General features: G+C 46.1%; 3 protein-coding genes across 7 annotated transcripts; 2 read left to right on the top strand and 1 right to left on the bottom strand.

The window, feature by feature from the left end:
* Positions 1 to 19,476: 19,476 nt before the first annotated feature.
* Positions 19,477 to 196,750, bottom strand: NBEAL2 (neurobeachin like 2). Its single transcript, XM_061587044.1, is given in 55 exon segments — positions 19,477 to 20,659; positions 21,813 to 21,948; positions 23,093 to 23,241; positions 23,788 to 23,949; positions 25,472 to 25,588; positions 26,972 to 27,066; positions 27,183 to 27,355; positions 27,491 to 27,600; positions 28,013 to 28,102; positions 28,506 to 28,622; positions 30,188 to 30,285; positions 32,012 to 32,129; positions 33,225 to 33,334; positions 34,198 to 34,328; positions 35,129 to 35,269; positions 36,052 to 36,176; positions 36,327 to 36,422; positions 37,359 to 37,532; positions 37,535 to 37,695; positions 39,623 to 39,780; positions 39,910 to 40,030; positions 40,432 to 40,556; positions 42,243 to 42,400; positions 43,350 to 43,499; positions 44,556 to 44,861; positions 45,586 to 45,723; positions 46,253 to 46,412; positions 46,861 to 47,039; positions 48,219 to 48,950; positions 50,174 to 50,259; positions 51,153 to 51,312; positions 52,292 to 52,450; positions 54,809 to 54,962; positions 56,085 to 56,187; positions 56,972 to 57,131; positions 58,751 to 58,884; positions 59,277 to 59,457; positions 60,103 to 60,195; positions 60,353 to 60,435; positions 63,254 to 63,581; positions 64,644 to 64,763; positions 68,673 to 68,805; positions 71,150 to 71,733; positions 74,608 to 74,706; positions 76,585 to 76,668; positions 86,985 to 87,062; positions 92,915 to 93,021; positions 95,092 to 95,398; positions 97,385 to 97,470; positions 102,688 to 102,770; positions 103,662 to 103,786; positions 104,668 to 104,749; positions 114,306 to 114,470; positions 117,417 to 117,505; positions 196,025 to 196,750. Coding segments are annotated over 55 exon segments (8,466 nt in total). The 5' UTR covers positions 196,076 to 196,750; the 3' UTR covers positions 19,477 to 20,557.
* On the top strand, positions 196,125 to 202,944 carry LOC133365332 (collagen alpha-1(I) chain-like). 4 transcript variants are annotated; one of them, XR_009758175.1, is made up of 4 exons: positions 196,363 to 197,480; positions 199,877 to 199,977; positions 201,703 to 201,886; positions 202,262 to 202,944. XR_009758175.1 is itself a non-coding variant. In XM_061587047.1 (2 exons), exon 1 carries the CDS (start codon positions 196,132 to 196,134, stop codon positions 196,690 to 196,692), a length of 561 nt encoding a protein of 186 aa, XP_061443031.1. In that variant the 5' UTR covers positions 196,125 to 196,131; the 3' UTR covers positions 196,693 to 197,480; positions 202,262 to 202,944. The 4 variants fall into 4 exon arrangements, 1 of the variants encoding a protein (XP_061443031.1); XR_009758173.1 differs by having other exon boundaries at positions 201,700 to 201,886; XR_009758174.1 differs by lacking the exon at positions 199,877 to 199,977 and having other exon boundaries at positions 201,700 to 201,886.
* An 8,337-nt stretch (positions 202,945 to 211,281) lies between these two features.
* Positions 211,282 to 241,747, top strand: CCDC12 (coiled-coil domain containing 12). Of its 2 annotated transcripts, XM_061587046.1 has the most exons (7): positions 211,284 to 211,492; positions 233,148 to 233,221; positions 235,012 to 235,091; positions 236,045 to 236,106; positions 236,254 to 236,288; positions 238,840 to 238,916; positions 240,129 to 240,291. In XM_061587046.1, the coding sequence occupies exons 1-7, from the start codon at positions 211,385 to 211,387 to the stop codon at positions 240,206 to 240,208; spliced, it is 516 nt and encodes a 171-aa protein (XP_061443030.1). In that variant the 5' UTR covers positions 211,284 to 211,384; the 3' UTR covers positions 240,209 to 240,291. The 2 variants fall into 2 exon arrangements, with proteins under 2 accessions (XP_061443029.1, XP_061443030.1); XM_061587045.1 differs by lacking the exon at positions 236,254 to 236,288 and having other exon boundaries at positions 211,282 to 211,492; positions 240,129 to 241,747.
* The last annotated feature ends 20,973 nt before the right edge of the window (positions 241,748 to 262,720 follow it).

Here is a 262,720-nt window from a genome sequence, read left to right as displayed (position 1 = left end):
GCCTTCAAGTTGATCCCAGATAGGGTCTTCATGGTAAGCACTATTCAGACAGAGGTGGTTTACTATTGCCTTCCTCTGAGTCTGAGAGGCAGTGACTGGCCCAAGGTCACCCAGTGAGCTTTATGGCTGTGTGGGGATTCGAACCCTGGTCTGCCAGGTCACAGTTCAACGCCTTTAGGGAACATTTAATTAACTTATTTTGTAGATCCCAAACTTTCTTGTAGACCTGTAGGAGTTTCATAGGCACTAATGCAGGGGCCTAGTGGGTAATCCAGCCCTGCACACAAGTATGCCACAATGCTGCTGGAGGAGCCCTGTTGGATCAGAGTAAAGGCCCTTCATATCACAAGCTATATGGCTCTGTGTACCATTTGCTGGGAATCACAAGTGGGGACAGCGCTGCTGCACTCGGGTCCTGCTCGTGGGCTTCCCACAGGCATCTAGGTGGTCACTGTGCAAACAAGACGCTGGACTAAATGGGCCTTTGGCTGATCCAGCAGGGCTGTCCTTGTGTTCTTCAAACCCAGCATCCAACCCTGGCCAGTCAAACGCATCCTGTAAGCTCACAACCAGACAGCAAGGCGATAGACCAGGGATTTGCAAACTCACCACCACCACTACTTGAACATTACTGTGGGTCTTGGCAGACCACTTAATGACTTTTTTGCCTGCTGAAGCAATTGAATGGTTTTTAATTGCATCAAGGTGAAACGTCTTATAAAAGATTATACAAAATAAGAATAATCTTTTATAAAAGATAATAATGCTTGGGAAAATAGCAGGGAGTAGAAAAAGAGGAAGGCCAAACAAGACATGGATTGATTCCATAAAGGCAGCCATATGATTCCATAAAGGCATCCCTACCAAGATCGTGCTGTGCGTGCTTCTTGGATGTTCTGGACCTCGTCCCGGCTATCTACAGCAAGATAAAGGTGGAGGGACAGGCACATCAGCGCTGAGAATTGTTCAGCCCACAGCAGCCCCCCCTCTCTCTGAGGTTATGCAGCCCATTGCTCTCTCTGCCCCCCCCCTCTGAGGTTATGCAGCCCTCTCCCTGAGGTTCTTCAGCCCCTCTCTGAGATTATGCAGCCCTCTCCCTGAGGTTGCAGCCATGTTAAGGACAAGGGAGGGCATTCTAGGCAAAACAGACAAATAATTGGGTGTCAGAACAAATTAAACCAGAACTATCACTAGAAGCTAAAATGATGAAACTGAACTTATCATACTTCAGACACATCATGAGAAGACATGACAAAAATAAATAAATAAATCACTAGAGAAGACAATAATGCTGGGAAAAAGAGAAGGGAGTAGAAAAAGAGGAAGGCCAAACAAGAGATGGATTGATTCCATAAAGGAATCCACAGACCTGAACTTACAAGATCTGAACAGATCATGACAGATGCTTTTGGAGGTCACTGATTCATAGGGTCGCCATAAGTCGAAATCGACTTGAAGGCACATAACAACAACAATTTCCCAAATGTTTTACATTTTTTTGGCCTTTATGGTCTGCTAATAGTCAACTGCTCCAAATCTATTGTTTGAATTTAATATTTAATTCAAAGGTCATTTTAGATTTATGCATCTCAGCATCTTTGAAAGTGAAAGTGTTTAGTATTACAGCAGACTAGAGCTCCCTACTGCGTAATGCTCATATTACATTTCATTATATTTCGGTTCATGAAGACTCCACAAGGTGACTTTGCCACAGAAATGTGTGGTGTTTTGGTTTGCAGGCATCTTTGCATGGTGAAACCTGGAAGGTTTTTCTTTGACATGGCAAGGGGTCAAACATATTATTCATTCAAATTTACCACTGGCATAGTAAAAATAGCAAAAGGCAACATGAAAATGAGGCCCCAGAGTCAGGGTGTGCCCTCTTTTATTTCACTCCATGTTTTCTCTCTGAGTTTAATAAATAAGCCCCAATGCAGGTAATGGGTAGTGGGCTTGCTGTGGTAGGTCCTGTAGAAATAAAATTGCAAAGGAGATAATTTTATTAAGACCTTCCAGTTCAAGAATCAAAAGCAGAAATCTCAAGCTCAAATCGGGGGTTCCTTTGGAAGTTGTTTATTTATGCTGCCCTTCCTCCCAAAGGAGGGAGCAAGAGAAAATAGTCATGATGGACTGGACTTTCCCTGAAAGGTCACCTGTTCTCTACAACAGGTCTTCACCTGCAGTGTGCCGCTATGAGGAAAGGCCGGCTGTGATTCTCAGTCTCTCACTCTCTTGATGTGAGGTTCAACAAGCCTGACCGCTCGTAAAATTGCCCGGCATCCTGAGACTTGGTTGGGAGTCTTGGGACATAAGAGCTACTTTTTAATGTGAGATCAGTAAATAACAAGACGGCTTTCATCTATGATCTGATTAAAGATGAATGCGCTGATTTCGCATGTATAACCGAAACTTGGCTTGAAGACTCAGGTGGAGCTAATCTAAACGGCCTCTGCCCTCCGGGATACGCTGCTCTTCACCAACCGAGACTAGACAATCAAGGGGGGGGTAGCCTTTATTTATCGCGAATCCATCTTGTTATCTAGATTACCTTACAAAAATTATCCAGGTTTTGAACTCCTTGGCCTAAAGCTTGGTCATCAGGATCCTATTGTAATCTTATTAATTTATCGTCCTCCTCACTCCCCAACTGATTCAATGTCGGAACTGTTTGATTTAATCTCAGGACTGATGTTGGAATCCCCCAAACTTTTAATATTGGGAGATTTCAACATTCATGTAGACTCCCCTTCTCTTCGATCAGTACAAGATTTTTTGACTATGATGTCCACTCTGGGGTTACAGCAATTAGTACAGGCCTCAACTCACACTGCAGGCCATACTCTTGATCTCATTTTTCAATCACACCTAGACTTAAACGATTTTTGTATAGATAACATTACGATCTCTCCACTACTATGGTCTGATCATCATCTGATTCAATTTAAATTATCAGCATCATTTTCGTCTCCCAGGATTACGCCTCCTACTAAACTATACCGCCCTAAAAGATTATTAGATCCTGATACGTTTATAACCAAGCTTAAAAATTATACAAGCCCGTCTATGGGAGTGCACATTGATATCGTGACCAACTCATGGAACAATATGATGACTGAGATAGTGGATGCAATAGCTCCTCTCCGTCCACTGAAAAGAACCAGATCTAAATCCGCCCCTTGGTTTTCGTGTGCGTGTGCGTGTATAGATCATACAAGGTTGGAATCCAAGAGTAGCATAGAACAGGAATAAGCCAGGCCAGGCAAGTTTCTTGTAAGAGTCTTTACTAGGCAAAGACATTAGACACAGTTCTCTCTAGACGTTTCCCCCACACTGAGACACAGCAAGATGTTCCCTTATCTACTTCCCAGCCAGCTGCTGACCTTGGCAAAACTGGCGCTCTGTTCTTCCAGCTTAACCCTTCTGCTTCAGGTTTCACTCTCTCTGCTAAAAACCCTGTCTGTGAGTCTCACAGCATGCTTCACTGACCAACAGCCCCCACCTGAGACTCACAGATTACAAAACTTCATTGTTCATCATTACATTTCTACAATATTAATGTTTCATTACAATACATATCAGTATCTGGTTTGTTTCTTCACAGTTTCTATTTACATTTACAGTTCAGTTTTTGTTTCTTTATTTCTTTATTCACACAAGTTTCACAATGTTCTGTTCACTTTTATTTGTTAATACAATTTTATTTCATTCCTCAACACAGAATTGCCACATTAGATCCATTGTTTCTTTATCTATTGGTCCTTCTTTTTCCCATTCTACTGGATATTTATCTGTTTCATTATTTTGTTGTGTAACATTAAATGTGAATCTCTGAGGTGGTTGACCTTTCGTTTTTCTTTCTGATCTCCTAACATTATCTATTTCCATTTCTTCCTCACTCTCAATTTTACTTGGACCTGCACCTGTGTCTGCACTTGTACTTGGCATTTCTGTATCTTGCATTGCCATGTCTTCACCTCTCAGCCTTTTTACAGTACGTTTGCCACCGTGTATTAGATCAGTCAATGCAGTTCTTAATGGAATTTGCTGCCCAAAAGGAACATCTGCTGCTTCCTGCTTGCTTGCACCTTCTAGGATAACTGTTTGACTCTCTCTCCAAGGTTTATCTATCACCTTTATGCTTCTGCTTAACACTACTTGTTGTTTCTCAGGCAACCAAACTCTATAATATGAATTCTGAAATCCCAAAATGCGTCCTGCCTGAGCTCTTTTCTGTTTTGCAATATGTACCCAGCATTTTGCCCCAAAACGCTCTATGTGTTTCACCCTGGGCTTTCTTCCAGTCAACTTCTCATAGGGAGACATGCCTATTGTTCTGTGCATAAGGCGGTTCTGAATGTATGTAGTGTACAGAATACATTCACCCCAATAAGTGTTATTCATATCAGCATCTGCTAGCATGGCTCTCATTGAATCCTGCAATGACCGGTTCCTCCTCTCTGCCGTTCCATTGGAGGATGGGCTGAAGGGAGCAGTGAGACTCTGTATTATTCCCTTGTTTTCCAAATATGTTTTAAATGAATTACTGGTAAATTCTCCACCTCTATCTGATCTGATATTCTTGATAACAACCCCATATTGTGTTTCTGTTCTCTGTATAAATGCCTTTAATTTCTCTTCTGCTTCACTTTTCTTTTTCAATAAGAATACATGTGTAAATCTGGAGAAATCATCCACAATCACTAAATAAAACCTTGCTCCACCTTTTGAGCACTGAAAAGGTCCAGCCAAATCCACATGTATGAGCTGATAAGGTTCAGTGGTTGTGCTTTCACAGCTCTTATTTACCGGAGTCACAGTCATTTTTGTTTTATAGCATACCTCACATTCATCCACATGCTCACAATGTGTTAATTTCAAATCTTGACTATGTTTTGGGGTGTTTATTACTTTCTCATAATGTGCGTGTGCCAATTTTCTGTGCCATTCATGTAAACAATTGTCATGTTTATTTTTATTTACTCCTATCCAGGCACACATGGGTTTATCAAGCTTGCTCTCAACCATAAACATTTGATTCTGTAATTTCCCTTGCATACATATGTCACCATCTTTTCTCACAAAACATCTATCCCCTTCAAATGTAATTTTGCAACTTATTTGAGCCAATTTTCTCACTGATAGAATGTTATATTTTAAACCAGAAACCAATAATACATCTGTTAATATAGTTCCCAAAGTACATAACCTGAGTGTGCCTCTTGCAATCGCGTCCTGAGTCGATCCGTCAGCCAGATAAATCTTCTCCTGTATCGGCTTTGAAGTGTAAAATAAACTAGAGTCTGTGATTAGGCAATTAGACGCTCCACTGTCGAGAAGCCACTTAGAGTTAATGAGTTTATTGTCCTCCTTAGTAACAAAGTTCACGCTTGTTCTCTGACTTCCAAAGTCCCTGTTATTTCTCTTCTTTAAACAATGTCTCTGTATATGTCCACGTGACTCACAAAAGCAACATATTTTATTCTCTTGCCTGCTTCTTTGAGTTTGTTGTTGTTGTACAGCCACAGTCTCTTTTAACTGTTTTCTTATTCTCTTGTCTTCTATTCCACTCTTGTTGAAGTTTCTGTTCTACAAAGTCCAAATTTAGATTTCTGTCAGGTAAAGTTTCCAGACTCGAGACCATTACGTCCCATTTTTGATCAAATGAAGATAACAGGATATAGACCATCTGAATGTCACTATGATGCACTCCTCTATCTTGCAGCTCAGCATTTAATCTACGAAATTCAGCCAGATGCTCTGTCATAGTCACTTCATCTGTAAAACGCATCTGATAAAGTTTCCGTGCTAAACACAGCCTGCTCCCCGCAGTTTGTTGCACATGAGCGGCTTTTAGCTTTTCCCACATCTGATTAGCTGTCGGCTCATTACTCACCAGCAACAGTTGTGAATCAGACAGCCCCAGAGTAATAAAAGCCTTCGCTTTCTCATCTTTCTTCAACCACGCTGCTGAAGGAGCTGCCGGAGGGGTTTTTTCTACAACATCATTCAAATCTTCTTTAATCAGAACTGCTCTCATTCTCCATTTCCAGCTGGAGTAGTTTACAGCACTCAGTCTCTCCATCGGCATCCCGGATAACAGGTTTCCAGCCATGTTGCCCACTCTTACTTGCCTCTTACTTGCACCTTGTTTCTCTCTGCACCAACGTCACGTCAACGGCTCTCGAACCCGCTACCTTGTATGATAAGCTGGGCCCATAACCCCTGTTGGCGTGTGCGTGTATAGATCATACAAGGATGGAATCCAAGAGTAGCATAGAACAGGAATAAGCCAGGCCAGGCAAGTTTCTTGTAAGAGTCTTTACTAGGCAAAGACATTAGACACAGTTCTCTCTAACAGACGACGTTTCCCCCACACTGAGACACAGCAAGATGTTCCCTTATCTACTTCCCAGCCAGCTGCTGACCTTGGCAAAACTGGCGCTCTGTTCTTCCAGCTTAACCCTTCTGCTTCAGGTTTCACTCTCTCTGCTAAAAACCCTGTCTGTGAGTCTCACAGCATGCTTCACTGACCAACACTTTTGAAAATAAAACGTTCCTATCGATGTCTAGAAGGCGTTGGCAAAAGACAAAAAGTCCATCTGATTGAATACAAGCAAAGAAATTTGCCAAATTCTACGCCTCGGCCAGACTAACAGCCCAAAGACATTTTTATTTGACAGCAATTGCCTCAGTGGGAAACCAACCAAAAGAACTTTATCGCATAGTAAATGGTCTTCTGCATCTGCCTCAATCTGCTTCCCACTCAGTTTATTCCCAGGCCCGTTGCCAGGAATTTGCCACATTCTTTGAGGCAAAGGTTGAACAGATCCGATCTACCTTAGATCATACGGAGGTGACAGACGCAAATACTGTCATATCAGAAACGGTCTGCCCTTCCGTCTTTTCCACTTTCCAACCTGTTCTCCCGGATGACATTCCTCAGTTTCTCAGCAGAATGAATCCAACTGAATTGGCAAATTGGCTTAGTATAATTGTTAATTCTTCTTTACAACAAGGCCGCTTACCTGAATGTCTGAAAGAAGCTATTGTTATACCACTATTAAAAAAACCCTCTCTTGATCCCACAGTGCTTAATAATTTCCGACCGGTGTCCAACTTGCCTTTCCTGAGTAAAGTCATCGAAAGAGCCGTAGCTACACAGCTACAAACGTTCATTGACACCATCGACTGCTACGACTCCTTACAATCAGGTTTCAGGCCAAATCATGGGACAGAAACAGCCTTAGTCGCATTAATTGACGACCTTCGGCTAGAATTAGATAAGGGTAATCTGTCACTACTAGTTCTATTAGATTTATCAGCCGCTTTCGACACTATCGATCATGACATCTTGCTAGGTCGTCTCTCGGAAATTGGACTTAAAGGCATGACCCTACAGTGGCTCCGCTCCTTCTTAGAAGGCAGACTTCAAAAAGTTGCCCTCGGGGACTACTGTTCAGAACCCTGGCCTTTAAGATATGGCGTTCCGCAGGGCTCTGTCCTATCCCCGATGTTATTTAACATTTATATGAGGTCTCTAGGCAAGATCATTCAAAAATTTGGAATTCATTACCATCAGTATGCGGACGATACACAGCTTTATTGCTCTTTTTCACCAAATGACAAAGAGGCTATTCTTCCTCTTAACTTATGTCTCACGGCAATTCAGAATTGGATGACCAGAAACAAATTGAAGTTAAATCCAGAAAAGACAGAGGTCATCCTGATTGGAAAAAGTTCTCCTCAAGAAACTGAATTTTTACCATCACTGAATGGAATACTACTCCCGCTGAAGACTCAAGTCCGTAGCTTGGGCATAATTCTGGACTCAAATTTGACCTTAGAACCTCAAGTTGCGGCTGTCTCAAGAGCTGCATTTGCCAAATTAAAGCTGGTCCGCCAACTGCAACCATTTTTAGGAATGGCTGATCTAAGAAAAGTAACCCAAGCCTTGGTAACTTCGCGGCTGGATTATTGTAATTCCTTGTATGTTGGACTCCCGATTAGATCGCTTCGACCGCTCAAATTGGTACAAAGAGCAGCGGCAAGGATGATCACAAGAACTGGCCCTCGGACCCATACCACGCCTCTTCTATATCATCTACACTGGCTCCCCATAGAACTTCGACACCAGTTTAAGTTACTGGTTCTAACGTTTAAAGCCCTACATGGATTAGCACCGGCGTATTTAGCGAACCGTCTCTTTAAATTTAAAACCCATCAACCCATGAGATCAAGTGCCGAATACACCCTTAGGGTTCCATCAACTTTTACCATCCGCCAAATGGCCGTTAGAAAACAAGCTTTTTCTGTCGCAGCACCTACCTTTTGGAACAATCTACCACTTGAGATACGGCTCTCTCCCTCCCTTATGGACTTTCGTCGTCGGACCAAAACTTTTTTATTTTATCAAGCTTTTAATTGTTAAAGGGAAATGTCTCTGACTTTTTAGTAATTATTGTTATACTTTGTTTGATTCTGTACTAATGAATTATTTTACTTTGTTCACCGCTCTGAATTTGGATTTTCTGAACTAGAGCGGGATATAAATCTGTAAATAAAAATAAATAAATAAAATAAATAGCAGGGGCTGCAGTTTTGTACTTCTTGGTGAGAAAAAGGCTTTAACACTCTCCTTGTAGAGGTGGAGCACCTTTTCTAGCCCAAGGGCCACATTCCCTCACAAGTCAATCTTCCAGGGGGTCAGTTGTGGGCACATCCATAAGCAAAAGTGGGTAAAGCAAACAGATGTACCTCTGACCAGTAAGCTATATGCCAGCCATGCAAAATCCAGAAGTGTCTACACACACACACCCTTCCCCATCGTCAATCCAGGCAAGTAAAAGTCATTATCCCAGTTCAAGGACACATTCCATCCAGACCAAAACACTCAAGGAGGGTGTGGAACAGGAACAGTGAGCGGAGTGAGCAGGGGACCACTGCCCCTCCAGCCAGTATATATTTATAATACCTGTATTGGAGCCTGCTTCTCACTGTCTTTCAGAGAAAAGAGAGAAAGCTACTGAGATTGGGAAAACATACAGGGAAAGCAGAATGGTTTACTCCTTATATTGGTGGAGGGAGAAGGCCAAGAATGAGCCCTATGGAAAATAGTTTTCCTCTAGGTATTTGCTGAAGCCCTAAGAACTCTCTCTCTCTCTCTCTCTCTCTCTCTCTCAGACACACACACTCTCACTCACTCACTCTCTGTCTCTGTGTCGCCCGGAACCGACCACGGGCCTAGCTACCAACAAGCCGCGCCGGCCTCTCACCGCCTCCTCCGACCTACAGGCCTTCTTCCTGCTGCTTGAGGAGGCCTGCAGGAACGGCAGCAATCACCTCCTGTCTCTCCAGTAGTCCCGCCCTCAATCACAAAGGGCGGGAAGGCGGCGGCCAACCACAGCCGTCACGCATGCGTGTGTCAATCACGCATGCGTGCCTCAGGGAGACGCTGAAAAGCCGGAGATCAGTCCTCTTCAAAGAGACTATGGCCGGAGGCCGGAGACGGCCCTCTTTTCCCTGAAAACCGGAGACCTGGCAACCCTAGCCCGAACCCAGCAGTGTGACTCCCTTGCTTTCCCTCCGCTATCTCTGCACCCCGCCTGCTGAAGCAGAGGTCCTCGCTTGCTGCCGCTGCTTTGAAAAGCCCTTTCAGGGCTCCACTGCCTTCCCTGCTTTGCCCTGGAACTTGGCTAGCTGAAGAACTGAAGCCTCCACTTCTGCTCCCTCTGCCAATATTGGCATGTGTGCGACTGTGTTAGGAGCAACCTTCTGGCCCTCCCTGTCCAGCTGCACAGGACTGAGGCCTAGTCTGCGAAGGGAGTCCAGAGAGGGAAAGAGCGGGCGAGGGTGCCTTCCCCAGTCGTACTGAACTCAGACCGCTCCTCCATCTCTTTTTATGCCTTGCGCACTTGCTCCTTCGTGTGCATGAAGGCTGAGTGCGTGTGTGTGTGTGTGCGTGTGATACTTTAGTTATGGTGACTGAGTATATTTCCACTGAACTTCCCCCACGGATGTTAATAGATATGAATAATTTGTAAAGAGAGGCGTGAGAACTCACATGCATACACCCTTATCTAACAAAGGGGTTCGCCAAAAGAAAAAAACAAATCATATCAAGCCCAATTCTCTTGGTTGACCTTACCATTTCCATGGCTCTCTCAGGCGTTGTTGTCTCGGGACTAGGTGTAGGTGGTGGCCCTGCTGGGACGCTGGGGGCTCCCAACGTCCCTCGGTCGTCCCTGCCTATTGCACATGAAAGGAAAAGCAAGTCAATGGAAGCTCAACAAGCAAATAGCAGAAGCCTCCGAGTGGAAAACCTCCCTGAAAACCGGAGACCTGGCAACCCTAAGCAGCAGCCTTCCTCCCAAGGGAGTCCAGCGCAGCATAGGCATCTCCCAGCCTGTTGGGTGCCTGTATCCGAAGCTGCTTGTGAAAATGTATATTTCTGTACAGGCTTACAAGTCTGAATTTCTGTTCATTTGTGTATTGCTGTTTTGCACTTGCAAATATATATATGTTGCACGTATATATATACAGGCTTACAAGTCTGAATTTCTGTTCATTTGTGTATTGCTGTTTTGCACTTGCAAATATATATATGTTGCTCGTATATATATGAATGAGTGTGTGTCTACACAAACAGCCCACTTACATTGTTGAAATATGTTTTGTTTTTAAGACTTTTAAATATCTTTTATCACTTGTTTGCTGCTCTGGGCTCCTAAGAACATAAGTAGAGCCCTGCAGGTGGATCAGGCCCATCTAGTCCAACAGACTGTTCTCACAATGGCCAACGAGATGCTTCTTTTAGAGTGCAGGACCTAAGCACGAGAGCGCTCACCTACAATTTCCAGCAGCATACTGGTTCTGCTCTGACCACGGAAGGAAGGGCAGGATATAAATTTAATAAAACAACAATAATGATGCTTTTAAATATAAGTAAATAACACCTGGAAATGTTTTTGCACGAACACCAAATGGGCCACAGCTACACATTTATTGCTCTGAAGTGTGTGTGTGAGAAAGAAGGGGCTCACATGTTCCAGGCCGGTCCATTTCAACCCGGAAACACATTCCTGAAGATATAGGCAAGTGGGGATTCAAAAGATTTGCCTTTGGAGAAAGTGGCAAAATAGCCTACAGCAGCTGGTATTCTCAGGCAGTCTCCCACCCGAGTACTAAATCAGGTCCAACCCTGCCTAACTTCTCAGATGAGATGGGGTCAGGTGCTCTCGACAATGACTGTTGGTGTCAAGGTTGGCCTCTTTGGCCCTTTTCAGCTGTGCTCTGTATTTTTAAACTGTTGCTACCCACTCCAGAATCTCAAGGTGGACTAAAAACTAAATTACTATTTTTATTAACAAGTGCACACTCTGCGTCTCGCTCACCTTCTTGGCAGTGGCCTGTCCCTTCCTTACTGCAAGATGCCGCTTGAGCCAACGAGAGCCCTGCAACGCCCGGGATGCTCAGGTGGCCTCCCTTTTATGAGACCAGCTGCCTTGGGCTCTGGATCATCTTCCCTTCCATCAGGCTCCAGTAAAGGAAAAGGGAGAAGGGCCACTCCATAATCTCTGCTCTGAGAACATCTCCTTTCCTTCAACTGCTTCCATTCCAGCTGGTCATTGTAAGGGCCGCTATTTAACTTCTACATAAAATAAAAACTTAAGAGCTGGTAATTGAGTTTGCTTTTCCCCCCCTCCTTCCCATTCTCCTCTTTCCTTGTGTCTTATCTTGAAAACGTGACGGCAGAAATGCTTGGGTTGTTCTTATTTTTAAAAAATGCATGCTTAAGTTGCTCTGCGAAGTTGGCCAATGAGCAGGGTAACAATGTTTTAAATAAGTCTTAAGTACAAGGCAGGCCTGAGATCAGGTGTTTTCAGGGTGATTAAGCTGTAGGTGTTTGGGCTGTGCTCTGGACCTTTTTGATCTCGAGATGTGCTCTTGCAATATAGAAATTGCTCTTTAAAAAAGAAAAGAAACCAAGGACATTTCTTTCTGAGCCATCATTTCCCCAATATGCCTGCCTCTCTTTCCTGGAAGACTGTATCGTGTGTTAATTGGCCAGAAAGACAGTCAGGATGGGCTGCCTCAGGCAGAATCGTAGTTTGGGCCACTCCTGTAAAGTGCATACCTAGCACATCTGAAGAATGCAGGAACATAAGAACATAAGAACATAAGAAGAGCCTGCTGGATCAGGCCAGTGGCCCATCTAGTCCAGCATCCTGTTCTCACAGTGGCCTACCAGGTGCCTGGGGGAAGCCCGCAAGCAGGACCCGAGTGCAAGAACACTCTCCCCTCCTGAGGCTTCCGGCAACTGGTTTTCAGAAGCATGCTGCCTCTGACTAGGGTGGCAGAGCACAGCCATCACGGCTAGTAGCCATTGATAGCCCTGTCCTCCATGAATTTGTCTAATCTTCTTTTAAAGCCGTCCAAGCTGGTGGCCATTACTGCATCTTGTGGGAGCAAATTCCATAGTTTAACTATGCGCTGAGTAAAGAAGTACTTCCTTTTGTCTGTCCTGAATCTTCCAACATTCAGCTTCTTTGAATGTCCACGAGTTCTAGTATTATGAGAGAGGGAGAAGAACTTTTCTCTATCCACTTTCTCAATGCCATGCATAATTTTATACACTTCTATCATGTCTCCTCTGACCCGCCTTTTCTCTAAACTAAAAAGCCCCAAATGCTGCAACCTTTCCTCGTAACGGAGTTGCTCCATCCCCTTGATCATTCTGGTTGCCCTCTTCTGAACCTTTTCCAACTCTATAATATCCTTTTTGAGATGAGGCGACCAGAACTGTACACAGTATTCCAAATGCGGCCGCACCATAGATTTATACAACGGCATTATGATATCGGCTGTTTTATTTTCAATACCTTTCCTAATTATTGCTAGCATGGAATTTGCCTTTTTCACAGCTGCCACACACTGGGTCGACATTTTCATCGTGCTGTCCACTACAACCCCGAGGTCTCTCTCCTGGTTGGTCACCGCCAGTTCAGACCCCATGAGCGTATATGTGAAATTAAGATTTTTTGCTCCAATATGCATAATTTTACACTTGTTTATATTGAATTGCATTTGCCATTTTTCCGCCCATTCACTCAGTTTGGAGAGGTCTTTTTGGAGCTCTTCGCAATCCCTTTTTGTTTTAACAACCCTGAACAATTTCGTGTCGTCAGCAAACTTGGCCACTTCACTGCTCACTCCTAATTCTAGGTCATTAATGAACAAGTTGAAAAGTACAGGTCCCAATACTGATCCTTGAGGGACTCCACTTTCTACAGCCCTCCATTGGGAGAACTGTCCGTTTATTCCTACTCTCTGCTTTCTGCTTCTTAACCAATTCCTTATCCACAAGAGGACCTCTCCTCTTATTCCATGACTGCTAAGCTTCCTCAGAAGCCTTTGGTGAGGTACCTTGTCAAACGCTTTTTGAAAGTCTAAGTACACTATGTCCACTGGATCACCTCTATCTATATGCTTGTTGACACTCTCAAAGAATTCTAATAGGTTACTGAGACAGGACTTTCCCTTGCAGAAGCCATGCTGGCTCTGCTTCAGCAAGGCTTGTTCTTCTATGTGCTTAGTTAATCTAGCTTTAATAATACTTTCTACCAGTTTTCCAGGGACAGAAGTTAAGCTAACTGGCCTGTAATTTCCGGGATCCCCTCTGGATCCCTTTTTGAATATTGGCGTTACATTTGCCACTTTCCAGTCCTCAGGCACGGAGGAGGACCCGAGGGACAAGTTACATATTTTAGTTAGCAGATCAGCAATTTCACCCTTGAGTTCTTTGAGAACTCTCGGGTGGATGCCATCCGGGCCCGGTGATTTGTCAGTTTTTATATTGTCCATTAAGCTTAGAACTTCCTCTCTCGTTACCACTATTTGTCTCAGTTCCTCAGAATCCCTTCCTGCAAATGTTAGTTCAGGTTCAGGGATCTGCCCTATATCTTCCACTGTGAAGACAGATGCAAAGAATTCATTTAGCTTCTCTGCAATCTCCTTATCGTTCTTTAGTACACCTTTGACTCCCTTATCATCCAAGGGTCCAATTGTCTCCCTAGATGGTCTCCTGCGTTGAATGTATTTATAGAATTTTTTGTTGTTGGTTTTTATGTTCTTAGCAATGTGCTCCTCAAATTCTTTTTTAGCATCCCTTATTGTCTTCTTGCATTTCTTTTGCCAGAGTTTGTGTTCTTTTTTATTTTCTTAGTGGCACAGCATCTGCTTTGACTGCAGGAGGTTCAACCCCCAGCAACTCTAAGTAGGGCCAGGAGAGACCTTGGTCTGTAACCCTGGAGCTGCTACAAGTCAGTGTGGACAATACAGAGCTAGATGGACCAATGGTCTGACTTGGCAGCATCCTACGGTTCTAGCTACCACCCTCGCCCTGCAAGGTCTCCACAGTCCACAAAGGAACAATGATTGTTCTCTCCTGCAACTGTTGAAGTAGCTGAAGGAAGATCACACACACAAATGGACTCAGAAACTCATACATTGCACAACTGTGTTGATCAATCTTTAAATCGGGACATGTGCAATGTAGTCTCATGCAGATTGTACTGGTGACTTAGCACCAACTCACAGAATTTTCTCCCCCCCCCCCCCCGGCATGGGATATCTGAGCAAAAAAACCTGAGGGATGGGGCAGTTTGAAGTTTCGCCTGGCCTCAAGTGAAATACACATTCCAGCATTTCCCTCCACCCCAAAGGGAGGGTGCAATCTGGTAAGCAGCTCCACTGAAATGAAGAGGAGCTGTGGAAGCACACTGCTCATCTGAACAGGAGCTTGTGCAGGAGAACCTCCAGCCAGATGGTGCCCTTAATACAGCCTTCGTCAACTGGATGCCCTCCAAAAAGATTTGGATTGCAACTCCTTTTACGCCTAGCCAGCATTGCTGTGATAACTAGGCCCGCTGGGTGCTGTAGTCTAAAACTTTTGGAGGGCACCAAGTTGGTGAAGGCTGCCTTAATTCAGGACGTGGAAAGGAAGAGTAAGAGCCCAGACAAGGATTTCACAAGATACTCTTTGTTTCTCTTCAAATTTTTATTTAAAGTCACGTGAACAGGATGCCATCAAGTCTGTGGGCAGGCCCAGTACAGCTGAAGGCAAGCATTTGTTTTCAAGTTTAAGGCATATCTGTATTTAAATTTTAAAAGTTCAGATTGTGCTTTCATTTCTGTTTGGAAAGAAGAACTGTGGACAGATCCTTGGCTTCGCGAATGTATTCCTGAGAGTAGATAGTCCAATGTGGATTTGTCCTGGTCCATTGATTTTTCCCTACTGGATCCTTTTTTAAAAATTAATGCTAGAGACTGAAAGGACAATTCTCGTGGCCCTTTAAGCATGTCCCACAGCATTGCAAAATAGGAGGCAGCTCCCCATCCCGTGATGGAAACCACGCTGGGCCATGCATAATTAAAGTTTGCACATGAAAATGGATGCAAATCTACCTGTTGCAACCTTTATATTGGTTCTGGAAAAGAAGGAAGACACTAGACTTGGTTTTTCAGAAATCAGTCCAGGTACTGGAAATAGCACCTTGCACTATGTTATTTAAAGCTTCCAATGTCACCTTCAAGTTGGTTATGCCTCCTGGCCTACATGGATATCATGTCCAATTGAACATCAGGAGGAAAAAGTTATTGAGGGGGGGGGGAAACCATAGGGTCAGTTGCGTGTTGACTTTTCTTTTTTTAAAAAGGTACAAATGTATATTACTAATGCCCCAAATGTAAAACAGACTTGTGCTTACCAGTAAGCCAGTCCTTCAATGGAGCTCTACAGTCACACAAATGGGACCTGTGCATGGGGAGATCAAAAACTGTGGAATATTCTAGGGCAGCCTTCTCCAACCTGGAGCCCTCCAGGTGTTGTGGACTACAACTCCCATCAGCCCCAGCCAGGACGGACAATGGCCAGGGATGATAGGAATTGTAGTCCAAAGCATCATAAGGGCACCAGGTTGGGGAAGCCTGTTCTAGAGCTTGGAGCATGAGTGTTTTTGTTCCTCTCTGCACTGGACTGCCCCAAAGAGCTCCAGGAAAGCGCCTCAACCATGTCGCTCCCCTGTGATGCCACCACTGCAGTTATGTTACTAGCAAAAGCACAATGGAGAAGGTGGCAGCAACAGGGGCATCAAAAACGGCCAGGTGGCTGCAATGGGAGTTTTGTGACTGCACAGAGAGCCACTGAGTGCAGCTCTGTTTTCTCCCTTAGCTGAGGGCAAGATGCAGATCAAACTGTAACTTCAAAAGACTTTCAGTATCTTACAGGAATCCTGGTGTGCAAACAGACATGCCCAAATGGTAAAAATACAAAGCGGCTCTGCACTCAGGTCCCCCCTGCTGGCATTTTGCTGTTTCCCCTCGTGCATCAAGTGCGACTTAGTGGGGATCCAGGCCAGTGGCATCTGACAGAGGCCTTCATACACTGTCATCCCCCAGCCGGTATACGCAGCCCCCTCCACCTGGGAGCCCAGTGAGTTGGTCACACTCACAAGCACTGAGCAAAGGATTTCAAAAACACACCACCAATCCTAGGTCCTTTTTAGCCCAAAAAAGCCCAAAAGATTTCAAGATCAAAGTGAAGGAATGGCATACCGGGGGGGGGGGGGGCTAAAGGGAGGGCAGGGTGATTTAGCCAGCCAGCAGCCTCTCCAATATAACATTTAGCTACAGGCTAGGAAGATGACAGCGGCCCTCCACTCCTTGAATTCTCACTCCAAAGGGCAAATCCACATTGAAACTTGGGCGTTTGCTCCTTGCTCTCTCAAAGCCAGCAGGATTCCAAGGAGCTCACAAAGAAACACTCCCCCCCCGCTCTTAAATACAAAAAAAAGTAGAAAAGTTTTGATCAACATCATTCATAAAAGATACAAACCCTGTTTTGTATATTATATATATATATAATTATGTACACGGAAAACAGCAACACAGCAAGACAGTTGGGGAAATAAGTCTTTCTGCAAAAATGCAAATATTGCACTTGGTGTTTCTTGGAACTTGGTCTTCACCCAGGAATTATTATTTCCAGGAGAGGGCAGTGGAAAGGATGAGGCCATTGCTTATAGAGCCTAGGTCTTCTCTTTATGAAAGAGGGAGGAGAGGCAGATAAATGCCTACTGCGGCCTTGGCCAACCTGGTCCCCTCCAAATGTTTTGGACTACCAAGTTTCATCAGGCCCCGAAGGCAGGCGTATCATATGACTGCAAACAGCTCCTCTATCGACCCTGGAACTCACCTGGGATCAGGCAAGTTGGTGGGTCGTAAGAGGGGAGGGAAAGTGGCAAGACAAGGGAGCTCTCTGCGCAAAAACCTTCAGTGGTCAACAATCCAGGGCAACGTGGCTCCTGCTCCACCCACAGAGTTTCAAGATTCACAGTGCACTTCGTCTGCCAGGGTGCAGAAAAGCATCCAGAGGCCTTCTGTTTATTCCCACACCATGCTGAAGGAACCCGAGAGGAATCATGGTGCCCCAAAGCAACATTCCTGCCATCTCTTTCCCTTTGCCGTGGCGCCGGCAGCCAAGCGAGTCAGCTAAGCCTGCGAAGAAGGTGCTGCACGTTGTTGAACCAAAAGCATCAACCAAATGCAGTAGCAGCCTCCCTCCCCCCCTCCACTGTAACCGTCACAATGACAACAAGGGACAAAGCCAACAGCATGGCACAGCAGCCATCAAGAGCAAAGAAGCAAAACCGCAACACAATTGCTCAACAGGGGGGGGGGGGAGAGATGGGATTGCTTTCCCACGGAGGACCTTCTAACAGAGCCAAGAGTTTATGATGCAGCAAAATGTTCTCCATGCAGCGGTGGCGGACGACGATAAGAAGCAATGCAGCCACATGGAGATGGAGTGGGGGACTCAGATTTACTCTTTTGAATTTCAGCAAATCAAGTCCCATCCCATCAATGTGCCCCACAGGGCAGGGGTGAGGGACCTGTGGCCCTCCAGATGTTGCTGAATTACAACTTGCATTGGCCATGCTGGTAGGGGCTGATGGGAAGTGTAGTTCAGCAACATCTGGAGGGCCAAAGGTTCCCCTCACCTGTCTTATAGTGCCATAACTTGGGGATTAAGTGGTAAGATCCAGAGGGCTGCCCTCCACCTGGCCCTTGTTTCCCCCCACCCCAGATACAGTTTTGGTGCATGGCGAGTCAGGTGTGAAGGATGGATCTGAGGGTCCTCACCGTGCACAGAGTTAAACCAGATGGCCAACAGGGGATGGAGGTGGCTCTTTCGTCCAATGAGTTCAGTGACCTCCATCTGAATGTGGGATGAACACTTAGGTGTGAACACCAGGAAGGTAAAGCACTTGGAAGAAGGGCTCCAGAGAATGCCTGAGCTAATCTAGTGCAGAAATACAGAAAAGCGCTTGACCGCAGAGGGGAGATTTTTAAAACATGGGCAGTCGCAGAAGCCAAACAGAGTCATGTCGCTATTAGTCCGCTAGGAGATCAACTAAGGGGACAACCGCGGGAAGCAGATGAAAAAGGAGCAGTGTCCTGCCCCTTCTAGCACTGAACCACTGCTGTCACTCAGTCCATGCAATTTCCCATCAGCCCTGAATCCATCATCCCCACCAACACCCTCCACCCTCTGGTTGGGTCCTTTGGGACTGCAAAATGTGCAACATATGTGGTTTTTTCCACCAAGGTTCTCACTCTGCCAAGCCCGTTTGTTTCAGCTCTGGTTGGGGCTCATGGGAGCTGCAGGCCAAAATATCTGGTGAGCATCAGGGTGGGAAAGGCTGGGCTATGAAGCTAACAGGAAGGGCCATAGCACATCCAGGCAAATGCGCAATTTTGGAGCTAGACCAGCTCTCATTCTATCTCACTAACATCTGTTTTCTCTCCCCCCCAACCAGATGTGGAAATGAAGCAGAGGTTGGTATCCAGGGATAGCTGGAGGAAAAACAACAAGGAAGCTGTTTCAAAATTTGCTGCAACTGGGACGGGGAGAGGTGGGGAAGTCAAAACAGTATACCCCTCAAACAGGTACAAAAATGTTTCCTGTTCCTGAATATTTCTTGTTGAGAGCGGACATAAATAATCCTTTCTAGGCAGCTTTTTAAAAAAACAAAAAAAAAAACACTTTGGTTTGGTGCTTGAAAGGGCAAGGATCTTAGGGGTGTAAGTCATAGTTACCAACAAACCCGTTAGACCCTTGGCCGCCTCTCAGATAGGGTGGGCCAGCCAGCCAGCTCCCACAAACCCCTTGCAGAGCTCACCACCTCCTCTGGTTCGGCTAACGCTAGCAAAGGGAGGGGAGTGTAGCTCTCTTAAAACATGGGGCACTGGGCTGGTTTCGAGGGCGGAGGGGCAAGAGGCGGTCTGAAAGGAAAACCCACCTTCTGATCAGTGGGAGAGAAAACCTTGTCAGCGTCCTACTCTCAAAGAATCACGGTGCTGGCAGAGACCTCTGGAAAGGAAGGTCTGCTGGGACAGGGCCGGGCAAAGACACAGAGCGACCACGTGACAGGGTTTTATTGCTGGTGAAGATGCTTGTGGAGCCCCAAATCAGGCGATGTAGGAAGATTACAGACATCCTGGGCCTCAACGCCCCCTCCAAATCCCTCATTAATAGCCCCCCCAGGATCATCAGTACTAAGCAATCCAGTCTCCAGAGTGGGCCAGACCTTAGCAACACACACACACGCACTTACCCCTCCTCCTTCCCTTTTTCAAAACACGCTGTAGATGGAATTAGGGAGGTCATGCCTGCGTATTTGTGAATCACACCCCTGGCTTAACGCTTTACAGGTTCCCTTCCCTGCTTTAGCTCTTTGCCTAATGGACAACGCCTCCCCCTCCCCCTTTGCCCTGGTGCCCGTTTGAGAATGGGCAGGCTCTTCCCCACGCCCCCCAAGTTTCAGCCCACCGTTAAAGCTTCCTCTCACAGCAAGCGGACTGACCTCTTGCCTGGGCAAGCAGAAGAAGCCGCTGCGTCTTGGGGTTTGGTGCAAGTTTTTCTGGGTAGTGCAACAAAAGGGTCTGCTTAAGGCCAATGGAGAAAGACCAGACCGCAGTCTTGAGGCTGGCTGCATCTACTGCATTGCCCTTCCTCTGCCAAGCAGAAGGAGGGGGCTAATGTACTCCCCCTGCATCCCGCTCCACACCAGTCCTCTCTCCCTCCCTTTCCAGTGTAAGACAACTAATACAAACATTTGCCACTTCAAGCTCCACAGGAATCAAATAATAATAATAATGATCATCATAGTCGGGAAATGAGGAACAGCTGGATGGACTCTAGAGAGCCCCCTCGCTTCCCCGCAACTGTTCTGTGCACACCACCCTCGGAAGGCCACTCCAGGTGTGCAGACGCCTCTGGCTCGCAAACAAGTCCTCAAGGCAGGTTTCTTTTTCCCCTCTTGTGAGAACTCTGCAGAGTGCAACTCTCCAGGGACGGCGCAAAGAGGCCATCAGGCAGCAAAGAGGCTGCGCAGAGGGTCGAAGGCCCCTGCAAGCAGGCAAGGCCGGGCAGATCTTGCGTCTTACGCGGCAGACATGGCTAAAAGGCAACAGGAAGGTTAAAGCCGATCCAAGCCAGTTATTTGGACTCCGTAGGGTTGTATTCTGTCTCGCCGGACGACACCTGGGAGATGCGCCGCGTCGAACGCCACAACCGCCTGTGGAACTGCCCCGTCCTCACCTGCAGGCAGGAGGCAAAACAACCAAAAGGGAAACTGAGCAGCCGTAGAAACACAGGGGCAAGAGGGTTACTCTGGGGGGCGGGTGAGTGAGCCAGGGTTGACGCGGCCCTCCAGGCCTCTCTATGTGGCCCTCAGAACTCTCCCCAGGCCAGACCCCTCACTGGTCCTGCTTTGCACCCTGAAGTTTTAGGCCTGCCTGGAATGTGCCCTTGAACTCTGATAATGACTCTTGCTTGGCTGGCTGGAGGAGAGAGCCGGTGTGTGCAGAAAACTAGCCTGCTGTATAAAAGCAACACTGACATCCACTGCCCCACCCACTTTTGCCTCTGGCCCCGCCCACCATTGGCATGTGACCCTCAGAAGGAAATGTGACCTTTGGGCTGAAAAGAGTTTCCCATCTCAGATCTAAGGCACAGAACCGAAAGGACCAAGACCACATCCTAAGTAGGCCCTGGGTTTGCAAGGAAAGTGACCCTAGAGCAGCGTAGGGGACCTCTGGCACTCCAGATATTGCTGAGTTATGACTTCCGGCATGCGTGGCCATTGGCCACCCTTGGTAGGGCTGATGGGAGCTGTAGTTCAGCAACACGTGGGTCTATGAGTCCCCACTCCTGTATTGAGGGTATCTAAAGGAAGGACCATAGCTCAGTGCTAGAGAATCTGCCTTGCACGCAGAAGGTCCCACGTTCGATCTCAGGCAGCGTCTCCAGGTAGGGTTGGAGGAGACTCCTGCCTGAAACCCTGGATAACCACTGCCAGTCAGTGTAGGCAACACTGAGCTAGATTGACCACGGTCTGACTCAGGATAAGGCAGCTTCCCGTCTTCCTATAAATAAGGCGACATCAGGAACAATTCAGAGAAGCCTCGTTCTCATCCCAGGCAGATCAGTGGAAAAGACACTGGTTTCTCCCACTCCACCAGCCAAGGCTCCATCTGCCTGCACTGGAACAGGAGTAACGTTGCCCTTGGTGGGAGTTACGCTGCAACTTTCATCATCTCCCCACACCAATCAGCAACAGCAGGGCCTCGGTTTAACCTTTCTAGCTACAACGCTGCCACAGTGCAAAGCTTCCAGGTGTCCCTGCTGGACCTGATCCTGCTTTCGTGTCCCTCCCGCCTGGTTGCCGGTGCTCAGACGAGCCACCGCTCACCTCCGAAGGTTGTCCTGCCCCGACCACAATCAGCTTCCCATCTTCCAGACCCACCAGGATGTGGCTCTTCTCCTTCGTCACAGAGACACTGTGGACGGGGACCTTCATGCCCAGAGGGGAAACAGCGGCCTGGAGGCTGGAACGGGTGCAAAAGAAATACTGGGGGAAACGGCGTTGACAAGCCATTGCGGGCACAAGGTGGCCTGCTTCATCAGATGCAGGCTATTGAAGCTTGGGCCACGGCAGATGCATTGGCTTTTAAAAGGTGCCACTGCTGAGGCAGACTGAAGGAAACACACGGTAAAATTCTGCCACATTTCCACTAAAGTGCTTCTTCGTATAGTACAAATTGAAACGATGGAATTCGTGCCCACAGGAGGCAATAACGGCCACCAATTTGGATGGCTTTAAAAGAGGGTTAAGCCAAATGCATGGAGGATAAGGCTGTCAATGGCCACAATGGCTATCCTCTCTTTCCACTGTCGAAGGCAACATGTGCCTGAATACCAGTGCTTTCGGGCATTCTGTAATGGGCATCTGGTTGGCCACTGCGAGAGGAACCCCTGGCCATCCAGATATTGATCACCCCACCCCCATCAGCCACCCTCAGGATGGCCAATCATCAGGCAGCACGATGGGAGTTGTAATCCAACAATATTTGGAGAGCCAAGGTCCCCTGCCGAATAAGAAAATAGAAGTTTAAGAGATACATTCCTATGGTCCATTTGGAGTTCCAACAGTTAACGTAACTTGCTGCTTCTTCAGCCACAGGAACAACCGATTTATTTATTTATTTATTTATTTATTTATTAATTAATTAATTATACTTGTATACCGCCTCATAGCCGAAGCTCTCTGGGCGGTTTACAGTAATTAAAAACATTAAAACAAATACAATTTAAAACAGATCTTATAAAAACAATTTAAAACACAATTTAAAAATTTAAACAATATAAAACACATGCTAAAATGCCTGGGAGAAGAGGAAAGTCTTGACCTGGTGCCAAAAAGATAACAGTGTTGGCGCCAGGCGCACCTCATCAAAAAAGTCATTCCGTAATTTGGGGGCCACCGCTGAGAAGGCCCTCTCCCTTGTTGCCATCCTCCCAGCTTCCCTCGGAGTAGGCACCCAGAGGAGGGTCTTTGATCTTGAACGTAGTGGACGGGTGGGTTCGTATTGGGAGAGGCCTTCCATCAGGTATGGTGGTCCCAAGCCGTGTAAGGCTTTATAGGAGTGCATTGAGGGGTAATGTCCAAGGAAAGGGAAGGAAGATCTTTACCTCTGAAGGTCCCTGATCTGCAAGGAACACTGAGCCGTCCCCAGCACAACAAACTCCTCGGTGACACACATGGAGGTGACCTGCTCGTCCAACGGGATGGAAGACAGATGCTTGCCATTGATAGAGTAGAGGTGCAGGGCAAATTTGTCCTTCAATGAATGAGAGGGAGCAGTTAGCTGAGCACGCTCACAAAGTGCAATCCAGCCTTCCAAGAGCCCCTCTTTTAAAATGAAATCTTAAGCTGCCCTCACAATCCCTTGCAAAGCACACTGTTTAAAGCAGTGGCCAAACCGAGGTCTTTGGCATGCATGTGGAGCTTGGGCACGAAAGAGGGCGACTCCAAACTCTCTGGTGTTGCAAAACACTATCCCCGGGCTATGAGGCAGGACCAAAGGGTCCCTCAACACACACCCTTGAATCCCGTCAAGCTTTGGTTCTGCCAGTGGCTCAACTCCAGCTCTGCCTGCACTCATGCTGGGCAGAAGCTAGAGGCCAACAAGGTGCCCCCACAAAAAACTGACACTGCAGAAGATTTTTGCTCAGTAGGCTCCTCTGCCCTGATTCTACAGGCTCCCAATTCTTACAAAGGGACCGGCAGTTTTCCACAACTCTCTTGAGAGACATGCATAGGAAACATATGCCAAAGCGATCTGCACGCTTCCCCGCTCCCTCGGCCAGCACTTCCCACGGCCCACCTTCAGGGAGGCTCTCCCCTCCACAGTTGTCTGGACAACGATCTGCCCCTCGTGACCCATGGTGAGGTTGGAGATGGTCATCGGCAGGGAACTCTCGCAGGGGGGCTGGAGCGACTTCATGAACTGGCCTCGGCGGATTGTGTGCACGATGATGGTGCCGTCCTGGGAGAAGAGAAAGCTTTTGGAATCAAGCAGGATGCCCGCGGGCGGAAAACATGGGCATGCGCTTGAAGGCAACTGCACGGCAATGCAACTGCCCCTCTTTTGTGAAGGCAGAGAATGACAGGACTAGAGCAACCTCCCTCAATCTGATGCTCTCCGGATATTTTGGACTACAAACTCCCTCCCCTTAAATATTAGACAGGTGCCATCTCTGTTATCTTTTGGGGGCCTACTGAAGACTTTCCTTTTGCAACAAGCCTTTTAAGTAGAGACCTTATCCCAGTCTGCATCTGTGTTGGAACTGCTTTTTAAGATGCTTTGAAATGTTTTAACGTATTTTAAAGTCTTTTGTTTTTAAGATGTTTTTAAAAGTGCTTATAGTGCTGCCATGGGCTCCCTTCTGGGAGGAAGAGCGGAATATAAATTTAATAAGTAAAGGAATAAATAAATACAATTACCATCAGCCCCAGCCAGCATGGACATTGGAAGTTGTAGTCCAAAGCTTCTAGAGGGCACCACATTGGGAAACCTAGACTAGAGCCTCCCTGCTTTGGGAGGCTCACTGATCCTCTTCTGCCTACGTTACGCTGTGATCCGAATGGTCTTGCTTCAGTTGTGTGTGTGTTGGAAGGCAGGCGCTGACAGGAGCTTAGGAAGCAACCTTATACCGAGTCACAGCGCTGGGCTTCTAGCTCTCAGTAATGTGCGCACTTTCTGACAGGAGTCTTTTCCAGCCCTACTTGGTGATGCCGGGAACCGAAACTGGGATCTTCTAGAAACCCCACATGCCCAACTGATTTCTGTGTTCTGAAGGAGAGGGCATCCTGCAGATATCATCCTGTCAGGAGATCCATTCTGCACAATGCCAGAAATGGGCTTTTAGGGTGACAGCACCTGTTACCCTTCAGAATTCCCTGCTGCTATATAACGCACAGGCAACTTGCGTCTTTTCTGCGCCTGCTAAAGATGTTCCTTTTTCAACAAGCCTTCTAAATACAGATTTAGGTAGTACATTTTAAATGGCACTTGTATTCGATCTGAATTGATTTTATTCATATCCTGCTGTTGTTTTAAACTATATATATGTATTTGGTGTTTTAAAAAATTATTTCTACATATGCAGTTATTTTCACTATTGTTATATATATGTAACTATTTTATGTATGTTTTTATTGTAAATTGCTTCAAGGTGAAGAGATTAATAAATGAACTAACAACAACAGATCCAAATAATAATAGATGCAAAAAAATAAATAGCAAATACTAGCAATAAATAAATTATTAGCACTTTTAATATTTCAGTATTAGCTATTAATACTTAGATGCAAAGCAGGTGTTCCAGCACTGATCCATGACTCTTCCCCAAAGAGGAGGGATCCTGCCTTGGGCAGGGGGCTTGGATTTTTTTGACCTGAAGGGTCTTCCCCACAGAGCAAGATACCTACATAGAATTGCTCCAATAAGGAGCTCCAGCAAAGGCTTGCCTAGCTCTGAGACCCACACAGGTACAGCAACATCTTACCTTTGACCCCGACACAGCCATGTCCAATTCAGTGCTGATGGCAACACACGTGACTTCATCATCGTGCCCATAAAGAACCTGGACCGGCTTGGGCGCCAGGCCACAAGAGAAGCCACCCTGGGAGAGATAAGGAAAAAGGCCATCAAACAGAATCTTGGAGAAGCCATGTTTTGCTTATAAAAGGTGCTATGACTGGCTGCCCCTTCCACAACCCAGCCCACCCCAAAAGCTGCATGAAAACGGGCAAGAGGAAGGCAGACTGAAAGAACAAGGTGACGTGTGGTCCAGATGTTAAGAGAGATGGCTGGAGACTTGGGTGGATACCTGGGTTCAACTTTCATCTCAGCCACAGCATCTCTTTGCCAGCTTGGTGAACATAAGGACAGTAAGGACAGCCTGGCTGCTGGATCAGGCCAGGGCCAACCTAGTCCAGCATCCTGTTTTCTCACTGGCCAACCAGAAGCCCTAATGGGGAACCCGCAAGCAAGACCTGAGCACCACAGCACTCTCCCTTCCTGCAGTTTCCAGCAACTGGTATGATGCTCTGCAGATGTTCTGACAGCCCTTGACAGCATAGCAGTCCAGAACATCTGGAGGGCTCTAGGTTGGCGAAGGCTGTAATACAGTCATCTCATGGACACATGGGAAAAGCAAAAACAAACAGGGGTGCCAGGCTGAGGTGGAAACATCTGTGGGGGAAAACTGGATTTGGATGAGTATCAGTTCCCTTGTGTGAGCGTGCACATAAATTTTATTTTATTTTTATTTAACAGAATTTGTATATTGCCTACTTGTAGAAACCTTTAAGCAGGTTACATAAAATCTGGTTGTGGTGGTTGGCGATCACTCGTGGCCGAGTAAGATTGTCTTCCAAGATAATTTGGTTAGAAGACGCCTGTGCGTGAATTTGTTTTATGTAGGGAGATCGGCGCACGACGATCAACACACAATCTTGACAGAAAAAGACTTTGATCCAATGGCATGGGTACCACGACGACTGGAAGTCTTTTATCTGCTGCAGCCTTCAGCCGCCTTCACAGCCATTGTAACATGCACATTGTTATCCTCCGCCTGTTCTGCTGTTGAGGACTTTCTTGGATCGTTCTTTGTCTGGTTCCTCTCCCTTGACCTTACCGCCATGGGTGACCCTGCTGGGAGCACATGACTCCCGATGGCATCGCTCACAGGGTTCATTGGAACACGCAAGCCCACTCACCACTACAAGGTGACGATCCAGTGAGGGGCACATAAAATATACATTAAAATTATCAATAGGAAGTCAGAATTTTAACCTAGTAGACCTAGAAAATTTGAAAATATACATAAATCAGTAGTTAAAAATATACATTATTAAAAACACCCTACATATTCAATGCATGTCAGCTTTATATATCTGAGTAAGCTTGCCTAAACAAAAAAGCTTTTAGGAGGCACTGAAAACAGCTCAGCAAAGGCACACACACTAAAAAAAAGAGAGAGAGATTAGAGTCCTCCTCTTACCTGCTGTAGGACCTGCCAAACCATGCAGGTGGTATCCCCTGACCCGGAAATGAGGTAGATTCCACACAGATCTAAAGCCAGGCAAGTGACAACATCTGCAGTGAGAGGAGAGAGCAGGACTCACCAAAACAGAAACACAGTCAGTGTGCAGGAGCACACGAGCGTGATACTAGAGAACTGCCACCATATCCCCCCACGCATGGCCACTTACCTATGTGCCTGTTGATGTGCCCCACAACTTTCCCTTTACTCAGCGAGGTAACCCGCAAGCTGTTGTCCCAGTGGCCTCCACTGAAAAGAAGCTTCCCATCGTGAGAGACAGCCAGCGTCTTTGAGGACACATCCACCCCTGGAGCAAAGGGGCCACACAGGTAGCGCTGGGTCCTAGCAGAAGGGGGAGAGACAGCGTGCTCCTGTTAAACAGCAACGCCTGGGCTTTAGGCAGAGGAGAAAAGGGAGAGATCTGCCCAGAAGCTGCGGCGCCTAGGAGAAGCGAAACAAAGCAAAGCACAGACTCACTTTGCACTGGAGACAGTGGGGTCTTTGGTGAAGCTGAAATAGTTGGAGATGTTTTTGTCGTACGGCAGCCAGCCGTGGGTCCCCAGGAGCCCACTAGCACTTACAGTGACCTGGAGGGAGGAAGTGGGAGGTTAACAAAATGAAGAAGCGGGAGGCTGGTTATGACAACACAGGGGAGTTGGAAAAGGAGGAGGGAGAAGAGAAATTACAGCCTTCTTCCTGGGGTAAGTGTGTGCCTGCTCCTCTTTCCCCATAAGAAGAGTCTGCTCCAATCCAATCCGGCATCCTGTCCTCACAGAGGCCAACCAGATGCCTATGGGAAGCCTGCAAGCAGGACCCGAGGGCAACACTGCTCTCCCCTTCTGAAGTTGCCAGCAACTGGAATTCAGAGGCATGCTGCTTCCAGCAGTGGAGGCAGGACACAGTCACGGCTGCTACCCCACAGCTTAGCCAATAGATTTTCATCCCAAAGACGGGGGCAAGAAATGGCTGGGAGAAAAGCAGCAGCCAGTTTGTACTCACCAGCACATCAGGAGATCCCTGAGTCATGAAGGAGTGGGCCTGATTGTTGGGGACCACAGCTTGCACCAGTGGGATCCCATCACTGATGCCCTAAAGAAGGAAGAGGATGAGACAAAATGAGACTCGTGTTTGCCATGGTTGGGGCCTGTTCTTGATCATAATTCAGGGGAGTAGGAGGAAGGAAAACCAAAATGCTAGAAGAGTAAGTATTTATTTATAATCCAAGCTCCTGATAAAGCCCTAAATGTACAAAGGCTGAAACGCGTCGGGCTTGGATTATAAACACTTATTTTTCTAGCATTTTGGTTTCCCTTCCTCCTACTCCCCTGGTTTTACATGCTAGCCACTTTCTGTTCTTGATCATAATTCCCCACCACTGCCAGCTACAGAACAATTTCCACCCACCTTTAGCCCTGCTCTTCAAAAAAAGAGTTATAGGAGGTAGGTTGGTGGCAACGCACCTTCTCAGATACCACAGGAGAAGAGGACTTACTTCAACAAAGAAGGACTTGAGCTGGTCGAGGTTCTCAAAGACATTAGGAGAAAAGGTGTCCAGACGAGAGAGTCTCCTGGAGGCGTTTTCAGCAGAGAGGCGGGCTGGGTGGGGCTCCTAGATAAGGAAGGGATGGAAGGATAGCAGGATTTTTTTTAAAAAATGGGCCTTTTGCATTTTGCACCTCTTAACTTTGAGTGTAACACCGGCATTCAATTTCTTATGGCTGCATCTGTCTTGCACAATCCACATACAGAAAAAAGCTACACGTGTGAGATGTAAAGGAAGTTCTTACTGTCATTTGTGAAAAACACAAGAGATAAAGGGAGCCTGTTCACAGACTGCTTCTTGGCTAGTATGCCGAATGGCATCCATGTGGGGGAAATGCCAAGTGAAAGCAGTTAAAGGTGTCAATGGTGCATCAAACCACAAACACCTTCCTTCCCCGATTCTCTTGTTGCATATTTTCAACATGGAACTAAGAGAACCAGAGTAACACAATCCAAGAAAATTACCCTTTTTGAGATGTGTTTGCATGTTCACTATCCAAAATTAAGAACATTCCCAGCAGCTGGGATTCAGAGGTGGGCTGCCTCTGACAGCGGAGAGAGAATGTAGCCATTGTGGCTAGCGGCCATTGACAGCCTTATCCTCTGTGAAGTTGTCGAATACTCTTTTAAAGCCATCCAAGTTGGTGGCCATCACTGCCTCTTGTGGCAGGGAATCCCAGTTTTAACTATGCACTGTGTGAAGAAGCCCTTTCGCTTCTCTGTCGTAAATCTTCCAACGTTCAGCTTCACCGGATGTCGCCATGTTCTGTAGTGCTATGAGAGAGGGAGAAAAGTTCCCCCTCCTCCACTTTCTCCACCTCGATTGCTTCCGTTTACAGACCCAGCCATGTCACCCCTCTTCTCTCCAATCCGTACATTTTACACACTGCAGCGGCAAGGCCTTGAACTCTGCCTGGTGTGTGTGTGTAGAAACAAGCCTACTGTAAGTGTGGTGTAGCGGTTAAGGTGTTGGACTACGACCTGGGAGACCAGGGTTCGAATCCCCACACAGCTATGAAGCTCCCTGGGTGACCCTGGGCCAGTCACTGCCTCTCAGCCTCATAAAACCATTATTCATAGGGTCGCCATAAGTCGGAATCGACTTGAAGGTAGGACACACACACAGACAAAGGTGAATTGTACATTCATTGCCCTGCCTGCTTTTACCTCTTGCTCCACTCACTGCGCCCATGCAGTCCCCCAAAAGGCAGGGTTAAATAAGGGATTCCCCACCCTTGCTCTACACCATTCCTGCTCCTCTTCCCCTCTCTTTTTTAAAACGACCATTTCCACAGCTTGCCTTTCACCCTTCCAGGCATCCTCAGTGCCTTCTTTCCAGGCTTGGTTACAGACCAACATCCATCAGCTGTGTTGCCTCTATTTCCCAGCCCAACTCGGCCTTAACAGCCTCTCACGAGTGGGCTTGGCTTGACCCCCAAGAGCCTGGGAGAGGGCACTTGCCTTGCAGCCAAGACCTGCCTTCTGCCATCTTCCATCCAGGCTGGGCCAATCAGCTGCCTTCTCTACAACCCCCATGCGGCCGCTGCTGCCCTCTGGGGACAAGACCACTCCCCACCCTGCCGCAGGAGGTGTTGAGACACGCGGGAGCTCCGTCTTGCCAGCTCCGCCTACCTTCAGCAGCTGGCAGGGGGTCTGCCCAAAGTTGCTGATGATGCCTTCCAAAGCCTTCCTTTGGGTCTCGTCAGCAATGGCGTCCAAGTCAACGGCTCCTAAAACAAAACGGGGTGGGGGGTGTATGGCGTGAAGAACGTACAAAGCATAGTATAAACTAGGGATGCGGTCCCGGTGTGGCCTTCCAGGTGCTCCTGGCTCCACTCCCATCATCCGTCACCACTGCCCATGCAAGCCGTGGCTGACTGGAGTTGGAGTCCCACAACATCTGGAGAGAAACTTTTTATTTATTGATTACATTTATATACCGCCCCATAGCCAAAGCTCTCTGGGAGGTTTACAAAAATTAAAAACATTGAATGTTAAAAACAAATATACAATTTATAAGCCATACAAAGTTTAAAACCATGCCACATAGATAAATCAGGTAAAAGATCTAGGGTCAGAGCTCAGCACATGCTGTTAGAATGCCTGGGAGAAAAGGAAAGTCTTGATCTGGCACCGCAAAGGTAACAATGTTGGTGCCAGAGGAACTTCATCGGGAAGATAATTCCATAATTTGGGGGCCACCACTGAAAAGGCCCTTTCCTTTGTTGCCATCCTCCGAGCTTCCCTTGGAGTAGGCACCCGGAGGAGGGCCTTTGATGTTGAGTGTAGTGTATGGGTGGGCTCGTTATTTACATTATAGCCTGTTCTATCCATACACATCCGTTATATTGGTGACCAGAAGTTGCAGTCCAACAACATCAAGAGGGGATCTGAAACTCTAGTGGTCAGTTTACTAATACAGCCTTGCTAGTTGGGGTGAAGGGAGTGGCAGTCCAACAACATCTGGAGGGCACCAGGTTGGTAAAGGCTGCCACATGGCAGGGGTAGGGAACTGGATCGTCACCTCCCTGACTCCTCATGTGACAGGTGGGTGGAGCCAGCCACACGTCAATCGCCTAATGTCACAATGCCATCAGGTGACCTTTTTTGCCCGCAGGGGTCTTGTGGGTCACTTTGAGAGGAGCTTCTCATGGCTCGGCAATCAGTCGATTGTCAGGCTGGGAGGAAGCTGGAGCTGTTGCAGTGCTCGATGGGCCAGAAGGCACCACCATAAATGGAGGGTGAAGCTTGTAGGCTGCTGGGTGGGTGTGAGCAAACAGCAGGGGACAGAGAATGAGAGAGGGTGTGTGGTGGTAATGCCAAAGGAGGTGAGGAATTTAGGAACTTGGGGCTTTAGAGCCAGAGAAGGGTTAAGAGGATAATACTCTGCAACTGGTGGCAATTAAAATGTGAACAGGAGGTTTGTTTACATTGACAAGAAGCCAGGAATTTGTTTGTGTCCAACAATAAACTTTCCAGGAGGGGTCCAGGGATGAGAATTCACAGCTCTCTGTGATGAAAAAGAGCTGGCTGAATTCTGAGAAAATTAACTTGTAAATTCCCTACACAGGTCTGCCTGAGCGCTCTTCATTGTGCAAGGTAGTGCTGTGAAAGGAGCTCTGTGGGCACCGTTGATCAGCTCATTGGCAGGGCCGGCAAAGGGCCCCCTTATGGCTGATGTCAGGTTTTTACTTGCCCCACACCTGACGTCAGGTGTAGGGCAGGTGGGGATGCTTGGCTGGAAATGGCCTCACAGGCCAAATGGGGAGGTCTGGGGAGGTTATTTAGGCCTGCAATCCTAAGGTTCCTGAACCCTGCCAAAACAGCACCAGCTTCTTCCTTGAGAAGAAATGGAGGCTGTTGATGGTTAACAATAGCATGGAATGGCTAAGGAACATTCGGAAGCCATAGTACAGCAAGTGGCCACCAAAAGGATCCATGTGGGCCCCGCCTTACCTTCATACGTGCAGTAATAGAAGACATTCAGTGCTTCCACAGCTGTTGGCCCCTGCTGCTTGTACCCAAAGATTAAGTCAATCCACTCGTGGAGATGGGAGGAGACATACTCTGATTCCTGCCAAGAACAAAAAATATTTTATTTATTTATTGCATTTGTATACAGCCTCATAGCTGAAGCTCTCTGGGCAGTTAACAACAATTAAAAACATTAAAAACAAGTATACAAATTTAAAACCATACCAAATTAAAACCCATAAAAACTGATAGGCAAGTTAAAAATGTGCTATTCAAACGCTGTTAAAATGGAAGATGGGATGTAAAGCAGTGGGCAGGCCTGCCTGTCTGCCCCTCCTTCCTTTAACCCCCCCCCCCAACAGATTTTGCAAGATTATTCCTGGGCAGCCGTTTGTCTGCCCACTTACAAAAACCTGAAATTTAGAGACAGGGGGTTGCATCCAATTAAGTTCTACTCAGAGTAGAAACATTAAAATTAATGGACCTAGGAGAGACATGTCCATTAATTTCAATGGGTCTACTCGGAGTAGAACTAATATCGGATGCAATCCAGGACAAGTAAGCTTGCAACTTATCACCACTGTCAGTCTTCAGTGTTATTTAATTTTACTGTGCTCCTGCTGGGAGGAAGGGCGGGATATAAATCAAATAATAAATAAAAATGCTTTGAGGTACTTGACTAATAAATACTGTTATTATCATTATCATCATCATCATCATTAATTTCTTCAGAGGGCATGCAATGAGTTTTTGCAAATGCCAGTGCAGGCAGACCTACTTAGGAGAAAAGAGCATGGCTTTTAAAAGTCAAGCCATCCTGCCGATCAATTTTAGCCGAACAATTATCCAGTTTATAACTTTTTAAAAAATTGCATATTACCAAGACCAGAAAGTGTCCTTTCTGTGAGACTGAAAAGAAGACATTTAAATAAAATCCATCACTCTCTGTTAGACGGGAATGCTGAATATTTTCTTTCCCCCATTACAGTCACATACCAGAATAAAAACAGTCTCAAAAAAATAGATAGAGCACACCCCTGGACTCTCAGTACCACTGATGGTAAACTTGCCCTTGGTAGTTAAAGCTTTTGGACCTAGTTAAAACTAATGGAAAACACAATATTATTATTTATAGCAACAGAAGATCGTCCAGCACTCCCACTTCAATTGTGCATGTGGAGCATCATCCTCTTACTAGGGCTTTACGGTGCTTGTGGATAAAATCTTCCGGGGATTTGGCCCATTTGGGAAGAAGGACATCCCCCACTTTTTCATTCGAGATCTGAAGAGAGCCCAGATCAAAGCCTGCAGAGTGGGAAAACACAGGTGCATAATTGCAGCTGGCCAATACCAGCTTTCTCTCTCTACCCGCCACCCATCTTCCCCCACCACGACAACATCTTATCTTCCCAAGCTTTTATGAACTGAAGTTCCAAACCCCAGACTGAAGAATCAAGAACCAACATTTCACCTTACATGGAACTCATCACTACGGTGTTCACAACTCCTGCACCTGTTTACACACCTTACTGCCAGTGTCTAGCAACTCCCCCAATCCCTTGTTTACCCACTTAAGGGTGAAGATGTACAGACAACTTTTATAGAGCAAAGGGGAGAGCTATTTTGAAGCATTCTCACCACATTCAGTTCAAGATGTACTCTCCTTTGGGTGAGCTCTGAAAATTCCCATTTTTGCAACTTTTTGGACAGTTTCAATTTTAACTGGGGAATGCTAGAGACTGAACCCTGGGACGTTCTGCATGCAAAGCAGAAGCTCTACTATTGAGCTGTGCCCTCTTTTTACTATAGTTCAGAAAGCTGATGTTGTTTTTTTTATAAAAGGGGCTGAGATGCCAATATATAGGACAGAGCTACTGGTGGCTATTAGGCATGGACACAAGGTCTCTCCAAATGCCCAACTGTTATCAAGGAGGATGCCTATCACCCGCTTGTGATTTTATTGTTTGCAATTTTATTATGTACGTGTTTGATTTTATTTTTGTAAGCCGCCCTGAGTGCCCTATTATAGGGTAGAAGGGCGGGATAGAAATCTTTTAAATAATAATAATGGTTAACTTCTCTGTGGCATTTTCCTGGTTGCTTTTGGCCAGCAGAACGGTAAGTTAGACGGCCTAGGAATCTGAACCAGTGCAGGAAGGAACACTTACCATTCTGGTTCTCCAAGAAGTCCGTGAAGTAGAAGAATTCTGGGATCAACTCCTTCACATCCACAGGGTTTTCCATGCGGGCTTGCCAGGCAGCGGGAACTGAGTGGAACTGGCGGTCAGAGCAGTCAAACCTGCCGGCATAAATGTGAGATGAGGCACTGAAGGTTGCTCCTTAGCTGTGACCACAGGTGGCTATTTACCACGAGGTAAATCGCTTGCTATGGGATGGGCTTTCAACCATGCTTAGCCACATGGCGAGGCAATTCTCATAACATCTCCTCCCCAGATGAGCAGTAGAAATTCTCTCACCATGAGGATGGATGCTTATGGGATGAGTTTCCTACCTGTGAGCATGGGGTAAGTGACTGTCTGGAGATATCACCCTAATCCAGTGGTGGCCAGTGCTCACTGGGATTGGTCGGGCAGAAGGCAGGGAGGCCAGCAGTAGATGGCGCTAGAGGCAATGGCAGGCAGTGCCAACTAATTCTAGCTTTCTCCCTATCCTCCAAGGGGGCAATTCTGAGACTAAGGAAGAAGCATCATCATCTGGCATGCAGTACCACCCCCTTGGGCTGGCTGTAAAGCAGGCAGAAGGCAGGTGGAGGCAGACTGAGGTGGGGGGGCAGTCCCCATTTATCCTAACAGAACAGCCTCCACTGTCCTCAACTCTGCTCCAGGCTTCCCTTGGATAAAATTGGGGACAAATGCAGGCTTCCCGTTTCATACTTTAAAAAATAATCAGAAAAAGCTTATCTGGAGTGGGAAAGAGTAATGGAAATAATCAAGTGTCTGTATTACAAGAAGTGAAATTAACAAATTGTAGAGGATGTAGCAGTCATTTGATGCTGTTGCCGTGTGCGCGCGCATGCGCACGCACATGAACCAGAGGAGCAGGGAGGCCTTCTGACAGGGCCTGCTTGCTGTCACTCACTTTCCACTTTGCAGCTGGATGTGCAGGGTGGTGAACGGCTCCGTGCGGATCAGGTAGTGCATGACCCCAGCTGCGTTCGAGTAGTGGGTGCCGTAATGGAACTTGTCAATCATTCCCGTGGGATCCTCAAAGCTCTCGTACCTGAGGGCAGGGCAGGAAGGACAGAAAGGACAGCACATATCCGGGGGTTAAGGTGCAGAGTTGTCGTTTGAAATGCTTTATAGTAAACCTTCATGCTCTTCCTCACAAGTCTGTACGGTGACTCCTGGTTCACAGACAGAACCAAAGCCAAGGGTGGCTCCAGACACAGAGGATTTAGCAGCACCCAAGAGTGGCTCTTCTACTTTACAGGGACAGTGGAACAGAAACCCGGCTTCCAGAATCCAAGTAACGTTCTACAGCCGAATAGGCAGCCCTCCTTCCACAGTCCCTATGAGGTGACTATTTTTATTTGGACCACAATATGGGGGGAAAGGGTTAAATCCTCCCCCCCCTTTTGCTAGCTCTTGGTCATGATGCTGCCACTGCTGCAATTTAGTGGAATGGGAGAGAAACAAAAGTGATATGAAGGCAACGCTATTTGGAAAGGGAAGGGTTAAAGGGATAGATTTCTAGAGGAGAGGTGGGCCAGAGGCAGGAAATGTCTAGAGCAGAGTTTATTTATTTATTTAATTAATTTATTAAGCCAAAGCTCTCTGGGCGGTTTACAGTTTGCTAACATTTGCCTTCCCAAATGTTTTGGACCACTGTGCTGGTTTGGGAACTGCAGTCTCAAAACTTCTGGAGGGCCCCAGGCTAGTGACGGCTGCCCCAAGGGAAAGAAGTGCCCCCTATTCCCCACCCCAAACACTTCCTGTCTTCTCAGCTGCTCACATTCCAGGAAGGCCGGAAGCTCAACACTCCCAAGAGAACGTGGCACTCACTTCTCCTTCACGTCCTTAGCGTGCCTCTCGTTGGCCACTCCAATGGGCTTGGAAAGATCCCGGAAGACAGCAGGGTCACTGAGATCCAGTGTCTCTGAGACGTAATCCTGCAGGATCCATGGAAACTTAACAGGAAAGAGAAAGAAAAGCCTCTGGTTTGGTCCACTAAAGGTCCAGCATTGGGGGGGGGGGAGAAAGGAGAGAAAACCATTTTAATCAACACTTGGACAGCTCTAGTACCAAGTTTCGCCCCTCAACCCTCCTGGAACGCTTACCACAGGATACTGGGAAAGGTCATTGTAGGTGCGGCCTGCAATGGTGTTCAGCTGCATGAGGTATTCAAAGTTGGAGATTTCCCTGTAAACCCATTTCTGGAAAAGGAGGATGAGAAGCTCAGTTGGATCCACTGTAATACAACATTTTCGGGAAAGAGAGTGCTACCTCCAAAGACCATAGCGGACTTTTCAGGCCCGAAGTGCAGGAATTTGATAACGGCCTGTTTTGCAAAGTGGCCATGGCTTCATGGTGAAATCCAGTATTTAGGAGCGATTAAAAACAAACAAACTACAGAGCTATTACAGCGTAAAATCACAAGCACTTAATTTCTAAAATGAATGAAGTTGGGAGTGAGATCCAGACGAGTCCCACCCTTTGACCTGGAAGCCATTTCCCCACGTCTTTTTAGCTTTGGGAAGGAGAGGGAGCTGCTGTGTATACTAGGGTTGCCAGGTTCATGGCCTGAGACTGATCCTGTGTCTTTAGGAGAAGAGAAAGTCAGCCAAGTGCACGTGTTCTTGCAACCCTGTAATGGGAAAAACCACCAGGTGGAATTCTCCCTTCCCCCTACACAACTTTTAAAGATACAGAAGACCTTGTGCAGGCCGGGCCTGGCAACCCTAGTGTATACCTAGGGATGAAAGATATGCACTCTGCACACGGTCAAAGGCACTCCTCTTCAGTTCCGTTTTCCCTGGAAGTCCTTCAGTCCTCTCACCCTTGGCTCAGATTCAGTCTTGCCACTGCTTTGACTCATCACAGAGGAAGTGCTGGAGGATACTGGTTCACTGAGCTTTGTACTGTCTGCACTAACGGGCAGTGCCGCTCGGGGGTTTCAGGCAGGGGCCATACCCAACCCTACCAGGAGTTACCAGAGACTTTCTGCATGGAAAGCTGATGCTCTACCTCTGAGCTACACGGCCTCGTTGCTCTGAAAGTCAGCTGAGGCTCCAGCGTTGCCCAAGGTTACCAAGAAGGCTTCAGGACCGAGCAAGGACTCCAACCCCAGTTCCTCAGTACAAAATAAGCACCTGAGTCAAGCCTGAGGCTTTCAGCAAGTCCTGCGGCGAACGGCTGGCAAAATAAATCTGATTCGGTGGTCGGAGGCCGAGGATGGAAGAGTACACCTTGTTCCTAACCTGGGAGGGGATGGAAAACATGTTTACAAATGAATTCCCACATGAGTCACCAGGAGATCGAAAGATACGGAGGAAGAGGAGAGAGTTGCCATTACCTTTTTCTTGAAGTTTAGGAAGTAATTTGCTTGGTCTATGAAGAAGAACTCCAGAGCGGACCTGCGGAGGTTGTAGCGCCGGAGATGCAGTTCCCGGAGCTGAGACAGGGGGCGCTTGAAGTCGTAACCAATTCCTGGGTGGGAGGGGCACAGCACTTACTTCTTCAAGCACGGAGAACCAAAAGACACTCCATTGAAACTCTAGGTCAGGGCTGGGGAACACCTGTGGCCCTCCAGATGCTGTTGGACATCAACTCCCATCAGCCCCAGCAGCTAGCATGGCCAATGGTCAGGGATGATGATTGTGGGAAGTCCAACAACATCTGGAGGGCCATAGACGTTTCTCCCTCCCCTCCCTGCTCTAGCTGGTCAGCAATGGCCACTTCAACTTCCGCTCCCCACTTGGGTGCTTCCAGAGGGGTTTTTAATTGTGGGCTCCTCACACCTGCAAGTTTTTTGCAGCTTTCACATGATGTCATTGGAAACAAAACATCAGCCCTTATTTAATCTGGATTTACCCTTTCAGGGGAAAATCCACTATGTAAAAAAACCACAAAAAGCCAAAACTGTTGCCAACGACCGATTTGTGGCATGTCAACAAACCATTTGCACATTAACGCCCTGCCTGGAAGCCCCCTTGATTTTCCTGGGTCCTTTTAATGTCAAGTGCCCTGGACTGGGATAGCCTGACCACTGTTGTCCACACACTGGTATCCTCCAGGCTGGATTACTGTAATGCGCTCTATGTGGGGCTGCCCTTGAGGTTGGTCTGGAGGCTGCAGCTGGTGCAAAATGTGGCGGCAAAACTGCTCACTGGACCAGGGTATCGCCAACATGTCCCCCCGCTACTAAAAGAATTGCACTGGCTGCCCATTTGCTACCGGGCCAAGTTCAAGGTTTTAGTTTTGGTGTACAAAGCCCTATACAGCTTGGGACCAGGATACCTGAAATACCGTCTTATCCCTTATATACCCAGTCAATCACTGCGCTCTGCAGGTGAGGGCCTCCTGCAGAAACCATCTCATCAGGAGGTGCGTTCTGCACAATAGAGGAAACGGACCTTTAGTGTGGCAGCACCTACCCTGTGGAATTCCCTCCCTTCAAATATTAGGCAGGTGCCATCTCTGCTATCTTTTTGGTGCCTTTTGAAGACTTTTCTTTTTCAATAAGCCTTTTAAGTTGAGAGCTATCCCAGTCTGTGTCAGAATTGCTTAATATGTTTTTTAATAATGTTTTTAACCCTTTTAAAAAAGTTTTAAAAATGTTTTTAAAGCTGTTTTCTCTTAATGTATTTTAAGATTTGTTTTTATGATGTTTTAAAGTGTTTTTAGTGCCTTGTTTGCCGCCCTGGGCTCCTGCTGGGGGGAAGGGCAGGATACAAATTGAATTAATAATAATAATAATTAAAGTGGGCCACACTTCCAAGGCAGCTGGGGCTCAGAATTAAAGAGGAGATGCCCCTCCCCTCTTCCTTTTTGGAGGGGTCATGAGGTATGTGCTCCAGACCTTGGCAGGTGGAGTTCAGGTCATGGGAGTTGAAGGAGAGGATTCTTTACTCTTCAGTTAACTCAGACTAAATACTGGGTTGCCTCCAACACAGTCACTGTGCAAGCTGAACAACTTCCACTCACACAACTGAACTCACCCCCCCACTTCCTCCCCAAATCTGCTCTGGGGGCTCTCTCCAACCTTCTGGAGCAGATTTGGGGGCGTGTGCAAGAGGCATGTGGACAGTTTTGTTGCGTGTGTTACATTAAACACACAATGTTTAATTCATTCAGAGATAACAAGCCAAAATCTATACATAAATCTGGAATGTGGACTCATTACAAAATGTCACGGTTGCATTAACAGAAGCATTCTATGCAAGACACAAGTGAACCTTGTCAAGAGCACATGGGGAGACTAAACACAGCTCTCTGTGGCATCTGATTCTCACAAGCCACGTATAATGGAATGAAGTCCCTCTAATTTCTTGGCCACAACTGCAGTGCATTCTGGGAAAAGGGCCACCCAGCCAGACTGCACTGTTACCCTCCCCCCCTCCCTGCCGCCCATTACCTTCCTCAGTCTCATCCTTCTCACTGCTGCCGTCATAAAAATAAATGTGCTGGGTGGTGACTTCCAGGCGTCCCGGGATCACAGCCACAATGGTGATCAGCTCACAGTCCTCAGAGATCACCAGCTTCTCTTTTTGACTTTGTTCTTTGGGCTCCACCCTAGAAGGAACGGAATGCTAAATAGGCATCACCTGGAGTACAGGTGGTCAGCAGCTGCTCCTCCCCCCTCCGCTAACCCCCCTTTCCTTGGATAAGATCTATCAGATAGTTGTCAAGAAGAGGACTTACTGATTATCCAGGAATGAGAGGTCTTCTTCTGCCAACTGGTCATCCTGCATTTCGCTGACCTTTGCCTCCTTGGTGACTGCTAAGGGGAGGGACTCTTCCGGGTTGTGCAAATAATCAGCACCTGGAAGGAAGAGGAAACAAATGCTGGGATCAGGACCCTCCCTTGTCATGGGGGCAGTCAGGCTGCCAGTGGGACAATGAATGCATCAAATTGGACACTTGTTTTAGAAGACGATGGTGACCACAACAGCGGCATTCATATCCCACCCTTCCTCCAACGAGGTCAAGACGGCCTCTCCATGTTATCCTCACAACAACCCCGTGAGGTAGGTTAGGCTGAGAGTTGGTGACTGGACCAGAGTCACCCGGAGAGTTTCACAGCTGAGCGAGGATTTGAACCCTGGTCTCTTGGATCCTAGTCCGACGCCCTGACCGCTACACCACACTGGTGCACTGGAACATGCTGTGAAATGGGCTGTCACCAAAAACTGTCCTTTTACTCCCACGGAGGCTCCTCCTTACCTAGATTGTCGCGGAGGGCACTGGCCTCTGTGTGGCAGTCGAAGTTGTAATTGGGCACCAGTTTAAGCCTCATTCGAGAGCAGGTCTCGGCACTTGACAACTTCCAGTGAATCTTGGAAGGATTCCTGAAAAGAGAGGGGAGGGTGGATTAACAGTCCTCTCCCTAAGCACCCTACAGCATTAAGAGGAAGGAAGATACCAATGCCGTTGCTGCTTTAAATCAAGATTCATATGAAGCTGCTTTAGGCCAGAGCAAATCAGTTAAGTCTATCTAGACTACTATTGCCAGTTCTGACTGGCAGTGGTTCTCCAGCAGCCTTTGCCAACCTGGCACCCTCCAGATGTTTTGGACCACAACTCCCATCAGCCCCAGATGAGCCAAAGGCTGCCCACCAGTGTTTCAGTCTTTCCCATTACCTGTACTTGAATGTCACTTGCTTCTTATCATTAAAAAAAATATCTCCAGAGCAGAGATGCCAGGGTGGAAGCTGGGACCTTCTACATATCATAGAGTTGGAAGGGCCCTGTAAGGCCATCAAGTCCAACCCCCTGCTCAATGCAGGGATCCAAATCAAAGCATTCCTGACAGATGGCTGTGCAGCTGCCTCTTGAATGCCTCCAGTGTCAGAGGGCCCACTGCCTCTCTAGGTCATTGGTTCCATTGTTGCATGGTATGAATGTGAAGCATTCATTCTTTTGTGGAGTAAAAGGCCACTCCTCAAGAGATGATCCACATGCCTATTTTAGAAGCTAGAGGCATGTGTTCAAGTTCAGCAGCCCACACCAGCTTTTAAAGCAGGAAGCCTGTTCCAGAGAGCAATCACTCTGTTTAGGGAACGGCCATAACTAGTGGCAGAGCATCTGCTTTGCATGCAGAAGGTCCCTGGTTTAAGCCCCGGCAGATCTGAGTAAGGCTAGGAATGTCCACTGCTTGAAGGGCAGGAGGACCGCTGCCAATCAATGTAGGCAATATTGAGCTAGATGGGCCAGTGGCCCGATTCGGCACAAGGCAGCTTCCTATTTTTTCAAGGGAGGAAGCAGCACAGTTGCAGAACAGCCACTGGGTATGTTCAGGGCAAAAGAGGCAGCAGACAGAAACTCCAACAATTTGGTGGTGTTCAAGACAATACAGCTTGGGCATTTCAGGGCATTTCGAAAGGATGTTTAAGCCACCACATTTTAACCACCAGGACTTGAATTTTATTTATTCAAATTCTTAGCTCCCATTATTAATTTGCTGTTGCTGTTTTAGCCACTAGTAGTAATTTCTCAGATGCTCAACCTTGTCTGTAAAGAACTAAAAAGGGTAGAGAGGGATGTATGAGTGTGGGAGAACCCCACTCTTCCAAAACTCCTACAAACCAGCATGAACTGATGCTTAACTGATGGTCTCTAAGGGAGCATAGCAATTTATTGCGGACTTGGTGCATTCAGGTATGCACCTTCTTCTCAATGTCCACACAACACCATCCTCATCAAAAGGCTAACCCATTCCCCCCCCCGGCATTTAATCTGTGTTTACTGTTTCTGTAGATATATTTTTTAAAACTCACTGGACTTTCCATAGAAACCGTAAAACTGGGTGAAAGGGGCAGGGGGGGAAGGGGGTAATATGGGATGATACTTTGATGAGGAGGATGTGACATGGACGCTGCAAAAAAAGTGCATGTATGAGCACCTCTGAGTCCCACAATGAATTGCTGGGTGGAAGCACTCTAAAAGCACAGCTCTTCTGAGGTCACCAGCCCTGCGCGTCAGACTGTCAAGGCAGACTGTGGCCAGCAGGGGGAGAAGAGGAGCCGGCGCCCTACCGGTCAGCCCACGCAGAGCGCCGAGAGTTGAGCAGGCGCCTCAGTGCCTTCCACTGCTTCAGGACGGTGTTCTGGTGGTTGTTGATCTGCTTCATCATATTCGTGTGCCGGATGTTCTCGTGCTTCGCCCGCTTCATCACTGGTTCCAAGATGAGCTCCTAGCAAAAGGGGACACCGAGGGGAGCGGGGAGGGGAGGGAGGAAAAGGCAAGCGGGTGAGGAAGGGAAGGAGATGGGCAGACTTCCTCTTCCCTTAAAGGGGGTCTTGCTGTGTGTGAAGCAAGAGAAAGGTGTGGCAGTCCGTGGGAGCAGAAAGGGAAGAGGGTCTATCTGCCAGCACTGCAACTTTTTGCACGGTGGAATATTGTTAAACTCAGCTAGGGGCACTTCCAGACTGTTGCTATTTTTAGATGGGATTCAATCGCATACCAGCAATTTCAGGGTGCACAATTACAGTTGACAGGGAGGTCTTGTGCAACAAAAGTCCCTCAAAGATGGGACTTTTTGCTATGAGTGTCAGGAAAATGCTCCAGAAAGCATGGGACAACATTTGCTGCGACACGTCATCTAACCTCTCCACTAAGAATTAATACTCATTAAACAGCCAACATTGTCTAATCTCCCTACAAGCAAATTTGGATGAATGCTTCACAAATGGGTCACTTGGAAGTGCCCTATTTAATCATGGGGGCTAGGAGCTTGCTTTTTCTTTTCTTTTTTTTAAAGAAACAGATTCTCAGGATTCGGTGCCAGATGTCAAATTGTACCAGAGCTTGGAAAAGTTACTTTTTTTGAACTCCAACTCGCATCAGCCCAATCCAGTGGCCATGCTGGCTGGGGCTGATGGGAGTTGTAGTTTAAAAAAGTAACTTTTCCAAGCTCTGGATTGTACTGCATACAATACTAACTTCCATATGCCCAGATCTGTGACTAGAGTCTCTAGCCTTGCTCTACACCAGTTTTCCCCAAGCTAGCCACTCCACCAATGTTTTGGACTACAACTCCCATCAGCCCTAGCCAGCAAGGCCATGGGAGTTGTAGTCCAGAACTTCTAGAGGGCACCGTTATTAGGGAAGGCTGTTCTACACACAAACACAACACCATCTACCTGGAACCGCCTCCTGCTCTCTGCTTTCTCCTTCTCCCTCCTCTGGGAGCTGCTCATCAAGGCATCATAACAGGAGTTCCAGAAGTTTGACATGTGGTCGTGGCTCTTGGCAAACGTGTCCATTTCAAACTGGGCCATGGTGGGCTGCACCTATTGAGGGAGACCCAGCCAGGAAGAACATCAAGATTGATTTTTTAAAACGCGGTATAAAAGAGAGGCAGTGCCAGGAGGTCAAAGGGTGACGGTGGGGAGTGGGCAACCCAGGCTCCAATGAAGACCTATTTCTATTATCAGAGGCAGTAAGCCTCTCAATGCCAGATGCACAAGTGGGGAGAGAGAGTGCTCTTGTGCTGGGGTTGTGCTGTTGGTCTTCCCAAAAGGGGCATCTGGTTGGCCACTCTGAGAACGGGATGCTAGACTAGATGGGCTGCTGGCCTGATCCAGCAGCCAGGCTCTTCTTATGCTCTTGTGTCTACACCCTAAATCTAAGCCACTTTCAACCCTGTTTTAGTATCAGTGTCTCCCAACCCAGGAATCTGAAGGATGCTGGTCTCACAAAAGGGCGAGGGATTTCTTGGTACCCTCCCAAAGTGACAATTTCCAGATTTCTTTTAGGGCAGCCATGCCGGTTAAGCTGGTTTCAAAGCACTTTGCACTCTGTAAACATGTGAAGGCATGCTCTTGGGCAGCCTCAAGGAAGTCCACTATTCCACTCAAGGATAGGGAAGGGGTGGGGGCTGGCACAAATACGTTGCCTGCACAGTGGTAAGGGCTTCAATCTCAGCCACATCAAATAACCACAGGATAAAGCCAGTTTTGAACATATAGGACTTTGAATATAGCACTCTAATGCGGTCCACTTACATTATCTCAGTATTTTAGCTTTGGCTGATCAACCTACTAATTTGCTCTACTAACGCTGGCGATTCTCATTGCCACCCCACCCCTTTCCTTCTAAGGTTTGGGTTAGCTGTTTTACTTACTAGAATTATCTCACTCCTTGGTTCCGTAGCTGATATTTATAAATAAATAATAAAATTTGGCAACATGACCTCCCCTTCTGTTAAGGGAAGTGCTGTGGCCTGGACTGAACGGACCGATGGGAATGGGCAGGACCAATCCTTAGGCAAGGGGCTGTTCTAGATGGCCTTCAGTTTGATTATTTCTTGGTAAGAAGCCCAGAGATTTTCTGCAGCTTTCACTTACATGCTTCTCGATGAACGCTGTCCACTCTGGGGTGGTGCAGAACACCTGGAAGTCCTCGTAGAAGGTGGGGCTGCCGTTGGTGGGGGGCAGAGAAGGGAGGAAGTGTTGGAGCTGCAAGATGTCATAGCACTGGTCCATCAAGGTGCGGACGATGGGCACCAGCCAGGAGAAGGTCTCCGACTTGGTGTGCAGAGAGCGCTGAAGGGGAGTCTCCAGTTTGCCCAGCAGGTAACAGGCCTCCTCCTTCTTGGGGGCGGAGGCTGTCTGGAGAAGGCTGTGGAGCTTCACGTAGGCCAAGGACTGCAGCTGGAGGGAGGAGGGGGGAGAGGGGGTTTCAACGGAGGAAGGAGAGGAGCAGGGCCGTCAATCTGGAAGAGGTAACAGAGATGACGTGTCCCTCGCTGCAGAAGGGATTGAGAGAGGCAGAAGGGATGCAGAATATCGAGCACACACAGAAATCTAGAACTGTGGTGTGGGCAAAGTTGAGAGAGAGAGGAGAAAGTGGATAGCAAGAAGTTTTTCTCCCTCTTTCATTACTCAGGGACAGGCAATGAATGTTGGAAGATTCAGGACAGGCAGAAGAAAGTACACAGTGCGTAGGTGAACTATGAAATCTGCTCCTACAAGATGTGGTGATGGCCACCAACTTGGATGGCTTTAAAAGAAGATCAGACAAATTCCTGCGGACTGTGTTCTGTCTTTTGTGTTGGAGGTAGTATGCCCTTGGATATCAGTTGTTGGTAATCGCAGATAGGCTGCTATGGTGCTGAGGCCCTGCTTGCAGGCTTCCCAGAAGCAGCATCTGGTTGGCTACTGTCAGAATGGGGTGCTGGACTAGATGGGGCCCCTTTCAACTGATCCAGTAGCAAGGCTTTTCTTATGGTATTATGAACCAACCATATTCCCCGTCCCGTTTACCCAAGTCTGCAGCAAAATGTGGCAAGGTTTGGGGATCTTTTGCACATTTGCAAGCACCTAAAATGGGGAAGGCAGCCTGGAAGAAGGGTCCCAAGCTAGTTTTGTGACTTACCTGCAAGTCCTCCAGCATGACATATCCTATTAGCACACGCAGGCCGATCTGGGCCATCTCCTTCAAGTCAGAAGTGCCGTTGGCCAAGTGGTACCAGACACCCAACTTGTCCAGTAGGCTGTTGACACCCTCATAAACCTGGAGCCGGAAGGCAAACGAGAGTTAAGAAAAGGAGGACGTCCCAACCCATATGCTGCCTTGAGGTGGAAAAGGCAGAATAAAAATGTATATAAGGAAACTACCCAAATTGCTCCAACACACAACCACTAAGACTGCTTTCTGACAGGCTGCAAAGAGTGCATCTCAGCAGACGCAGGATGCTCTTTCCTCATCACCAGCCTCTATAGGTTGCTGGAGCCAGGGATCAGTAGGGTCAGGTCTTGCCAAAAGTTAAGCCGGCCTTTGCCAACCTGGCGCCCTCCAGTTGTTGTTGGACTCTCATCAGCTCCAGCAGCCGCATGGCCAGCTGCCAGGAATGATGGGAGTTGTAGTACAGCAACATCTGGAGGACACCAGGCTCCTGTGACTAGGCCTCAACAGTGGGATACTGCACCCAGTTAGCGGCTGCTTCTAATGTGCATTCGGAGCCTGTGCTGATCCATACTGTCATCATAGAAAAGGAGATCGGATTTCCTAGCCCACAGAATCCCGCTAGAAAACCACCGACCTTCTCGCTCCACAGCCCCTGGTTGTTGTGGCCCTCGGAGAACAAGAAATCCTGAAGAAGGCGCAGCAGCTTGAGAGCATTCTGGGTGAGGGTTGGTAGCATGGCCGGAGTGGACTCTTTAATGTCTGTCAATGCCGACTCCATCATCATTTCGAGGAGGCTGGGAGACAAAGAGGGACAAGGGGGGGGGAACAGGGGGCTTCAACTGATGCCTAATAATGGGCCCTTATTTCACTCAGGACCTGCCCGTGCACGTTCTTCTGCACGCCCCAAAATGAGCACCGCAACTCAGGGAGCAAAATGCCAGATTAAATGCAGGACAGCACAGGAACATGGGAAGCTGCCTTCTACCGAGTTGGACCGCTGGTCCATCTACGCTCAGTATTGTCTACACTGGCAGGCAGCAGCACTCCAGGGCTTCAGGCAGGGTTCTCTCCCAGCCCTACCTGGAGAGGCCATTTCGGGATTGAACCGGGGACCTTCTGCACGCTAAACAGATGCTCTGCCACTGTGCTATGGCCCTAGTTGACAAAGCCGTCTCGTTCCAGCTTGGGAAAAGGATGCATTACTCCATCAGCATCACCTGGCACACCTCCGCTCTCACCTACCTGCGCTTGATCTCATCTGGCGGGCGCACCAACTCGCAGGCGGAACCCAGCTTGGTGAGCACGGAGAAGACCTGCCCCCGCTCCTTCCAGGCCGCGTCGTCCCAGCCCTCCACTCCTCGCCAGGTGACAGAAAAGAGGATGTTGGTAAGCAGGTTGCACAACTCTTCCTCAGGGGTTTGCTGCAGAGGATGAAAGGAAGCGATTACGCTGAAGGGACAAGCCACCAGGGGCTCCCAAGGCAAGGAGATCTCTAATCCATTTTAAAGCTTTTCATTGATTCACACCCTACTGTACCCCTTTTGTTCTAAACCCCCGATTCAGCTTAGGGTAGCTCAGTTCCCCAACTGGAACAAGGACTCAGTGTGGGTAACGGTAGTAGCCAGTGGGGGCTCCTCCATTTGAGCAAACGGGGCACAGCCCCAGCAACCTCGGTCTGTCCAAAGCCAGCTCCCTCCCTGCCTCCCTTCTTACTTACTTACAACCAGACCAGGGCCCTGACTGTCAGCTTCTCCTTCTTAATCCCACCGTTGCCCTTGTACAACTCAGCGTGGAGGAGCAAGGGGACAAAAGGAGAATCCGTTGGCTCCGCCTGCCGTTGGCTCCGCCTACTGTTGGTCTCTCTGCCTTCCACCCCACCAGTCCCAAATGGGCACCAGGCACTGCTGGTACTAGCTTGCACCCGGATTTTCCCTTCTATCATTGCTTATCTCACAGCCTGTCCTTCTGTTCTCTCCCCATTGCCAAGCTCGAGACACGCAACTGCCTTGTTAGCTTGGGCTAGCAAGTGCCACATGCATTGATGGTGTGGGATACGTCAAATGATGGACTTTTTTCTCTCTCCCTCTCAACCCTACATCTGGCTGAAGACCCAGCCTTGCATCTGGACCCCAGTATTTTATCAGGTCTCTGCCTTCCTTTCTTCCCCTCACCTTACCAAGTCTTGGCTGCCACATGAAGAACACGTGAAGGCAGCCTTACAATGAGTCAAGACCACTGGCCCATCTAGCCTGGTATTACCTGCTCTGGTTGGCAGTGGCTCTGAACGGGAGCTACCAGGGATCGAACCTGGGATCTTCTGCAGGGCAAAGCTACCCGAGTTGCGACTTCTGTTCCACCATCCTATAACGGTCTTCACCAACTGGGTGCCCTCCAGATGCTCTGGACTACAACTCCCTGGGCTTGATGGGAGTTGTAGTCCAGAAAACATCTGGAGGCCACCTAGCTGTCGAAGGCTGTCCCAGAAAGTGAGCCAGGGATTCATGCTTAGATGGAGACGTCAGAATTTACACACCTAGCTGAGCTCCTCTCACTGCCCACAGCAAGGAAGGAGGAGAAGGGGGAGAAGGAAGAGAGCTCACCTGAGGGTTGCTTGTGTTGGAGATGCTGTCACTAGGCAAGGTCTCCTGGTAGCTGGTCTCATCCAACACGTTGGAGAGGCTGGAGCTCTTCCGAGCCCGAGTCCCTGGGAAGGGTTTGAAGCTCTCCAGAGGGGACGGAGTTCCCGGCAGGCTCACCGGCGTCTGGTTCCCGCTCTCTGCCGTGGCTGCAGAGCTGGTGCTGCCCAAATCCAGGCCAAGGTCGAAGGGGGACATGGAGAATGGGGAGAGCGGGTGGTAGACTCTGTCTGCCTGCAGCGCGTCCCCCGCGTGAGCCTCCCCCTGCCCAGGAATGTCCACAATGTTGGAAGAGGAGGAGTGGCTGGCAAGGTCTAAGGAGTCAAAAGGCTTGAAGCCATACGGGTGGAAGGGTTTGCTCCTTTGGCTGGTGGGAGAGATGGAGTGGTCCGAGAACCCTTCAGAAAGCTCCTGGTCCGAGGCCTCGTAGCCCAGCGGGAGGAAGACATCCAGGTCCTGCAGGTCAGTGGCCGAGGGAGTAACGGAGTCCACTCCTTCCTTCTCTATTTCTGTGCCTGGCTGATCAGTGATCTTCAGGACGTCTGGGCAACTCCTGCCGTTGGCAGAGCCCGACAAGCTGTGCTGGCGGGACTCGTAGGATTCCCTGACATAGAGCTTGGTGAGGGTGTCCTGCCAGCCCGCCAGCTTAGCCAACTGCTTCACCATGTCGTGCTGGGAGTAAATCAGGTGGAAGAGCTTGAACATTGAAAAAACGAAAGGGTGGAGAAGGGAAACAGAAAGACATTAATGACCAGCCCAGGACAACAAACTGAAGTCAGACAGGGCCCCTTTCCATTGAATGTCTGGCGGCTAATGAAGATTTTTTTTTTTTAAATTATGGCAGACATTTTAACTGAAGTCTGATTTTATAGTTTGAACCCATTTTTATCTCCTTTGTTTTGCACTCCTTGTACACCACTTGGAGACGACTGTAGTTAAGCGGTATATAAATTGTCTAAAAATTACAATGCACTTTGATGTATCTTTATTTCTTTTCGTTGTTTTACATACATTGTTTAGATATATTTAATTATGTTACTTAAAAATCTAGAATTATTATGTGGAATTATTAGAATCAGTATTGTTTAGGCTTGAACATGGAATTTGTATTGTATTTTGATAACTTTTTTCTGGGATTTGTAGAACACTTAACAGATTTCTTTTGAAATATCAAGCAGTACACAAATTACCTAAGTAGTAAGAGAGAACTGGACCTGCTAGGTCAGGGGTAGCCAGCTTGATAGCCTCCAGGCTATCATCCTTGTCTGTGGGCCATGCTGGACTGATGGGGGTCAGGGAAGACAGCTACCCTTGTGCTAGAGAATGTTAATGGATGGCTGCTAATTTCTCTTCCGACCAGGGTGGGCAATCTGTAAAAATAGGCCAGGACTATTGTTGGGATGGGAGAACGGTGAACATTACCTTGTGCCCTGCAGTGGGCAAATCACCCACAGTTTCACACTCCTCCTGCTTCAGGAAATACATAACTCAGTCTTTAAGACAGACTGTATCTCAGTGTTAAAGCACATGCTTTTCATGCAGAACAGGTGCAGGGAACCTTTGGCTCTCCAGATGTTGCTGAACTCCCATCATCCCTGGCCCTTGGCCATGCTTGCTGAGGCTAGTTGGAGCTGTAGTTCAACAACATCTGGAGGGCCAAAGGTTCCCCACCCCGATGCAGAAGATCGAGGTTCTACCCCCTGGCATCTTCCGTTGACATATGTCGGGAGAAAAGGGGCTCAGAAAGATTGTTCTCTGCCTAAGCCCTTGGAGAATTACTGCCGGTCAGAGTATGCTTGTCTGGGTTAGAAGAACCAACAGTCTGCCGCTTCGTGTGCTTCCACATGCACTGGCTGTTTCACTCAGTCCAGCTGGACCATCTTGGAGCCAGTAAGTCCCCAGCCACAGCTCCTTCTCACCTTTCTACAGATGTCCAGCCTGACAGCCAGCTCTGCCCGGTGAGTGAGGTACACCACAGCCACCAAATCCTTGTAGTTTGGGGAGTCTAGGGCGGAAAGGAAGCAAGGAACAGATGACAGTCTTGGTTAGAGCAAAAGCAAAGAGCAGGCCGCCCAACGGTGTAACCTCCACAGCACATCAAGCACAATGGTGGGGAAAGCGACAAAGTCAGGAGCCCCAGGAGAGTACACTCCATACCATCCTATGGAGAAGTTATTGTGTGGCTCAGCAATTGCTTGTAAGCACAGGGCACCCCACCTAGACATAGGACGCGTACAAACGGCATGCTTTGTAGAACAGACTCAGTCCCCAATGGCATCTCCAGCAGGATACCCTTGCCTGCAACACTGGAGAGCCACTTCCAGTCAGTGTGGGTTAGTGGTTCCCAAACTTCCCCCCCCCCCCCGCACGGACCACCTGAAAGTTTATGAGGGTCTTCATGGACCACTTAAGGATTTTCCTGCCTGTTGTAGCAAATGTCCTGCACGCTGTGCTAGATGCTGTATCGTTTTCAGCTGTATTTTTCTTGCATCTTTCATTTCTTACATATTGAATTTTATTGTGCTACAGTTTGAGTTCCATATAATTCAAACTGCAAGACGACAAAACATAATAGGAGAAACAAAAGAAACAATAAAAATACACTTAAAACCCAACAGGAATATTTACTGCAATGGATGCCCCGTCTTCTGGCCTCGAATCCACAGACGTGCTGCAGATCACCCGAATAACGTTCACGGGCCATTGGTGTTCCACGGAGCACAGTGTGGGAACCCCTGCTATAGATGACACTGAGCTAGGCAAACCACCAGAGATGATTTCTCCCAAGAATGACTGTGGCTCAGTTCTCCTCCAGGCCCCAGACTGCAGTGGGTTTTTCAGACACACACACCCAGGCAAGGACAGGCAAGACCAGCGCTGATAATGCACTTGCCTTACCTGATCCAAGGACTTGCTCCCAAAGGTACCGGAAGAGCAGCATGGAAACTTGGATGTCATTCAGGTATGAGATGAAGCCCTGGTAGCCAATATCCTTCAGCTTCAACCGGTGCTTGCTCCGCTCGTTCACCTTCTCATACTTCAGCAACTTGTACAGGATCTGCGAGGAGCAAGGATGAGGTAGGTAGCAGCCCTGTGGCTGTTCAGAATGAACACCTCATCTCAAAGCTCCAGCTCTTCAGCGGGAAGTAGATGCAATGGGAACTGCCTGGCTGATGTGGAAAATAACACCCCTCTGCCTCCCCGTCTCCCTACAGCAGCCTTCGCCAGCTGGCTGGGGCTGATGGGAGTTGTCGTCCAAAACATCTGAGGGACACCCACTTGGCGAAGGCTGCCCTATAACATCCAGCACACAAAATGCAGGACACGCTACCATGTTCTGAGTTTCTGAACCCCTGCTGCATTTTACTGGGTACCACTTGCACAGAAGATGAAACTCATGACCGTGACAAGGATATCGCAAGGACCCAGAAGAAGAATCAAGGGTGCTTCCAGACAAGGACTTAATTTGCACACAGGCTGAGATATTGCAAAGGGGTCATTGGCAATACGGTGCTTTTCTTTTTACTTACTGGAATTTCCCTGGAAAGGGTGAAAATGGATTAAAACTACAAGGCCAGCTTTTTAATGCCAACAATGTCATTTGGATGCTGCAAAAAAGTTACGTGCACGAGGAGCACCTGGCCCACAATAAAACACCCACCTGGAAGCAGCGGCTACTGATGGAAATTCACAACTACTGTTTTCTCAACGGCAGCCCCTTGTCTGCTGGTATCATCTAGTTCCAGTCTTTGACAGTACTCAAGAGTTTCTTATTTTATGCAATAGGGCAATTCTGTCAATATCTTTTACTGAATTGCACAGGGAGGGGATGCGGGTCCATGAAAATGTCTCAACGTTTTTCTCTGTGTCTGTGATCCCACGCACAAGCCACACATCTCACCATTGGCATTTTGCATCGGCATTTTGTGCCCATGAAAGTCAGCACAGATGACCCAGTTGGACCTGACACCACTTCCATCCCTAGCAGCGTCCAGAGAGAAAACTTAAGTACCCAGCCCCAGAGAAAGTCCTCTCACCTTGAAAATCCTCTCGCGTACGTCGTCTGAGAACTTCCGCTGAACGAGCAGCGAAAACAAGATCTCCACGTTTCCCGGTTCAAAAAGGAAAATGTAAATCTGCTCCTGGGACGGGGAGCTCTTTTGCAGGCCGTGGATCACCTCCAGCATGCCACACACCTGCAAGACACATGAGAAGAATTGGCAGAGCCTCCTGAAATACAGAAAGATGCCAAGGACATGCTACCCAGGTACAAAAGCACAACAGGTGGAAGAACCACAAGACCTTCAGCATAATAATGTCAATGTTTTTGTTTTTTAAAGCTGCTGTCTAGATCTTGGTACAATTATTGAAATGTTCTCTCTGGACGCATCCATGCTCATCTTATTGATAGTTCACTAAGTCTGCCTCTCCTAACCTGGTGCCCTCCAGATATTAATGGACTACAACTCCCAACAACTTTTGGACAACTGTGCAAGCTGGGGATGATGGGAGTTGTAGTCCAACACATAAGAACGTAAGAAGAGCTCTGCTGGATCAGGCCAAAGGCCCATCTAAACGAGCACCCTGTTCTCAGCAGTGCCAACCAGATGCCTAGTGGGAAGCCCAGAAGCAGGACCCGAGTGCAAGAGCATTCTCCCCACTTGTAATTCCTGGCATCCAGAGGCATCCAGCAGGGTCCCACTCATACGGCGGGTTACATTCCGGACCCCCGCCATAAAATGAAAACCGCTGAAAAGCAGAAGTCATTGAATAGGATGGTGCGCGATGCCCCAAAACCGCCGTAAAAGCGCAACAAGCGCCTTGTGAGTGGGGCTTTAGTGTAATTGCGTCTAATTGAGACCGCTGCATTAGCGAAGTGCCGTAAAGCGGGGCCCTACTGTACTGCCTCCAACAGTGGAGGGAGAACATCATGGCCGGCCGTAGGAGTTTGTCTAATCCTCTTTGAAAGGCATCCAAGTTGGTGGCCATCACTGCCTCTTGTGGGAGTGAATTCCATTGTTTAACCAGGCACCATTCTTTTGTCTATCCTGAATCTTCCAAAATATCCAGCTTCACTGAATGTCCCCGAGATCTAGCATTAGTATTATGAGAGAGGGAGAAAAACTTTTCTCTTTGCTTTCTCCACACCACGCATAGTTTTACACACGCCTGCCATGTCCCCTCTTACTTACTTTTTGCCCCAAATATTATACCCTTTCCTCAGAAGGGAGTTGCTTCACCCCCTTGACCATCAGGAGGGCATTAGGCCAGGGAAGGCCGTACTAAGCAGTGCTAAATCTCATCCAACATTAACTCAGAACTAATTTGCTTGCCTTTGATCACATACAAGTTCTTGCGAGTGCTTTCGAGTTCCAGTTAGTCTGGGGTTAATTGTAGCAAACAGTACAGTAGCATAATACAGACCCTAGTGCTTGAATCAAGTTTAGAGGACTGTTAAGATGAAGAGCCAGTGTGGGGTAGTGGTTAGAGTGTTGGACTGCGACCTGGGAGACCAGGGTTTGAATCCCCACACAGCCGTGAAGCTCGCCGGGTAACCCTGGGCCTTTCACTGCCTCTCAGCCTCAGAGGAAGGCAATGGGAAACCCCCTCTGAATGCCGCTTACCAAGAAAACCCTCTTCATAGGGCCGCCATAAGTCAGAATCGACTTGAAGGCAGTCCATTTTTTCAAGATGAAGAGATGCCTATGTGTGCACATTTCTGCCCCTTTCCAGAGTGAGAGGTCTGCTGCTGCAATGGTCTGTACATTTCACGGCAGCCCATCCAAGCAGCCTAGGCTGAAAAAGGTACAATGCTCATACCTCCCCCCCCCCACACACACAGTTTGGGAAGTGGGTATCTGGCATGGCGACTGTGTCGCTTGTACCCTTTCTCCACGGTCAGCTGGAGGAGGGACAAAGGAGCCCTGGGGAATGGATGAGGAGGAAGAGACCCAGTGCTATTGCTCCTGCTGAGCACTTCAGGAGTCCACAGCACGCCCAAGAGTAAGCATCCTTTGGGAATGTGCACGGGGCTCCCATGGGCATGTTTCACAGCAGGAATGAGGAGCCTGTGGCCCTACGGTTGCTGCTGAACTCCATCACCCCCAGCCAGCATGGCCAATGGTCAGAGATGATGGGAACTGGAGACCAGCAACATCTGGAGTGCCCCAGGCTCCCTGCCCTTGATTTAGAGCTGGAAAAAAAGCAAGGAAGCCTGACACACACACACCAGGAATGAAAACAAAAAAACCAGAGAAAGACTGGCTGCGCTGCATGGTAGATCTAGAGATGCATCCCCAGTTGTGAGACAAAGGGATACCTTATACCTCTGGATACCTTAACACAAGACACAGCAGGATTCAGCCTCAGCGCCATCTGCTCTTGTTTCCTTAGCAGAATTTATTGAAGGCATGGCTGGACATGGATCTAGGAAAACTGGGTGCTGCTGTTGCTTCCAGCACTGGAGCTCCAAAGTCTTCCATTACAAAAAGCTCCAGGCCTGGAGGGTTTCCTCACCCCAGCTGGCTTCCGCTGGCTTTCCCCACACTCCATACCTGGTGCTCATCGTTCACCGCAGCAAGGTAGTTCAGGGTGCTCTGCATCTCATCAGTGGAGAAATTCTTACAGAAGAACTCCTTGATCAGGCTGAAGAGGGACGTCTGCACTGTCTTGATGTCATCAGTGGCAATGGGCTTCTCCTTGTAAGCTCTGAGGGAGAGAGCAAGGGGAGGGTCACATACAGGGATTTGCCTTGCTAAATCGAGGCAAAAGGTCTACGTGGTCCAGTGTGTTCCTAAGCAATTGTCATCGACACAGCTGCAGCCATCCCAATTCACAGGACTCTGAAAAAGCAGGCTAAGTTTGGAGGGGGGAACAGTAAAGGAAATACTGACTGTGTAGACACATAAATGTCTTGTGGCTGCTTCCATTGCTTTCACCAACACAGACCAGCATATTACCACATTCTACAACGCTTTCCAGCAAGTGACACGCTGTCTCCGACCACAGAGGCAGGGCACAGCCATCATGGCATAGGAGCCATTGACAGCCTTATCCTCCATGAATTTGTCTAACTCTCTTTTAAAGTGAATCAATCAGCTGGATGCTCCTTCACTCTCCCAAACTCAGCCCTTGCTCTCGAAAGACTCTCATTTCTCATCTCAAGGATGCTGGTTCTGGCTCTGCCTTTGAAAATGGGCAGTTGTGCCCAAACAACTGAATCCTGCACGTGACAACAAATTCACATGGCGCACTCTCACCAGATACCAGGAAGCAACAGAAACCAGCTTTATTCAAGGCTCATCATCATTTAGGCAGCTGTGCTCTGCTTACTGAGAGCCAGCTTGGTGTAGTGGTTAAGGCAGCCTTTCCCAACCAGTGTGCCTCCAGATGTTGTTGGACCACAACTCCCATCAGCCTCAGCCAGCATTGCCAATGGGCAGGAAAGATGGGAGTTGTGGTCCAACAACATCTGGAGGCACACTGGTTGGGAAAGGCTGGGTTAAGGTGTTTGACTAGGACCTGGAAGACCAGGGTTTGAATCCCCACACAGCCATGAAGCTCACTGGGTGACCTTGGGCCAGTCACTGCCTCTCAGCCTCAGAGGGAGGCAATGGTAAACCCCCTCTGAATACCGCTTACCATGAAAACCCTCTTCATAGGGTCGCCATAAGTCAGAATCGACTTGAAGGCAGTCCATTTCCATTTTGCTCTGCTTACTAAGCTGCGCTTTAGAGCACAATACAGACACGACGGTGACAAGATTGGAAGGGAAACCAGCCGGTATGCCTTCCTCTGTTTGCACAATGTAAGAGACAGCTCTGAACTCACCCATAATACGTCCTGATGGAGTCTAGGAGGTACTGAACCCCGTATTTCTTGCGGACCCTTTGTTTGTGATCCTTCATAATGTTTGACAAGTACTGGATGTGACCTATAAGGCAGGAAAGGGACGATGAGGCAGGAGAGAGCCTGGCACATTTGAGAAACACTCTGCCTGCTCTCAAACCGAAACGGGCAGGTTTCCCAATGCCTTGTACAGCACACCGGGCAAAAGATTTCCTGGCCTGGGCCAGCCCACGCATTACAAGTGCCACACACGGAGTCTACCCTAAATAATGCCACGTGAAGACAGGAAGCTGCCTTATGCAGGGGGTTGGACTGCATGGCCTTACAGGCCCCTTCCAACTCTACTATTCTATGATTCTATGCTGGGTCAGACCACTGGGTCCATTTAGCTCAGTCTTGTCCACACTGACCAGCAGCGACTCTCCCAAGTCAGGGGAATTCCCTGGAGATGCCATTGGGGATTGAACCTGGGACCTTCTGCATGCCAAGCAGATGCTCTGCCAATGAGCTATGGCCTTTTCCTGTACTAAGAACAAAGGAAGCTGCCTTATACCGAGTCAGACCATTGGTCCATCTGGCTCTGTATCGTCTATGCTGACTGGTAGCAGGGTTTTCAGGCAGGGGACAATTCCAGCCCTACCTGGAGATGCCAGGTATTATACCTGGGCCCTTCTGCATGCCAAGCAGATGCTCTTCCACTGAGCTACAGCCTTTCTTAATATCTGAGGCAGGTAAGCTGTTCCACAGTTGGGGTGACCATGTCACAAGCCAAACCAAAAATGCTCAGGTGGAAATAAGGGGCTTCAATGGCATGGTGTGCCTGTCCACTGGGCTGCACGGATTAGGGGCTTCGACTGTTTTAAGCTCACCCAATCGGACGGCAAAGTCGCTGTTGCTCCAGATGCGGAAGTCAAACAGCAGGAACTGGTACAGGAGGTGCTGCAAAAAGCTGTGTCCTTCTGAGGCCACCTGCTCCATGAGCATCTGAGATGCCATCAGTACATTCATGTCCATCGTCTGGCTGGAGACCTGTGATGCACAGAGGGCAGATCATCTACATGAGAGGAACATTGCCTGGCCACACAGAGGTAAGCCAGCACCTGCCTGGGTCTTCACTTTGCCCTCCCCTTTGGGATTATGGCCATTGCGTCTTCTCCACGCCAACAACAAGGGGTGCCTTTGCACAGAGCGCATTCCCGACCTGCACAATCCAAGGTGGTGACAACTTGTGGAGAAATGATATCCCACAGCTGCAGTTTCCCCAGTTCTTGGGTTTTATTTATTTATTTATTACATTTATATACTGCCCCATAGCCGAAGTTCTCTGGACGGTTTACAGCAATTAAAAACATTAAAAAATATATAGAAATTTAAAAACACATTTTTTAAAAAACAATTTAAAAACACATGCTAAAATGCCTGGGAGAAGAGGAAAGTCTTGACCTGGCGCCGAAAAGATAACAGTGTTGGTGCCAGGTGCACTTCGTCAGAAAAATCATTCCATAATTTGGGGGCCACCACTGAGAAGGCCCTCTCCCTTGTTGCCATCCTCCCAGCTTCCCTTGGAGTAGGCACCTGGAGGAGGGCCTTGGATGTTGAGTGTAGGGTTGCAGAAGACTAGCCGCTTGACCACCTGGCAGTGTGGCACAGCAGCTCGAATGCTGAACTAGGAGCTGAGAGACCTCCGAGTTTGCCCCATCTCTGCAAATGAGACTCAGTCTCAGTTTCCCCTCTCTGGAAATGTGAAATAGCGAGCTGCCTCTCAGAGAGGGTTGTGCAGACCCAAGGGAGAGCAACTGGAAAATATTATGTGCATTAAAGAGCTCTAGAAAATGGCTTCCTGAGCGGCATGGGAAGGAAGTGCTTGCATTTACACATGCAGAAAGAAATAGCACTGTGCATGTGTTGCCTTTGCACTTTTTTAGCTGGGATGGGGACTCAGGTTTTATACATAAAATATTATGTAGGAACATAGGAAGCTGTCTTATACAAACTATTGGATCCATTTAGCTCAGTATTGTCTACACTGACAGGCAGTGGCTCTCTCCAGGGTTCTAGGCAGGGGTCTTTTCTTTTCCAGCCCTACCTGGAGATGACAGGGATTGAATCTTGCATGCAAAGCGTGTGCTCTACCACTGAGCCGTGGCCCTTCCCTAAAGTGGTAGCTGAATAGCACTCTTCAAGTACATGAAAGGTTGTCACATTATAGAGGAGGGCCAGGATCTCTTCTCGATCGTCCCAGAGTGCAGGACACGGAATAATGGGCTCAAGTTGCAGGAAGCCAGATTTCAACTGGACATCAGGAAAAACTTCCTAACTGTTAGAGCCACACAACAATGGAACTAATTACCTAAAGAGGTAGTGGGCTCTCTGACACTGGAGGCATTCAAGAGGCAGCTGGACAACCATCTGTTGGGAATGCTTTGATTTGGATCCCTGCATTGAGCAGCGGGGTTAGACTAGATGGCCTTACGGAACCCTTCCAACTCTATGATTTTATGATAGCCACCTCACTGTGAAGAGTTAGGGTTTTATCGCCCTTGGATGTATGGCTGGATGAGAGACTGTACACCTGTTTCACATATGAAAAAGTGAGACACTCTGAGCAACCCGGCCAAATCTGGCATGAGCAGCACTGCAGCTCCTACCTTCTGGAGCAAGGCTCCGATGATGGATGGCCCTTGGCACTGGACTAGGCTTTCCTGGTTGACAGGGTGACCGTGGATGAAGTTCTTAATCAGCAGCAGGAAGGCAGCGACCCCGTTCCTCTCCAGTCTGCCCTCTGGAGATGGAAACAGCATTTTTGGAAACAGACAAAAAAGTATCTTTGCCCATCGGAGAGGGAGGGACTGGCATGAGCTAAAGAGATGGAAGGAGTAACACCCACAGAGAGACATCCATTTGGATAGTCAAGCCCACTTACAGACTTCCCTCTCTCCCCCACCTCTCCCGAATGCAGACTCACTCGGGATTTTAGCACACACCACACATACACAGAAAAACCCAGAACAGAAACGGTTTAAAAAAAAAAAAAGCATTGTTTTTTAAAGTTAACATCATAGCATTCTGGTGTTATAGTACAATTCCTCATAAAATAGCAAGAAAAATCTTTTAGTGCAAATTGAAAGACTGATTAAAAAAATAAACAGACTTATCAAAATGTGCCATGGATACCTCGATAACCTGAGGATTTCCCCAGTGGGATGAGCATGCCCTGGGCATTCCGTGAAGAGGTCAGCTCTGGGCCCACCAAGTCATGCGTTTCCTGGTTGTCTTCCAACTCTTTCCTCTGAGATGCTACCTGATCCAGCAGAGGGAGCAGGACCCCCATCCCACCAACACAGTTCACCACGTCCTGCAAGAATCACAAACGAAGCCCCATCAGACAACCAGAGGACCCCTCAAGACTGTGGTGTTGCAGAATGCACCTGCAAAAATGTGTCATTAAATGCAAGAACGGTGCATCAGTGGTGGGTTTATACTGGACCAAAATTATTCTGCTTCATTAGCTGTTCTGCAAGGCTTTCCCAATGTTACTGCACTATTGCTATCTGGCAGGGTACTCTTGCACAACAAAAAAGCAGGACAACTCTGCCCCCCCAACACTGGTAGGATAAAAAGTTACAGGATTTCAGCAGGAAGTGATGGGGCATGGACTGATTGGAAACGAAGCACTATTCCCCCCTCCCAAATTCTTTCTTGTAGGCATAAACAGTATTGAAAACAGGACTGCATATAATTACTCTGTTACCACTGTGAGCACAAATCATCGTGAATACACAATAAAAAGGACCTAAGTGAGTCATTTTCTTTAATTACAATGGGTCTGCTCTGAACATGACTGGCATTGGATGCAACTTCATATGCGTCAGTCCTCTCTGCAAATTAAGCTTCTCTAAAATTCTGCACTTCAGGGCCTGCCTTTATTTCCACGTCAGTCAGCCTAGAGCCGAGTCAACTGGTGACCCACTAAACTGCTGTCGAGTCACAATGCCTGTACCTTGACATCCCAGTTCACCACTTTGTGCCCAGTCAGCCTCCCATCAAAGAAGTGGTTTGGGGAAAGGTCCAGGCAGATGTTGCTTTTACAGGCCTAGAAAGCCACAGAAAAGAACAAGGGAGAACTTTTAGTATGAGAAAATCACAAAAAATCACAACATATTAGGGCTTGCAGCTTTCAGAACAGTCATTGCCAGCTCTCACAGAAGGCAAGCCACAGAAAGGAGAGATGGCGCTGCCTGTGGCCTTACCTGTGGCGTGTAATATAGAAGCAGTCTGCTGCTGAGCTCCTGGAAATCCCCTTCTGGCTTAAATGGAGATGCAACATTTGGTCCTGCAGGAATGAAGGAAATGTAAGAGTGTTTTGTAAGAACCGACTCAGTTACCACCATGCCTAGTTTACAAAAAAAAAAGGCTGAATTTGCTCTAAGCTTGAGCTTGTTCAACACCACTAAATGGGTGTGTGGAAGTTTCAAAAAAGCCAATGCATGGAGGTCCCAACCCAGGGCCAGTCAGTCATACACACATCCAGCACATGCCAAAAATAAGATCCTTCACACTGCGGAGGTGGGGGTGGGAACCTAACCCAAGCTTAGAGCTTTTCCTGTAGTTATCATAGGCTCAGTGGTCCCATGGCACAGGCCTCAATGCTTCTCCCAGCAGGCCAAAGCTGTAAGCTGGATGCAAAATACAGGCTGTGGGGACACACTTGAACCGCATGGCATGAAAGTGACCATTACGTATGTAGCAGCTTACGACTGAAGAGGAATGAGTTGTGACAGATGAGATGCAGGATGTAAAGCGTGGATGGAGAACCTCGGGCCTGGGGGCCAAATGTGGCCCTCCAGGCATTTCTACCCAGCCCTCAAGACCCCTGAAGAACACCCCCACTCCTCCCTAGGCTATGCCCTTCACTGGCACTGGTCTGAACCCTACCTTGCTCGAGAGTATCCTGGTAAAGTGATAATGCCTCTTGCTAGCATGGATGGGAGCTGGAGGGGGTGGCCACGCCGTAGCCTATTACTTGATGGTAAGAGCTGCACCCGTTGCTCCACCCACTTTACCTCTGGCCCCACCCAGCACTGGCATGCGGCCCCCGGAAGGTTGCTCATGAGGTAATGTGGCCCTCGGCCTGAAATGGGTTAGTAAAAGGATTTGAATCCTTTCCCCACAGCCCGCCCAACCTCATCCCACAGCTTGCACAAACTCCACTCAATTAGTGCAATTTCAAGTATTGCTGGGCTGCTATTGCACAGATCAAACACACTGCCCCCACAGCAGTTCACACACACTCAACAGAAACTCACTGGAACAGGACACCGTGAGTGTGAGTCAGGCTGCATTTTCATCTCAACCGGATAGCTTCACCCTTAAAGCAGAGCTCACATAAACTCGCAGATGAACTGCACACGTCCACACACCACACCCCCTGCTGCTTCCTGTGGAGGGCAGTGCCCTTTGCCACCAGCTGTCTTTAGACACTGTGGCAGAAGCAGGCACTGCCTACCAGAAAGGTGAACAGCAGACGATAGCAGCAGCAGTCAGAATATCGCTGGAGGAGGAGTGGAAGCAGGTTTGGGCAGAGATGAACTCTCAGCTCATAAGAACATAAGATCAGGCCAAAGGGGGCCTCACCCAGTCCAACTTCTTCTTCTCCCAGGGACCAACCAGATGCCTCTTTCTGGGAAGGCCACAAGCAACACCTGAGTGCAACACAAGTCTCGCCACATGCGATTCCCAGCAACTGGGATTCCGAGGCATACCACCTCTGACAGTATCCTGCATGAATCTGCCTAATCCTCCTTACAACAGCGCAGCTCAGAGGCTCCACCAGTGCAGTCTGGGCAGTTAAGCTCACAATGGGGTTCTTTACAGGCGTGCCTGCATGCACTCACGTACACACAGAGGGCTCTCCCCAGCACCACAACAGAAGTCTTTCTTCCCGCTGCCTGTTCTGGCAACAAAGAGGACTTCCCAAATCAGAGAAAATGAGGAAACCCACAGTCTTATGGGATCTTGTCTTATGAACATCTTGTACCTCAAGCATCTTTAATGGATGGTTGCACAATCTTTTCTCAAAAGTGCCTGAGGAACTGGAGAAGGCAGCTTATGCCATTGTTGCAACTGCCCTTATATAAGGTAGGACTTTGTTTCTGGTGTTAAAGGTAAGGCTCTGTTTCAGGCATGGGGAACCTTTTCTGGCTGGTGGGTCAGATCCTAACTCCCCCACCCCTGGTGGGCCAAATCTGACAAGTCGACAGGGTTGCCCACCTGTCAATCACCTGATATCATAGTGACATAGGGTGACACTGCGCTTTGAAGCCCCGACTCTCAGGACTTCAAAGCACAGCACGGGGCTCTTTGAAAGCCCCTCGCTGTTCTTTGAACCTCCAAAAATCAGAGGATTAAAAAGCTGCCTGAAAAAGGCTTTTCAAACAGGCCTGATTTGCACAGCAAAATTGATCAAGCTGAACCCCATAGGGAATGTGCTGGCGAAGCCGACCCTAGCAGAACGGAACCTTGCCTTCCTGTCCATCAGGTGACACCACCCAGTTACTTTAGCTGATGGACAGGTGGATGTGGTTTGGAGAAAATGGCCTTGTGGGCCAAGATTGGCCCATAGTCCAAGAGGTTCCTCACCCCAGCCCAGGGTTAGGCTGCCGCATTTCTCCACTGAGACGGCCCCTTCTCGCCTCTCATCCCCCACTCTGTGCTGCTCTTGCACGAGCTGTGCCACTCAGGCTGAGATGCTCAACGTGAAAGTCAAGTTCTCCTGAATGTAATTTCAGTGACAGCAGCAGGGAGGTGCAGTGCTTATAGCAGGGGTGGCTAACTGTGCTTGGGGGACCACATCAGGCCCTCAAACAGAGGTTTAGCCACCCCTGGGCTAGAGTGTCGAATGAGGACCAAGGAGGCCTGGAGTTCAAATCTTTACTCAGCCATGAAACTCACTGGATGACCTTGGAGCAGCCACTTCTCTTTCAGCCTAACTCGCCTCACAGGGTTGTTGAATGGGGACAGGCCACATATGCTGCCTTCAGCTTCTTGGGAGAAAAGGCAGGATATAAATGGTGCAAAAAAGCACGTTCGGACAGGGACAGTGTTCCTTGCAAGGCCTGTTGCCTGCACCTTCCTTGGACCCTGACATGTACCCGAGGAGAAGAGGGCCTTCACTTGAGCCGACTGGAGCGCTTCAAAGAAGATTGAGACAGAGCCAAGGTGCCCCTCGAGGGACGTGGGCGTCCCCCACTCCATGTCCTGGCTCCCTGCCACCGTGGTGGAAACCAGCCCTTCCCTGGGGGGTTGCGGGGGAATGGCCGTCCAGCTGTGAGGCGCCAGAGAGGCTGGAAAGGATTGGGAGCGGCTCAGCGAGGGGTGGGAGGGGAAGCCCAGGTCTGGCGAGTGACACGGAGAGGGATAGAAGGCAGAGGTGGTCGTCGTCCGGTGGCCGGCTGAGCCAATGCAGCAGGAGGTGAAGGACTAGGAGAGAAGATGAAAAAATGTATATTTGTGTGGGCATAATCAGAAGCGAAAGGTCACTTGGGAAATGGCCATAGCTCAGCGGCAGAGCATTGACTTTGCGTGCATAAGGTCCCAGGTTCAATCTCCGATGGCCTCTCCAGGTAGGGAGAGAACCCTGTTTGAAACCCCCGAGAGCTCTGCTGGATAATACTGAACTAGATGGACCTGAGGTTGGACTCGGTGTAAGGCAGCCTCCTGTCTTCTGTACCCTAAGGCGGGTCGAAACAGTTTTAAAATACATAATCAGAAACAATTAAAAACAACCTAAAATCACAAAAGACAGAAGCTGAATTTTAACTGCCGATCTACTCCTCTTTCTTAAGTTTGGCCTTAGTTGCCTTTGCAGATCCAAAATGGCAGGGATGGTGGCTGGACTCCCACCCTGATCCTAGGACACTGACTGAGATGGAGTCAGACCCATTGGTCCATCCAGTTCTGTGTTGTTGACTCTGACTGGCAGCAGCTTCCCAGGGTCTCAGGCAGAGAGGTTTTATAGCTTGTTTTATTGTTTTATATTATTATCTGTATTATTTTAAATTGTTTTTAGATTTTTAAGTGCCTTGTACGGTTTTAAGGTTGTGCATAGTTTAATTGTATTTTAATTGTATGTTTTTCTATGTTTTTAACTACATGTAGTTGTATTTGTAAGCCGCCCCGAGTTCCAGTTTGGAAAAAGTTTCAGTTCAATTCAATTTCCCCCACTCCTGCTACCCAAGACCCCTTTTAAGTGGAGGTGCAGGGGACTGAACCAGGGACCTCCTACCTAAAGAACATGCTCTGCCACTTTGCTCATTTCCTGCCCAGCGTGTATCGTTTTAGTCTTACTCCATACTCCACGAAGAACCCTCCAGCCCCAGTTGCCAGCTTGCCCTTCCCTCTTTCCAGGGTTTGATCAAGCTACATCTCCCCAACTCCACCCCCCAAAACGGTCTTAATGTCTCTCCTCTCCCCCCCCGCTCCCCAACATTTCAGTGGTTATGGGTCTCTTAAGTTAGAGGGCACCACTTGATGAGCCCCTACCTCACTCAGGGAAGGGAAGCGCAGCTGAGCCACCTTGCGGAGCTGCCCATCCACATAGATGTTCACAAGGTTCTGGCCAAAGGGCCGGCGGCCGGTGATGTGGACCACATCGACGCAGTGCTGGGGAAAAAGCAGAAGGAAGCCGTCATGGGCCCATCAAGGGACATATTTCTACCCAAACATTCTACCCAACATTTGGTGTTGAAAAAGGTCTTGGGTATCACCTTCCAAATGTCTGTTTTACTATAAGACCTGAGAGTGAAAACTGGCAAGGAAAACAAAGGAGGAAGACATTGGTTTGGGAAGTATGTAGCAAATCTTCAGAAAACCAAGCAACATTAAGGCTTGGATATTCCGGCCTCTTATAAACTTCTGTCCTTAAAAGGCCTTTATCATCTTGGCTGTAATGTCTGACACTGACACTAATGCCCAGCACGTATCTAACCCTATAATGTCTGCTACTGAACCCCAGAAACCTGCAAAAGATGTTTAGGGGTTCACAGCTGAGGCTCATCTGGGGGTCTGGCCAATGCTATTAAGATTCACTGTTACCCCACTTGGGACCTAGAGTGTACTAACCCAGCCTTCCCCAACCTGGTGCCCTCTAGATGCTCTGGATTATAACTCCCATTAGCCCCAAATAGCACACATGCCCTCACAGTTATTGTGTGTTTCACAGGAAGATTAGGAATGGTAAACTCACTGTTCTTCCAGAGATTCTTGCTGGACAGTACTGATTTTCTCATTGACAAACCTCTGATAATATAGAGAGCTGCAGGGTTTCCAGTGGGCTTGAAAACCACTTCATTTGAGCAAATGTAAAGAATGTGGCACCTGATATTCTAAAGGATGTATTTAGCTCATGTAAAACTGACAGAAGCTAATCCTTCCTGCCCAGAGAGCATCATCTTGCCAACGCTCTTTAAAAGGACAACGGAGACAGTTCTATTTCAGATTAATTTTTGCTTTGCTGAGTTGGGCTGACCTGGGGTGGATTTTTTAACATTTACAAATCAATGAATTTATTATTCCCTGCTATTTAGTTGTCCTGTTTTACTGCTGTTTTGATACTGTTATGCCTTTACAAGAATTTCTTGTTTTTATTTTTTTGCCTGTAATCCACTTCAAGATCATTGCTGAAATACAAAGAATATTGCCTGGGGTTTGGTATGGTATGTAATACAATTTATATCTTACCCACCTTGTACATTAATCTAATTTATATACTGGATTGTAGCCATGTATCTTAATCCACAATCCAAATCTGGTTTATGTACCCAAAAGTAGCTGTCGATCTGAATCCATTAAAAAAAAAAGTCAAGTCTTCACAAACTCATAATTCATAAACTCGCTCTTAGGACTGATGACTTCAGTTCTTCAATTTCCTCATCATTAGTCTGCGGGGCTCTATGTGCTTTGGGCTTCTAACTGAATGGCTTAAATTCTGAGAGGTAAATGCTCCCTGTGAATGTACATGCATATGGCAATGTTTTGGTTTTTTACAATAATTAATTACATTACACCATTACTGTACATATACTGATTTACAGAATCACACGGCTACTTGTCATGATTGATGGTTATTGCAGCAGGCCTCAGAATATCAGTTTCTGGGAAACTGCAAGCAGGGACAGCTGTGCTCAGGTCCTCTTATGAGCTTCCCACAGACATCTAGTTCGCCCCTGGGAGAACAGAATGCTAGAGGAGACGAGCCCTCCTAGATCAGGCCAAGGTGCCCTCTTACGTTCTTACATAGGCAAAAACAATTCTTGCACCTAATGAGTTTATCATTCAATTTTATTTAAATACTTAATTTACAGGCAACAAACACCTAGTTAGTTAGTTAGTTAATAAATAATTTAGAAAATTTAAACAAATAAATAAAATATAGTTTCAGCACAGGGGAAATAACAGTGGGAAAGGAGTGGAGAAAATACGGAGATATACCATATTCTAACAGAACAGTAGCCCTGCTGGATCAGACAAAATGTCCACCTGCACTGGCATAATGTTTCTCTGCAGAGGCTAATCAGATGCCTCTGGGAAGCTCACAAGCAGGGCAATAAGGTAACATCCCTTCCCATTTCCTCAGCAGCTGGTATTCAGAGAGGTACACTGCCTCCGAGCATGGAGGTTTTATTTAGTTATTATGGTTACTAGCCTTTGATAGAACTCCCCTCCTCCATGCACTTTTCTAATCACCTTTTAAAGCCATCTAAGCAAGTTCCGCAAATGAATCATGTATAGTGTTAAAAAATACTCTTCTGTCCATCTTGAATATCAGTGGCAGGAACCTCTGGTTCCCCAAGGGTCATAATTTGGCCCATGAGGATGTTTTCCTCAAACAATGCCCAACAACTTCACAACTGATGTCATGTGTGACTCCAGGTAAATATGTGGCCATAAAGGAACAATCAAGTGTGGTTCCGAAAGCTATCAGCTGATTAGCAGTGACAGCAGGCCCTGCAGGAATCAGCTACACTATGGAGTTCTGGGAAATCCATAGTGCAGCCCTCCCTGCAGGGCTTGCTATCAATGCCCATCAGCTGATTGGCACTGACAGCAAGCCTTGCTTGAATTAGCTGCATTAGCTAATCCATGCTTTTGGCAGGGATCTTCTTTTGCAGCCTGGCTTGAGTTCAAGTTCGGCAGTAAAGGAAGGAATGCAAAGAATCCAAAGCACATTTAAAAGTCACTCCAGATTCTTTTCTTTGGAATTGGGTCACCTGACATTGCGGTGATGGACTTGGGGAATCCTGTTCCCTACCTCTGTTGAATATGCAACTATGCAGTCACAGATACTACTTAGGCTCTTCTCAGCAGAAGGCACATGTCACCCAAGAGAAAAGTCCCTGGATTTCAGTCCTATCTGGTTTTTATATCATGTATGTCCTTCAAATGACATACTCAGCTTGCAAGACGGACAAAGAATGGCTTGTCAGAAATAATATGAAAATGGGGACTTCACAATTCCCTAGAGAAAAGGCTGATCCTTGCAGCCAGAAAAGCCTTGCGTTACCGTAGCTAGTCTGCCCCTTAGAGTAAGGCCACAGGTCATCAGAGGGCATGAGCTCCCAGCAACAAACCAAACCAAAACAAGCCTACCCTCCTGCCCTGTTCTAGATTTCACCAGTCTCACACCTCTGCTTTGTTTTGACAATGCAAAGCAGCACAGGTCTAGCCTGATAAGAGCAGCCTCTCTATAGCTTCCACTGAGTTAAGTTGACACTACTATGGGCTTGTCCACACCAGAGCTTACTGTGTGACTGCAGTTGTTTGCATTCCCATTTAATGTGTGTAGTCCACATGATGATACTCACAAACAACACCAGTCTCTATGCTTTTCCTCTGTAAATTCAGGTTTACCTGATATGGGGATAATCTGTTAAATTGAGGGAAACTGGGCTCCAAACTGCTCCACTCAGGGTTGCAGGCAGTTTGTTTTGGTGTGGGTGGATCACCTGTCACTTTCTCCTACTCCCCTTTTCACGCCCAATACTCCCTTTCATTTCTTTCCCATCGGTGCTTATACAAGGATTTCTTTTTCATCCCTCAGATTTGCACAAAACCAGAAAGCTGCACAAGCAAATTTACTATTGCCAGACTGTGTGCTTTTGCATACTCTTTGGGCGGGGAGATATTTCTTAAAAAACAAGGTGTGCACACAGCTATCTGTGGGCATATCCTCTTGGTATTTCATTGGCATAAGAGAATCAACACAGAAGAAGGCGAGATCAAACACACAAAAGGGAACGTCTACCAGTATGAACAGGAAAGTTGCTCCTCAAACAAACTCAGGTGTGGTGTGAATTAGTCCCGTCTAATTCGAATAGCGAAAATGTGGAATAAGAGCTCAGCAACGCTCAAATGTGGACAATCCCTTAGTCTCATAGTCTAGAAGTTCAGCATGGCTGAAGAGGCAGGATAAAGCCTGACAAGGGATCTGGTTGAGGCACAGCTAGCAGACGGGTTTGGTTTTCCAGCACACAATAAGAACGCCGAGCCTGGTCCATCCCTGCCTTTACTCACCCAGGCTGCATTGTTGAAAGGAAACTCTTGCAGGGTTACGGTCATGTACTCCTTTTTGGTGCAGACAGCCACCACCAGCATCCCATCGGCTGTGAAGAAGGCCTCAAAGCCCGTTCCACTGGCTGTGAAAAAGCTGATTGGGGTGGAATTGAAAGACAGGATTGGTTGCAGGAGGCCCAAAGACAGGATGTTTTATTTTATTTATTTATTATTTGATTTATATCTTGCCTTTCCTCCCAGCAGGAGCCCAGTTTTCCCTTACCCAAAGCAGCGTACTAAGCCCACACACCAATATGTCTCCATGCATCCCAAACAGGATGCTGAAGACTACTTCCTCTTCCAGCCAGTCTTTGAAGTAGAGACCTTATCCCAGTCTGCATCTGTGTTGGAACTGCTTTTTCAGATGCTTTTAAAGCTGCTTTTTAAAATATGCTTTTTAAAATATGCGATATTTTGTTTTAACATGTTTTAAAGCCTTTTGTTTTTAAGATGTTTTAGAGTGCTTTTAGTGTTTTTGTTTGCTGCCTTGGGCTCCCTTCTGGGAGGAAGTGTGGGAAACAAACAAACAACAGGGTGTTCCGGGGTGGGGTGGGTGACTTAAGTTTGCAAAACATGGTCCTCAGCTAGAAGCAGCCAGTTCTCAGAAATTTTGACTGCACAGATAGTTAATGTTTGGGTCTACACTTCCCTTCCTTGGAAACAGACCTCAGACATGCTGAGGGAAATCAGGCATGTACAAGAGGCACTCATGAGTGCTGAGAAACCACTGGGTAAGAAATGTATTTAATGCACATTTAAAACAGCAGGACAGTGTGTACTATCTCTAGCATGGGAGGAAGGATGCCAGTGAATATCAGTTACTGGGAATCACAAATGGGGAGAGCGCTGCTGTACTCGGGTCCTGCTTGCAGGCTGCCTGTGATGGGCATCTGGTTGCCCACTATGAGAGCAAGATGCTGGACTAGATAGGCCTTTGGTCTGATCCAGCAGGGCTTTATCATCCTATGAGGGCTGCAACTAGGGATGGGGGAAGAATATCTACTAAATCGGACCTAGCACTGGAATCCAGCTGAATTTGGCAGTCCGCCATCCTTTTGGACCCGCAGCACCTATTTCTTGCTGCAGACCGCGGCTGTAATTGGTATGGATTTTGCGGCCGCAAATTGACAAGAATTTATTCTTTCGAACTTTCCTCCCTATTTTACATTGAGTTACGTTGAGTTAAACCACGTCAGTTTGGTCTATGACTGTAAATAAAAAATCAGTCAGTTAAACCACGTGGAACACTGTGATCATTCACCTAAGCTACCTAAAGATGACACAACGTCTTTCCTGCCACCAAAAAACCACGTCAAATACTGTCATCATTTACATAAGTATCTACGTTGTTAAATATGAAATCTTGGCCACTCCCCCCAAAAAATAAACCACGGATTGAATTACCCAAAAACGCACACAGCAGATCGAATCGGCAAGTGCGAGAGCAAGTGGAAACAAAAAAAAGGCGGATTGGGATCAAACGACGGACTATCAGAATGCAAGCGGACCAGAACCATGCAGCAAACCCCTATAATCAACAAGACTTCTAAATGGAGATTTTTATCCCAGTCTGTACAGGATTTTAACTTATTTTTATATATGTAATGGCTTTATTTTTATATATATATGTTTTAATTGTATTATGAAATTGCTTCAATATGTTTCATAGGAAGCAAATTATTATTATTATTATTATTAATAATAATAATAATAATAGTAGTAGTAGTAGTAGTAGTAGTAGTAGCAGCAGCAGCAGCAGCAGCAGCAGCAGCAGCAGCTTGGGTCTGGCCTTAGTTGGTTAATCAAACATATAGGGTGGTATTCAATGCTAGTCTTCCCCAGAGTAGACCCAATGAAGTTAATGCACATGACTTAGGTGAGTCTTAGGTTCATGCATTTCGGTGGGTCCACTCTGTGTAGGATTCAGCTGAATATAAACCATGGCTGTCGGTCTGCATGGCATACAGTAACATTAATCTGGTTGTTCTCAGGTTGAGGCTGGTTTTGGGCAGAGCTTGGAAAAGTTACTTTTTTGAACTACAACTCCCATCAGCCCAATCCAGTGGCCATGCTGGCTGGGTCTAGGGGAGTTGTAGTTCAAAAAAGTAACTTTTCCAAGCTCTGGTTTTGGGCTATGCCTATCAAACACCTTGGGGATTACTTTTAAGGCTCTGAGGTGGGGAGAGGTGAGGAACCCCACATTTCTAGCTAACAAGGCAAGTGGACTCTCTATGCTGCCACTAGAGGGGGTGAGTGACAAGGAACTTGAGAGATGCACTTAAGAAATCAAGAGAGCTGAACTGGGAAAGGGCTTAAGTGACCTTCATCACTTTCAGAATTTTGCTCTGGGACCTGGAAATCCTCTCGACAGTCCTCCCCTGCAAGTTTTGGAGTTGTAAACAGAACTGTCCCCAAGCCCCCACCGGGTTTTGCCAGACCTGTAGAGCTGCTTCCGCTTCAGCCTGGCTGCTTCCTCCGGAAAGTCCTTTGCCTCTTCCACAAGGCACACCCAGGCGTGAAAGGCAAAACCGCTCCCTGGCCATTTCTGAATTGAAGGCACCATAATCCCTGCCATGCTGGGGGTGAGGTCAAAGTACTGCAAGGCACGCTCCGGGCCATCCTTCCTGGCCATACCCAAAAGAGCCCGAATTACTTGGACGGTGTACGGATGGGCCCCCTTGCCTGGCTCAGTCCGTAGGAGCTTGAGGAGCTGCCTTAGTTCGCCCGGCCGGATAGAGAGGCTGCCCAGGACCTGCAACAGGTAGATGAGGTTCTCGGAGCACTTCCGGTCCAACTCTTGCTCCACGGCACACAAAGCATCCAGGAGGCAGCCAACCATCCCTGCCTTCACACAAGTCATGCGGCTCTGGAGGGATGAGTCACAGATCTTTTTAAGCCAGTCAGAGAGGAAGATCTGGAGGTCCTGGGACTTCAGCTCTGGAATCCACATGATCAGAATCAGAAGTGGCTGCTCATTGCGGATCAGGCGTGTAGGGAAAGAGCTGTGGTCACCTTCAACAGCCTGAAGGGACAGGCAGAAAGAAAGAAAGAAAGAAAGAAAGAAAGAAAGAAAGAAAGAAAGAAAGAAAGAAAGAAAGAAAGAAAGAAAGAAAAGAATTGTAATCAATCACCCAGTTATAATCAGCTGAGAAAGTCCTCTTTGCTCTCCCAAATTAGCCTGACAAGAAAGAACGATCCTCCGGAATTTTAATCTGAACCCTAATTGGGCCTAACTCTTAACTGTTTGCCTGGCTGGACAGAGAGGCTGCCCAGCACCTGCAACAGGTAGATGAAGTTCTTGGAGCACTTCCAGTCAAGCTCCTTTCCCTCCATAAGCTATGGAATCCGCTCCCACAAGAGGCACTGCTGGCCACCAACTTGGAAGGCTTTAAAAGAGAATTAGAGCAATTCATGGAGGAAAAGGCACTAGCCACAACGGGCATGTTCTGCCTCCACTGTTGGAGACAGCATGCCTCTGAATACCAGTTGCTGGGAACCGCGGGTGGGGAAAGTGCTGCCGTTGCCCTCAGGTCCTGCTTGCTGGCTTCCCAGAGGCATCTGGTTGGCCACTGTGAGAACAGGAAGCTGGACTAGATGGGCCACTGGCTCTTCTCACATTGAAACGCAGCATGGGGGACAGTCCACGGCAAGCTCAAGACTCAGCAGCTCCTGGGAAGCCTGCAAGCAGTTGACAGATCCACCTCTCTCCATAGATTGGTCTACCTCCCCCTTTTAAAATCATCTGAGTTGGTGGTTGCTGATTCGCAGGGGTGGATTCACAGGTGGCAGTTTGCCTGAAAAGCTCAATTCTAGCAAGACTAGAGGGATTCTTCACATTCACCTTTTTTGGGGGGGGTCTAGAGGATTTATCTTTCAAGTATATATTAGCAGGTGTTTGGACAGGTGTATTTGGGTACAGCCCCAAAATCCCTGGAAAGCACACAGTGGCCCACGAGAGAAAGAGAAGATTGACAGAAGCATCCTGCAGTTCTTTATTCATGCTGGGTGGGTTTGTTGTCTCAGGATAAGAATCCCTAATGTTGATCGTGCAAATATGTATCTTTCCCAGCCTGCTTTCTGAGAATGGGAGATACCAAGGATCCAGAGGGTGCCGGGTCTTGGGCGTGCAGTGGACTGCAATTCTTGTTCCTGCAATTCCTTCTTAATATAATGAGACACTAGGTTCCAGCTACTTAAAACTTCTTGATTTATCACACCACAGTTAATCTGATGACTCCTAATGGTTCCCTTAACTTCCTAATCTGCTTGGCTTTTGACTTTATTTGCAATGCCTATTTTATATTCTTATTTTAGCCAGAATTTTATATTACAACTGCATGAGACTTTTTTTTGGGGGGGGGAATGAAATGGTTCATGTAAAAGGCACATTGAAGGGTTAGCTGTTGTTCCGAGTTGCAAGATTTAAGTAATGACACCAGCAACCACTGGCCAACACTTCCCTGCTTTTGAGCACTTCCACCACATATGGCAAGACAGCCTCCTCACAGAACCAACTTTGGTTGTCTCCCTCTTAACCTAGTACTACCATCCCATTCTTCCACCGTGGCCAATGCCATTTTGACACAAGCTCCTTTATAACAACATGTGGCCACCGAAATGAATACTTAAATTTTACGCAAATGATTCGAGCCAATGAGGGAAGGAGAGAGGCAGCTGCTAGAGTCAGGGAGAAAAAGTATTGTGCAACCCCAGGAAGAAAGGGTTGGTGATGAGATTTGTAAAAGAATTGGGCTCCTGTGACAGACACTAAATGCTCCCCCTTTTAATCCCAGCCACCAAAAGTGAACAAAAAGTAGGTTGCAGGGCTTAAAAGATTTCCATACTAAGAGTGGGGATAGTAATGATGTTTATTATTACATGTATATCCAGCCTTTCCTCCAAGGAGCTTGACATGCATGCCAAGGTGACATGCATGCATCTCCCCCTCCCCATTTTATCCTCACAACCACCCTGTGAGGTAGATTAGGCTGGCCCAAGGTCACCCAGTGGTCTTCATGGCTGAGCGGGGATTTGAACCCTGGTCTCCCAGGTCCTAATCCTTCTCTGGGCCACACTCTATCTCTCACCTCTCCATTTTAATTTAACTGTTTTACACTCTGCTCTGTAACTCAGCCAAATGCCTTCAAGGGGGATCCAGCAATACTAAGCAGGGTCGTTCAGTGAAATGCTCAAGTGAATGGCCATCCCTCACTACCAGGGAGAGCCATCTATTAATAACCATTTCCCAGTTCTAGGCCAGAGATTCCGCAGACATCACAGCTGTTCACAGTGATCTCTTCTTTTCCTTATTATCTCAACAGAGCCAGTGTGGCATAGTGGTTAAGGTGTTGGACTACGACCTGGGAGACCAGAGTTCGAATCCCCACACAGCCGTGACGCTCCCTAGGTGACCTTGGGCCACTCACTGCCTCTCCGCCTCAGAGGAAGGCAATGGTCAACCCCCTCTCAATACTGCTTACCATTAACACCCTATTCATAGGGTCGCCATAAGTCGGGATCGACTTGAAGGAAGTCCCCCATTATCTCAAGGCACAAAAGCTAATTATGGGGGAACTCACATGGCCTGCTCCCCCCCCCCCCCGTCCGGGGACGTGCATATTTTGATGCTTGCTAGGCTCTGTTAAAACATGCACACTGGGGTGCTGGTTGGTCCTGTCTGCAATCCCTGTCCCCTTTAAATGCAGGTAGGAACATGGGAAATTGCCTCATGCCAAGTGAGACCACTGGTCCATCCAGCTCAGTCCTGTACTCTACTCTGACCAGCAGCGGCTCCCCAAGATCTCCGCTGGACGTCTTTCTCAGCCTGGAGATGCTGGAGATCAAACCTGGGACTTCTGCATGCAAAGCCCGTGCTCTCCCCTCAAAAAGATCTCACCATGTTCAGGAGTTCTTGCAGTAGCCTCCTGGTTGGCCGACTCTGGCTCTTCAGAACTTCATACAAGTGGGAATAGCCGATCCTTTCTTTGAACACCTCCTGAAAAATACCAACAGCCATTAAGGATTAGCTGGAGCCTCCTGTGCTATGGTACCATCAGTCTCTGCCTTCCTGCCCCAGGTTTGCATTCTCCTTCAGCTATGAACTCAGGCTCCCTGTTTATTTGATGTTACCCTGCCTTTCACATATGCACTTGGTTAAAACTGTCAAGGTTCTGGTTTTGGTGTACAAAGCCCTATACAGCTCGGGACCAGGATACCTGAAAGACCGTCTTACCCCTTATATGCCCAGTCGATCACTGCGCTCTGCAGGTGAGGGCCTCCTGCAGATACCATCTCATCAGGAGGTCCGTTCTGCACAACATAGGAAATGGACCTTTAGTATGGCGGCACCTACCCTGTGGAATTCCCTCCCCTTGAATATTAGGCAGGAGCCATCTCTGCTATCTTTTCGGCGCCTTTTGAAGACTTTCCTCTTTCAACAAGCCTTTTAAGCTGAGACTTATCCCAGTCTGCATCTGTTGGAATTGCTTTTAATATGTTTTCTTTAATAATATGTTTTTAACCCTTTTTTAAAAAAAAGTTTTTAAAGCTTTTAAAAAATGTTTTTAACGTTGTTTTGTTTTAATGTATTTTAAAGTCTTTTTATGATGTTTTAAGTGTTTTTAGCATTTCTGTTTGCTGCCCTGGGCTCCTGCTGAGAGGAAGGGTAGGATATAAATCAAATAATAAATAAATAAAATAAAATAAAGAAGTCAGTGGGATAAAATCAGTGTAAAGTCACTAACATAAGAGCCGTGCTGGATCAGACCAATGGCCCATGGAGTCCAGTATCCTGTTCTCACAGTGGCCAACCAGATGCCTCTGGGAAGCCCGCAAGCAGGACCTGAGTGCAAGAGCACTCTTATCTAAGCCCTTCCCCAGTCATTAAGTGGCTACCCCTCCACTCCAAACATAGATCTTAGCTGCTTCCTTGCATGAATCTAGGGATAAAGAACAGGCCTTCTGCCAGGAATGCAAGAATTTGGTCTCTCGTCTTGCTTGGAAGTGGGATTGGGGTGGATGTGGCAGACAGAAACAGTAATGTAGGTAGGCAACAACAGCTAGAAAACTTTGTGGAGTGTTAAGAGGAACACATCTTCCATCTCCAACCTAGAGTTTAGGATTTTTGAACAACTTTACAGAACCTCAAACCCAAAACAAAATCACCATCACTCACTTTCAAATTGGCCAATGCATGGGTTGTACACTCAAAATAGTCCTATAGGAATTAATGGACATTATTAACTTAGGTCCATTAATTTCAGTATGTCTACTCTGAGAAGTTGGACATAACCCTAACTTTTAAAGTTCCCACTCACTTCATTCGATGAACTTCAGAACAGAATCTCAAGTGAGAATGCACCTGAGACTCCTCACACACAACCCTTCATTAATCACATCATCTTTCAAGTAACCTTGTTTAAGGTAGGAGACCAAATCTTCTGCTGCTGGCAGTGTTATCTTGCACATCTGTATTTTCTCCAAGGAAATACATGAACAGGCACCTGGTGTGTAACTTAGTATTACACATAACTTTTCTTTTTCTTCTTAAAGTTTCTAGTCCTTATGGCTCAATTTTTGCCTCCTTTTGAACCTATCAAATAAAGCCACATCTGTACCATAACATAATGGAGTCTCTTTACACCCATGTGTGGAAGAGTGGTGAAAACTCCAGTGTTTTGTTGCTTGGACTACAAATCCATGTAAAAAAATAAACAAACCTTTCAGATGTTTTCTCTCCTGCAACACTGTTGAGGCTACTGCCTGTCCTCCTCTTTTATACAAAAAGGCTCTAGCTTTAGCAATATTGGTTGCCATGCTATCCTACCATTACTCAAAGCATGTTGCAAAGAGGCGAGGAATGTGTGCCCCTTACCTTGGCTGAAGGGGAATTGCTCATGATAGAGGTGAGCACCCCAATGGCGTGAATGGGAATGGCGTCGGAGCTGTTATCGAAAACCTGAAGGCAAAGAGGGAAGAAGTAAATGACTGATGGAAATAAGCATCTCTTTACCTGTAACAGGGTGCAAAATCTCAGTTGCGACTGGCTGACCAACTTCTCAAGGGCTCCCGATATGGCTTCCCACAGTGGAGACTGGTGGCTCTGATGTCAGTGGGCAGTGAATCCGCTCCGGGTTTCAGCCCGAACCTTCAAGGAACTGTCTGCATTTCCGACTAAACCTGGGGCAGATTCACTGGCCCAACTGATATAGGAGCCACCAGTCTCCACTGGCTTCTCCTGCCCCTTGAATGGCTACCGTCTCATAAACAGACTGCAATATGCCGACTTGTTCCACAAAAGAGGGTGCCCATCTCGAATTCTATTTAGCACTTTACATTGCAGAAGGCTCTATTATGAGTTGAACAAGTATATTGAGAAAATTAAGCCTCTCTGCTTTCAGATGGGAGCATTAACAGGTACTGAGCAAGTATACTTAAATCTGATGAACTGGAAGGAAGAGAAAGGGGGAAACTTTCCGGCTGTTACTGTTAAGCTGCTGCATGCACCACACAAAAAAGCAGACAAATCAAAGCTGCAAGGCACATTAAATACTGAAGCAAAAGAGAGATTTAAAAGGGATGGGGAAGGTAACACTTAACTATTGGGGTTTCTGATCTACTATATTCTGTGTTGTCCCTGCTCTTGATTCACTTTTTATGTTAAAACCATACCACACATAAATCTGATAAACTTCTATCATGCTCCCCCCTTATTTGCTTTCCTGTCACCCCAAACCACAAAGTCTCAAATGTTTCTTCGCGTTCCTACTTTTTTTAAAAAAAACCTCCATGCACACAGAAAACTTGTCAGAACCCTTCCCCCCCCCCCAAACAAGCTAGTTTTCTACCTGCAGCATTTGTTTGCGAACCAATATTCCATTATGTGAGCACCCTCCCACCCACAGTTGGAAGTGGTACTATGTTTACCATCCCAGTGGTAACTAGGCCCATGTGCTCCCTTTTGTTTTCATCAATCGCATCATACAGTTCAATTTGTGTGGATAAATACACATGCAAACACTCATTAATGCGTTTTGCCTAGGTATCATTTTTTGACCATCTGTTTTTGATCTGAGTCACCTTGCGTAGTATACATAATATTCCAATTATATGTCGGCGATCCCTTTGGCACATATCCAGAATTTTAAATAAATGGGCAACAGCAGTCTTTTTTAAAAAATATATGAGGAAAGCCTCCTGAACTACTAAGCCTTCAGTACCGCAGACAAGTTAGGAAGAGATCTAGAAATCCACATGAAATGGGAAAACAAACCTTTGAAATATCTGCAAAGCAAGAAAGAAACTCGAGTTGGATTCACTGGCTTTGGAATATGAGAGACAGGTGGAACGTCACATTCAAAAAAGGTTTCTGTCAGGTTGGCAATACCTGCCCCCTCATGTATAGTACTGCATGTCCTCTGCCACTTCTCAGATCGAAAACCAGGAGCGATCTACTGTACTTGTTATAAACTGCCACCAAAGCCTCCTCCTAGCCTAACAGCAAGGACTGCTGCTGGAGTGGTCCCCTTATTTATTATTTATTGAAAAGCATTCCCTGCATGTGCAACATAAACACAGTGACATTGGAAACAGAGATAAGCCATAAAACCCAGTAAAACAGTATTACAGAAACAGATTAAAACCAGGAATTCACTAATAACAATGCCTGCTTGGAGGGCCGGAATCTCTTCTTGGTCATCCCAGAGTGGAGGATACAGAATAATGGGCTCAAGTTACAGGAAACTAGACTTTAACTGAACATTAGGAAAAACATCCTACTGGTTAGAGTGGTACGACAATGGAACCAATGACCCCTAGGGAGGTGGTGGGCTCTCCAACACTGGAGGGATTCAAGAGGCAGGTGGACAGCCATCTTTCGGGAATGCTTTAAGTTGGATTCCTGCACTGAGCAGGGGGTTGGACTTGATGGCCTTATAGGCCCCTTCCAACTCTATGATTCTAGGTCAGGGAAAGCCTGGGCAAAATGATATGTCTTTACAAAACATGTGAAGCAACTCATGGATGATGTTTCATGTATTGCAGAGGAAAGAGCATTCCACAGTGCAGGGGCAATTGCGGACAAGGTGGTTAAGATACACTAGGAAAATGCAACACCATCACAAATGTTCATTGACTATTCAAAATAAACCTTGCTGGTGTGTGAAATGGCAGGTGATACACTACATGTGCCTTAATATTCATGTACATGCATGTGCATTAGGTATCCTCCACAATCGCCCCGCTCAGATTTCTAACTTCTGACACAGAGGAATGAACTGAAGCCTAGGGGTGGAGGAGAAATTTGGCAAATAATTCACACTTCCCAAAACAAGGCATGAATCAAAACATAGCTGTCTTTCAAAAAATTCACCAGTTCTCTGAATTTTGTTAATGCAGTTCCCCAACGGGAGAATGAGTACAAAACTGCATCGTATTAGGGGAAGTGTGCATAAAAGGTTTATGGTTGTGAAAGCAACACACACACACACAATTGTATTAGGAGGAATTGCTCGCAAAAACACGTCCTGTTGGGCAAAACTGCACACAAAAATGTGTATATTAAGAGAGATGTGCACTAAAATGCTGGTGAATTTTTGGACGGAGTATTTTAAAAAACCCTACAAGCTGATGTGGGAATGTGAACTGAACTTATTAGAAACTGAAAGAAACTGAAAATGAGAGATTTGTCTGTCCCTACTGAAACATGGATTTTGGCCTGATTCAGCAGGCTCTTCTTATCCTCTGTTCTGATAAAGAACTGCAACTCCAACTCATTCTGAACAAAATTCTTACAAGGTAACACCTCCCCCAAACTTTCCGAAAGGTGGGACAGCAATCTGCCAGGGACAAAGAGAGTGAAATAGGAACAATCAGATGAGGGGATGAAGTGCTGTTCACCTCTAGCAACTGTCCACAGGCGAGTACAAATTTAGAGAGAGGTACATAACTTATAGCAGCAAAAAGAGAGCTGGGAGGAGTGCCTACCTCCTGAGAATTCTGTATTTGGTGCGGGGATGCTACCTGCCAATCTCGGCTTTAAAACTGGGCTCAAACTTTGTGGTAATGTGCTGGCTGGGACTGATGGGAGTTATGGTCCATATGTCACGGCCCCGTCAGAGGACTCATCAGACGAGGATGACTCGGGAGTAACAGCAGCAGACTCAGAAGGAGAAACGGAGGAAACTCCTGAGAACCCAGCTCCTTCTCCCCCTCAGCTGCAGAGCACCCCAGACACAGCTGAAGCCCTTCAGCCAGATGCAGCCAGTGAACAGGAGACTCCCCCCTCACCTGCAGAACGTAGACAGCAGAAGGTCAGGCAGAAGAGGGGCAGGCCTGTCCACTTAAGGCCAAAACGCTGAGGGCTCACACCTGCTGACAAACCTGCTCCTTAAAAGTCAAACCTTGGCTTCAGCTTGTGGCTGACTACAACGTCAGGCGTGACCACTGTGTGTCTTCCTATCCCCTGAACCTTGACTTGGACTGATCTCTCGGCAAACTAGACCCGGACCTTCACTGACGTCTCTTCTGGATTTCTGGCTTGGCCCTTATCTTGCTTCCTCCTTGCTAGCCTGGCAGATTTATAGCCAAGCTGCCGGCTGAGGACTTACGGCCTGGCAATTACCAAGGAATCTCCAGCCCTGCCTGCACCCCCACCGACACTGCTGTCTCAGTGAAGAGCGGACACCATAACAACTGGAGGGCAAAAGGTTGGCCAAGACTCCTCTACACGTTGCACTTCATGTTTCAGCTCAAGCCACAGCTGTGACAGGTGCTTGCCAAGTTAGAAGAACGGATCAAGGGCTGAAAAAACAACCACCACCCAGGTTTGTATATGGTGATTGGCTACTCTTCATGCTGCCCCAAGCGTATGCTCTGAACACCACAACTCTCATAGGGAAGAGCCTGCTTCATTAGATGCCCCCCAAAAGGTGTGATATTTATAGTTAGTCTTAAAGGTTACACGAGACTATCCCATTTTCACTGCAGCAAACAAACAATTTTACAATAATATGCTGCATATGAGGAAAGAGTGGAGATTTCAATGAAGCAAAAGCCTTTCACGTTCACAGCATGCAGGTGCTTTTGATAGTGGCGAGAAAGGGGGTAATATCTGGAGGCTTCTTGGGGCTGAAACTGAAATTTGTGCCAGCAAGGTTCTATGTTGGAAGTTGATGAAGCAGTCTAATATGCTCTGTGCTTCTTGGATTTGAGGGTCTGCTCCAGCTCCAGCTGGGGAAACAGGGAACCATGGAGGCGGTGAGATGGAGGTGGAATTTCACATATTGCTTTGAATCAGGCAGCAGCCAGCCACACACACAAGCAAAATCAAATTCTAGTCCAACACCAGCAGGGAACAATGCAAAAGGTTTCTTGGTTTGGTAAGGCAGTCACGTATAATTAAGCTGTCCAGAGAGATTCTAAGCTGTGAATGCTTTTCAGCTGTTTCACCTACTGGGCTGAGATCACCTTCCTTTTGTAAAGAGATCACTTCTGTTACTTTCCCTCCTGAGACAGCATCCCTGTAGGTTTATCCAGGATGTCACTGCATTATTATTTTTTTAAAGGCAGCCAAAGATGTCAACTTCTAAAGAGCCTTGATCCGTTTCCCTGCTTACACAGATAATTATTGTCATGGATCTGGGCAGTAACAATTGTGGGAAACGGAGATCTGTTTACTGTTAATAAGGTAGCAAGCCTGGGAGAACACATTGGCTTGGTTCGGATGTAACCATGGTTTCCCCCCAAAAGAACAAGTCGTGGCAAGAGTCAGGCTTGCATCCTGCTCCGTCTACTCTCCTCTTTCAGGCTTGTGATGAGAAGGTTTAGTTTTTAAGCTAATCAGTTCCCTGGGTTGAAAACAAGCCAAGGTCTGAAATCAGAGCTTGATCATGGCTTGATCTCATCCACAGTGGTCTGAGCAAACCACACTTCCTTATGATGTCCAGATTCAAGAAATCGCGGGTAGCTTAGACACAGAGAGGACAAGGTTTTGATCTTCTCCTTCTGGGTGCAAAAGGAGGAGGCTTGCTGTGGCTGGTTGCCATTACATCTGAACCAAGCCATTGACTCAGTTCAGTTCTAACATGGTTCGAAGACCAGGAAGGTACCTGAGGCACCTCGCTCTCTACCTCTTATGCAGAGATTGCTTCCCCCTTTTCATGATTTTCACAGTTTGGTGTTACACCTGAATCAGTTAGTGCTAACCAGGACTACCTCAAAGCAGGGTTTGCAGACCCACCTCAAAATGTACTCTTGATTCCTTCGGATCCTCTTTTAAATTATATAAATAACTATGCTAATCACATGAAGACATTGCATCATATATTATGTGGTTAACTGTATTAGGTTTATATTTTATTTCTGTACTCCACTGGTTTATTGTTCAGTTGTACTGTAGTTTGTATTTTTATATTTTATTGTCAGATAAGAGTTGGTTTTTATTGGCGATTGTGAGCTGGTTTGTGGAGGAAGTTCTTCAAAAAGCAGGGTATGCATTTTTCAATCAATACAAAATTTTTAAAATGGTGGCCAAAGTACTTTATGCAAAAAATATTGGAGGTTGCAACCAATATCTTCTGTGAACATTTGGACAGACAAAACGTGGGAACATATATTTATGGGAAATTAGCACATTAGGGATGAAAGTAGGAAAACAAAGTTGAGATAAATTTAAAGGAAGGTTATCATGTTTATTTACTAATGTAGGAGAAAAGTAATGTAGCCAAATGGTCAGTGTTGTCTCATTAACTTATTGGTTATTTTGCATTTGTATATAACAGAAATAACACAAGATATTTAAATACTGACTATTCAGTTACAAAAAGGTCATTAATTCATTTTGTCCTTTTCTTTCTTTGTTGAGCATCTTTATACTCTAAGAAGTGATTATTTTCTGTCATTATAATTCCATTTGTGTCCTCTTATACTGTACTATTGTTTATGGAGTTTTATTGATTTTACAATACAGAACAAAGTGGCAAAACGTATTTTCTAATTGTGCTTTACAGGCAGTTCCATTTAGCACTAATCATTGTTAGTTCCAGTTTGGGCACAAGAGCAAACCATGGCTATAAGTAAACCAAGGAAGGGGAGACGAATCTGCTCATGAAAAGGGAGCATGCAAACTCACAGGATGGTTTGGAGATCAAACACTTTGATGTCCAATGACCTGTACAAGGCATTGTTTGGGTGGCGTGCTACTGACAGGTGGCCACAGCAGGAGTTTTATTACAGATTGTTGGCTCAAAGGAGTTTCTTTGAAGCCCACAGACAGACAGGCCACAGCATCTGCACAGAGGAGATGCCAAGTGACTGGCCTTAACCTCTTAAACTCTCTCTCTCCAGCTGTCCCTTGGTTACAGCAATGGCAATCAAGACCAAGGATCCCTCACATCCACACAAATGCAGCAGTCGCCTCAATGACAAAGCTCAAGCCAGTTAGGAAGAAGAGCTCCATTTGTTCCTGAAGCAGCCTTTCCCAAACTGGTCCCCTACAGAAGTTGGTGTATTGCAGTTCCCATCATCTTTGACCTTTGGCCACGCTAGGTGGCGCTAATGAGAGCTGTAGCCCAGCAACATCTAGAAGGCACCATGCTGGGGTAGACAGTTCCTTCCCTCCCACCCCTACAAAAATTGCACAGAGATGTGCAAGTCCTGCCAAAGGGACCCTCCATCCACCCAGGTGGCAGCTTTACCTTCTTTAAGTTTGGCACTTGTGCACTGTTGTTATGTGCCTCCAAGTCAACTATGACTTATGGCGACCCTATGATTCAGTGACCTTCAAGAGCATCTGTTGTGAACCACCCTGTTCAGATCTTGTAAGTTCAGGTCTGCGGCTTCCTTGATGGAATCAATCCATCTCTTGTTTGGCCTTCCTCTTTTTCTACTCCCTTCTGTTTTTCCCAGCATGATTGTCTTTTCTAGTGAATCAGGTCTTCTCATGATGTGTCCAAAGTATGATAACCTCAGTTTCATCATATTAGCTTCTAGTGATAATTCTAGTTTAATTTGTTCTAACACCCAATTATTTGTCTTTTTTGCAGTCCATAGTACGTGCAAAGCTCTCCTCCAACACCACATTTCAAATGAGTTGATTTTTCTCTTACCCTTTTTTTTCACTGTCCAACTTTCACATCCATACATAGAGATCGGGAATACCATGGTCTGAATGATCCTGACTTTAGTGTTCAGTGATAAAGTCAGGATCATTCAGATCATGGTATTTCTGATCTCGTGCGTTAAAGACTAAGAAACAAAAACAAAAACAAGAAGGCACCTTCAGTGTGCAGTTATTTTTTGAGAAGGTTGTCACAGCTGCAGGGCTCCTTGATTTAGTCAATATCTGTCAGGGATGGGCTGTGCACAGATGTCTGGGGTGGGCCAGGAGCCGGGAAGAAGATGAAGTGGAACCAGCCATCAGGACTGAAGAGTAAGGCCCCATCTGCACTATACATTTAAAGCACCATCATGCCGCTTTAAATGGCCATGGCTTCTCCCAAAGAATCTTGGGAGCTGTAGTTTGTTAGGAGTGCTGGAAGATGTTAGGAGACCCCTATTCACTTCACAGAACTACAGTTCCCAGAATTTCCTGGGAAGAGGGCTTGACTGTTAACCACTCTGGCAACTGTAGCTCTGTGAGGGGAATAGAAGTCTGCTATCAACTCTCTACAGTTCCTAGGATTTGGGGGAAGCCATGACTGTTAAAAAATTGTATAATAGTGCTTTGAATGTATAGGTCAGATGGGACCTCAGACAGAACCACATAGGGAAAAGCCAGGACTGGGGAGCAAGCCAGAAGTCAGAGCCAAAGAGCAAACCAGGACCCAGGGACAAACCAGGTTGAGGACTGAGCCAAGCCAGAAGTGTAGCGAAGAGTACAGGAGCAAGTTGCTGCTCAAGCCAGAATAAATGAGCACAGAAACCCCTCTTATCCTCCCTTCCTGTCCAGGAAGATCCAATGGCCAGCTTGGGTGAGTAGAGTCAGTCCAGGGCCTGAAGGTACTTCATGGAGAAGATGCCACTTGCAACCCGCATGTAGATCTAGCGCTACCATCCAGACACTGCACAAAGAAGGGCCCTGCTGGATCAGATCACCATTACGCCAAACAACCATTTTCCCACAGTGGCCAATCCACAGGCAGAGAACAACCCTCTCCCACTGATGCACCCCAACAGCTAGTATTCAGGGGCAAACTGCAGATGGGTATCTTACAACTTATATCCCTTATATACCCCAGTAGGTTACTGCGGTCTGCAGGACAGCTTCTCTGCCAAATCCCAAAGATTTCAGAAGCCGGCTCTTCCCTAACTCAGAGCAGGGCTTTCAGTGTGGCTGCCCTCTCTTCTGTGGAACATCATCCTTCTTGAGATATGACAGGTGCCCGCTATCTTGCACTTTCGGGAAACAACTGAAGACTTTTCTGTTCAGATAAGCTTTCCCAGCTGGATGAATGGATCTCTACAAAATGGACACCTCTGGCACTTAAAAAAAAATTATATTGTTTTTTCTGTCGTTTTTAGCTTTTTTAGTTGTTTTCATTTTATTTTGTACATCACCTGGAGACATGTGGAAAGTGATTGATTTAATTAATAATCACTCTAATCCTGAAATGAACAGCCAGTTTTGCATCTGTTTACTACACCCAGGAACAGCTTAGGCCTAATTCTCATGAACAGATGTGGCTTTTCCGGAAAATTTTCGGTTGGAAAATTTTCCTATGCACAGAGTAATCTGCACCAAAAAATTCTCAGTGTGTATCGGATTCTTTTTTATGCCTTGGAGAGTGATTTAATTTAGCATGTATATTTTACTTGCTTTTCGTAAACGAGGCTAAAAGCTTATCTAACATTGTATTTTGTATATTGCATCCATTCATTGTTACTAACGAACCCATGGAACAGAAAATTTACTATGGAAAAATAAAGCTCTGGGAAATCTTTTGCTCAGGATTACTCTTCTCATGCCAATGAGCAATATACAACAGCCAGGAAAAAAATAGTTCAAGCAACAAAATTTCATGCGGTAAACATGTTGTGTGGTTGTGCCCTCCTGTGGACACAGCTGAGTCTGGTAGTTACCATGCACAGGAAAAGAGAATTTGCCCCAATACAGTACATTAATTGACAGCTACAATTGCACAAAGCTGTGTTCAGAAAGAAATATTCAGCATAGAGAGTAAGAAAGCTAGGGTGACCTCATGGTGACGATATCAGCGCGTGGGAAGGAAAGAGAACAATATGCAAGAATCAGGTCTACTAAGTCATCAGTCCGAGCTTTGCCTGCTTCAACAGGGGTCAGAGAGGATCAACAGAAAGGGGAGGGGGCAGGATCATATGGGTTCTCCACATGCCCCCCCCCCAGCCAAGAATAAGTTACCCTTATGTACTCACTAGTCCACTTTGATCTACAAAACTAGTCCTGTTGCAGGTTCCAGATAACAGTCGTTCTGCACTTGTAAGAAATCAATCTTCTAGTATGGCAGCACCTACACTTTGGAACTCACTGCCTAGTGACATCAAGCAGGTGCCCTCGCTATGCTCTTTTCGACACTCGCTTAAAACATTTCTGTTTAGGCAAGCCTATCCACAGTTTTTTTTTATTTAACAAAATTTATATACCGCTTGAATGTAAAGACCTCTAAGCAGTTTTCAAAACTTTAAAAATAAGATGTAGATGTTGACATGTGTATTAATCTCCTCTTAGCTTCCTGTTGATTTTAATGATCTTTTAATGTTTTTAAATACTTGTACTTAACTGTCTTTTCTTGATAATTTTGTGGAAACCACTTAGAGGTTCTGTTACAATCAAGCTGTATATAAATGTTGTTAAATATATAAATAACATGCAGCAGGCAAGCGCCTTAGAAGGGTGGGAATTGCTCCACCATCCCGCAAATCACACCTACTGCTAGGATCAAGACAGAAGGGTGGTACATTCATGTCGCAAGGGAGCTTGGACCCAGCCCAGAGACGCTTGCATTTCATGGCTGCAGGGAGGTCCCACTTTGCATGTCAAGAACCCAGGAAGATCAAAACTTCCATCTGTGACAAGGCGCCACCAACCACACACCACTGTAGCCCTTTTTCATCTCTATCTGCCTGAATCAGCTGGAAAGGAAGATGAAAATGGGGGCCTGCCTCCTATATTATTTGTTTCTTCCACAGTGTTTAAACACCACCTTTTAATTCTGGGGAGAAAAAACCCTTGCCAAAGGAAAGGAGACCTCATGCATCCCACATGCAAAGCCATCACACACCACAAGCGGCAGGCAATACCTGATGGATATCCATCTCGGTCAGGAGCCGCATGGCGAAATCGCTCCCGGGCACTTTGCACTCACCACTCAGGTAGAGCTGTCGAAAACGGGGTCAGAAAAGCAACGTCATTCAAAGGGGAAGGAGAATTGGGGGGAGGGAGGGAAGGAACGTGGGAAGGGAGACAGTGTTTGTTAGGGGGAAAGAAGAGCTACAGGAGAGAGACAGGCTAGAACAGGGCGAGCCACAGCTGGGTGAAGCCCCACAGGCTTTGTTACGTCTGTATTTTTACAAAAGTAGAAAGCGCTTGGCAGACCAAAGGCACAGGCTGGTCAAGGCTGAAGCCAGATCCAGACAGATGACAGAAATTTGACCCCAGCTTCAGGACTCATCCACATAGCATACTGTTAAGACACAAAACTCGTGCAACAAGGACTGTTCTACCAACATAAGAAACGGCCTAGGATAGGACCGTGCGTATGCTAAGAGTCTGCAGAAGTATAGAGAAATAGTAGTATATGAAGCATAGAAATCACCTTCTGAGAATCTCAGCTTCCTTTTAAAGAAGAAGTTTCCAACCCTTAAGGCCAAAAGATCTGGCCGCACCCCACAGGCCAACTCTGGGAGGTGGGCAGGGCAATCCACCCTCCAATCACATGATGCCACTATGACATCACATGACAGACAGATGGGTTGTCCCGCCTACTCCTGAAGTCTGCTTGCCCTCTGCAAATCGTGCCATGCTTCTCCTTTCCATCCTCAAAGCTGGACGCAGAAAGGAGCTCCTATGCGGGGGGGGGGGGGAGTTCAAAGAGCAGCGCTAGGAGGGAGAAGCTGTTTCCGCTGAATGGAAATACCTCCACCACCTTGACCAAGGTTTGCTCCATCAGCTCATGGGTGGTTGGGAGCACACTTTGCTCCAGCAAGGGAGCCGTCGGGAGCCCACTTGAAGCTCCTGATAGTACCTTTGAAGCTCCACCCTTACCTGACATCCCCAAAATGGCCTGGCAGGTCAAGTATCACCCATGATGTGGAGGTTCCCCGCCCATGTTTATAAGTTTGTGGGCCATGCTTTGTAAGATTCCAGTAACCCAAGGGCCTGGTGAACAACATTTCTAATACTTGGGGCCTTACTGCAGCCTTCTTAATGCACACATCCAATACCCAGTCCCCATATGTGCTCCTCTCTGGTGCTTGTTCCAGCATGCGCGCGCATACACAAACACATACACCTCAGCACGACAAATCCCATGTTAACAACAAAAACCCTGCATCGTTGAACCTGCCTCCAAGTGTATTTGTCCAGTAAATGAGGACTGCCCTTCCGTTCCTAGGAACAGCGATGGCAATAAGAGTCCACAGCATAATCAATAAAGCCATTTCCCAGAGGCACCCCACAACACAGACACTACACTGATGCTTAAATCGCAGGGTAGAGAATATGAGACAGAAGCCTGGTTAAGATTCCAAAAGCTGTGTCCTTAAGAAGGATTGTGGCAAACGGCTTCAAAGCAATTACTGTGGAGATGGGAGGTTAACACGTCCAGGAGGCCTGGGGAAAGAAAGACAGGGCAAGCCATTTCCAGGACATGAGGTTTTGGAGCCTGAACCTGCCTGGCATTCAGACACATATATACATACGGTAGTCTCTCTCTCTCAGGCGGGGGGGGGGGCAGTGTTGCAAGTATTCCATATAAATTATGCAAGAAAAAGCCAAAATTCCATGCCTGGAAGAGATTATGCAAATATGTCTTTACATAATCTATTCCACTTTAGCTAACTTGGGGGGGGGATGCCACAGAGTTGTACAAAGCACTAAAGCACATCACTTTGACGTGTTGAAACACTGGCTCACTCCTCTCCTCTCTGCCTGACTGCCCCTACTCCGACAGTGAGGAACCTGTGGCCCTTCAAATGTTGTTGGCCTCCCGCTCCCACCAATCTCAGCATGCCCAAAATACACAGGAACTAAGCATGTTGGAGTCCAACAGCATCTGGAAACTGCCTTTCCCAGAGTCAGACCATATGTCCACCTAGTCCAATATTGCCTACAATGACTGGCAGCAGTGGCTGTCCAGGGCTTCCAGGCTGGCGACCTTTCCAGCCCTACCTGGAGATGCCACTGAACCTTGGGCTTTCTGCAAATCAGATGGGTCTGCCACTGAGCTATATGATCCTTCTTGCACTCAAAAGCAAGATATGATGGGTAACTGAGTAAACGTGAGTAAATACAGACATTCGTTATTGGTATTACTCCACAATGTTCTTCAAAAAGCAACGAAACATTTGACCAGGCAGCCAATTACTGGCACAGGTTCCCCAGCCGCGCAAAAGGCAGAGAGAGTGGCAAGCATGGAGCGAGAGGCGGGAGACCACCCGCCCGTCAAATCTCTCACCAAGAGTGCTCACCACCTCTTGCCTGCCCTGATATCTGGAGGTAAAGAAGCTGAGCCAAGAGGTAGCAGCCTCCAGGGAGGTGTGTCTGTCTCTATCGCTATTTGACTGTCAGGAGGAATTTGAAAACATTCCTGTTTACCCAGGCATTTGATGGCTGAAGGGGGCTGTTCCCGGTGACCTGAAGATCACCAGCGAAAGAATGTTTTTAACTATAACTGTGTTTTAAAATGGTTTTAACTGTTTTTAGAATGCTTCTCTTTTTCCTGTTGCTCAGTTGCTTTTGTTGCTACGTTTGCTGCCCATGTGGCTCCTTCAGCCCCAACCCATTGGTAGCAGGATGGGATGAGTGGAATCCACACATTTGCCTGCGGCTGGGTAAGCAGAGGCGTTTCAGCAAGAGTGACAGGAAGGGGCCGTGGCTCAGTGGCAGAGCACCTGGCTTGCATGCAGAAGGTCCCAGATTCAATCCCCGGCATCTCAAGGCAGGGCAGGGAAAGTTCCCCTGCCTGAAACCCTGGAGAGCTCTTGCCTCCCAGTGTGGGCAAGACTGAGGCAGATGGACCAACGGGCAGCTTCCTGTGTCCCAGTATAAGCAGGCAAAGGAGGACGGGGGCTAGGGAAGAAAGTCATGGCTTGCTGGCTATGACTACTAGAAGAAGAGAGGCCTGAAGGCACACGAAGCCGCCACCTTGCGGAAACTTAGCAGGTCTGGGTCTGGTCCGTGTCTGGGCGGGTGACTCCCTGGGAAGCAGAGGTAGGCCACCCTGGGTTTCATGACGGAAAAAAGGTGGGATAAAAGTGCAAGGAAGTCATATTTTTTAAAAGATTGGGGTCGTTTTGAACAATAAAAGGCTCCCCCTCCCCTGCTTATAGCTGCCAAGGCTGGTGTTCAATCAAGACCTGAGAGATCTTGGAACTGGCAGAGAAAGTTGGACCGAGTCCACAAACGGGAGGCCTTCCAAGCTAGTCAGTTGGTTCAGACTTCTCTCCCCCAAAACCTAAAAGGGCCCCTGGATGCAACTCGGGGGGGGGGGAGAACAGTACTCAAGAGGGCCGAGGCAAGCCTTCTGATTAACACGCACGAAGGGCAACAGGCGAAGAGAATGTTAAAGGCTCCAACCCCCGTCCATGCAAGCTGGGGAGGGGGCTGCAGCCCCTACCACATGCTCAACAGGGAGACGGTCTTGGCCTCAGCACCCCCCCCTGCATTTCTAGCTAAAAGGACACCTCAGGGAGCAAGAGACAGGGAAGACCACCTTCTGCTTGAGACCCTGGAGAGGGCTACTGACGGTTTGAGGAGACCCAACTAGCCCAGACGGACCAGCGGCCCTACTCAGAATAAAGCACGTTCATTATGTGCCTGGTTTCCAATGGCACTCTTAGCATGGAAGCAGGAGAAAAGAACGCGCTCTCTCTCTCTATGCGTGTGTGTGTGTAGCTGCATCTGGTTTGTTTAAAAAAAGCAAAAAAAAAGAGTTAAAAATAGCACCTCTTGAGAGCCCGCACACAAGATTCCATCAGCTCTCATTCTTCTGGCTTAGTTCTATGTGATATAGCTCTTTGAGTTATTTACAAACTCCCAAGATTTACTGGGCTTTCAAGGCATTTGACAGTTAGGCCGAGGGAAACACGTGTGGGCTGTTGGGAACAGGGCCCAGAAGAGTGCTCACACTGCCAAGCACGCCTCACTCTGTGACAATATTGTCACCACAGAACTGGCAAAGACCCCCCCCCATGGGACACCTTGATCAAGATCCTGTCTTGATACAGGATATCCTGTTCCAACTTCATCATGGAGAGATGCCGATGCAGCCAACCTCGTTGTGAAAGTCTCCGTGAGAGTAGATTCCATAAACGACGCAACACTTTTCGTTTCCCCTGCTGAATGTTACTGCAAATAAGGCCTTTTCCCTGAAGCTGAACAGGTGTGCATACGTCACTTGATCACCCAATACCTGGCCACTTTTGCAGGGGAGTGTGTGAACTGCCCCCTCGCCCCGCGAAAAGTTTATATATACGTTCCTGTTTCTGGTGTTTGATCCGTGATGGATCAAGCTTCACACAGGCAAGTTACTTCTTGCTGATTGCAGCTGATGAACAAGCACTGTGTGAACTGGCCTACAGCCTAACTTCATGTCCACGTCACCACTCCATTCCACATTGTTCTGCATGGACGTCATCGTCTTGCTACCTTCTCCTCAGCTGCTCCTCTTTGTGCACCTTGGGAATTTGGCCTTGTGTTCAGTTGGGCCCCCTCGAGCAGCTTTTTCGTTTTCTTTTCCTTTCGGAAATTTGTCTGGCTAATAACAGCAATACTTTCACAGAAGATGAGCTCAGATCAGTTTCTGAATATCTCATAGTGGTAGCACAATTAAGTTACACCGCCTTGCTGAAAACATTACATTTTTGGTGACTTTTTTTTCCCTGGCTGCCCTGAGCTTCTTAGAGAAAAAGCAGCAGAAAAATATAATTAGTAACATTACCACAAGGGTCTGAGATGCCTAAAGACCAGCTAGTGAGCTGAGAGATGAATTTAGGGCTAGGGGTGTTCTGGTTCACAGCTTGTGCCTCATTGGGTCTTTTCACAGCAATCGGGAGAACTGAATCATCTTCCAGGTGCCAACTTAGCAGCATTAGCAGGGCACTTTACAAACAGCACGAGCCATTAGGGTTGGTTAGGTGGAAGATGTATTATCAGGCCAAGGCAAGGATGGCAAAGCCCACAGGCTGCATCCAGCCCGCAAAGCCACATTTAGCAGCCTGCCAGTCCTCCAGAAATTGGGTGCTTCTTCCTCAACTTACTTTGCAAAGTAGCCACCTTCTTCCTCTGGTGCAGCACCAAGACTAGAGTGTTCTAGCACTCAGAGAAGCTCTGAGGTCTTCTGGAAATCATGCAACACTAGAAGGAGAGGAGCTCTCTTTGCAAGGGAAGTTAATGTCCCCCCCCCGCTTCTTGCCATCACAACCCCATGCATTGTTTTTCCTCCTCTAACCGTCAGCCACTATGGGAAGAAACTTAGATGTTCCTCCAGTTTTCCCATGAGCGGGTGAGGGAACAGACTGCGGCTCCGGGAAGAGTAAGGGCTGAAGCGGTGAAAAGGCAAGAATTGCCTCGGAAGAGCAGACGGATACTTATCCAGACATCACAAGGGACATTGTCCTTTACGAGCCTGATGCTTGAAATGGCAGGCTGGGATGTTTCGGGACATAGGAAGCTACCTTGCCCTGAGTTGGACTGTTGGTCCATCTAGCTCAGTATTGTCAACACTGACTGGCAGCAGCTCCCTAGGGGCTTTAAGCAGGGAACATTCCCAGTCCTACCTAGAGATGCCAGAGATCGAACCCAGGACCTTCTGCGTGCAAAGCAAGTGCTCTACCACTGAGCTATAGCCCTTCCCCTTAAGGGAAGTATTTGTTGGAGACCAGGCTACAGTCCAACTGTGCCAGAAAATCTGCTTGCGGGAGAGGGCTTCAACCTGCCGCTTTTTGCTACAGACTGGGGTGCGTCTTCACGTTTTCTCTTAGACTCTGAACAATGATAGGTATGACCGTACCTTACTGTTCTGGATCAGCCGAATGATGTGCTCAAAACAGTTGTTGCTGAGGAAGATGGCCTGCAGAACTGGCCGGTCATCACAATTTAACATTTCTGGAATGGCATCTGAAGTGAAGACAGAAGACGGGGGATCTCATTAAATCATCAGATCCTGACAACAGCAGGCAACCAGCCAGAGCCAGCCAGGTCATGCTCAGAACTGAACTAGCTCTCCAGGCGCTAAGCATAACCAGATAAAAGGTGGACAATTACAGTAGGCCAGCATGTTGCTTATGAGAGCACCATGAAAAGTATAAGAACAGTGCTTAAAGTTGGAAGCATTCCTTCCTTCCCTGCCTCCTTTCTCCCACTTCTTCAGCCATTTGTCCTGCGCTCAGTTTTGAAGGATTCCACTCCTCCAACCCTCCCAACAATCTTTACCTTTAACTCAAAGTTTACACAAGGCCTGGAACCGAAACTGATGTGATGAGGCCCAGATGAACAAAGTGGCCTGGAACATCAGGCCCTACCATCGACTCAACATGCACGGGACTTTTATAAATAGCTCGGCACCAGGCCCTACATCTTTGGGCCCGCCTACTGGGGGAAAAAAGGACCATGCCATTTCAAGCAGTCTACTCTCATTGCGATGCATCAACTTGAGATAACAGAAGTTAGCAGAAAGATGCTTGAGGAGGCCTTCATAGCTAAAGTCCTCTAACGCTATACTTGTTTCTTTTCAGAAGAGAGGAGCAAGAGGTTGGATTCTGCCACACCCCACCCTAACAACACTCAACCTGTTTCCAAGGCAACCTGGTTCTAGAGCAACACAAAACTAGGAATCTAAAGTTTCCCAGCAGAATTTCAAGGCTTTCCCCTTTATACACAACACCACTTGGAAATGAACAGTGAGGCCCAAGATCAAATCCCCAACAGTTGGCTTTGTAATCCAATGTAAACTCTGTACATTTTTGGTGTGTGCCCTTATAGAACATGTTACTGACTTTCACATTTGGCGTATTTTGAAAACATACATGCAATATGGGTTACTACTGCTGACAGCAGTGGTCTTCAGTGAGTTGCATCCAATGTTAGTTCTACTCAGAGTAGACCCATTGAAACGAATATGCACAACTGACTAAGGCCCATTAATTTGAGGGGGTCCACTCCGAGTAGAACTGAGTTGGATACAGCCCAATTTATTCAGACCTGGGCCCCATTTTTAACCCAAACGTGTTTGGGGGACCCATTTATTTTCTCTCTTTTTTTAGCCATATATTTGTACGGTTATTGTGCTGCTGTTGGGACCCATCTTGGATCAGGCCTGACCCACCAGCTGAAGACCAGTGGCCTAGCACAGAGATTCCCAAAATGTGGTCCATGAACCTCATTCAGGTGTGTCTGTGGATTTGTGGCTGAAGACAGGAGGCGAAGTATCCACTGCATTCAACTGGCACGTTGGTTTTTAATTGTATCTTTATTTCTTCTTTTATTCCTTATATTGTATTTTATTATACTACAATTTGAATTCTATTGAATTTTAATGCAATATATAAGAAATAAAAAAAATAGAAATACAGTTAGAAATCATACAGCATAATAGCTGTACGAAGCACTCTTCAAGTACATGAAAGGTTGTCACACAGAGGAGGGCCGGGATCTCTTCTCGATCGTCCCAGAGTGCAGGACACAGAATAATGGGCTCAAGTTGCAGGAAGCCAGATTTCAACTGGACATGAGGAAAAACATCCTAACTGTTAGAGTCATACGACAATGAAACTAATTACCTAGAGAGGTAGTGGGCTCTCCAACACTGGAGGCATCCAAAAGGCAGCTGGACAGCCATCTGTCAGGAATGCTTTGATTTGCATTCCTGCATTGCGCAGGGGGTTGGACTTGATGGCCTTATAGGCCTCTTCCAACTCTACTATTTTATGAGTCTATGATAGCACAGTACATTACAATTGTGCAGAAAAAGCATCACAAGGTCTGTCAAGATCCTCAACAATTTTCAAGTGGTCTGTAGGGGAAAAATACCTTTGGGAACCACTGGCCTAGAACAGCCAACTGGCTGCAGCTTCATGAACAGCACACCTATACAAGGAGCCACATTTTCCCAGTGCAATGTGTTAAGAAGCCACAAGGGATAACTGAAGTAATCCCTGGCCTCTAAACTCAACAGATTACAGCACTTACCCAACATGTTCACCCTGAGGGCGATGAGTCTTTCCTCCCAGTGAGGGCCTGGTGAACCCTCCAGTGAGGCCATGGGCTGGTCCGAGTTGAGGACCTTGAAGTAGCTATCCAGGATGGCCCGGATCTCCACCTTGCGTTGGCTGGGGCTGCTGGCGTGGAGAATGTGGACCATCCCGACCAAGCTCTTCAGAGTCAGCTGCAGCAGCCTGGAGTCTTTGGGAGCTCTGCTCGCTGGAGAGCACCACTTCCGGAGCACCAGCATGAGGACCTTGACAGAGGATGCAGTGACCACCAGAAGAGCATTTTGCTGTTAGAAAGAACAAGCAAGGTTGGTGTTAAAAGCTTGCCACTGAGCAAGACTGTGCTAAAGACACCACCGAGGAGAACTCATCCAGACTCATCCATTGATCATGGGCATGAAGGGCATCGTAAAAGCCAACAGCAGTCAATAAGGAGGATTAGACTCAGGTGGGGAACTTGTGGTCCTCCAGGCAATGTTGGACTCCAGCTCTCATCTGCCCCAGCTAGCAAGGCCAATGATCAGGAGCAGCGGGAGTTGTAGTCCAACAACATTTGAAGGGTACCAGGTTTTTCATCCCCGGAATAAACTGTTGTGTACAGGCGTGTAAAGATGCAAGGGGAATTGTAAATTTATTTAAGGCATGTATACCGCCAGCATTTCTAAGTGGTGTACACTAAAATAAATTATACAACAAAGACAACAATATAAATTCACCATAAAACCAAACATATACACAAATGCCACCTTAAAATGCCTCCTGGAATATTTAGCCCCTGGTTTCTAGCCTCACACCCTCCACTCTTCTGTGCTGTAGAGCAGCCTTTCTCAGCCTTTGGGTCACCAGATGTTGCTGGATGACAATTCCCATCATTCCTGGCCATTGGACATGCTGGCTAGGGCTGATGGGAATTGTAGTCCAGCAATACCCAGGGACCCAAACGTTGGGAAAGGCTGCTTTAGAGAGCATACTTAACATGCTATTAGAGAGCCGGGGGTGGGGATGGGCAAATTGACTTTTCTGTGGCATATCCCACCCTAACATACACACACAGCCTCTTCAGTTTCCTTTCTTTTTAAAAGAAGTATCTTTTGAAAACATTTATTCTCCAGGAACTTTCCAGGCACAACTACTGCTACAGATTTAAATCTGTCTAAACCAGCCTCCTCCAACCTGGTGCCCTCCAGATGACGCTGGATTCCCATTGCTCCTGGCCAGCATGGAAGATGGTCAGGGATGATGGGAGCTGGCAGTCCAACCACATTTAGGAACATTGGTCTAAACTGGGGGGTGGGGAATCTTTGGCCACCCAGATGTTGCTGAACTACACCTCCCATCATCCTTAGTGACTGGCCATGATTGGTGGGGTTGTAGGAGTTGTAATTCAGCAACACTGGGATGGCCAGAGGCTTCCACCCCTGGTCTAAACACCTGTCCCCTCTTTCCAAGAAATCCCAGGCTAAGAATCCCTTAATCATCAATTGTTAACATCCTCATCTAAATGAGGAATTTCCAGGATTTGGAGAAGAGGAGGAAGACTATGACACTCAAACTGGTATATAACTTTTCAGTGTAGATATGCCCTAAATGGATCTACCAGTAGTTCCTATTAGTGTCCCTTACCTTCCCTCCATGTATAATTTTAAAAATCAGTTTTAAATAGATGAATCAGGTTTGTTGTGGCTTTTTCGTTTTGCATTATTTTTATCTTTGCCACTCCAACTGCTCATTGGTGGATGTACTGGTGGAAGTATATTTCTAACATTATTTTATCATTGAGTTAGCTTGGTTAGATTTTTGGCCCCTGATAAAAAAAAAATTGGGAATCCCTTGGACAGATGTTGCTCCTTCATCGTTCCAACCAATGGCTTTCCCCAAAAGAACATCGTATTAACGGAGCCAATACTGGAGAACCAGCGTGGTCTAGGAGACAGAGCACTGGGAGTGGATTGGGAAGACCTGGGTTCACATACCCATAAGCCACAAAGCTCCATGGAATAGCCTGAGGCGGTGTTGTTGTTCAGCCTAAATACCTTCTGAAGGAAGAGCATAATATAAATGCGGTGGACACAGAGACATGCATGAAAAAAACCTACACCCCACTGTGGGCCAGGCCACAACTAAAAGAGCAGAATGAAGACACAGAAGCAGACACATTAATTACACCACCACCATGGGACAAGACTGGAGGATTTCTTCTTCCCATGCTCCTTCTGAAAGCACAGCCCGAAATTTCACAATGCGATGAAGCACATAGTGAGAGGAAGACTCGCCTTAGCTCCAGAGATAATGGCTCCGAGGAGGTGGATGAGACGCAGCTGGAGGTACTCGGGGAGCTCTCTGCCCTCTTCAAAACACTCTAGCAGAGGAGAGAGGAGAGGAAGATTTAGCCTTGGAACCATGGATCCAAAGCCAATGGAACTCAGACACTTTAGCTAAGGGAAACTGGTATGCCTCCCTCCTTGCATCACACACAGAGCTGTTAACCACCTTCCCCTCTGCTCCCCCCCCCAGTTACAATGGCCCTGAACTGAGTGGGACACGGCAAAAAAATAGATTTCATATTTAACAGGTTCTTTCGCATGCATCCGTTGCTAATGTGGCATATGAACACTGAATAGATTGGCCAGGGATTTGGGCTGTGTGCAAAGCACCCTTACATTGTGAAAGTGGGAGGTGCTGTGAGCCGATGTTGATTCCCTCTGCTTTGCAACATCCTTTCTGTTATCAATCGGCAAAGAGAGTTGGGGAAGGACAGCCCTGGACAAGATCCACCTGCCCCAGTTCTAGATCCGTGCCATCCAAACCCAGAACAAACCGGATTCCGCCCAGCCACCTTCCCTTCAACCAGCTTTCAACTGATGGCTGTCAGTTCAAATGCTTTTTTCCCTATCTCAAACCCCTGATGGGGGAAAATTTGGTTTCCCAACTTCAGTGATTTCCTCTCAAGAACGGGATGCTATAGAGACGACAGCACTATGACCCCAGAGGCAATGCCAGTCCCAAAGATGGGTGACTAAAAGCTCCATGTTCCGGCATGCCCATGTGGCATGTGTCTACCATGGCTGGCATGACAACATGGCACTCCCACGCAATCCACAGGCCTCCCAAATCCACCCTTTCAAAATACCTTGGGGAGCATCTATACAACAAGCAATTCCCTAACTTTCCACCAATTAGAGCACAACAGAAAAGCAGCTCTACTTTCACTTCCCACAGGGCCGCGGCTTGTCGGACAAGCTTGGACTACCATAGCTGTCAACATGACACCAGACAAGGGCCCACCATCTTTTGTCTTTTAAACAGGCCTTAAAGACCCACCTCTTTACAGTGGCATTGAGCAACTAATTTGATCTGAGTTGCAGAACTAGTATTTTCACCTTAGCATTATAATATTTTTGGCTTTTTAAAATCACATTTTGAAATGTTGCTTTGTGGTTTTTGTGGTGTTTTATATGGTCTCAAAAACTGCACTTTTTTGTATGTTTGACACCTTTCCCTCCACCTTTTTATCTCTTTGATTATAAGCCATTGTTTTAAACTGTGAACCACCTTGAGTGATTTGGAAGAAAGGAAGTACATTAAGGGAAAGGAGAAGTGCAGGAGCCACAGCTCAGTGGTAGAGTACCTGCTTTCCATGCAGAAGGTCCGAGGTTCAACCTACAGCATCTCCAGAGAGGGCTGGGAGAGACTCCAGTCTGAAACTCTGGAGAGCTGCTGCCAGCCAGTGTCAATGACACTGAGCTAGATGGACCATTGGTCCAATTCGGTAAAAGGCAACTTGCTATTATCCTTGGCTGAGCAAGGTAAACATAGCCTGATCACCAAGTGACAATCGTGGTTGTGCAACCATGCAGTTATGACGTGGCTGTATTCAACCCCCAAATAGCCTGGAGAAATCCCCCACTTGCACTAAAACCATAAGAACTCAATCAATTTAAGCGCTTTTCAGTTACAGACACCTGGCAGAAAAGCCCCTGAAAACTCCAAGGGATATTTTGTTAAAAAACAAACTGGCCAACTGTATCTGTAAATCCATTGCCCTTAACTAATTTGATGGTTTTTGAAGAAGAGTCACTGGCACCACCCGCGGTCCAGATTTTTCTTCTCACGGAGCTAAGCCTAGCACCTTTTGACTGTGAGCCCTTCAACATCACAGAGGATAAATAGAAAACAATAAAAGAGATACATCAAATTTAGATTGGTGGGGCAAGCGGGGGAGAGATAACAGTACCTTAATGCATGGAATTAGAGGAAAATTACACCTCCTCTGCTTTTAAAAAAATATTTAGTGCTCATAGATGCACTTGCCACCTGCAGGAGGATATATTTTTCTTTCAAGCTTACAGTGACCTCTCCCCACCCCTCCTTAAAGCTGACATGTGGATCTAATAAATATCTTGGCAGGAGAAAAAGCTGACAATGCATACTGGTAGGAGCATTTCATCTCCCAGGGTGAAAACTTAAAAAAAAAAAGAGTCACTTAATGCAGATTAATCGCTCTTTAATCACCCCTTCTTAAAAACTGGCAGTCATAAGAGACTTGCCTTCAGCGTTCTGAAAATCAAGTTTATGGGAAGACATGAGTTTGAAAATGTCATCTGTGGCTAGAAGGGGCAGTTAATTCTGAATCTGTTCATCTTAAGTAAAAAAGGGCGTCTGATCTTGTGCACAAACGGCTGGAGAAGCAGCTGCCTCTCATTCTGATGCATGAGCTTCCTACATGCTGCAAGATTTTTATTCGCAAATTTTAGTGCAGTGCACTGGCCGAGAGATTGAACTATATAAGTCAAGTTGGGCCTGGTTCGATTCCTATGGGGTACAAATCTCACCTCTGTCATAAACTCCCAGGAAGCCTCGGGCAAGCCAATCTCTCTAAGCTAAGCCTCAGCAAGCACACATGCATGCATGCATGCACGCACACACACACATATACATATAAGGCATATGACCTACCTTACAGGATAGTTGTAAGGAACACTGATCTATCTTACAAGATTGCTGTAGGGAAGCCTTTCCCAACCTTTGGGTCCCCAGATGTTGCTAGACTACAGTTCCTATCATTCCTGACCACTGGCCATGCTGGCTGGGGCTGATAGGAGTTGTAGTCCAACAACATCTGGGGACCCAAAGGCTGCTGTACAAGCTATGACCTGAAAACTAACACACAATGCAAATGTTATGTTTTAAACAGTGGTATTCCAATATACAAGTGAACATACAGGTCTATCCACACTGACTAAAATGATCCTGTCCGTGAGATTTGCTTCTCGTCCAGAGGACTTGTAACCTGCGTTACAAATTCCTTAACACTTCTAGTATAAGACAGGTTTTATGCACTCAGGTGAATTTTGTAATCTGTATAAGCCATAAAGCTTGCTTGCTTTATTTTGCATAATTTCTCCTGATTTTGCTAGCTATAGGAAAGGCAAAGAGATAAGCAGAGCACTGAAGCAGCATCCCACAAACACTAGAAAACTTAAGTCAGTCCATCTCTCCGTTTTCCAAGATTTCAGTAAGCACTGCCTATAAGGACTAGGAACACAACATTTTGTTGTTGTTTTTAAATGAATGCTGAGAATCTCATGAAATGGAACTCTGTGCTCAACACTATTTTCTTGGCTTCTTTGTGCATTCCTATAATGCACACACACACACGCTATAGATCCAGTTTAGAAACTGTTCTGATAACTACCAGCAAAAAAAATAAAAGTAGAAAAAATGTTCATTAGCATTTAGCAAACAAAACAGTATGTGTAGCATTTTACTCAGACTGGGTATCACTGACACATGATTGTTACATGATAGAACACTCCTCCAAGAAAATCAAGGAAAGCAGACAATAACACAAGGAAAAAGAAGAGAACGTCAAGTCCCAAAAACTTGTCATTGCAGGAGCATCACATCACCATCATGTCCAGTAGGGAAGGGGTCATCTATCTGATTCCGTTCTGTTTTTCGATTCGTCAAATGGGCTGCTAGTTCCTGTTTGCTATAAATTGTGCTCTGCTAGTTATCGCGATCCCCAGTTCTCTCCTTTTTTCATTTATTTTTTGAAAAATTACAAACTTTTCTGTTACGCCTTAAACTACTGTATATTTATATAATGTATACAGCAGCAGCAGATTACAAAAATAGTTACATAAATAATTATGTAACTCCAATGTGGATTTTAAAAAAATTATGGTGTCACTAACAGCCATGAACGCGCACAAAGAGTGGGAGCCTGTTTGGCAATGAGAAAACTTGCAGATTATCCCAGAATTCAACACCAAATCCCATTTTGCGAATATTCTACACCATTCCGAGTGTCTGGGCAATATTGCAGTTTTGAGCAGAAGTCAGACAACATAGAGAACCCAAATGTCAGCATGTTGCATAGAGAAGAATATGAGGTTCTGTAGTTGTCATATACTGAAGGAAAGTTGTTGTTAGTTTTTAGATTAAGCTGTTTAAATCTAGGGTCACTTTTTATGTAATGTTTAAACCACAGTTAATTTTTAACGATGGTTTAAGGCGATTGAGTAGTGTGCTGGAACACGCTGCTCAGTTATTCTTGATTTGCTCCTTCTCAACTCCAGACTTTGCTGTGCTTGGAAGGGAACAAACCAGAGGTTGCCTTGCGTTACATGTGAACTAGCGCTTATGGTCTGTTTCTCCCCAAAGAAACTATAAGAGGCAAGCCAAGAACAAACCACAGCTTACCACTTGTGGTTTGTTTGGGGGAAACAAGCCATGAGTAGTGGGGTGGCCCACTGCTCATTCGCCTTAAACCATAGTTTAGAACCGCCTACGCCTCTCCATGGGACAGGGGATCCCAACCCATCACCTGCCTTAAATGAGAAAGCAGCAAATCAGGAACTGCTGAGTTGTGTGCACCAATGCACTGAATGTTTAGATTAATAAGTGAGCCAGTTGTGTGTGAGCTGGGCCCTAGAATGTCTTGCTTAATTTCAAACTCTCATCCCAAATCACTCCCTCCAAAAACAGCCAACGTGATGTCCTCCAGATGCGGTTGGACTCCAACTCTCATTAGCCCCAGCCAGTACGGTCAATGGTCATGGGAACAACAACTGGAAGATATCACGTTGGCTACCCCTGCAGTGCAGAACCAAATTGTGACTTGCACGCCACATATGGACACGTGTAGGATTGCAAGACTGTTGCCGCCACCAAATCTTTAGCACCGTGCTGGAATTTTGTGAAGTTGATTTTTACGCACAATGTTTATACTAAAGGTTGATACTGAAGAGAATATTCTATTCAGTTATTAGTTGTGTTTTATAGATTGTAGACTGTAGTGCTTTTATTTTATTTTATTTTCTGTTTAAGATGCTTTAACTGATGTTGTACACAGCTAAGAGTTTCGCTTAAATATATACGGTACATAAATTGTCTAAGCAAATAAAATGCTGGAATACACAGTTGGAGAGCCCATTTTGTTCCAGGATGGGAAAGCTGTTGTAACAGTGGGATTGACACTGAACACAGGAATATACACAGTGCCATTCTCAAGAGAAGAAGCCAGGAAAGGCCCCAGATTTGGGAAGAGAATAAGTGACATCGAAGCATTTACCTTGGAAAAAAGAATTAAACTCTTGAGGCAACACAGCTGGTGCAAACTTGTATTTGTTCTTCTCTTTCATGCTGATGATCTCCCTAGGAGCGGCAAGAAATGCAAGAGAACACGAGAGAGGCTTTGTAACATGAAGCCAGCAGCTTTAACACATGGTGGTCTAAGACAACACCAGCGCAATCCGCCATGAGAAACATTACCAAGGCCATGTGCTGGGAGGAGGAGGAGACAGGAACAGAGGAAGCTGCCTTATCCTGAGCCAGACCATTCACCCACCTGGCTCAGTACTGTCTACACTGACTGGCAGCAGCTCTCCAGGATTTCAGGCAGGGAGTCTCTCCCAATCCTATCTGGAGATGCTGGGGATTGAACCTGTGACCTTCTCCGTGTAAAACAGTTTACTACTGAGCTATGGTCCTTCCCCAGTTATAAGCACAATTCCAATTGTTCCCTGTATCTGAAGTCACATCGCACAAGAATGGAGTTTGGCAGCTGGCACTAGATTCAAGCCTAAGAAACACAGCAGTCACTAAGCCTCTCACCCCCAAGCAAATGTCTTACTGATTTTCTAAGTACAGTTGATTAATTAAAAGTACACTGAAATCATTTTAATACTGAGTTTAGATGTCCAACCTGAGGCCCTTGCTTCAACAATCCCGTGTGACATTCTCTGTTTACACAAGAGCACAGGCATTTAAGATCTCAAGAGTGCCTCCAAACAGCGAACACTTAAATGCATTTCTATTGCTTTGTGGCAAGAACGCAGCAAAACATAACAATATAATTAGTCAAGAAGATCAACACGAGGACCATTTCCATCAGGAAGCAGAATCGACTTGGCAGCTGAGCAGCACCAGGCACCCATGTGCTCCTCGACAACCACAACAGATTTGCAAGGTACAGCCCACTGAACTATGGCCAGATCCCAGTTTAATGACCGGTCTGCCCTTCTACACCAAGGGACACACACTCACCCGCTCAGCTGTCTCCTCCACGTCTGGTAGGGATCAAAGAGGCACTCATAGAGGTGCAGTGCATAAAGAGTTATGTTCTCCAGCTGACTCCTGTCATGCAAGTGCTGCCCCTGGGTGTTCTTGAGCTGTCAAGGACGCAAGCAACCCAGTCAATCTGCTGATTGCAGTTTTTCTTTGTTTCTTTTTAAAAAAAGCTTTTTCTCTAACCAAAGAGCTAGTTGAAATATATTCACATCATTAAGTGAGCTTTTGAAGATAGGAAAAGCTGGGATAGGCCACTGTCACTCATTTAATTCATCAGATAATGAGGACCCTCCAGAGTCAAAAAAAGAAAGGGGTGAGGGGGAGGAGAGAGTAGGAGTTTGACTTGAGGGTGGCTCCAAAGAAAAATCTTTAGAAGGTCACCTCTGGGGACTGTTTTGTGTACTGTAACAATGGTCACAAAGGAACAAAAAGAAAATGAGTGTTGAAAGGGATTAACCACTTATTTATTTTATTTGTTAAATTTATATTCCCCCTTTCTCCTAGAAGGAGCCCAGGGCTGCAAACAAAACACTAAAAGTACTCTAACATCTTAAAACAAAACATCTTGGGGAAAAACCTTTAAAAACCTTTTAAAAAGCAATTCCAGCACAGAAGCAGACTGGGATAAGGTCTCTACTTTTAAATGCTTGTTGAAAGAGGCCCCATCATGCTTCTAGTCCATATTGTTTCTGCTCATACTTGTTCAAAGGAGGTGGGAAGGGACTGGAGAGAGAAGGGTGGACTAAGATGCTAACAGTAAGTGATTGAATGTTCCGGCTGTATATACTGATTCTCATCCCAAGTCCCATGAAAACTCCTGTCTCTTCCCCATTATCAAATCCACCAAGTTTCCCCTTAAGAACTCTAAGCTAAGCAAGTGAATTAAGTCGCGCAGCCTTCAGCCACTTGCTATTTCTTGGTTCCTTAGGAATCTGAAGCAGCCAGACCTGGCTAACATACAGCACCAGGAATTCAAGCTTACCTTGTCTGAATATGCAGCCAGCAAACTGATCACTTCATGAACAAAAACTGGGGGCTGGTCGGTTTGGACGTTTTCCAGATTCCTGCAAAGAAGCAATAACGGATGAGAAAGAATCAAGCATTCAAGCAATCATTTGGGGAGGGCACAAAGTCCTTTGTTGTCTGCAACAGAGAGACCCAGAGCAGGTAAATTTCTTTACAGGAATGCTAATGTACTGCAAAAGAGAGAGATAATGGTAATGTTCATTATGTATGAATGAGAGCCAGTGTGATATAGTGGTTAGAGTGTTGGACTACGATCTGGGAGACCAGGGTTCGAATCCTCACATAGCCATGAAGCTCACTGGGTGACCTTGGGCCAGTCACTGCCTCTCAGCCTCAGAGGAAGGCAATGGGAAACCCCCTCTGAATACCGTTTACCATGAAAACCGTATTCATAAGGACGCCATAAGTCGGGATCAACTTGAAGGCCATCCATTTCCATTATATATGAAGCACCTCAACGCTAGGCAGTAAGAAGAGAGTGTGTGGGAAAGGTAAAGAGGGAGGGCTGCTGTCCTGAAATACTTCAGATGCAGAAATTTGCATAAATGAATTTGTAAACATGAATGTACAGCATTATGAATTCCTGGAAGGCTTTAGGCGACAGTCAATTTTCTAGCCCTCAAGGTCTGGAGAAACTGTAGGTGCTCTTTTTGCAAACTACATGCTAAGTGTCCAGTATTCCAGAGGGCAGGGCTGCCCATCTCTTCTTCCATCACATCCCCTCGACCAGCACAATGCCCTCCGATATCTGACAAAGGAAAAACTACTGTAATAGGCTCGTGTGATGCCTACAAAATGGGCAAGTAATTTTCTCTATGGGATCATGTCGCTGATCAAAGGGTTATAATTTCTGAGTGTGCATATTAATATCAACACACAAACACACACAGAAAGGCAAACAGGTACAGCTAGCAAGATGCCGAAATTAGGTACTAGGTTCCACGCCCACTAGCAGTCTGTAGACAAAGAGAAAATTACTTGAGTCGCTTTCACTTAAACTGCCCTCTTCAAAATGGTTAGGACAGACTGCAGAATAACTGGTCCCTCCAGCCAAAAAAATTAAATAATTCAGATTTGAATATTTAAACTGAACACGGAGACAAATATAGACAAAATCCCCTGAGGAAATCCCCACAATGCCAGTCCAAAAAATTCCCACCAACTTAATGTCAAACCACCCACCTTGCACACACCTGCTTGTCATACAGGGGACTCCCCAGTGTCTAGATTCAATTCTCTGTCCCCCACTCCACATTTTACCCAAGGACAGCTGAGTCCTCTTGGGGTTGCAACCTTTTTCCGCACAGGGCTCCAGTGCCTTTCAGAGCAGCATAAGCAGCAGCAATTCCGCGGTGACCAGGACTGGAGATAAGAAAAGCTTTTTCAAAGGAGCTCTTTTGAGAAAGAGGGTCAATCCTGAGTGTTATGGCCTGACCCTAAATAGTAAGGGGGGGGGGAGAATCCACTTCCATTCAGCTTTAGTCCTCATACTACTTGTCCTCTCCAACTCAATCCTTTAACTCCTGGAGAGAGCAAACTCCCTTAAGAAGACCACTGCTGGATCAGGGCAGCAGTCCATCTAGTCCAACACCCTGTTCTCACAGCGGCCAACCAGATGCCCACAGAAAGCCCACAAGCAGGACCTGAACACAAGAACACTCTCCCTGTCTGTGGCTTCCTGCAGTTGGTGTTCAGGAGCATACTGCCTCCAACTGTGGAGGTAGAACACAGCCTTATCCTCCATGAATCTGTCTAATCCTCTTTTGAAGCCATCCAAGTTGTGGCCATCACTGCCTCCTGTGGGACCACATTCCAGTTTAACTCTGCGCTGGGTGAAGTACTTTCTTTTGTCCATCCTGAATCCTCCAACATTCAGCTTCATTGGACGTCCCTAGGTTTATGAGAGAGGGAGAAATACTTTTCTCTATCCATTTTCCCATCTACTGAATATATGTACACTGAGTTTATAGAAAACACTGGGATACTAAGCCACACAGCTCTCCCCTGTTCAGATCTTGTAAGTTCAGGTCTGTGGCTTCCTTTATGGAATCAATCCACCTCTTGTTTGGCCTTCCTCTTTTTCTACTCCCTTCTGTTTTCCCCAGCATTATTGTCTTTTCTAGTGAATTACCCAAAACACCCATGTTTTCCAATAATTCCACCGTGGGTTTCAGAACAAAGTGTGCCAACTGAACAAGATTGTGCACCTGTTCCCTTTTCTCTTCTCTCCCCCCCTCCCCAGCAAAAAAACCCCCATGTGTTTAAATCTCAGTTTTGTGTATTTTAAGAGCAAGCTTGTTAGGTGAATGCATTTTGTTGGACACAAAAGAAAACACAGCCCTGGCCTAGTCTGGAAGAAGTCCATGAATCAAGTTCACACGTGCATTCCCATCCAGAAAGAGTGCGGGGAGGGGGAGGCACCATCTTTTGCTGGAAACCCTGAGTGAACGCCATTATTCTGAACAAGTAAATCTCAGCTCCTGGATCAAATCCACATTGCCTCTTACATGGCCCAACTCCAGAGAGTTGACCATGTCGACAAAGTGGCTTGTTTTGGTGGTGGCGGAGAGATGCCTGAATGAGAAGACTCCCCAAAGAGGCAAGTGGGGAGCCACCGAGCCAGCCTCCTCCACACTTCATCACCGGCCTACTTCAAAAGCATTCCTGGCCACACCATCAATAAGGGCAGCTTTTGCAAAGCCTTCCCTTCCCCCCCCCTCCATGATCAGAGAAATTCATTTCAGGTCGCTGGCCCCAGGGTACGCAACTGTGCAAGAGAAGCAATTATCAGCTAGGTCTTATCTCTGGCTCGCAGACTGCAGGCCTCACAGGAAGAAAAAGAGAGAGAGAGAACAAGGTTTTCCATCATGCCAGACCAAGAATAACCCACACAGCTTTGGGGGTTTTTTTTAAAGAAAAAGGCCCCAGGGAGAACAGCAGCCCCAGGGAGAACAGCAGCCCCAGTGCTTCGCCATCAACGGGTGGAGCAGGAAGCAACGCTGGCCAGAACAGAGGAAGGAAAGGGAGCCTTGATAGCTTATTATTGGCAAGGCAAGAGTGTGCCAAGGCTCCAGAAGTCGCCGGAGACCAAAGGTGACAAAAGGCCAGAAACGACCAATTAGGGGCCAGAGAGCTCAGTGTAATCATTCAGTTTCACGCTCTCCCTTCCCCAAGAAGTGGGAAGCAGAGGGCATACAGGGTCAGCTTCCTTTGGAAGAGAGCACACATGTAGAAATGGACAACATCTTTGTAACCGGTCCACAGGGTCATTCGAGCAAGCACAGAAACAGGCAGATCCACAGCAACATGACTCCAATAAGCCAAAGCCCAGAACGATCCAATCCCCCACGTCCCCAAACACATACTCACAACACTCTACTGATTTAGGGGAGGGAAATAGCTCAGTGGTACACCTGCTTTGTATGCAGATGGTCTCAGATTCAATCCTTGTTATATCCAGTTAAAAGGAGGCCAGGTAGCTGGTGATGGGGACAGAGCTATAATTCCCAGAGTTCCCTGGAGAGAAGAATTGATTGTTAAACCACACTAGGAGTGATAGCTCCGCGTGGGAGGGTCTCCGAACCATTCTCAGCACTATGGTTCCAGAATGCTTCAGGGAAAACCATGACTGTTTAAAGTGGTACAATACTGCTTTAAATGTATAGTGCAGATGGGGCCTCATAGCAAGCCTCAAGAGAAACAGAGTGGACTAGTAACACTACTCAGTGGTAGCACCCTGGCTGTGGAACAGCCTTCCCAGGGAGGCTCGCCTGATTCCATCGTTGTGGTCTTTTGGGCCTTTCTGTTCATCCAGGCCTTTTAAATAGCTGAGGTCATCTGGGCCTCTCAGATTTTAAGTCTGGTGCGTGGCACGGGGAGTTTTCTTTTTTGCATTTATGTAGCTTTTCGTTTTATGGTTATATCTTATTTTGTATGCATTTTTTTTTAAAAAAAATTTGTAAGCCACACAGAGAATGTTAATTTATTAAGTTTATATCCTGTCCTTCCACCCAGAAGGAGCCCAGCCAGACCTTGATGTTATGGGACTGCCGCAAATACCCTAAATGAATGAATTAATAAATCAAAATAGAGATCACCCAATTTCCCACACTCAAACCCAACACGCCGGGGCTACCAACCCACGATGGCACATCTCACACACGCAGCCTCCAAAGGATTAAATTCTCTATCTTATCCTTTGTAGAGACCCTCAGCTACTCCCATCAGCTACTGCTTCATTTGGCAAAGTGTGAGGTTTCATGCGTTAGAATCCAGAGGGGTCAAACAACATCGTTCTAGCTGGATGCGGCAGGAAGGGCAAACAGCTGTTCTCCTTGCACACCCTTAGAACAGTTTTGCCCACAGGTAGCCCTTACACCCACAACCCAAAACAAAACCAGAGGAAGGCAGCTGGAGTTAGGCTTGGCGAAGGAACCTGTGTTATAAATCAGTCAACTATTTCTTTTACAGCAGGAGGAACGTTTCCAGTAATGAAATACTGCAGCGAAGCAATAAACTTAAAACACCACAAACAAGCTGTGTTGCTTAAAAAATGTGCTTGCATAAAACCTATTTGCAGAGTCAGGAATCATTAGCAAATAAAGCAAGCTTTGTTTATCCTAATCTTTACTTTGCATATTTTAACGTGGTCAACATAAAAAGACCCAATTCTTTTCTGGTGTTTTTTTTTTTTTTTGTACCAGTGGAGAAAAGAGTGTTGGCCTTGGACAGGAGAGGCTGGGGTCAAATCCCCAATCTGCTCTGAATTTTATGGCTCGCTCTTGGGACAATGCTGGGAAGGTATGATCTGTCCAATACCTGTTAAATTGGGGATTATTTGAATGAATAACCAGATCCTGCAGAGAAGAGCCACAAAGTCCTAGCCTGTTTGCTTCTGTCTCTAACCGTCTGTGATAGTACAGTAGCCTTCACCAACCTGCTGCCCCGCAAAGGTTTGGGGGGTACAACTCTCATCATCCCCAGCCAGCACAGTGAGTTGCAGCCCAAAGCATCTGGACGGCACCAGGTTAGCAAAGCCTGTTGCAGAGCAACCTTTCATAGCTTAAAACCAGGATGAAAAGCCAGGATCTCCATTTGTCACAGTGGCTTCCTTCTCACTGTTTATCCAGTGGGGATGGAGCACCTACAATAAATGGATCCTGCCCCCTAAGAAGTTGATTCACTTTCTTTCCCCAGTGACTAAAATGGGGGGGGGAATATTTTTTTTAAAAAGGTGAACTCTCCCTTGAAGAATGAGGCTGGGCTCCGCTTCTTCCTGTCTTTAAAACTACAGCATGCTATGCCGTCTAAAGAGTTCTGGGCAGAGGATATCAGACCTCTCCAGCCTGTCAACATCAAATTTCAGGTTCGTTACTTCTGCAAGCTGTCCCTAAAACTAGAAGTTGGAAACTAAAACTCTGGCTCCTAGGGGCTGGAACCACGTAGGTGCAAAAGCAATGCCCACGCCTGCTGCCACCATCATGCCACATGTAACACATCAAAACCTTGAGCTAGTGGCAAGAAATAGGTGGTGGGGGTGGAAGAGACCGGGCAGCAAGCTCCCAACTTCAAATTCAAGAGGCCGTAGTTGAAACCGCCCCACAGCCTCACCTGGACTACAACTCCCATCAGCCCCAGAAAGCACAGCTTCCTTTTCACCCACAGTTAGCTGGCTGGGGCTTATGGGAGTTGTAGTCCAGAACATCTGGCGGGTGCCAGGTTGACGAAGGCCGGCCAAAGGTGATTTTCAGACGTGAAAGCTTTGTGTTGTTGGGCCTGCATTGCCTGTTTTGCACATGACCGCCCTCCTCTGATGCAGCAAGTGAACAATGTCAGCGCCACGGTCCCAAGACCTGCATGATTCTGGATGGGAGATTTGCCATCGCTTTATCCCATTGCTGAAATCCTAGCTTTCACGGAGCTAGGAGACGGAAGTGCAAGGGCTGAGGTTGGGTTAAATGGAAGGGTCCCTCCCGACCACCTTAACTTATCAGGAGGCCGAGTGCCTACAAGTGGCTCTTTCAACGACCTACATGTACAAAACTCGCATGAAAAACCTGGGCCGCTTGTTAAGGCCTCTGTTGGAAGCCAGGCTCTATTCCCAAAGAACAGGAAAGATGTCCGCCTCTCGCAAGACCGACGGTCTCTCAGGCTTTGCGGGCGAGGAGAGAGGAGATAGGGCAAGAGCCGGGAGAGGATATTTTTAAAGGGCTTAAGAACACAGAAGTGCTGGAAATGGTGGCAGACTCGTTTCCATGGAAACAAATAGTGGAGGGAGATCCCACTGCTAGGTTTTGATACTGTAGCAGAACGACGAAGGAGACCGTTGGGGTGAGTGGGCTTGGGGTAGGGTGGGGGCCAACAGCCTCCCCCAGCCCCCAATTCTGGGGTCCCTGGGAAGGGGCAAGAGGAACACCATGGCCTGAAGAACAAGGAGAGATTGTTTCAGCATCTCTCTTTCGTACTTGGTTTGCCAGGTCAGAAGTAGTGGTTTCTGAAAAAGTCAAATTGTGTCTTGTGGAACTGCCATATTCTGGAGTAAGCAGGATGGGGAGCAACAACATTTATCTCAAAATGGTGGCTCTTGGGTGCCTAACAGGCCTGACAAACAGTTATCAGGGATCAGGAGGCAGATTACCACCAAAGGGTGCCCTGTTGTAGCATCCTAGAATTTCTTGTGGACAGCAAACCGTCATAGACTAAAATGTTCTGCACATTGTAATAATAATAATAATAATAATAATAAACTTTATTTCTACCCCGCCCTTTTTCCAATAGGACTCAGAGCGGCTTACAACTAAAAACAACACCATTAAAACATACAGAGTATATTATTAAAAAAGAATTAAACTATGAGAAAAATTAAAACCATAAAATATAGGTTAAAAACAGCGGACAATTTAAAATAATAAAATCATATAATGTAATCACCAAACCTATGACACTTAATCCTGGTCGTTCTCTATCCCAAATGCCCGTTGAAATAAAACAGTCTTTACTTGTCGCCGGAAAGACGGCAAGGAGGGAGCTGATTGCACCTCACTCGGAAGGGAGTTCCACAGCCTAGGGGCGGCCACCGAAAAGGCCCTATTTCGTGTCCGCGTCATATGTGCTTGCGAAGGTGTGGGGAACACAAGAAGCGCCTCACCTTAAGATCTCAAATCCCGGACAGGTTCATGTAGGGAGATAAGATCTATCAAATAGTCTGGACCTGAGCTGTATAGGGCTTTGTAGGTCAAAACCAGCACTTTGAATTGTGACCGGAAACAAATTGGCAGCCAGTGGAACTGTTGTAACAGGGGAGTTGTATGGTCCCTGTAACCATCCCCGGTTAGCACTCTGGCTGCAGCTCTTTGTACCAATTTAAGTTTCCGAACAGTCTTCAAAGGCAGCCCCATGTAGAGCGCGTTACAGTAGTCTAAGCGGGATGTAACCAAGGCATGCATCACCCTAGTCAGATCAGGTAGCTCCAGGAACGGGCGCAGCTGGCGCACCAGTTTTAATTGAGCACATGCGCTCCTGGATACAGCAGCAATCTGGGCCTCCAAATTCAAAGCTGAGTCCAGGAGTACACCCAAACTGTGAACCTGAGACTTCAGGGGGAGTGCGACCCCATCCAGCACCGGTTGAATCCCTATTCCCTGATCTGCCCTCCGACTGACCAGGAGTACCTCTGTTTTGTCAGGATTTAATCTCAACTTGTTTGCCCTCATCCAGTCCATCACTGATGCCAGACACTGGTTTAGGGCCTGTACGGCTTCCTTGGCTTCAGGTGGAAAAGAGAAATAGAGTTGAGTGTCATCAGCATACTGATGGCACCGAACCCCAAAACCCCGGACAACCTCTCCCAACATAAGCCTCCCAAGTTGCAGAATGTAAGTTGCTCCCATACTTAAAGGCCTCAAATTAGTTTGTTGCAGACTCCAAGCAATGTATCTCCTATAAGCAACTACTGTTGTCAAGGGCTTCCCTTCTGCCTCTCCTAATATGTCAATTTTTCCCCCAAAAGAAAAGAACACTCCTATAAAACTAAACTTAGAATTTCAGAAGATGATTCACTGCTGCCACCCCTTAAAAAAACCCCATAATGCCTAAAATAGGTTTCAAATCGAGAGGAGAGAATAAGATCAGGTTGTAACCCTTGTATATGGAAACACTGGGGGGAGGGAAGAATAGCATTGCCCTAAAAATTTATATCCATGGCTTCTTGGTACACAGTCACACTGTGCCATAAAAATTAAAATTCACGAGCAAGCTCACCAGGATTTACCTTGCAAGCACCATAAATCTTCATAAATAAGTTTATATCCACCAATATATTTACTCATACTATTCTGTGACACATTACCCTTTCTCATTTTATGAAATATTTATGCATGTATATAGTTAAATTTATCCTTCTAATAATTCAAATTTGGGAAAGACTTCACAAAAGTTGAAACCAAAGAGAATCGCCAATTTAATACATGGCAAAACTCAAATACAATACTGAAGGGTCTCCACATAACGAATTCCCTCTCATTCTCATTCTTCTACTAGCTGGCAATATTTTAACATCTTGCGCCTCCTAGCAACGCCTGATCTCTTTTCTGCATTTCTAGTGCTACATCAAAATTTTACATTGTAAAGTTAGCATACCTTGCCCTATTTCCTGGGCTCGGTGAGGTAACAGTTTATTTATGTATTTATATTATAACTTATTTTTATTAATTTAACTACGACTACTACTACTACTACTACTAGAATTATAGTAGTTGGAAGGGGTCTATAAGGCCATCAAGTCCAACCCCCTGCTCAATGCAGGAATCCAAATCAAAGCATTCCCGACAGATGGCTGTCCAGCTGCCTCTTGAAGGCCTCCAGTGTCGGAGAGCCCACCACCTCTCTAGGTCATTGGTCCCATTGTCATATGGCTCTAGCAGTTAAGAAGTTTTTCCTGATGTTCAGTCGAAATCTGGCTTCCTGCAACTTGAGCCCCTTATTCCGTGTCCTGCACTCTGGGACGATCGAGAAGAGATCCCGGCCCTCCTCTATGTGACAACCTTTCATGTATTTGAAGAGAATAATAATAGTAATGGCAGCCTCTAGACAGTTTCCAACGTGCTTAAGATTTGCATCTGGGCAAGGCTCCCAAGACCTCCTCTATCATTCAAGTATCTCTTAGAACTCACTTGTTACGGAAAAAAAAAAAAGGTATGCATCTGGAGAGATTTAATTGCTTCCTTACCCATATTTTCAGATTTCAAACTGGGTGAAAATAAGATCAGAGACTATGTTCTCACTGTATCTCATCTAGTAAAAATAGACAGCTAAAACACGGTTACCAATGTGGATTGGATTTTGCATTTCAAAACAAAAACTGATTCCACCACATCAGTTTCATGTGTTGAGTAAACTGAACTTGACCCACACAGGAGAATGTTGGTGTTTTAACACCTCATAGTAAATAAGGGCTGGCTCTCATCCCTAGGACACATTCACACAGAAGATTATTGGGTAAAACTGCGGCTGCAAAAGCCACCTAACAGTGACTGCGCCACAAGCAGAAGATGAGAAGCAGCGCTAGCCAGAGTCCAAAAAGAGCAACAAGAATACCTGCAAATAATGATGAAGAACTTGACAAGCAACAGAGCCTGGTTGAGGCCTGCCTCAGGCACCTCATGACGAGATATCTGGTTAACACAATATGTCAGCTGCTGGGTAAGCACATGGAGGACGTCAGAGGGAAGCAGCGGAATCTCGGAGATAGAGTCCTCTGGCCTAGGAGCAGAGACAAAGAAATCAAATAAGTTTGCAAACTCTCCTCCACGTAAACCAACCTCTGAGAACAGTGCTAGTGTAAAACTGGCTGAGGCCGATGAGATGCATTGGGTGGCCTTGAGCTCTCAGCCTAATATTCTCAACAGGGTTGTTGTGAAGCTAAAATGAGAAAAACCTGCACTCCCCGGCAAAAGATTACTCAGAATGTGATCATAGAATCATAGAATAGTAGAGTTGGAAGGGGCCTATAAGGCCATCAAATCCACCCACCTGCTCAATGCTTACCAGACAAATCCTAATTTAGAGTATCTGGGCACCACAGTTGAAAAAGAACTAATAGGACAGGGATGGGAAAACTTTTGCACCCAGAGGGCCGCACTTTGGTTCGTTAATTTCAATGGGTCTTCTCTGAGTAGGACTTAGAGACAACCCAGAGATTGGGAGCAACCCATAGTTGACAATTCTGTGAAGATACTTGAGCGATGTCCTAAATAACTTGGCCAGTTGAGAGCACATGGTGTCGTTCGTCTTTTGGTTGGTCATTGAGTATACAACAGTACCCAACTGTTCCTGAGCTGGCCCAGTTCTAAACCAATTTTGGCCATGTGAAGCAAGCATCACCCATCTTTTACTGATAAGGAGCTGCAGTTGGTCAAAGAGCACCTAAAAATAGCCAGAAGACTTCTGTCTGGGAACACATGTTGCCAGTAGCACACCATCTCTGGTCATGTGCCAGGAATCCTAAATACTGGGACATTCAAATGAAATGGCCCAGGATGAGTCCGTGAGAAATGTCTACAACTCAAAGACTACCACCATGCCACCCAACACAATTTATCCCCAGACATATACTGCATATATATCATATATTTAAAGTACATTCCCCCTGCAAGAATCCTGGGAACTGTAGTTTGTTAAGGCTGCTGGGAATTGTAGCTTTGTGAAGGGTAAATTACAGTTCCCAGCATTCTTTCAGAGGAGAAAATGTGCTTTAAATGTATGGTGTATATGGAGCCACACATGTAGGGCATCTTAAGACTGCAAGAAGCCCTTTCGTTCTAAATTGCCTCCTCTGTTCTGTTTTAGAGAGACTGCAAGACTGAATACGTTCGAGACCAAGAAGTTTGCCCTACTCACAGGAAAAGGAGCAGTAGGTGTCAACTGTAGGAGAGGAGACTGAAGGAGAGGAGACTGAAGGGTAGACCTTTGTATTGTGGAAGACATGGAATGTATCAAGCGTGGTTAGAAGCAGTGTGGTGGGGGGGGGGATAGAGTGCCAGCAGAGGATCAAGGAGACCCAGATTCAAACCCCCACTCAGCCATAAAGCCCAATGGGTGACTTCTCAGCTAGTCTCTCTGCCTCTTTCTCAGCCTAGACTTCCTCACAGAGTTGTTGTGAGGATAAAATTGCGTGTAGAGCTAGGTAAGTGGTAGGGGGAGGGTTAATGTGATGCACACAGGCATTGAAGTCCCCTCCATCTAACCGCTCAAGGTTCTGTTTACCTTCCAGTTCAACATCAGGGATTTCTCCATGTACCGCCTCTGCATTTCAACTTTCATTAGAACTAGAAACTTGTCTGCTTTTTAAAGAGTGCCTGTAGTTTTCAGAGAACCAGTGTGGGGTAGTGGTTAGAGTGTTGGACTACGACCTGGGATACCAGGGTTCGAATCCCCACACAGCCATGAAGCTCACCGGGTGACCCTGGGCCTTTCACTGCCTCTCAGCCTCTGAGGAAGACAATGGGAAACCCCCTCTGAATACCGCTTACCATGAAAACCCTGTTCACAGGGTTGCCATAAGTCGGAATCGACTTGAAGGCAGTCAATTTTTCCATAGTTTTCAGATTTGCAATCCAACCTCATAAAAGCTTCTGGAGGCAACCGCAAACACTCTCTTGAGCAAACTTGCAACCACCTCTCTAGCAAAGATATCTTGGTGTTTTTGAGGGAGGGGGAGGCGGCATACATCATTTCAGGAAGAGAAACTTTGCGTTGTATATCAAATCACATAACCAGAGGTGGAAGAATCTAACTTTACTGATCCAAGCTTCCTGCACAAAGGCCAAACCACTGTCCACCAATGCCTCACAGATTCTGCAAAAGAGAGAGTGGATGCATCGCTGGAATAAAGCACTTGTAATACGTACAGAGCCAAACACGACAAGACAAGGTGAAAAGATACATAATTCTCTCACAGAGAGAGAGAGAGACAGAGACAAAAGGGGCAGGAAACTGCACCACAGATGGATCAGCTCAAGCAGTTCTTGCATCAGGCACTTGTGTGTGGCAACACAATAGCAGTGTGGAAACCAGGAGTGCCTCTGTGTTAATCACAGGCTGAAGGAGCAGAGGAATGAAGGGAGGCTAGAGGAGGAGATGGCTGAGGTGGAGGCCTCAAGGCAAGTTATTTCCACAAATTGCTCTTGGGTGGTTTTCAAGTTACACACACCTCCGGGTATTTCTTATCATGCAGAAAATAAATCCTTAAGTAGATCCTGTGAGCTAAGGCAGGAATTGCAATCATGCAAGCACCTATGGAGGGTTGTGTTAGCAGCTCAAGCTGTGACCAGCCCATCTGTTGGGCAAAATGGTATAATAAATAAATAAATATCCAGGCAAGCAAAAGAGATTATTTACGTTCAAGGACACATCTGAGCCAGATTAAAATTCACTTCTGAAAGGGACAGAGCATGGGCAATGGGGGGGGGGAGTGTGGCCAGGACAGAGTCTCAGTGGCTGGACGGAGAGGTGGCAGGGGGAGGGTTAGTGGGCATTTGTCCCCCTAGGTCTGAGGTTTCTTACCCCTGTGTTTTATCATCTTTATTATCCAATTTTTCATTTAGCCACCTCCCATCTCACCCTCAAGCTGCCCCTTAAGGCAGAGCTGGCCACCAAGCACCCACATGCCCGTTTGTATCGCTGTTCTTCTGAAGCATTTCTGTTTACCTTCTTGGTTCCATTGAATGCACAGCAATGATCTTCTCAAAACTTGCAACAAATGCTTCCAGCCATTGTTGCAGGTAGGCCAAGTCTTTCTGGAAAAGAAAGAAAAGAAGCGATTAAAAAGTGTAATCCCTTTTCTCACAGATTGAGAAGTAGTCCAAAATTCAAGCTCTCCCTGAACTGTATGTTACAGCCCACAAGAAGGCGATCTGGCTAAGAGGACCACTACTTGCTTGCAGCCAAAGATCCTAAAGCTACAGGGCCACTCCAAACTCTCCTTTCTTCCCTCAACCCCAGAGCCAGTTCTACCCTTCTTACTGTATACATGACCAAGCCAAGACAGTCAGCATTTTCTGCAAACATTTTGCAATTTTTTTGTTAATTCCTTGTTAAAAAATAACCCCACTTACTCATTTAAAATTGTCCTTTCTGTCTGTCTTCTGCTGTCAGTGAACATCACTGTGAGCTAAATCTGATTAGCAGCATCAGTCAACGCACGTGGATTTACTGATGTCTTGAAACATCAATGAGATGTTGAGTCATAACATCATCCAATTCACTACCTGATCTCTGACTTAGTGGGATCCCCCTTGCGGCTAATTCAGGAAGAAGAAAGCAACAGAAGGCAGGCAAACAATTGCACCAAGCTATATTTACATATGAAGAGTTTTATCTGTTGTATTTCTACTCTGCCTTTCCCCCCAAAGGAAGCCCGAGGGAGCGTAAATGGAGTCCAATGTAACAAAAAAATTTACACAAGCATATATAAAAACTGTAATAAAACAATAATACATCCCAGCAAGCACAGATAAAAAGAGACCTGGCTTCGATTTCCGACCAATGCAACTGAACATTGGGAAAGGGCTGTAGCTCAGTGGTAGAGCATCTCTTTAGCACACGGGAAGGTCCCGGACTAGCCCCTGACATCTTCAGGTAGGACTGGGAAGGACACACTGCCTGAAACCTGGGAGAGCTACTGCCAATCAGTGCAGACAGTGCTGACCATTCTGTGAAAGGCAGCTTCCTAAGTTCCTAAGATGTGAATATTTGTACAATTTTAAGCACTTTTTTTTTGAGGGGGTATTTGTAATCTGCTTAATTGAAAGTTTTGATTGGAAAATGAAAAAATGGACTGCCTTCAAGTCGATCCTGACTTATGGCGACCCTATGAATGGTAAGCTGCTGCAGGCTACAGAGTCAGAATTTCAGTAACACCCCTTGTTTCTCCTGCCATCTTCTTTCTTCTTCTGTGTCTGCTGCTTCCTTAGACGTTCCCCTGCTGCTCCTGCCTCTGACCCTTTTCTCCTTAGAAACTCTACACACAAAAAAGGCCAAATCAAATGGAAATGGAAATGGACTGCCTTCAAGTCGATCCCGACTTACGGCTACCCTATGAATAGGGATTTCATGGTAAGCGGTACTCAGAGGGGGTTTACCATTGCCTCCCTCTGAGGCCAGTCTTCCCCAGCTGGCTAGGGCCTGCTCAGCTTGCCACAGCTGCACAAGCCAGCCCCTTCCTTGTCTGCAACTGCCAGATGCGGGGCAACTGGGCTCCTTGGGACTCTGCAGCTTGCCCATGGCTGCACAGGTGGCAGGGCACGTAACCCCTGAGCCACTCCCTTTAGCTGGCCCTTGACACCCAGGAAACACAAGCGGGGATTGGAACTCACAGACTCTGGACTCCCAGCCAGGCTCTCCTCCCCACTGTGGGAAGCTTCTAAATGGTCAACACAGCCCTAGTTCTTCCCGCTAGTGGTTTTGACCTTCCTGTCTGATGGCCTTCCTATTTGAAAGCAAGAGCTGAGCCATGTAAGTGAATATTCTCTACACCACAACATCTTGCCTACTGTCCCAAGATAAGTGTCTCCAAGCCTCAAGAAACAGCCAAATTCAAGTACTGCAATACAAGTCAATATGAGGAAGGGATTCTCAGTTTTGCTTTACTGCCAGCTAAGCAACCCTCTAAACACACTTTTAAACAACCCTACAGTATTTATATCAACAGAACCACTGAATCCAATCTAGATCCATTACAATCTCTACACAGCCGGCCGTTCCTACATCTCAGAGGCAGAGATCGTATACGGAATGATATAAGAATGGGTTGAGAGTCTTCAGACAGCCCAAACAAGCTTTGCCGCATGCTGTGAACAAACGCAAAGGTCACCTAAGGAAGTTTGATCCAATTATACATTCTGCCCTATTTCCAGAGGTCCAGAATGGTGATATCATGGCAAGCACATCCGTAATCATATGGGGAAATTGCTGGGCTACGAAGCAGCACTTTCCAGAGAGATTTAAGGGGGTTCAAGTGAACTACAAACTGAACACAAATCAGCGATGTGTTACTGTGACAAAGAGGCAACTTCTAGTTTAGATACGCACATGACCCCCAGCCGATCCTATCCTTGTGATGAGACTGGGAGCAGGTCTCAGGATCATGTATACCTTCATTCGACGCATGGCGATCTCCCATACCAACCATTACATTCTTTGAAAGACTGCTGAGCGTGTTGAAGGTGCACAAGGTGAAGACCTTTACCTGGCCTCACCATAACATCCTGCTCCAACTGTTTTAATTGCTCTTTTAACTGTATGAATTGTTATGCTTTTTAATGAACTTGCTTTATCGCATATTTTAAATATGGGTGTTTTTAATGTTTTGATGGAATTGTTTTATTGTGTATTTTAATTATGTATGGGTTTTATAACATTCTGTGCTTGCAAACTGATTAGAAGCCATTCTGGCATGTAAGTGACGTGTGTGTGTGTGAATGTATACAAACACACACTCGAGTTATAGGTAGGTGAGGACCAAACGGATGGTTCTCACCTACCATAAGTTGGACTTTATTCCAATTTACCTGCACTTATCAGGATTTATCTCATATTTACCAATAGTCATAAGACTTCATTTATTTATTTATTTATTATTTAATTTGTATCCCGCCGTTCCTCCCAGCAGGAGCCCAGGGCAGCAAACAAAGCGCTAAAAACACTTTAAAACATTATAAAAACAGATCTTTAATACATTAAAACAAAACAGCGTTAAAAACATTAAAAAAACAACTTTTAAAAAGGGTTAAAAACATTATTAAAAACATATTAAGCAATTCTAACTAACACAGACGTAGACTGGCATAGGTCTCAACCTAACAGGCTTGTTGAAACAGGAAAGTCTTCAAAAGGCGCCGAAAAGATAGCAGAGATGGCTCCTGTCTAATACAGGCATATCCTGCTTAAAGTCGCTTCACTTAAAGTCGCCTCGCTATAACTTACATGCGCCATACTCCCCCATACCCCACTTTAACGTACGCACTTCGCAATAACAGACACTTAATGGCATGACGCCGCTGCCATCTAGTGGCGATTGCGTGCAGCACATGCAAAGATAATTGCTTCACTTTAAGTACATTTTCACTTTACATACACGCTCCGGTCCCATTGCGTATGTTAAAGCGGGGTATGCCTGTACTCATATTTGAAGTCTGTTGCTCAACTCCAGGTGCTACTGTTTTCCTGGAGAATGTTGACAAGCTGGAAAAAGATTCAGAGGAGAGCCATCAGGATGAATAAAAAGATCTAGAGACAGCAAAGCCTAGACAGGTATTTTTATCCTAGAGCAGAGGTAGGCGCTCTGTTTTTAGCTATGATCCCCGATATCCACAGATGTGTTTTAATAAATTTATAAAGCATGAGTTCACACTCAGGATCTCTTAATAGTTGAAAGGCATAACTGATTTGTGCTAAGAGACACCGAGGATGCAGTTTGCCCAAAGGTTGTTGAAAATCCATTGGGTCAAGTGAGGACATCTTCAGCAAGCCTCCAGTTTGCTCTATCTGAGCAAAGAGAGGGGGTGGAGTTCCGTCACGGAGCACCTGATTTATAAGCAAAAAAGTCCCTGGTTCAATCCCAGGCATCTCCAGATGGAGACGAAAAAGACTTCTGTCTGTAACCCTGGAGATGCCCTTCCACTCAGTGTAGACAGAACCAGGAGAGATGGACCAATGATCCGATTCAGTATTAAAAGGCTGCTTTCTATGTAAAGCATGTGGCGGCAACTTTGCTCCAGTGAGAACAATGATCTGGACATCTTTCTTCTATGGCTTCCAACCTGGTTTTGGCACTGACCCCCTTGGTGGAGCAACCTTCACCATAAGATCGATGGGGGATACATTCTTACTGGTTCTCCTACACCTCTCAACAACTTTTGGTAACATGACCATGGGATGGGACTGGGTGGGGGCTACTACCTTGAAATTGTTCAGTCTTCCAGGAGAGTACATCTCAGGAGGCAGCACTGGGAGACCTGCTGTTCCTCCTTGTGCCTTTTCGGGTACCCCCAGGGTTCTCTTATCTCCATGTTTAATGTTCACATGAAACTGACAGGCAAAGCTGTCCAGAGATTCGAGATGCAGCAGCAGCAGCACCATGCTGATGACACTCAACTCTTATCACTCCTTCCCATTAATCCCTAGGGAGGTAATGGAAATCCTGAACTGACGCTTGGAGTTGTTGATGGTCTGGGCAAGGGAAAGTAAGCATTTAATCCAAGGAAGACAAAACCACTGTTGGCTGGGAATACATGCAGCCCAAGAATATACAAACTTTACAGATTTTCCCTCTGCGTCCCCCTTTTGCTCATGTCTTTTAGACTGTAAGGCTGTGGGCAGGGACTGTTTTGTTTTAACTGATTGTTTGTAAACTGCTCTAGGAGCCTTTTGGCTGAAGAGTGGGATAAAAATGCTCTAAAACAAATGAACATGCCTGTGTTGGATGGGGGTGCATTCCCTCCGAGGATTCATTTTTTACAGCATCGGGGTGCTCTTGGACCCAGCATTGCACCCGGATACTGATGTGGCAACAGGAGCCAAGATTAAATTTTATCAGTTTAGGCTGATTTGTCAGCTGCACCCTTTCCTGGGAAGAAATGACCTTGCCACTGTGATTCGTACCCTAATCACAACCAGATTAGACTACAGCAACTCACTCTATGTGGCTGGGTTTTTTAAAAAGTGCCCAGAAACTTTGACAGGTTCATTTGCTAGTGTATTGATGGTAAGAAAACTGTCTTGAACATACTTTGCCAGTTCTGCAACAACTTCCCTGGCTTCTACAGCTAGTGTCCAGACCCAGTTTCAATAGCCAGGGAAGGCTAACCTGGCACGCTCCAGGTGCTGCTGGACACCAGCTCTCATCAGCCCCAGCCAGCAAGGTCACTGGTCAGGCATGATGGGAGGTGGAATCCAACACTGTCTAGAGCAGCCTTTCCCAACCAATGTGCCTCCAGATGCTGTTGGACCACAACTCCCATCAGCCTCAGCCAGCATTGCCAATGGCCAGGAAAGATGGGAATTGTGGTCCAACAACATCTGGAGGCACACTGGTTGGGAAAGGCTGGTCTAGAGCACTGCTCTTCAATCTTAGGTTCCCAGATGTTGTTGGACAACAGTTCCCATCATTCCCAGACAGCATGGTCAATGGCCGGGAATGATGGCAGTTGTAATCCATCAACATCTGGGGACCCAAGGTTGAAGAATACTGATCTAGAGGGTCGCAGGTTCTCCACTCCTGCCTTAAAGACTGCTTGCTTACACATTAACCAATCCACATGTGAAGAGCCAACACTGTTCCATATACTTCCACTGCCCAACATATGGGGGGGGTAGTGACCCATGACAGGGTCTTCTCTGCAGTGGCACCAAAGTTCTTGAACTCTCTTCTCTGGGGATGCCCATCTCGTTCATTCCTTGGGGACCTTAAGATGGCAGGCCAAGGCAGCCCTTTTCTGGAGAGCCTTTGGGGTACTGCTCTTTTAGTGCTGCTATGTGTAATTAAATGTTGTGGTAGCTTTGGGTTTTATCGTTTGACACAAAGTGCTGTGACAATGAATTGATTATGTTTTCATAAGCCTCTGCAGGTGGGTTTTATATACAGAGATGGCCAGGCATGGGATGCTCTCCAAAGGAAGACCCATCTGGTGTCAGCCTTGTCATCATTTCAGGGCCAGGCAAAGACTTTTTTTTGTTTTCCTGAGGCATTTGGGCACCACCACAGATACAATATTGTAGAGTTAAATACTTTTTTTTTGGCTCTAGGGATAATTTTAGTTCTGAGAAACTCTGGCTCTTCCTGAACTGTGCTTCAGGTGCAGTGATAGCCAAGTTTTAACTTACCACAGGATGCACGCAATTGTTTGGTGAGCTGATCATCAGATGCCTAGAAAAGTAAAGAGAACTGCACCATTCAGCTCCAATCCAACCAGTCACCTGCGAGGGCAGGAGGCAATCCATTTCTCTTTACCACTTAGCAGGATGGTGGCAAACACAGGCACACCTTGGTAAGTTATTGGATGGAAAATGGTGAAATCGGCATTGGCTGGTACTAACATCTGATATGTGCTAATCTGGAATACTATAGTTCTGCAAGTTGCATTAGACCTGCTGTTGTCAACCTGGTGCCCTCCAGATGTTTTAGACTACAACTCCCATCAGCTTCACCAAGCACACCTGTGCTAGCTGGGGCTGGTGAAAGTTGTAGTCCAAAACATCTGGAGGGCACCAGGTTGGAAAAGGCTCCATTAGACCTCAAAACTGCCGCAGGATCCAATTGCGTTTCCTGCAGCAAAACAGATCAAGTGTGGAAACAAAACATTATGGGATGATTCCAAGTATGTTTTACTCAGAGCATACCCAATGAAATTAATGCACCCAAGTTAATCATTTCCATCCATTCACTCATTCAGAGTCTACTCTGAGTATAATTAACACTGGATACAACATATCAATGATATTCTTAAAGCACTTCTAGACTATTGCTATTTTCAGGTAGGATTCAATCACATACTAGCAAATTCAGGTTGTATATTTAAAGCTGATTGGAAGATTTTGCACAACAATTACTTAATCAAAATATTGGACTTTTGTGGTAAGGAAAATCATGGGGCCATGCAGTGGAAAGTGTGAGAGAACACTTACTTTGATGCAACCCAGTCTAGCCTGCAAACAAATCAGAGTGAATGCTCATTAAATAGCCAATGTTGCCCAATCTCCCTGAAATCAAATCAGAATGAATTCTCAACAAACAAGTTATCTCACAGCACCCTTATAACATGCTCGTGAGGGATGGACAGAACTTTTTAAAAAACCAAACACATATAAGCATCCAAACCCAGAAAACACAATTTAAACCTGTTTTAGCTTCCACTGGCTTACAGATGGAAAAACCTAGGTCAATCCTCCTTTGATTTAACTTGGCACTCCTTTATTGAATACACTTTGGAAGACACGTTTGTGCATCAATGGAACCCTGGAGGATACGGAGACACTTATCAACGTTGTAATGGCCTAGCAGAAAGCAAACAGAATTTTATTCACAATCATTGACTGCACATCAGTTTAGTCAGAGGTTGAGTGTCTGAGAGATTTTATTTCCTTTGTTAGCCTTTGATTGCGTCTTTGTTTATTGTTGTTGAATAACTGTATTGCTTCTTAATTATACTGGTGTCTGATGTAAATGAGAAAATTCATGTCATATAAAGATACCTGTGCAGAAATAGAATAAAAAATTTATAAAAAAAAAACCTAGGTTAATCCACGCCATACATTTAAAGCACATGGTTTTCCCTAAAGATTCCTGGGAACTGTAGTTTACCCCTCACAGTGGTACCATTCTCAGCACCCTTATCAAACTAGACTTCCCAGGATTCTTTGGGGGAAGCCATGTGCTTTAAATGTATGCTGTGGATGTGACCCCAGTAAAAAGAGCCCACGTACACAGGTCTTTGAAACACTGGGAAACTCAAGCCATCCTGGTTCCCAAACTTATGTGTGTGGATGAGAGCTTGGAAAAGTTACTTTTTTGAACTACAACTCCCATCAGAAAAAGAAAGGCTCAGTAGCCCAGTAGCAACAATGGAAGTTGCTTTTAAATTTCAGGGGGCAAAATACATATGATGGGTGAAATCTAATGCTGCTATCTTAATCACTGCCCATTTCTTTGAGGTTTTGATCCAGTGGAGGTATCTGCTAATGAAAGAGGGGAGACCATTTTTCCCAATTCTTGGAGTAGAAGTTGTTTAGGGCAGGACTTCAAGAGGTATCCCGTATTGTTTTACTGTTTGATTACATTATTCTTAAATTGGTTTTAGATATTTTTAGGTGATGTTTAATTGTTTTAATGCTGTAATGAGTTTAATTCTATTTTAAATGTAGATCTTTATATGTCCAAATTATATGTACCCATTTTTAGTTGTAAGCCGCCCTGAGTTCCAGTTTTGGTAAAAGGGCGGGGTATAAATAAAGATAATAATAATAATAATAAAGGTAACTTTGCCAAGCTCTGGTGTGGATGCTTAAGAATATAGGAGATTCCCACAGCAACCTTGGCACACGTAACTGCCCTCTATTCTGTGGCTGGAGCAGGTGACCTTTAGGTTGGCTTCCAGAGTTAACATTAGTTATGTTAACAAGAGTTAACATTCAATGGTAATCTTTGTTGGCAAACACTAAGTGGACAGGGCCATAACACACAGCCAGACCCCTTCTCTATTTACAGCAAAAATCCAGACACGAGATAAGGATACAAATCACGCCTGGAGATGGTTGCCTCCATCTCCCTCCCGCTCTCCCTCACCCCTTCCACGATACCCCTAACCTGCTGTTTTGGAGAAGATGACAATGGAAGGTCTGGCCCAATACGGTATTCTGCCACCGGCTTTGCAGAGAGTCTCTTTTAAATGAAAAACTTACTTATTTTATTTGAATATTTCTAAGCCACACTTTCATAACAAATATATCATGGTGGTGGCCAGCATAAAGAGAACATACCAACAGCAATAAAGACTGGCGGGACAGGGAATCATCTTCTAAAGGCATTCTAGCCACACTAAAGGCTCAGTCCCTGGTAAAGGCTGACAGAACCTCAGGGGCCATGTGGGGAACCCATCTCCATGATCACAGTGGTGCATAAGGAATTCAAGCGGTCCTTACAGCACTTTGGGCCTAAATTGTTTAGGGCTTTGGGGATTAAACACAAGAACTCTGAACCCAGCCTAGTAGCAAACGGACAATCAGTGCAGCTCTGTCAGCAATTTCTATCTAAGCCTGCCAGAAATCAAGGTCAAGGGAAGTGGGCAGTTTCTAAAAAGCTAGCTTGTGAGTAACTCTACCCTTGAGGGAGGGTCACCTCTGTTTCAAGGAGGATTAAAGCCCCTCCCCTGGCCTAGTTAGGACAAGGATGCTCAATTTGATAAAGGCCAGCAACCTGAAAACAAATCTGGGGCCCCCTCCGGGCACTGCAGTGGCCGTCCAGTTGCCAGCCGGGAGACAAAAGAGGAATGTAGAGAGAAGCAGAACTTCTCCAGAGGTGACTTCAGGGGGACAAGGTAAAAGGTGTTGACCTTCCAAGCACCACTCCTCTCAGAGTCCCTTCAAGAAAACGAGCTGCTTGCGGAATCACAACCAGATGCAGGTCAGAGGCCTTGCATTGAAGGAGCTCAAATTTATTTATTTATAAAATTTCTACACTGCTTAATATAAAAAGAAATCTCTGAGCAGATTACATAAGACAGTGAACCTTCACCTTGCTAGCCAGCCGCCAGTGTTGGGATCCTCACCCACTGTTAGCAGCGTTATCATCCTCACCATTATTATCTGTAGTACGTAAAATGCGACACGTTAACATAATAAGTTACAACGGCCCTGCAAAGTAGGCCAGTATTATCAACCCTTTCCATTGTAGATAGGTGTACAAGGCTGAGATAACTGTAGTTTTGCTTAAGGGGTGTTTAGTGGGTTTGTGGGCAGAGGCAGGATCCAAACCAGGGAATTCCTGGGTCACAGCTACACCATGCTAGCTCTTAGTAAGCCCACCAGCTCACTGGCAGGGCCAGGAAGGGCTGTAAGCTCAGTGGTGGAGCACCTACTTTGCATGCAGAGAATCCTGGGTTCAATCCCCAGCATCTCCAGGTCGGGCTGGAAATGACCCATCACAAACCCTAGAAAGCCACTGCCAGTCAATAGACAGTACTGAGCTACATGGGCCAATGGGTCTGACTCCAATTTGCATATGGAATGGTGAAGACATTAAAAAAAATTATTACTCTAGCAACCTTCTTGTTTTACTGGGTAGGATTAGGGGTGGGGAACCTCTCTACCCGCAGGCCAATCTTGGCCCCCACAGGGGTTCCACTTTGGCTCACAAAACGACACCCACCTGTCCATCAGCTGACATCACTCCAATGGCAAGGGGGCAGGAGTTCAATTCTGTGTTGGCTGAGATACCAGACTGCAGATTGCAGCCAAGGCAGCAGGGCTTAACCCCTGCTCACCAGCTGATGAGCAGAGAGGGGTTAAATCCTGCTGAGTTCAGCAGGATTCAGTGCAAATCATGAAGGGGTTTGCTCGAGTGTCAGACTAGGACCTGGGAGATCAGGGTTCAAATCCCCTCTCAGCCATAAAGCTCACTGGGTGACCTTGGGCCAGTAGTGGTCTCTCTGAGTCTAACCTACCTCACAGGGTTGTTGCGAGGATAAAATGGGGAGGGGAGGAAACCATGTACGCCACCTTGAACTCCTTGGAGGAATGGCTGGAGATAAACATGAATAAGTAAATAAAATGGAAACTCCTCTTAAACAGAGGGGAAAGCCTTCATTTTAAGTCCCAACTTCAGTACTTCAAAGCGCCAAGTCACTTCACGTTAGATGACTGGCAGGTGGGTGGCCCCGCCCATCTATCACATTTAGCCTGCAAAGCCGATCCTGATGAGGATCTGGCCCATGCAGTCAAAAAGGTCCCCTCTCCAGTAAATAATGCTTTTTTAGCAGTTTATTATTTATTTACTTATTATACTTGTATACCGCCCCATAGCCGACGCTCTCTGGGCGGTTTACAGTTGAGCCTGCCTCTGTTTTTACCATAGATTAAGGGTGGGTACACTTTTTTTGGCCCGAGGGCCACATCCACCCCTTGCTAACCCTGCAGGGGCCATATGTCAACAATGGGTGTGGCCACTCCACACTCTCACACATGCACGCATACACACAGGCAGTTCAACTGAGGAGGGGGGTTGTTGCCCCTCCATGCTCATTAGATGATCGATTTGATGATGGGGGGGAATGTATTCCCATTAGAGTTCTGAGGTTTAAACCTCTCTACCCACCCCCAGCACTGTGTCTATTTTTAAAAAATGGGGGGTGCCCTACCACATTCAAATGGGGGGCGGTGTCAAGCAATTTGCTTCGAGGGCCATGTCAGGGCCCCCAATCAGGGGATTAAACCACCAACTACGGCCAGGAGGTTAAGTGTTACTTTATTATTATGAAATTGTTGTTTCACTGCTGTAAACACTACAAGCATTAATAAATATTCCTCTTCTCCCAGGCATTTTAGTAAGTGTTTTTAAATGGTTTTTTGTGTTTTAAAATTTGTATATCTGCTTTTATTGTTTTTAATTGCTGTAAACCGCCCAGAGAGCTTCGGCTATGGGGCGGTATATAAATGTAAGAAATAAATATATACCAATTTAAAAAAAGGTGCCAGTCACACGCTTTCAGCTGAATTCACCTCGTAGAGTTGTTGTGAGGGTAAAATAGGGAAGGGCAGGGTGAAGTGTCAAAAGAACCACATGTGCTGTCTTGAAGGGGAAGCTGGAATATAAAATGAAATAAACTGGCCTTTGCCCGCTTGCTGATTACAACTCCCATATGCCCCAACCAGCACGGCCATTGTGGTCCCAAGCATCTAGAGGTCCCCAGGTTGGCAAAGGCTTAAATAAATACCTAAAAACAGTGCACTTGCCACATCTGGCTAATCACTGCACAAGCGGCTGGCTTTCTGCACAACCGGCTCACTGCAGTGCTCATACCTCCCTGGCAACTTGGATAAGAGAGAGCCACAGGACCGACAACTCAACTCAGGAACACACCCTCCTCCTCCTCACTGGCAGTGGGCTCCAAGGGCACCAAAGGCTTTCAAGGGCTAAGAGTTCACTGGGGGTACAATGCGGGGCAAGAAATGATGTCATCCTAAAGCACTTCCTGGAACCATGTTCCTTTGAAAAACCAGGGGTGGAAATCTCCTTGCAAGTCAAAAGTGCTGTTTAGATCAGGGTGTTAGCAGGGTGGCTGCTATGCCCTTTTAAAGCAAAACTAAAGCCCCGACAACAGCCTGAACTCCTGCTGCTATGGTAGAGAAAGGGAAGGGCCATAGCTCAGTGGTAGAGCACCTGCTTTCCACATGGAAGGTCCCTGGTTTAATCCTGGGCATCAGCATGCACAGGGAATGTCCTCCCATCTGAATTCCTGGGAAGCTGCTGCCAGCTGTCAGTGCAGACACTACTGAACTAGATGGACCAGTGTTTGACTCTGCTTAAGGTAGCTTCCTACATCCCTAAGCTGAAAGCCAGTGCTCTCCAGGCACACCCTTTGGCTTGGCTGCCTCCTACGTGCCCAGCCCCACTTCCTAACTGTGCTGCTGAGATCCAGAGAGGAGTCCGACTAGAAGGCAGCATCTCGACAAGCCCTGTAGCAGCTGCTCAGTAGTGACCCCTGCAGGTGGAGGAGGGGAAAAGAAAGAGCAACCTCCACCACCATCAGTCTCAATGAAAGTTCCCAAACTTTTTTCCCCACGGACCACTTGAAAATTGCCGACAGTCTTAGCGGACCACTTCATGATTTTTCTCCCTGTCGTGGCAACTGCAATGTGTTGTGCTAGATGCTGTATAATATTTAACTGCAGCTCCATTGCTTCTTATATAATATTTCTTATATTTCATTGCATTAGAGTTTGAACTCCACAGAATTCAAACTGTAATTCAATAAAATAAAATAAAAGAAGCAATAAAAGCGCTATTAAAAATCATACACAATCTACAATATATGAATACTGAATGTGATGGATGTGCCGTCTCCCGTCTTCAACCACAAATCCATAGACACGTCACTGACCACCTGAATGAAGCTCGCAGACCACTGGCAGTCCGTGAACCACAATTTGGGAATCCCTGCCATTGGGCATGTCCAGAAGACCATAGGCTCCTGTGCCCACCATTCATGATGGGTGGCTGTACTGCACAAGTATATCACAGTTTATCAAAATCAAGTTATTTCTCGGCACATATCCTCCAGCCATGAAATCCTTGGCACCAATAAAAGTTGCCAGGAGAACTGGATGCTTAGTTCGAAAGCTGCATCCTCCACCAACTTTCCCTTCGAGTGTCACTTTCTCAATCTACTGCTTCTTCCTCTGCATCTTTCTTTCAGTCTCCTTACCTTTAGGCTTCCATATTACCAGGGCCTCATCTCAGTGCAAAATTGTCCACAGGGAGGTTATAATCCCAGCCAAACCAACCGTGTCACCTTCCCTGACATAAACAGGGCCGCAAGCATTCAGACAGCTTTCAGAGAGGAATGTGCATATGCCAGCTCAGCCAGCATCAGAGGCTTCACACACACAAGTGCAATGCAATAGACTAGAGATTGCCCATCACCAGACAAGTTTCCTAGAACAAGCAAGACCCAGTTTTAGGGGAGGGCCCATTCATAGCTCAGTGGCAGATCACACGCTTTGTATGCAGAAAGTCCCTGAAGAGATGGAGAGTCGGAGTAAGCAGTATTGGACTACATAAGCCAACGACTTGGCCAAGTATGAAAACATCTGCAAGACCTCTAGGGGAAGGAAACTTCACCGTCAACCAGTTATACTTCTCATCCATCGTATCTAAAGAGCATCTTGAAAACTGGATGCGAGACACCACGGAAGGAAGCAGGCTAAGCCTTTAATAGGAGCCAGGACTCAACCCCAGGAACACATGGACTTTAGATGCGCACCCCTGAACATGTACAAAGTGCCTTTCACCTGTATAGCTCTCTAAAGCAGCAATTACACAATTTAGGAATGCAGTGCCCTTAAATGGAGCACACAGGATGGTTTCAGCTGGACCACTTCTAATACACCGCTTAGGAACTGTAAATTAAGCAATACATATACACCTTAAATAAATACATACTCAGAAATACAAAAACCATCCAAGACACAAAGGGGCTATTTCGCTGGCATGGCTCCTTCCTTGCGGCTTGCAACATGCCAACGCTCATTGAGTCTACACATATATACCTCCCAGCCCAGCCAAACTGCATGGAAAAGAGTGCTGAGCGGGGTGGCAGGTAGACAGGCAGCTTCAGCAGATGCTACTGAAAAGGAAAATTTGGCAAAGGGTTACCTGGCAGGGTATGGCATGGCACTTCGGCAAGCCACTTACATACTCCATTGTCAATCGGTGGAGGGGGGAGGGGGCTAAGAGAATAGGAACAGCTGGTCCATGCAGGCAACGGGGGTCCGGATGGAGCTCTCCGGGAGGGAAGCGTCCACCACAAATCGGCAGAGGAGGTCAGGTGGCAAAGGAGGTGGTTCTTGCGAGAACTCAGGGCAAGCAACAAAACAAGAAAGTGACTTTCACAGAGCAATGCCTTCTTGTGCAAAAGACAGCCCCAGGAAACGCCAAGTCACTATAACCGACAAGACTTCCTTTCTGCGCTGCAACTGAACCACCGCAAAAGAACACACTGTCTCAACCAGACACTTGTGCCTGACAAAAAGAAAGAACAAGTCTAGCCAAATAAAAAGTAGCCCTAGCTCACAATTACTGGTAGCCAAACAGATGCACGTGCACACACGCTCATGCACACAAGCTTACCCTTCGGGTTCGTTCATACATCACTTGATTACAAATGGGAGCAATCCCACAGCTTTTGCTTGTCTTTTAAACATGGAGTCCAGCTTTCACTGGTTCTGGAGACTGAGCCAGTTTGAGAATTTGATTCACTGGGTCTACTGAACATTTAGAAGTTATTTTGGTAGGTAAGTACATAAACTAAGTCATCAAGTGAGAGTACAGAGTCAGTTTGCTCATTGCACTGGGCAGCTCTGGGCTTTTGTAGGGCCCCATGAAAGGGACCATTAAATGGCCTGCCTTCAAGTCGATTCCGACTTATGACGCCCCTATGAAGAGGGTTTTCATGGTAAGTGGTATTCAGAGAGGGTTTACCGTTGCCTCCCTCTGAGGCTGGGAGGCAGTGACTGGCCCAAGGTCACCCAGGGAGCTTCATGGCTGTGTGGGGATTCGAACCCTGGTCTCGCCGGTCGTAGGCAGTGGCAAAGGTAGTCTTGCAGAAAATGGTTTTAGGTGAGGGTCTCTAGGAACCCCTGACCCAGCAAGGTCAGTGAAGTGACATCACAACCAGCTTGTGGGCATTACATCAGCATCTCAGGCACACTTGCTGATTTGATATATTAGAAGATTGATATCGAGATCAATCTGGATAAACTCTGTGGATTCAATTTTCATTTCACCATTCTGAATAGACAGGGCTGGAAACACTCCTGCTTGGACAGCCGCTGCCAGTTAGTGTAGTTAACACTGAGCCAGATGGACCTCTGGTCTAACTCGCTATAAGACAGCTGCCTATGTGACAATGAAAGCCTAGCCTAGCCCCTCCTTCCTTTCATTGCACTGGGGCCTTTTCAGAACACAACCACTTGCCTTCCTCAGTTGGGATCATCTACCTCTGGATTCTTTGACCAACACCTCTCGTACTTGAACCATGACTTGCCTCTGGCCCCCTCGGACAGCCAGTAGCCATACAGATCCCAAAACTTGGGGCTCTCATAATGAGTCAGGAAAGCTTCAGACTTGCAGGAAAGGAGGGAGCAGTGGCCAGAGAATAGGCAGGCTTCAGTGCCCTCTATAGCCCAATGCTCCTTTCCCCATGGCTAGCAAAAGCTAAAGGTGGCAAACACAAGCAAATATGCAGAAGTGTTTTCATCTGCAAGATGTACACAGGACTATTTGCACAACTTGGCTTTTCTTGGTGCAAGATTTGTGCTGCATGGGCAGGTAAATTTTAGTCGGTTAGTTTTACCCCTGTTTAAGCACAGGGTGCACGCAGGTCCTGTTTCGGTTTAAGAGTGCAGCTTCCAGGCAATGCATAAGAACCTAAGAACTGGCTTGCAGGATCAGATCAATGCCCATCTCCTCTACCATTCTCATCTCCTGCAGAGACTGGCTAGATGGCTCTCAAAAGCAGACCATAAAGACAATGCTCTCCCTCTGTTCGCCCCCACCATCTGGGGCTCAGAGGTACCCTGGGCTAAATTCAAGGTGTTACTATTAGGTCATATAATCCTCAATAGCTTGGGACCAGTTTACATGAAGGATTGCCTTTCTCCTTACACACCCACCACTCTGATCAGTGGAACTGGCATTTTAACAAGTGCCATATAACATTCGTTCTATGCTGCAATGAATCAGTCTTTTAGGAGGACAGTACCTACACTCTGTAATTCCCTGCCTATTAATATTAAACAAGCACCTTTGCTGGACAGCTTTTTTGTTTAGACAAGCTTGTCCAGACGTATAATTTTATCATGTATATTTATTTTTTTAAACTGTAGATTCTATACATTATTTTGGATAATTTTATTATGCTTGTGTGTGTTATATGCCTTTAAGTTGATTACGACTTATGGCGACCCTATGAATCAGCGACCTCCAATAGCATCTGTTATAAATCACCCTGTTCAGATTTTGGAAGTTCAGGTCTGTGGCTTCCTTTATGGAATCCATCTCTTGTTTGGCCTTCCTCTTTTTCTACTCCCTTCTGTTTTTCCCAGCATGATTGGCTTTTCTAGTGAATCATGTCTTCTCATGATGCGTCCAAAGTAGGATAACCTCAGTTTCATCATTTTAGCTTCTAGTGATAATTCTGGTTTAATTTGTTCTAACACCCAATTATTTCTCTTTTTCGCATAAGCGGCTTAAAGGGTTTTTATAATTAAGCCGTATATACATATTATTAAATAAAGTAAAAGTAATTGCAAAGGTGCCACAGCTAGCATGGCTCAAGAGAGCTGTTGACAGGGCTATTATTGTCTCGTCATATATTCAGGCTTCTCATTTTTTAGGGTTAACTGTTGGCATGTGTCCTTGGGTAACAGTTTGGCTACTACTTGCAGGAGCGGCTTGCTGACAGTTGCAGAGAAAGGAGGAAGGGAAAAAAGCTACCAGCGAAAACCCATCAAAGGAGAGAACTTAGAGAGGCCACAGAGACAATGGAAACCCTCCCCCGGAGTTTTGCAATCCTCCTTCAGCCGTTCCCTTCTCCCCCAACTCCCTCCCCTCCCGCAAGAGATTGGGCAAGCGGTGATTAAACAAGCCAGCTTGCAGAGAAAGGAGGGGCCAGCCAGGTCACAGCTTGCCTGCACCTTGCAACTTTGCAAAAGCAGATAAACATATGCACATTTTAAAAAAAACACCACTGCCACCTGCTTAGGAGTGTCAATGGGGATGATGAAGAATAAGGTGCAGTGTGGGCCTTCGGAAATTTTTGGTGCATGGGTGACAAAGACACGAGCACCACACATCCCTTTCATTGAGTGAACGGCCTCCCAAAGGGAACAGCATCCCAGCCATCGCAAGAGGTTTCTTGTATAAGCATGCGCTTCACAGATGTTCTCCTGCAACTACAAAATGCCAGTTCATGTTCTCATCCACGTGATCATCCCCATGCCATAAGGATGGACTGCTCACAGTGGCCTCCATGAGCCAGCCCCAAGACAAATTCCAAAGGGGAGCCTTATAAACTCTCCAGGAGCAAAAATGGAGTCACATGGCACACATTTACTGTAGCACAAGCTCTTGTGAGCAGCTGGAGAAAAGATGGATAGGTTTCCTGGTTATTTCAAATATTTATAGGCTGCTCTTCTGCAGTGCCGTCAGATTTCGGAAAGCCTTAAAGACCTGGCTTTTTCAGCAGGCCTTCGGGGTATCCGGGGAGGGTTAATCGATATAATTGTAATGCCTCCTACCCAGTTTTAATATTGTTGTTGTAGATCTATTGTTTTTATTGTATTACTGTATTTTATTAATTGTATTTTAATAATTTTGTAAGTCGCCTAGAGTGGCCATTGGCCAGATAGGCGACAAAGAAATTAAATTTATTATTATTATTATTATTATTAACAGCCTACAAATTATAAAATCACCATTTTGTTTATAAAAAATGATAAAGCAAAATAAGAAATAGCAGAGCAATAAAACACAATATCTGGAAAGGAAAGAAAACAAGGCTGGCACCAAGCACACCTCTTGGGGGAGGGAATTCCAAAGCCAGGGAACCACAACAGAGAAGACGCTGTCTCCCATTATCACCCATCTCAGAGCCAGAGCAGGTCCTCAGGCAATGATCTTAACATCTAGGCAAGATCATTCAGGGACAGGCGGTCCTTTAAGTAACCTGATCCCAAGACATTTTAAGACTCCATCGGTCAAAGCCACCACTTTGTGTTGGGGCCAGAAATGGCCTGTAACCCAGCATAAACGTTTCTGAACTGGCATGGCGTTTTCAATACACCCAGTCCCCTGTTAAATTATTGTACAGCTCTATTTCATGCTAGCAATAATTTCTGCAGACAGTTACCCAAGGCTACCGGATGTGCAGTACCCTGAAACAAAGGAGGTGTTGCCAGCACTGGGACAACTCTGACCAGACTAGGAATGTACAATTCCCATCAGCCCCAGATGCACAGCTATGCTGGCTGCCGCCAGTAGAAGTTGCAGTCAAAAACATCTGGAGGGCACCAGGTTGGCAAAAGGCAGACTATATAAACACACACACACACACACACACACACACACACGAATTTAATGCTTCTCTGAATCTGTTCATCATTTATTAATTTCACCTTGCAAACAGTCCACAGCTGCCACCACTGTCACACACACATTCTTAAAAGGATATAAAATTGCTAGGTGCTGTACAAAACCCAAATGTTAAAAACAAAAAACACCCGTCCCTCCCCGTAGGTAAAAGAAATTATGAAGGAGAAGAAAGAGAAGAGAGGTCACTCAAGATCTAGGCATCAGCTTCTTGCTGTCTGTTCCATCCAGGTGACAAAGTGGGTTTTGGAGATCCTTCACGCCCCCCCCCAAGAAAACCAGTAAGCTTCAGTGGGCAAAGCTAAGGTTAGGACCAAAGAACGGTGGCACATTTCAGACTCTCCGGAATAAGAAAGTCCCCTGTGTGTGTCAAACTAGGATCTGAAAGACCAGCAATTCTTTCAACGAAAACACGCTCCTCATTACTTCCTCTGCTCCCTCCAGTGCCCTCCGTCCAAAACAAAGTCGCAGGTTCCTGCTTTCCGTAGCTCTTAACATGCCTCAGTGGCTGGCTTCAGATTACACCCCGTGTGTGTGTGTCGTCTGCCGTGTTGGCCCTACAGAGCGGAAGGACGGCGATCAGAACAGGTGAAACGATACCTTGCACTGCAAATCTCACCCAGATTGTGGTTAAGGGTTTAATTCCCTTTTATTGAGTAACTACTGTTCATCTTAACCCAGCCAGCAGCTGTCAAACTGTGGGGTGGGCTGCCCTTGCAGGGGTGCATGTGTGCGCACACAGTAACGCTTGGAAGAGGCTTTGTTCCAGGGTAGGATGGGATCCCGAGGCACATGTGGTAGGCTCCCCCTCATGCTCTCTAGCACACAGTCCTCCCTGATTCACATTCACTGGATGTGTGCATCAGGTATGTGTGGGGGTGGGTGGGTCACTCCCCTGTCATCCCAAGTGAGATGTGTCTGTCTGGTTCCATTTCTCTCTGTGTGTGGTTTTAGGAGGGGTTCATAAGTATATTTTTTCAATTCTACTTTCTACTTATGCCGAGAGCCAGTGTGGCGTAGTGGTTAGTGTTGGACTACACCCTGGGAGACCAGGGTTCGAATCCCCACACAGCCACGAAGCTAACTGCCTCTCAGCCTCAGAGGGAGGCAATGGGAAACTTCCTCTGAATACCGCTTACCATGAAAACCTTATTCACAGGGTCGCCATAAGTCGGGATCGACTTGAAGGCAGTCCAATTCATTTTTTTCCCCTGCTTATGCCAGGGTTGGATTAGTAACCTGAGCCAAAAGGTTTTCACACCAGAAGCAGACTGCATGCACACTCAGCTGCCTGCAAAGATCTCTAGGCGCTCCGCATTGGAACCAGATCGCTCAAGGAGAGAATTTTAGAAGGGAGTCCGAGTTAAAAAAATATGAGAGTTGCTGCCCTAGCCACAGACACACATGCAAACACCACCATTAACTACGGGGCACAAAAGAATGGTTTTAAGGTAGGAAGAGACTGATTAAACAAAATCTAAAATGCAGTGAGAAACCTTTTTCAGCCCAAGTGCCCCATTCCTTCATAAACAACCTTCCTGAGGCCACATTCCAGTAGTGAGCGGGCCAGAGGGAAAAGGAGATGAAGCAATGGACGCGACTCCTCCCTTTGTACAGCCGACTCAATTTCAGCCACAGAAAAGTCACCAGGGGATTGTATACACACAGAGTGAGACCTCTTCACCAAGGCAGGCAGGAGGCATCACAGCTCAAGGATGCATTTCAGTCAGGCAAAAGCATGAGAGAAGGGAATGAAGTGTGAGAATTATGGCCTGAGGGCCAGATAGAAAGGCCTGAAGGGCTGCATTTGGCCCCCGGGCCAGGGGTCTCCACCCTTAAGAAAGCATTCCCAGCTTTAAGAACAGCTCAACAAATCATTCAGGGAAAAACCATAACCAAAACAATGCTAAAAATGGTCACATCTGCTTGCCTGTTGCTTAACACTGACTATTGTGCACTCACTTCTTCATATTTCCATGCTCATTTTCAAAAGTGGCTGTACCAGTGACTTTCAGTCTGGAATATGCCACTTGCAAATGCAACAGGGGCAGCTCATACGTACAACGTCTGGGGTTGTTGTTTTTATCCACATGGACGCACACACAGGCACACAAATTGCAGAGAGACAGAGTTATCGGCAATGATGGTAACTGCACTTTTCTAGATTTAAAAACCATGGCAATCCCTGTGGCCATCTCCATGTGCTTTCTGGTTCGTGCAAAGGTTTTGCCATAGGAACATAATGAGCACCGCCATTCAGTAGACTAATTTATCTAAACAAGAATGAGTGCATTGCTCTCCTGCATCGCTTGCACTGCCAACCGCATGGAAATCGATATGAAAACTGACACTCCTAAACTCCTGAAGAACTTCTCGCCTCAGAACACAAGGCCATGCCTGCTGGATCAAACCAAAGGCCCATCTAGTTCAGCGACAATGGCCAAACAGATGCCTATGGGAAGCCCACAAACAGGGCATGAGGAAGGCAATACCTCTCTCCCACTACCCTAGGAACAAAACTGGCCCTGCCATTAGGGTGCAGGAGCCAGGGCAGTGGCAGTCCCCTCCCCGAGTCCCCCAACCTGGCCTGCTCTGCACCTCCTAAGCTAGCCTGCTGCCCTCAGGTATGATGGAGGACGCTGTCTCATTGTTGAAATAAGTTTCAAGTGTCAGTCCAGTTGGATTCTGCATGTGGAACGGGGGCACCATCTTGACTTTCACATGGCAAAAAAGTCTTGGCAAGCCCTGGTCTCCGACAGCCATTGACCGCCTTGACCTTCGTCAATGTGTCTAACCTCGTTTCAGAGTTGGCAGCCATTGCTACTCCTTGTGGGAGCAAATTCCATAGTTTTAACTAGGCACTGCCTGAAGAACTCCTGCCTTTTGTCTGACCTGAATCTTGCACCATTCTGCTTCATCGGATGACCCCGCTGAGTTCTAGTATTCTGAGAAAGAGAGACAAACGTTCTGCTACACACAGAGAGACCAGACTGCTATGGGGTAAATTTCTTTTGATGCCAACACTAGACTTTCCTAAGAGTTTTACTAGCTCCCGTTCCATCATCTTGGGATGGGGAAGAACCCCAGGCCTGGGGACCATATATGGTCCTTCAGGTCTCTATACGTGGCCCTGGGAACTTTCCCCAGGTCACAGCCCTTGCTGGGCCTGCTTTGTGCCCTGAGGGAGTTTGCTTGGCTGGAATGTGTCTTTCTTACCCCTTATATACCCAGTTGATCACTGCACTCTGCAGGTAAGGGCCTCCTGCAGATACCATCTCATTTGGAGGTCTGTTCCGCACAACACAGGAAGTGGACCTATAGTGTCATGGCACCTACCCTTTGGAATTCCCTCCCCCTAAATATTAGACAGGCATCATCTCTGTTATTTTTTTTGGCACCTACTGAAAACCTTCCTCTTTCAACAAGCCTTTTAAGTAGAGACCTTATCCCTGTCTGCGTTGGAATTATAAAGATGTTTTTTAAAAAGATGCTTTGTTTTAATATATTTTCAAGAAAGGGCAGGATACAAATTTAATAAACAAACAAACAAACAAACTCTGATACTACCTTCTGCTTGTCTGGATGAAAAGACAAGAGTCGGGTGTATAGAAACTAGCCTACTATACAACGGTAAAATTTACATTTTTTGCTCTGCTCACTTTTGCCTCTGGCTTCGACCGCTAATGGCATGTGGCCCTGGAAGGCAGTCCAGAAGGGGATGCTGAAAAACGTTATCCATCCCTGTAAGAGCTACGGTAAGCAGCAGGTATGCAGCAACATGCTTGGGGAAAAGTCAATTTATACTTCATACTAGGTGCAACAACTGGGGGAGGCGGAGAGGGAAAAGAAACAGGTCAGTATTGGGAGAATACCAATCCCCATCCATCACTCACATGTCAAAGACTTCAACTCATACCACCCCCTTGTCTGACTGGAACCAGAGAGAACTGGGTTGAAACCTTAACTGGTCTTAGGCCAATCGCCATCTCTCAGCTGTGGGTCAGTCACTACAGCTCCATTCCCAGTACTGAAATGATAAGTCTGTGTCTGGCCTGGACCATTTCAGACCTCAGGGAGGAGCTTCCATGACTAAATTTTCCTCCATTAAAAAAAAAGTCCCTGCACATAGAAATCCAGCATGCTAGGGAAAAGAGCTTTAGCGTAGACTTCTCAAAACGGAGACTGTCTGTTGGCAGAGGTGTATTTATTTATATATGTTTTATTGAAGGAGTAATTCAGTTCTGTGAAACTCCACCTGCAGTCTGGGACAGCCCAGAGACAGAGGTTCATCACTGGCTGGTCACCATCCACTGAGCTGAAGGTGCTTCCCATAGCTGTTGTGAGGACAAACACAAACCACCTCAGATATACCCCCCTGATATCACCCTGGACTTGTCCCGGCCTTCCACCAAGGATAAATTACTGTCTACATCAGCCTTCATCAATCTGGTGGCCTCCAGGTGATACTGGACCGCAACTTCCATCATCACTGGCCATACTGGTTGAGTGGTTGTCCAACACATCTGGAGACAGCCAGGTCGGCAAGGCTGACATAGACATCACTGAGCTAGATGGATCATTGGCCTGATTCCACATAAGGCAACTGGTGGCATAAAAGGCCATAAAACATTTAAAATATTTCTATACCACCCTCTGCCAACCACTCATGCAATTAAAATGCCACCACGGTAAAAGCACACACAAAAAGAAAACCTGACAGATTAAAATATTGTTGATGGCTCTGCTCTTGAAAATGTCTACAACTTAAAAGCCCGAGAGAACGTTCACCGAGTGCCTAAAAGACAACAATGTTGGTGCCAGGAGAGTCTCCCTAGGGAGAGTATTGCATATATGGGATGCCACAAGAAAAAAAAAAGCTCTCCTTCTGGTTGTCCCCCAACACTTCATTGAGTTTAACAAAAAGGCAAATTGTTGTTATAATTTTCTATGGGGTCCCCAATTGAAAATCCCATCCTACTGAGGACGTCTCTCTCAAGGACATCCATTAAAGTCAGCAAGCCCAGTCTCTATTCAGCTCAGTGGTGGGGAACCTGCGGCCCTCCAGATGTTGCTGGACTGTCTCCCATCAGCCCCTACCAGCATGCGCAATGGGAGGGATGATGGGAGCTGTAGTCCAGCAACATCTGGAAGGCCACAGATTCTCCATTCCTAGTTTAATGGTCCAGCAACAGTCAACAAAACACCAAAACCTGTACGCTAAGATGGAGGCCTTGCCACTCAGCCAACTCAGCAGCAGAACCTTCCCATCAATCCCGATTTATTTCTAAAACTGAAACGAAAACAAAACAGAAATAATGGGAAACGGGGGAGGGGGATACAGGAAATAGAGGGGAAACAAAGGTATATACAGAGGAATAAAAAGGGGTGGGTGGGAAGTAATATATTAAATATGGTATACCAAAGCCCTCATACTGTAAATTAAAACCGCTGTCCTCAGAATCATTCTCAGAGGGGGTCCTTCAAGAAGATTGGACAAGTTTCTTTCATATTTCAGGAGCACTGACTGGTTTAGCCACTGCTCTGGCTCCAATTGGTTTGTGGACAGCCCAGTCCTCTGATTGGTCTCCCCACTTTGATCCCAGTTCCTCTCCTTATAGCTCCTATTCTCTTTTGCCTGCTTCTGTCACAAGTTTTCCTTTCAGATGTAGACCCTGGCGTACACATCCATAGTAACCGCCTCAGTCTGTCAAACTGATATCAGACGAGTCTACAACGCAGCCTAGCTGTCAAACAGATTCCTCACCTCTAGCGGGATAATCAATCTGGTCAGGCTCCCAACGGCATCCTCGGCCTAGCCCAAAACACCACTTTACTGTCGTGACCTCACTTCCTATTTGGGTCTCTCACACCACTGCTCCCACCCATAAAAAGGCCAAACCGTCAGGGGAAAAAATCGACCTAGCCAGTTCAGTCGTTTCTTACCGCGCACCCAGCATCAACGCTGCCAAAATCCATTCTCTCATCCTAGCCTTCCTGGCCGCAGCTGCTCAAAAAGGCCACCTTTGCCGGCTCTGGCTCAGCTCAGCTCTTCCTCTGAGGAGACAGGGTGTGGTTTACTGCTATGCTGTGAACGGGTCGAGCGTGTGCAGCCATCAGAGAGACATGCTCAGGCACAGCCACATGGCCAGGCCCCAATTACACCTGTAGGATTTTTGGAGGGTTGCCTAAACTGAGTCTTACATGCACCCTATTTGAGCTCTTTTAAAGCTCTTGGGGAGGGGGGGGTTAGAGATTAAACACATACAATATACAAAAAAAATGCCTTCCTTTAGCTTTCAGGCAAGCTCTCCTGTTCTAACAAGTTGTAGCGCGGAAGGGGCAAGACAGATCCCCCCCCATCTTGACACACACACTCTTGCATTTCCTGCTCTCGGAGTGCCGCAACAGCTGATCTACATAATCATTTCCCTTCCCAAACCAAGGCCCAGCCCAGCTCGTAAAGCCTGTTTGGTCACACCTAGGCTGGGCAGATTTATTAAACAGATTTAATATTTCAGTTCTTGAGAGACAGCGTAAAGATCAGCTCCAGGAGAGGCCACATTCAGGAAAGACACACCTCTCTACTCCTGGCCTTTTGACACTTGAGACATATATTTTAGGACCCACACTATTTTGTGATTTTAGGTTAATTGCTTTTAACGCTGTATTTTAAAATTGCTGTAACCCGCCCTGAGACCTTTGGGTGACGGGCAGTAATGTATGTTAATAATAATATGTTAAAAGTGGGGGAACCACACAGCACCTGAGCTGAATGAACGTCTCCACATTTTCCACTCTGACTAAATTTTCATCCTTCTGCCCCATTAACTCCAGGGTTTGTGTGTGCATTACACATACAATTACATGGAACCACAAAAATCAGCATGGGGCACAGAACGAATATCCTAAGAATTAGCACCAACTGGAAGGCTTTTTCCTAATGCTAATTGCTTGCATGGGGTGTGTGTGCGTTTGTATGATTTATACTAGGAACACAGTTGGGGAGAGAAAGCTTAAATCTCTCCACACAGTGGGGTGCCAAGAACGATCACCCCTGCTATGCCTGGTATTTAATTTTTTTCAAAACCCACAACACAATTGCTAATCAAAGGTCAAGGTTCTGGTTTTGGTGTACAAAGCCCTATACAGCTCGGGACCAGGATACCTGAAAGACCGTCTTACCCCTTATATACCCAGCCGATCACTGTGCTCTGCAGGTGAGGGCCTCCTGCAGAAACCATCTCATCAGGAGGTTTGTTCTGTACAATATAGGAAACGGACCTTTAGTGTGGTGGCACCAACCCTGTGGAATTCCCTCCCCTTAAATATTAGACAGGCGCCATCTCTGTTATCTTTTTGGCGCCTACTGAAGACCTTCCTCTTTCAATAGGCCTTTAAAATAAAAACCTTATCCCAGTCTGCGTCTGTGTTGCGACTGATTTTTAAGATTTTTTTTAAAAAAATGTTTTTAAGAATGTTTTGTTTTTATGTTTTTTTAAGATGCTTTGTTTTAAGATGTTTTAAAGCTCTTTGCTTTTAAGATTTTTAAAGTACTTTTAGTGTTTTTGTCTGCCACCCTGGGCTCCTTCTAGGAATATAAATTTTATAAACAATCAAACAAATGATCAAATCGTTAACATAATACGTAGCTGTCAAAGCACTAGCTAAAATCAAGGTGGGGAAACCTGTGGCCTTCCAGATGCTGCTGGACTGCAATTCCCATCATCCCTGACCACTGGCCACACTGACTGATTGGGGCAGATGGGAGTTGTAGTTTGACAATACGTGGAAGCCACAAGTATTAGAGAGGTGCCTGAGTGTGCATGCGTGTATGTGCATAGAAACTTCTAGACTTCATGTACAGTAGGGCCCCACTTTACGGTGCTTTGCTAATGCAGCGGTCTCAATTAGACGCAATTAGACTAAAGCCCCACTCATATGGCACTTGTTCTGCTTTTACGGCGGTTTTCAGGCATCGCATGCCATTCTATTCAATGAGTTTTGCTTTTCAGCAGTTTTCGCTTTTCGGTGGGGGTCTGGAACGTAACCCGCCGTGTGAGTGGGGCCCTACTGTAGCTGGAATTTAGCTAACTACAAAGGCAGGAATTGCATCCATCATTCCACCCACTTTTTCCTCTGGGCCCAGCTACCACTGGCACGCGGCCCCTGGAAGGTGGCCCACGAGGATAAAAAAGGTCCCCCTCCTCTGGTGTAGCACTTTGCATGAACTCAGAAAGAAGCAATCCAGCAGGTGGCAGTTTAAAAGTCAAAATCTGGTCATCAAAAAATCATCCAAAATAGTACAACGCTTCAATGCGACTGCTCCTCCAAGACAGGTGCATGTCTGCCTCTCGCTGAGGGAACTTCATTCAAATGGCCACCTCTCCATCAGGTACCCAATTAAAAAAAAATCCACAGATGCCATCCTTAAGTAGGATTAGAGAAATCCATGGCAGATATTTTATTTATTTATTTATTTAAAATATTTATACCCCGCCCTATTTCCAAGGAACTCAGGGCGGCTTACAAATAAAAAACATAATCAATTAAAAACAAGTAATATACAGTTTAAAACAATTAAAAATAGATTAAATCAGTAAAAGTTAAAAAATGACAATATTAGTTAAAAGCCCGTCTGAATAAAATAGTCTTCACCTGGGCACGAAAGGATGAAAGTGAGGCAGCCAGTCGAACCTCACTAGGGAGGGAATTCCACAATCTAGGGGCAGCCACTGAAAAGGCCCTATTCTGTGTTTTTACAAAGCAAGCTTGTGAGAAAGATGGAATAGTGAGCAGGGCCTCACCAGATGATCTCAAAGCTCGGACAGGGTCATAGAGGGAGACACGATCTAACAGATAGCCTGGACCTAAGCCGTATAGGGCTTTATAGGTTAAAATGGCTACTAACATTGATGGCTATGTTCTATGTCCACTGTTGGAGGCAGTGTGCTTCTGAATACCACTTGCTGTGAATCACAAGTGAGGAGAGTGCTGCTGTTGCGCTCAATTCTTTTTTTGTGGGCTTCCCATTGGGGCACCTGGATGCTGGACTCTATGGGTCACTGGCCTGATCCGGCAAGCTCTTCTTATGTTCTCACGTACCTCATATATTGGCATCACTATACATCAGTGATTCTCAAACGGTGCGCCGCGGCACACTGGTGCGCCGCAAGAGGAGGCTAGGTGTGCCGCAAATATTATGAAAGTATATTTTAAAAATGAGAAGAAACCCATTTATATAGAGATTTATTGCATCCATGATCAATTAATATCTAGGCTAGGCCCTAAAATATATTAACATATTTTTAATATTGTACACGAAGTGAGCCAGAAACTTTTTATATATTTTACAGTGCCGCGAACCAAAAAAGTTTGAGAACCACTGCTATACATGATACTGAGGACGTGGAGATGAGAAAATATTTCTTCCTCACACATGCACGCACTCAGGGCCACCTGATTAAACTGATTTAGCAAAAGATTCAGGACAGGACAGAGAAAAAGATTTCTCCACACAACGCATAGTGGTCACTTATTAGCAGTGGACATTGTATCAGCCTGAAGTAGGAGCAGGGCCGCTCCTCAGGCTCTGCTGAGAGAGATGCTTCCATTTGCTCTTCCTCTCACACCCACCATCCATCCATGGCGGTTTCATCAGGCTTCCTGATACTGTTCCCATCCCAGCTGCTTTTAACAATGTCCTTGCACATAGCAAGCTAGCATGCCAGAGGAAAAACTTGATCTTGAAGCCTCCAGAAAAAGCATCATTTCTTGAACAGAACCATGACAGTATTTATTTATTTATTTATTATTTTATTTATACCCCGCCCTTCCTTCCAGCAGGAGCCCAAGGCGGCAAACAGAAACACTAAAAACACTCTAAAACATCATAAAAAGACCTTAAAATACATTAAAACAAAATGTTAAAAACATTTTTTAAAAAGCGTTAAAAACATATTAAGAGGCATATTAAAAGCAATTCTAACACAGACGCAGGCTGGAATAGGTCTCAACTTAAAAGGCTTGTTGGAAGAGGAAAGTCTTCAAAAGTCGCTGAAAAGATAGCAGAGATGGCGCCTGCCTAATATTTAAGGGGAGGGAATTCCACAGGGTAGGTAGCAAGTTCTGCGTCTCTATCAGATCCAAGACATTAATTCGTACTGATGGAAGCAATTGACTAGCTAATATCTTCACTGTATGACTGGCTGATTTAAAGGTGAAATGAACATACTGGCACCCGTCCAAAAAGGGAGCCTTCAGCCTGAGGGGGAAGAACAATTTAATCGATTTCCTCTCCCCAAGAGATGAAGCCATTTTATATTATTTATTTATTTATTTATTATTTAATTACACTTTTAAACCGCCCTATAGCAACAAGCTCTCAGGGCGGCGTACAACAAATTAAAACCACATTTAAAATCCGAGTAAGTGTGGTTAACACTATACAAAGTTAAAATACAATAACAATAAAATTTACAGATTGCAGTTAGATTTAAAATTGAAATTAAAATTAAGCTTAAAATGCCTGGGCAAAGAGGTAGGTTTTCACCTGGCGCCGAAAAGATATCAAAGAAGGCGCCAGGCGTATTTCGTCTGGGAGGGCATTCCATAGTTCGGGGGCCACTACTGAAAAGGCCCTAGATCTAGTTGCTGTTCTCCGGGCCTCCCTATGAGTTGGGACCCGGAGAAGGGCCTTGGATGTCGAGCGCAGTGAACAGGTAGGTATATCCAAGAAGCCACAGCTGAGAGATAACCCAGTGTCTCGCCTCTGAGGAACAACCAGGCCTCTTCCTCAGCAGGGAAGGCAGGTATCTTCTCAATCTCACAAACAGATTAAATTGCTCTTCCCCCTCAGGAGGAGAATCTGGGAAGCAGCAGGCGCGACGAAAGCACGCTTCACGACAACAACAAAAATCAATTTCCCCCTGAGGCAAACAAACGAGAGGAGAGCTCCAGTTGGTAAGAGCAACGCAAGGGACGTGGCTTCTTCAAAACCTCGCTGCCAGCTCCTTTGCCTTTGATTTGCACCAAGGAAGCACAGCAAGACAAGAGCCAAAGAGAGACACGCTCCACTTTCGTCCTGCTCTTTGCTTCAACTGACTCCATTGAACCAGACACACTAGTCATCCTCCAAAGACTGGAGGGTGCTGCTCCTTCATCTCCCCCCCCCACCAGAAATAAATGCCCTCGATAGGAGAGACAATACGTTTGGATCTTTAGCTAGTTTGGCTGAAATATCAGATGGAGGAGCAAGATGAAATTGTCAGGAAGGAAGACCCAGTCCAAAAGACAAATCTGGTCAGATAAGACAAGCAGTTTGCCCTACACACAGTCAACGCAATAGTTCATCTAGCACAGAGCTGCCTATTCTGACCAGTGCCAGTGGGCGGCCAAATCGGGGCCCAGCCGAGGGCCCCTCCTTAGGGTGGGAGGGCAGCGCTCCCATTCTGCAATCTGTGGCACTGTCAGCTCACGACCCTGCTGAGGAACACAGAGAAGGAGCTCCCAGGAAACCCCCGCAATACAGTCAGCGCAGGCTTCAATAAGCACACATGCCCTACCTACCTCTCCCGTCCCTGTGAACGATGTGCGCACATGCCTACCATCATCCAAGATGGCAGCAGAGGGTTCCCTAAGGGACTGAAGCCCCCACCGCCTTGGTTGATGGCAGGCATGTGCACACAGTGTGCACATCATTCACAGGGATGGGAGAGGTAGTTGGGATGCGCGGGCGGGCATATTAGCCCTGCGCCACCTGTAGGGGATGTTGGCTACGGCGCTGCAAGCCTGGGACAGGATGGTGCCCAAGGGCCTAGTCATGCCTGGCACCGGTCCCGATTCTGACTGCCAACATGGCTAACAATAAGGAAGCTGCCTTATACTGAGTTAGGCCATTAGTCCATTTACCTCAGTACTGTCTACACTGACTGGCAGCAGCTCTCCAGGGTTTCAGGCAAGGGACTCTCCCAGGCCTATCTGGAGATGCTGGGGATTGGACCTGGGACCTTCTCTGTGCATAGCAGATGCTTGCCTACTGAGCTATGGCCCTTCAATGGGTTACCCAGGCATGCTTACCAAAAGAGTTTAACTGGACGTGCCAGGAATTGACCTGGGACACTCTGTGCAGGCAGCAGGAGTGGCACGGCTGAGGAACTTGGGAGGGGACAGGGCGGGAGGGCTTCTGGTTCCCTTACTATTAGGCACGTTGAGGCGCAGGCTGCTGGGTGGGTGTTGGAGGACAGAGTTGTTTGCAGCACGTGGCCTGCCCTGCACTCCCAAAGCCAGCCTGCTGCCCTCAGCTGCAGTGTGGGATAATTTCCCACTGTCAAGTTCAGGTTCAACTGCTCTTGTAGTCAGCTTCTGAACAAGGATTTGGGAGGGGGGGTCTTTTGTCCTTTACCTCAGACTGCAAAAAGTCTTTGGCCACTCCCGGGTTTCCAACGGAAACACAGCCGCTTGGGGAGGACAGAAGCCCAGCACCCACCTGTGGACCCTAACGTAAGATCAAATTTCTCAAGGCCCTCTCTCCACACTCGGGAGTGTTTGCGGAGGGGCAAGGGTCCTGGACATTTGAAAATGCATAGAAATGCAAATATTCTTTTTAGTCTGAAGTTGTTGTCTGTATCAATTTTGTACTGGTGAAATCCTTGACATTTGCAGATATTCATATACTTTTAAATTACATTCCTGTAGTATAGGGATTAACAGCAGAACAACCAAAGTGCATTTTGGGAGCCCTTATGGTTGCTAGGAGATTTATACTTTGAGCCTAGAAGGATAATTATGCACCATCTATTACACAATGTTCTAAGAACCTCACTGCCCTTGCTACATTTGAACGTATTTCTAATAAACGACAGTTTCGTGTGGACGTTTGGAGGGCTTATATTGATTTACGTGATGAAATTAAGATGGATGTGTTGATGGTTACAGTATTCTTAATGTGAGCTGATGGGCTTTTCCCCTTTCACTTCCCCCCCCCCGTTTTTCTTTTTCTTTGCTAAATTTGTTATAATAATAATAATAATAATAATAATAAATATGCATAAAAACAGCATCTGTAGTGACTGCAAATCTACAATGGGGAAGCTACAACTTTCTGAAATTCTCAGGATCTACACAACCCGTAAAAATGAGATGCACCTGGAAATCACTAGGGGGATCATCCACCCTGCTCTTCTGTCATCTCCTGCTTTTATGCTCTACAACCTCCTGCAATTTGCCCTCACTGTGAATAGTTACCCTCCATAAACAAACAAGGACATTTCCTTTACATCTTGTGAACATAAACTGCTCTGCCCAGCAACTATGAATCCTTTCTTCTGAACCTACACAGAGAGCAAAGTTATCCATTAAATAAGCACTGTACCGAATCACATTGTCCGAAAGCATACACCCTGATATTTTTGCCAAGGTATACAGAGGTATACTTATCTTAAACATAATGCTCAACTTTATTGTAAACTAATTTTACTGCTGTTATTGGTTTGAATAACCTGCTTCGTGTGCCTCATTATTTAGGAAATATATAAAGCACTAAATGAGAAATATTTTTTAAAAAAATCAATTTTAAAAGGTGCCCTTTTTTCTGACAAGTCAAAACATAATTTAAAAACTACTGATTTAAGTACAATCTACCCAAGGCAAACCTTTTACTGCACCTCTCTCAAAATGTGGTAGGCCAACAGAGACCAGATAAAACTGCTTCAGGGGCCAGGACATGCCTTTATGCATCACCTCTTGCCAGGATTGAGATAGAAACAGCCTTGTTGTCAACCTGACACACCCACACCCAGATACTTTACTCCTCTAGTGACTTGCAAAAGGAGGGTAGATGGCTACAGTGAAGGTGGCATAAATCTGTCTGAACCTGACCGACGTGTGAGGTCACATTATCGCACTTAGCACTTGGCAGGGGTGGTGGCAAAGAAAGCCTACTTCTCCCCTGAAGAGCTTTTCTAGCTTGTGGGTACTCCTGGGTCCAACATTGTAACTTGAGGCCCAGGCGGCCTCAGTGGCTAGGAGTGCCTATTTCCAGCTACGGCTGCTTTGCCAGTTTCCGTCCCTTTTGGCCAGAGATGACTTGGCCACAGTATTCCTTGCTCTAGTACAGGGCTGTGGAGTTGGAGTTGGAAGCAATTTTGGGTGGAGTTGGTAGAAATGTACCGACTCCGGCTTCAAAATAAAAACTTTCATAGGAATTTAGGAAAGTTTTCTTGTTCAGAAATTTTATTCAAATAAATATATTTTATGTTCTATCAATCTAGCCTGATGATTCACATGGTGGTGATGAAATGCCTTGTGCTACCATTTTACTACAGTAAATTTGTTATTACTAGTTAATATACATTTGCCATTTATGAAGGAGTCGGAGTTGGAGTCAGAGTCGAAGGTTTGGCATACTGACTCCACAGCCCTGCTCTAGTAACTTCCACACTGGATTATTGCAATGCACTCTCTGTGGGCTGCCCTTGGAGACGACTCAGAAATTTCAACTGGTCCAAAATGCAGTGGCCAGATTACTTGCTGGGGTTGCTTTTCAAACTCATATAACCCCTGTTCTAAAACAGCTGCACAGGTTGCCAGTTCAATGCCCAATTCAAGGTGCTCACATCAGTGTTTAAAGCCCTGAACGACTCAGGACCAAATATCTGAGAGACCGTCTCCTTCCCTACAGACCCTCTCGGGTGCAGAGATCAACAGAGAGGGACTTCTTGGTAGTTCCACCACTCTCCGACGTTTGGCAGAGGTAGTTGTGGTGGTAGTCCCTACCTTGTGGAGATGCACCCGGCACCTTCATTGTACAGTTTTCAGAGAATGCTAAAGACACACCTGTTCACCTTGGCCTTTGGCACCTGAGATGTATCTTTTCAGAACCCACCCTATTCATGTGAATGTAATTAAACTGCTGTTGTAACCCACCCCTGGACCTGCTGGATAAGGTGGGTAATAATAATAACGATGATGATGTTTTAGATGATAACTCCCATCAGTTATAACTTCCCATAACTGCTGGGGAAGGCTACACTAAATAGCCATTTTTCTGTTGAATGAAAGCGTTATTAATTAAAAAAAGAATCCTAAGATGGAACAGCCCAGGTTTTCTGCGTTATGTTGTCAGCGCTGGTTTTGTGATCATGTACAAAAAGATATGCAAGAAGACAAAGCTGTGGGGAGACCCTCTACCCTCCCGGGAGCAACTGACAACCACAGATTGCTGAGAGAAACACCAGAAGTTCCAGAAAGAGAAAGAAAAAGCAAAGCACCAAGCTGGTCCCACGGCTCTCAGCCTGCCCTCGTTCAATATTGACTCTGGGATGAAGGCGCCTGGAGCTGCCCAGCACTCCCCATTCCAGAAGACGGAGGGAGGGGGGGCGGCAGCAGCTGCCCGGCAATGGCCCCCTCATGTTTGCTTTCTTCTGTGGCAGCTGTTCAGGTTGCCAAGGTAACCGGGGCCCACAGATAGCCTCCAAAATGCTCATTTGTACCTGAGCAGGCCTGGAAGATAAAGAGAAAATGTGTGGAGGCGACTGATTTGTACCTGCTGTGTGAAGGAGCTGAAGGTTCAGGATCCCTGAATGAATGTTTTTTAAATTAGTAGTAGTAGTAGTAGTAGTAGTAGTAGTAGTAGTAGTAGTAGTAGTAGTAGTAGTAGTAACAATACTGATGATTTGTCAGGTAGATTTTATCAGTCCCCTAATCGATTTCTAGAAGGAAGACAAACAAAAGAACAACTGTGTGACAGGCAAACACTCTACAGGTGCAGCCTTCTATATTTTTATAAGTTGCCCTGAGTCTTTCTCTGAGGAAGGTGTTGAAGAAATATTACCATCATCATCATCATCATATATTTATACACCAGTTAATTTTTAAGACAAGCAGTATACAAAATAACAAATACCACACGTATATATAACAATGGAACTAAGCAACTACAATATAAAACAAATACAAGGCATGCAATGAAACAAAATCCCCCCAGACAAAAACACAGTATAACAACATGCTACTACTAAATAAATACACACATAATTTCATCATAGGGACATGCCCTGCTATCCAGCTCATCATATAGCTGTAAATGGTACAACAGCACTGCCAGCTGATTAATTCTACACTACATACCAACATTTTGTCACACTGCAAAGTGACCAACGTAACAAGCCTGTACGCTGTACATGGATACAAGTAAGGCAGCTCTCAATGGCTAAATATGGGGAGGGGATTTGTTAAACCTCCCACCTCAAGGGTGTCCCCAAATTTCATCCTCCTGTTTGAAGTGGAGATAGGCACGAATGGCATAGATAAAATATAGTTGGAGACACAGGCATGGTATAACTGGCCATCCCTCTCTGGTCAGATTTCCTGCACGGGGCGGGCAGGGAGGTGGCACAATAAAGCTCTGTGGGTCAGAGACCTGCAACATACAACATCCTCCCTCTGTGCACAGGGCAGAAGTGTACTAATGGGCATTTTTCGGGGGTGGTGGTTAAAGTTCAGAAAAAGTTTTCAATTCTCTATACAAAACAGCAGTAGAGAACTGCATTTCATCATCGCTTATCCAATTTTGTTACTGCTATAACTATTATGTTGATTATCTTATCATTACTATAAAGATTTTTCTCTCTGTTCGCTATGATATCAAACCCCATCATGAATTTGAGTAGAGATATTCTGTCTCCTTTTTGTCTTTTTCACTTTTTTCTATTCCTCTCCACGTTGTTCTTTCTTATCTTATCTCTGTATATTGTAATAACGAAATTACCAACTGAGAGAGAGAGAGAGAGAGAGAGAGAGAGAGAGAGAGAGAGAGGCTGACTAATGCGCATTTTTCAAATCCTATAAGAGGCCCAGCCAGCATGGCCAATGGTCAGGGATGGTGGGAGTTGTAATCCAACACCATCTGTAGGGCACCAGGCTAGAGAATGCTGCACCAGACTGTGGTTGAGGATTTGGGGTGTTGGTTTTTATACAGACATACAAAATGCCCATTAGTACATTTCTGCCCTGAGCTTGAAGGGAGGGCAGTCTACCTTACAAACCAAAAGCAAAGATGAGCATTCTGCAAAGTTTTTTTTTTTTTTTAATTCAGAATTGCACTTTATCCTCACTACATCCCTGCAAAGTATGTTAGGCTGGGAGAGAACAGCTTGCATAAAGCTACCTAATGAGCTGGGTCATTAGGTAATTCTACTCAGAGTAAACCCACTGAAATTAATAGATGTAAGTTGGTGATGTCCATTAAGTTCAACCCACATCACTTTTGTTCCTACCAATGAAATGTGTTAGGCTGGCGAGCCTTCCTCTCAGCCTCAGAGGGAGGCAATGGGAAACCCCCTCTGAATACCGCTTACCATGAAAACCCTATTAGTAGGGTTGCCATAAGTCAGGATCGACTTGAAGGCCATTTCCATCATAAAAACTTTACTGACTATTGCCTTTGCTTAAGAGAATTTTAATGATCTAATTCAGTACCTTTCATGCCTCTGTTTATCTGTGTCCATGCAGTGCTTCATACTCTGCCTGCTGTTCCATTATTTTATTTCTCTGTATGTCGCTTCATGAGGGCTTGGACTTAGAAAGTGACTAATAAATTGCTGGAATAAATAAAGTATCTAACACTCTAAAGCAAAGCAAAACTGAAATTTAAAAGCACCCTTTTTATTTTCTAAACAAAAAGATGTGTTAGCAGTTGTTATTTCTGCATTCTTCATCAAAACTAACCGTAACAAACATTGCAAAACACCCAAACAGCTGAAAGCAGCAGGGTGCCAAATCTCTAGACCTCCACTTGCATGTTTAAAACATGCTCCTAGAAGAGCAGCCTCCTGAGCGCCTTAAAGCAGGTGTCACCAACCTTTTGGGGGCCCGTGGGCACATTTGTAGACCAGAGCCACTGTCATGAGCACCGCACACACACCGCAACTAAACACGTGCTGCAACTGTTATATTGCCTACACCCCAACGCTTCTTTCAAGCCTAATGTCAGTGCGAGGAGGGGAGCCTGCAGGCATTGGGGAAGAGCCACGTTGGAGCAGTAAGACGGAACAGCACAAGAAAAAAATGAAATGCACAGAGGAAAAAGGGGGCAAAAGGAGTGAAATGTTGGTTTCTTACAGTGATACTGGGGATAGCACTGACAAGAGCAAAAGGCAGGCCTGAGGCCTGACTACACAGACCTGACCTGGAAACTGACCCGGAAACTGACCCTCGCTTCTTGGCTCAAATCCATACCACCTCCCAGAAGAAGGGGACAAGGAGTGGTATTCAATGCTACTCCTATTTCAGAGTAGACCCACCAAAGCTAATAGGCATGACTAACTGAGGTCCATCCATTTCAATGGTTCTACTCCAAGCAGGACTTAGTTAAGTAGAACCCAGAGAGTGGTGGCGCTTACCCAGGCGGACAGGTGAACAGGCCCAGAAAAGCAGCAGGCCAGGAGGCTTCAGGGACTAGCAATGAGCTCACCCTCGTGGGGTATGGGCCCTTGGCAAGCGCAATACTGACCCCTGATGCCAGCCGGGGAGGGACAGGGCTTTGCAACTTCCTAGATTGGTTGTCCTAGGGGGGACAAGATGGCACCTTCCAGCCATATCATACCACTTTAAGCAGTCATGCCTTCCCCTAAGAATACTGGGAACTGTAGTTTGTTAAGGGTGTGGCTGAGAGTTGTTAGGAGACTCCTGTTCCTCTCACAGAGCTTCCTTGGGAAGAATTTATTTATTTATTACATTTGTATACCGCCCCATAGCCGAAGCTCTCTGGGCGGTTTACAACAATTAAAAACATTAAAAACAAATATACAAATTTAAAAACACTTAAAAAGAAACAAATTAAAAACGTATGCTAAAATGCCTGGGAGAAGAGGAAAGTCTTGACCTGGTGCCGGAAAGATAACAGTGTTGGCGCCAGGCACTCCTCGTCAGACAGATCATTCCATAATTTGTAGCTCTGTGAGGGAACTGACTGTCTCCAAATGACTCTCAGCAACCCTGGGCAACCAGATGCCTCTTTGGAAGTCCACAAGTAAGTCATGGATGCTATAGATAGGTATTCGGACACATGCTTCCTCTGAACCTGGACCTGGTGTACAGCGATCATGACTAATGGCCATTGACCTCAGGCAACTGAGTATTGAAGTGGCAAGACAGACAAAAGTACTTGTTCACACAGCACAGTTAAATTACAGAATTCGCTCCTACAAGGGATTGTGACGGCCACCAACTTGGATGGCTTTAATAGAGGATTAGACAAATGTATGGGGGCTAAAGCTATCAAAGGCTACTAGCCACAATAGCTATGCTGGACAAGATGGGCCATTCGCCTGATCCAGTGGGCCTCTTCTTACGTTCTTAACTTGGTCTATTGTCCCTGCAGCACCTAGCAGAGACTTAATCAGTCTTCAATCTCCCCAGACTGAAGTTTAAATGCAGACATTATGACTACAACATCCTGCCACTTTTATTTTATTTTTTGCTTTTGTTGAATATTGACCTCTGTAGGATTCTGACGTTTCCTCACTATTTTGTGATGTTTTGGTTGGTCCTCATAAAGGTATTGCCCAACTGTAGATTATGATGTTTTTCTTGTGGACCGACACAGCTGTCTTTGCAACATCTCTTTCCCTTTAGAAATGTATCTTAATTCAAGATATCTTGTCACCAGCACAGCATAAGATATGAGGAGCTCTGGTGGATCAGATTCAACTAATCTAGCATTCTGTCTCTAACAGTGGTCACCAAAACACCTCTGCAAGCTGACACACAAGAGAAGAGAGGTGATGATCTTCCCATCGTCTCCATTCCTAGCATCTGGCCTGGTATTCAAAGGCAGACTGCCTCTGAACATAGAGGTTCCATTTATCAGTGATGGCTAACAGCTTTTGATAGGCTCCTCCTCCCCTGTGAATTTGTCCAATCCCCCTTTAAAGTCATCTAAACCAGTACCCATCACCAAATTATGAGATAGTGAATTCTATGACTGTCCTATTCAGCAGGATTTGAACCATGAGCCTCCCTGGATTTGGGCCCTGATTACCCTGGGGATGAGCCAATTTAGTGACATGATTGTCTCAGATTGCAGATTCAGAGACATCCTACCTTTATTATCAACCGCATCTTGTGGCAGCAAGTTCCATAATTTAATTATATTCAAAAGTGCTTCCTTTTGTCAGGTCTGAGCCTACAGCCTACTGGCTTCCTTCCGGGGCAACTTTAGTTTTTTAAAAAATGAAGAAGGCCAAGAAGGAGGGTAAGATGCCCAATCACTTGACAAGAATCCCAGCTGAAGCAGCTAGGAACACTTACAGCTAAGCAAGGTGGAAAAGCATAGCTGTTGACAAACCACTTGGAAACACCCCCCCCCAAGCATGCCCATGATTTGACCCGAGGCATTTGATGCAACAGCCTGTGGGTTTCTGCATATGATGCTGCCACTGAACTTCACATTTCTTAGGGGTAAGAAGAGGCTAAGAGCCAGATGTTGGCTTGCAAACACATTAGGAGGAAGAAGGGGAAGCGTACCTTTTTCCACAAGGCAGGATGCTTTCACAGCTGTTCAAGCTGGTGGCACTTCAATACAACCAAGGAAAATGAAGCACATTTTGAAAAGGTTGGGCGACAAATTGCCCCGAGGCATCAGCTTCGATTAGATGCAAACTCTTACACAGAAGGGGCGGCAATTCATCCGAGAAAGCACGACATTGGCACAAGCCGTCAGCCTCGGCTTTGCAAAAACGAAGCAATGCTACAAACGGAGGGTCACCACTCTGTGGCAAAGGAGATGCATTTCACTCAGAAGGTCCAGGGTTCAGATCGCAGAATCTCTAGCTAAAGATCAGAGGTGGAAAAACCTAGTTTGAAACCCCGAAGAGCCACTGCCAATCAGAGCCAGTGATAGACTAGCTGGACCAATGGTCTGACCTGGGACAATGCTGTTTCCCACTTTTGTAAAGTGGGGCAAGAATTTCCTCCTGGCACAGAATTCAGCATCCTGAGACCTTTGGCTTCTTTAGTTTTTTTTTAAAGGAAGTTTCTATCTCTTATAAGACATGGGAAACGCCTGTCAAGAGGGCAGGGCAGGACATTCAGCAGGATATCTATTATCTAGTGACTATGAAATCGCTTCAAGATATTTTATGGAAAGCGATTCAAACTTTAAAGACTCTTGACAGGCGTTTCCCATGTCTTATAATAATAAGAGCTAGAAACTTCCTTAAAGAAAAAAAAACTAAAGAAGCCAAAGGTCTCAGGATGCTGAATTCTGTGCCAGGAGGAAATTCTTGCCCCACTTTACAAAACTGGGACTTGCAGGGTGGTTATTCCAGAAATAACTGACAGCCGAAGGTTTGGCTGCTGTCTTCAAATAACTTCAGACCCCCATCCTGCACCAATTAGGCCCGCCCTGCTTGGCCCCTCTTGCCCAATATCCTCTGTTCTCAAATTGGACAGTGGCACAAAATGCCTCCTGCCCCCGAAACCCATGGGAGGCTTCCCCAAGAAAGTCTTCCCCATAAGAATGTAAGAACATAAGAACAGCCTGCTGGATCAGGCCAGTGGCCCATCTAGTCCAGCATCCTGTTCTCACAGTGGCCTACCAGGTGCCTGGGGGAAGCCCGCAAGCAGGACCCGAGTGCAAGAACACTCTCCCCTCCTGAGGCTTCCGGCAACTGGTTTTCAGAAGCATGCTGCCTCTGACTAGGGTGGCACAGCACAGCCATCATGGCTAGTAGCCATTGATAGCCCCGTCCTCCATGAATTTGTCTAATCTTCTTTTAAAGCCATCCAAGCTGGTGGCCATTACTGCATCTTGTGGGAGCAAATTCCATAGTTTAACTATGCGCTGAGTAAAGAAGTACTTCCTTTTGTCTGTCCTGAATCTTCCAACATTCAGCTTCTTTGAATGTCCACGAGTTCTAGTATTATGTGAGAGGGAGAAGAACTTTTCTCTATCCACTTTCTCAATGCCATGCATAATTTTATACACTTCTATCATGTCTCCTCTGACCCGCCTTTTCTCTAAACTAAAAAGCCCCAAATGCTGCAACCTTTCCTCGTAAGGGAGTCGCTCCATCCCCTTGATCATTCTGGTTGCCCTCTTCTGAACCTTTTCCAACTCTATAATATCCTTTCTGAGATGAGGCGACCAGAACTGTACACAGTATTCCAAATGTGGCCGCACCATAGATTTATACAACGGCATTATGATATCGGCTGTTTTATTTTCAATACCTTTCCTAATTATTGCTAGCATGGAATTTGCCTTTTTCACAGCTGCCGCACACTGGGTCGACATTTTCATCGTGCTGTCCACCACAACCCCGAGGTCTCTCTCCTGGTCGGTCACCGCCAGTTCAGACCCCATGAGCGTATATGTGAAATTCAGATTTTTTGCTCCAATATGCGTAATTTTACACTTGTTTATATTGAATTGCATTTGCCATTTTTCCGCCCATTCACTCAGCTTGGAGAGATCTTTTTGGAGCTCTTCGCAATCCCTTTTTGTTTTAACAACCCTGAACAATTTAGTGTCGTCAGCAAACTTGGCCACTTCACTGCTCACTCCTAATTCTAGGTCATTAATGAACAAGTTGAAAAGTACAGGTCCCAATACCGATCCTTGAGGGACTCCACTTTCTACAGCCCTCCATTGGGAGAACTGTCTGTTGATTCCTACTCTCTGCTTTCTGCTTCTTAACCAATTCCTTATCCACAAGAGGACCTCTCCTCTTATTCCATGACTGCTAAGCTTCCTCAGAAGCCTTTGGTGAGGTACCTTGTCAAACGCTTTTTGAAAGTCTAAGTACACTATGTCCACTGGATCACCTCTATCTATATGCTTGTTGACACTCTCCAAGAATTCTAATAGGTTACTGGGACAGGACTTTCCCTTGCAGAAGCCATGCTGGCTCTGCTTCAGCAAGGCTTGTTCTTCTATGTGCTTAGTTAATCTAGCTTTAATAATACTTGCTACCAGTTTTCCAGGGACAGAAGTTAAGCTAACTGGTCTGTAATTTCCGGGATCCCCTCTGGATCCCTTTTTGAAGATTGGCGTTACATTTGCCACTTTCCAGTCCTCAGGCACGGAGGAGGACCCGAGGGACAAGTTACATATTTTAGTTAGCAGATCAGCAATTTCACCTTTGAGTTCTTTGAGAACTCTTGGGTGGATGCCATCCGGGCCCGGTGATTTGTCAGTTTTTATATTGTCCATTAAGCTTAGAACTTCCTCTCTCGTTACCACTATTTGTCTTAGTTCCTCAGAATCCCTTCCTGCAAATGTTAGTTCAGGTTCAGGGATCTGCCCTATATCTTCCACTGTGAAGACAGATGCAAAGAATTCATTTAGCTTCTCTGCAATCTCCTTATCGTTCTTTAGTACACCTTTGACTCCCTTATCATCCAAGGGTCCAATTGTCTCCCTAGATGGTCTCCTGCTTTAAATGTATTTATAGAATTTTTTGTTGTTGGTTTTTATGTTCTTAGCAATGTGCTCCTCAAATTCTTTTTTAGCATCCCTTATTGTCTTCTTGCATTTCTTTTGCCAGAGTTTGTGTTCTTTTTTATTTTCTTCATTTGGACAAGACTTCCATTTTCTGAGGGAAGACTTTTTGCCTCTAAGAGCTTCCTTGACTTTGCTCGTTAACCATGCTGGCATCTTCTTGGCCCTGGCGGTACCTTTTCTGATCTGCGGTATGCACTCCAGTTGAGCTTCTAATATAGTGTTTTTAAACAACTTCCAAGCATTTTTGAGTGATGTGACCCTCTGGACTTTGTTTTTCAGCTTTCTTTTTACCAATCCCCTCATTTTTGTGAAGTTTCCTCTTTTGAAGTCAAATGTGACTGTGTTGGATTTTCGTGGCAATTGGCCAGTTACATGTATGTTTAATTTAATAGCACTGTGGTCACTGCTCCCAATCGGTTCAACAACACTTACATCTCGCACCAGGTCCCGGTCCCCACTGAGGATTAAGTCCAGGGTTGCCGTCCCTCTGGGCCCGTCCTTCCATCAATCATCTGACAAGACTACTCCCAAGCCAATAACCGACTCTGTTACCTTTTTCTCAGTCACCTCTCAGCCACCCAGCACCACACACACATCTTTTTCCTTAAGCTGCAGCAGGCAGCAAGGCAAGGCTTAAGGGCCCAGCATCTCTGAGACTGTGTCAGTTGCCTTAACTTGCCACCTGGTTTTAAGAAACTGACCCAAGGACAAAAGTTTCCCAGAGAACATGCACTGTACCTCTTCCTCCCCTCAAATTGTCGCCTGGCTTGAAGTTATGGCACCTGGTCTCAGAGGAGGAATAACCCTGGGCCAACAACATTCAGAAAGTTTGCAACTCTATGTACAGCCAGCGTGATCTTGACGCCGGTACCGGAACAGTTGGAGGGTCTGTGTCCACTGCCCTCTTTCCTGTCTAAACGTGTTTTGTTGTCGGTGCAGATTTTCCAGCTCGCATCAAGCCAGCAACCTCCCCACACGGTCACTATGTGCAACCCTATCAGCGCAAAGAAACACATTAAACAGAAATCTTTCCTTTCCTGCCTGCTGTTTGCCAGTCAGCAGCTGATTTATTACCTCTCCTCCGCCTCTCTAATTCTGGGGTGGTAAAGTTCAAATTGATCAAACTGACAAGCTGTGGTGGGGGTGCAAAACGAGCTATATTTTTCCTCTGACTCACCAGCTCACTTATGTGCTGGGAATGTACTTTTACAGACTGCATTAAGCTAAACCAAAGCTGTTTGCCATAACAAATACATGCATTGTTTTGTCCCTCGAAAAAGTGCTTCTCCTTTGGAAGACTCATCAAGAATGCAGATCAATGGGCAACAGTACTTGTGACATCTTAAGCTAATAACTCCCTCCCCATCAAACCATATCATAGAATAGTAGAAGGGGACTATAAGGCCATCAAGTCCAACCCCCTGCTTAATCCAGGAATCCAAATCAAAGCATTCCCGACAGATGGCTGTCCAGCAATATATCATTCCAAGTGTCTCTATTTACCAAGGACTTGAGTATGAAATGGATGTGTTGACCACAAGATGACTTGCCTGTCTGGTGCAAACTTGGCAGAAAGCATGTGTTGCCTACATAGAAATCCAGGATTTCCAAGACCACATTCGCAGAAATGATAGCCATCTCCCACACTGGGACATCTGGGCTGGTGGATAGTGGTGCTGGCAGCAATCACGGTTTCTTGGGATATTTTGAATTGGAAAATTTTCCAGATTTCCCGAAGTGCATTTGGCTAGTTTGAATGAGAAAATTGTCTGGAAAGTGTGACTATGTAGACCTATAGAAAAATTCAGAGTTTTCTGTTAGTCACCAAAGAATCCAACTTCTTGTAAATACCTCATGATGAGAAGTTTTAATCTTTTTAATCAGTAGCTGTTTTGTTTTAAATATGTTTTAATTACTTATTTTAATGGTTTTATTGATAATTTAATTTTTTGTAGACTGTTTAGAGATCTTTGCATTCAAGTGGCATAAAAATTTTGTTAAATAAAAAAATAAAAAATTCAGTTTGTACTGGAAAATTTTCTGATGCCCTTCAGAGTGATCTAATTTAGCTTGTTTATTTTACTTGTGTTTAGAAAACACAATGGAAAAATTTTGTAAAATCTTGCCTAATAGTTTATTTGCAACTGGCATCCAACCATTGTACCAAATTAACTTAAGGAACGGAAGATTTTCTGCGCCAAAGTGAAGCATGGAAAATGTTCTGCTTTGAATATTTTTTTACCCTGGTCATTGGGTGTTGAGGGGATGGGTTTAGATTGTTTAGGCATCAGGGAACATTTTGGTTCAAAATGACACTGTGTGTAAGCGACAGGCTCCACAGGAACCAAAACAGAACTGGACTGCGAGCACTTAATATCAAAAGGGTTGCAGAGCAGCTTTTAAGAAGTAACCCCTGGGGGAAAGCAGGGAATAACTGGTGAGTGTCCGGGTTGGGATGAAACATCTGTAGGAGGTGAGGCTGCAACTGTTCCAGGCCATCCAAATGAGGATGGGCATAGAACTTGAGAACGAGCTTAGAGCAGGACATGCCCGCTGCAATATCTAACACTTTCATACTGGAAGAAGTCTACCCTGTCCCCTATCGTACAGTGAACAGAGGACACAACTCAACTGGCAACATATAAGATGGTACCAGTATATAAAAACAAGAAAGATGGGAAGTTCCTGACATATGCACTCTTTATACAGATCTACTTGCTTGAATGTCCGAGCACTGGGTTGGTCTGGACCACCACCTCTTCTCCCTTTTACATGCACACACAGAACGTGTTGTCGTGTTTTATTATGATTTTGTATTGCTTGGCTGTATTTTTTTCTTTACAGAAAATTCAATACAAAACTATTAATAAAATAAAAAGGCCAAAGGGGAAGGTGCATATCCCAGAAACATTTGGAAACATACACAACCTATAAGAGGAGACAGGAATAGCTTGGCAAATAGGGGTGGGGGAGGGCTTTTCCCAGGCATGAGAGGCAGCATGGACTACTGAGGACCACACATGAAGCAAAGGGAGCAAAGAGGAATGGTAAGGGGAAACAGAGGAGCAAGGACAAGCTGAGGATGCATGTTTAGGAGGTGGGAAGATGCACTCTCATCCATTGCCAAAGCATACCTGCATTGCAGAACACCTCAGCAAAAATGGTGTGCTAGGCTGTAGCAGAAAGGTAACAGCATGCTTGGCTGCGGTAGATCCAGAAACTTGTTTTTGCAAAATTTTGGTGACAAACAAAAAAAAGGTGCATGCACACAGCTGAATTTTGAGTTTCCAGAATTATAAAATTCTGGTTAAGAAACAAACACAAAAATATGCATGCCCAAGTAAATAGGAATCTACACACACGTTTGGTGGACATGGGGGTGAATGATGTGGAAACGCTGCTTTGAGAGGAAGGGATTCCTGCACAGCAATGCACACTTGTCCAGTCAAACCTCAGCCATTGTCATGGAATGGATAAAGCGATTTAGATTGAAAGGAGTGGCAGTTCTACAGTGTGTATGACTTAAATATTAAACAGGAGCCATCTCTGCTACCTTTTCGGCACCTACCTTCCTCTTTCAACAAGCCTTTTAAGTAGATACCTTATCCCAGCCTGAATCTGTGTTGGAATTGCTTTTTCAGATGTTTTTAAAGGTTTTTTAAAAAAATGTTTTGTTTTAATTTTGTTTTTAATTTTGTTTTTAATATATTTCAGTCTGTTTTTAAGATGTTTTAAGAGTGTTTTTAGTGGTTCGTTTGCCACTCTGGGTTCCTTCTGGGTGGAAGGGCGGGATATAAATTATATACATGAATATAAATAAACGTGCACAAACGGGCATTGGGAAAAACACAACTCCATGCAAAGAGTGCATGCATTAAACTGCTCATGCGTGTACAGCCTTGGAATAAAGAGAGCTTTAAAGGGACTAGAAACCTCTTTCTTTTCTTAGGGTTGGGAACACCATGGGGGGGGAGGGAGTTAGACCTGTGATTAGGATCAGGATGGCGAGATGGGATCTGAGGATTAGGAGCAGAAAGGTGAAAGTATGAGGCTGGCAGCCAGAGGCTTACATCAAGTACTAGAAAGACCGGACTGATTTGGGAACTCGCAAGAGGGGTCCCTCCCTGCCCTTCCTTTATTTATTTAATTTATTATTTGATTTAGATCCCGCCCTTCCTCCCAGCAGGAGCCCATTTTTGCACTATGGATCCATAAAGCCTAGTTTCTTCCGGCCACAACTGAAGATTCATACCAAAAGACATATTTATAGGACCTTTCCTGCTCAGCTGACCCAGTGGTGTCACCTCCTTTAGGATATTGCATAGGAGTGAAATGAAGATTGACCATTAATAAGCACCGTGCACTCTTGCCCCTAGGAAGGTAGGTTGGGGGTCTGGAAGAAACAAAGGTCACCAATGGGTTTAGACTATATGCAATGACTACAATTTAGCAGTTGCAGCCCTGTAGTTATCACAACAGAGATAGGGAAACACTAGAGCGACATTCTTAATGGTGAACAAAACAAGAGCCCTATTGGGTCACACCAAAGGCTCATTCAGTTCACCATCCTATTCTCAAAGTGGCCAACTAGATAGCCATGGCAAGCCCACAAGCAGGATATGAGTGAAACAGTCCTCTCCTCAGCACATTTCAGGACAGACAAATAGAAGTACTGCTTTATACAACATATAGATAAAGCGATGGAATTTGCTACTACAAATACTGACAGCCATCAACTTGGGCGGCTTTAAAAAGGGATTGGGCAAATTCATGGGGGACAAGGCTGATCCAGCAGGGTTCCTTTTACTTTTTTAAGCAGCCACCTCTCCAGTAGGGAAGACCCAAAAATGTCTTCAAAACAAATCACAAAGGTTCTTCTCCATAAATCGGTGTATCACTCTAACCTTTTCATTTTTCTGGCTAGAACTGCTTCCCTAAGTGTCAATTGGCTAAACACACTGAAAAGGTGACAGCATGCTAGTTTTCACAACGGGCAGAATACAGCCTGCAAATTTTGCCCCTTACCTCGGGTTCTACATGGGCTGAGCAGCCTACCCCAACCTGCTCTTCTCGAGATGTTTTAAACTAACACCCACCCAATCGTTGCTGACCTTTGACCATGCTGAGTAGGGCTGACAGTAATTGTAGTTCATGACATCTAGAGGACATCATTTTGGGAAAAGCTTGTCTAAAGAGCATTGTTTTTTAAAAGAAAGAAAAATATGAAAGCTGAGAATCTGGGCAAACTAATGGTGCAAACAGACACCCAGTGGCATTACTAGAATCTGGGCAAAAAACTGCCAACTGGTCAATGGGGTAACCCTAGCTAAAGCCCAACTTGTTGGCCTTTACAAATGCTGCTCTGTCAGATCAGACACCATTAATACACTTCAAAGCCTACCTTCAGTGTCTTAAGGACTAGAAACTCAACGTTTTTTTAAGAAGCCAAGATTCTCAATATGGTGAATTCTATGCCAAATACCATTTCCACATTTTTGTAGTACAGTGATAAAATGTATGCCAACTATACCTACATCAACCATGGCACCAATTTTCTCACAAAGTAGTTGCTATTGTGTACTTGGTCTCTGGGAACTCTCTCCCTCTGTCTCTCTCTCTGTCTCTCGACCTCACAATAACAACAGGAAAATATGTTAAAACATCCACTAAAAGTTTTAACAAGGGAGACCTGGATTAATTTTTTTTGTGGCCACAAATTCAACACCACTTCCATTCCCTGTGTCTCCTATTTACAGACTTTTTATAGACCCCCAACAACAGACTGCATTATGAATTCTTTAACCCGCATAACCAAGTTTTGCAATGGGGTACAGGAAAAGCACTGGGGGGGGGAGGACAACAGCCCTCCATTATACAAGCTTGTCAAATGTGATGACTCTATCCTGGGGGCAGAAATTAGGGGTTTCTTCTTCTCTATACCAAAACTGCAGAGCCCTGCTTAGATGAAACAAGAGGGTTTTCTGTTTAGCTAAAGCAAGTTTAAAAAAAATACTGATGGGGGCGGCTTCTGTGCTGCATGTGTTTATAACCACACAATGGAAACTGTACTGAACTGGAGAGAGCAAAACATAAAAATAAAATTCCAGAGTTATCGCCCACTGCTACAAATATAAGGTAAAAACAACAGCCACAATTTTGCCACCCATACAGTTTAAGCTCAGGGATAGGCAGACTTCAGGCTTGCAGGATCCACTTTGGCATGGTTTTTTTTGGGGTGGGGGTGTTGTTTTTAACAAGAAGCCAGACACTCGGGACAAAATAGCAGCTTATAAGGAGGTGAAATTAAGGCTGTGAACACACTAGTTGTACACCAAAGCATTTGCACTACACACCTGGAGGGGGAACGGATTAATCTGCTGATCAGCTCTGTAATCTCTGAAACTGATTTTTTTTTTATAAAAAAAAATGCAGCCAAGCTGATCACACCAGGTTTTACAGTAAAAAAGGGGTGGGGTCTGACTAGCGTCACCCATTTTCAGCAGAGAGAGGTGGAGGTGCACTGGAACTGGAAGAACATTGATAAGTTTCTCCAGACATCCTTTTTATTGTGCATGCACAATGACTTGTGCTCATGATGCTTTTAAACCACTCAGACGTCTTTACATTCAACTGGTATATAAATTTTGTTAAAAAAATAAATACTGTTTGAGCCTGCAAACATTTTGGGGTAGACTGCTTGGTTTTCAATCTGTTCATGGCCCACAATTGCCTCCTCAACTCCCATAAGTTTTTACCACAAATGTTTCGGGGTGTGTGTGTGTCCTCTTTTGTTATGCTATAGTGCAAGAGCACGCCTCCAGATGGCAATAATGCAGTAACAATTGGGGAAGCATCACAAAACAACTAATAAAGCGGAAAGTCCTTTTCACACAGCACGTAATTGAACTATGGAACTCACTCCCACAAGAGGCAGTGATGGCCCCCAACTTGGATGGATTTAAAAGAGGATTAGACAAATTCATGAAGGATAAGGCTATCAGTAGCTACTAGCCCCGATAACTATATTGTACCTTCACAGTTGGAGGCCGTATGCTTCCGAACACGAGTTGCCGGACACCACAGATCACGGGGGGGGGGAGTGTTCGTGTGTTCAAGAATAGGTCCCACTTGCAGGTTTCTCACAGGCATCTGGTTGGCCACTATGAGAACAGGATGCTGGATTAGATGGGCCACAGACCTGATCCAGCAGGAAGTGGGCCTGCTCCCTGCAGGAGTTAAAATGCGTTAAACCAGTCTTACCATAAGCCTGCACAACTTGGTAGTCCATAAACAAGATCCACTAGCCCACCTGTTCACTCAAAAATCAACTCTAGCCAAGCCTGCCTGCCTGGAGGCCTTATTAACCATCATCAACCTGCTTTCCAGAAGAGCTTGCCAGCTAAGCTTTAACCTTTGTAGGAAAAGAGCCGTTTCTTGCAAAGGGAGTTTTAAGCAGGCGCTGCAACTAATTGCCTGAGATAATGAGATGCTTTGGAAGAGAAAGTTAACGGAGAATGACTCCTAGTGATTGGCCTGGTTCACACACCCACGGTAAGGTTTGGTCTTGGTTATCTCTGGCTCAATGTTCATAGTTTGTTTCAAACAAATCATGGTCTGGGTTTGGATATCAAATAAGTAGCTTGCCTGAGCCATTGCAGGCACTTTGGGAGGGGGGGCAGCAAAGCCATGTGGTGGCCCCCGCACCAGGTGTGTTGGACTATGATCTCGGAGACCAGGGTTTGAATCCCCACTCAGTCATGAAGCTCACCGGGTGACCTTGGGTCAGTCACTATCTCTCAGCCTAACCTACCTCACAGGGTTGTTGCGAGGATAAAATAGAGAGGGGAGAACCACGTACACCACTTTGTGCTCCTTGGAGAAAAGATGGGATATAAAAAATATAGTAATAATAAACAAACCAACCAACCATGGGTGTCTTAACTGTGGTTTTCTTGTGATACGCAAATGAGACTATTAAGGAGATCAAAAGTATGATAAAGGTGGCTAATTCCAACTCTTTCCAAAATCTTCCTAGAACTTCCCATTTATAAAGCTATCCAAAAAGGGGATGAACTCTTTCTTTCAAGAACAATTGATTAAACCAGCATTTGCCAACCCGGTGCCCTCCATATTTCTGAGGAACTACATCTCCCATCAGCCCATCGGCTACATCTGTAGGGTACCATGTTAGCAAAGGCCGCGTTAAACATTCCAGTTGTGGGTAGATAAAATGGCTGATGGGAGGATGCTCCTTCCCAATGAAAAGGGCCTACGTACAGTGTGCGAGGCCAGAAGAACTTTGTATTTCCATCATCCTTTGGTATAGCACAGTAGGGAGGAGAGCGTGGCTGGGAGTCCAGAGTCTGTGAGTTCAGATCCCCACTCATGTGTCTCCTGGGTGTCAAGGGCCTGCTAAAGATCACCCCCACAGGGAGTGGCTCAGGGGTTATGTGCCCTGCCACCTGTGCAGCCGTGGGCAAGCTGCATAGTCCCAAGGAGCCCAGTTGCCCCCCATCTGTCAGTTGTGGACAAGGAAAGGTCAAGCTGAGCAGGCCCTAGCCATCTGGGGAGGACTAGCCTCAGAGGGAGGCAATGGTAAACCCCCTCTTCGACTTGAAGGCAGTCCATTTCCATTTTTTTTAAGACATCAGGAATTCAGAAAACCCCAGAGTTCCCCACTTTTCTCGGCCTACAGAGACGTCTGGAAGACAGAGTCATCAGCTGCATTTATAAGGACCTCTCTGTAGACTTAATAGATCATCACTCTTCCTTCACCTGTCTCTTATAACAGCCTTGCCATGTGGCAACTGAAAACCCTACATTAGTCAAGCTCTAGTGATTGGGAAACTGTCTTCCTGTCCCTCTTCAGGGCTGCTCAGTGCCGAGTCCAATATGAAACAAAATGCTTTCTAATTGGTTCAGAAGCACATGGGCAGTGAAGTCAGGGCACAAGTTTAAGATTTTCCATAAAAGGCCATGCCTTTGGCTATCATTTGTCTTCAGTGCTGCATACCTGAGCAAAGTGAGACTAAATTTAGGAGGCATGTGTTTATGACCAAAAGAGCCTGTGTTTCTGTGGAAGAGAAACAGACTTTGGATTCAAATACACATTGGAGGACAGTCTGTGCGCCTCGTGTAACAGGAACGCTGCTGGACCCAACCAAAGGTCCATCTGATCAAGCATCTTGTTTCCTACAGTGGCTGACCAGATGACCCCAGAAAAAGCCCAGAAACAGGGCACCATGAGCAACAGCCCTCCCCTGCTGTTGCTCTCCAGTAATTAAATATTCAGAGGCACACTATCTGTGGACCTGGAAGTAGCACAGAGCCACCACGACTAGCACCCATTCATAACCTTATCCCTCTTCCTGCATTTGCCTGATTACCTTTAAAGACATCCCAGTCAGCGGCTATCACCACATCTTGTGGCAGCCAATTCCAAAAAAATTATGATTCATTGTGCAAAAGAGTTTCCTTTTGTACATCCGAAACCCACTGCCAATAAATATTTCATTGTACAACCCCAAGTTCCAACATCATGAGCGAGGGTGAAGATTTTAAGATGAGTTGATGAGTACCTACCCTGAATATCAATAGTTATGACACCGCGTGGAGCTATGTGAATAAATTCCAGCTTTACATGTGGTTATTACTGAAACACGCCCCTATCTGGACAGGGATAACCTCGCTTCAGTTGTCCATGCTCTGGTAACCTTCAAGTTAGATTACAGATTATATTATAGAGTTGGAAAAGGTTCAGAAGAGGGCAACCAGAATGATCAAGGGGATGGAGCGACTCCCTTACGAGGAAAGGTTGCAGCATTTGGGGCTTTTTAGTTTAGAGAAAAGGCGGGTCAGAGGAGACATGATAGAAGTGTATAAAATTATGCATGGCATTGAGAAAGTGGATAGAGAAAAGTTCTTCTCCCTCTCACATAATACTAGAACTCGTGGACATTCAAAGAAGCTGAATGTTGGAAGATTCAGGACAGACAAAAGGAAGTACTTCTTTACTCAGCGCATAGTTAAACTATGGAATTTGCTCCCACAAGATGCAGTAATGGCCACCAGCTTGGATGACTTTAAAAGAAGATTAGACAAATTCATGGAGGACAGGGCTATCAATGGCTACTAGCCGTGATGGCTGTGCTCTGCCACCCTAGTCAGAGGCAGCATGCTTCTGAAAACCAGTTGCCGGAAGCCTCAGGAGGGGAGAGTGTTCTTGCACTCGGGTCCTGCTTGCGGGCTTCCCCCAGGCACCTGGGTGGCCACTGTGAGAACAGGATGCTGGACTAGATGGGCCACTGGCCTGATCCAGCAGGCTCTTCTTATGTTCTTATGTTCCAGAGCTTGGAAAAGTTACTTTTTTGAACTATCAGCCCCAGCCAGCATGGCCACTGGATTGGGCTGTTGGGAGTTGTAGTTCAAAAAAGTAACTTTTCCAAGCTCTGTTATGTTCTTATGTACTGCAATGCGCTCTAAGTGGGGCTGCCTTTGAAGACAGTTCAGAAACTGTAGCTTGTGCAAAATGGAGCGGCCAGATTGGTAACAGGGACCAGATGGTTCGAACATATAAAACCGATTCTGGCCCGCTTGCATTGGCTGCCTGTATGTTTCCGAACTCGATTCAAGATGCTGGTTTTAACCTACAAAGCCTTACACAGCTTGGCCTCTCCCGACACAAACCCATCCGTACACTATGCTCAACATCCAAGGCCCTCCTCCGGGTGCCTACTCCGAGGGAAGCTGGGAGCCTGGCAACAAGGGAGAGGGCCTTCTCAGTGGTGGCCCCCAAATTATGGAATTATCTCCCTGACAAGGTGCACCTGGCACCAACACTGTTACCTTTATGGCACCAGGTAAAGACTTTCCTCTTCTCCCAGGCGTTTTAGCATGTGTGTTTAAATTTGTAGATTTGTTTTTAATGTTTTAACTGCCCAGAGAGCTTTGGCTATGGGGCAGTATACAAATGTAATAAATAAATAAACAAATAAACAGAACAATATAAAAGAAACCCTGCTGGATCAGGTCAAAGGCCTCTCTAACTCAGCATTCTCTTCCCACAGAAGCCAACCAGATGCCCATTATGGAAAGCCTACAAGCAGGACCTGCACGGAGGAGCACTCTCCCCTCTTGCAGTTTCAAGCAACTGGAATTCAGAGGCGCACTGCCTCCAACAGTGGAGGTACAGTATAGCCGTCGTGGCTAGTAGCCACGGAAAGCCATATCCTCCACGACTGCATCTAATCCTTTTTAAAAGCCATTTAAATTGGTGGCCATCTAGGTTATTCAAGGGTAATCAGTGCAGTGACGTGGTTTGGCAGGCTGTGTGAAGTGTGCAATGTGTTGAAAAATTCAACAGGTGCAGGTCCTGTCCACCAACACCATGTAGACGCTGTGCACAGAGCCACAATTTAATCATCACTCCATAATGCACACAATCCAGCTGTGACGCAAGAGCTTGGCTGTTATGTCTTAGAGAGGCAGCAAACAGATGCAAAAGACAAACATAACAAGCCCGCCCTTCGCTAACAACACGAGAATCATTCTGCTAGATAAGACAGAAGAACCATCTCTCACAACGATCAGACAGTTGCCTTTGGGAAGTCTGCAAGGAGGCCCAACAGCCCTCGCTTGTGCTGTTCCCCCAGTTAAGTTGCACTCTATGGGACAAACTACCTGTGACACAACTAGCAATTGTTCTTTTTCCTCTCCCCTCCTCATCCCTTTTTTCCTTTTATATAGTCTCTTTTAGCATGTAAGCCTGCAGGGCAGGAGCAGTCTTGTTTTTACTGATCAAAGACTAGAGAAGTTGAAGCATTTTGATGAAAAACAGGGGGAGAAATTGCAGAGTTCACTTTACTTGTCTCCTGTCTGGAACAGAAATCATTTCAGTAAACGCAATCGGCATTAGCTGTTGTTGTCGCTTTCAGGCTGCAAACAAATCAAATAATTGATTATGTTCTCCCCACTTTTATTCACATTGAGTTTCCTTTGTACTAAAATGAACAGGGAGGAATAACATAATGAAGACGTAACTTACATAAATTATGTAAATTTCACCACAGCCCATAACAAGGCGAATAGTAAACACTAACTGAAAGCCACTTGTGTTTTTTTAATGACTCTAGTCATTCCTGTCCAAAACAGCAAACTGCGGACAAAGGCTGAGAACCAGTTTTATCCATCCTCATTTATTTAAAAACATGTTACTTTGGGCATCCAAAATCATTATTAAGACTGTTTAGATACTGTTCTTCATATTCATATATCTATCTATTTATCTCCCGGTATATCTCAGCCCTTATTACTAAACTGACAAGCCACTTCCTGATCTCCCTTACCTAGACAGAAACAGCACATTATTGTTGGTTATGAATTGTTTTTAATTTCTGTGTCTGTGTTGGTTTCCGCTGTCTTGGTTTGTCTGTGATTGGTTTTCATCATTTAAATTTTGTATTGTAGTTTGCATTTTTAATGATCTGTAAAACACCCAGAAAACTCAGTTATATGTGCATTATATAAATGCAATAAATGTAAATAAATAAAAGCAGCTATTACTTTATGTGAAAAAATACCTACACTACTTTTCCCCTGTTAATTCATCAAACTGCATAGGGCTTGGACAAATCACTCTTGGCCTCAGGTTTCTCATCTGTAAAATGGGAAGATTTAGCAGATGCCTAAGAGGATGAATTGAAAAGGGACCGTGCTAAAAGCACGCTAGACAACAAAATGGTATCTTGCACTGTAATATTAACACAAAAGCTTTACAAGACCGGGCTTTGGGTGTTAAAGACATTTTCATCTTAATCTTGCAGAGGGGACATCTTTTTGTGTTTAGAGAATACTTTAGAGAGTACTTTGATTTTAAGATGCTATGCAGTGGTGGGTGGCTTCATGTCAGTGGGGCAGTGGAATCTGCTCCAGGATTTAGTCTGAACTTTCAAGGCAATATCCAAGATGCTTGAAAGTTTGGACTAAAATCCGGAGCGGATTCCACTGCCCCACTGACATGGAGCCACCAGCTGCCACTGATGCTGTGGCCTGTTTTGAAAAGAAATATCAGGAAGAAATCATGACGATAAAGAGGAAGTGACAGGAAGGACAGCAGTGCGAGACAGCTACCTGTCAAGTCAGGTGTGGAAAAATTATAAATCAACCTGCAATTATAAAGCCACGAGAGTGGCTGTATACTATAGCCAGCGTGGATTTTTCACATTCTGCAATGTTAAATTGAAAATAACCCCATGCCGTTCTGATGCTTCCCATAAGCTCATTTCAAAACAAAACCTTACAAAACCTATAGTCCTGAACTCAGAAACACTTGCTTAACAACCCTCTCAATTTTCATGGTGATAAACAAAACAGTCAGAAATAATTGAGAGTTCAAAGTCTAAAGAGAGAGAGGAAAAACCCAGAGCCCTTTTGAACTTTTCTCTCTCAGAGTTCTCATAATCTGTTGAAATTCATTAAAAATCAGCCATGTTCACAGAGGACCTGTAGTCCTGTTACTGACCTTGCCCCATACTCTGGCCTTCATCTTCTGCCGTTTAAAAGTTAAAAAAATGCCTGACTGTTTTTTAATTAATTTAATTTTGCATTGACCTGAATGATAATGTCGGGCATGCTCAGTAAGAACCAACTGTCAGTGTTCTAAAAGCCAGGCTCACAGCTGCTGGGCTTGCCTAATCAGGGGGCCACACCCACACCAGACTAATTTCATGTGAGACCGTCATGGCTTCCCTCAGAGAATCCTGGGAAGTGTAGTTTGTGAAGGGTGCTGAGAGGAGACTGCTATTCTCCTGACGGAGGTCCAGTGGCCAGACTGGTTCAACAGTCAGCCACTCTGACTGAATCTGTGAGGGGAACAGGGAATCTCCTAGCAACTCTCAGCACCCTTCACTAACTACACTTCCCAGGATTCTTTGGGAGAAGCTATGACTGTCTAAAGTGAAATAAAAGTCTGGTGTGGATATGGCCAGGGACAGCTCAGAGGCACATGTTACCAAATTCTTCGAAGCTCCACAGGAAGTGGATTGGACTGTGTAGGACCAGCCGAAATTGTGTTTCCATTTTGACAAATTTGTAGGGCAGTCCAATATCTCAGAGAGGAGGTCAGGTCTCCAGTCCTCCTGGGGCATTCACTATAGCAGCCCAATTTCCCTGCTTTTTAAAGTTTGATAGAAATAACTCTGGGCTATAGGTACATTCTTAAACCACAAGGATTTGCCTATTAGTGAATGTATCAATTAAAGGTGAGAAAGGTTCCAGATTCTGTTCTTGAGAGATGGTCAAGTTACTATGATTCAGAGAGCATCCCACACGCTTACAGAAGTCACACACTTTCTGTCTGAGCCACTTACTACAGGTATGAGTAAACCCCAGCAAATCCCACACTGGAAAACCTAGTTAAAAGGGAAACAGTCTGTTCACTTCTTCAATTTACAGAACACAGTGGCAGTGACCTTTGCACATAGCACACTTCTGCGTTCAGTATTATTATTATTATTTTGAGGTAAACTATTGCACAAGTGCTGCACCTTCACCTTCACCTTGTAAAACAACCAGCCAGGAAGTCTTTGCCATGCAGGAGACGAAGCCGTGACAACTCAAGCCAGAATTTCCAACAAGATCAGAAGGGTCCAGTACGATTCCTACAGTATGATACCTACTATTGGAAGCTTGTAATTGCTGTTTTCTTTCCCCCCCCTTTTTAATAACGTTATTTCTTATTTAATTTTGAGAATTGTATTATTTTATTGATGCATTATGTTCTATTGATGTATTGCTATATTCGTGTTTTTTGTAAGCCGCCTTGAGGGCCTTTTGGCCATAAGGCGGGGTATAAATTTAATAAATAAATAAATAATAATTTATCCACCAAATCAAATCAGCCAGGAACAATGGACAACTGTTTGCCTGTCCAACAAGTGGGATGGTCCCAACTCTCTCTGGATCTTTTTTTTTTTTTTGCCACAAGGCTGACAGGTGAACTAATAGTCACCACATCATCCCAGGCAATCAGGGATCACACTGTAAATGTGGCGATATTACAGAGCCAAAACAATCCAGTTTTGGCTATTAGCCTTCCACTTACCCTCACTTGGAATGGGGGGCGGGGAGAGAACAAGTCTCTGTTGCCAAGGTAACGGAACCAACAGTCCCTGTTTTGCCAAGCTGCTGGCTTCATTGCCTGCCAATACCATGTGGCAAGACTTGTAATCCTAATCCAGCTCAAGATGCTCAACTAGTTGTGGCAAAATGTGGATACAGATGCACATTCAGATGCATAAGCCCTTTCTGCTAGTCAACTAAGTGTGACAAGATTGGGGCGAGACGGCCTTTGCTCAGTTGCCTCAGCAACAGAAACAGGTTAATTTTCCAACACCACCATGCAAGAAAACGTTTTGGACCTTTTTGAAACAGAGACTGGTAGCCCCAATGTTAGTGGGGCAGTGAATCCACTCCAGGTTTTAATCTGAACTGTCAAGGAGCTAAAAACACCTTGGACAGCTCCTTGAAAGTTTGAACTAAAACCTGAAGTGGATTTCACCACTGACATCGGAGCCACTGGCCTCCACTGCCATTTTGCAAAGGGTTACAAAAAGTCACCTAATAGGGAGGGGGGTACTTTCACAGAGGCAAAGAGTTTATGAAAAGCGCTCCTCCATTTTCATTCTAACATTCTTGCTCCATCTATTAAAAAAAATATCCATAATAGGCTAACACCTCTATCAGGCCTATCAAAAGGTCACAAAACAGTGTGCAAGCGTTCAGCTTCTCCAGAACGCTTTACCAGGCTGAATGGTAATCAAAGCTGAGAGCTGGGGAGGGAGGGAGAGAAAAACTCTGCAAGAACTAGGAATCGAGAATTTAAAAGGGTGGGAAGCACCCAGCAAGGCCTCAGGAGACCACATATCAAATTCCAACTTGGCAATGTCCGTAAACATGCAAGGTGACTTTAGACACATCACTCCCCTCTCTCAACCTTGCTCCCCATCTGTTGAAATAGGAATTATGCTCCAATCCCAAAACTGTTTGCCAAGATGAATAAGAGGTCCTTAAATATTTGGATTTGTTCTGCACACTTGATAATCCATTTAAGCCCAGATGTTGCTTTAAAAAAAAAGAATGAATGCCTAACCGCCAACGGCTCTGCATACTTTAGGGAATGTCTCCACCTGTTAAGATTCTATTTATCTTTTCAGACATGTTGAAGAAGTCCTATGACTGCTCTCACCTAAAGAAGTAGCCATGAATCATACAGAGGGTCTTTTCAGTAGCAGCACAGACACCGACATAACATTCTGGAACTCGCCAGCAGAACTTCATAATGACTTCACCAACCAATTAATACACCTATTTTACAGGTGAGGAATACCCACCAAGACTGAGAGATAAGTGATTTGCACAAGGCTAAACATGACAGATTTTTTTTATTTGTGTGATTTTTTTTTAAAGGAACAGCACTCTTACACAAGTACTCCATTTTACAGCTGTTGATTAACTGAGAGGTCACCTAGAAGTTATTTAATTGCCCAGTGGCCCTGCTTAGAAACGGGACTCTCCTGCTGCACAACAGTTTCATGAGGGGAGGAGAGAGGAAAGGCTTGCCACCATCTCTTCTCAGTCCCTGTGTTGGATAAAACGGAAAAACACAGAATCGTTGGGAGTAAAGCTGTGTGCTGATTTCTGAAACAGAGGTTTGTTTGCAATTAGATCAGCCCAGATTGCTTGGAGGAGGAGGAGGAGGAGAACTGCCTGGGCTGGCCTCAAGCTACTTGGAGATCTGGTTCAGTTCCAAGAGCAACAACAGGGCAGGTTTTGGCCTGGGATCTCATCACTCCTCCCCACTCGAGGCTTTAAACTGCCAGCAAGTGTGCCTGCAAGCGACAGGCTCCGCTCTTGCTCTCTCCCAGGAACTCTCAAACAAGTTTTCCATCTTGTTGGTCTTCAGGATACAAGACAGTGTTTTCTGCCTTCCAGAGATGAGAAAAAGCTACTCTTACAAAGATCCTCACCTGGAGAATGCTACTCAGGGTTTTGTTCTGAGGAGCGGCGCTTTCCTGAGGCAGCATGGACAATTATCGCAGCACTTTGCGGTCATGCAGTGGCTAAGAGGCAGAGCTGCAAATTAGAGGTCCCAGGTTCAAATCTCGCCTCCTCCATGAAGAGAGCAGGCAGTCTGGGACAAGCCTCTCTCTCTCAAGCTCAGTCCTCCCAACCCAACTTGCAAGACAGAGAATAATTGTGACTTACCTTACATAATTGTTGTAAGGCAGGGCAACAACCCACCCCCCAACTGCAAGCAACCAAGAATGAAGCCCCAAAACCTCAATTTAAATAAAAAAATTGGGAGGAGCAGTGGGGTTTAGTGGGCATATTTTGCAGTCACCATATTGGGGACCCCAGTTCCAAAGTTTACACCTATATAATGTCAGTGAAGCAAACTTGAAAATGCTGTACAAAAAACTAATATTATTAATCTAGGTTTTCCCAAGTGTTCTGAGAACTTGACTCTTTAGTACACAGTCAGTAAACCTCACTGCTGGCTCCAGATTTTGGGGGCTCTCTTAGGCAAGATGCCCCTTGATGCCAACTATGATTCTATGATCTGCGCCTTCCATTTAAAGCAGTGTGGTACCACTTTAAACAGTCATGGCTTCCCTCAGAGTATCCTGGAAAGCGAAGAGGCCTAAGAGCCATTGGGAGACCCTTGTTCCTCCCACAGAACTACAATTCCCAGAGTGGTTTAACAATCGATCCCTCTTCCCAGGGAACAGTCGTTATTTAAAAAATGAAACACGTTTCTTAGTATGACTAGTCAGTCCTGACGTGCCAAGGCAAACACCGAGAGATTAAATGTTGAACACCCTGAACTTTGCGAGCAAATACTCCCTTTCTGATGAGCTGTGGAATTAAGAGATTTGTGGAGGGTGAACGTTGCACCACAAGGACAGAATGCAGACAGAGTCACTGATGGTACCTCAACACCAGCCCAAGAACCACCAGCTAGAAGCTTGCCAGAAGCTTTTGTGCCTCTGGACCCCGCCCTCAGACAACTGACTACACCCAAATTCTGACAGCCGGATGAGAGCATGAGGGATCGGCCCTGCCCATTGCAAGGGCTGAAGTTGGGCTGTAGGGCCGGAAAGATATGGGAAGCAGTTCATGCAAGCTCACAGCCAGCGCTTGATTTCTAAGCCCTGGTTCCAACTTCCACTGGTGCTTAGCAATACAACACTAGACAAGGTCTCCTACTCCCTCAAATGACTTCTGCCTCTCTCTTCTCCAAAGCCCTCCTCAACCCCCCCTTTTCCATGAAAACTTTGGCCGAATCCCCTAGGGACAACCTTTTGTCTGTCAAAGGCAAGACTCCCTCAGCAAAAGTCCCTTTGGAGCCAGATGGTGGCAGTATAGCACAGTGGGGAGGAGAGCCTGGCTGGGAGTCCAGAGGCTGTGAGTTCAAATCCCAGTTCGTGTCTCCTGGGCATCAAGAGCCAGCTAAAGATCACCCCCACAGGGAGTGGTTTAGGGGTTACGTGCCCTGCCACCTGTGCAGCCGTGGGCAAGCTGCATAGTCCCAAGGAGCCCAGTTGCCCCCCAGCTGGCAGTTGCAGACAAGGAAGGGGCTGGCTTGTGCAGCTGTGGTAAGCTGAGCAGGCCCTAGCCAGCAGGGGAGGACTAGCCTCAGAGGGAGGCAATGGGAAACCCCCTCTAGTCGGGATCAACTTGAAGGCAGTCCATTTCCATTTTCAACATTGCATAGTGGTGCTCTGTCTCTCACTGAACCATCCCATCTGTCTAGGTCTCCATCAATTTTGTCTCCATCCCTTGCATTTTCTCTAACACAGACTGGAACTGATCACTTGGTGATGGCTTGCCCCCCCCCTCCATTACGCCCTCTGCTTTGACTATGCACATTACTCATTTCCCCCCTCCTCTCCCCCTCGGTTCATTATTTATTTTTATTTATTTATTGAATTTATATCCTGGCAAACAAACACTAAACACACTCTAAAACATCTTAAAAATAAAAGACTTGAAAACATATTGAAACAGAGCATCATTAAAAACATATTAAAACGAAGCATCATTAAGAATATCTTTTATTAATGCTAACGGCCAAATTAATAGAAAAACACAGAAGACAAAGATTGCAAAAGGCAGAAAACAAAAGGCCACATCTGTCACAGAATGGTGGAGTTTTATTTCCTACGCTAATGAGGCAGATAGCAATATAAAAGTTCCCAAGGTTTTTTACAATCTTGATTTTGTAACGGTGAATTTTTTTTGGTAACATATCCTTTTTTGTATCTAGATGCAGAAAAAATTGCATTTATACACACACAAACATTTTTGTGGACCCTCAATATGCAGTCAACTGAGTTTTCTGGGTGTTTTTGTACCCCACTGTTTTGGTTGCTTTGTTATATCTTAAATAATAATAATAAAAGAAAAAACCTTTTTTAAAAAAAAGCTTTAAAAACATCTAATAAGTAGTTCCAACACAGACGCAGACTCAGATAAGGTCTCTACTTAAAAGGCTTATTGAAAGAGGTTCATTGCAAGGCTTCTCTCCCCACCAAGTCACAGTGGAGTACCGTCATCTCCTTGTCTTCCCCACACCCTCACACACAAAACACAGCTGAGGAAGCCATTCCCAGAGGGGTGGTCCAGACTGCAAGAGTGGATCCACCGCACCCAGAGGACCACAAGAAATTACGGCAGAGGGTGGCATGCAGACCTGGGCCACAGGTGCCTCACCATTACCCTACTGTAACTAACCCTACGTGCATTTAACTGAACCAAGCACACACATCTCCCCAGTTCCTTTCCGCCTTCCTCTTTTGCCCCTCCCTCACGTGTCAGATTTTGGATTGGAAGCACCTCAGGGCAGGGACCTGTCTTCTGGGGGCACATTAATAGCACAGTAAATGATACCAACAGCAGAGACTCAAGGGAGGGGAAGGGCATTTGATACAGACAACAACCGGCACAGTGTACTGAAGAAACAAAATATGCCCCCCCACCACTATTCCCCCCCAAGCATCAAGGCATAGATGCGGCCACCAGGTAGACGACAGAGTGCTACCTCCGCCCTTGATGCCATGCTAAACCTGCAGATTTGGAACCTTCCCATTAACAATGACAATGCACTCCAGGGGCCCACAATCAAAGGGGGGGGAGCTGCCTCTTGGTTTGGATACTTTCTTGGAAAACGGCAGTGGATCCAGTGATTCCACCTCAACTCCTGTCTCCTTGGGCTTTTCTGCTTCACAGACCTTAAATCAATTTGATACGATGCATTTATTTAACTTCATCTGGATTTCTTGGTTTCTATACCGTTTGGACTGATTTTGTGTCTTCTGAATCAAAAAGGAATTTAAGGTAATTCATAGTAATAGTGTCACAGGAGGAGAGGCACAACTGAATAGGCCCTCTCCCTGGCCATCCCCCTCCCACCCTCCCTCAGAGGAAGGGAGGGAGTCTGGGCATGTTCTTGTCGGGAGAGGAGTTCCAGAAAATATTGGGGTTCTGAGACATAAAGAGCTGTACAGGTCAAAAACAGCACTCTGAACAGCACTGCCAGAAGAACCATGGCATGAACTTGGCTGGCTCCTTCAGACCACATGTAAACCTCGGGAACCTGCATGGCATGTCAAGCGACAAAAAAGAGGGTGCTATGAGCATGTGCAGAAGATACATGCTATAGGTATCTGCCACACATTATTTATCAGAATATTTATTTTGAAAACTTTTTACTGCCTTTTCAACAATTATATGACATACGCCATCAACATACATAAAAAAGCAACGGGAATGCCCAGGAATGGGTATAATAACTATAACAATCTAACCAACAACAAAATAAAAATAAATCAGTGCTTATCAGAGTATTTATAAGGTGCCACATCAAGGCAGTGTATAGTAAAATCATTAGGATGTCATAAAACTTTAACATCTTAAAATCATAGGACTGAATCAAATGAATTCTCTAGAAATGCTTGGCTAAAGAAAGACTTTTTCAGCAGGTGACAGCTGGGAACCTGAGGGGACTGGAGGGTTCCTGAATAAGAAGCAGCTTCTACACAAACACGAGCCTTTCTGTCTCACTCTCTCTTTTAATAATAATAATAATAATAAAAAACTAAACAGCTAAGGATGACCTTTTCTGATATTTAACATGCCACACTCTGCAGCCAGAAACTCACAATTCTAACACAATCACATCCACACCTTTTCCCCCCAAAATCGTTTTTCTCCTTGACTTGCCAACTGAAGAGTGTTAAGATTCATTGCCAGCCTTGGAAACACAAAGTTTACAGATGATTATTGTTTTACTAGCCCCTTTATTTACATTTCAGCTCCTACCAACTTTCTCCAACAACTTTGTGGCTATGCGCACAGCTTCCCCAGCACCACCCATTTCATCTTCACAACAAACCTGCGAGGAAGGACAAGCTAAGAGATAGCAATTTGCCCAAAGTTACCCAGCTTCGAAGCTGAGTGGAAATATGAACCTCTGTTTCCTTGACCTGAAACGCTAATTCACCCCAACCACTCCATCACACTAGCCTCACCTCCACATACCTATGCCAGCAATTCTTCTGCCCTCCCTCTGCAAAAAGGATCCAGTTTGGATCAAAGTTCTCTGTCTAGTTGCCTGGAGGTTCTTTGGACTTACCACAGGTGACCACGAAGGTGGCTGCTATTTAACTGGCATCTTGCCCTTCCTTCAAGGGGCTCAGATCAACACACTGCTTTAATCCTCACAACCCTGTGCAGTGATGGCCACCAGTTTGGATGGCTTTGAAAGAGGATTAGAAAGATTCAGGGAGGATAAGGCTATCCACGATGGCTGTGTTTACCTCCACAGTTGGAGGCAGGATGCTCCTGAATGTCAACTGCTGAGAGCCACATGGAGGACATTGCTCTTACGTTCAGGTCCTGTCTATGGGATTGCCACAGGCAACTGGTTGGCCACTGTGAGAACAGGATGAGAGACCTGATGGGCCACTGGGCTGATCTAGCACGGCCTTCTTATGTTCTTATAAACTTCTTGGCTATGTGGGGATGGGACATACAGGTCTCCCCGATCACAATCCAACGTGCCAACCTGGTGTTTGGAATGAAACTGCCTTCAAAAAATGCCAAGAAACAAACTACCTGACCAAAAGCATTTGCTTCCACATGAGTTCATCAAGCTTTTTTGAGCTCTGCAACCCCCCTCCCTTTGTGAACTTACTCCTACCCACACAGAAGTAAACTTGGCCTCACATCACAGCACCACACAACGCAAGCACACACACACACCCAACACAGAGTCAGCCATATGCACGCATTCTGCTTGCGCTTGCAGACACCTGTCGATCTGGGCTCCAGTCCAAAACAGCAGCGCTGAAAAGTAAAACGAGATGAGGAACAGAAACAGACCATCTCCAGCTTCCTTTACGTGAACTAGAAACATGGAAAGCTACCTTTGACCAAGCAGGACTGTTTGTACATGCAGTCCCTGCCCTCCAAAAAAGCCCTCCAGATTTTGCCGGATGCAACAAATCCCAAAGGCTAATCTTTACCAAGAGACAGCCTAGCATGTTTACAAGCCGAGACGTTAATCATTATTTAAAACGGAGTGGACAGTTGCTTATTGACCAGAAAAAAGCAACAGGACTACCTCAATTACTCTGTCGCCCCATCCCAGAGGCTGGAGCTAACTTTCACAAAGTCTCCCAACCTGCATTCAGTTTGGCATTCAAACCACAAACTATTTGCATATTACTTTCCCGCGGGGTGGGGGGAGGAGTGAGCCTGGCTCTCTCACAAGCAGCTGGGATGCTTCAACACGTAGAAAAAAACATAGACACGGGTGGTAACATGCAGCTTGCTTTCTAAGAAAATTAGAAAGGCGCTCATGTTTTCGTGCCTGCATCAGCCGCTCGCTCACAATATGAGCACGTGCAATTCCGATGAGAACTGCAAGCATCCAAGGGTGAGGCAGAGAACGGCATCTAAGCATAGGAGTGGAGAATTAAAGATGACACCAGCCTGGTCCTTAAAATCTTCACTGGTTGTGCTGCTCTAGGCATCCCTCACCCCCACCCACCAAAGTTAGGTGGGTGGGCACTAGGGTGAGGGCCTTCTCAGTGGTGCATGTCATCCCTACCCCATGCCCGGTTACGGACTCCTTTCCTCAGACAGGCTTGTCTGGCGCCTATGTTGTGGTCTTTTTGGACCTGGGTAAAGATGCTTTTATTCTGGCAGGCCTTTTAATTTCAGGGTTTCCAAACTGCGGTCCGCAAGCTTCCCTCTGCTGGCCCACGGTGTGTCTGTGGACTTGCGGCTGAAGACAGGAGACGGTACATCCATTTCATTAACTATTCACATGATTTTAATTGAATTTTTATGGCTTTCTTTTATTTCCCATATTGTATTTCACCGTATTGCAACTTGAATTCTATAAGATCCAAACTGCAATACAACAAAACAGAATGAAAGGAACGAAAATACAAGTGGGATCCACTCAGCATCTGGCACAATGCATTATAATTCCAACACTAGGCACAAAAAAACCATTTAATGGTCCACCATAACCCTCAACAATTTTCAAGTGGTCTGTTGGGGGGGGGAAGTGTGGGGAACCACTGTGTTAGTGCATTTAGATCTAGGCACATTTGGCTCTTTGCTGGTTTTTCATTTAATTTTAGGCTGGTTTGTCTTTATGCTGTACTTGACACCATGTTTCTGCTGGGTTGTGAGGTTTTAAAAGTGATCTGCATGACACTGTTTTATTGATTGCACTTGTGCATTTTATTAATTAATTTATGTAAACCACCCAGAGGACTTTGGGCAACGGGTGGTCAAAAAAGACAGAATAAAGAAATCCCCCAGATACTCAGTGGTACAGTGGTTAGTGTCGGGCTGGGCTCTCGGAGGCCAAGGTTCAAATCTCTGCTCAGCTATGAAGCTCAATGGGTGACCTTGGGCCAGTCACTGTCTCTCAGCCTAACCTACCTCACAGGGTTGTGGCGAGGACAAAATCTGGCGGGAGAGAACCATGTTTGGATGCCACCTTCAGTTCTTTGGAGGTAGAATACCAATGTAATAAGAAACAACCTCCCTCATTCCCCCAGATCTCTTCCCCCTCTGTCCTTCTTCTGATCCTCTCTCCATATCTACGTGTAGTGCATTTTTCTTTACACAAATGTAAAACCAACTTATACTTGTGGCTATAACTATCTTAGGAGACTTCGGATTAATTTGCCGATGGCAAGTCTGGCGACAGCGAAGCACTGGTGGCCAATTTGTTTCCGGTCACGATTCAAGGTGCTTACATTAGGGTTTAGGGCAGGGGGCCTAATTAAGCAGAAGTCCTGATTTGGCCCTTGAGGACATTTTCTCCAAACCACCCCCAATGCCACATGTGACATCAGGTGTGAAGCAGGTAAAGGCAGGGCTGGCATCACTTTGAAGTCCATCGGCAAGTTGATCAGCACTGACAGACATCACCTTTCAAGTCTGTTTGCAAGCCATTTGTATTGAAACGGACTTCAAAGGAGAGTTCAAGTTGTCACCTGGTGTCATAATGATGTCAAATGACTGACAGGTGGGCAGCCACACCCGCCTATTAAAGTTGGTCTGCGGGGACAAGGGGAAATGCAGTTCCCCACCCCTTGTTTAGGGTTTTAAGCAACTGAAACCCCTGATTCAAAGAGAGCTCCTCTTCCCTATAGAGCATCTCAGGTGTTAAGATCTGCAAATGGGGGGGGGACTCAAAAGTGTGGGGAATGGCGGCCTGGGAGAGGGCTTTCTCTGCTGCAGCCCCTAAACTGCAGAACTCCCTCTGTACAGAGGTTCATCTGCGCCGCACAGCTTTCACCGTTTGATGAAAACGCATCTCTTTATCCTAGCGTTTGGACAATTAAAGCTTATTTTTGTGGGACCTGAATTGATATTGTTCTGTTTGGAACAGTTTTACTTGTTTTTATCATTGTAACCATTTTATCTGTTTTTTATAACTGTGTATTATATTGTTGCCATCCATCCTGGGCCCCTATGATGAACGCCGGGCAAGAAATTATATATCTCTATCTCTATCTCTATCTCTATCTCTATCTCTATCTCTATCTCTATCTCTATCTCTATCTCTATCTCTATCTCTATCTCTATCTCTATCTCTATCTATGAACCTCCATGTTCAGGTGCAATATATCTCCGAGGATCACATGTTACTGGTTTTGTGCCTTGTATTGTGAGCTTCCATAAGATATCTAGCTGGAATCAAAAGGGTCGTTTAGATGGATTTTTGGTCTGATCAGGGAAGACAATTCTTAAGTGCACACCAGTGGGTAAGAAACACAGTCTATGTGGTTTGGATGGTGAGGTGCCACAGAACTACATATCTGCCTTAGATGCTCACACTGTCCCATTTTAAAAAAACCTACCTCCAGTTACTTTTCTCTATAACATTTGAAACTATTCTTAGCTGTTTTTATGATATGTTTGTAAACTGCCTTGAACACGGTATGTAAAAAGAGACTCAATTTAATAAATAAATAAATAAATAGTTTGATTTCTGACCCACCCTTCACCATCAGAGCCCAGGGTGTGTTACAACAATTTAAAACTCAGTATTAAAAGCTCTTAAAACAGATTACAGTCAAGGTTCTGACGGAAACAGATCAAAGTATTCTCAGAGTTCTGGAAACTCAGAGCGATTACAGAAGAAATGACTGCAAACGTGCAGCCTGAAGGAACTATCCTGCAGAACACTTTTCCACGGGATTTGGAGACAGAGCTTGCCAACCAATTTTAAAAATGTTTCTAACAATGCATATGAGCTGGCATTACCCAACCCAGCTGGATAGCCGGTGGACCCAGATTCCAGTTAGCATTATGCAAAACTGTAGGCTTTCTGAGAAGAAATTGCATAACGTAGTTGGAGACGTATTGCAATATTGGAAAACCACAGATTGAGGATGGAAGAGGTGAGACTGAACTGGCAGGGCGGGGTCGGGCTGCAAGCCCCCCGCAACTAGGTTTTGTATTTTTGTGGGCTGTGTTACCAGACATACTATTCAACGCCCTTATACAATTTTATTTATTTATTTAAACCTTTAGAAACACACACTTTCACTGCATTCCAAAGGCCTTTCTGAACAGTACAGTTTTTAAAAGTCATCTGTAAGGCAGCAGGAATCACACCTGCCTGAATTCTACCGGCAAGGGCAGGGCCTACCACGCTAAAGGCTCAGTCCCTGGTAAAGGTTGACCAAACCTCAGAGGCATGAGGGAAGACCAAAAGTGCCCAATCAGCAGATCTCAGTGATCAAGGTGGAGAATAAAGAATCAAGCAATCCTTAAGGTACATGGAGCTTTTTGTGAAAACACAAGAACCTTGAAAGTGGCCCGGTAGCAAACTGGCAACCAATGCAGCTCTAGAATAATAGAATAGTAGAGTTGGAAGGGTCCCGTAAGGCCACCTAGTCCAACCCCGCTGCTCAATGCAGGGATCCAAATCAAAGCATTCCCGACAGATGGCTGTCCAGCTGCCTCTTGAAGGCCTCCAGTGTCGGAGAGCCCACTACCTCTCTAGGTAATTGGTTCCATTGTCGTATGGCTCTAACAGTCTCTCGGGAAAGAGTAACACGTTCCCCATAGCCTGCTCCTGTGAGGAGTCTGGCCACTGCATTCTGCACCGGCTGCAGCTTCTGGACCAGACCCAAGGGCAGCCCTTCATAAAGAGGGTTAATCAACTCTTGACGCTACCAACATGGCACACAAGGCCCAAATTAGGTATTAAGAATTTTTAAAATGACTTTTGAAAAACTACACGTTACAGAAGCTAGTTTAAAATGATAGCTGAACTGAAGGGGAAAGGGAGGGTTAAGGGGGGAGCATGTTTTATTTATTTATTCTTATTTTATTAGATTTACATCCTGCCCTTCCTCCCAGCAGGAGCCAAGGGAAGCAAATATTTTATAAAGCAATTGCACTCCAAATGCTTCCTTCAAAGAGGTTGACCTGTGTTGCTTTCTAAAGGTCTCTAGACGTCCGCAAAGGTCTTCTTTGGGAAACAGGTTCTTGCAGCAATGGGGCCACTGCAGAGAAAGTTCTGCAACAGGTATCTCTCAGGCTAGCCTACCTCACACAGTTGTTGTTATTCTGTGCTACCCAGAGAAAAGTTGGGATATATCCAAGAGGATAATAGATTTATTTATTTAAGTCAAGGCGATTTGAGTCACTGTCAATGCAGTCCATACCTGTCTACTCTCAAAATTAAGCCCCTTGTGACTTCAATAGCAATTGCTTCCATGTGCAATCCTAACACACTTACCTGAAAGTAAGTGTTCTTCAACCTTGGGTCCCCAGATGTTGTCGGACTACAGCTCCCATCAACCCCAGCCAGCTTAGCCAATGGCCAAGGATGATGGGAGTTGTAGTCCAACAGCGCCCTGGGCTCCTCCTGGGAGGAAGCGTGGGATATAAATTTAAAAAATAAATAAATGAACAAACGTACATCTGGAGACCCAAGACGGAAGAACAGTGATTTAAATGAAGTTTCCCACAGGAAGCCAATATATTCCCAAAACAAATATGAATGCAAATAGGTTAAATTAACCACTCCACTGTGTTAATGTTAGTGCTCTCGGTGTAAATTATCTAGGAACGTATAGTTCATTTTTTTAAAAAAATAGTCTCATCTGCACAGACTAGCTAACACAGCAAAAATCTCAGCTCCTTGAAGCCCATCTGCCTTGTGTCTATTTAAGAGACAATGAGACTAAGGACCCAGAAGTTGACAGACCTCCTTACTATATTTTTCATAATATGAAAAAACGACGTTTCCTTGTTTGCTTACGGAGAGTAGATATTCATAATGCGGGAGCTGAGCTCAGGCGGTAACGGAGGCTGACAACAGGCCTGTAAAAAGGTCACCCTCAGCCGGCACAGTAAAAAAAAATCCTCCTTGCCACGTACAGGATCGAGTATTCTGGACAGCAGTGACTGGTGCCTATTGGGACAAGCAAGGCAAAAGGCAGAGAGCCAGTCCAAAGCATAGATGGAGCCACAGCCGATGACAAGCAGAGGCAAACTCATTCTAGGGTTAAAAATAATTGGTAGGGGAGCTGGTTAGCCAGTGTTGTGCTTTGAAATCCCAACAATTGGGGCTTCAAAGCACAGCATCACCTGATGTCACTATGATGCCAGGTGACTGACATGTGGGTGGCCCTGCCCACTTATCTATTTTGCCCGTCAAAACAGGGTGGGGAGATAACAATTTGGCTCGCCCGCTAGAAGAGGTTCCTCACAACCTGGTCTAGAGGCCAGCATACCCTGTGCTCAACTGCTGTTTGTGAGCGCCAAGCCTCCATTTCTCTGTTGTATTAGGAGTGTGGCCGATTAAATAACAGGCAAGGGAGAGCATTCTTTTAAACAGGTTCTAGTGCATATCATGCACTAAGCCTTACTAGGACTGCTATTGCCCCTGCAGGCCTTCTTTGGCACGTCTGTGGATTTGTGATTGGAGATGGGAGGTGGCACATCCCTCATACAGATTATTCCCATTGACCCTCAGCAATGTTCAAGTGGGCTGTGTGGGGAATGGGTTGGGAATCACTGGACTATACAATTATGAATGAGATCAACTGATAACCTGTCATAGGAAACTGCCTTATACATAGTCAGACCACTGGTCCAACAACCTCAGTATTGTTTACACTGACTGGCAGGGGCTCTCCAGGGTTTCAGGCAAGGGGCATTTCCAGCTCTACCTGGAAATGCTGAGAATTGAACCTAGGGCCTTCTGCATGCAAACAGATGCACTACCATTGAACTACTGTCTATGTGTAATGGAAGGATTTCTTCACATCACGAAGAAACACCTTATGGAACTCACCGCCACAAGACTCAGATGGCTTTAAAAGGGAATTAGACAAATTTGTAGAGAATAGGTTAACCAACCCAGACCCACCAGCAACTAACCATATATCAGCAATGAACACTGCATCTAAATCACTGCCCATATAAAAAGTCCATGTGCTAATTTAAGAACCGGAGAAGATGAGGAAAGAAAAGGCCAGCCTGACACAGCTTGCCATTAGTATTTAGACAGTTTTCTGTACCTCTTCTGCCATTACTCTTTATCTTCTGATCTATACAAACCTTTTTTAAAAAATAATAACTAGAGGATCCGGAAGCACAGCAGGCAAGCGTACCTTTTTGTTTTAAAGCATCACTGCAGACGTTTTATATCAACCCAATCAGATCTTGTTTATTTTCCTCAATTAGCTTTATTAGTATGCTGCAAGCCGCAGCTACTTCCTCCTTGCCACAACAAAACAAAAAGCATTTCCCCTCCACCCCTGTAGGGTTTTTTTTTTCCTGCAGAATGAAAACAAAGATCTTGTTGTAGGGAACAAAATTTGACTAACGGAGGGGGGGGGGTGAGCAGAGAATGGGGAAAAAAAATGAGAATCTGCCCTATTGGCTAGCGAGGCCCTAAAACGAGTGCTGTGGAGAAACACACTCCTTGTGGAGGGGAACATAAAAATGTTTTGGCTTCTGCCAAAATGAAGTAGCCTCAGACAGAGCAGCAATCTCAACCCCGACCTTCCAAGTGGCCTCGAACAAGTGGCGCTGGCCTCCTCAGCCTCCAGGCCTGCTCACACAGCCCCCTAGTCTGAACTGGCAACTCTTGAACTCGCTACCGTTCCTGGATCTGATCTGCAAGGAGCAGGGGTAGGGTGGAGGGGGCTTCAAGGGAGGGCAAAACAGTCAGAACTAGCAATGACAACAGCAAGAGAGGACAGCAGCTGCACCAGGCCCTCTCCTGGGAAGCCCACAAGCAGATGTGCTGGGCATCTCTCACTTACCATCACATGCACACCATACATTTAAAGCACATGGCTTTCCCCAAGGAATCCTGGGACCTGAAGTTTACCCCTCACAGAGCTTCCATTCCCAGCACCCTTCACAAGCTACAGTTCCCAGGATTCTTTGGGGAAAGCTATGTGCTTTAAATGTGCATTAAACACGTTCTAAACGTATGGTGTACGTTTGGTGTTTATGTGACCTAACGTGGCCAGTGGGAGAGGTCACATGTTTATAGAATGGGTGGTAATGTGGGGTTTTTTTGGAAAATTTTGAATTGGAAAGCCTTCCTGTATAAATTAGGCTAATTTGCATTAGGAAATTTTCTAACACCCTAGTGATCTAATTTAGCATGTTTATTTTACTTTTATGTACCAAGGCTAAAACAATACTCCATTTACATTTTGTCACAATACAAGTATTTGACGTGAAATATTTGAGGGGGAAATTAAGGCATACTTAATGTGGTTTAAATGTTGTTCTATGTAGAAACATTTAAAGACAATAGCACATCCATCCTTTACATTGCTTAAATTTAAGAAAACTTAAGAAAAAACAAACCAAAACATACTTAAAGACTGTTGATATGCTAATAAATTTTAATAACCAACTATACACAATATGCTGATTCACATACTTGCGAGGAATAATCACCCAAAAGACATTAATTACACCTTTGAAACTGCTACGCTTGCCAAATATTGGATTGCACCCAATGTTAGTCACACTCCAAGTAAACCCATTGAAATTAAGGGACATGACTAACTTAGCTTCGTTAATTTCAACAATTCTACTCTGTGGGGATATTTCAATTATCCTGATATCTGTTGGGAGACAAATTCTGCCAAACACGGCCCCTCCAAGAAATTTCTGACTTGTGTTGGAGATAACTTTCTCCTACAGAAAGTGGAGGAAGCAACCAGAGGATCAGCTATCCTGGACTTGATTCTAACCAACAGAGATGATTTGGTGGATGAAGTGGCAGTTATGGGAACTCTGGGGGAAAGTGACCAGACCATACTTGAATTCTTGATTTTAACAGAAGCAAAAGCTGAGAGTAGCCATACGCGCCCCCTGGACTTCAGGAAAGCTGATTTTAATAAACTCAGAACAATTGTAAGTACGGTTCCATGGCAAGCCACCCTAATGAGAAAAGGAGTCCAAGATGGGTGGGAGTTTCTAAAAAAGGAAATTCTAAAAGCGCAATGGCAAGGAATTCCAACAAGGAAAAAAAAAAAGGGGGGGGAACAACAGAAGAAGCCAATGTGGCTTCACAAAAAGCTTAGAGAGGACCTGAAAACATAAAAAGGACACATACAGGAAGTGGAAAGAAGGCCAGGCCACAAAGGAAGAGTACAGGCAGGTATCACGGAATCGCAGGGATGGTGTCAAGAAGGCTAAAGCTGAGAATGAGAGATGCTAAAAGCAACAACAAAAAAGCTTTCTTCAGGTACATCCACAGTAAAAGACAGAGAAAAGAAATGGTGGTTCAGCTACTCAATGAGGATGGCAAAATGATAACAGATGACAAAGAAAAGGCAGAAGTGCTCAATTCCTACTTTGGCTCAGTCTTCTCCCAAAAGAGGGTATATGACCCTCCCGTGAAACATGAAGTAGAGGGGGCAGGATTGGAGCTTGACAATAGACAAATGGTCACAGCCTCTCCTGATTCAGATGTTACAGAGAAATAGAGCTGGATATCGTCAGTACCTAATGCAGTACTGACTGCCCTGGGCTCATGTTGGGAGGAAGGGCGGGATATAAATCAAATAAATAAATCAAATAAAATAAGACTGTTCCAGTCTTCACCAACCTGATGCCCTCCAGCTTTTTGACTACAACTCCTCATCAGCCTCTAATCAGCACCAAGTGCTGACTGAGACTGATGGGAGTTGCAGTCCAAGACACCTGGGGGCACCATGTTGGTGAAGGCTGCTGTATAATTAACATCATCCACACATGGGGGGGAGAGAGAGATCAGGAAGCTTATAGGAACCCAAGAACTGCAGAAACACACAAAATCTTACAGAAAAGAAAAACCAAAACAGCCCAGTGAAGACTGTGGCCATGAAATGGAGTATCATGGAAAAGGCACCGTTGGCTGGCACCCTGAGGTGCACACCACAGACCACAACGCATTTTCGCAGGTCCCACTCGTTTTGATTGCACTGCTGACAGAGTGCAAGCACGGCATAGCAACCCAGGCCCCTGGCTCAAAAGTTACAGCCATCTTTGAAGGATATGGACTGTTATACAATGATGGGACTTTACTGTATATTTCTCTCTCTCTCTCTCTTGTAGACTAGATTGATTTGAGATTTCAGCCTGTTTTGTAATATTTTGTGGTGTTATTTATCGATACCCTTGTAGTTTATTATTATTATTATGTTCTGAATTGTTTTTATCATATTGTTTTGTTCTTGCTATGGAAGCCACTTTGATGGTGATGAAAAGCGGCATACAAATATACTAAATCAATCAATAAATAAAAGTCACCTCGGCCACTAGCCCACAAGGCACTCTCTGCAACGTGCAGATAACGGTGATGATCTCCCTTAGAGGGTCTCTTTTCAAAGAATTAGGCAGATGGTGCAGGTGCCGTGCTTTTGAACCATCTAAAAAGCGCTAGGCACAAGTACTTGTAAGCTACTTGTTTTATTGCCGTTTCTTACTTGAAACAATGTAAGAGGTCAGCATGATACTATCTCCAAGTATAACAAGTAAATCAAAAAAAGGCAGGGCTTTCCTTAAATGCACAAATTATATCAACAGACTAAAAACAACAAAATCCCCAGAACCGTCCACAGTTTACAATCAACACATGAAGACACACTTAAACAACTGCTGCTGTGTGTGTGCGTGGGGAGGATTCACAGAGATACAAGAAAGGGTAGAGCATCTGCTTTGCTTGGTCCCAAGTCCAATTCCTGGCATCTCAAGTTAGGGCTGGGAGATTCCCCCACCTGAAACCCTGTAGAGCTGCTGCCAGTCAGTGTAAACAATATTGAGCTAGATGGATCAATGGTCTGACTCAATCTAAGGCCACTTCCTGTGTTGACCAATGGGGATGCAGCAACTGCAACTTCTCAGTGAGAGTCAATGTACTCTCTGAGCAGTGCCTCCAGTGTCAAGAGGCAGTGTGCTTCTGAATACCAGTTGCTGGGAACCGCAGGAGGGGAGAGTGCTCTTGCACTCAGGTCCTGCGTGCGGGCTTCCCAGAGGCATCTGGCTGCTCACTGTGAGAACAAGATGCCAAACTAGATGGGCCAAACATTTGGGCCACCAGAGACGACAACGATCATTATTACACAACTGAGCAGCGATATGCTCAGGTTGCAGGAAGCCAGATTGCAACTGGACATCAGGAAGAACTTCCTAACTGCTGGAGCCAAACGACAATGGAATCAGTTACCTGGAGAGGTGGTGGGCATTCAAGAGGCAGCTGGACAGCCATCTGTCAGGAATGCTTTGATTTGGATTCCTGCACTGAACAGGGGGTTGGACTTGATGGCCTTATAGGCCCCTTCCAACTCTACCATTCTATGATTCTATGGGACACACAGGTGTCAAAACCAGAAATAAAGGCAGGACAAAATACAGTATCTCCTAGGAAGAAGGGAGATCCAGAATAGATCTAAGACAGCCTTTGCCAGCCTGGGGTCCTCCAGAGACTTTTTTTACCACAGCTGGCTGGGGCTGATGGGAGTTGTAGTCCAATACATCTGGAGGGCTCCAGGTTGGCAAAGGCTGCCCTAAGTTATCAACACAAGTCAGTTCAGTGCAACCTAACGGCATTTTAGATTTCTTTAGCAAAATCATCAACAACAAAAATATGTTTTGCCCACAGGTTTGCCCACAACCTGCAGCCAGCCTCGCTGTTCCCTGGGAAGACGCCACACACACACACACACACACACACACACACACACACACACACACACACACACACACACACACACACACACACACACACACACACACACACACACACACACACACACACACACACACACACACACACACACACACACACACACACACACACACACACACACACACACACACACACACACACACACACACACAGGATTTCCGAGGGACGCCACGCCTTTGCTCTGTCCCGTCCAAACTTCTCCAGGCTATTGTGCTTTTATTTATTTATTTTAAAAAACAAAACAAAAAGCCAACCAAGGATCAAGACACAAATCTCCAAGTAGCACATGCAAATATTTGCAAGCCTTTCCTGGTGCACAAAAGGCAGCAGATGACACACAAAGCCATGTCAAATGAGGCAGCAGAAACACAGACAGACAAACGGACCCAGGAAGTAGACCAGCTGCTTGCCTCTGATGTCGCACCTCCTCCCCGCCCCTCATCCCACCGCACAATCGCCTAACCACCTGCTTCAGGTTGGCGGGGGGGGGGGGGAGACAAAATTGCAAGCTAATCCCTGCCTCTTCCCCCCACCTACACTTCGCAAACAATAATAATGCCAGCAATGTTCTTTGGTTTTGCAGAGCACAAGAATGAATATCCTAGAATCAATCAACCAGGAACACGGTGACCTGAAGGTCATCCAGTCCAGCCCTGCCCTCCCCCCCCCCGTCCAATACACACCACACCCCAAAGTGCAACCACAAGACTCAGACCTGACTATTCAGGTTAGAATGGGAAGTGGAAATTTCCTAGTTTTCTACTGGAAACTGCAGCAGTTTGCAAATTTGCAATTATTTTTGCATAAAGCAGCAAAGGGGGGGAGGGAACGCAGCTAATTTTGTTCTTTCTTCCCCCCCCCCAGCGATTCAATTTAGGAATATATATACACTTCTGCAGTTAGAGGGACACTCCCCCCTTCAAAATTAGGAATCAATCAACCCTCCCCCTACTCATAAGAAGGGAAACAAAGAAATTGAGAGTTTTGGTGCTTTAAAAGCGATGCACAGAATTAAGAGGGTAGGTGAAAAACTGAGGGGGTACAAACTTAAGGCAATTGCAGAAGGGTGGGTGTGTGTTACATGACAGGCCCAGGAAAAGAGTACACAGAATGCAGAAGATTTGCAAAGGAAAAGTAGGCAGAAACACATTTTCCCCATGAAAGAATATGTAACATTTGCCTCTCCGAGGCAGGAAGCAGAAAGGAACAATAGCTAACAGATACAAAGTGAAAGGTAGTGAGAAGAGGGGGGGCAAAGACAGCCCTTCCAAAAGAGGAGCCAGACAGCAATGGGGGGGGTTAGGTAGGGAGGCAGCGAATGCACAGGAAAAAAGGACACGGTCCCCAGGGGAAAACCCATTCCTCTCCCCCCCCAAATAAACTGAACAAACCAAGTACAAGGTTTGTATTCAATGCTAATTCTACTCAGAGTAGGCCCACTGGAATTAAGGGGCATGGCTAACTTAGGTTTAACCGTTTCAGTGGGTCTACTCTGAGTAGGACAGAGTTGAATACCATCTCTAGCGCCCGGGGTGAAAGCCAGATCCTGAAGTGCAAAACCAGAGGAGTAAGGAGCACTTCCCAAGGCCCATGTAAGTTTTGGCGGAGGAGCGAGGCGTCATGCAAGAAGGTTCACAGGTGGAAAAAGGGAAGTCTTAGGCTACAGGTCACTCGGGTGGGGTGGGAAGGGGAGACTTTCAGATTCCCTTCAAAGGGGCGGGAAGGCCCCAGGTACAAATCCCCGGCATGTGCAGGTCCAGTTGATGTGTTGTTTTTAAAACCCAGGTAACAGGTGCTGTGGTCCAACTGACTCATTGGTTTGGGGGGGCACGGAATAGAGAGAGGAAGAGAAAGGGACCAGATGTTCAGGCAAAGGCCAGCACGGCTGGGACCTTAATATGAGAAAGGCTACATTGGAGCCGATTTTATGGGGTGCAGCAGGTGCCCCAAGAAAAGGAGGAGCAGAGGCACCACTAAGGGGAGTCAACTGACAGAGAGGGGTACAGGCACCCCCCAAAAGGAAGGAGGATTTTCAGCACGACTGCTAGAAAAGGCTAACAAAAGGGAACTCCAGGTAACCGATGGGGGCAGGTGCGCTAGGTAACCTCCCCACTCTTTACCCCGCGCACCTGCCCCCTCAGTTACTCAGAGTTCCCTTTGAGCGGTGGAGAACTTCTAGCAAGCAGCTCCCCACTCTTCATTCCCCCCCTCCAAAAAAGAAAGATATTTTTTCAAAATAAACAGAGGAAACTGGTACCCACAAAAGTCGAGGTGAAAAGAAAGGAACTATGGGAGGGTTGCAGGACACTCCCCCATTAAAAAAAACCCAAACAAGGAATCAAACAGTCGCATTGCGAAGGGGGAGGCAGCGACCCAGAAATGAATAAAGGGAAGGCAAGGCGGCAGCAGAAGTGAGGGGGTGAGGGAGGAGCTTCAGGTATCCCCAAAATCCAAAGTGCCTTTTTTAAAAATTCCGAAGGAAAAGGGAGGAGCCGGCGCAGGTGCTACTAAAAAGCGGAGCCCCAAAAGGAGAGGGGAGCCCCCCAGGAGAGGCAGAGAGCGCGGGCGGGCGGGGCGCCTACCTTGGCGAAATAGAGCATCCAGAGCTCGTAGAGGCGCTCTTTGGAAGCCATGGCGCGGCGGCGGCTGCCTCCGTCCCTCGGCGCTTCACTCGGCTGCACCGGGCTCCATGGCGCGGCGGCGAGGACGGCGGCGGCGGCGGGCGGGCAACTTGGCGGGCGGGCGGCTGCTCACTGGCGGCGGCGCGGCGGGCTGTTCCGGGCGCGCCTCGTCGCCCTCTCCTCCGCCATGCTGGGGGCGACGGGGGCGGCGGCGGCGCTGGCCGCTGGCTTCGAGCCCTCCGGCGGCGGCTCCGGCTCCTCCTCCAGCAGCACCTGATTCGCGGCGCGGGGCCCAAGGGGGAGGAGCGCAGGCGCCGCCCGGCCGCGCCTTCAGGTACGGGCAACGAGGGCGGCTCCGCCTGCCCAGGAGTCGCCTCTGGGGCCCGCTTCGGGGCGCTTGCTTTAAGAGGCGTCCCCGTTGCCGACCCGGGCGCTACTCCCGAGGCCGCGCCGCCGCGAGCGGGAGGAAGCCGCCTTGGCCCGCCCCGATCCTCCCCACGCGGAAAGCCCCGCCTGAGCGCCGAGGGACCTTACTCCCGAGGAGCCGGAAGGGTTCGCCGCCCGCGCGCCCCGCGGTGAGGCTGAGCCCCGCTTCCTGCAACCGTGTAAGGCAACGCTGCTGGGCGTAGCTACTCGGAAGTAAAGCCCATGGCGTAAGCGCGTAAAGGGTTTTCCTGCGGGTGCAAGTCCGATGCAAGTAACACTTGGAAATAAAAACCCACCCGGGGTTGAATGGGACTCCTCGTGTCCGCCAAAGAAGCGCGCGATCCTTGCTTGCCCTCTCGGGTCTGGACCGCTCCTGGTAGAAGGAAAGAAGAAATCAAACAATATATACACCAAGGTTCAACATACAAACAATCGTGATAGATGAATTAATACCTCACAGGGTTGTTGCGAGGATGAAACGGGGAGGGGAGAACCGTGCGTGCGCCACTTTGAGCTCCTTAGAGGAAAGGCGGGATATAAATGTAATAAATAACTAAAAGGCAGGTGGTGAAATGAAGGGGAAAGTTTTGGTGGTGTGACCCTCAACCCTGCCTGTGCAAGTATACTGAAAAGCAAGCCTCTCCGGGTTCATTGGAACTTAACTCCCAGGCAACTATGCCTGCGGCTGTAGTGAAAAGATGTGTAGAGACCCGCAAGGAACTGAAAAACAGAAAGCCGAAGAACCAATCGCGCATCTAAGCATCTTGATCTCCGAGTTACACCGGCCCATCCCTTACCAGTGCCACTCCCTCTCAGAGACTGGAGTCCGGCCCTTGGTTACCACAGGTGGAATCCACAAAATATTTTAACCCCCTTTTTATTATTTAAAACCAAGCAAGGGTGAAAGTGGATAACAAGATGAGCTTTGTTTGAAATGGAAATTGACCTTCTTCAAGTCGATTCCAATTTATGGCGACCCTGAGAATAAGTGGTAAGTGGTATTCAGAGAGGGTTTACCATTGCCTCCCTCTGAGGCTGAGAGGCAGTGACTGGCCCAAGGTCACCCAGTGTGCTTCTTGGCTATGTGGGGATTTGAACCCTGGTCTCGCCGGTCATAGTCCAGCACTCTAACCACTAGGCAACACTGGCTCTTATTTACTGGCATTATTTACTATTTCTTTATTTGTAGAGGGTATTTATATGCTACTCTTCAATCATATTCCCGTTGGGACAGTTTGCAAGAAATTAATAAGGCAATTTACAGCATGAAAGGCCACAGAATCACAAAAAGGTGAAACGACCAAAACAGTACATAAAAGGCTCTGTAAAAATAACAAGGTATTTGCTGAAAAGACGACTGCAGGGGGTGGGGGGAACTGTAGGCTTAGTGGCAGAGCACCTGCCTTGCATGTAGAAGGTCCCAGGTTCAATCCCTGGCATTTCCAGGTAGGGCTGGGAGAGGCTCCCTGTCTGAAATCCTTGAGAGCTGCTGCCAGTCAGTGCAGACAATACTGAGGTACATGGACCAATGGTCTGAGATGCTATGAGGGAGCTTCCTATGTTCGTTAAACACTTTAAAAGCCAGGCAGAGGGAAGGGGAAAGGGTACTCTGACAGACTGGAAGAATGGGACAACCTCAGGTAGAAATGGAGGGCACAGGTTACCCACCTGTGCTCTAAGCCAGTGGTTGCCAACCTTTCTGGACCAGAGGGCACATTTTAAATTTTGAGAGAGAGCTGGGGGCACCAGTCACAAACTGGCTGCTATGGGGGGGGGGCTGGCATAATGCAAAATTAGAAAGTAGTCATGGAGGCGCTTTTCTCATAATTGTATTTTCATACTAGAAAAGGCTTGACCTATTGAATTTCTGCCTGCCATACAAGCTGTTAAAGGCACAAGGACCCTGTTTTTCCCCAATGCCAAACCCAAACCAAAGCTTAGGCTGCCATTCTGTACAAACTTACTTGGAAGTAAGCCCCATTAAACACAGAAAGGGCTACTTCTGAGTAGACATGTATACCATTGTACTGTAAATGTAACTTAATGAATTCACATGCTGAAGCCTCTTTGTAAAGTTTTCACATTTGCCTTTTTGGGGGGAGGAAAATTCTTTAACATTCACCCACACTTACTGTGAAGTAGTATTTGCAGAAAATAACGTTTAGGCACTACTTGATCTCAAGTGAACCCAGCACAGGAAAGATGCATCCTAGTTGCTAGATAAAAAGGAAGGGCAAGCAATGAAGATTACAAGAACTAGGGGGGAAAAGACAAGCAAGCAAAGTGCACTAAAAGCGAGGGCAAGACAACAGCTCTTTATGGCCCCAATGGATTCCTATTGCCTGGTGTCCAAATTACTCATTTATCAGTCACAGCTCTGACTTCACTCATTGACTAACAACACTGACAGGCAGGAACAGCCAGGCTGACTCATTTCACAGAAATCACTTAGAATGGTACTTGCACATTTTGCTCCATAAGTTTCTTTGTAGGAGGGCTAGAGACTTACTTTTTAAAAAAATGAAAACTCAGATTCTGGACTACCTGCTGGTGGCACCACTAAAGGCATGCGTGGGTGCCTGGGTGCCCATGGACAATGGGTTGGCAACCTCCCACTCTTCTGGAGAATATCAGCCATTGACCCTGGAACTTTACCACTGAGCTAAAGCCGCATTGCATTCAGCTGGATTTACTTCTGCGTGGACATGGATAAGGTTGTGCTATAAAACTGCATTCCTAATTATGTCCACACAAAGGCAAATCCTATTAAATTCAGTGGTGTTTACTCCCAGGTAAATGGGGTTAGGTTTGTAGCCTTAGTAAAGAGTAAGTCCCAATGAATATTATTAGTATTATTAGCATTCACTGCCTGCTTGCACCCAGATGTTCCAGGGCATGTCACAACAACCTTAAAGTATATTATTAAAAACAATTAAAGACAATCAGAATCACAAAATCTAGTGGGACCTTGTTGTTATATGCCCAAGTTGATTTCAACTTATGGTGACCCTATGAATTGGCGACCCTATGAATTAGCGACCTCCAATAGCATCTGTTACAAACCACCCTGTTCAGATCTTGTAAGTTCAGGTCTGTGGCTTCCTTTATGGAATCAGACCATTCCTTGTTTGGTCTTCCTCTTTTCTACTTCCTTCTGTTTTCCCCAGTATGATTGTCTTTTCCAGTGAATCATGTCTTCTCATTATGTGTCCAAAGTATGATAACCTTGGTTTCATCATTTTAGCTTCTAGTGATAGTTCTGGTTTAATATGTTCTAACACCCAATTATTTGTCTTTTTAGCGGTCCATAGTATCTGCAAAGCTCTCCTCCAACACCACATTTCAAATGAGTTTATTTTTCTCTTATCCACTTTTTTCACTGTCCAGATTTCACATCCGCACTTGGAGATCAGGAATACCATGGTCTGAATGATCCCGACTTTAGTGTTCAATGATGAACACTGGTGGGACCTATTTCTGGGTAAATGGTATGCATTGGTTAGAATTGCATAAGTCTAATAACATGTCAGATCAAATGTGTGTTTTTAAAAGATATATATTATCTTGATCTACTTGTTCTTAAATGTTTGTAAGCTTTGTGTATTTTATGGTAAGTTGTTTTCAAGCGTTTTGTATGCATGTTGAAAAAGCTACCAATTAATGAAATAATAATAATACATAAGAACTTTATTATGTCATAAGCTTTCTTTGCCTTGAAGTCCAGTATAAAGAGGCCTGCAAATTTGGAAGGCATATATATACATAGATACAGTTGTGTGTATATATGAGCGGAGGTGACAGCCAGATGTCAAAGGAAATGATGTTAGTTGCAAAAGAGAACAGGGCTCCTGCACCTTTAATATTTTAGAAGAGGGAATATCAGCAGGTGTAACTGGGATCCTCTGGGAGGAAGGATGGGATATAAATTGAATAAATAAATAATATAATTAATAATGTAAGCTGCACCTGCTGAAAGATGCAAAAGCTCTATCTCTACTGTCAGGGGCATTATACTTCTAAATACTAGTTGCTGAAAACCACAGGAGGGGAGATTTGCTGTTCTGCTTCCGGGCTTCCCAGAAGAGGCACCTGGTTGGCCACTGTGAGAATAGGATACTGAACTATGGGGCCACTGGCCTGATCCGGCAGGCTCTTCTTATGCTCTCATGTCTTCTTTTGCATCTGATCTGGACACCTCTAGTCGGTGTATTTCGATGGTATTCAGAACAGAGACATGTTCAGGGCTCAGTCAGAGAGGGGAAGCATCCTATGCACACTTCGCAGAATCACAGATGGGAATGTGGAAGTCATTGAATCTAACCCTGCTCAGGGCAGAATTAGGAGTAAGCCCAAATGAACTCAAGGGGATTTACTTCTGAGTAAGTTGCTGTAGGGTTGGATTTGGATGTTTAAAGGTAGTATGCCTCCAAGTGCCTGTTGCTGGGAATCGCATGTCGGGAGAGTGCTCTTGAACTCAGGTCCTGCTTGTGGGTTTCCCAGAGGGATCAGGTTAATCACTGTGAGAACAGGATGCTGGACTGGATGGGCCACTGGCCTGACCCAGGAGGGATCCTCTTAGGTTTTAATGATTGCAAGTGAGTCCAGCTCCAATTGCAGCCAGAAAAAGCAAAGCTAGGGGTTGCCAACTTTTTAATGGTCCTGTGCTCCAGTGCTCAGTAGCAATTTTATCTGCAGCGCTGAAGAAGTAATGCTTACTATCTCTTCTGCTGTGAAAAGCTTTACTGATTTAATTTTTGATATGAGCTGCTGTTTAAGACACAGGAGCAGGCAGACTGTTTATTTTCTGGTCAGCTGACAATCCTATGCAAGGCCTAGTTGGAAATATAATCTTAACACCACAAGACGGATTAACACTTTCTGCTCTGGAAGAAGTAAGCCTTAATCCTGATCTCGCACATGTGCAAAAGCAGTATCTAGTTAGTGAATGAACTGTTAACTTGATGATTTCATGTTTTGAGTTTCCCTTTGAACTCTATTTGATTAAGCAGAAGGTCAGTAACATCAGTCTCTTTGGACAGATCTGGTCCCTTGAGGGGTGTCAACTGACCGCTGCAGAGTTTCTAGCAAAGAAGTAAAAAAGGGTGTAGGCATAGAGAGCCATAGAATTCAGAAAAAGGGTAGAATGCAATAAAGCCTGAATTTGCAATTATTGATTGATTGATTGATTTATATTCCACCCTTCCTCCCAGCAGGAGCCCAGGATGGCAAACAGAAGCGCTAAAAACACATCAAAACATCATAAAAACAGACCTTAAAACACACCAAAACAACTTTAAAAACATTAAAAAAAAAAGCTTTTAAATGCCTAATTTAGTGGTGGAGAACCTCCAGAAGTAATAAACTACAAAATCTCCGCTCAGCATCACCAATTGCCAGGTACGATGGGAAGTGTCGCCCAGCAACATTTGGTGGGCTGTCCCTGTTCTAAGTATTTGGGAAGAAATATTTGTCACATTCCTTACATAAATCCCCAGACTCTCCCTCCCCCCATCTCTCACACATAACAGTGTTTAAATCTCCGTATCCTCTTACACAGGCATGCACAGACACACACCATCTATCTCTGGGCAATCTGTTTCTGTAAATCAATCTATTACACCGTAACATAACAAAAGTCATATTCACAAGGGCAAACATTTCATATTTATGTGTCTCATCTTACAAAATCTCTCTGAAAGGCAGAGTAATTTTATTCTAGGGAGAAGGATTAATCTTTCTCTTTCATCCTTTTTGACACTTCCACGTTTCCAGAGATATCTTTGGCTGATGCCTCATGACGCTGCACTTGGCACTGACATTGCTACTCCCTTTCCTTTGATGTTGCCTTCGTACAATGGCTTCTAAATTATTTAAAATGCAAACATCTGGATAAAATAAGCCGGAAACGTCAGGGCTGGCTTTGCACACCTATGCATGTAGGGCTGAAGTGGAAACATGGAAGAAATTGGAGAAGTTGGAGCATTTGAAATGGTGCAATTTTGAGTGTGGACGAAGTCTCCAATCAAGCAAAAGTGAAATTGTACAGACCATATCCAGCTGTGAATAGTTTAAAGTTTTATTTGAACTTGTGTTTCTTCTTTAAAAAAACAGATGATGAAGCTCACATTTTTACTGAAGCAGGAAGAGTGAGAATTAGGTAACAGCAATATGTTGCTTATTATGCTGTTATGTTGTAAACCACCCTGTAGTCTTTTGACAAAGAGCAGTATATAAAGGGTATTTGAAGTACAAGTGATTGATTATACATTTTAAAGTGAGTGACAGAAGGAACTCTTGGGTATAATGTTAGTGTTTTCTTTCTTTTTTCAAAAAATTTGATCGAAAGATAACCAAGTTTATTTTTAATGTATGTATATCAGCACAAATACAAGTGGCGCACAAACAGAAATAAACTTTACCTTAAATTCAGGAATGTGAAAGATGTCCTGGTCTCTGTTGGGGTTACTGAAATTAAAGGGAAATTGAGAATCTAATGAGTATATCTCAGGATATTAATTTAAAAAATCTATAGATTCTTGTTAAGCCCATTGTGGAAAAAATCAATATAGCTGACCATTGGTGATTTACTTAACATGCTGACAGGGCAAGCTTATGCATGCCTACTCAGAGGCCCCACTGAGTTCAATGGGACTTACTTCATTGCACACTTACTGGGAGCAACACAGCAATCCAACTCAGGCAGCTGGCAAAGTGGTGCCAGAGAAGCCATGGTAAAGTTCTGCCGTATCCAATCACCATTCAGGAGCCTCCGGATTGGCTGAACGCCGGCTCAGCCAGGGGCTTCGCACAGGGACCAGAAACTAAATGCCTGCTCTCCCAAATATGCCTACCAAGGAGTAAGCCCTCTCCATTGACTTCTATTGGCTTTCTTTTCTTAGACTGACCTTTTCCCTAGCATAACCTTTGCCTGAATTGAGACCTCCAGGAGTACTCTAAAAATGAGTTGGATACACTGGCTTACTCCTGCTTTACTTACTCTGGTCTTGGCTGGGTTGGCTAAGACCCAACTGAGTGACTTAAGCTAGCGTAGCTGGGCTGAGCCAAGACCCAACCAGCTCAGCTGAAGGTTTGCTGCATTCAAATCCCCTCAGCTATGGGTAAATGAGAGTTGGATTGAACCCTAAGTCGCTTGAATTCAGTGGAACTTACTTCTAAGTAGACATGCATAGGCTTGCCATTGTTGTTATGTGCCTTCAAGTCAGTTATGGTTTATGGCAACGCTATGAATCAGTGACCTCCAGTAGTATCTGTTATAAACCACCCTGTTCAGATCTTGTAAGTTCAGCTCTGTGGCTTCCTTTATGGGATCAATCCATCTCTTGTTTGGCCTTCCCCTTTTTCTAATCCCTTCTGTTTTTCCCAGCATTATTGTCTTTTCTACTGAATCATGTCTTCTCATGATGTGTCCAATAACTTCAGTTATATCATTTAAGCTTCTATAGTTCTGGTTTAACTTGTTCTAACACTCAATTATTTGTCTTTTCCCCGGTCCATGGTATCTGCAAAGCTCTCCTCCAATCCTCCAACACCACATTTGAAATCAGTTGATTTTTCTCTTATCTGCTTTTTTCACTGTCCAGCTTTCACATCCATACATAGGGGTCGGGAATACCATGGTCTGAATGATCCTGACTTTACTGTTCAGTGATACATCTTTACATTTGAGGACCTTTTCTAGTTCTCTCATAGCTGCCCTCTCCAGTCCTAGCCTTCTTCTAATTTCTTGACTATTGTCTCCACTTTGGTTAATGATGTGCCAAGGTATTGATATTCCTTGACAAGTTCAATGTCCTCATTGTCAACTTTAAAGTTACACAAATCTTCTGTTGTCATTACTTTAGTCTTCTTGACATTCAGCTGTAGTCCTGCTTTTGTGCTTTCCTCTTTAACTTTCATCAGCATTCATTTCAAATCATTATTGGTTTCTGCTAGTAGTATGGTACTGTCTGCATATCTTAAATTATTGATATTTCTCCCTCCAATTTTCACACCTTCATCTTGGTCCAATCCTGCTTTCCGTATGATATGTTCTGCTTACAGATTAAACAAACAGGGTAACAAAATACACCCGTGTCTCACACCCTTTCCAATTGGGAACCAATCAGTTTTTTCATATCGGTTTTTACAGTAGCCTCTTGTCCAGAGTATAGGTTGTGCAACAGGACAATCAGATGCTGTGACACCCCATTTCTTTTAACGCATTCCACAGTTTTTCGTGATCTACACAATCAAAGGCTTTGCTGTAATCTCTAAAGCACAGGATGATTTTCTTCTGAAATGCCTTGGTCCGTTCCATTAGCCAACATATGTTTGCGACATGATCTCTGGTACCTCTTCCTTTTCTAAATCCAGCTTGGACATCTGGCATTTCTTGCTCCATATATGTTAAGAGTTCCTCCATGAATGCATCTATCATCCTTGCATCTCTTTTATAGAGTTCTTCAGTGTATTGCTTCAATCTTCCTTTTATTTCACCTTGGTCAGTCAGTGTGTTCCCCTATTGATTATTCAACATTCCTACTCTTGATTTAAATTTTCCTTTCATTTCTCTAATCTTTTGGAATAGGGCTCTTGTTCTACCTTTTTTGTTCTCTTCTATTTCTATACAATAACTATTGGAATAGTTCTCTTTGTCCCTACGTACTAGTCGCTGTATTGTTGCACTTAGGGTTCTGACTGTGTTTCTATCTCCTTTTGCTTTCCTTCTTTCTTTTACCATTTTAAGAGTTTCATCAGTCATCCATTGAGGTCTTTCTCTCTTTTTAACTAAAAGTATCGTCTTTTTGCATTCTTCCCTGATAATGTCTCTGACTTCAATCCATAGTTCTTCTGGTTCTCTATCAGATAAGTTTAAAGCCTCAAACCTGTTCCTTATTTGATCTTTATATTCTTCTCGGATGTTATTTAAATTGTATTTTGGCATTATGATTGCTTTGTTGGTCTTCTTTAGCTTTACTCTGATTTTCGATACGACCAGTTCATGATCTGTACCGCAGTCTGCTCCTGGTCTTGTTTTTGCAGAAAGTATGGAATTTCTCCACCTTCTGCTACCAATTATATAATCAATTTGATTCCTGTATTGACCATTTGGTGATGTCCACGTGTACAGTGGTCTTTTCAGTTGCTCAAAAAATGTGTTTGCAAGAAACAAATTACTGGCTTCACAGAATTCAGTAAGTCTTTCTTCCTGCTTCATTTCTATCTCCTAAGCCCCATTTCCCCACAATTCCTAGTTCTTCTCTGTTCCCTACTTTTGCATTCCAGTCCCCCATGATTATCAGCACATCTTGTTTTGGTGTGTGATCAATTTCTTCCTGTACTTCTGCATAAAATCTCTCCAATTCCTCCTCTTCTGCGGTTGCTGTTGGAGCATAGACTTGGATGATGGTTATGTTAATGGGTTTCCTGTTTAATCTCATTGATATCACTCGCCCAGACTTTGCGTTATAGTTCTTAATTGCTTTTGGTATATCACTTCTCACTATTAAAGCAACCCCGTTTCTTCTTAATTTCTCATTTCCTGCATAAAATATTTGCCTGATTGAAAATGTCCCATTCCCGTCCATTAAAATTCCCTCACACCAAGTATTGTAATGTTGATATGTTCCATTTCTTGCTTGACAATTTCTAATTTTCCCTGGTTCATGCTTCTCCCATTCCATGTTCCTATTGTGTGCGTCATACAAGTCCAAACTCTCCTTTTGCATCTGTGCACATCTGCCTCTGGGCTTCCATTCGGCTTTGACCCAGGGGCATAATTAGTCACAGCGCTACTCGTACTTGTCCATTGTTCTTCCCCAGTAGCTCATTGAGTGCCATCTGACCTGGGGGTCTCATCTTCAGGCACTATCCCGTGTTGCATTTTGGATACTCTGTTCATAGGGTTTTCATGGTAAGAGGTATTCAGAGGTGGTTTACCATTGCCTTCCTCTGAGTTTGGATGCATCTTAGTCTGGTGTTTCAGCTTTGACCATTCCACCTTGGGTGACCCTGCTAGGAGTCTAGCCTCTTGGTCTAGACTCCTGATGGCATTGCTCTCAGCTTCTTCGACATTCTCAAACCCCCTCACCATGTTAAGGTGTGCATCCTAGAGGAGAAGGCTTGCTGTTATTTTTATTAATTTAGGAACTAATACCCTGCTTTTCAAAGCAAAAAAATCCTTCACAAACCAGCTTAACAATGTTAAACTAGCTATAAATACAGTAAAAATTCACTATCACAATCAATACAGTAAAAACAGATCGTTTCCTTAAAAAAATGTGAGCAAATTACTACCAGTTACCATGTTAGTGGGCAATCCTATGCATGCACAATATGCTTTACTTCCAATAAACATGCTTAGATTTGCTCTGGATTTGTCATAGGGATAGGATTGCAGGCTCAAGGATGTGCTATGGTTTAACTTGAAGTCATTTCAATATAACCCTCTAGAACAAGAATGGGGAAACTACAACTCGGAGACTGCACGAGGGGCCCTCAGCCTAATTTCAGGTGGAGGGGAGTCCAGAGGCAGAGGAGGATGGAGCAATGAAAGGAGAGAGAAACCCTTTGCAAGCTATCAGTTCAAACCTCTGGCAAGAACTATCAGTCCCAGCCAACTTGGCATGGAGAGAAAAGGGGGTGTAAAAAAGTGTAAGGTGATGCGCATTGGGGCGATATATCTTAATTTCACATATATGTTCATGGGGTCTGAACTGGCAGTGACTGACCAGGAATGAGACCTTGGGGTAGTCGTGGATAGCTCGATGAAGATGTCGACCCAGTGTGCAGCAGCTGTGAAAAATGCAAATTCCATGCTACAGATCATTCGGAAAAGTGTTGCAAATTAAACTGCCGGTATCATAATGCCGTTATACAAACCTGCAGCTGCATTTGGAAACTTGTGTACAGTTCTGGTTGCCTCAGCTCAAAAAAGATATTGTAGAGTTGGAAAAGGACAACCAAAATGAACAAGGGGATGGAACGACTCTCCTATGATGACAGGTTGCGGTATTTGGGGGGTTTTAGTTTAAAGAAAAGGCAAGGAAGAGGTGACATGACAGAAGTGCTTAAAATTATGCATGGCATGGAGAAAGTGGAGATAAAAGTTTTTCTCCCTCTCTCATAATGCTAGAAGTGGTGAACATCCAATGAAGCTGAATGTTGGAAGATTCAGGACAGACAAAAGAAAGTGCTTCTTCACATAGCACACATAGCTTCACATAGCACATAGCACATAGAATGGAATTCGCTCCCACAAGAGGTAGTAATGGCCATCAACTTGGATGGTTTAAAAGGGGATTAGATTAACAGAGGATGAGATGGTGGTGGTGGTGGTGGTGGTTACCCACCCTTCCCCAGTAGGTCCCAGGGTGGGTCACAATGATTTATTTATTATTTGATTTATATCCTGCTGTTCCTCCTGGCAGGAGGCCAGGTCGGCAGGTATTTTATAATAGCATAAAATACATTATGAAAAACAGCTTAAAACGCTAGCTACAATTCTTGAAGGCTATATTTCCTTCAGTACCAGAGGCACCATGCCTGGATACTGGTCAGTGGTGACTGGTGGCTCCATGTCAGTAGGGCAGTGAAATCCACTCCAGGTTTTTAGTCTGAACTCTCAAGAAGCTGTCCGAGGTGCTGATCCATCAGCCAGACTTTTATGTTAGCCTAGTTTATACTTTTTTTTCTGGCTGATAGTAAATAACTGGGAATTCCTTCCTAAATTTGGGTACAAATTCCTAAGTGGTGATACTGCTCAGTCTCTTTCTCCCCACAGCTATTTCTTTGTAGCTGTGAGAGGCTTGGGGGATTTCACCGCTACTGAATGTCTGATAGACCAATCTTATCATATGCCTGATAGACTAATCTTATGCAGAGGTGTCTTTAAATTATTTGAAATTGGGGCCATTTAGGGGAAAGGCTGTGGCTCAGTGGTAGAGCATCTGCTTTAGGAAGCTGTCTTACGCTGAGTCATACCATTGATCCATCTAGCCCATTACTGTCTACGCTGACTGGCAGGGGCTCTCCTAGATTTCAGGCAGGGGTCTCTTCCAGCCCTCCCTGGAAATGCCATTGGGGATTGAGCCTGGGGCCTTCTGCCTGCATTCTGCTTTGCATGCAGAAGGTCTTTGGTTCAGCCCCTGGCATACCCAGGTAAGGCAGGGAGAGACCCGTGCCTGAAACTGCTGCCAGTCAGTGTAGATAGTACTGAGCTAGATGTACCCAATGGTCTGACTTGGTAGAATGCAGCTTCCTGTGTTCCTAAAGGACTTAGAATGTGAACAACTCTATATGGCAATGGGTTGCAAAGCAATTAACCCATTAAGGAGAGATCAACTGCAAAACCTACATGTTTACTCAGAAGTAAGTTCCATTATGCCTAATCATATTCTGATTAGCAAGCTGGATGGAAGAACTATCAGGTGGATCCACAGTTGGCTCCAGAATTGTACTCAAAGAGTGCTTATCAATGGTTCCTTCTCAAACTGGGCGGAAGTAACGAGTGGGGTACCACAGGGCTCGGTCCTGGGCCTAGTGCTCTTCAACATTTTTGTTAAAGACTTGGATGAGGAGGTACAGAGCATGCTTATCAAATTTGCAGATGATACAAAATTGGGGGGCATAGCTAATACCGTGGGAGACAGAAAGAAAATTCAAAGGGACCTTGATAGGCTGGAGCATTGGGCTGAAAACAACAGAATGACATTCAACAGGGATAAATGCAAAGTTCTACATTTAGGAAAAATAAACCAAATGCACAGTTATAAGATGGGGAATACTTGGCTCAGCAATATGACATGTGAGAAGGATCTTGGAATTGTTGTTGATCACAAGCTACATATGATCCAACAGTGTGATGTGGCTGCAAAAAAGGCAAACGCAATATTAGGCTGCATTAACAGAAGTATAGTTTCCAAATTGCATGAAGTACTAGTTCCCCTCTATTCAGCACTTGTTAGGCCTCATCTTGAATACTGCATACAGTTCTGGGCTCCACACGTCAAGAAGGATGCAGACAAACTGGAAAAGGTTCAGAGGAGGGCAACGAGGATGATTAGGGGACTGGAAACCAAGCCCTATGAGGAGAGACTGAAAGAACTGGGCATGTTTAGCCTGGAGAAGAGAAAACTGAGGGGAGATATGATAGCACTCTTCAAGTACATGAAAGGTTGTCACATTATAGAGGAGGGCCGGGATCTCTTCTCGATCGTCCCAGAGTGAAGGACACGGAATAATGGGCTCAAGTTGCAGGAAGCCAGATTTCGACAGGACATGAGGAAAAACTTCCTGACTGTTAGAGCCATACAACAATGGAACCAATTACCTAGAGAGATAGTGGGCTCTCTGACACTGGAGACATTCAAGAGGCAGCTGGACAGCTATCTGTCGGGAATGCTTTGATTTGGATTCCTGCATTGAGCAGGAGGTTGGACTTGATGGCCTTATAGGCCTCTTCCAACTCTACTATTTTATGATTCTAATCAGGCGTAGTCCTTAGTGAACATGTTTAGGATTGCAGCCCTCGAGAGCCTTTGCTATCTGGTCTAGTGCAATGGCACATACGGACATAAGAAGAGGCCTGTTGGATCAGGCCAATGGTCCATTTAGTCCAGCATCCTGTACTCACAGTGGCCAACCAAGTTGCCCATGGCAAGCCCACAAGCAGGACCTGAGTGCAAAGAGCACTCTCCCCTCCTGTGGTTTCCAGCAACTGGTATTCAGAAGCATACTACCTCCGACCATGAAGGGAGACCATAGCCATCATGGCTAGTAGCCATTGATAGTAGGGTTGCTTTTGAAGCCGTCCAAGTTGGGGCCATCACTGCCTCCTGTGGGAGCAAATTCCACAGTTTAACTCTGCGCTGCGTGAAGAAGGACTTTCTTTTGTCTGACCTGAATCCTCCAACATTCAGCTTCATTGGATGTCCATGAGTTCTGGTGTTATATGAGAGGAAGAAAAAACTTTTCTCTGACTACTTTCTCTACGCCATGCATAATTTTATCCACTTCTGTCATGTCCCCTCTTACTCGCCTTTTCTCTAAACGAAAACCCTTTCTTGGAAGTCAGCCCCGATTATGTTTAGTGGGGTTTACTCTCTAGAGTACAGTACGTCTTTTTAGGATTGTAGTCTCAGAGGGCAACGCTCAGAAGTGAGTCCCAGAGTTCAGCCGAGCTTCCTCCCAAGCAAGCGTGTCTATAGGGCTGCAGCCTGTGTGTGTGATCAGGGAGGTCTCTGGCGCAAGCTAAAACTCACCCAGCGCAGGGATTAAGAGTTTGGGATTACGCTCAGATTCAAATCCCTAGGCTGCTGCTTAACATCATTGGAAAGTGGTCTCAGCGTAAACTACCTCACAGGGTTGTTGTGAGGATAAAAAAAGGAGAGGGAGAAAGAGCCACGTGTGTCACTTTGAACTCCTTGGCTCGGAGAGGCTGGAGGGGAGGGTAGATAATATATTAATGTCTTTTTCAATAGGGCGTTCATTGGTGGGCCTGGCAAGCTGCTGTTTCCCACCCTCAGCGCCCCTCATCCGGCATTAACCGCACAGATTTGCCCTGCAGAGTTGTAGACTAATGTTAAATGGGGAAAAGCACTCTGTGTATGGCCAAAGGCACTTTGGTTTAAACATTCCCCTCCCAAACGGGAGGGCACCTTCTCTATATCTCACACTGTGGGCGCCCCTCCTCTCTGTTCCCGTCTCCTATTTAGGGGGTGTGTGGAAAACCAACCTCACAGGCTCTAAATTCCCGCTCCCCCTTTCCCGCTCCTCTTCTTTTCCGAGCGATGAATTCTGCGCTCTGCTCGCCTCCCCTTTCTCAAGCCGCCGCGATCGGTGACTCTGCTCTCGTTTGCCGGCTCTCACACCTACGCCGCCGCCGCTTTCTCGCGCATGTGCACTAAGATGGCGGCCGCTGCTGGAGGGCTGCAGGAGGCGGCTCTGAGGCGGAAGGAGCGACTCAAGGCTCTGCGGGAGCGCACCGGGGCGGCGGCCAGGCAGGTCGGTTGGGCGGGAAGCAGGGTTCGGGGCAAGGGAAAGGGCGGGAGGCTGAGAAGGCTCTTGGGTTTCCTCCGAGTGTGAAGGTGGTGGTGGGGCTTGTTGGGGGAGCGGCCAGCTGACGCCATCATCCTGACGTCATCCTCGCGTGGCGTAAGAACCGAAGAGGAGGCCTGGCGGGTCGGGCCCCGCAGAGGCCAGTTTGGGTGCCTCTTGGAATCTGCCTCTCTCCTCCGCCATCCTCTGCTCGGAGGTAGACTGCTCCTGTCCATGCACGTTCTGCGTCAGGGGCGAGGAACCTTCGGCCGTCCGTCTGTTGCGTGTTAAACTACAACTCCCGTCAGCCCCAGCAAGCAAGGCCAACGGCTGGGGAGGGGACGGCAGTTGCATTTTAGCAACATGTGAAGAGCCAAAGGTTCTCCACATCTGCTCTAGAGGGAATGACCAGACACCATGGGTTAGAAAGGGGATTTTAATTGGACATTAAGAAGTTTATGGCGGCATGAGCTGTTCAGTGGGAAAGGTTTAATGTACAGAGTGCTGTGGGCGATAGTGGACCCTCATTCATTGGAGCTTTTAGAGTAGAGACTATATGGCCACCTAGCAAGAACAGATTTCCTGGACTGGCAAGGGGTTCGACTAGAGCTCCCTCCCAGCTTTTAAGGTTCTGCATCCTCAAACTAGAAATGTTTTTTTAAAATTTTAAATTGAACGAGAATGCAAAAACCTTTGTATCTGCAAACCTCAGTTATGAGATTTGGGGTCTTGGAAGTGGGTATGCGAGTATGGGTGGGGGGCTTGGATCTGCTGGAATCTTCAGAAATGAGCTCTAAAGTGTGGGGGTGGGGTGAGAAAGGTATAGGAGCTTTTGGAGGTCTAGAGCAGCAGATTTGGAATTGAGGAGCACAAGGACAGGTTAAGAGGCCACAAGGCAAAGGATCTGAAGAGGCAGCAGGAATGTCTGTATGGGATTCTTTTGCTATGTATATGGTACCAAAAATGGTTTTTGATTATAAAATGCATACCATGCATTTGCTGGAGTGGGGCTGTGTAGCAGAAGGAATGGGGTTTGTGTTTGAAACCGGGGACTGAGTCCTGTGGTGGAAAAGTTGAGGTCATATAGGTAGGAAGATGTGACAGCGTGGCTGATGGGCTATGCTTTTTGTGAAGTCTTTATTAAATACATTTAACAAAGTAAAACCATTCTCGTATAACTAAACACAAACATTCATATTTTAAAGTAAAAAAATAAATGAAATGAAAAACTATGGAACTGTGTTATATTCCTTTTATTCTTTTTCCCTTTAAAGTGAAGGGAATATCCATAAAGAAGATGGATAAATTTTGTCCTGTAAACTGTTATTTCAGAACATAATAATGTCCAGTGCCTCTTAAATCTTTCGACTGCCTTGGTTTGTCTGTTCTCTGGCTAACCTGAATCTAGTCTTATTCTGGCACTGGGCAAACGCTTCATTCGCAGCACAACAGATAAATCTCTTTGTTTGCCCTTTTTTCCTTTTCTGAAGTATGTCACTCTCAGCATTAATGCCATGTTACAAATTTTATCAAACCAATCCGGAATTAATGAAGCTCTTTTCTTTTTCCATGCTTTTGCAATTTTTTTTTTTAAATGTAGTTTGCTTTTGAGCTGATGGTGAATGGGGTCAAATGTGCAAGGTACACAGAGTTATTGGAATGGTAGAAGATATCCTGAAGGGTTTAATGGGACTGGCTTTTGGGACTGTAAGATCTGGCAGCACCAGCGGGTGATAAGGATTCAAACGTTTGCAAACTGGAGTGCAGGCCATAAGCGTCCTGGGACGTAGCTGAGTAGCTTGGTGTCTGTTAGGGACTGTCTTAAAACTGGGAGAGGTTGCAGACACCATATGCAGAAGGATGTGTCATGCATCTCTGGAGATTAACCACCGCTGTTTTTCATATTCCTTCTGAATGTTCTTCTGTTGGACCCCTAAGTTCTCCTTCCTTGCAGAAAGTAAGCTGAAGTACATACAGTTGAACATAGCACCTTCTCCATTTATTTTGCCCTTATCAAACAGGAATCTGCAAGCTCTTCAGGGCAGAAATGAATTACGGGACTTGTGTGGTTAGATAAAAAGTGGGCAATGTTTAGGTTGATAGGTAGTCAACTTGAGAATACCTTTAACTTTTAAGAAGGGATGTTCCCCTCATGGTTATGAAGATGAAACTTGATGTCCTCCATTCCTGAAAGCAATCTCCTTTGTAATTTAACACACTGATATTTGTCCTGTTTTCACACATTCTAGCCGAATCTTGTTTTTAAAAAAAGGATTCAAATTTGCATTTACTGCTAGGGGACTGTCTGCCCAGCCCAAGGCAGGAAAAATGAGAGTGTAGTGTAGGGGCTAAGAGGCTGTGTTATGAACCAGACATCCTGGGTTCAAATCCCAACTTGGCTCTGAACTGAGTAAGCAGCCTTGAGAAGGTCTGAGCATGCTCAGCCCCTGTCCCCAATATGGGGGTGATAATACCGATCAATACCTTACAAGGTGATAGTTTATAGATATCATTGGCGCAATGTGCATGGACCACTTTAAACATTTTAACTATGTAAATGTTAAGTAGTATTTATTGGACATTTTCCTTATGATGGAAGGCTTAAGCATTTGGGACTTAACCTTGGCTGGGGGTATGCTTAATGATTACAAATGACGTTGAAAGGCAAAAAGAATATATCTGCTGTGAACCCAGCAGTGAAAATATTTGGCAGGAGGTTCAATTGACATTGAAGAATACAGCTGTTAGTTCCTTTAACAAGAATGTGCCAGATTCGTGATCTGTCAGAGGCTGTTCATGTAGAGGGAAGCCTCTGTGTTTAGAACACTTTTGAAAATGAGTTAATAGGCACTAACAAGAGCCAGCTATTTCCATTGTTTTGTTACCTGTGTTGGGAGCATCTGGCCACCTACTGTTAGAATATTAGGCTAGAAAATATTAGGCAGTCCATATTCGTGATTTGAATGCTTTCTCCAGATCTCAGGGCATATCTGTATAGATTTAGCATTGGACGGTTCATGTATAACCTGTGTCTCATGTTAATATCCACACTAAATCCCGAAAAAACCTGACAGTGTGTACTGTATTGGAAGTAATATAAGGAAGGAATATTATTGGCCAATCTCAGCTGAGGCCATTTAGTGCTTGGTCTCTCACATAGTTTTGTATATGTCAAATCTTCCCTTGTCATTGAAAGTAATTGCTTTCGTCCCTTGGAAGCCTTTTGTTTCTTAATTAAAAAGAAAGATGATAGCTGAAGGTTTCCTGGGACTTTTATTGCCGCCAGTGCCCCACGAAGTTGCGGCTCTATGAATTATCCATGTTAAGAATAAAGCGATCTGTCTGGCAAGATAGGCCGTCTACCACACAGCTCATGCTTTATTAATAGTTTGACTAATAAAGTTTCTGACAGCTCAGGAAAACGGATTGCTGTAGACGAGGCTCACCTCTATAGTTTTGACAAAATATGCTTTGGAGAGTTCCAGTTTGCATCTTGGGTGACCTTTTTGGCACTGAAAGGAACAAAATAAGGTCACAGTCTTTACTGGGATGGTTTCCTGTACAAGCCCTATTGAAATGGAGAGAGTGGATAGAGAAAAGTTTTTCTCCCTCTCTCATAACACTGGAGCCACGCTGGTGGAACCGCAATGGTGGTTCTCTGCCTCCACGGTCAAAGGCAGTGTGCTTCTGAACACCAGTTGCTGGAAACCGCAGAAGGTGAGGGTGCTCCTGTGCTCAGATCCTGCTTGCAGGTTTCCCATAAGGGGCATCTGATTAGCCACTGTGAGAACAGGATGCTGGACTAGGTGGGCAATTGGCCTGATCTAATAGCCTCTTATGTTCGTATGAAATGGATGTGATTTGCACAACAGCATATTCATTAACCTGAATATGCTGCCTCTCTGTGGAGGCTCCATCTCAGAAATGGGGCAAAACAGTAGGTGATGGTCAGGGCTAGGTGGGCCTTGCGTCAGATCAAGGTGAACAGGGATGTTCTCTCCATGCAGTTGTTTAATGTGGATTGTGCTGGACAAAGAAATGAGTTACATTGCACACTGGTGTCCTTGGTTTGCAGTGATCAGAAAGGGAGAGGCTATGAATGGCATGGCAGTTCATGAACCAAGTGAAGTGGAGGGCTTGGCAGTTCCACTAACAAGTGGTTGTACTTGTTTGGTACTCTGTTCCAACTCTGAAAAACCAAATAGCCACATATTTTTGCAAGCAGATAGTTGATGGTGTTCATGTACAAGATGGCTGTGTTTGGACAGATGTGGATAAGCCTCTGCGTGCAATTGTGCATTTCCTGTTTTCATGCCACATGAGGAAGTAGAACAGCATCTTTACCCCACATTAAGCACAATATCTTTCAAGGCCCAAAGAAAAATAGGAAAGGAAACACTTGTGCTGATGTGATAAGGTCTGTGGTTTGCTCTGGCTGAGATAGGAAGTTTAACTCTTGTGTTTCTGCTGAAATTCAGAATACAAATGACATATCTTCATTTTAACAACCAGAGCCTGGTTTCTCTGGCTCTTAAAGTACTTGCTGCTGTTTTAGCAAATGGTCACTATCAAAACTCAGACTGGATGGTTTTCAAGGGGAGGAAATCCATTATTAACAAATGGATTTTAAATTGTATTTTTGAAACATGGAAGTTATAGTAACAGCTCTCATAGGTTTGGTGATTACATTATATGATTTTATTATTTTAAATTGCCTGCTGTTTTTAACCTATATTTTATGGTTTTAATTTTTCTCATAGTTTAATTCTTTTTTAATAATATACTCTGTATGTTTTAATGGTGTTTTTAGTTGTAAGCCGCTCTGAGTCCTATTGGAAAAAGGGTGGGGTAGAAATAAAGTTTATTATTATTATTATTATTATTATTATTATTATTATTATTATTATTATTATTATTATTATTATTAAAAATGCCGTGGCTTAAAATGATACAAAATTCATTATGAACATGATTATTGAAGCTTACGTAATATCTTAAAATTAAACCTTAAAGGACTTTTAAGCCCCATCAGTCAAACTTATATGCACACTTTATTTTAAAGTAGGGGAGAGAAGCATGTGCTAAATCTTTCCCATGGAAGCTGTGACTTGAAATTGCTTCACTTTGGTCAGATCATATCCATTGAACTCAAAGCCTGCCTTTTCTATGTAAATAAACAAGCTGAGGCAAAAATATGTGGCTTCCTAGGTCAAGTATTGTAACCCATGGTCTACTGTGGTGTTATCTTAAAATTATGCGTTCAGACTCTCATGCAATGGCATGGACATTTATTTGGCTTAGTAATTAGCTACCTTTGTTTCTGAAAAGTTCTGTGCTCTTTGTGTTAGAGTAAGTGATCTTGCTTGGTGTCCTTACATAAGTGTACAAGGCACGCCAGAGAGAAACCCTTCATTTCACAGTTGCTCCTGTAAGCATATATTAGTTCTGAAGGTTAAAAGGTATGTGAACTGTGTGACTACATGTTTTGTATCATGCTCCTGGGAAGTATGAAAATGGAAATGGACTGCCTTCAAGTCAATCCCGACTTATGGTGACCCTATGGATAGGGATTTCATGGTAAGCGGTATTCAGAGGAGGTTTACCATTGCCTCCCTCTGGGGCTATTCCTCTCTAGCTGGCCAGGACCTGCTCAGCACAAGCCAGCCCCTTCCTTAAAGACCTTCAGCTCTCATCTTGTGACACCGAACATGCCTTTTGGCCATGTCCCCAAGTACAGACATATAGCTCTTCTGGGACCAGTAACGTGTTTTGGATTGTGAGGAAGAACTCTACAGCCTTTCTTATGCATGCTGTAGCTGTGACTGGAGGGGTGTGGCCAACAGGTCAGTAATTTAATTTGGTCCTCTTTCCTGGTGGATTTCAGTCAATCCAGTTTGTCAAAGCGGCTTCTTGCAGTTTCTGTTTCCTGAGCGCATCAGCTCTAGCAGTGGTCCTGACCTGTTGGTCCCCTGTTGAAATACGAGTGGTACTCTTGACTCCCACAGCTTGTCTTTCTGGTGTGCATGGCGTGTGTGAGACAGGAAATTGAAATATGCAGGAGGATCATAAGGGTTGAACTCAGGCCTCTTTGAACAAGGAACTGTTGAGCTTTCTAGCAAGGTCCACCCCAGACCTTAACCACTAATGCATCCAGTTAACTGTGCATGAAAGCACTGCATGAAATAAACTTAAAATAGCAGCACTTGGTCCCACAGGAGATTTTCAGAGAGCTTTGTGAATATTGCCTGTATCAAATCTCTCATGGGACATAACAGCTCATGAATAGATGCAAGAACTGAGAAGTGCCGTGTGAATGAAGAGAAAGGAGCCAGCCTAGGAGTAGCCGCTGTGGTGCTCTCCAGTTGTTGCTGGACTATAGTTCCCATCATCCCTGGCAGTTGGCCATACTGGCTAAAGTTGACAGGAACTAGACTGCAGCAACATTTGGAGTGCACCATGTTGGCTATCCCTGAGCTAGACTGTCAGGGTGCCGGTTGCCTCCATGTTGAAGGCTTCTGTCTCTTGGGCTTTGGGGCTGAGCTTGCTCTCTCTGTCTCCCATTCCACCGAGGCTCCAGTTCGGGGATGGGGAATGTCAGGCCCAGGGGGCTGAGTGCAGCCATCCAGGCTTCTCTGTCTGGCCTTTGGAACTCTTCCCAGGCCATACCCCCGCACCGGTCCTGCTTCTCACCCCGTGTTTTTGGCTAGCTGGAATGTGTTTTTGAACGGTGACCAGGCTTCTTGCTTGTCTTCATGGAGGACAGAAATGGGTGTGCAAGTGTGTGTAAAAACTAGTGCACTGTACAATGGTAATATTTGCACTTATTGCTCTGCCCACTTTTTCCTCTGGCCCCACTCACTACTGGCTTGCAACCCTTGGAAGGGATGTTGTCACTTGCTATTCCCTCTTGGTGTGTAGAGTCTTGCAGGGCCCAAAGGGAGTCTTGCAGGGCCCAAAGCCTTGTTCTGCCAAAACTTGGTCAGGGAGGTTTATGTCCCACTTGAGCCCCCATGCTTTAGCATCAAGAATCATAGTAGAGCTGGAAGGGGCCTATAAGGGCATCAAGTCCAACCCCCTGCTCAATGCAGGAATCCAAATGAAAGCATTCCTGACAGATGGCTGTCCAGTTGCCTCTTGAATGCCTCCAGTGTCGGAGAGCCCACTACCTCTCTAGGTCATTGGTTCCATTGTCATATAGCTCTAACAGTTAGGAAGTTTTTCCTGACATTCAGCCGAAATCTGGCTTTCTGCAACTTGAGCCCATTAATCTGTGTCGTGCACTCTGGGACGATCAAGAAGAGATCCTGGGCCCCCTCTGTGTGACAACCTTTCAACTACTTGAAGAGGGCTTGCAGATCTCCCCTCAGTCTTCTCTTTTCAAGGCTAAACATGCCCAGTTCTTTCAGTCTCTCCTCATAGGGCTTTGTTTCCAGTCCCATAATTATCCTTGTTGCCCTCTTCTGAACCTGTTCCAGTTTGTCTGCATCTTTCATAAAGTATGGATGAGGTCTAACCATTGCTGAATGAAAGGGATAGTAATGAATAGTACTTGATGCGATTTGCAAACTATACTTCTTTTAATGCAGCCTAAACTAGCATTTGCCTATTTTGAAGGGATCGATGTCCGGCTGACTGGTCTGTAGTTCCCAGGTTCCTCCTTTCTGAAGATATGGACAACATTAACCCTCCTCTTTTGGAAGAAAACTGAGCCAAAGTAGGAATTGAGTACGCCTGCCTTCAAGTTCATCCTGTTTGTTTCCCATACTCTGGGCATTAGCATATAGACATGGAAGGCCATGTGATTTATCATCTGGATTCCTTCCTACCTTTTTATGAAGATTATTATTGGGCCCCATTAGAGCTGTTCTCTCAGTTCCTATTACTGTGCACAAGCTGCTGTCTGTCGTTACTGCCATGTTTACTTCTCCCTCCCCTTTAAGATTCATTTTAAAACTCTCCTGACCAACTCTCCATGCTGTGGCCAAACACGTTCTTCCCAGTCCTTGTGAGGTGCAACCCATCACTTGCCAGCAGTCCATCTTCCAGGAAGTGTAGCCCATGGTCCCAGAATCCACCTTTGATGTCTGCAGCGACAGCACTCCCACTCAGTTGGGCTTGTTCACTTCACTCACTTCCCCAGGACCAACCCTGGATCTCTTCCTTCTCTTATCCACCATTGGAGTGGCTACCAGATCCTGTGGTCAGGAGGCTGCTGCATGTGTTCAGAGGAACTTGCTGAATCTGGTGGACTCCCCCAGGTTCTAAAGGTTGTGGTGTGTGTAGGGTCCTAGCTGGGCTCCTCTACTGATTTGTGGAGTTAGCGATACAGGACACAGCCTTTTCAAAGTTCTTGAATGAGTCCTGCATGTGTGAGATGTGTTCAGAGACGTCTATCGGCGCCAGCAAGTCACAGTAAAAGCATGTAAAGGTCCTGCCTTCAAGTCGATCCCGACTTATGGTGACCCTATGAATAGGGTTTTCATGAGGCTGAGAGGCAGTGACTGGCCCAAAGTCACCCAGTGAGCTTCATGGCTGTGTGGGGATTCGAACCCCGGTCTCCCAGGTCATAGTCCAACACCTTAACCACTACACCACACTGGCTCTCACTGTAAAAGCCTAGCATGGTGGGGTAGGGGAGTCTAGTGGAACCAGGTAAACCGCATTTATTTATTAAATTTATATCCCGCCCTTCCTCCCAGAAGGAGCCCAGGGCGGCAAATAAAACACTAAAAACAATCTAGAACATCTAAAAGCAGACTTTAAAACATAGTAAAACAAAACATCTTTAAAAGCATCTTAAAAAGATTCCAACACAGATGCGGACTGAGATAAGGTCTCTACTTAAAAGGCTTGTTGAAAGAGGAAGGCCTTCAGTAGGCACCGAAAAGATAACAGAGATGGCGCCTGCCTAATATTTAAGGGGAGGGAATTCCAAAGGATAGGTGCCACAATAACACTCAAGGCCCGATTCCTTTGTTTTGCGGGCCAGACCTCCTGATAAGATGGTATCTGCGGGGCCTTCACCTGCAGAGCACATGGATCGACTGAGTATATAAGGGGTAAATTTAGGTAAAATTTGCCTTGGGGTCCAGCACAGAAGAGTAGGTGGCATGTGGAGTATGCATGTGTTCACCTTATTTTTTTAACTTCTTTCTGAAGTGCTTTCCCCGTCCCAAATTGTCTATATCCTTTGAGCCAGGCTTGTGGTGCTGCATGTATGTTAGGTAATGGGATTTTTCCCCCTGCTGTGTCACTTCTTAGATGGTTCCTAATTATTTTTAAATGTTGTTAGATTGTTTTAAATATGTTTTGTTTTATTTTGAGTTGTGTTGTTTTAACATTTTGATGCTTGCTATGCTGGGCTCCTTTGGAATACAAACTTAATAAATAGATAAATAAATTTCTTTGTGAGCTGGTGGTGGTGGGGTTTGCTGACTCTCTTGGAGTAAACGCCTCCCGGGGATCCAGTAGTTGCGCCAGCTATTTCTTGAACAAAGCTGAAGCTATTATTCAAATTCCACCCCTCCTCCGCCCCCCCTCCAGAATCTGGCTCTTGGCAATAGAGTGTTGCTCAGAGTCAAAGAGGCACTTGGGCTCTCCATGTCTCGGGGCTAGCAGAGGGCAGGAAAGGTGGTGAAAACTCTCCTTCAGTGCAGACGATGTGACAGCTTTGAAAAACTGCTATCATGTTTTTAAATCTGTTGGCGCCAGTCTGCACGCTGGTATAAATAAAGAAGCGAAAGAGGATTAATTGTGGATAACATATGTGGAACAAGACTGTGAGAGGACTTTCTAAACACATTTTACAAGTACTTAGAAAATAAGGAATTTTATAGCAAAATACCTTCCCTGCATAAGCGTGCTGTGTTTTTCTACTCTTCTCCACCTCCCACCTTGCCCTCAACTTTTTCACTCTTGGCTACTTCTCTCTCTGTCTTTCCTTGTAGTGATTACTTATAAGGGGTCACACGAAGGAACAAAAATTTAGCCCACACATAGCCAACGTGGTACCCTTCAGACAGGGCTGGCCCCAGACATGCAGGGGCCCTTGGGCACAAGCCTGCCCTGGGCCCCAGCAGTGCCCTTCCACTATTCACGGCAGGATCGCTGCCGCGGATCGCACAGTGAGAGCTTTGGAGCCCCCACCATTCCCATCTTGGCTCATGGTAGAGATGCATGAGCGTAGCACGCATGCGTGCCATTGGCCAAGATGGCAGCAGAGGCTTCAGCCGCCATCTTGGTTAAGGGCAGTGCTGCGTGCCCAACCGCACAACAGCCAAGAAAGGTAAGTTAAAGCAAGGGAGTGGCGGGGGCTCCGGAGCTCTCGCTGTGTGATCTGAAGCAGTGATCCTGCAGCGAATTGCAGAAGGGGAGGGGCCCCTGTAGCCCCAGGGGCCCTCAGCCAGGACCCCACCTGGCCGCCCTTTGGAACCGGCCCTGCCAGATGTTGCTGGGCTACCCTGACTACATTGGCTGTGCTGGCTGGGGCTGATGGGAGCTGTAGTCCAACAGCTTTTGGAGAGCACCATTCTGGCTTCACCCTCTGAACGGGTTAAGTATTGGTTACCTTAAGATGGGTTGTGCTGCTTTTCTCTTGCAGATTTAATTTGCCTCAAGCCAAGACACAACTGTTGTTTTTGTGTCACAGCTCCCCTCTTCTTTGGTGACTTGGTGCATGATCTAATCCCAGGTGTCTTATTTATATTTGCTGCTACTTGCCACTTGGTTTTTAAGCTCTTTGGGCAAGAAAGCCTTTTAAAATGTTAGATGTGTGGGAGCACATGGGGTCACTCCTCTGAGAAGTCAATAGCTGGGGTGGGAGCCCCTTGGGGCGGCAAAGGAGAAGTGCCCACAGAGGCAGGGAGAGGCAGCTGGCTGAGGCTGGAGGTCAGGCCTGGTAGGACAAGTGAGGGAGCTAAATCACCTGTGCCGGCTTGGCTGGATGGGTTGAGCCTTGCAAGTCAGGTTTCCAGCTGCGGCAATGGAGCGGGGAAAGAGACTCCTTGTTCATTAGCTGGGTGTGGATGCTGTCCACAGGAGGAAGCAGCTGTTGGCTAGTTCCCCCAAAGGTCATACAAACTTAAGAAGAGCTTGGCTGCTGTATCAGACAAAGGCCCACCACAGCCGCCTTTTCAGCGACGACTCCTGCAACTCTCTGGGCGGCTTGCCAGAGTCTGGGTGAAAATAAATAGACTGCCTTCAAGTCGATCCTGACTTATGGCAACCCCACGAATAGGGTTTTCATGGTAAGCGGTATTCAGAGCGGGTTTCCCATCGCCTTCCTCTGAGGCTGAGAGGCAGTGACTGGCCCAAGGTCACCCAGTGAGCTTCATGGCTGTGTGGGGATTCGAACCCGGGTCTCCCAGGTGGCAGTCCAACACTCTAACCACTGCACCGCACTGGCTCTCAGAGTCTGGGTGAAGAACAGTCTGTTTGATCAGGCCAGTAGCCCATCTAGTTCAGCATCTCAGTGACCAACCAAATGCCTCTGGGAAGCCTGCAAGCAGGACAAGATCGCAACAGCACTCTCCCCACTGGCAATTCCCAGTAACTGATATTCAGAAGCATACTGTCTCCCACAGTGGAGGTAGAACATAGCCATCATGGCTAGTAGCCTTTGGTAGCCTTTCCCTCCATGCATTTGTCGAATTCCTTGAAACTTTGGCAGTGGCTACCCCTTTCCTTTGCAACCTGAGCCAGTGTGCCCTTTACCTGCCACTCATTATCAGAAGCATTGACTGATTTCATGTTGGAATATTAACCAACCTCCTTGTTTCTGTAGAATTCATTTTTCCTGGTGTTAGCCAAGAGGTCAGTTGTACTCTTCTGTAACCGCTTGACGATTCTGTGTTTCTTGAGTGACTTGCTGCCCATTGACCGTATCTCTGTTGTGTTTGGCTGGGCAAGAGTTGCTCATATTCAAGGTCACTTTTAATGATTGTTGGATTTCCAACCAGAGCTTAGTTTCCCTCTCTTGTTTCCAAGCTTATCATTCAAAGATAACAGCATTGAAAGGGATCTCTTAACTCCCTTTGTGAAGAACTAAGCCTCTTCAAGGATCTTCCGGTTCTGAAAGTGCAAAATCAAATGTATGTGAAGAGTCTGTTTTCTTTTTCTTTTTTCTTTTTAAAGGGGAAATGCAAACCCTGGCTTGGCTAGCTGGGCCTATATTATTGAACTGTATCCCCTGTCTTTTTTGCAACTAGGATTATTTGCTTAATTTATAAAGGGATTGTGGAGGTAGGGGTTGGGGGGGGGGAGAAAAGACTAGGAGAAACTAGGTTAATGATCAACTCCAAAAATGCACAGTTAGATCTGTCTTGCACCCAAGTGGGAATGCTTAATTAGTATGTGCAAAGCATGTGATTTACATCTGCAAACGACTCCTTGGTGTTGTTCGAAATTAACCTGTTATGTGTGTTCACATCATATATATAAATAGCTGCTTCTGACTTAAATATTTGTTAATATACCAGGACTGTTGTAGATCTCTCTCTCCACAGACAGCTAAAGCGCACGGACAGAGAGAGAGAGACCGACCAGCTTCTCCCTCTGCAGTGTTTATAAGTAGGGTAGGTTTGAGCCACTTTCTGTGCAAGCCAGGAAGAACAAACTAGGAACCGTGCAGAATTTTAAATGTATTAAATTTATTAGTCGCTTTTTTCATAAAAATGAACCCAAAGCAACATACAATAAAAAGATTAAAACCAATATAAAACTAACACAAATACAAAGTAAAAAAAAATGGATAAGATGGTGGAACAACCCACCCCTTAAAAGAGGCTACAACGTCAAAATTAAGAGCCGAATGCCTGGGAGAAGAGAAATGTTTTTGCCTGGCGCGTGGAGATAGATAGTGATGCCAGGCGTGCCTCTCTGGGAAGAGCATTCCATAAGCAGGGGCCACCACTGAGAAGGCCTGTTCTCATGTTGCCATCCTCTGCACCTTCCTCGGAGGAGGCACACACAGAAGGACTGCAGATGCTGAATGCGCAGGGTCTGGGTCGGTTCATATAGGGAGAGGCACTCCTTGAGGTACTGAGCTGTATAAGGCTTTATAGGTCAAAACCAGCACTTTGAATTTAGCCTGGAAACTAATTGATAGCCAGTGCAGTAGTGCCAGAGTTTGGTGTTAAGTGCTCAGACCATCTTGCCCTGGTGAGCAATCTGGTTACTGAATTCTGCACCAGCACCTTCTGAACCGCCTTCAAAGGCAGCCCCACGTACAACACAGTGCAGTAATCTCATTAGAGGTTACCAGAGCATAGACAGTAGGTCAGGCTATCCCTGTCCAAACAGGGTCGTAATTGGGCTAGCAGCTGAAGTTGATGGAAGGCACTTCTCTCCACAGAGCTCTTGAGTCTCAAGCAACCGTAATGGATCTAGAAGTACCTCCAAGCTATGTACCTGCTCCTTCAGAGAGCGTAACTACGAGGGCTGTGGAGTCAGTACGCCAAACTTTTGACTCCGACTCCTCTATTTTTCTACTGTCCGACTCCAACTCCTTCATAAATGGCAAATGTATATTAACTAGTGATAACAAATTTACTGTAGTAAAATGGTAGCACAAGGCATTTCATCACCACCACGCGAATCATCAGGCTAGATTGATAGAACGTAAAATATATTAATTTGATTAAAATTTCTGAACAAGAAAACTTTCCTAAATTCCTATGAAAGTTTTTATTTTGAAGCTAGAATCGGTACATTTCTACCGACCACCCAGAATTGCTTCTGACTCCACAGCTGCGACTCCACAGCCCTGGTAACAACATCAAAAGCAGTCCACATCCCCTCCATCTGGCCTAGGGAATCAGCCACTAACAGCACCTTATTCTTGTTTGTTTTGAGCACCAGTTTATTGGCTCTCATCTAGTCCATTACCGAGGCAAGACATCAGTCTAGCACATCCACTGCCGCACCTGGAGATATAACGGAGAGATAGAGTTATATGGCATCAGCATATTGCTGACACCGTGCTCCACATCTCCGGATGACCCCATTCATTGGTTTCATGTAGATGTTAAGCAGCATGGGGGATAAAATCGAATCCTGAGGAACCCTGAACTGAAGGTTCCATGGTGCTGAAAATATTCTCCAATTCTGAAATTGATAATTGTGACTTTCCCCACCTCCATTTTTAGCATAACTGATGTTCAGTTTTTCCATGGACTGGCTATCTGGGGATTACATTTCAAATACAAAGTCTGAGAGGAGGTTTTTGGATGCCCAAGTTTGGAGGAAACGGTTCCTTTAAAAAAACAATGCATTTAAGAGCTTTTACCAAAATTGTGTGATTACACCTTCAAAACAAGGAAAGGTCCTACAGAAGAGGATGCCATATATATTTATATATATGTTTGAAATTTAATTGGTAGGAAAACAAGTGTTGTAACACAGGAATGAGGAGGTTGTTGGAAATTGCCTTTCCTATTACCGCAGCCCTGCAAAGAAACTCACAGAAATTGCTAGCCTACAAAAACTCTTAAATAGCCCGGCTGCATACAAATACCTGCGTCAGCAATTTATGGCTCAAAATGCAGGTGGTGGGGGCATGGGACATCTCCTTTTTAAGATCCCAGCCTGGTCACCTGGAGGAGATTTGCCAACCATGTGAATGACTAAGTGCAAGCCAGCTAGCATTTCAGATGTTTTTGTTGTTAATCATCAGTCTCTTTCCTTCTGGGAAGGGAGATCAGCTGTATGTAGCCCTGGAGAAGGAGCCATCACTTTGCACGCATGCAGGAAGGTCCCAGGTGCAATCCTTGACGTTCCCAATTCAAGAGGAACAGGTCAAAGGTGACATCGTCACTATCCAGGGGATTTTGCACAGGGCATTAAGTCAGTCTTAGAGATTTGGGCCTTTGTGTGTGGGTGGGGGCAGTGATGTGGGTTTTTTGAGTAAATTGCCTCAGAAAATGTTCAGTTTGCATGTGAAACCGATGAAAGAGATCTAATTTAGTGTGTTTGTTTTACTTGTATTTAATAAACCAAGCTAAAAAGTTTGAAACTGCCTTTGCAGTTGGCATCTATCCATTGTCACTGATGACCATAGGAAATGGAAACTTTTCTGCAGAAAAATAAAGCACTGGGAATTTTCCACCCCACATCGCTGACTAGGAATGGGGGGGGCAATAGCTCAGTGGCGGATCATCTTCGTGTGCAAGAAGTCTCACGTTCAATCTCTGGCACCTCTATTTCAAGAGTCAGATAGCAGATGATGGGAACAGGTTTTGCCCGAGAACCTGAAGAACCACCGCCAGTCAGAGGAGACAGTGCTAGACTTGAAGGACTGGTGGTATGGATAGATAAATAAGTGGCCTGCCTTGGTGCAAGTCAGCTTCATATGACAACAGTTGTGTCTTTTCCTGCTTCCTGTGTTTGTGTGTGTGTGTGTGTGTGGGAGGTTAGAAGTGGCATGAAACCACCATGAGGAAAAATATAAATATCAAAGGTTCTTTCCCTCCTGCTTCCCAGGGCGTCTGCTCTGCACTGGGAAAAACACCCCATTTATTGCACAACATGAATTTCAAGCTATCCAGGTTTGTTTTCCTTTGCCAATGGGTCCTTGGCTTGCCTGTTAGCAGGCGGTCCCTGCCCTCCCTCTCCCCAAATCTTTGGGCACATGCAGAAGACTGGTGGGGGGTGGGGGTGGTCTCTCATTTTCACACTGAGCTTTAGAGGCTCTCTGGAGTTGTTGAAACGTCCTCCTCCAGCATGGAATAAGATGAGCTCCTTCTTTACACACACCCCTCAAGAATTCTGTTTGTACTGGAGGGGTTGAAGTATGTTTTTATGAGGTTTTAAAGTGTTTTTAGTGCTTTTGTTTGCCGCCCTGGGCTCCTGCTGGGAGGAAGGGTAGGATAGAAATCAAATAATAAATAAATAATAAATAGAAACTAGCCTATTGTACAAAGGTAAAATTCACGTGTTGTCCTGCCTGCTTTTGCCTGTGGCCTTCAGTCTGAAAGAGGTTCCCTATTCCTGGACTAGAAAGGATATGGGAGATTGCTTTCTCCTCCAGTTGCTGCCACCAGAACCCATATCACCTGTTGATTTTACTGTGCAAAGTTGTAACATGGTTCCTGTCATGAACCTGTAATGGTCATGAGTTATTAAAAATCTAATAGCAATACTTTGGCTCCAGTAAGGGACTCTGGGAGACAGTTACAGTTGGAAAAGACAAGCCTTTGCCAATTTGCAAATCTGAGTTTCACTTCCCAGCTGAAGATGGTTAGAGAAGCCTTAACAAGCTGCACCTGTTTATCTTTGCTGATTAGCAAGTGCCTGGTACCCGAGGTCATCCTTGGCCTGTACCGTTGGAAAACACAGTTGGGAGGGGGCCTGAAGGCGCGAAAATGTGAGAAACATCGAGAAGAAAGTTACATCAGCCAATTCCTGATTGGTCAATTAATTTTGGACCGTTAGGATCCTTTTCCCTTAAGTATAGGGCTAGAGACCCATAGCCTTTGTTCTCTGTTCTCTGCCTATGCTGACTGGCACCAGAGTTCCAAACCTTTCTGCCTTGTGGTTCCAGGGGTTGTTTATGGGAAGGCAACCTATGTCTGGTTCCATTGCTTTATGTTGAACATCCATCTCTCTTAGGAGAGGTGCCACGCAACCAACTACCTCGTGTGTAAGTAGTTAGGTGAGTTAGTTTGTTATTTTCTTGTTGTGTGTATGAATTCTCTTGTAAGAACCTAAACCCCTGTTGGGTGAATGGTCTTAAAGAATTACTTGCTGCTATATGTTATGTGCACTTATATATCTTAATAAAGCTACTTCTATTTAACCTGGTGTGTTCAATTGAGAGAAGGGGTGGTTCTGGATTCAGTACCTTGACCAATCTCAGTCACTAACTACCAAAGAGGGTTAAGAAGTTAAAGGCTTGGATTTTAAGTGTTAAACCAGAGGTGCCTGGCAAGGAGTGTAACTGTGACTCTTGCCTTTTAGGACCTTGGTTTTATATATCTTCTGGGCTCAGAGATCCCTTGGCTCGGAGTGGACCAGTATACAGGGGTGGTGGCAGCCTACCTTCTACCTTGCAGGGTTGTTGTGAGCGTACACAGCCTTGGCAGGGGTGAAGTAATAGCTTTTTGGTTCCAGTCTCATTTCCCTAAGGGTGGGGGTCTGAGTCTGATGCATGAACCCAGTACCTTGAGGGTCTGGGGGTCATGACAGTTCCCATCATTTCCATAACAACCTGCTGTGACTGGACAAGGATTATGATTTCAATACAGGGCAAGCGGCAGGAACTATTAGCTTTAAAACATGCTCTCGGGCAAGCTGGCTCTTGGAAACCAGCTAAGGAGATAAGCACAGTTGTAGATGGGAATTGCTGAAGGATCTTTCAGTCCTGCATGCTTTTCCAAAATGATTGCAGCTGGGTAGGGGGACATTTCAAATCACAGGCAAATTTTCAGACACTGCCATCTAGTTTACAGGCGTCTGTCCTGCCGAGATTGGAAGGAATATTGCCAATAACAGATTTCTGGGTACCTGGAATTTTTCCAGCCTGTCTGTCACCTGATCCTCTCTACTCTGGGGGCTACCATAACATCCCTTGTGCAATGCAGAGGATTCTGGTGGAGACATATGGGGCTGGGCATGGGGTGTGTTTGTACTACTTCATTCCCTGTTAGACTCGCAGGGAGGTGAGAAGCAGCCACTCGCTCCGCTTCCCATATTTTGGGGCATGCGGCTTGAGGAGAGGTTGCTAGCACTCTAGACTTACATCAGCAAGAGCCTCTCTTGCAGAGATTGGAAAAGTTACTTTTTTTGAACTACAACTCCCAGCAGCCCCAGCAGCAGGGCCACTGGATTGGGCTGATGGGAGTTGTAGTTCAAAAAAAATTACTTTTCCAAGCTCTGCTCTCTTGACCTCTGGCTGCATTACCCCTGGGTTTTTTTTTTACTCCTTGTATTTGTTCTTACTGAATGTCTAATTTGGAGGGTGTGTGAAAACTAGCTGTGCAGGTAGAATTTCAGGCTTTTATTATCTCTAATAGCCCATTGGTGGTGATAGTCATTGCAGAACCTTTGAAGTGTTTGTCATTGTTGTTATGTGCCTTCAAGTCGATTATGACTTATGGCAACGCTATGAATCAGTGACCTCCAACAGCATCTGTCGTGAACCGCCCTGTTTGGATCTTGTAAGTTCAGGTCTGTGGCTTCCTTTATGGAATCAATCCATCTCTTGTTTGGCTTTCCTCTTTTTTTACTCCCTCCTGTTTTTCCCAGCATTATGGTATTTTCTAGTGAATCATGTCTTCTCATGATGTGTCCAAAGTATGATAATCTCAGTTTCATCATTTTAGCTTCTTGTAACAGTTCTGGTTTAATTTGTTCTAACACCCAATTATTTTTCTTTTTCTCAGTCCATGGTATGCAAAACCTCTCCTCCAACACCACATTTCAAATGAGCTGATTTTTCTCTTATCTGCTTTTTTCACTGTCCAACTTTCACACCCATACATAGAGATCAGGAATACCAAGGTCTGAATGATCCTGACTTTAGTGTTCAGTGATACATCTTTGCATTTGAGGATCTTTTCCAGTTCTCTCATAGCTGCCCTCCCCAGTCCTAGCCTTCTTCTGATTTCTTGACTATTGTCTCCATTTTGGTTAATGACTGTGCCAAGGCATTGATCCTTGACAAGTTCAATGTCCTCATTATCAACTTTAAAGTGACATCAACCTTCTGTTGTCATTGAAGTGTAGGAAAGTGTAGGAATGGAGAAAGCTCTGAAGGATGATTTAATTTTAGGAACATAGGGAGCTGCCTCATACCAAGTGAGACCAATGATCCATCTACCTCAGCACTGTCTACACTGACTGGCAGCAGCTCCAGGGTTTCAGGCAGGAAGTCTTTCCCAGTCCTACTTGGAGATGCCAGGGATTTACCCTTGGAACTTCTGCATGCAAGCACACGCTCTTCCCCTGAACTACCTTTCGTGAGCAGGTGAGGCAGCATCCTCCAAAGACAAGTTTATCCCGAAGTCGTGGGCTTCCTGCTTGCTTTTTTCCCTCCCTTACAAAAACACAAACAAACTACAAATTTTGTGTTAGTGGATGTCCAAAGGAAATAGCTCTCTGTATATTCCAAGTAAGAATTAATGGGATTTTTAGAAAATGGATTTTGCTGTTTGCTGTGTTTTGGGTCTAACCTGTCAGGTGCCATGTCTGATTCTACTCCAGAGCAAAGGGGCTGGCAACTTGAACAGGAACAGAGAGCACATGTGGCGCCGCCTCCGAGCATGTGGTTGGCTCTTGTGTCGCCATCTGCTGCCTGTTTGACATACTGCAGCCAAATGGAACTCTCTTGCCGTCTGTCTTGCTTGCTTGCAGGTGCAACAGGCGTAACTCTCTGGGTTGCTTGCCTTGTAAATCCCCCAGTCTGATAAAGATCCCAGATGGATGACAAAACTGACAATATTGTTGGAAAGGGCAAGAAAGGGGAGGGGGAGGGGGAGGAAAAACACCAGAAGTTGGGCAGAAACTTCTCTGAAACAGGGGCCAGATCTGCTGTGTCAACAAGTCACCTAAATTTTCAAGCAGGGCTCAGAAAAACTGGTGCGTGGGATGGCATGTTTTGCTGTGTGTTCTGACTCATTGCATGGCCTAGATTGGCTAGATGGCCTTTTACTGGTTATGTTCAGAGATAGCACGGAGACAGTGTGCCAGGATAGTTCCAGATTCTCTCCCTTCATCACCTGGGCTGCAGGCCTGTGTGGGCCTTCTGTTTGGCTGACTGGAAGCAGGAGCGCAGCCTCTTGCCAGGCTGTAGATAGCTGCACTGGCTTCCTCTTGTACTCTGGACCATTTTATGGGGGAAACCAGCCAAAGTTTTCATGGTTTGCTCCCCTCTCATGCTGATGAAAAAGCATCTTCCCTACCCTCCATATCATATTTTCACGATTTTTCTGACACAGGCATTGATGCCTTATGCCAGCCTTCGCCAACCTGCTGCCCTCTAGGTGATTTGGACTACAATTCCCATCAGCCCCAGACAGCTTTGGACAAAGAACAGTGTTGAAGTTCTGCTGCTGATTCTAGGGTTTAACAATGCCAGGATGTGTCTGTTATCAACAACTTTTTGTGTGTGTGAACCATCACTGTTAAGAACAACATTATCACCACCTGCACTTTCTGTATTTCGTTGCCTTCTCACCCCGCTGTTCGTAATTCTCCCCCAGTGTCTGGGTAAGACCTGTACCTCGGGATAACATCTTGTGCATCGGATGGAGTGGACTGCAGTCCACGAAAGCTTCTGCCATAACAAATTTGTTGGGTCTTTAAGGTGCCACAAAGCTTGGTGTGGTGGTTTTTCCTGCTACCTTTCTGGGAGTTCCTCCCAGACCTGACACCTGACCTACTCGGTCCAATGGCAATACTTAAACCTTGGTTCTCTTGGGTTTCCCATTCTTCTAGTTTTCCCACATTTGACAGCTGTGTGGGAGGCTGCTAAAGGCTTCATTTTGAAAAACAAACATCTCCTTCTACACTCCCATGCAGCTGTACAGACACAGAGCAAGGTGCAAACCTGGCAGAGCTCTGCAAGCAGTTGCTTCCCCCTCTTTCCTCATCATATGTGTTCAGTGCAGCTATATCAGAGTGCAGAAGGTGCCAGATTTTATCTTGACGTTTGTCATGCTCTAGAACAGTGTGGTTCCCAACCTTTATGAGCATGGGACCCCCTTTATAAGCTGAAAAAAATTCATGACCCCCTCCCCCCAGGGAGGCAGGCTGGCTGCCAGGAAGGAAGGGGGAAAGCAGCCTTTCTGTGCAGGCTTGCTTCTTTTTGCTTCACAAGAAGCCCTCTCATTCTAAGTAAGGGCGTTGCCAGTAGCGGCAATGCAAGGAGATGGGAATCAGTGATAGTAATCCCCTCTTCTTCCTGGTAGCTCCACCCTCAGCCTCCTTTGGCATCTGCCATGTATTTTATAGGCAGATGCCTGCCCTTAGTGCGCCTGAAAGACGCTCTGGAGCTTCAGCAAAAGGCCTCCCCTCTTGTTTGGAGCAAGGGGAAGGTGTCATCTGCAGCGGCAGCGGAAAGCAGACAGTGTCGAGGGAGTGAAGACTTCTTTAAAAAATAATAATAAATAATTCATTTATTTACTGTTCATGGCCCCCTCTGGATTACTTCGCGGCCCCCTTGGGGGTCCCGGCCCCCAGGTTGGGAACCACTGCTCTAGAAAACAATTTGTCTGTCTTTGTTTTAAAACCACCACCAAAACACTGAAGCATCCCATCCACTCTATCTCCCACCCCACTTTTATTTCTTGCTTTGCTGAACTGGGTTAAGCAACAGCAGTAATGGAAGTAGAACTTCTCTGCACAACCCAGCAACTGCAAGGGAGCTAATTCATTTCCCCCATGCTGTTCCCATCCCCCCAATTCTCTTGTGTATGCAAGTCACAGTGGGAAATTGCAGGTAGGGGATTGAAATGAGATTAAGCCCCAAAACCAAAGAGTCTTGGGTACAGATTAGTGGCCTGCAGGATCATTTACATGCAGTTCATCCATTAGACTGGTTTTCTCATTGATGTCTCTCACTAGGAAAAGTTCAGGCTTGATGGGTGCTCCCATTTACCCTAATTTTCTCATTTGTCTCCCTTCTCAGAATAAAGATGATGGTGCACCAGAGATCAAGCAGTTGCGAAGCGACAGCGAAGAGGGAGAGACACCAAAGCACACGTACGTTGCTGTTTATATACTCTCTCTATTTGTGATTTAAGCCGTATCCTGGCTCAGTGGTCAGTGCTTGCTCCTCTGCGAATTGCTGTTTGCAAATCAGGAGCCAAGGTCCAGACTGTGTGCTCCCCCTCTCTCAGAAGGGATAGTCCTGCTTGTTTACAATGGGGAAACTTGCTTTTCCTGTAAAAATAGTGTTTGAGGTAAGTGAGTTGCAGAGATGGCATGTTACATGATCTCGAGGGTGGTGAATAATGAATGATTTAGATATTGCATTCCCTGTTTCTGCTGATTAAGGCTAACTGCTGGAGCAGACTGTACAGCTGCCTCTCTTCCAGAGGGCCATTTCCCTTCCTCAGGAAAAGGAAAAGGAATAGAACTTTCCATACTTGCTGTTGAGTTGAATTGAAATATTTTGTTATGCTGAATATTTTGATTATACTTTCAGCACGGTGAGGAGTGGAGCAAGAAGAAGCATCTTGATTGTTGCCTCAACTATATAGCTGTAATTTTTTAATCTGAAAAAAAATAGTTTGAAAATGTTGTTTTCGTTGATGTGTTTTGATGCTGTTTTTATAAATAAAAAGCCCGATAGTCAGTTACTGCATTCTGGGCAGATACCATCTCATCAGGAGGTTCGTTCTGCACAACATAGGAAACGGACCTTTAGTGTGGCAGCTCCTACCCTGTGGAATTCCCTCCCTTCGAATATTAGGCAGGCGCCATCTCTGCTATCTTTTCGGCGCCTTTGGAAGACTTCCCTCTTTCAACAAGCTTTTTAGGTTGAGACCTATCCCAGTCTGCGTCTGTGTTAGAATTGCTTAATATGTTTTTTAATAATGTTTTTAAGGCTGTTTTGTTTTAATGTATTTTAAGATCTGTGGGGTTTTTTTGATGTTTTAAAGTGTTTTGAGTGTTTTGTTTGCAGCCCTGGGCTCTTGCTGGGAGGAAGGACGGGATACAAATTAAATGATAAATAAATAAATAAGTGCACAGGCAGCGTACACCTCCTGTGGCGGGGCATGCTTCTGAAGGGTTTGATAGCTGGGCGCGGATCTGTGCTGTGCTGACTGTCCCTCTTGTGCTTGTGCCCGAGTTAAACCGCACAGCCTCCTCCCGTTCTCTGCCTCTCTGTGCCATGCCCCCTCCTCCCAACCCAAGCCCCAGATGCAGCGACATGCCTGTTCTTACGCTTCTTCACTGCCTACAGAGCTAAGTGGCACAGCTGCTGCCTGCTCCCCGAATCCCTGGGTACTGTAAACGACCCCCCCAGAAAATGCATACCAAGCAAATGCGTGCTTGGGCTGCAAATGAGCTTCCTTTCCCTGCTGCTCCTGCTCCACTGAGCGCTAGGAAGACAGGACACTGCCGTATGCAGAGTCAGGCTGTTGGCCCATCTCCCTCAGTATTGTCTACCCTGACTGGCAGCAGCCTACCTGGAGATGAAACCTGGGACCTTCTGCATGAGAAGTAGATGCTCTGCCACTGAGCTAAGGCCTCACTAGCTGGAACTCCCCCTTCCGGCCCAGTGCAACTGCCTGCTTGGGTCACAAAGAGGTCGTGTTTTCTTTCCTTCTGCTGCTCCTCTGTTAAGCACCAGGCACAACCTCTCCTTTCTGACCCGACAACGTGTGCCTGGCCCATTGTCTGCATCTAGCCCTAGAGGGTTCTCTAACCCCCGCCAGACAAAAATAGCTGCTCTTTGCTGGTGACCAGGGGAGTGCGCTTCCTCGGAGGCTGCCCTTGTGCAAATGAAGACTGGAACATCTCTCTTTCCCTCTTGCCTTTTCCAGGGAGCTCAAGTTGCGGAATTATACTCCAGAAGATGACGAGCTCAAGGGGCGGGTGGTGCCACAAGCCAAGCCTGCCTCCGGTGAGTGGGCATCCAGACCAGAGAACCTAAGGAGACCTCTGCTGGAAGGGACCGCAAGTTCTGTCTCATCCAACATCCTCTTTCCAGCAGCGGCTGATCAGGTGTCTGTGGAAAGTCCCCAAGCAGGGCATGAACGCAGGAGCCCTCTCTGTTTGCCCCTCAGCGTCTGTTGCTGTGCACAGCAAAGAAGCTCCATTCGGTGATTGTGGCAAATAGCCACTGATAGGCTTATTCTTCAGGAATTTGGCTAATGCCGTCCAGGGCGAGGATCGCACCTGCAGAGGTGTTCCTCACCTGCCCTGGGAGCCTGCATAAACCACAGGGGATACATCCTGTTCAAGGCGGTTTCCAAGGGTCCCACCAGAGCGTTTGAGAACCAGCCCTTCTCTTTCCAAACACAGTTGTGAGCAGGAGTTGAGGGCGCACCTGCACCTCACCTGTCCAACCGGCTTCTTGTGGCTTTTCCTCCAGGCATTGTGGGAGTTGTAGTGCCGCTAGAGAGCTAGAGTTCTGTGGCAAGAAGTCGGTGCCTTTAATTCATCTGAGGGTTTCTTAGAGAAGCAGCACCGGTTAAGGCAGCTGGACTGTCGGGAATGCTTTGATTTGGATTCCTGCATTGAGCAGGGAGTTGGACTTGATGGCCTTATAGGCCCCTTCCAACTCTACTATTCTATGATTCCTTGAAGGTTCTTAACGGATAGATCAGCCCTTGGCCAACCTGGTGCCCTCTCCAGCCCAGCTGTAGACCAAAATATCTGAAGGGAACCAGGTTGGCCATGACTGGTGGAGATACAGCCTTGCCTTGCACTCCCTGCTCCAGCCTAACTGGCGATAGCCGGAGACTTCCACCTGGAACTCTCAGATGACCTTCAACGTTCCTTGCCTGTTTCTGCCTTCCTCCCTGCCCCAGTTAAGTTCGCTGTAACATTCTGCTGTCTCTTTCTGCCCTCTAGTGGAAGAAAAGGTGAAAGACCAGCTGGAGGCTGCCAAACCTGAGCCCATCATTGAAGAAGTGGTATGTCTGGCCCTTTGTTGTCTCCCACGTCAATTAAAACTGTCTTTTTCTTTAAAGAAATGTTTTGTTGTGAAGCTGATCAGCAGCTCTTAACAAGGAGTTCTTTTGCGTTTGTGTCTTTCTCTCCCCACCACCTCCTTTCCCTAGGACTTGGCAAATCTCGCGCCCAGAAAACCCGACTGGTGAGTATGAAGCTTCGGGAGGCATTTGGCAGGGAGGCAGCACAGCAGCTATTGAGGATTAAAAGGATTGCACGGCTGTTTAAGGCCTTAAAAAAGCCACCCCAATCAAAGGGATCTTGGCGTGCACCTGGGAAATTCAGGATAGACTAAAGAAAGTACTTCGTCACACAGTGCGTTGTTAAACTATGGAATTTGCTCCCACAAGAAGCAGCGACAGGCACCACCTTGGGTGGCTTTCAAAGAGGATTAGACAATTTGTGGGCGATAAGGCTATCAGTGGCTACTAGTCCTGATGACTGTGTTCTGCCTCCACTGTCGGGGGCAGTATGCTTCTTAATCCCAGTTGATGGAAACCGCACAGTGTGGGGAGAGTGCTGTTGCCCTCAGGTCCTGTTTGTGGACTTCCCATTGGGGCACCTGGTTGGCCACTGTGAGAACAGGATGCTGGACTTGATGGGCCACTGGCCTGATCCAGCAGCCAGGCTCTTCTCACGTTCTGAATGCAGACTCTAGCAAATCTCCGGGGAGTTTCAGGAGGGTTAGCTGAAAAGCCAGCTGTGGTTTGGCCTTGGTACACAGGTTCCCAGCAGATGTAGCATGTTTGCATTCATTCCCTCCCAGAACTGTCTGTCTCAATGGCCCTGCTGCTTGGCTGCTTCACAGGGGGAAGATGAGACGGCCTGGCCTTCTCCATCGGCCTGGTTGGACCAGCTGCCATTTGGCGCTTCCTCTCCCAGAGCCGTCTCCAGCAGCGAACAGGACACATGGGCTGGCTTGCTTTCCTTTCCCCTTTTCTGTCACATCAAGGAAATCGTCAGCCTTTTTTTTATTTATTAAATTGTGGGGCTGCCTTGAGTTGCGCTGATGGGCCCTAGGGCTCAGGGTGGGTTATTGCTTTTCAGTTGGAGGTCGACAAAGGACAAGGAGTTGGGGCATCCTGGTAAAGAGCAGGAAGGAATTACTTCAGGGGCTACATCCAGCCGGCTGTGAGCAGGGAAAGAATCGGCCCTGAACCCTTTCATGCAGCCCGCAATGGTCCCTGGGGGAGGCCCAGAGGAGGGTTGGTTGTGCCGTGATTCCTCAATGCTGTACCCACACGCATGTCTTGGCTGAACTGGAGGCATTCAAGAGGCAGCTGGACAGCCATCTGTTGGGATTGCTTTGATTTGGATTCCTGCATTGAGCAGGGGGTTGGCCTTGATGGCCTTATAGGCCCCTTCCAACTCGACTATTCTATGATTCTATGAACTTGGGGAGGGGCTGTAGCTCAGTGGCTAAGGCATTCATGCTGAGGCCCTGGGTTCAATCCCTGGCAGCATCTCCAGGTGGAGCTGGGAGAGACCCCCCTGCCTGAAACCTTGGAGAGCTGCTGCCAGTCAGTGCAGACAGTGCTGAGCTTGAAGGACCAATGGTCTGGCTCAGTGAGCTTGGTAGCCAGCTACTGTTTTTGGCAGCCAGGGAGTCTTACTTTGCCTCTGCGGAGCAAGGGCATCCCTTTTGTACCCTCCACCGTGTGAGGCTTTTTTGCAGGAAGGAGCCCCAAGCAGGCCGTGCAGGGGCATGTCTGCGAATCCCTCTCTTAAGAAACGAAGGGATTCCCCTTATACTGAGTTAGAGGTGGGAAGGCCCGGACAAAAAACGGAAAAATTGGGCGTGGGGGAAACCCTAACTTCCAGTTTTTTCCCCCTGGGCCTTCACATCTCTGTACTGAGTCATACTCTTGGTCCATGACTTTAAATATTGTCTACACTGACTGGCAGTGACTTCCCCTGTTTTCAGACGGGGTCCTTTCTCTGCCTATCTGGAGATGCCGGGGATTGAACTTGGGACCTTCTGCATGCAAGGCAGACCCTATACCACTGAGCTACGGCCCTGCCTTCCGTTGTGTTGTGTTGATTTTGTATCCCAGACACAGCCCAGTGCCTTTCTGAAAGAGCTGTTTGCTGCTTCTGTACGTCACTGTCCGCTTTTGAGAAATATCTCCCTCTCCTGTGGCAAGGCGTATGGGAGGCCTTCCCTTTGGGTTGCCAGAATTAAATTTCTGGTCACAGTGACCGTATGGATGCATCACTGGTCGTGTCTGGGTGTGGCTTGTATTGGGAAATGCAAATGGCAACCTTGGCACCTTAGGAAGGAAGTTTTAAAGCTCTTTTTCAGAGGCTGACCACATTCGGTGACCAAGATCTTTCTAGAGTTTGCCTGCCTTAAACAAAATAAAATAGTGGTGTGGAGGCATCCGCCATTCCGCACATGTTTCTGAACATAGTAGCTGTCAGAGTGTGTGTGTGTTGTTTTCTGCAACGTCCTCTGCTCTGGACACTAATGCTCACTGAGTGAGCCCCAAATCAGGACGCCGCTTCCTCAAGGGGCTGGCCATTCAGTTCTGCCAGGGCCTTTTCTCTCTCCCTTGCGCTTTCCCCCTTTGCATGTTGCACAGCCGCCCCAGCCTGGCGCATGAGGGGTTCTTTCCTGGCTTTGCCTCTCCCCCTCTTTCTTGCGCATGCCGCTCCATGTGCACATCGCATTTCAGCCTCCTCCTCTTGCTCCCCAGGGACTTGAAACGGGACGTAGCCAGGAGGCTGGAGAAGCTGGAGAAGCGGACGCAAAGGGCCATTGCGGAGCTGATACGTGAGTGACGGGGCTGGAAGCAAAGCCGGAGGGTTGGCGGAGGGTGAGCAGGACGTCCCTGACTCGAAAGGCCGAGCGTCCAACAGTTCTCCTTCCCCGCTGACGGTGGCTCCTGCACAACCCCCCTCTTTGCCCCATAACTTGCCTCAGACGGAGCCAGACCCTTGGCCTGTCTAGGCCAGTCCTGCCTGTACTGACTGGCAGCAGCTCTCCAGGGCTTCAAGCAGGGGGCATTCCCAGCCCTACCTGGAGAGATTGAGAATTGGACGTGGGGCCTCCGGTGTGCAAAGCAGGTGCTCTGCCTCCGAGCGACGGCCCTTCCCCATGCGTGCTGCTGGAGGCGGCCTGCTCCTGAATACCCGTTGCTGGGAATTGCAGGCAGGGAGGTTGCTGCTGTCCTGTGCTCAGGTCCTGCTGGCGGGCTTCCCAGAAGAGGCATCTGGTTGGCCACTGCAAGACCAAGATGCTGGGCTAGCTGGGCCACTGGCATTTGGCTCCTCTTAAGTTCTTTTGTGCTTAAGTCACAAGCCAACCCTCAAGAAAGGAGCCAGATTTCCATGACTCTTGGATGGATCCTTCTTCCAGACTCCTGCGTTCTGGCCACGCTCCCAGGATGGTTTTGCTCTCTCGAAGGCTCCCGCTTCTAGGGCTGGAGTTGACCGGGGAAAGAGCTTCCGTGATGTCGGGGACAGAGCATTGAGCTAGGACTGGAGACAACCAAGTTCAAACCCTACTCGGTTACAAAGTTCACTGGGTGACTGAACCAGCCACGCTTCTTCAGCCTGACATACCTCACAGGGTTGTTGTGTGGTTTTTTAAAAAGGAGGTAGAGTGGCGATGTATGCCCTCCTGTGCCCCTCATAGAAAAGGAGGGATGGAAATGTCATACCTAAATATGAAGCCCTCTTTGGTTATTTGGGGGCTTATTCCCATCTCCCAGAGGGATTGGTGGTCTGCTGCATGGTGTCTGCATATAGACAACCTTGGGAGGGTTCCTCATCTGCTGTCATAGTGGAATCCCACTTGCCCAGGAGTGCCTGGGTAACGTTGTGCCTCTTCAGGCTTACAGCAGTGATGCTGCACCTGCCCAGTGCAGGAGGCTGGCTGGTAACCAGCCCAGCTGTTGAGGTCATCCTGCTAGCTTCACAGCATATTGCTCCAGCTGTTCAGGACGGCAACCATTGCTGAGTGGTGTGTCTGTTTCCCTCATAGGAGAGAGGCTGAGAGGCCAGGAGGAGGACTTGGCGTCGGCGGTTGGCTCTGCAAAGCAGGAAGGAAGCGATTCGGACTGAAGTGGCCTGTCAAGCAGACTTGGGAAACGGATCCTCTTGGTGCAGCCCTGCAAGGCAGGCCTTGCCCCAGGTGGGCTCTGTCTGGGATGCTGGGCCATAGAACGAGGGGCCCAAACATATTTGACACAAATCCACAAACCGTTTGGTATTTATGCCTTTTCCAGGCAGGCTTTTGATTGGGGATATTGCTAGCAGCCGGCAAGCTAATGGATGGGGGAGAGCCAAACCTCAGGGAGCTGTTCTCAGGAAGGAAAGAACCAGGAGGGTGGAAAAGGAATGAGCCTGCAGAAAGGAGCTGCGATCGCTTGCAGAACTGTGTCCTGGCAGATGCCTGTTGTACAGCAAAGCACAGGGAAAAGGGATCAAAAACAGTATCAGAAGAATACCCAAGGAATCTCTGCAAAACGATATCTTAATGTGAAGCATTGCAATACAGTTGAGGCAACAGCCCCTGAAACTACTCCATGTGCATTTTATAATCAAAAAGCAATCCACATATCCAGGATGATTCTCAGGTGCAGAGCCCTGGATTCTGCCAGCATTCTCATCTGTAGCCAAATCTAGTCCAGCTTTTTCCTTGTGAACCTGTGCTGAAAGGATGCGTTAAAATCCCCAGTCCAGCAACAATCAAGTGCGGTGTTTCAGGAGACACTTGGGAATGTAAGATAGGGCTCTCCTGAGTTTGGATGCTCAGCATCTGGTAAAAACTGTCAAATAACGTTGACTTCTCCTGAATGCACTTCCCTACCAATAACGCCACGCCTCGAGTGGAGGAGGGAAGGATGGGGCCCTTGGGCTCTTGGCTGACCTTGAACCAGCCCCCCCCCCCCAGCAACACTTGTTTGTGCCACAGCCTCAGCAAAGACACTTGCCGATTGTGGCACAAGATTTCATGTAGGGAACTCAAGGCAAGATTGCTTTGGAAATCCAGTCTTAGAATTCAGGCCCTTCCCTGGAGTCCACTGTTGCTGGCTGTGATCGGGGAGCTGTTTTTTGTTAACTTCTAGGTGGACCAGGCTTCAAGGTGCTGAAACAGCCTGCCATGTCCAAGAGCCACAGCTCTTTGAGTGGTCATGTGGGGCTGGAAAGACTTTGTTCTTTAACACCAGAGATATCTGTTCCCGTTACGACCAACTTGCAAAAGAACTCGTTGCTTGAGGGGCAGTTCCATTTTATATTAAAGTCTGAGGACTCACCAACCTGTTCTGAGCAGGTGAGGCACAGGGAAAGTCAGCCGATGTCTCCTGGAATAGTTGAACAGCCGGGAAGTTCTTTAGGGGTTGCTTAAAAACAACCTTTTTTACATTGTAGCCTGAGATGCTGAAAGTTTGGTTTCTTCTGTGTGTTTTCAGTTCTGTCCACTTGCTCCCAACCTTGCAAAAATGTATGCCACCCCCTCATGACCACCACCTTGTTCTTGAATCAAATTGTGTTCAGTTGTACAGTGGGGTTTTTAAATAATCAATGCTGTGAAGATGATCCGCAGTGCCATGTACTTCCTTTCTGTTTCTTGGTTGAATAAAGGCCAGCTGGGGAATGCATCATCTGGTAGAACATCTTGTCCCCATGAAAGCTTTCAGGGCTGAAGGATAGCTCTGTGAAGCTCTAAATCCTCCCCACTTGGCCTGTCAGGCCATTTTAGCTGTGCTACGTCCACCTGCCCTACACATGATATTGCAGGTGAAGATGTTGCTGGGCCAAAGCGCCACATACGGAGCTGTGGAAGCCCTGACTCTTGCCTGGTCATGTGGGCAGAAACAGGTCACTTGACTTATTTTTACTTTTTGTGCCTTCAAGTCGATTATGACTTATGGCGACCCTATGAATCAGTGACCTCCATCAGCATCTGTCATGAACCACCCTGTTCAGAGCTTGTAAGTTCAGGTCTGTGGCTTCCTTTATGGAATCAATCCATCTCTTGTTTGGCCTTCCTCTTTTTCTACTCCCTTCCATTTTCCCCAGCATTGTTGCCTTTTCTAGTGAATCATGTCTTCTCATGATGTGTCCAAAGTATGATAACCTCAGTTTCATCATTTTAGCTTCTAGTGACAGTTCTGGTTTAATTTGTTCTAACACCCAATTATTTTTACTTTATTTAGATTATTTCTATACTGCTTAATGTATAAAAATGTCTCTTAAGCGATTTACAGAAAACAAAAACAACAAATGCACGATGTTATGTATCTACTAGGGGCTACACCCCTGCTCGCTTTGCTTGCCAACCCCGCCTACTGTCACCAAAGCCTCCCACCTCCCACACTTTGCCATAGCTGTCCCTCCTGTTCCCCCAGGTGTAACCAGAGGTTCCCTTCCCCCCATCTGAAGGGGTGCCAGAACTCCCCTCTCCTTTCCCCCCTCCACCACCCCAGGGGTCACCAGAGCACCCCTCCCCTGGCCAGCATCCCACCCACCTGGTGAGGCCAAGCTCCGGGCCTGCCATTCCCCCCCCACTCCCTCTGCAGGTCATCATCGCCCCCCCCACTCCAAGCAGCTCCCTAAACTGCCCTGCCTCCACCAAGTACTTTCTTGCTACTGCTGTAGTGGTTTGCCTCACCTTGCCTGCCTTGCCTATAAGTGTCATGCTACCCTTGAATGTTTCGGTGCAGGTATGTTCACGGGTAGTGTGACACTTATGAAAATATAATATAGGTAGAAATGTTACTTGAATTCAGATTATTAATAAATACAAACGGATATCAATTCCTTCTTCTGACGCACCTTCCATCTCAGCCTCCTGGCTCTCACCCAAAAATCTATGCATTCAAACACTGCCCATGCCTAGAATCTCCCAACAAAACGGGTTCCTGGAAACGGCTGACATCATCCTAGTCTCTCTCTCTCTCTAGGCTTGCTTCATTGTTATGTTCAGTGATTGACAGGTGAGCAGCCCCCACCCACCTGTCAAACTTGGGACATGAGGGTTAGAAACATGTCTGTTTCTCTTAAAAAGAGAGCGGTTTGCTGGAAAGGTACTGGATTCCTTGCTCTGTCAAAGAACTGTGGTCTCGTATGTTCCCAACTGAAGCTGCTGCAAGTGTCCTGCTTCTTTCCTTTCTCCCTAAGCTGAGAGAAATGCCTGACAGCGGTAGCATTCTTGAGCAGGCGTCCCTGAATGCTTGCCTTCAGGAATGATTACAGCAGCCCGTGATGCAATGATGAAAAAACAGAAATGTTAAGCATCTCTTTCATCAAATTGCGCAATATTCTCTTGCTGCTGCTGTTTCCTGCTTCGTAGTGCATACCTCTTCTATGCTAAAGTTCACGTTTGGGAGCAGAGGTGAGGAACCTTAGGCCCCCCAGGCTTTATCCAGCAGCCCACAGGACTCTCCCAGGCCACACCCCTCATTGACCTTGCTCCACCCCCTCCTGAAATGCTTCTGCCTGGCTGGAATACATCAGTCTGTGGTGGTAATGCCTTTTGCTGGCCTCGATAGAGGACAGAGAGGGGTGTGTGGGGAGCTGAGAGTCTCTGATTTCTATGTGGCTGGAATGTAACCTACTGTACAAGGGTAAGAGTCATATCCATTGTTCCACCCGTGGTTACCTCTTGGCCCTGCCCATGGCAGGCATGCAGCCCTCAGTAGGTTCCTTATGAGGAAATGCAGCCCTTGGGCTGCAGAAGGTGTCCTAATCCTATCATGGAATGTGGGAGGATGGAGCGCAGCTGCAGAAGCTCCCCATGCATCGCAAAGGGCGCTGTCGCATGTTTTCAGCATGTGTCTCTCAATGTGTCAAAGGAGGAGAGCGAAGTAGATCTGGACTTGGATTGGAGGTGGCCTGGGAACTATATATATGCCGCCCTGAACTCAGAACAGGACAGGGGACATATAAATACTACATTAGTCATATGTTGGCTGCTGTTCAGTTATGACTCCTCGCCATAAGTAGCTGGGGCTACAAATGCACTGTCACTCCTGGACACAACAACTACAAAGGCAGCAGTTGCAATGACAAGAAATGAAATGCTCCAAATGTTGCAATAAGGAATGCAACGGTGCTTACACATATTTCTTACAACATGTGTTCTCAGAACAGCTGAAGTATTAATATTTTTAATTGAATTGGTGTCCTGCCTGAAGGAGCCCAGGGCGGCAAACAAAGGACAAAACACTAAAAACATCTTTAAAAGATTTTTAAAATAAAATAAAAGCATCTTAAAAAGTAATTCCAAAAGAGATGCACGCTGGGAGAAGGTCTCTATTCTGCTCAAGAAGCTTGTTGAAAGTGAAAGGTCTTCAGTAGGCACCACAAAGGTGACAGAGATGGTAACTATCTAATAATTTAAGGGGAGGGAATTCCAAAGGGTCAGTGCCATAATGTTAAAGGTCTGCTGCCTGTGTTTCGTAGAATGGACCTCCCGATAAGATGGTGTCTGCAGGAGGCCCTCACCGGCAGAGTGCAGCGATCGGCTGGGTATATAAGGGGTGAAACAATCTTTCAGGCTTCCTGGTCCCAAGCTGTATGGGGTTTTGTACAGCAAAGCCAACACCTTGAACTTGGCCCGACAGCTAATGTGCAGCCAGTGCAATTTTTAAAGCAGTGGGGTGACATGTTGGCGATATCCTGTCCCAGTGAGCAGTCATGCCGCTGCTTTTTAAAACGGTAAAACCACACCTTTAGAACAATTTGTAAAAAAATAAATCATAGAAGAAGAAAGAGCCAAGCAATAAAACAAGGTGAACATATCACATATTGAAAAGGTCTGGGCTACTAGGAAAGGAAAGGAAACAAGGTTGGCACCAGGCACACTCCTTGGGGAAGTGAAATCCCAATCTAGGGGGCTGCAACAGTGAAGGCCCTGTCTCCCATCATTGGCAGTCTCAGAAGGTGGCAGCAGACGTGGCAGGTTCTCAGAGACTGGTTTTATTATCACTGACTTCTCAGTGGCTAACACATTCCCCTGTCATGCTGATTGTGGCATGCTGGAGTCACAGGGTCCTGGCTGGGGCCTTGCTCTGAAAAAAGTAAGGGGTCTAAGACCCCCCGAGATCCTGGATGACTACACCCCTGTTGGTGGGCCTCAGTAATTTCCAGCCCTTGTCTCATGTGTGCCCTCGGTAGAATCTAGATTCTCTTTCACAATCAGGCTTGCCATGGTAGCCTATAAAATTGGAATTATCCTTCTGCTGAGAGTTTTCTGTCATAAGCATTACTGTTCCTGTGGATCAGTGATGCATTCATTTTAATTATATTCTGACCCACACACAATGTAATTCTGCAATGCTGTAGGCTCAGAAGGGATGGCTTATGATCAGGGGTGTAGTGGTCCAGGGTCTTGGGGGTCTTAGACCCCTTACTTTTTTGGGAGCAGGGTCCCAGCAATGTCCCTATGTCAGCAGCGTCCTATGAGAAAATCAGCATGAAAGGGGAGTGTGTTAGCCAGTGAGAGGAACCTTCTTACATGATTCCTTGTCCTTTCCTGTTGATTGGAGCCAATCAGAGTGAAAGAAGGTGAACCACCCACTGAGCAGACTCTTCTCAGTAGCTAACACACTAACACACTCCCCTTGTATGCTGATGGGCTCCTAGGGACATCTGTTGTTCTGGGAGAAGGTGCACATGGGAAGGACAAAAGAGTGTGGAGAATCCAGTGAGGGGACCTGGCTATGAGGGGGAGTGGCATGACTATCATGAAGGGATCCTGCACGTCTGAATCTGTCACTACGCTACTGCTTATGACACCCTCTGGCATTTGTCACAGGAAAAGACCCTGTGATGTTCCTGCTTATATTGTAAATATGGTAAGTGCTGGTTATACAGAAGATATAATAATAATAATAATAAAATTTAATTTTTGTGTCGCCTATCTGGCCGAAGCCACTCTAGGCAACGTACACATTAAAATTCAATAAAACACACTATGATTACAAAACAAAATACAATGCAGTCAACAATGATGCAGGCATAAATTATGTAGGGCAATCAATAAACAATTTCCACAAAAACAATAAACAATCACAAAAAAAAATTAGCCCACCCCAGAGATCCCAAAGGCCTGTCCAAAGAGCCAAGTTTTTAAGGCTTGGCGGAATGTATTCAGGGAAGGGGCATGGCGAAGATCAAACGGGAGGGAGTTCCAGAGAGTGGGGGCCACCACTGAAAATGCCCTCTCTCTAGTCCCCACCAACCTAGCTGTTTTCGTTGGTGGGACTGAGAGAAGGCCCTGTGTGGCTGATCTAGTTGGGCGGCTTAATTTGTGGTGCTGGAGGTGCTCCTTCAGGTAAACTGGACCGAAACCGTATAGGGATTTAAAGGTTAACACCAATACCTTGAATTGGGCCCGGAAAACAATTGGAAGCCAGTGTAGTTGAAATAATACTGGCGTGATGTGATCGCGGCGGCAGCTGTTTGTAAGCAACCGAGCTGCCGCATTCTGCACCAATTGTAATTTCCGGGCCGTTTTCAAGGGTAACCCCACGTACAGCGCATTGCAGTAGTCTAATCGCGAGGTGACCAGGACATGTACTACCAGTGGGAGCTGATGAATAGGGAGGTAGGGTTGCAGCCTCCGTATGAGGTGTAGTTGATACCAAGCTGCCCGGCTCACTGCTGAAATCTGCGCCTCCATGGACAGCTTGGAATCAAGAACAACCCCGAGGCTGTGGACCTGATCTTTCAGGGGTAAGCTCACCCCATTAAGCCTCAGGTCAACAACACCCAACCTTCCTCTGTCACCCACAAGCAGCACCTCGGTCTTATCAGGATTGAGCTTCAACCTGTTCCTTCCCATCCACCCACTCACGGATTCCAGGCACTTGGACAAGGTCTCCACAGCCAACTCCGGTGAGGATTTAAAGGAGAGGTAGAGCTGCGTGTCATCAGCATATTGGTGACACCGCAGCCCAAACCTCCTGATGATAGCTCCCAGCGGTTTTATATAGATGTTAAATAGCATGGGAGAGAGGATAGAGCCCTGTGGCACTCCACAAGTGAGGGGCCAAGGGTCTGAAACCTCATCTCCCAATGCTACCTGTTGGTGCCTGTCAGAGAGAAAGGAACGGAACCACTGTAAAACAGTGCCTCCTAATATATGGTAAGTGGAGTGAAAGAGAAGGGGGAGTACATGAGCAGTAGAATGCTGAATGATTGGCTGGGGGTATAAATGGAAGAATGACAGTTGAATCTGGGTGGAGGTTTGGTGGTGAATTGAGGCGGTGGCTCTGAGGTGGTGTTTGGACGTTGGTGTTGTTGAGAGTGAGTCGGAGTTCTGAGGCAATTAGTAAGAAGTCAAGTACATAACAGAATATAGATGAAACCATACGCTTGTGAAACATTCCTTAAGTAATCTTGTTGTTTCTAATTCTTAATAAATATTTCTTGGTTAAATAAAAGCCTGATTCCTTCAGCTGGGATACACATACCAGGGGGAATAGCAAAGTAACCAAGGCTGAACAGTTTGTATAGAATGGTGGCAGCGGCGGATCGGAGGAAAGTGTATCCAGTCCCACAGAGAAACCCAGGGCTGTATGCTTCAGAGTCAAGGGGCTTCAGGGGGGTTTGGGAATTACCTATACCCATAGACACAAGGTATCGCAATAGCCAGGCAGAGACTAGGCACAGTCTATTGGCTAAAAGGGTTACAGAATGTCGGGTGGTGCTGCCTAGCAGTGAGATCTTTTGAGATCGGTGCTAGTGCTGTAAAGGGTAAGAATAAACCTGACGATCCTGTCTGCTGGTAGCCACAAGTGAGAGCTTCACAGGTGGTGCTTGGGGAAGGACGTCACAGACCCACCCCACCTTTGGTTAATGTCACAGGAACCAGGTGTTTAGGGGAGGTCAAGCCAAGACTCCAACCACACAGTGAACAGAGGTTTGGTTTTGTACTCAAGAGTAAATGTGTGTGGGAGCTTTCTATCTATTCTAGACTGAGACCACAGCAAGGACAAAGGAGCCGCTGCACGACGACACAGACAGAATGCACAAATAACTCAGAAGTAAATAGCGTTTATTGTTAGGATAATATTAGCAGCTCCACACAGCACTGGGAAACCAAGACATGGTCAACTCCAGACAGAGATAACAGGCATTCAGTGCCCCACGCCGGAACCTGCAGAGGGCCCTTCTGGGTCAGGCCAGTGGCCCATCCGGTCAGCTATCTCGTTCTCACAGTGGCCAACTAGATGCCTCTTCTGGGAAGCCCCAAGCAGGACCTGAGCACGACAGCGCTCTCCCCACTTGTGGTTCCCAGCAACTGGTATGGAGAGGCACACTGCCTCTGGCAGAGGAGGGAGAAACAGAGCCATTGTGGGGGGTAGGAGCCACTGGTAGCCTCTGCCCTCCAGGAGCAGGTCACGCACGGACATGCCGATCCAGTGTGGCCATGAGGAATGCTGCTGCTATAGATGCAAGGATCCGGGGAAATAGTTGAAGAAGGTGAAGGAGGACACCTTGCTCACCCCTGCAAGGAGGAGTTTAGTGGCTCCGTTCCATTGCCACTCAAGGGGGTGTACGCTCCAGGTGGTGGTGGGTTTCTACTTCCTTCCTTCTTATTTTCCTGTATCCACTTTTTCCACCAGGCATAAGACAGGGAGACCGGGGGACTCTAAAACACACACACAAATAAGACACCAAGAGTTAAGAGAGAAGGGTCCCTGCAATGGCCTGAGGCAGACTATCCCAGAAATTAAATTCTTGGAATCAGAGTTCCAAGTGCTTTCCTTCTCCCCCCCCCCCATCTTCAGTAGGTGGGGCTAAGAAGCAGCTTGCACTCTTTTACCGTGCCCAACAACCAAGATTTCATGAATCCCAATACCATGTCTCAATTTGCAAATCATCTGCAAGACACTCTTGCACATTACTGAAAGATGTGCAGAGCAAAGCCTGATTGGAAAATATATATTTAAAAAATGCTAGCCCTGTGCTTGATGCACTATTTGCAGTGAGAGGGGCTGCGTGCAGTGAAGAGAGAGCAAGGCACACCACTGGCTTCACATGCCCAACTGCGCATCACCTCTGCTTCCAAGGCCCATGCACTGAGCCTGCAAAACGGAAGCCTCTGCACTTAAGGCTTCCAGATTTGGGATCCCCACATGATCACAGCACCCAGGCCTTTAGAGGTCTACGCACAGAGGCTTCAACTATGCAGGCATCCATACTCAGCACATGAATAGGGAGCTGCCTGATACCAAGACCGTTTCTCCACTTGGCTTATTACTGTCAACACTGGCTGGCAGCAGCTCTCCAAGGTTTCAGGCAGAGGGATATACCCAGCCCTACCCGGAGATGCTAGGGACTGAACCTGGGATCTTCTGCATGCAAAACATGTTCTGCCACTGAGATACTAGATCACTGGAGGCTTAAATTGAGTCAGACCATAGGTCCATCTTGCTCAATATTGTCTACATTAACTGGCAGCCGCTCTGCAAGGTTTCAGGCAGGGGTCTCTCCCTGGTAATCCTGGGAACTCAACCTTGAGCCTTCTGCACACAAAGCAGATGTTCTACCACTGAGCCATGATCCTTCCGCTAATGTCAGGGCCAGGGAAGCCACACGATATTGGAGGACATCGTGGTGTGACCACACACTGCCTCTTCAACACCCAGAGGCCCTTTGCATAACCTGTGAAGAGGGCAAGCCCTGTCCTGCAATGTATAATTGACAGCTCAGAACTGAAGCTGTGGTATTGTAAATGTCTCAGTGTCCATGTGCGTGCATTTACCTGTGTGTGCACTGGTGACAGCATGCATCTATTTATTTATTAAAAACCTTTATATGCCACTTAATCATTTGCAATTTTAAGCTGTGTACATAAAAACAAGCCATACTTAAAAATTAACCATAACATAATCGGAATACGAAACATGACCTTAAAATTCCTGCTGGAACAAGAAAGTTGTAGTCATGCGCCTGATGTTCAACAGGGAGGGTGCCTGTCTAATCTACTCGCTCACGCAGAAGCTTAGCATGATATTCAGCGCTAGTCCTGCTCAAAGTAGACCCATTGAAGTAAATGGAAAATGGAAATGGACGGCCTTCAAGTCGATTCCGAATTACAGCGACCCTAGGAATAGGGTTTTCATGGTAAGCGGTATTCAGAGGGGTTTTACCATTGCCTTCCTCTGAGGCTGAGAGGCAGGGACTGGCCCAAGGTCACCCAGTGAGCTTCATGGCTGTGTGGGGAGTTGAATCCTGGTCTCCCAGGTCGTAGTCCAGCACCTTAACCACTACACCACACTAACATGACTAACTTAGGTTATTAATTTTAATGGATCTACTCCAAGTAGGACGTAGCTGAATACAATTCTTAACTTCCCAGAGTCCCTTGATAGAGGGCTGAACCCTACAGAGTAGCCATCCCAAACCCTTTTCGACTGGGGCTCCCCGCAGCCCTATCCAGCATATTGCATATGGGAGTGACAGTGATCAGATCCATAAGTGCCAATGTTCATCCTACATGGCAGGGAAAAACCACCGGTGGAGATCAGGCTGTGAAATGGGCTCAAACACACTACAAAATCAGATGTTCAAAAGATAGACAGACAGAGGAAGGAACAGCAGAGATGCACCTTGTCTTGAGGGCCATTTCATCTAAGGCTGGCTCCCATTGTAAATACTGCCGCATGGGGGGCTTTAAAAGAGCATGATCATCATCATTATTTTGATTTATTACCCACCCATCCTTCACCATAAAGTCCCAGGGTGGGTCACAACCATTTAAAATGCAATATTAAAATAGTTTCAAGCAAATTATAATTAAAAGTAGAGTGGATCCTAAAAATATACCTATTTCTTAGAAAAAATCTAATATTTTATGGAGAATAAGGCTACCACGATGGCTATGTCCACTGTCGGAGGAAGTATGGTTCTAAATTCCAGTTGCTGGAAACTGCAAGAGGAAAGAGTGCTGTTGCTGGGCATCAGATTGTGTGCATGATGCATTTTATACATTTTAATTTACTGTAATTTTTAATGTTTTATTGTGTATTTTTTTGTGTCTTTTATTATATATGTGTGCGATTTTACTGTAGCCTCCCTGAGTGCCCTATTGTAGGGTAGAAGGGAGGATAGAAATATTATTATTGTTGTTGTTGTTGTTGTTGTTGTTGTTATCCTGCCTTTCCTCCCAGCAGGAGCCCAGGGCGGTTTATACAATAATAATAATAATAATAATAATAATAATAATAATAATAATAATAATAATAATAATAATAATTTATAAGTCGCCTATCTGGCCGATGGCCACTCTAGGCGACGTACACTTCAGTTAAAAATATATCATAATAAATACAGTACAACAATAAAACAGTAAAATAGTGACAGTTCAGAGTAGCAGGCAATTAGTCAAAAAGATTAACCCTCCCCGGAAGTCCCGAAGGCCTGTCTGAAAAGCCAGGTCTTCAAGGCCTGGCGGAATACATTCAGGGAAGGGGCATGCCGAAGATCATATGGGAGGGAGTTCCAGAGAGTGGGGGCCGCCACTGAGAAGGCCCTCTCTCTAGTTCCCACCAGCCTAGCTGTTTTAGTTGGTAGGACGGAGAGAAAGCCCTGTGTGGCTGATCTTGTCGGGCGGCATAATTGGTGGCGTTGGAGGCGCTCCATCAGATAAACTGGGCCAAGACCGTGTAGGGCTTTAAAGGTTAATACCAACACCTTGAATTGGGCCCGGAAAACAACTGGGAGCCAGTGCAGATCGAACAGCACTGGGGTGATGTGCTCCCGGCGACGACAGTTTGTGAGTAGTCGAGCCGCCGCATTTTGTATAAGTTGTAATTTCCGGACCGTTTTCAAGGGTAGCCCCACGTAGAGCGCATTACAGTAGTCCAAACGAGAGGTGACCAGGGCATGTACCACCAATGGGAGCTGATGAACAGGGAGGTAGGGTTGCAGTCTACGTATGAGGTGTAATTGATACCAAGCCGCCCGGCTCACTGCCGAAATCTGAGCCTCCATGGACAGCTTGGAATCAAGGACAACCCCTAGGCTGCGGACTTGGTCCTTTTGGGGCAATTTCACCCCGTCGAACATCAAGTCAATATCTCCCAACCTTCCCTTGTCCCCCACGAGTGGCACCTCGGTCTTATCAGGATTCAGCTTCAACCTGTTCCTTCCCATCCATCCACTTACGGATTCCAGGCACTTGGACATGGTCTCCACAGCCAACTCTGGTGAGGATTTAAACGAGAGATAGAGCTGAGTGTCATCTGCATACTGGTGACACTGCAGCCCAAATCTCCTAATGATAGTCCCCAGCAGCTTCATATAGATATTAAATAGCATGGGAGAGAGGATAGAGCCCTGTGGCACACCACAATTGAGAGGCCAACCAGATGCTGGAATAGAGGGCTCTTAGGGTCATTCAGTAGCCAAGAAACCGCTCATTGTATGTGCTCAGAGGAACTTGCATCATTGCTGCTCCTTCCTATGGCCCACAGTCCGAGCCCTGGAATCTGGAATACTTAACACTCCCCTCTTTATGATGAACCCTGAAATGTGTCCTTCAGAACCACCATCAACACTCACCTCCACATTCTCAGGATGGGCGCCTTCCATCTCGGATGCCGCTTCCATCGTAGGGGTTTCTTCCGTGGCAGGTGCCCTCTCGATAACAGCACCAGAACTGGTGGCCATCATCAGCATGAAGCTGACCGCCACCAGCGAGAATAGCAGCCACCGACTCCTCATCGTTCCCTGGATTTACGTGCTTCGGCAGGGGAAAGCGTCCTCTTGGAGTCTGAGACCAAGGCAGGTTTCTGAGCACCTTTCAAGCTGTTGTTGGGGCTTTCCTCAGGAATTTCCTTTTCCCTTGACTGAAACAGGAACAGCCTTTGCATGCAACATCTTGAAATCTACTTCCTTGGGAGTTTCCCAACCACGTTGACTCACAAGCTGCAACAGTCACTTTATAGTTTGCCCCACTAAGGTGCCTGTGTGCTTTTGCTCAAGGCTTTATTTATTTTATTGTTAGATTTGCACCCCATCTCTCCCGCCAGTAAAGGAGTTCAAGGTGGCAAACATGGTTCTCCCTCTGCCCATTTTATCCTCACAATAACCCTGTGAGGTAGGTTAGGCTCAGAGGCAGTGACTAGCCCAGGGTTACCCAGTGAGCTTCATGGCCGAGTCAGGAGTTGAACCCTGCTCTCCCAGGACTAGGGTGCCCAGGTTCAGGGGTTGAGACTGATCCTGTATCTTTAGGAGAAGAGAAAGTCAGCCAAGTGCAAGTGTTCTTGCAACCCTGTAATGGGAAAATCACAAGGTGGAATTGTTCCTTCCCCCTGCACAACTTTTAAAAATACAGAAGACCTCTCAGTTGCCAGGCCCAGCCTCCAAGAGGTCTTTTATATCTTTAAAAGTTGTGCAGGGGGAAGGGAGAATTCCACCTTGTGGTTTTTCCCATTACACTGTTGCAAGAACACCTGCACTTGGCTGGTTTTCTCTTCTCCTAAAGATACAGGATCAGTCTCACGCCTTCAACCTTGTAACCCTACCCAAGACCAGTGCTCTAACCACTGCACCACAGTGGCTCTTGAGACAGTCTGGATCTCTTCCTACACTCCATCTCAAACCTATAAATAAATAAGAGGGAGACTCCAGTCCAGCAGAGATTCCCACTGGAGACATAAACGCTTCTTAGAAGAATGGGTGTGTGTGTGAGATGGGAGCCCACAGCTCTCTCTACAGTCACAGCAAGCCATACTTTGATTTATTGAGAGATAGGAAACAGGGCTCCTTCCATCATCAGCTCTGCTGGAAGACTAAATTCTCATTGTCTCCCTTGGATTTTTCTGTTGCAGGAAGTGAGGGTGGCATGTTCCTGCAGCAAATCTCCATGGTATTCATTGAGATGGGTGACAAGGGGAAATGATTGTAATGTGGAGGTCTGACTGCCATGAAACTACCACGAAAGGCAATTGCAACATCTTTGGCTGCCAGCAATGTAACCTCCATAATTCCTCTTCTCTCTCTCTCTCTCTCCCCCATTCTTCTACGAAGCATGAACTGGTCTGGGAAGTGCACAAAACTGGCTTGGCAGCCAAGTCATAGCAATGCCATTATTTCCTCCCTTCGGAGTGAAGAGTTGGTTCTCTGTTCATCAGAGAGTTTCGTTGTTTGCACTCTCTTCTAAAACCCTGCCAAACGTGTTGCGGTCCACTTTCGTTCTCAATAAAGCTTTTTGCAAAAGTTGGTGCCCTCTTTTTATCTATGTTTCAAAATAAATATAAAATACTTTGCCTGCAGCCTTGTAATTTGAACTGTTTTAAAACAGCGTTCATAGATTAAGGTAAAAGGTCACACTAAAGAAATAAAATTAGAATGCAATATCTCAAAAATACCTCCCATACAGCAATAAAATGGGAGCACAGTCAGAAATAACATAGGAGGTGGGAGATACCAGATAAAATTCATGTAGCTGTTTTAGATCAAAACAGACATTTCAGAACTTTTGTTGTTAAGTTTATTTCCTGCCCTTCCTCTGAAGGAGCCCAGGGTGGCAAACAAGTGATTAAAAAAAATTAAAAACATTTATAAAACATCTTCTAAAACAAAACATCTTCTAAAACAAAACATCTTGAAAAACTTCTTGGAGACAATGTCGTCACAGATGCAGGCTCTTAAACCCCATTCATCACGAGAGGTGGACTCAGCCTTGCCAACTAATTTTAGATCTAACAGTGTGATTAACGTTGTGACCAAGGGAGAACGTTGTGACCAAGGGATATGCAAGGTATTTGTTTACCAACCTTGAGTCCCTGGTTAGAGAGAGAATAAGGGCTTGATGCTTCTTTCCCGTGGATAGAACTTTGTTCACAGGATTCTGCTGTGGGTGGAAATGAAGAGGTGTTTTTCACTGATCCCCTCCCCACCTCTCAGACGGGGGGTGGGGGCAAGGGACCCTCTTGAACAGCACGGGACATTTTGCCAGGGGAACTTCCTTCTGCCAGTGGGAGTCTGCTGGACTGGAGTCTCTTGTTCATAGAAGGGCCATTAAAGATCCAATACCATGGTTAGACGCCTGCATATGCTGAATAGCATAGCATTATGTGGAAACCCTGCCCAGTAGCTTAGCTATGGTTTGATGATTGTCAACAAACAAGCCATGATCTGAAGCTTATGAACCTTGGTTTGTTTTAACTATGGCTTGGTGTTACATGTGAACCCAGCAGCCTTCCTTAGTCATGGTTTGTTTGGTCGCTCTGCCCAGACTCTCTACACCAGCACGAGGGAAGTGCACCTGGAAAACAAAACAAATGGAGAAACAAGGCATGGTTTGTTTGATCACATGTGGGATAACTCATGGTTTGGTGTTTGTTCATTAAAAGAATTTATACCCTCCTTTTGAATAGCTGGTATAGCACAGTGGGGAGGAGAGCCTGGTTGGGAGTCCAGAGTCTGTGAGTTCAAATCCCCGCTCGTGTCTCCTGGGTGTCAAGGGCCAGCTAAAGATCACTCCACAGTGAGTGGCTCAGGGGTGACATGCCCTGCCACCTGTGCAGCCGTGGGCAAGCTGCAGAGTCCCAAGGAGCCCAGTTGCCCCCCAGCTGGAAGTTGCGGACAAGGCAGGGGCTGGCTTGTGCAGCTGTGGCAAGCTGAGCAGGCCCTAGCCTGCTGGGGAGGACTAGCCACAGAGGGAGGCAATGGTAAACCCCCTCTGAGTACCACTTAAATGGAAACCCTATTCATAGGGTCGCCATAAGTCGGGATCGACTGGAAGGCAGTCCATTTCCATTTTACTCTGTGTAGAACATAGTTGGATATCACCCTGAGGTTCCAACTAGTTCCCACTTAACTCTTGGGGAGGGGAGCTTGTATTGCAGACCAGGCATGTCTCTTAAAGAGACAGACCACACTCACTGCATCAACACCCGTGACATGTGCTGGTGGTTGCTTGCTCCCATCATCTGCCTAGACACAGCATTCTGCACTAGCTGAAGCTTCCAGACCAAATGAACAACAATTTTAGTGTTGTGTGAACTGATCCAATATCTTTAATAAGGAGCTGGCCAGATTCAGAGTGGCTATTCCACCCTCGAGAAGGAGATTGCTTTTAATATCATGATAAGAATGTACGAGGAGGTGCAGTTTAAGAAGGGCCAATTATGTGCAGGGTTTGCAGACTGTAAAACCGCATCTGATGCCACTGATTGTGAATTTTTATGGTGCTTTAAGAAAAACTGGCAGGGACCAATGCGTATTGTAGGCGGTTTCCACTAACCCAAGTCTGGAAGCGAGGCTATCCTCCCTGGATTTTCTTCCTGGGACCAAACTGGCCCAGCAGAGGAGTGAAACAAAGCTATGTGTTGACTCCCAACAGTGTGAGGTTGTATCCAGAGCAGGGCTAGGGAACCCCTAGCCAACAACTTCTGGAGGACCACAATTGTGATAATCTGTGACTATTGGCCACCTTGGTTAGGAGTTATGGAGGGCCACAGGTTCCCCATCAATGATCTAGTGCTGATAAGATGGTATCTAATGCTGTGTTCCTGCACCCATTCTCAACCTGTAAGTCTGTAAATAAACGTGTTGCAAAACCCCATAAGCCTCCAGTGACCTCCTTCCAAAGGATACCCAACTCAAGCGAGAATGGTGCGTCCAGTGACTTCTAAAAATATTAAATTGTGTTTTAAATCGTTTTTAAAAGATGTGTTTTTAAATTTGTATATTTGTTTTTAATGTTTTTGGTTGTTGTGAACTGTATGGAGAGCTTCGGCTATGGGGTAGTATACAAATACAATAAATAAATAAATCCTCACCAGTTGGGATGAGTGTGACCGTGGACCATGTCTGGGGTGTGGCTTGAAGGCACATGAGGTCACCACCTTGCTGAAGCTAAGCAGGTCTTGGTCTGCTTTGTTTGTGGATGGGGGACTGTCTAGGAACCACATGTAGGCTGCCTTGGGTTTCCTTCTGGAACCATAATGGTGTGATATAAATGTCAAAAAAGACATAAATGCTAGAATAAGTCCATTGGTTTACAGCTGATTTCAAACAGGACACATTGGCGGTTGGGAGAAATTGGCTCTTTGGACTAAATTTGGGATACTTCGGAATTAGGTAAACTTCATGGAGAAGCACCACAGCTCAGGGGAAGGCAGGGCATCTGGTTTGCATTCAGAAGGTTCAACCTCCGGCATATTTAGTTAAGGCTGGGAGTCACACTATGTTTGAAACCCTGCCAGTCAGTGTAGACTATACTGAGCTAGATGGACCAATGGTCTGACTCAGTATAAGGCAGCTCCCTGTGTTGAGGAAGGGCCACAGCTCCGTGGCAGAGTGTCTGCTTGGCATGCAGAAGGTCCCAGGTGCAGTCCGCAATGGCATCTCCGGAAAGGGCTGGGAGAGACCCCTGTCCGAAACCCTGGAGAGCTGCTGCCAGTCAGAGTAGACAACAGTGAACTAGATGGAGCAACGGTCTGACTCAGCATAAGGCAGTGTCCTAGGTTCCTCAGAAGCCAACACTGTTGTTCATTACTCAATTCTCCATCAATGCTCCACCCCAACTGTGAGCCTCCAACGTTCATGCAGTGTGGAAAGCCTGAGAAGCCAACTGCTGAGGGGTGGTTTCCTGATGTTCTTCTTTCCCTTGGCACAGGTGGTGACTTCCCCCTTGAGGAATACATTAACCCCTGAATCACTCCCCTCCTTTTCATTCTCTCTCTGTCCTCCTTCTGCACAAGCAGGAGCTTCTCCATTCCCAAATCCAGATCGGAAGAGCACCACAGAGCGACACGGGGCGATGCGGTGTTTGTGGCTGTTGGTGATGCTGGTGGGCCTGGTGCTGAGTGGGGCTGCTGCCCTGCAAGAGGCGCCAACCCTGGGAGGCTCTGCCTTCGTGGAGAAAGGAGTCCCTGGGGATGCAGCCACACAAGAGGGGCAGGTGAGTGCAGAGCTGATGTGCCCAGAGGCAGTTGCAGCGGTAGCCAATGTGGTGCCGTCCAGGTGTTTTGGATTACAGTTCCCATCGTCCTTGGCTATTGGCAATGCTGGCTGGGGCTGATGGGAACTGGAGTCCAACAACATCTGGGGGAGGGGCACACATTCCCCATCCCTGCAATGAATATGTTCCTTTCTGAAAGACACTGTGAGAAATGTTTTTTCTTGCTAAAGCGGCACACAGATTAGCAGAACAGCGATTCACCAACCCAAGCTATTTAATTATTTGGAGCATTTGTTCCCGGCTGTTCAGTCAAAAAGGCTCCCAGAGTGGCTTACAAACAACCAGTTAAAACAAGACAATCCTTGCCCACAAGCTTTCAATTGTTTTTTTTAAAAAAAACACAACACGCAAGGAAAAGAGACAAGGAGGGAAGAGGGAAAAAGCAAACTCAGGGACCCGTTCTTAAACAGTAGTTCTTACAATGACCAGCTGGATAGGAAACAGTGTAGGGGCAGAAGGAGCTGGTCTTTTTGGCAGAGCCTGATGGCGCCTTGCTTCCCATCTCTCCCATTGAAGCAGCCTGATGGAATGGCTGCTCCCAGGTGACAGTGGAGCGGGTAGTGTCGGGGTGTCCTGATGGAGCTGGTTACTCAAAATGACTACAGATGAGCTTTCCTCCTAAAGTGGGGCTGCGTTTTACGACGGTTCAGAAACTGCAGCTTGTGCAAAATGCAGCGGTCAGATTGGTTACAGGGACCAGACGGTTCGAACATATAAAACAGATTCTGGCCCACTTGCATTGGCTGCCTGTATGTTTCCGTGCTCGATTCAAGGTGTTGGTTTTAACCTATAAAGCCTTACACGGCTTGGGACCACAATACCTGATGGAACGCCTCTCCCGACACAAACCCACCCGTACACTACGCTCAACATCCAAGGCCCTCCTCCAGGTGCCTGCTCCGAGGAAAGCTGGGAGGCTGACAACAAGGGAGAGGGCCTTCTCAGTGGTGGCCCCCAAATTATGGAATGATGTTGTTGACGAGGTGCGCCTGGCGCCAACACTGTTATCTTTTCAGCACCAGGTCAAGACTTTCCTCTTCTCCCAGGCACTTTAGCATGTGTTTTTAAATTGCTTTTTAAAAATGTGTTTTTAAATTTGTATATTTGTTTTTTATGTTTTTAATTGTTGTAAACTGCCCAGAGAGCTTCGGCTGTGGGGCGGTATACAAATGTAATAAATAAATTATTTAATCTCCATGTCAGCAAAACGTTTGTTATGAAGGGGGTCTCTCAGTGGTATATTCACCTCAACTGAAATTCTTATGACGCTTATAGAGAAAACAGCACCCTTGATTGGAGTTCCCGAAAGCAGGATGTCACTCCGTGGAAGTCGGCGGGTGGTATGTAGAAAGGGCCAAATGGGGTGTAAACTGACAGGGGGAGAATATTTACAATGTTCACCAACTTCCAGGTTCACGCTTTTAATATAAAAATGTATAAACTGCTTTTTAGGGTAATTGCACAACAGCTGTATAACCGCATAGCATACACAAACATTCCAGCACCGCGTAGTGGTTTGAGTCTCAGGCTAGGACCTGGGAGACCCAGGTTCAAATCCTTCCTCACTCAGCCACGAGGCTCACTGGGTGACCTTGGGCCAGTCACTATCTCTCAGCCTAACCTACCTCACAGGGTTGTTGTAAAGATAAAATGGGGAGGGGGAGAACTATGTGTGCCTACCTGAGCTCCTTGGAGGAAAGGTGGGATATAAATGCAATCAGTCAAACAATTGATCAATACCATCAGATTAAAAGGAGCATTAAACACAGCAGTCCATTAAAACAGGAATGAAATGAAAATGTCTTTAGAGTTCTCTTAAAAGCCAGCAGTGAAGGGCCAACCGTATCTTCTTTGAACATTTGACAAGTGTGGAGCCACCACTGGTAAGGCCTTGTGATGGTACTCATTAACCTAATACCTCTGAGCAGTGGGCTGGATATCAGAGTCTCAGAAGCTGGTCTTAAAGCCTGGACAGGTCCGGTTGATCGATCAGATAACCAGAACCCAAGCCCTTTAAAGGGCTTTCAAGTCCAAAACTAGCCCTTTAAATTAAGTCCAGAAACAAACAGGCAGCCATTGGTGTACTGCGTTCCATCTGTTTGGCCCTCACAAGCTTGTGTTGGTGAGAAGCAATATAATTGTATGCATAACGGAATAAGCTCAGAATTGGGGGGGGGGTGTAGGAGAGAAAGCAATCCCCAACTCTCCCCTCATTGTGCCACGTTCATCCTCCCATGGATCTTCTTCTTCCGTAGGGAGAGAAGGTGAAGCGTTCCACTACAAGGAGAAAATTTGCGTGCACCTCAGTAAGATGGGAAAATGGCCGGCGGATTGTCACCCTTCAACCTGGCTGCCTCAGGGCCTTCTCTATCAGACCGAAACGGCCTGTTTAAATTACAGCTCAAAGGCGCTCCTAGGCTTCTGGGAAGCATCAAAAGGCATGGAATTGGCTTTGCAAGAATGGCGGATCCTGGTGCTACAATGTCTTGGCGCTGTTTCCTTTCTGCTTTTGGGGCGAGGGGGAATGAAGGCTCATTGCTGTCCCTATACAGATGCAGTTAGCATGTACCTTTTCTCCTCAATAAAGCTTTTCTGCAAACGTTTGTGGCTTGGTTGTGCGCACCTGTCTTCTGTCCCACAGCTCGGTCTCTGCATTAGAGGCCATTTCCACCCCTGAGCTTCTTTTCTGTTACTGAACAGTCATGCAGTTCAGAGGTACAGATCTGCCTTCCATGCAGAAGGTCCACTGGCCTCTCCAGGTGGGGTTGGGAGAGAAACCCTGGAGAGCCGCTGGCAGTCGATGTAGATCAGGGGTGGGGAACTGCATCTAACCAGTAGGCCAGACAGTTATCTCCTCCACCCCCTGTGAGCCAAGATTGACAGGTGGGTGGGGCTACCTACCTGCCAATCACCATTTGACCCATTTTTTTGCCCGCACAGTTTGAAATCAAGACAATCCAGGCAAAGTCGCATGCTACAAAGCGCCAGCGATCAGCGGATTGGTGAGTGTTGCAGACTGCTGATCAGGTGACCGGTGGTGCTTGCAAACCCTCTTTTGGCCGAGTCGGGTCTTACCTGCCCTGAACCGGATGTCATCTACAATGTCAGGTGTAGGGCAAGTGGGCATGGCTCGGCTGAAACAGCCTCGCAGGCCAAACAGGGAGGCTTGGTGGGCCTATTTAGGCTCGCAGCCTGGAGTTTCCCCACCACTGTTGTAGGTGATACTGAGTTAGAGGGATCAACTGTCTGATTTGGTGTCTCTTTCTTTCTTTCTTTCTTGGATTTATAAAAGGAGCCCATGGTGACAAACACATCAAGAAAACGTTTTAACAACAACAACAAGCAATATTAAAACAATTGCAGATAAAAACACTGTAAATACAACAATCAAATAATTAAATGTGTGTGTTATGTGCCTTCAAGTCAATCATGACTTATGGCAACGCTATGAATCAGCGACATCCAAGAGCATCTGTCATGAACCATCCTGTTCAGAGCTTGTAAGTTCAGGTCTGTGGCTTCCTTTATGGAATCAATCCGTCTCTTGTTTGGCCTTCCTCTTTTTCTACTACCTTCTGTTTTTCCCAGCATTATTGTCTTTTCTAGTGAATAGTGTCTTCTCATTATCTTCTCATTATGTGTCCAAAGTATGATAACCTCAGTTTCATCATTTTAGCTTCTAGTGACAGTTCTGGTTTAATATGTTCTAACACCCAATTATTTGTCTTTTTCGCAGTCCATGGTATGCACAAAGCTCTCCTCCAACATCAAATAATTAAAAACAATAATCAAATAAAATATATGTAAACCAAATAACAAAATACATTTCAGCAATGCAATAGATCCTTAGTGCTGTCCAAACACCTGGGAACACAAAAGCATCTTTGCCTGTTGCTGAAATGATGACAAGTTTGGTGCCAGGTGGGTCTCCCTGGGGAGAGCATTCCTTAAGAACACAGGAAGCGACCTTATACGGAGTCAGACCATTGGTCCATCAAAGCTCAGGGTTTCAGGCAGGGAACGTTCCCAGCCCTACCTGGAGATGTCATTGGGGATTGAACCTGGGACCTCCTGTATGCAAAGCAGATGCTCTACCCAGTTGTGTCGTGGCACATTCAGAAGTTCAGGGTCCCTTCATGTTAATCACAGCCATGCCCCCTCCCCCTGTTTTTGCTGCTGAGTTGAGAATGAGATCCTTGTTAATGCCTTCTCCCACAAACATCTCTAGGAACCAATAAGCATGAAAAGGGAGAGTGATAGCTACTGAGATGAGTCTTCACCTCACCTCCTTTCATTCTGGCTCCAATCAGCAGGAAGAAACAAGGAAGCATGTTAGAAGACTCTTCTCAGTGGCTAATATACTCCCATTTCATGCTGATTGGCTTGCAGGATGCTGGAGACATAGGGACCCTGCTGGGACCCTGCTCCCAAAAAAGTAAAGACCCCGGACAACTACACCCCTGGCTCTACCGCTGAGCTGCGGCCCATCCATAACTATGGCCCTTTCTTAAATGGGAGCCTACTATAGAGAAGATTATCTGATTGCCATGCTCTGAACTTTCCTCCTAGGCAACACACACAGGAGGGCCTTAGATGATGGTCTCAGTGTTCAGGCAGGTTCATACAGTAAAGGACGGTCC

This window comes from Rhineura floridana, chromosome 10, assembly GCF_030035675.1.
Source record: "Rhineura floridana isolate rRhiFlo1 chromosome 10, rRhiFlo1.hap2, whole genome shotgun sequence".
Lineage (NCBI taxonomy): Eukaryota > Metazoa > Chordata > Lepidosauria > Squamata > Rhineuridae > Rhineura > Rhineura floridana.
This window is presented reverse-complemented; position numbering and strand designations above follow the sequence as displayed.

What these genes read in the sequence shown, in the direction of transcription:
- CCDC12 (XM_061587045.1), top strand. Translation starts at nt 211,385, where the DNA reads ATGTGCACTAAGATGGCGGCCGCTGCTGGAGGGCTGCAGGAGGCGGCT. An exon ending in CCGGGGCGGCGGCCAGGCAG is followed by an intron (nt 211,493 to 233,147) that starts GTCGGTTGGGCG and finishes CTCCCTTCTCAG; the next exon opens with AATAAAGATGATGGTGCACC. An exon ending in GGCCATTGCGGAGCTGATAC is followed by an intron (nt 238,917 to 240,128) that starts GTGAGTGACGGG and finishes TTTCCCTCATAG; the next exon opens with GAGAGAGGCTGAGAGGCCAG.
- LOC133365332 (XM_061587047.1), top strand. Translation starts at nt 196,132, where the DNA reads ATGGCGCGGCGGCGAGGACGGCGGCGGCGGCGGGCGGGCAACTTGGCG.